At 38.8% G+C, this 233386-nt stretch overlaps 6 protein-coding genes across 10 annotated transcripts; all 6 read right to left on the reverse strand.

Moving 5' to 3' along the window:
• Positions 1-6931: 6931 nt before the first annotated feature.
• On the reverse strand, positions 6932-15212 carry LOC127647202 (ATP-dependent RNA helicase DHX58-like). Of its 2 annotated transcripts, none has more exons than XM_052131322.1 (12): positions 15133-15212; positions 14016-14189; positions 13554-13758; positions 13183-13373; positions 11797-11910; positions 11508-11640; positions 11035-11217; positions 9542-9789; positions 9027-9338; positions 8649-8839; positions 8234-8324; positions 6932-8105 (listed from the first exon to the last, which is right to left on the reverse strand). In XM_052131322.1, the coding sequence occupies exons 2-12, from the start codon at positions 14187-14189 to the stop codon at positions 7908-7910; spliced, it is 2040 nt and encodes a 679-aa protein (XP_051987282.1). In that variant the 5' UTR covers positions 15133-15212; the 3' UTR covers positions 6932-7907. The 2 variants fall into 2 exon arrangements, with proteins under 2 accessions (XP_051987282.1, XP_051987281.1); XM_052131321.1 differs by having other exon boundaries at positions 8234-8327.
• A 4551-nt stretch (positions 15213-19763) lies between these two features.
• Positions 19764-40160, reverse strand: LOC127647201 (histone acetyltransferase KAT2A-like). Of its 2 annotated transcripts, none has more exons than XM_052131320.1 (18): positions 39866-40160; positions 33763-33886; positions 31525-31670; positions 31221-31310; positions 30881-31062; positions 28878-29069; positions 28681-28787; positions 27869-27973; positions 26909-27045; positions 25981-26189; positions 25662-25788; positions 23161-23271; positions 22922-23065; positions 22386-22500; positions 22232-22268; positions 22014-22077; positions 21828-21912; positions 19764-21431 (listed from the first exon to the last, which is right to left on the reverse strand). In XM_052131320.1, exons 1-18 carry the CDS (start codon positions 40085-40087, stop codon positions 21238-21240), a joined length of 2391 nt encoding a protein of 796 aa, XP_051987280.1. In that variant the 5' UTR covers positions 40088-40160; the 3' UTR covers positions 19764-21237. The 2 variants fall into 2 exon arrangements, with proteins under 2 accessions (XP_051987280.1, XP_051987279.1); XM_052131319.1 differs by having other exon boundaries at positions 22014-22080.
• A 1293-nt stretch (positions 40161-41453) lies between these two features.
• Positions 41454-68936, reverse strand: rab5c (RAB5C, member RAS oncogene family). Of its 2 annotated transcripts, none has more exons than XM_052131324.1 (6): positions 68794-68936; positions 59314-59663; positions 49358-49509; positions 45738-45860; positions 45563-45656; positions 41454-45220 (listed from the first exon to the last, which is right to left on the reverse strand). In XM_052131324.1, the coding sequence occupies exons 2-6, from the start codon at positions 59480-59482 to the stop codon at positions 45093-45095; spliced, it is 666 nt and encodes a 221-aa protein (XP_051987284.1). In that variant the 5' UTR covers positions 59483-59663; positions 68794-68936; the 3' UTR covers positions 41454-45092. The 2 variants fall into 2 exon arrangements, with proteins under 2 accessions (XP_051987284.1, XP_051987283.1); XM_052131323.1 differs by lacking the exon at positions 68794-68936 and adding an exon at positions 60104-60196.
• Positions 68937-82315: 13379 nt separating this feature from the next.
• On the reverse strand, positions 82316-116410 carry LOC127647199 (potassium voltage-gated channel subfamily H member 4-like). Of its 2 annotated transcripts, none has more exons than XM_052131317.1 (16): positions 116404-116410; positions 102822-103055; positions 102056-102187; positions 101818-101951; positions 98477-98738; positions 95715-95872; positions 95240-95447; positions 94710-94904; positions 94043-94242; positions 91232-91481; positions 90646-90845; positions 89702-89740; positions 86058-86407; positions 84400-84485; positions 83808-83884; positions 82316-83517 (listed from the first exon to the last, which is right to left on the reverse strand). In XM_052131317.1, the coding sequence occupies exons 2-16, from the start codon at positions 102949-102951 to the stop codon at positions 82609-82611; spliced, it is 3330 nt and encodes a 1109-aa protein (XP_051987277.1). In that variant the 5' UTR covers positions 102952-103055; positions 116404-116410; the 3' UTR covers positions 82316-82608. The 2 variants fall into 2 exon arrangements, with proteins under 2 accessions (XP_051987277.1, XP_051987276.1); XM_052131316.1 differs by lacking the exon at positions 116404-116410 and adding an exon at positions 112638-112771.
• Positions 116133-119334, reverse strand: hcrt (hypocretin (orexin) neuropeptide precursor). Its single transcript, XM_052131325.1, has 2 exons — positions 119262-119334; positions 116133-116766 (listed from the first exon to the last, which is right to left on the reverse strand). The coding sequence occupies exons 1-2, from the start codon at positions 119319-119321 to the stop codon at positions 116329-116331; spliced, it is 498 nt and encodes a 165-aa protein (XP_051987285.1). The 5' UTR covers positions 119322-119334; the 3' UTR covers positions 116133-116328.
• Positions 119335-123220: 3886 nt separating this feature from the next.
• plcl5 (phospholipase C like 5) lies at positions 123221-221882 on the reverse strand. Its single transcript, XM_052131318.1, has 6 exons — positions 221402-221882; positions 154962-157448; positions 146969-147172; positions 144466-144541; positions 132693-132802; positions 123221-126861 (listed from the first exon to the last, which is right to left on the reverse strand). The coding sequence occupies exons 1-6, from the start codon at positions 221726-221728 to the stop codon at positions 126667-126669; spliced, it is 3399 nt and encodes a 1132-aa protein (XP_051987278.1). The 5' UTR covers positions 221729-221882; the 3' UTR covers positions 123221-126666.
• Positions 221883-233386: the final 11504 nt, after the last annotated feature.

Raw genomic sequence — 233386 nt, forward strand, 5'->3', positions numbered from 1 at the left:
TGAAATTTCAAGTTTTGGACTCATAACTCAAATATTTAGGTTCAATGAACTTATTTTTCATAAAAATCTATAGACTTAAGATTTAAAGTGTTAAGAACTCAAACTATTGAAAACAAAATTGAGGCCACTGGGAATACCTTTTCCTTGGTCAGAGGGAACAGATTGGGGTATTTAAATAATTCTTCTTAAGAATTCATATATGTTTTAGCTCTTTTGTTGTATTATTTATGCTTTGTTGCAAATAGTTGTTTGGTGTAGTCACCATTAGGGTGATCTGTGTCTCTTTGGTCAAGTTGGACCCTGGTCACACTATCTCAGTTCTCTTTGCGCATGTGCAGCTGAAGTGCATAAATGCATTTCTGTAAATAATTATTTAATAACTGACCTAGAATCAGTTATCATCTTTATTTGAGCTGTGCTGTTGTTTGATCTAAAACTGAATCTATTCAATAAAAAATTTACAACAGTAGAAACAACAATATTTAAATTCAAATCTAAGTTAAGTCTACTTGCATGTAGTTAACTCAAATAAAATAGTTAACTACAGAACTACAGAACTAATAATTGTGACTTTTCATTCTTGATTAAAGACGTGTATTTCAGTCTGGTTGCAACTACTTATTTAGCTATTTCTGGGGGTCATTTCTGTTAAGACATGGGTTAAAAAAGCAGCTATGGTGGAAGAGGTCTATTGAAATGGTGGTATGTGCAAAAAAAGTTCAAATGCAAGTTACATGCACATGAACGTTTCTATATAAGTCATATTTACCAGAAGGAAACTTTTAATTTTTCATTGATACACAAGTTGGCCAGTTGTTGGAAGGGGTATCAACATCATTTGCAACTTATTTTATTTTTTTTCAGTGATGTTTAAAAAAATATTAAAAAAAAGGTGTTGTATGTGACAGATAGGGTTGCCACCCATCCCGTAAAATACAGGATTGTCTCATATTTAAATATGAAATGATGCATCCCAAATTGAATCAATACAGCACGTGATATGTCCTATATATACTTAAGCTGGTCATATAGCGTCATGCGAAATTGATCCATATCATTAATTTAACCTTGATATTTTTGGGAAATTTTGCCTACAGTGGGTAATGGGCCATCTGAAAAGTCCAAATATGGTGCTAAAACATGCTAATGCTGTTGAGTGTGTGGTAAGGGACTGCCTGAAAAGTTTAAAACTGCATACTACCATACCGCTCATACTAATTCTGCCATAGACACATATGGCAGAAGCAGTAAAATTAGTATGGGTAGTATGCCATTTTGAACTCAGCGAACGTGCTAAAACTATGGAGGATGTGGTAAGGGACCATCTGAAAACTTCACGCCAACAATTGCTTTGTTCTCCAATATCAAACAATGTCTCTTTCATTTTTTTATGTTACATATCTATGTAATGTCTATCAATTTCTCTCTCTTACGCACGGACAGAAACACACATGCTAACACACCCACACACAGCTGCCTGTTTGTCAAGAGCTGGCCTGCACAAAAGCCAGTTAGAGGTTGATTGAACACTGCAGATGTGAAATTACCCATACCCCATTTGGGCCAATTTCCTTGTCTTTTGCTGGCTGTTACTGGCTATCTGAAGAGAGTCAACATCCATTCAGCCTCTCTTTTGCACACACACACACACACACACATAGTGCCCACTCTCACTTTTTTGTCTGTCTTTCTCATCCTCAGTTGTAAAAACAGCCAAGACTACCTGATCATTAATACGCAGCTTCATAGCAGAGAAAATAGAAGCCTATTAACTATAGAATAGGGAGAATAAAAGAAAAAAAAATTGACAGGGTGTTTTTCATACAAGCCTGAAAGAGACAGACAAAAGGACGAGAGAGGGGGTGGAGAGGAAGAGAGAGACAAAGAAAGCAGGACGGGCAGAAGGAGTGAAGGAAAGATGGAAAGAGAGTGCCAATGTGCCAGTTATGACAGACACACACTGAATGGGGAAGACAAATGACTGATGGAGAGTGACGGCGTTCGGGTTTCCTCGGTTCTTACCCTCTTAATCCCTCCATATCTCCATTACAATCTCTTGTTTTATTTTCTATACTAAACTCTATACCATCCCAGCATGTCATTAGTGCAGTCAGGATGGTTATATATGGACTGGAAGAACATCTTTTACAAGATGGACACAAACAGCAAAGAGCACAAGTCTCTGAGGTGGTCAGATTTTGCAAACAAATGTGTGTCCGTAATTAGAAGACAGTCTTTAGCCACGACGGAACGAGTCAAGGAATTTCAGAAATATAGATTTGGCATATTTACATGTAAAGTCATTTTATTTTCCCGTTTGAACTGACCATAACCACTGTATTAGAAGTTCTAGAACATTTGGTTTTGATTACAGAGTTGTTGGACTGAGAGGAATGTCTTTCAGTCTCTATTCATGAGCGGAGTCTTTTTAACTGACAGTAAAGGGAAAATGTTGTTTTGTCTCCATGGCAGAGTGCTTTCATCCAGCTCCATTTCTCCATCATCACTTGTCACTTGCACTTGGGTCACAATGACACAAACACTATCTTTGTGGGGACTTCCCATTAATTTCTGTTGCATTTATACAGACTGATCACAGTGTGAATTTTGCAACAGCAGTTTAAAATTGCTGTAGCTGAAATTGGTCTGTGCCTACCAAAATTGGAACCGCTGCCCCCGGTGGCTTAAGATGGAAATTATGTGGAACAGTTTTGGTTTAAGTGTCCACAGGGTAGTGCCAAAATTGAGTTGTATTTTTAGTTGTTAATGTACAGGCAACAGGAATGCATACTTGATTAACCATAGGCCCTAACCCAAACCCCAATGAATAGTGCTCATCATTGTTCTTGTGATCAGGTTGAGAAATAGACAATGGTTTACATCAGGGGTTTTCAAAGTCAAAGACAGTGGGCCTCCCTTGTGATACAATGCACACGATGGTGCCCAGATGGTGGATAGAACATAATTTGAAATTCCAATAATGGTCCATCTCAGTCAAACCAGTCAGAAAATCTGTAACAGAGAGGAGGAGGGATTGTGTGTGTGGGCAAAGGACTACTGAATAGAAACTCTTCTTGAATGTCCATGTTTTCATGTACCTCATATGTTAACAGCTGTGCACAGTTGGCTATATCAGTGGATTCGTCGATCTGGAGTGCAAAAAATGGGCTGTGTCTGATGCCGTCTAACACTTGCTCCTTCACATCCTCTGCCATGTCAGAGATTGACTCACTGTGTTGTCAGTGAGTGGAATAGAATCAAGCTTAGAAGCCGCTGCCTCTCCTACCATCAAGGAACACATAACTTTGGCTGCTAGAAGAACCCCTGGTATACATTTTATTGTCCACTCAAATGTACTGATGTAACTGTACATGACTGCTTATTTTAAACATGATCCCAACAAGCTAGACAGCTAACTAGGTAGGTAGGGCAAGCTACATGTGATTGCAATAGCATCTTAATTTAGTATGATTTATAAACTATTTTCCTTATGGGGACAGACAAATTGTCCCCACAATGTCAAAAATTTAGTGTTTTACTATCCTTATGGGGACATTTGGTCACACACATACACACACAGTTTTAGCTACATCATTATTCAACTGGCTTGCAGTGCTCTATATAGCAAACAGTATGTATTTGCTCCATAGGCTAAACATGAGGGAAAATGGCGCCATCTGGTGGAAAATATAACAATTTACATTTTGAACCCAGGGCTCCGGAATGAAAGCAAATATCATAGAATTGATTATATTATGCTTTTATCGTAGCCTACTGGGATCAAATATTGAAGTTTTAATGGGTTTCAATGGGAACATTTTTGTCGTGAAGGTCCTGAGTGCAACTATTTTGTGTACACAGTATTATAGGAACGGAGGTTGAAATACCAAATTTACCCCCAGAATACATACCACTGGCAAGAGTTATGCTGTTGGCATTAACACTCATTTAACAAAAAAAAAGCTGACTTGGTCGCACAAGTGCTAAACGATAGTACCATCAGTTATGTTGTAGCCTATTTAAGGCAGTAAATGTAATTTTCGTAAAACCTTCATTTGAATCAACCCTGTCTGCAATAACATTAAATATATAGTCTTTTCGAGTGACGTCCCCTTCACGCAGTGCCATATAAAAGCGCAAAATGCTGCTTATAACTTGCCTTTATATTGTATTGTTTATTTTTCAATGAGTGTATTTCCCATGCTTCAAACACACACGTCGGAGGCCCAGCGCGTTCATTTGGCAGTCTCCTAATGGATAATATGGATTTAAGTAAAACTTTGGAGAGATGCTTTTCACACAACATAATTCACGTAGCGAGATTTTGAATTATGTGGGGGTTTGGTTGATGAGACCAGGAAAACCCATCTGCCGTGAAACAGAGATTTCAAGCCAAAGGCGGAAACACCAGCAACCAATCACAATCAGATAATCACAGAATAATGGAATAAAAGTTTAAAGCCGTTGCCTTTTGAACTGGCTGTTTAGATGCAGGCCACACAAATGGAAAGAAAAAAAAAAATATTCAATGGATGGAAAGGCATGTCTTATTGGCTATTTATTTTAATTTTAAAGCAACATACTTTAAACTCCTTATCAGACAGCAACAGTGCATGAACGTGTATCCCTTTGCTCTCGAAGGCGTCTGATCCACAACGAGAAGTGAGAACTGTCCGATTTGACAGCACGTATTTCACGCCTCCCCAAACTGCAGCCGTCTACTCTGGTCTACTTTCAAGGCGAGGTGTTTGGCTTCTCAAATGAGCCTATTGACTCCTCAAATGAACCTATTGACTCGCAGGACTCCCACAAAATGTACCTAAATAAAAATAAAATTGACTGAAATGTATTATGTTTTTAAGGAACAGAATTTGTTCTTGTTATTCGTCTACTGTGCCAGAGAAGAAGAAAAAAACATTTTACAGACACATGGGTTGGTATAAATCTTCACTTCTTTCAGTCACCTACTGGTTGGGGCTGGTGAAATGTGGAGATTTATAGTACAAAAGGACTTGAATATTGATCGGTTTCTCACCCACACCTATCATATTACTTCTGAAGACATGGATTTACCCACTGGAGTGGTACTGATTAGGCTACTTCTCTTCTGCCCCATTTCGGACCTTCTGTGATTTGGTCACCATTCACTTGCATTGAATGGACCGACAGAGCTGAGATATTCTTAAAAAAAAAATAATCTGCATTTGTGTTCTGCAAAAGAAAGTCATACACATCTGGGATATTTATTTCATATATGGGAACATGTTTATTTTTGGGTGTATTATCCCTAAGTGTGTGCTCTCGTGTCTATACATTTCTGGCTTGGCGGAGGTCCGACCCATTACAAACTGCAAGATTCTCTCCGATTCCCAAGGACAAACTCAGGTTATGTTCTGACACTCAGAGAGCAAAATAAATAGTGTGCATAGTGGTGAAATCAGCATTAAAATGTCTGCATCTTTGATTTAGCCCTTTCCTGTGTGTCCGTGCTGGAATTAACATTGACTTCAAAGTCCTTTCTAAAGCCTGCATCTGTGCATAGGAGCGCGTGTGTGTTTTGTTCTGCAGGCATTGTGTGTTTAAATGTGTACTGAGGCACTGATCCATGCAAAAACCACACTGGCACAACACTGCCCTTTACATCAACCCCAGGCCTCTGTTGCTGTCTCTATTGCTTTGATTACATTTACACAAGAATATTCAGTCAGATGAAGTTTGTTAGTTGTCTACTTTGCAATTGTCTACGCAATAACAATACATATTTAGGGTTAGTTCACCCAGAAAAAAATAAAATTCTGTCAGAATTTACTCCAAATCTGTGACTTTTGTTCTTCAAAACATAAGAGAATGCATTTTCTTTCAGTGTTGATGAAGCGTTTTTTTTGTTGTTGTTGTCCCAATGAATGTTGACTGATGAAACAAAAAGTCATATAAGTTTGGACAACATCAGGGGAAGTAAATTACAGAATTGTAATGTAAGAAAACTGTCACTTTTTCCACTGGTAATGCAAAATGTATTATAAAATACACATTTTCATCCAGCCCAGTGTAATGCATTTCTTGCCTCAAGCCAATGACACACATGTCAATAACCAAATAAGTGTTTTATATGCACAATGAGATTATTTTTTATTCACGTCAATGCTGAAATGCCGTGCTTGAAACCTTTAAGACTTGAAAAAACAAACAAACAAAAAACGATCAACTGACCTCCTGAATATCCTACTAGTTTTGCACTGAGGAAGAGCAGATTGGAAGAACACAGTAGCGAGGTTGAAATTATTGACTTGTCTTAATTGAATCAAAATCAAGAACAAATAAAAGAGTGGAGTGTAAATAAGTCATAAACGCAGGTGCAAACAATAACTAATTAACTAAGAGTTATCTAATTAACTCTTGAAACGATTAACACTGCAGGAAATCAAAACCGCATGGCGCCATCTAGTGGCTGAGGGAGTGAACTGCGCCAGTCCTCCATTCAAATGTATTGGCCATTGAGCCAACCCAAACCGATTTTTTCGTCATGTCTATGGACTACTTTACTAACAGAGAGAGGATATTGCTTTTAGTAAGTAAACAGTTTAAAGTGACATAATTTCTCTAGATAAGACATATCCTAATCAAAATAGCTTGAATAAATATTTCAGTGGTGTAATGTTTGGTAATGTTATTCTTACATCTGTTTTTGCGACTGAAGTTCCTGTAGTTGCATTACACACACACACTGGGCCTAAAGCACAAAAATGACTGAGTGCACCTTTAACCATATGTATCCAGTAACTCACATCTTGTGTCGCAATAACTGCAGGTTGCACATATGCAGTCTGTCTGTGTTCTGCAATCCAGTTGTCTCCTAATGTTAATCTATGACTGTATTCTTGCATCTCATGGCATTTATTACAACAGAACATCTCCATTTAAGAAGCAGCTGTAAAGATGTCAAACATTTCCAATTAAAGTGTATAGTTTATTTATTTTATTATATTTTACAGATATGTACAATATGGACATACAACATACATCACATTAACTATAAAAATGCTTCTGAAATACCAGTGATGAGACATATACGTATATTTTACACATTTTCTGATAAGAAAACTTACTTTACGACACACAAATAAACCTGAACAGTTGAAAAAGACAGTTGAATTCATAACTCGGAGAGAATTTGATGGTCTAAGCGAACCAGTGTTCTGTCAGAATGTTAACCGCATGCATTTTAATGAGACACATTAAATGGTAATGTAAACAATAGCTATGATCCCAGAGATAAATAAACCAGTAAGCATGAAAATAAATATAAATTACATACATGCATGCACATGTTTACTTAACCATCTAAATGAAAACATTCATTACTTCTGTTGTTTTAAAATACATTTTTAGGTGAATTTTCATTTTTAAGTGAACTATCACTTATCACTATTTACTTAAAAAGTTTCTTGCCTGGAGACAATGGCACACTACTAAGTGTTTTGACTATAATACTCATCATGTCCAAGCAATACATAATTATAATGACTACAGACTGACCCTAAAAATCCTTAGCCAAGACTTTTGCATTTCTAATAATAATTATAATAAACATTATTGGTGCATTTATGAATTGGGCAGCGAGGATGACCCTGATGTCCCCAAAGGAAGGCATTGTCAGATTTAACTCACTTTTAGGGACAATTTTGGCCCCAAACTACTGTATATCTAAATAAACCCACATACATGCACACACACATACAAACAAAACAGATTCTTATGTGTAAGAAAGTGACTACTAGAATTTGTAACTACTGTTGCAGTATATGTTAAAAAACTTCTGGCATAGAAATACCTATTGCACACAGAAAGGCTGTCAGAATAGCTGTCATTGAGTTCATTAGTTCTTCGACTAAGTAATGGCAGGCCTGTCAGTCATCATTCTCGAAGTCCAGATCAGGGAAATGGCTAGTCATGTACTGAGTTAAGTCAAAATCTCCGACTTGGAACTCAACGTCTTTCCACTTCTTGTGTGTGAATTTACCCTGAGGAGTGTTCAAGGAAAAGCTCTTTATTTTCAAACAGGGAAGAATTGCCACTTTCTTGAATTTCATCTCCATTCCCCAGTCCTTATAACAAGAGAGAAAGAAAGAGAGAAATAAGGGCAATTTGCTTAAGAGCTTCCTTCTGTTTTTGATTAGATTAACTTACAAGGACATCATGTTTTATTTTATGTAGAATAAAAGACGATATATACCTTTCCACACTTACTGCAGCTGATAACACGTCCAGGTTCCCAATCTTCAAAAGTCCTTTCCAGAAATACCGGCCCACCTGCTTTATAATACCTGCTATATGAAAAATAATTGTTACACTTCAAGACATACGCTTTGACTACAGACTGACCCTAAAAAACCCTTACCCAAGCCTTTTGCATTTTTTTATAATAATAATAATAATAAACATTAACCATAATAAACCATAAAAAATAACAACCACGACATTGGTCTAAAACACAGACATAAGTATTAATTAAATAATTATTATATCAAAAATGTATCTCATCACATATCTCATCAAAAGTTTCTCCTTGGTTCTGCATATTTTAGAATTAGTTCATATCTATTCAGTCTATGACATTGACCATGACATTTTGGGGTATGACAACTCACTCAAAATCAGGATTGACGTTAACATGGTGTGAATTCTCTATGTGTCTTATATCTGCTCCATAGCCGACGGGAGTGAAGCATCCTCTACACCGAAGCTGCACCTGAGCTGGATTGTAGTGCTGCTTTCTCTCTTCCCTGTTCTTCTCAGCCTGGATTCGAATCATAACAGCCATTTGTTGAAGCTCTGATATCTGACAGACAGAAAGGGAGAGCTTACTTAAGGCAAATGTAAAGTTAAATGGAAATTTAGTTCACCCAAAAAAAGGCACTGTGGCTTTAAGAACTGTAAGTAATAGAAATTGTTTATTCCAAGTTAGGAAATAGACATGGACAGAAAAAATGAAAATAATTTATGCAAATATTGAAATGAATGCAAACCTTCCGTTGGAACTCCCTGGGAGTCATGCTCTGCACAAAGTCAATAGCTTTTGCGGTCAGGCTTTCTAGATGTTCATTGATGAACTCCCTGCGTAGCTCACGGCCACCTTCTTGAGCCACCACTGAGTAGACACTGTTCTGAGCTCGAGCCCGCCCACTGGCCTGCTGCTGAGCAATTTCATTGGTCAACAGGCCATAACGTACAACCACGTTGCATTCTGGAATGTCAAGGCCTTCCTCTGCTACACTGGTGGAGATAAGGAGGTTCAGGGCACCGTCTCTAAATGTTTTAATAGTGTCCTTCTGTCCTCTCTAAGAACAAATACAAGAATCAGGCACAAACATAAAGGAGATAACCTTCTTTACTGCTTATTAAAGTATGTTAGTATATATGATGAAAATCAGAATATAGCATTTAAAGGGGTACTTCACCCAAAAATGAAAACGATGACAGATTTTTAATTTTAGGGTGAACTATTCCTTTAATTCTCCTGCATAAAGTGTGCCTGCACTACCTGGGTCATGTGGTTCACACCAGCGCCCACTCCAGTGAGAATGCCAGCACGTATATTGACTCTACGCAGCTCAGAGTTGGAGTTCACCCAGTCATACAGACAGTGGGTGCTCCTGCGGGTCTTTGCGAAGATGATACCACGAGAGTCTTGGTCCTTAAACTGTTCTACCAGTGTCTGCTGCAACTGGGCCAGTTTGGGGTTTTCATAGTCGTCATTCGATGCCAGCTGCCATAACTCTACACGGTTCTCTGAGTACAGAGAGAATAGCAGAACTATCAGCTTCAATGTCATCAGTGTGACTGGTTGAGATTTCATAATTCTGATCACCATTAATATAAAGGATTCTAAGTTCAGCCATGAAACTCTACATGACGCAAGCTGATAGGTCCTTCGAACATATAATCTGTTAAACCAATCGGTTTGCATGGTGCTGCTGATAGATCCTTTGACAGTCAACTTGTGTACTTTCTCTTTGTCTAACATTTAAATAGTTTCATGTGTTTGCAGGTAATCTATTTTCACTGTAATGCACTACAAAGGTTTTCTCTCTGAAACCCTCCTCCTCCCCAGCATCACTTGTCTAGATCTGCTTCAAGGGGATTGTATGTATGGCTAATTGTGCCACAGCAGCAACATTTCTTACATGTTCAACATGTCTGTGTATGTTCTAACAGTAGCAAGTCTTTATATTTGCTCTGCATCAGCAACAGTGTAAGCTGATCTAGTCTGTCAAGACCAAACTTACCAACTTGCCATATCGATTTTAGCACCTTAAAAGTGAAGATTCTCTAATCTTTTACTCACCTTTATGCCATCCCAGATGTGTATGACTTTCTATCATCTGCTGAACTTGATTTAATATTTTTAGAAGAATTCCTTAGCTCTTTTGGACCACAAAATGCAAGTGAATGGGTACCAACATTTTGCAGCTCCAAAAATAACTTAAGTCACACAAAAGTAATCCATATGACTCCAATGTTTAAATGAATGTCTTTGGAAGCGATATAAAAGGAGAAACAGGTCAATATTTGTAAGTCCTTAGTTTACTAAAAAAATCTCCTCCCTGCTCAGTCAATCTTCACTTTAACTTTCATATTCTTCTTCTTGTGTTTTTGGTGATTCATATTTGTCATACATCGCCCCCTACTGGGCAAGGAGAAGAAATTCTAGCAGAAAAGGACATAAAAATTTACCTTTTTCTCACCGACACCTATAATATCACTAATAGTGCACTCGGTCAGTTATTTGTCAGTTGTACTACATAAATAGTAATTTTATTGTGTTTTTTGTCCTTTTGGCACTTGAAATTCCCTGGTTACTTTCTTTCAATGCAAAATAGCTTGCAAAACTTCTCCTTTTGTGTTCCACAGAACAAAGGAATTCATACAGCTTTGAAATGACATAAGTGTGAGTAAATAGTGACCTATTTGTCATTTTTGGTTGAACTATTCCTGTAAGAGCTTTGCATTAATCAGCAACACAAGAATCCAAACCTTCAAAAAGCCCCTGGAGAAAGTAATCAGTTCCATCCAGAAAGTTTTTCCTTGAAGTATAGAACTCGCTTAGAACCCGGAATGCATCCACCATGCGAACAGTGTCATTGATGAGAAGAGCATCATTGTATTGCCGCAGGTGCAGAGCACATTGAGCGATCAATCTGTTCTCCAACTTTACACCTGACACACACACACACACACACACACACACAGACACACACAGTCTTTTTTGTTTGGGATAGGGACTGTGGATGACTGTTGTCATCTTTCAGACCATTTGCATAATCTTCATATCTACTGGTCTATCGAGCATGTGAGAAAACACTGCAAAATGACCTGCTGCCCAGTGAATGAAGACCAAGGAAATGTATACATTTTTCCTTACAATCTTGCTTTTTAAAAATACAAATATATGCTAGTTCATTCATGTTCTTAAAACACACTAAGTTGTAGTAACAATGTCCTCTAACCTTTTTTTTCCAGTTCCACCACGTCAGCTTCATATTCCTGTGTGCCCACCTCTTGCAGGCTTAAACACTCCTTTGACGGCATGAACTTGTGAATCATTGACATCATCGACTTCAGGTGATCCCCAAATGGATCCTGTTGAGCATGCACACACACACACACACACACACACACACACACACACACACACACACACACACACACACACAGTCAAGGTAAAATTCAATGGCACACAGAGGTCAGCATAGACTAGAATGGATCACATGAGCTAGAGATGTATCAGAAATTTACCTTAAGTCTTTTTTCAACAATGTCATATTTCTTTTTGGGTCTGGGGACAACTCTTTGCAGCACTGGCATATAATTCTTGGTGGACACAATTGCAGAATCCAGATTGGCACAGATCTGACAAAGAGAGAAAAATAGTGTGATAATTCTTTCACTCACTAGCACAAAATAAATAAAACTTCAAATGGCTGTTTGTATAAAACGGGTCTTATCAACTAAGTTTTATTAGTAATTTGATAACACTTTACAATAAGTTTGTACTTTTTCAGCATTTATTATTCTTGGTTAATGTTAATTTCAACATACTAACAAATGTTTCTTTTATAAAAAAAAAAGAAAATGCATTATGAACTTACAATGAATAATTTTATTTTATAAATGAACATTAACCAAGATTAATAAATGCTGTTAAAAACATTGTTCATTGTTTGTTCATGATACCGAATGCATTTACTAATGATAACAAATACAAACTTATTGGACAGCTTTACAATGCATTTTTTTGTCCCTGGGGTTAACATATAATGCTAGCAGTGGCGTAACAACAGGAAGGGCAAGGTGGGTGAGAGAGGTAAGAGGGGGCTCATAGGGGACTGTTAAAAATTAACGTGGGCCCAATAGGCAATGAAAAACACCTTCCGGAAGTTTAAAAGGGTCCCGACAGGTGCTTTGCACAGGGGCCCGTAAGATCCAAGTCATGCCAATAAATACTGGTAAAGTATTATGTACCAAAAATAATGTAGTTTTTCATGACCACCTTCCCTCTAGCCTTTAGTACTAATCGGTCCATTATTTACTTCTGCACCTTTATGAAACACCCCCTTTGCATTTGGTGCTCATATACCTGCTAAGAGTTTGCTCTAATTTCCGCAGTTGTGTCCAATAGGGTTTTTAACTGCCCCATCCATTCTGTAAATTACCCCTTTGGACTGGGAAGCAAGTTTTGATTTCTAAAAGTTACTGTATGCTTTCATAGTACATCAAGCACTTTTATCTAAAAAGATCAAGGAAATTGAGATTCCTCATGATATGACATTTACTTACACACACACACGCACACGCACACGCACACACACGCGTAGTGTTTCCATGTTTTATGGGGACTTTCCATAGACATAATGGTTTTTATACTGTACAAACTTTATATTCTATCCCCTAAACCTAACTCTACCCCTAAACCTAACCCTCACAGAAAACATTCTGCATTTTTACATTTTCAAAAAACATAATTTAGTATGATTTATAAGCTGTTTTCCTCATGGGGACCGACAAAATGTCCCCACAAGGTCAAAAATTTCGGGTTTTACTATCCTTATGGGGACATTTGGTCCCCACAAAGTGATAAATACACGCTCTCTCACACACACACACACACACACACACACACACCTGCAGGACGTGTTCAACAGCTTTATCCAGATTCTTATTTCCTCCAGTCCCAGGTGATGCCGTGAGGCCCAAAACCTGTGGCAGATTCCTTTCCTTTTTCAATTTAATTTCCACAAAGCGGCTCATAATCTTGTTATAGACATTGTCTTTGTGTGTGTGGTGACACTCGTCTATGACCAGCAGGGTAAAGTCTGAATGGAGACAGATGGAGGCCATGATTTAAATCTGTGTACTGTGTTCAAGCAAATTCATATTTGCAGGTATCAAGAAGTGTTTGCATTTGAGTCACTCTAAAACAATATTTATATTTTACTATCATTTACATTAATGTGCTTTATGTGACATTTTAAAGCTGAAGTGTGAAATTCTACCTGTGAGCTCCACATGTTTGTCCTCCTCCATGCTTGCCAGGGAATTCTCCAAGATCTGAGCAGTGCAGATGACCAGGTCTGAGTTCCTGACCACATTTCCAAAGAAGTCTTTCTCATCACTATCTCCACTGATAGCCACTATCCTGCATTCTTTTCCAAGGTAAGGCCTGAATTCTTTTTCATAATGCTGGTCTACCAGATGCACCTGAGAACAATGTATATACTGTACATATGGTTGCACACATGCATAAATGTTCGATCACACAAATTAAATACAATTATTTCAATTATTTAAATGTTCTCCTTTGGCCTTTTTAATCTAATCTAAAGAGTCAAAATGTCAATGAGAAGTCTCTGCTAATTATTACAACAGAATCTATTCCATCCACGGATGGAGAGAGAAATTTATAAACATGTAATATTATGCACAGACTGAAAGAGTGATACACGACAAATCTTTACCTTGTTGACAAGCACTGCCACTTTGCCATTGGTTTTGGTCTCCAGGTGTTTCTTAGTGACATATACTGCTGCTCTGGTTTTTCCTCCACCGGTGGGCAGCCAGATGATGCTGTTCTCTCCTCTCAGTGCTGTCTGCACCACCTCTTCCTGGTACGATCTGAGATTGATCTCCATCTACACACACACACAGTCAGCACAACAAAGTGTAACAAAGAAAGCTGTATACATTTAGTCAAAATCAAATAACACTTGAAGCATGCTTTTCTGTATTAAGCATTTCTTACATGTATATAACTTGAGCTGCATACATTTACGACACTTTGCCCATACAACTGAGGTGGTTATGAGGAGCATTATGCCTTATGAAGAGCACCATACACAAGACCAACAAAGTGATTCATTACTGAAAAATGTTTAGTTGACCAGTTTTCTCCTACAACTACAGTATGTACAGAAAGTTTCTGTACTTAGAGAAACAGAACACAATACTATAAATCTTACATGTTCTAAGATCAGAAACATTCTGCCCTAACATTACTAACGTGTGTGTATGTGTGTGTGTGTGTTTACATCTGATTAGACGTGACTACAGCAGGCTCAAGTTATTAAAATGCCTTTATCATTAGTAAATGCATTAGTCATCATGAACTAACCACGAACAATGTTTTGAACAACATTTATTTATCTTGGTTAATGTCATTTTTGATCAACACAATTTATTGATTTTATTCCTGATTAACCAGTAATCTGTTACTGCATAACTGAATAAAAGGTAGAATAAAGATGTTTAGGATCTTTTCTCACTTCTTTTGCATAATCTTCATATCGACTGGTCTATCGAGCATGTGAGAAAACACTGCAAAATGACCTGCTACCATTTAAGGGGAACAAGTGAAATGTTACTAGTAATTAACCAATAATCTCTGTTATTTAATGGTGTTCTTTAACTTTAAATATCGGATCATCTGTATTTGTTTAACAGAACAACATACAAATCAGGTTAAAACGATTAAAGTATCAGCACAATGTATCGACACTTCTACCTGCTTATTTTTGAATAGGACTAAAGAAATGTGTGATATTGTTAATAATGTGTGTGTACAGAATTTTCACTCACCTCTGCTGCTGCCACTATAGTGCTGAGAGGTCTGCGAGGAAATCCTTCTGCTGCGTTTTAAAACCTTTACTTCATGAGCTTGCTGTGCAGAAAACGAAACCAAAAACAGAGAAAGGGCCCAGCACGAGGAGATTAATGACATACTACAATAGATGGACCAAAATCAATGACAGCAGCTGTCTATTCTGTGTTATCATCACAAATGATTTTACTAATATTTTGGTGTTTTAATAGGAGTGATGTTTAACATCTAAATAAGAGGAAACAAAAAAAAAACGAAATTTGTATCAGGTCTTTTCTTTGTTCCATTGCAGAGTAGAATTTGACTTGTAGGTTGCCGAGAGGGGGAGCAACTTATGTAAATGCTGCACTTGAGCTGAAATGAGAGAACAAATGAGACCTTTGTGGGGCCCCAGCTTGCAGTCAGTGATGTTTGGAAATCAAAACTGAAGAGATTTCTTTTCTTTGTCATTTGCAAGTTATCATGCACTGACAAATATATATATATATATATATATATATATATATATATATATATATATATATATATATATATATGGGATGTAAACATAGCAGAAAAGAATAAGTACTTTCTACATTGATTAAGTCTGAACTTGAAAATATTAAGTAAATTCTACATTTGTACACAACTCAAACATGTAAAAATGAATGCTCTAGCTCAGGGGTTGGGGAAACATTTTTCACTAAGGAGACAATTTTTACATTTTTGTTTGATGCATTTTTTCAAAAGAGCCATAGCACAAACAAATAATTTACTTTTTTCAAAAACAAAATTTTTCGATAAAATAAAATGTTTATATTACCCATAGACTACTTAAAAACAAACAAATATGCACAAATTATATGGTTATATGGTACATTTAAATATGCACTTCCCTTTCAATCTGGGCGATATGTACACATTTTTTTAATGATAATCGCCTTTAAAATATCATATCCATTTATATGTTCAACCTTGGCAGGGTGCCAAGAGTCGGTGAATATTTTTGCTTTAAAAAATGTATTAATTTATTGAAACATGAAAAACATAAACAAAAGACATTTCCCTGAATCCAAACATTTAGCGTCTCCAATGGCACATTATTCTTGCAAACAGGTTTCAGTCGAATGTTTCACTAGACAGGCTCATGTTGCAAAACTCTGAACAAACAGAGAATCAGACAAAAGCATTGACGGCTTTTCTTTTGTCTGTTCTTAAAAATATAATAAAGTGTGTTTTTTCAAGTGCATGTCTTTCTGACTAACAGCATTTCTTGTCATGTGTCACTCCAAGACATCTTACAGGTCACCCACCTGGGTAGATGAGCAAAATTACCTGCGCATGAAATACATTGGGACAAAGGAGTTTGTGAACTGGATTTAGCCTTGTCGTATTTGTAGTATAGCATGTGCTATTTCAAACCCTGGGTGCATATATAAATAAAACCGCTCTTAGAAAATGCTCTTAACCGCAAAGATCAATAGCTATTGGGAAAGGAGGCCCAGAACTCTATGAATGTGCGTGTTTTGGAGAAATGTTTTCATTGCACTCGTGAAAAACGGAGCTCGCTGTGCAGACATATCAAATCAGACACACATTGGCTGCTTTTCTTTCGTCTGTTCTTCAAAATAGAATCACAAGTTTCGTCAAACGTGCATCTTTGCGTCTAATTTTGAAGTCTTAACAGGTCACACTCCACAGTGGCTGGTACATCAGCAAAATATTTTGCATGAAAAATCCACATTTGACGGGTGTTAATTTCAAACCTTGTTCACCAGGAGTAGGCTGTACAACAAATTGGGGAAAAAGAAAAGAAAGCTTTGCAATCACACCCACACTTTCTGTAGGAATATTATCTCTAGAAAGTTTTAAACGATCATGTGTTGGTGAATGGGGAGACACCCAGCGAGCCACTCGATTTTTAACAAAGAGCCACTTGTGACTCGCGAGCCATAGGTTGCCTGTGACGAGGCAGGCGAGGAATGAGGATCTAAATGCAGCTTTATTAACAAAGAATAAGCAAACTAAATCACAATATAAAGAAAACCAAAACACAGGGCACCGAGCATCAAACAAAACATGCAAATGCTGACAAAGGAAACAGGGAAAACCAGGGCTTAAATATACAGAGGCAAACAAGGGAATGAGGAACACCTGAGAAAATAATCAGAAGAAAACCAATCAAGAAATTAAACTAAAAAAAGGACTAAAAAACTAAACAAGAATTTCAACATAAAAGACAAAAAACAGGGAATATGTGACATTGCCGACCCCTGATCTAGCTTATAAGTAAATATTATTTATGATTATAATGCATCAACATGTATCAATCCTAAAGCAAAAAAACCATGTCATATTTATTCGCTGATTTGAGTTCATTTCACTTTAAATAAGTGAAGTAAATTGTATGTACATTTTTGCACCAGGGCTTGAATAATTAATGAACTTGCTTGGTTTCATTTTTTGTAAATTGATTTACACCATTTTTATTGTTGACTTTGTTGTTACGTTTGGTTACTTCTTGTTTTACAAAGTCTGAAGTCTACTCATAATTATCTGTTATATAATAAATTATGTTGGTTGTTACAGTCATTGTGTATTGTGCACCAAGTGTTGAGGTCTGTGTGCTCTGCTGTGCAATCTGTTTCTATCCCCAGCAATGTAATGTTGTCCAACTGACTGCATAGCATGCAATAAGCCTTCTCTGTAAGCCATGTGGTACATGATTAAGTGTTTATAAGGAAGTTTAAAAATTTGAACTGTTCTAATAAAATATTCATTTAAATTTGACTAAGTTTAAGCACTGTGTACATCAGAATTGTAATAAAGTTACTGCATTAACTGGAATGTTTAACTTGAATTTACTCTCTCACTCAATATTATGTCATGAAGTTGTTTTTATTATATACCTTAAAATGTAATTTAATTCGAAAAACTATGTGCAAAAACATGTGAAATAAAAGTTTGGTAAATCTCACTGGTCAGTGTGTTCAGGCTTGTCAAAACAAACTATAGACTGTTTGAGTTGGTGCTCCGGTATTGACATTGGAATGTTAGAATTATTGAAAATGAATATTGTTCAAGGGCCTGCGTAGCTCAGCGAGAATTGACGCAAACTATGTGTTGAGTGACTCCAGCCAGGTCTCCTAAGCAACTAAATTGACCTGTTTGCTAGGGAGGGTAGGGTCACATGGGGTAACCTCCTCGCGGTCGTGATTATTGGTTCTCGCTCTCAATGGGGCATGTGGTAAGTTGTGCATGGATCGCAGAGAGTCTCTGCGACGTCATGCATAACGAGCCACGTGATGAGATGAGTGGATTGAAGATATCAGAGGCAACTGAGGCTTGTACTCCCCCCCGATTGAGGTGAGTAACTGCGCCACCACGAGGACCTACCAAGTAGTCGGACTTGGCCGTTCCAAATAGGGATAAAAAATAGAAAATGAGTATCAGTATCTCTTTGCACACCCTAAAAGAAAGAAAATTTTACACCTGGTCTGGTATTTTTGACCCTCTAAATCTTTTGTTGCAAGTTTATATTGCACAAATGCGACTTTATAAAATGCGACGGTAAAAATGGTGAGATACTGTATAAGTATATATATTTTTTATTCTGTGGTGGGATTAAGGCACCATAGCTTTGCTCTTTTAGAAGAAAACAAGGCCCTTCTCCCCCGATGGTTCAGTTTGGCTGGGCGGCCAGCTCTAGGAAGAGTCCTGGTGGTTCCAAATTTCTTTTAGCATCATCCTTTCCCATTTAAGGATGATGGAGGCCACTGTCCTCACTGGGACTTTCAATGCTGCAGACATTTTTCTGTACCCTTCCCCAGATCTGTGCCTCGATACAATTCTGTCTCGGAGGTCTACAAACAATTCCTTGGAGTTCATGACTTGTTCTCTGATATGAACTGTTAACTGTGGGACCTTATATAGACAGGTGTGTGCCTTTCCAAATAATGTCCAATCAACTGAATTTACCACAGGTGGACTCCAATCAAGTTGTAGAAACATCTCAAGGATGATCAGTGGAAACAGGATGCACCTGAGCTCAATTTTGAGTGTCATGGCAAAGGCGGTGAATACTTATGTACATGCGATTTTTTTTTTCCGTTTTTAATAAATTTGCAAAGATTTCAAACAAACGTCTTTCACGTTGTCATTATGGGATATTGTTTGTCGAATTTTGAGGAAAACTATGAACTTAATCAATTTTGGAATAAAGCTGTAAAATGACAAAATGTGAAAAAGTGAAGTGCTGTGAATACTTTCCGGATGCACTGTAAGGTAATAACGCAAAAACTAATATTAGACATTTACATTAATTACAATTTTTAAAAAGATTGCTATATTTACAATGCTAGCTAAGGCAGAAACACATCATCACAAGTCCTGAAAAGCATCCATTAAAAATGTTTATAATTAGGTTGCTATAACATTTTTGCAATATTGAAATTTTAAAGTAATCTAAATCCTTAGTAGCAAAACTGACATATTTATTGTAATACTGTTAATCAATCCATCACAATTCTATCATCTCTATAGTATTTGCATCACTCTGACTGGACTGTTCAAATCTGCATCACTGCTCAACACAACCAGGAAAAGTTCAATAAATTTTTTTTTATTTCCAAACAAACATAATTATAGTACATAGAACCATTGCATGCATCTTCCAAATGTAACCACAGCCAACACCTCACTAGCACACCCATCCTCTTCATGAGGTGTCATCAGCATCCTACAGTATAAAACGAGAATGAAACAACCAAAATATAGAACCCTGATAAAACAATAACATTGCAGCAGTTTCTCAAAAATGTGATTCAAGTATATGCCCATTACTAGAGACTGAAAAACAAACCAACAGAACACCTGTCCTGTCCAGCCACCTGTATGTGAACAGTAAACTTGAAGAGAACATGCGGTATCAAAGAAAACGTGTGCACATTTGGATATAATTGTTTATGTTACTGTGCATTTTTTAGGTAGTAGCAGGTATTGTAATGACACTTCAGCTATTATGAGTGATTAAAGTTTGTAGATCTGAAGTTTGGAGCTTTTCTCCATTATGCCTGAGAACATATTTGCATTTATGACCTAACTGGAAATAGCATGAAGTTTGAAGTGTTGCTGGTCCAAACTAGGTGGTACACTGGTTTCGAAAACTGTACTAAGTTCCAAAAAAACGTGGAAATTTCAGAACCACAGAATACATTTCTGAATGACTGCACCTGAGGTCATGACATGCTGAAGGCCTTTAAAGAAAACATAGATAAACACTTCATCAAGGGCATTAACAAACAGCCACGGTATGAGCTGAATAACTGAATCAAACACTGAAGATGGGGATAGTTTCAGTCATTTCTCCAATGAAAGCCACTAAATCAATTTGAAGAAAGGAAAAAACCAAAAAACTCTGACATTTTTTCCACATTTTCAGACTGATACTGATAAAGTCAGTGAATAGTCACATCCTTTATATCATAATTGGCTGTATATCATGTGATTGACTTTATCAGTACCAATTATGATACTGTATGTGTATAGGCACATCCTGTATATCATTATTGGCTGTTTCAAACAAACAGCTTTGGCAAAGAATGGTGGCATCACAGTGACATGTCAATTGTGAGGTCATCACTAGAGGCCAAACTTTGTCCATCTTTGGCTGCAGCATTTCTGGTCAGGGAATTTTCTCAGAAAAACACTTTATGTTATGTGATAAAATGTTTGTGTATATAGAGCAGATGCCAACAACTCGTGGTTCACATGAATCATTCGTTTTATGGAGAAGAGTCAGAAGAAAGAACAGAACTGGTTACAGTCATATCTGTCTAAACTAACACCCACATCAAACAGCCTTTCAGTTTCCATTTTCCCTTAATGCACTGGCACCGCAATCAAACACACACAAATATAACCTTGTGTTTTACAACTATGCTGAATAAGGGAGTGAATATTTGAAACAAAGAAACTGAAAGCAGCACATTTCAACAGGTTTAGATGTGTATGCTCAAAATGTTATGTTTGAACAAATCTGTGTGTTTGTGTCATGACATACTCTACAGTATCTAACTGGTCCCTTATTATAGGCTGGATGCCCATCACTTGTCAATGAGTCCGGCCTCTTTCAGTTTGAAGTAGAAAAATTTCTCCAGTGTGTTGGCACACTTGCAGTACTCGCTGTCTGGAGGGTTGTACTCCCTGCAATTTGTGATCACTCTCTGCAGGTCAGCAATGAACAGTTTTTTTGTGACGTAATACCGATTCTTCAGACGCTCAGTCATCGTTTTCAAGTCTGAACAGGGAAGAGAATGGGAAAATAATTTAAATGGATGCAAGTGGAAATCGTAAGAAATGTAACAATCCTGGTTCTGGTCCGCTTTCATTCTATAATTTAAAAAAAAAATATTTTGGTACTTGAAGAAGAGTATTTTAGTAAAGTGTCCACATCAAGGGATGAATGCAAATGTTCAAGGACCATTAGTAGAACCGAACATAATGAAAAACATTATTCGAATTTGTTTTTTGCTTTTTTTTTTTTTTTTAAATGAAACTAGTTATGAATAAAAACTGGTTCTTGGTTTCTGACTCTTACAAAGTCCATCACTTGCAAGTCTTGACTAATTCAATAGCTGCTGTTCAGAATAATTACAATAAAATTACCACATATGCCAATTATAGGAGAACCCACCAATGGGAAAGCGGATGACCTCATAATAGTCTGGGGCTTCAGATTTCTTCACTGGCTCCATGAAAGGCCAGGCATCTGGATGTGTCTGTTAAACACAGAAACGCAGATTAGAAGATGGCGAGAGTACAAGCAGAATATTCGGTAAGCGTTTAAGTTAATGTGCATGTGTGACAACAGGCCTCTTACTTTAATCTGTGCCAGTAGATTCTTTAGCATGTTGTACAGCAGATCTGGATCCTTCAGCTCTTTACTGCTAGACAGATTGATACACACATACACATACATTACACTAAGATACACTGCAATTTTTCACTGTAAAATGATTGGTGAGATAAGGTAATAATCTAACAGACATATAAATCCACTGTGATTTCAGAATAAATATCCATAAATGTTCCTCTGACCTTTTCTCCTTAGCACTGGGTTTCCAACCTGTCTCTCCTAAACAAAAAAGGAGGGAGAGAGAGCTTGTGTGAAAGAGAAGAGAGAGATTCTATTATTATCTATGAAAAGATGTGTATCATGCACACTATGTGACATGACTACACAAACACTTACTGATGCCTGGAATACTCTCCACAGGGATCTGTCGCACTCCTTCTTTGAAGCAGGTGAGTCCAGGATACACTTTCCTGATCTGATTCTGTTTTCTCTCGATTAGCTTCTTAATGATCTACAGCACATGAGAACAGAAACTGGCCAAGTCTCACTAATATGTTCAGTATTTCAAATATAACTTGATTTATGACATTTACATTTATTTATTTTTTAATTCACTTAATCACAAAAAAAATGTCAGTGAGCTAATATTTTAACAAAATGTAACAAACATCAAATGTATCACAATTAAAAACGTATTGAGCCTTGGTGCTTAAAGTTTTAATGAGTCTTGCATCATGTTACAATCCCAATTTCTTTCTCGCTCTCCCCAAATAATTTCCAGTCTCTATTGTCTCCATCAGTTTAAGTCTCCCCAAATCCAATATTTGCAGCACCAATAATAGACAATGTAAAACCATTACAGAAATACCAATACAATTTACTGTTCAACAGCAGGATAAAGCTAAAAGAAGCAATGACTTATTAATTTTCACCTCTTTCTGTCTCTTTATGATGTGAGAGAGTTCTGTGTAGGGAATTCTGGGATTGAGCTCACACTCCATCAGCGTGGCGCCCTCGTAGTCTTTGATGTAACCGAGGTAACGGGTCTTTGGCACTTTAATGTCTTTGGAGAAGCCCTACCAGAAGACAGAGGGATAAGTGGAGAAAAGTGTGATGACAGGAGAGAATGATGGAGGGGTGGAGTCTGTATATGAGTGGGTGGAGCTCGTACCTGTTTCTTGAAGTAGCCAATGGCATATTCATCAGCATAGGTGAGAAAGTACAGAATGCCATGTTTGATGTGGTACTCCTTAAGATGATTCATCAGGTGTGTGCCATAGCCCTAAATACAGACATAATAAAAAGCAAACAAAGACAATCAAATCAAAGTAATGTTGAAAGCAAAAACACAATCATACTCACACAGATATTTGCACCAAAAGGAACTATCCCAACACTATAAAGTGGTATCATGGAAAACACAGCCAGCTAACTACAAAGGAATCATTCTAACTGAAATAGGACATCTATTGTAAAGTAATGTAATTTGGAAAAAATTTAATTTTATTTAAAATGCTTTGGATGGGTAGCAACTCTGTTTATGGTTACTCATGTGTAACGGGAGCCAGCTGGTACGTGATAGCTGTGCAGTGTGTAGACCTCACTCCCCTGGCCTCAAGAGGCGCACAAGTGACTGACGCTAGGGTCTGTAGCCTTTAGCCTCCACATTAGAATGCCCACCTTCCATGGCGGGCATTCTAATGTGGAGGCTAAAGGCTTCTGATGCCGGTTCGAATCCTGTTTGGAGTGGGTCAAGCAGATGGTCTGGGAATGTTTTTTCCCCATTAAAAAATCCTGCGATGCTATGCAAACATAGGAATTGGAAAGGCCTTTATGTCTGTAGTAGGAATGTGTGGAACGACTAATTTCACTAACTTTTAAACAAAGATTTCGACAAGTCTGAATTATTTTTTTTTATTTAAAATACCAAATCCGATGCTAAATTGTGCTGAGAAGGGGCATTTATCAGCAACGTGCTTGCCTAGCATTATCATCACTGTACATTAAATACAGAACATCACATGCAATGACTGAATAAACGTTAGCGAATACAGGCATATTTATTGAAAACAATTGAATGAATAGTGTAGGACCAATAGAGCAACCTGTAAAAACAATAGCTACAGGACAGAAAAAACAGGCATGTGATGTAGCCTAAAATAAAACTAATGTTCTAAACATGACGTGCACACAGAATAAATTATAGTTTAACAGTGGAAAAAATAACTTAGAGGTTTAAAGGTGTCACGAAATGCTTATTTTTGTTTTTTATCGTCCTTGAGTTCCACAGATAATATTAGTGAAGTTTCTTTTCACCAAAACAGTCATAATTTAATATTATATGATAATTTTCCACCCTCTTTCCGGCCCGCTGTCTGAACACATGGTTTTGGCCTCAGCTCCTCCTTCAAACGTCAATGTAAACACCCACTGTTCTGATTGGCAAACATCATGCAGCCCTGGGTCCAATAATGTTTTTAACTGCCCCGTCCTTCATTGACAATTCCTTGGCAAATCTTGAATCGCTTTACGACTGGTTCACAAGCAATTCACACAGATATCAGTTGACAAAACATGCAATCCACGCTGGAATACGTCAATGACAAATCCACATTACACACATACATAGTCCAAAGCACTCTGACGACGCACACATCCAGTTTCCAGTATCATCCTACACTGAGGTGCACATCACCGGAAATGCATCAAAACGTCTATCTAGTGCGTGGTGACATACATAAAAATAGCACAGATGGGCGAAAGAACAATTTGTTGAGAAGTTTATGCACAAAACAACAACAGGCAGAGCAGTAGGCCTATATCCTCTCTCACTCGCTCATCACAAACTGACCCCCCACTGGGCGGGGCCAAGTGTGCGATGATGTAAAGTAGGCATTGAGGTTTTTGCTGTAGAGGTGATCATGAATTAATGAGTACCCTTAGTGACATCACTAATATACAGATTGTAGAGGCAGCTGCATTTTGGCAGCTTTGTTTCAATAAATGCTTTTATTGCGTTGGGGATTAAGTTTTGAGTTCTGAAGTTTACAGTATGTTTTTATAGTAGAAAGAACTCTTATATGTCAAAATATCAAGGAACATTTGATTCCTCATGACATGACCCCTTTAAAGAAGACACACATGTGAAAACATCCATAGCGACTTTTAAGCCTACAATTTGTAAATCCGCTTCCCGAACCACCACTGAATTGATTTCACAACTACTTTGCTGAGTTTGCTTGTTTTGCGTGAGGACATTTTACTGTGAGTGCCGCGAGTAAGACAGGGAAGCACACGCAGCCTGAGGTGAAATGAAACTTTGTATCTGCTCCAGATATCCTCTTTTATAAATACCATCTGTATTATTAATTAGATTTCAAATGTGTAATATTAATATGACAGTAATTTAAGGGAAGCCTCTGTAAAAATATAAAGTCAAACATAAATGTGTAAAAATGTTGAACAGTTTAATGGGGGGGAAATATTAACCAACTAATAATTCTAGTTTCGTCTAGCAGCATCAGAAACGTTTAGTCGACTAATTGACTAGTCTCTCACATCCCTAGTCTATAGTGCACCAATGATGCCTACAAATACTGCCTATGTAGGCAGCTCACTATAGTTTGGAGAACCAAAGAAGCCTTTCAGTTTCCATTGCTCATGTCTCCTTACCTTGACCTGCTCGTTTGAAGTAACCGCACAGAAGACAATCTCTGTGAATCCCTGTGTGGGGAACATCCTGAAGCAGATCCCTCCAATCACACGGCCATCTTTAATAAGAGCCAAAGTCTTGTGCTTTCTGCAGTCACACAGAGGGCACAGGGTTAACAGAGTCTTGGTGAGAGGTTAGCGTTACTTGAAAACTGTAACCAAACCATGAGACCTTCCAACAATAACACAATAGCAGATAAAGGTGTAGGAAAGAGTGGGCTCTCTAGATAAAGGGAGATAGTGGTGAAAGGTTAGCGGTTACTACACACTGCAGACTTACGGATCAAATACAAGACGTGTGATGTACTCTTTGGGCATGCGGGGAAGTTGGTGGGAGAAAACATTTTGCAGGCCCACAAGCCACATTAGAATCTTCTTATTGGACTTCTGAGAGAGAGAGTTACCAATCACATGGAACTCAATGATGCCTCGCCTCTCTTCCAGACGAGCCGTCTCATCACGGGCTGCGTTAGCGGACAACAGACTGGTCTGGAAATCCAGGACAAAAAATTATTAGTGAGATAATTTGTTTTGCAATAAATGTATTTATTTAAGGGATGTGCACAAGTACTCGACTACTTGTTTTGCACCAGCTAGTCGAATATTGAAAATGTTCCTCGAATATTGCAAATAGAATTTCCTTCCCACATTTGCCTGCCTCATTTTTTATTACTTTCTTTCAAAAGAAAAGAACAGTTTGTTGAAGGTTTGAAACCGTTCTAGGCAACGTTTGAGAATAAAACAAAGTATACATTTCACATACGTGTCACACTTGTTATTCTTAATGTACATTTTAATGATTAATTGATTACTTGTTTTTTTATGTGTTAAGAGTACTTGACAATTTTTTTTTTTAAATAAATTTTCTAAAATATTTGTTTAACACTTCAATCATGCACTAAATGGCAAAAAAAAAAAAAAAAAAAAAGAATTAACAGATTTGACTAGGCCAGTGAATAAAAAAATCTTAATGCTATAGCATACAATTACATTCTAGAGTTATGAATGCTTCAAAATAGTTATGTCCATATAAAGTTTATACTAATAAAATTTCCAGTTGAAAAATGTAAAAACATTTTGTTTGAAGGCTTTGTTTTACAATAGAACACTTGTTACACTATTTGTAAAACATACTTTGTAAAGCCTATGATAATTAAAAAAATCCATTAGATAAATTCAGAAATTTTAAGGGTGTGATGAACTCTGACCTCTGGCCCCAGCATGGCAGCAGGGTCTGTGATGGTCTTCATGACTTCATTGACCAGTTCCATGGGGATGTCGCCCATCACTCTGATCCGCTTAGCATCCTCCAAGGTCAAGGCCTCGGGAAGCTTTCGCTTCTCTCCTAAAAGACTCAGAGAAGTAATTACACAATGACTTTTTGTCAGCTGTGACATCACACATCAAATATGGTGCGATATAATCGTTAATAGGTGTACTTTTAGCATCATGTCATAATGCAGTGTGCACACGAGTGAAGATGCATCTACTCTTGGAACAAGTTACTAGGAATGCACTGATACCATTTTTCCCCACGATCGGATTCCGATACCTGAATTCTCAGTATCGGCCGATACCGACCTAATGCCAGTGTTGTTTTATTATATATCAGTTTAGAATATCTATACATCACAGTGTAAAACTTATTGTGGGCACTCTTTTAGATGTAAAAACAACAACTAATAACACATTATTTCAAAATAATATAGAGAAAACAAAAAACTTTTAAATAAAAATGTGTATCTTTTAAAAGAACAACATTTATTTTTAAACAGCCTACTAGATAAATGCAGCAGCAAAATTTACAGAAATTCCTCCAAAAGTCTTCAATGAGAAGCCAGTTGTCATTATACATTTTTCAACTTGTATCTAGACTGGATTCAGAATGTAGAACCATAGGATATCAGTCCACTTTTCAGTTATAATTTTTTTAAACCCAGTCAACTTATATAATATTGTAATTTATATATAAAATAATAAAAATATAATTATTGTTATTATTATGATTATTTTAATTCGTTTTTGGAGCTTGACAGTAATGGCCATGACTAACACTCAGTATCTGATTTGGATCCGACTCATCAAACTGATATTCAATCCGGTTAAAAATATCAGTATCGGAGCCGATTTCTGTTCAGGTATTGGATCAGTGCATCCCTACTACTTACCAGCTATGGTTTCAGAGGAGGCCGATTCCAAAACTGACCCAACCAGAACAGAAGCACTGCTGCCCTTAGTGAGAGGAGAACCAGACACCGCCACAGGACTGAGCACTAATAGAGGGGGAGAGAGAGTATGTACAAAATGTAAACAGTAGCTTGAATGCCAGTTTATATTTAAATATTTTGAGATTATCATAAATGTGCCTGATTGGCTGATTAACAGAAGTGGTCATTCTGCCTAGAGTCAATTCCAAACTCTACTGACCGCCTTAGATTGTGCCCAGTTTTTCAAGTATATTACAACAAATAAGCATTAATTTAAATGTAGCATTTTTGGAAGACAGTCAGGAAAGACTGACTGACTGCAGGCAGGCCTGCAGAGGGGTGGACAGGCTAGTTACCTTATCCCCAGGTCCTCATACAGGGGGCACCCTAACCAACTACGTGCTCAATACAAGTAAACAGCCCAGTGGTTCTGGGAGACATCCCTGCCCACTGCCCAACCACCAGGAGATGTTCCAGGATTAATAGGGCAAAACATCAGCCATGGGTTGATCCCGGCTTATGGCCCGCTGGACAATTGAAGGCAATGCAGGAGGTGTGGCAGGCAATAATGCCCAGCAGCTTTAGACAGCTACCTGTGCATCTAAATTGTGTTCATCTTATTTGCTAATGTTAAATTATATATCAGCATCCCTGCTCTCTAGATATCAGTACCTGCATTGACCATAAAAAAACAAATATCCATCAGATGCTAGTTTGGACCAAGCAAGCCATTCAAGGGTGGAAATGCCCTAAATCTTCCCTTTCCTACACACCTGTCTGATGGCCCAGCTGCGATACTTCCGAGGCTGGCTTGGTGAAATCTGCCTCCCAAATGGGGGAGTTCTCTCCATAGATCTCTTCCTCCAACATAGAGAGAAACCTAACACACACACACACAAACACAAACAATTAGACTGTGTGAGTGTGACAGTGATGAAATATGGGACTATGGGACAGTGATGCATCATACTTGGGGAAGTGTGTGAGGATCAGCGTGCGTTTCTCTGGTGGCAGTTTGTCTTTCTCAACTCTGAACTTCTCCAGTAATTGTCTGCGTGTGACAGTGAAGATGGACTTCAGCAGACTGCGGCCAAACACCTGACAGGTCTCGTACCGGGGTAAGCTGTCATTACTCTGAGGAACATGACAGTAACACAACCACCTGCAACAACACATGCAAATCCACAACATGACTTTACTGTATTGTCACTACACACAATGTATGATTAATATCTTATGACACTTTGCAATGTAGACAGTGTTACAGACCTTTTTGACCAATACATTTCCATCAATACCATACATTTCCATGCACTTTTAAAAATGTTATTGATTCAGACAAATCTGCAAATTAATTATTTAGACTGATTTGTGAACTGTTTTAATTAATTCTTTGAAATGAACAGACTCAAAAAAACGAATCACTGATGATCAAATCAGATAAAATTACTATGGCTTGCAAGCAAGTTTTACTCTACACAGGAGCAATATCTAGCTCACCTGGCCAAAAAAAATAAAGTTTATTCACTTTGGAAATGTAAAAGAATAATAACATAATAAGGAAAGACTAAGAATTGTTTTTATTATTTTATAAATAGATTTTCAAAAACTATGTGCTGATTAATCTGTCCACCTCCTTAGTTATTATGGGTGTAAAAATGCATTAATGCATCATGGTGAATCAAACTGTCAATGAAATATCGATGCATTAATTATGGAATTTAAGAATCGATTAGCATTACTATATTAATACCCAATGTGGCGTTTCATATTACACAAGCCTTCTCGCAACAGACACAGAGTGGAGCATGCGAGATTGAAGGGAAATAAAGTGTACTTTGAAATTAAGAAAGTTTATGCAACCAAGTTCACCCCAAGAACATTCATAAGACATAATGGAGCCAAGTTCGGCTTTCTGTGTAATTATTCTAAATTGTTTGCATCCATCTGACCAAAGTTAGTTAACTGTTGTTGCCTTTTCTCCATAAAACAGTTCATCCACGAATAGAACTCAGCTTAAATAAATATGATTGGTGGTCAGCCATGTGGCTGTGAACAAAAACACTCACTCATTCATACGTACATTCTCTTATAACAAATGCTACAGAATTTAGGGAATAGGGCGCACGCAATTTCAGACTGTTCTGAAGGGAACCAACCAGTTGATTACAGTCATTTGTGATTGGTCAATGCCATGTAGCAGCCGCGAAAAGACAAGATAAAAATATTTTACGTGTCTCTCCCAATCCCAAAATGAATAGGGAACTCACTGTTCCCACATCCCAGGTATAACCGCCTTTACACGCAACTAATAAATAGTTTTCATTCTATGACCCTGCTTTATTTAAAGATGGATCTTATCAGCCTGCACATGACATTTCATCTTTAATTATAGGTGCAAAAGATTTTAATATTGCATGATATGCAAATCTGATGCTTGTTTCATGGTCTGTCTGTTTGTGTGTGTTTGCGTCAAGCCATTATGTTGCATCACACATTATGCTATCCTTTATTTATACTGGATTGCTATTGTGCATGTAACATAATTCTATGTACTATATTATGTCTAAATAACATATTTATATATTTATAATGCATATCATGTAATGCATTTTTTGTTACTATATGCAGCCACACATAAGCCAATCCTCCTTGGACCTTAATGCATCGGTGACTAGTGCTCAAGTGTGGTACATTTCTGTGTTTTCTCAATTAAAAATGTTCCATAAATTCTTTTTTTTTCCAGTATATTTTTTAAATAATGATGAATCATTCCAAAATAGTCTAATTGGATCGATTTGAATCATGACCAAATTTCAGATTTCACCATGCATCGCAATTGTTAGGTAAAGAATGGTAATCGAAACGTTGTCAGAGCAAATCATTATACCCCTATTAGATATCGGTATCAGCAAAATCCACTATTTCTACACAACTGTCTATATAGAAAGATAAAATAAGTCACAAACACACCTGGTATAATCCACTTTGTAGGCGGCTGCATCCTCTTTCTGAGCCCTCTGTCGGAACTGTGATGGGGTTTCCAGTTTCCAGTAGTTCAGACAGAGCAGAAACATCTTACTGAGCTCATACATGGTCTGCCTCTCCTTAGAAGCCAAATGACTGAACTTATACTGAACAAAGTTCAACACCCCCTGACAGACAATGAGAGACAAAGAGTGAATTTATTTGTACATACGTAAAATTGTATATCCATGGTTAAAAGTGTAGCATCAGTCACAAATGAAGAATGGCGAGACTACAAGAACACTAATAGATTCTCTGTAACTCCCTTTCACCCTTAAACACACACCTGCTCTATGTTGGGTTTTTCAAAGGGAGGGCTACCGAGAGAGCCTTCCACCACTGGCTTCCCCATCTGCAGGATACACTTCCTCAACAACTAACAGAGGAAATAAACAGAGACAAACAACAGTGCCATGGTGTTTTCATACAGTCTGCCAAAAGCCCAGCCATAAGTATGAAACTGTGTGCTCTGACAAGTAAATAAAAAACAAGATCTCTGGTTATAAACTTCAAAAGTGTTAGTGACTCATCCTGAGTGTGTTTGCATATTGCATCAATAAAGAAAGCAGATATCATGTGTACAAATTTACCTTGAACAAATAAAAGTAGACTTGCTTTGTGTCTGTGTCCTCTTCTTTATGGACAGACATGAACAGATTCTCAACATCCACCACCATTCCCAACAATCTGTTAATCTCCTCTTCAGACACGTTCTCCAGGTGAGACACATGTTCCGCTACATACAGACAGAGACACACACACACGAGAATATCAACGCTACATGAAGCAATGACAGAATGATAAAGCTACAGAAATATCACATTTTAGTTCCAGTAAAGAATTTAATATGTCCAAAATGCTAGCTTATGCTGCTTAGCAATGCTTTATATTTCATTTTACATGCATGAAATAATTTATAAATGCATTTTTTAGGATGGCACCCTAGAGCAGGGGTACACATTTTTACCAATCATTTCCCATGAGTTTGAGGCAAATTTTCATGACCATACATTTCCTAAAACATCTATGTACACATGCCAAATAAGAAAAATCCATGTCAAAATTTACCACAGTATATCTTAACTAAAATGAATGACAACTGACAAGCTATGTGTTTTACTACAAAATAAACATGAATTTAAACAACACTCACTGACACTGTGTGACACTGTGTGACTGTTAAATAATATAATGTGTCAAACTCCAAGAACTACATTTTTTAGCCTTCATAAAAATGACTCAGAGGGACAAGAATGTTTGTTTTTTTCTCCAAAGAAAAAAATATTTTAGGGTAAATGAGAAACGCGCGTGTTTATTTATGTGCAACTGATGATGTCATCATGCTTAAATAGGCAAAAAACGCATGCGCACGTCATTTTTGTGTTCTGTACTGCGGTCTGCAAAACAGTTTTTGACACATTAACAAATTGTCACGCGAACCGTGCTCTGTTTTGTACTAAACTGCCAGCGTCAAACATCACCATAAGCTTAATTAACATGGCAAGTTATTACATACAAACATTTAAAGACTTAATAGATTCAAACAATAATGTAAATATGAAATGTACTAATTCATTGTACACTATATGAACTTGAGCAATCATGAGCGAACTTTTCTGCCGTTATTGAGGTGCCAAATGGGACATCGCAGGGCGCTACGCATTTTCACAATCTACTCAGTTTACGCAGCAATGCATTTTGCAGCTCCGCGCGGGCTCGGAGTAGCGCTTATTCACGTTGCTCCGCGATCGCGCCAAACTTGAAGAATTATTAGCACACTTGTACTGCTGAAAATAATTTTTAGGAAATTCCATGACTTTTCCAAAACATTCAGTGTTAACTTGTTTTTCCCATAACTTTTCCAGGCATGGAAAACACAATTTCTAAATTCAATTGGATTTCCAGGATTTTCATGACCATACGAACCCTCTCTGCGCCTCCCCTGGGGCTCTCTGGCGCCCCCCAGGGGAGGCGCGCCTAACCAATTGAAAACCTCTGCCCTAGAGTTGCTTTCGGGTTGATACAAGTCCACTGATCTTTAAAAGAATAGTTCAACCAAAAATGTAAATAATCTTATTCACCCTCAGGCCATCCCCATCATATGTGTATGACTTTCTTTCTTCTGCAGAACACAAACAAAGAATTTATGAACAATATCTCAGCTCTGTTGGTCCATTCAATGCAATTGAATGGTGGCCAGAACATTTAAGCTCTATAAAGGACATAAAGGCAGCATAAAAGTAATCCATACAAATCAGTCTTCAGAAGCGATATTATAGGTGTGGATAAAAAAAACAGATAAACATTTTAGTCCTTTTTTTAATATACTGTAAATCTCTATTTTTATTTTTTACATTTGTTTTGGCGATTCGCATTCTTCATACATATCTCCAACTACTGTTTGGGGCTGGTCAAAGGTGGAGATTTCTAGTAAAAAAAAGGACTTAAATACTGATCTGTTTCTTACACACACTTATCATATCACTTCTGAAGACATGGATTTAACCACTGGAGTCATGTGGATTAATTTTATGCTCCATTTAGGTAAGTTTTGGCCACAATTCACTTCAGAACTACAGAGCGGAGATATTCTTCTAAAAATATTTTATGGTACAAGAAAGTCAGAAGAATCAGCCAAAGAAAGAAAGTCATAAACACCTAGAATGGCACAAGGGTGAGTAAATAAGGAGATCAATTTCATTTTTGGGTGAACTTTTACTTTAACCACTACGCTAAACCACCCTATTTGGATGATGGAAAATAGACACATGGGTCTGAGATAGCAAAAGTAGTTAGTAAAAGAGTAAGAGTAGGATTGTTCATTTTACCCAAGGAGTGGCCACAGCTTCTGCAGGCCTCCGTAAGACTGGCTGCCTGCTGCTGGAGTTCCATACGAGTGGCCGTTGGTGGATTGGGGTTCTTCCACCCGTTGCACTTGCAAGCTTCATTCGCCTGTGGTCGAAGAACATCACTATGATTTAAGAATTCAGAAACAACAAAACTGGCCAATATTTGGTTACTTCCTTTTTTCTCTCAGATTTGGTAATGTGAATATTGTCATAAAATTGAGAATATTGATTGATTTAATAATGTGCAATAGTACTAACCCAGCAAAATATAACATATTCACATAATTTAAATGCATGGCACTTGATTTTAAAAGCAAAACTAACCAGAGTAAAATTAAAGTAATAGTTCACCCAAAAATGAAAAATCTCTCATCCATGTTTTCAAGCTCGATAACACTTCTTAGTGCTTGACGCATGCACAGAGTGTGATATTTAGGAAGTGTAATCGAGCTTGAAATCACAATCACCAAAGAGACTTCTGATGTCAAGATTTATACTGAAAAGAGTTATGCTGTATTTTGGTCTGTATAATCCAAACCCCATTGGATCGCTTCAGAAGACCCACTACAGTCTTTCGGGTTACTTTAATTCTGCCTTTAAGTGCTTTTTAAAGATTCAATGTTTTGGTCACTATTCACTTGCATTGCATAGTTTGCAAGTCCGGTAAAGTTAGTTTTATATTTGACATTCGCGACAATACCCATTAAACTCTGTGTGCAAATCATATTTTCAAGCCAAACCAACTTGGTTATGTATGAATCGGTTCCCTCTCGAGAGGTCTCTCCTATTGCGTAAGTAGCTTACGCTATGGGAAAACTCGTTTCTCGAGAAATATTGAAGTCTTTATGTAAAACGCATTGCAGCTGCACAGCAGACAGCAATGAGCGAGACAGCTCGGTCATTGGCTGTGCTGCGGCAACTTGCTCGAACCAATGACGGGGCGACTCTGAACGCGCGACAAATGAGCTGCGCTAGCGCCAGCGCTCAGAGCCCGCCAAGATTAGCGTGGCTAAGGCTATATATTAGGCGCCCCGTCATGAGAGTTCTTTAGATTTAATCTCCTTCAGCGAAGACCTTCTCTTCGCTGGATCCTCCGGATTGTTGGAGTCTTTTAGCCCGCCGATGACAAGCCTACAGCAGGACTGCTAAGAGGACGCCGGCGCCTTCAGCCGCCTTGAAGCCTTCTGCTACGCCATCCGGCGCGCATCACTGATATCCTTTTTACTTACAAGTGTTCAGCCTCTGCGGCGCTTTTGATTTAAGTAAAAGAGCAATTTTCGAGCGTTGTTCCAAATGCCTTTAACCTGCGCCTCGTGCAGAGGCCCTCTTCCTGGCGGGGACCGTCACGTTATCTGCACTCGCTGCCTGGGACCTGACCACGCAGAAGCTGCTCTCATTCAGGGCGGATGCCCGAATGTGACTCCCTGGGCCTCGCCGAGTCGGCGCTTCGCTTTGCCGCCTCGCCGCAAACGAGCCTGCTTCCACCGTGCTGCCGTCTCCTCCGTTCGAGCCGTGCAAGAAAAAGCGCCGCTCACAGAGGCTGCCAGAGCACGCGGAATTCAGTGACGTCACACCGGGCCAGTCCATTTCACGCAGGCGGACCAGCACCCCTCCAACAGAGCGGTGGGTCTCGTCTCGTTCGGCGCGTCAGGGGACGACGGTGAAAAGGATGACAGCCTTTCTATTGACGCTGCATCCGACGACTGGCCGGGCTCGGCCTTCGACCCCGCGCCGTCGACATTAGCGGACACGAGCACGGGCACCAGCATGGACTCTGAGATCGTCCGCATCCTGTCCAAAGCCGTGGAAGACCTCGGGCTCGACTGGTCTTCTCCGGAAGAACCCGCCCACAGCCAGCTGGGCGAGTGGTTCCTGCAGGGCGCCGGCAGGCCCTCGACAGAGACCCTCCCCTTTCTTCCCGAAGTTCACGACGAACTCACAAAGTCGTGGAAAGCCCCGCACTCTGCTCGCCTGAAGCCTTCTTTCTCTTCCTCGCTCTCCTCGGTGGGCGGCGAGAGAAAGAGGCTCGAGAACCCGCCCCTCGAGGAGGCTGTGGCCAACCATCTGAGCCCACCCTCCACCGCTGGATGGAAAGCCAAAGCTTCTCATCCCTCGAAGCCCTGCCGATCTACCTCAGCTCTTGCCGGCTGCGCATACGCCGCCGCCGGCCAAGCTGCGTCAGCGCTTCATTCCATGGCTGTTCTACAAGTTTATCAGGCCAAACTTCTCCGCACCATGGACGAGTCGGGACCTGAACCTGAGGCTTTCAAGGACCTGCGCAGCGCCACTGACGTAGCCCTGCGAGCCACAAAGGCCACCGCCCAATCCATCGGCCAGGCCATAGCTAACCTGACTGTCCTTGAGCGCCATCTGTGGCTGACGCTAACAGAGATGAAGGACGCGGATAAGGCGCCATTTCTTGACGCGCCTATCGCTCCAAGCGGCCTGTTCGGACCGGCGGTAAAAGAATTTGCTGAACGCTTCACTGAAGCTCGGAAGGATTCGCAGGCTATGCGTCACTTCCTGCCCAAGCGCTCCAGCTCATCTCAGAGCCGCCAGAGACCGCCTCAGCAGCAGCAGCGAGCCAGGGCGGCGCCTCCCGTCTCCCAGCCAAAGAGCAGACCTGAAACAGACGCTCGACGGCGCTCGCATTCCGCTAACCGAAGGAAGCCGCCTGAGCAACAGGGTCCTCGGCCCAAGATCGTGCTGAACCCGGAGCCTCGTAAGTCTTCCTAGCAATAGGAAGAAAAAGAGAGAGTGCGTGTTTCGCAAAAGAGTCATTTTCTGCCTGTGTCACTAAGGGGTCACGTGTCCACACTAAAGTGCGCATTCCCACGTATCAATACTGTCCAAACAGTGCCGAATACTTCCCCAGCTCCAGCTGGACGCACCATATATGTAGATCATGTGCCTATTGTCATGTATGCACCACTACACGCAAGCACTGTTCCCACAGTTATAAACACTTCCCCGGTAAAAGCGGGAAATACTATAAAGGTAGCGCGCGTGCCTGCTGTCCTGCATGCACCCCTACACAAACACTGTATGCATAGCCAAAAACCCCCCGCCGCGAGCGGGAGGCTTTATGAAAGTGGCGCGCGTGCCTACTACGGTATATGCACCCCCACCCATAAGCACTGCCCATACAGTTCTCTGTCTCATGCCGCAAGCATCACAGATGCGACGCACGAGCCAAGAAACTCCCCGTTAAGAGCGGGAAGCTTTATGAAAGTGGCACGCGTGCCTATTACAATGTATGCATCCCCACCCGTAAACACTGTCGATACAGTTTCAAACATTTCTCTGTCTCATGCCGCAAGCATCACGGATGCGACGCGCGAGTCAAGAAACTCCCGCTAAGAGCGGGAAGCTTTATGACAGTGGCGCGCGTGCCTATTACGATGTATGCACCCCACCCGAAAACACTGTCCATACAGTTTCAAACATTTCTCCAGCTCATGCTGCGAGCATTTCGGAGATAGCGCGTGCCTGTAATCTCACACGCACCCCTGCACTCGGCACTCAACAAGGCTGCTCAGCGCGCCAGCGCCTCTGACAGCTGTAAGCTCCAGTGTTAGCACAAGGCAATTTGCCGGTGGGGCCCATACGTCACTGCGACACGCCCCCAGCCAGCATTCAGCCCATATCTGTGCGAGCAAAAGCCTGGAAAAAATCCCTGACATGCCGAAATGGGTTTTGAACATAATAAAACACGGTTACTCGCTTCAATTCGCCGCAGACCACCCCGCTTTTCAGCGGTGGTCGAGACGAAAGTGAGGAGAGATGTGTCACATGTTCTACGCACCAAGGTGCTCAAACTAATAGAGAAGGGCTATAGAAACTGTTCCTCCCTCTATGAGCCGAGGCAGGTTTTTACAGCCGCTATTTTCTCGTCCGAAAAAGGACGGTGGCCTCCGCCCGTCCTAGATCTCAGACATCTGAACAAAGCTTTAATGATTCGCTCGTTCAGAATGTTAACGACCAAACATATCCTCGCGCAAGTTCAGCCCGGGATTGGTTTCTATCAGTGGATTTGAAAGACGCTTACTTTCACATTCGATAGCGCCTCATCACAGGCCTTTTCTGAGATTACGCTTCGAGGGACAGTCATACCAGTACACAGTACTACCATTCGGCCTATCATTGGCCCCCCGTACATTCACGAAATGTATGGACGCAGCACTTTCCCCCCTGAGACAGCAGGGAGTGCGAATACTGAATTACCTCGACGATTGGGTAATCATAGCACAATCAGAGAGTCAGTTAACGACGCACAGATCTTGGATCATCAGCCATCTATAATGCCTGGGTCTGAGAATCAATTTTGCAAAGAGCGTGCTATCTCCCAGCCAGAATATCTCTTTTCTGGGAATAGTGCTAGACTCAGTGCAGATGACGGCGCGCCTCTCATCAGAGCACGCGCTCTCTATTCGACGCCTTGCAACATCATTCATACCGGGCGCGTGCGCCCCCGTCAACGATTTCAAAGGATGCTCGGTCTCATGGCCTCGGCATCAGCTGTACTCCAGCTAGGATTGTTGCACATGCGTCCTCTCCAACGCTGGCTCAAGAGCCGTGTCCCCACTCACGTGTGGCGCTCGGGCCACTTTTTAATCAGAGCAAATCACGGCTGTATAAAAGCCCTGACGGCGTCACACAATCCTGATAAAGGACGTTCATTAGGGAAAAACGACCTAATCATTCGTTTCCTAAGAGGCGCTAGGAGGATGAACCCCCCTCGCCCCCCCTCGGTGCCGATCTGGGACCTGGCCACGGTCCTGGACGCACTCAAGAGTGCCCCGTTCGAACCTCTCCGAACCGTGCACCTTAAACAGCTCTCAATCAAAACTGCGCTCTTGCTGGCGCTCGCCTCAGTCAAGAGAGTGGGCGACCTGCACGCGCTGTCATCAAGCGCTGCTTGCCTGGAATTTGGACCTAACGACTGCAGAGTTGTCCTTAGGCCAAAGCACGGGTATATTCCTAAAGAGATCTCTACACCCTTCAGAGTACAGGTGATATCTCTGGCAGCGTTATCGTCCCCAGCGGACGAAAGCGACGCTAATTTACTCTGCCCGGTCAGGGCGCTCAGAGTATATTTGGAACGTTCTGCCCCGTTCAGACAGACGGAACAATTATTCGTATGCTTTGGCGGCCACACTAAAGGTCTCGCAGTTTCAAAGCAAAGAATATCGCGCTGGATAGTGGATGCTATAGCGCTGGCTTATGAAGCCAAGGGCCTTCAATGCCCCTTAGGCGTCAGAGCTCACTCTACGAGGAGCATGGCCTCCTACAGAGCGCCTTTGCCCCAAGGAGGTCCATGGTGGGGCGCTCATTGTAAAAACACAAGCACATAACTTATGTACTGATTTTTCTATGTATTGATATGCATAAAAAATCCTCTAAGTCAGTCAGAGACAGACCTATAAGGGAGGAGATAATGCTCAGCATATACATACTCCAGTCCATTCTACACTCAGGCTGATAGAGTGTTGGAATGCAATGAGGGGACCTGTAGGTTATAAAATATTCTAATTTTCTGAGATTCTGAATTTGGGGTTTTCATAAGCTGTAAGCCATATTCATCAAAATTATATCAAATAAAGGCTTGAAATATCTTACTTTGCTTGTAATGAGTCTATATAATATATTAGTTTCACCTTTTAAGTTGAATTACTGAAATGAATGAACTTTTGCACGATATTCAAATTTTTCGAGTTTCACCTGTAGGTCTTACAGTCGCCAACCTAGACGGCATTTGGAGCATCATTTGAGCGTTCTAACATTCGATTGGAAGATTCGGAGCTCATTTCGGTTCCCAACCCACCTGCGATGCCCAAAAATGCATTCTAGGTAGACAGCAAGACATCTTCTCCTCTTTATTCCTTAGAAGAGAGGTTCTGACATTCTAGTCTTGTCTTGACTCCTAATCTTATTTCACATATATTACTTAATTCAGATTATGACTGATATAGCCTATTTGTACCGGTGCACATGCGTGATTGTAGATTGCAGTCTGTTGCTGAAGCACCGACATTTGACAGGCCCGTGCACTCGCTCTATTGTTATGAGCCGAACTGTTTACCTTGCAGGACGAAAACACTCCGAGTTTCTCCAGCTTCTTAGCCCTCGGAAAGGCGCGGACTTGTGATTTCTTCTGGCTGGACCACTGCTGTTGACTCAGGCCTGGTCGGGCTGGGTCGCTGCTGCTCCCGGCTCCGTGGTTTAGGTTGGACCCTGTCGGACCGCTGGCCTGAGCTTGCTGAAGTCGGGGCAGCGCGGAGGTCTGTGTCACCGGGTCCGCCATATCAACAGCCTCACGTTTCCCCCTAAACAACTCACTTCCACCCTATGTGGCGTTTGAATAAAGTTTTGTCATGGTTTCGATAAACGCTCTGACCATTGCCGTAGTAATGCGCAGGCGCATATGGTGGGCATCTTGGGAAATGTAGTATTGTAGAAAGTACTACAGATTTAAATGTTACATTTACTCTGGGGGGCATTAGCGCTTAATCTAATAGGCATGCGAGTTGCTAGAAAAAAATAAAAGCTAAATGCAGTTTTCAAAAATAAAAGGGAGACATGATAACAAAGGAAAAGATTAAAAAGTTATTTTCAATACATTGATCACCATTTTAAATAATGTATGAAACAACATTTAAATCAGTTTATGTGTAGGGTCTAAATTTCCCTTAATGCAGTCAACAGAGTGTTATTGTTGTGCATAAACATGTTCAAAAAACAAGGAATGCAAAAACAAAAAATAATAATAAAAAAAGCAAAAATAGGAGGATCACTTGGCAAATCATGTCCTGCACAATAGAGGAGGTAGAGTAGGCATAGGAAAAGTTTGCTACAGGGGCTACATCACAAAATGAAAATTCTATAATTGTTTACCCACCCCAATGCCATCCTGGATGTGTATGACTTTCTTTCTTCTGCAGAACACAAATTAGGATTTTTAGAAGAATATCTCAGCTCTTTTAGTCCATACAATGAAAGTGAATCAATTCTAAAATATTGAAGCTCCACAAATCACATAAAAGTTCTCTAATCCATGTGCCTCCAGTGGTTTAATCCATGTCTTCAGAAGAGCTATGATAGTTGTGGTGAGAAACAGATCAATATTATATAAATTTTTTACTATTAATTCTCCTCCCTGCTCAGTCAATCTCCACTTTAAATTTCATAGAGTTCTTCTTGTGTTTTTGGTGATTCACATTCTTCATTCACATCACAACCTACTGGGCAGAGAGAAGAATTTGACAAAAATTGACTTAAATATTGATCTCCTTTTGAGATAGAATGTTCAACATTGATTTAGTTCTTGTATCCTTTAAGCCCAGAAATAGTTCTCATTCTAATGCATGATGCACAATTTTTTGCACAAAGTTTGGGACTGGTGGAATATTCTGCTGAAGTATTGCTCTGCAAATGTTGATAAGTTTCTATCTTTATAAAGGCTAATCATAATTATAAATTATTTTATCATCTCTACTTTCCTGGTGATTTATTGCTACCAATAAACACTCTACATCAGAGGTCAGTATTATTTAAAATTTAATTTTTAACAATATTTTTAAAAAAATATATATATAAAAAATGTCACTTTTATTCTATTACATTAATACTTTTAAAGTTACTCAAGTTATTCAGACAAAAGTAGTGAGTCGTTTCCTTGATAATGTTTTTTATTAATAATCTTTATATGACATAGCCTATACTAGGCAGTACTCAATTCGGTTACATGTACATTTAAAGTCTGACATTTTTATGCAAATATGCTTTTTGGCCCACTGTTGAAGTTCACTTTAGACATAAACGACTGCGTTTACATTAAAGCCTCAAGACAAGCATTGCCGGAATTATAATGTGCATTTGATCATTTAGGCGAGAACCCGCAATCGTGCACAAACATTAGCCACATATCAAACAAATCACAGCAACAGATGTCAGGAGGGGGAAAAAAAAAGTCAATCTTTTATATTTAATTTAGATCAACCAACCAGTGGTGCTCTTGCTACCACAATTGTTGTAATGAACACTCCTGTTCTAGGTGTAGAACATAGGCTAAATATAGAAAATTACTCAAGTTTGATTGAGGACGTCGCTCTTTTTTTCTGATAAACTTCTTATCATTTTATCAAACATCCCTATTCACAACATTGCATTAATCTCTCACAGAAGCCCAATAATCTCAGTGAAAGGTAGTTAAATTACAGGCTACGTTATAGACACAGAATCTAGTAAACAGAAATATGAAATTTCGCTCGATATGTTTTTTCAAATTAGAGGCAAGATTAATGCTGATATCTGGCTTGAACAAGATAAACTCATATGCCAGTCAAGCTAATTTTTCCCTGCGAAAAGCCCTTTTAGGTGCGACCGAGATGTTAAGGTGTTAACCTGTGCTTGAGGTATCCTCCACTGATCCTCCAGATCTGCATTTACATTACATTTATGCATTTAGCAGAAGCTTTTATCCAAAACGACTTACAGTGCACTGTAAGTTTGCAATCCACCCGGAGCAACCTGGAGTTAAGTGCCTTGCTCAAGGACACAATGGTGGTGGCTGTGCTGGGATCGAACCAGCAACCTTCTGATTACCAGCTCAGTGCTTTAGCCCACTACGCTACCACCACTCCTCAATCTGCAGCTGCCATTCAAGTTTTTTTAAGTGTGATTTGATAAGATGGGAGTCATGAAACTCTCTCTAGCCAATCACATCGATAGATAAATATAAAATCAGGACAGGGAAGAAACGAACACAGTGGGAAAATAGCGCAGTAAAAGTACAGTTACAGCACATAAAATGTACTCAAGTATACCATTTTTAAACTACTTAAAGTACAATTCCTGGGAAAAACTACTTGATTACAGTAACTTGACTATTTATAATTCGTTACTTTACACCCCTGACTGTTAATGACAATTAAACAGAAAACTTTACCTGTATTCACCCTACTTTAATAAATAAAAATATAGTGGTCATGACATGAGGAAACTAATTTTCCTTGAGGTTTTGACCATAAAGACCAAAGTATACTTCAGTCAGATGCAAACTTTGAGTGTCTGTGTAAAGGATGTGTGACAAAAATGTCTTCATCAGTAGTGTGCTCGAGCACTGAATGCGTTCGGCCCGATTTTTCAAACCGTATATGCACACACAGTAAATGAAGTATACATAGCAAGTTCGACAGTATGCATGCGGAATGCTTTCATGTCAAACTGAAGTATATATTGGGCTTAAGAGGTCATTGTACTTTTAAAAACGTTCAATAAGTTTCTGAATTTAAAACTTTCTCATGACTGCAAAAAGAGAATTTGATGAAACCAAGCTGCCAAAACAACTTCCTCCACATTATGTCACACTGTGATAAACATTTGCATCTGACCACCTCCACAACAACACATGAACCCCTATTTTACCTTATTACTTCAGTAACCCACCCAGTAGTGGTGAGCAGTGAGATGGCAAGGAGAAAGCAGGTCAGTCAAGAGAAGAGAGCCAATAATAACAGTTTAGGTTTACTGTCAAGTCTTAAAGTAGAAGCAGCACCAAAACCAAGAGTTTGACAGAGGGTCAGAATGAGGGTGGAAAATGATCATGTTATACAAATATATGACTGTTTTTTGTGCAAAAAAACTCTACTAACTTTATAAGTGAATCTCAAGGAATATATTAAAATGATTAAAAAAAAGGCATGTCATGACCCCTTTAAATACTTTTTAAACAAGTCTCTGATCATGAAGGGATAAGAACAGCCTCCAAATAATTTGAGATTTGCATGATTCTGTAAGTTGTTAACACACATACAGTATGATGCACATTTGCAAATAATAACACAATGAACAGAATGGATACCTTCCCCTCCTTTATTGGTAAAATTACAAGTTCTATTTTATAATTTTTTTTCATCATTTATTTGTTTTTGTCCCTTGCCTCCCTCATTCGTCAGAAGCCCCCTGAAATGTCTTGGTCACTGTTCACATTTGTTGTGCTAGGACACAATTGATGCTGAAAATGCCTGTTTAAAAGAGACATCCTTCAGGAAGTATTGGACAGAAAACTATTGACAGAAAAGGACATGTAGTCGAAGAGAACAAAGAAAGACACAGTGCACTCTAAGAGACCATATGTACAAAAAGGAGAGAGAGAGAGAGAGAGAGAGAGAGAGAGAGAGAGAGAGAGAGAGAGAGAGAGAGCGATAGAGCACAAGAACAAATCAGAAACAAGTAAATTCTTACAAAAGGTGCAAAATTAAATTGGCTAATGATTGGGGTTCTTATTCACAAGAAAAGAAAACAAGTACAGAAACATCATTTTTGCCTCTTGTCAATAATTGTGATTTTGGTCAGAGGAGGCTGATTTTGTCATTCATATGTATTTAATCCATGTTTGAATGATTCAATGTTTTGTTTCACTGATGTAAAGGAAAAAACACAATGGCGTTATACTGCCTGTTAATGCACTATAGACATACAAGTATATATATGTAAATGATTAGAAAATAAGTCTAGTCTATCAAATCATATACTGGTTTCATTTGTGCTGGAGTAGTGGATGTCAGAATGACTAATACAATAGAAATAATACAGAATCTACAAAAGAGCTGGACATTGATGGAAAATAGCCTGCCATCTCTCTCCAAGTTGTCCCCCTCTCACTCTGACATGGTTGCTTAAGACAGAAAGGATGTGATCAAGGAGAGCAGAAGATGAGGTGTAACTCAAAACTGGCTGTATGCATCCACCAAAAGGGAGAGCAAGGAAAAATAGTGGCCTCACCACTACAATTTTCATACAAACAAGAGCAACTGAGAAGATAAGGAAATACAAGGGAAAGATGGCCTGTTTTTCCCACCAGCAGAAGTTAGAACTTCTTTCATGAAGAGAGACTACAAAAGATTTTGTTTAAGTGCTATTGGTTAAAACTGATCACATTTTTCTCCTTGTTCCATTATGTTGTTTTTTTGTGGTCAAAATTCTATATAAGACAAATCGGATGACTTTGAAAATCATAAATGGCAGACACATGATGAAGCTTCTGTGTGTGTATATCTATTTGCATGTGTGCATGTACTGTCAGGAGGGATAACTGTAAATCAACTAGCATTAATAATTTGACCAAAGGTATCGATGGGCCCCTTTTCCAGTTACGAAGCAGAAACTGTTGGCCTGTATGTTACAGTCTAACTGGCCATAGTTTAGAGCTGGGTCATAAGTGAATGGATTTCACACTATGGGTTCATACTGTGTTTGTGTGTCTGTATCAGTCCATGGGTGCATCTGCCAGCTGATTGATCCAATGGTTAGTTTCCTCCTCCACAACATTGGCCGCTTCTGCTCTGAGGAGCTGCCTCCTGCAAGTCAACCCCTCCCCGAGCCCGTCCGCCACTCCCTGCCCCACCCTGTGGCTCGTTCTTCGGAAGCTTCTTGGCTAAAAAGAGAGATTTTGAGAAGAATTTGTATTTTTTTTTATCACAAAAACATGGTCACCATGAATTTAAAATAGACAATTCTTATTTTCTTATTGGATGTTGCAATTTTATCAGACTTATCCGTGCACGTCATAAAAATAAAAAAATGGTTTGCTCTCTTAATCTTTAATAAAAAAACAATAGCTTGACTCATTTGCTAATGAATCATTCAGACAGATGTGTTCAACCAATTAACTGAAAATAACAGACTCAAAATAATTAATTCAAAAATTGACAACACTACAGATTGTTAAAAAGGTTCTAATCTACACAAGCTCTAACCAAGAGCAAAGATGTAATACCAATAGCCATGAAGATCTCGTTCACATTCATGGCAGTCTTTGCAGACGTCTCCATAAAGAGAAGGCTGTTGTCGTCTGCGTATGCCTGTGCCTCCTAAAAGGAATCATACAAAGGTGTTAAAAACATTTAGAAGCAGCCACACACTTAACCTCTCCCACACTCATGTGCACTTACCTGAAAGTCAACAGCTCTCTTGTTGGCCAAATCTGCCTTGTTGCCAGCAAGAGCGATAACAATATTTGGACTTGCCTGACGCTGCAGCTCCTTCACCCAGTTCTTTGCTCTAGTGAATGTGTCCTGGGTGGTGGGGGTGGGAGAAAACAGTCGATGAGTATCAGAGTGAAGAAAGCACAACATAAAAGTATTTCTTCAACTTTTTGCACTGATGTTCCCGGTCAAATTGAGAATAGATGCCAAGGATGGCCGCAAAATATTTAAAAACATAATAAACATGCCACAGCAAGCGATGTCCTTCCAAAAGACCATTTGAGTAAGCCATTTGGTGATTTTTATGTTGCTGCAAGTGAGCCTAACTCACTGAACATACACTTGACTGTCCGAGGAAATTATTATTATAATTGTTTATTCATTTAATTTTGTGTTGGTTAAACCTAGCGTCTGGAGTTTGTTTTGTGGAATATTTCTTGAAGGACATTGGAGTGATTAGGGCTTGTGTTGCACTCGTGTAACGACCGAATGGACCGGCTAACTGAACATTCATTTGACTGCCCGAGGAACATAAATGTAAGAAATATGATATACTGTTTCTTCAAGAAACGCATCTTTCCCCGCAGGAAGCTGAACAATTTGGGAAGATATGGGGTGGACATGTTTTCTTTAGTGTTGGCATAAGTAAGAGAAGGGGAGTCATTACATTGATACATAAACATCTACAATTCAAATATCTCAATAGATTAACTATAAATTAAGAAGAGTCATTATTGCTTTCCGTATTTTAGGTTATGTTTGTATGATTTATGCATGGAATCAATAAAAAATAAAAAACGTAAGGTTTTAAATAGGAATGTGCGGAATGACTAATTTCACTGACGTTTAAATGAAAATTTTAGTTGTATAGTCTTAAAAAGAAAAACAGTAAAAAAAAAAATAAATAAAAAATAAAGAAAAGATTTCAAATCTGACGCTAAATTCTGCTGAAAATGGGCATTTATCTGCGATGTGCTTGCCTAGTATTATCATCATTCTACATTAAATATACAACAAAAAATGCGCTGAAAAGTTGCACATATTTCACGATGTAGCCATTGATCTAAAATGACAGCTGTTTGGTTAAGAACATAAACCAGTAACAGTTATGATGTAAACAATAAATAAAAGGGTAACTAGGATATGAAAAAAGGCCTGTAAAATATATACAATAAATGTTAATAGAATAAAAGATCGTTTAACCCGTTAAGCAGTCGGCACTTTGTTGAAAATGGCATTCTTAATCAGCTGGGTAAACAATTGCATACTTGAGTCATTTTCAAGACTATATACTCAAAAGGAATACATTTTTGAAAAGAAAAATTAACACGTCAACATAGTCCAGTGAAAGACCAAAGGCTGCTCAGCGGGAAAATAATTTACAAGCACAGACATTTCAAGATGACTGAAATGTGAAAACATCCATAGCAACTTTCAAACCAGCGTTTCATAAATCCGCTTACTGCACCACCAGCTAAGTGATTTCATAACGTTTTTGCTAAGTTTGCTTGTTTTGCGTGAGGACATTTTCAGTGAGAGAGGAAGCACGCGTGGCCTGAGGTGAAATGGAAATTTGTATCTGCTCCAGATATCCGCTTTTTTAAATAATATTTGTAATATTAATTATATTTGAACATGACAGTAATTTAAGTGCAGCCTTTATAAGTAATTCCAGTGTCGACTAGCAGCATCAGAACAGATTAGTTGAATAGCCAGCTAGTCTCCCACATCCCTAGTTTTAAATAAAACAGATAAAATATTTGGACACTTTCTGGAAGATGTTGATGAAATGTGAAACAACACCTGCTGTTACTCTGCACCTGTGTGAATTTGAGAACTGACGTGGTCCAGTTAATTTCAGCAAATTGAAAAAATGGCTCAGAAAAAGTGAAGTTAAGAAGTTCTGAGAAAACATTTGTCTGACAATGCAACTTGGTTTGAAATCTTGAAATCTAATGCAACGACATTCAAACATTTAGTGCCTTAAGTGTACAAACACACACACACACACACACACACACACACACATTTTGAAACACTTGACTGAAATGTTTCTCCTGATCTTAAAAATCTTTTGTTTGAAATTTGTTTTGTAGTCAAAAATATAATTGTGCCACCATATTAATTTATTTCATAATAAAACTAAATTTAATAATAATAATAAAAAAAAAAAGGTTTTGAAATTGATGACTTTGACCAAATAATAAAGAAAAGCAGCCAATAAGAGCTCAACATAGATGGGAACTCCTTCAATACCGTTTAAAAAGCATCTCATGGTGATTCCTCAAGAAGTTGGTTGAGAAAATGTCAAGAGTACATGTCTGCAAACTCTAGGCAAAGGGTGACTACTTTGAAGATGCTAAAATATAACACAGTTTTATTTGGGATTTTGTTTTGTCACAACATAATTCCCATATTTACATTTATGTTATTCCATAGTTGTTGACTTTACTATTATTCTAAAATAAAAAAAAAAAGTATATATAATAAAGAATGAGTAATTGAAACATTTGACTGGTACTCTGTGTACACACACACACACAGTTGTTGTTTGACTTTCAACAAAGGTCTGCCTGCATCCCATAGAATAATAATTAACTTCAACAGTCAGTCAGGTGAAACCTTATTATTCAGACCTTACCCTTCTGCCGATAACAGCCCTGTCAAGTCAGTCTTTATTAGTGTGCGTTTAAGCCAAAGCACTGCTTGCAAAAGTCACATTGCACCAGAGGTGCCATGTTACCCTTACCTGGTGATTGACTAGCAGTACAAGACACCTGTCTGCACCAACTACAACATTTGATTTAAACTAGGGCTGTCAATTTAAATTTTTTTTTTTTTTTTTACACAATTAAATCGCAATACCCCCGGATTGCAATAAGGAAGATTCCTGAGAAATGCAAGCTTGTAGTACCACATGTTTACTCAGAGGGCAGTAATTGAAATGATTGCTGTGTGGCAACCTGCAGTTTATACAGTGAAGAAAACAACTAGACAGCACAAAACAGACATTAGTTGCGTTCTTGCGTTCAAAACACTTGATGGAGCAGAATTCGAACTAAGGAATCTCAAGATATGTTCTAAAGTATTAAACTATATTTAACTTGACACAGTGACCTAAAAATTCATGTTTATGATGCAGTGCACCCGAAACGCTACACAAGCATGTCTGACGCTTGTTGAAATTGACGGGTCCTTAAACAAGCCCTCATAATAAATCTCGAACTGATTGACAAACACACTTGCGAAATGAATATTTGTGAACTGTGTGCCAATGATTGGCTTATGTTCAATAATATGGTAGTAAACAATACATTGTATTTTAAAGCTTCTGCCACAAGAATGTAATGCATTTTAATTATAATAATATAATTTTTTTTATATTTAAAGATAACCATGTATAATTATTTAACCATTATATATTGAATTATTATTATATGAGGGGCTTTCTCAGCAAATATTTTTATATGCGATTAATTAATCGGTACATCATGTAATTAATTTGATTAAAATTTTAATCAATTGACAGCCCTAATTTAAACATTTTGATTTGAGTGTGCTGATTGGAGTAATGATCATGTTCTTACTGTGTTAGTAATGTCGTAGACGATGATGGCCGCTTGGGCTCCTCTATAGTACATAGGGGCCAGGCTGTGGTATCGCTCCTGTCCGGCTGTGTCCCAAATCTCAAATTTTACTGTTGTATCATCCAGACAGACTGTCTGTGTGAGGAATGCAGCTAGAAGGGAAAGAGAAACAAATACATTTTAGTGACATGACACCAATCGATTTTATACTTTTAGCACTTACTTACTGTTGGGCTATTTAAGGCACAGAAGAACATTTTTGAACAGGAGGAATAAGACACATGGAACAAGGAAACTACCACGTTAATGGAAGGGAGAGTAGAGACATGAAAAATGTAAAGCATCGGGCAATCATTTGTCACTGTGAAAAGTTTGCATGAGTAGAGGGGTTCAGAGGCAACTTAATTGTCATTTTCACAGATTGCACAGCAATGGACAAAAATGAAATGATGTTTCCTCAGGAAACTGCAGAGCTAGATTACACATACAATCCCAATTCCGAAAAAGTATGAAAATGGACAGTATGAAAAATGCTAATTAAAAAAAAAGGAGTGATCTGTAAATTATATTCACCCTTTGCTATATCGAAAGCGCTACAACTCAAAATGATATGACGTTTTACATTGTGAATTTCATTGTTTGTTTTTAATGTGCAGTAATTTCAAATCAGATGATTGCAAAACACTACAAAAAAAGTTGAGACGGGGCTATTTAAGACTAATACAAGGTTGCTGCAGACTTTTTCAAATCAAATTCAAGGCTTTTTAAGACCTTTTTCCAAGACCTGAACAGATAAAAGTATTACTGTATCCCCAAACCAAACCCACTAAAAAAAATCACAATCTAAAAAAAGTTTAAAACACTCATGTTTTCCACAAATATATCACATTAAAATTGGATTATGTACCACTATATAAATACATAAAATATATAAGTCCACTAATATTGGATTTTGCTGATATGTTTACAGAAAGGCAATTAATCTCCCAATAGTTTTTTTTTAAATAATTGGTAGCCAGCAATAAATGTTCTTAGCCTTTCCATCCTGTGCTTGTCATAAATTTCCAATATGGCTTAATGATTGCGGACTGCTCTGCAGCAGCAGGAAAAACTTACAAGCCCCTGCATGCTTGGAGAAAATACAACATTGCCATATTTTCACTCTGAAGGACGCAGCACAGGCATTTAATTGAATCATATGTTTTGAGTTTTGATGATCACATTAGGACATCTCATGATTCCTGTCTTTCCACCCCCAAATTTAAGACCTCTTTAAATTGTAATTAAGATTTTGTTGAATCATTTAAGATATTTAATAATTTTTATTAACTTAAATTTTGGAAAACTGAATTGAACACATTTTAATACTTTTTAAGGATCACAGGAGCCCTGTTATAATAATTTGACAAGTTAAAATAACTAGGCAATGTGAAACAAGTGAGGCAATCGTGTCATAGTATATAAGGAGCCTTCAAAAACAGCCAAGGTCTTCAAGAGCAAGGATCATTTGAGGCTTGTCAATTTGCCAACAGATAATAAAATAAAATAATCCAGCACTTTGAGAACAATGTTCCCCAAAAACAAATTGGAAGGATTTTGGACATTTCACCCTCTACAGTGCACAGTATAATTAAAATATAGTCAAATCTCAGTGTGTATAGGGAAAGAAGACCACTACTTAATGCGCATGATCGCCAATCCCTCAGACGTCGCTGTCTTATAAAACATCATTCATCTGTAATGGATATCATGAACATGGTTTTGGGATTACTTTAGTAAATCATTGTTAGTCAACACCATTTGCTGCTGCATACACAGATGCAAGTTAAGACTTTACTATGCAAAGCTGAAGCCATACATCAACACTGTCCAGAAGTGCTGCCAACTTCTCTGGGCTCGGTCTCATCTTAGATGGAAAGTAGAACCATGTTTTCTGGTCCGATGAGTCCACATTTCAAATAGTTTTTGAAAAACACAGAAGTCGTGTTCTCCGGGCCAAAGAGGAAAAGGAGCATCCAAGATGTTATCAGCATCAGGTCCAAAAGCCAGTGTCTGTATAGGCCAGGGGTGTGTGTCAGTGCCCATGGCATGGGTAACTCGCACATCTGTGAGGGCACCATTAAAGCAGACAGATATGTACAAACTATGGAGCAGCACATACTGCCATCAAGCACAGTCTTTTCCAGGGAAGTCACAGAAATATCAGCAGGACAACTTCAAACTACATACTGGCCAAATAAACAGAGTGTGGGTGCTAGATTGGCCTGCCTGAAGTCCTGACCATCTCCAATTGAGAACGTGTGGTGCATTATGAAGTGCACAATACGGCAAAGTCCCTGCACAATTGTCAAGTCAAGTGGTTTTTATTGTCGTTCAACCATATACAGTTAGTACAGTACACAGTGAAACAAGACAACGTTACTCCTGGACCATGGTGCTACATAAAACAACATAGGACAAACACAGAACCACATGAGACTACACAGACTAAATAACATACCTATATAAAGTGCACGTGCAAACGTGTGCAAAAAGTACGGGACAGTACAATAAATTACAAAAAATTAACAGAACAATGGGCACAGTGAGAGACAGTGCAGCGCTGACCAGTACACAGTAGTGCAAAAAGATGACAGTTTCTAAAAATGCCAAATGTAAACATAACATACTATGAAATAGTGTTCTATGCACATAGCAGTTATTGAGGTAGAAGCCAGGTATAAAGTGACAATAATTAAAGTGCAACTCAGGACACGTGTGTGTGTGTGTGTGTCAGTCCAGTCTCTGAGTATTGAAGAGTCTGATGGCTTGGGGGAAGAAGCTGTTACACAGTTGGACCGTGAGGGGCCGAATGCTTCGGTACCTCTTGCCAGATGGCAGGAGGGTGAAGAATTTGTGTGAGGGGTGTGTGGGGGTCATCCACAATGCTGGTTGCTTTGATACAGTGTTTTTTGTAAATGTCTTTTATGGAGGGAAGAGAGACCCCGATGATCTTCTCAGCTGTCCTCACTATCCTTTGCAGGGCTTTGCGGTCCGAAACGGAGCAAGTCCCAAACCAGGCAGTGATGCAGCTGCTCATGTCACAATCTCCACAGAGGAGCCGTTGAGCGGTCACTCTGTGCTCTCCTAAAGTCAACAACCATCTCTTTTGTTTTGTCCACATTCAGAGACAGGTTGTTGGCTCTACACCAGTCCGTTAGCTGCTGCACCTCCTCTCTGTATGCCGACTCGTCGTTCTTGCTGATGAGACCCACCACGGTCGTGTCATCGGCAAACTTAATGAGGTGGTTCGAGCTGTGCATTACTGCACAGTCGTGAGCCAGCAGAGTGAACAGCAGCACTAACTTTTTAAACCTTTAAAATTGTGATGCTTCACAGTGGTAAACACACGACTGACCCAACTTTTTTGGAGTGAGTTGCAATCATCTGATTTGAAATAACTGTACATTTTCAAAAAACAAACAAACCACAAAAACACATTTAATTTACAAGGTAAAACATCATAAAAAGGTTTTGTTGTAGAGCTTTCATTATAGCAAAGGGTGAATGTCATTTACTTTTCATTTGTGATTAGCATTTTTCATACTGTCCCAACTTTTCAGCATTGGGGTTTTACATTCAGGAAACAATATGAGCGTTGAGAGGCAGGTGATGCCATACGAGCGCGTGTGAATGGCAAGCTCTGCACACTTTGCTAGTTAACACATTTAATTATATAAACCGGTGAGATTCAATACACTGTTCCATGACATGTCAGAGTTAAAATCCTCGGGCTCTGGAGAGATTAAAAGACACTTACGTGCTCAAGCTGATGCCACAGAGCAGGCCGCGAGCATATGAGGAGTCGATTTAGTCGGAGAAGTGCAGGAAATGCGACGAGAGATGCTGAACATGTTGGCAATGCTGACGAAGGTCGTGGCTGACTTGGAGGATCTTGCTGTGATAAGTCGATCGATAAATCAATGCCATGGAGGCGAAGTTCACTGAAGTTGTTACAAGAGTAGGGGATGTCGAGAAACAGATCGATTATCTGGAGTCATCGGAGAGGGAATTATCTGCCAATCCGCTAGTGACTAAGGTGGATTTGGAGCATGTCTGGGAGTAGTTGGAGGACATGGAGAACCGTAGCCAGCGGAATAACGTCCGTTTCAACAGAATTCCTGAGGGCAAAGAGTGACAGGATATGGTGAAATTCCTAGATGGGATCCCTCCGAATCTGCTTGAAATGGCAGGCCATAAGCTGGAAATCGAGCGAGCTAACAGGGATCCTGCATGGCGAGCTGTGGAGGGAGGCAGGCCCAGATCAATTCTGGCCAAATTTCTGAGATCATCCGATAAAGAAATTGTATTACGTGAGGTGAGAAGTAAAGGAAGTCTTTCTTGGAAAAACCTCAGCATTTTTGTGTTCCCAGACTTGGCGAATTCGACAAGAGAGAAACGATACCGATTTAAGGAATGCAAGAAACTTTTACATAAACTGAAGACCGCTTTTGCACTGATATTGCCGGACAAATTGGGAATAGATGCTAAGGAAGGCCGTAAAACATTCAGATGCCCACAGCAAGTGATGTCCTTCTTAAATTCAATGGCATGATTAAGTCCTCTTGTGGTACTCACTTTGCAGCCAAGTGGACCGGCTCACTGAATAATCATTTGGAAAGATATGAGGTGGGCATTTGTTTTTTATAGTGCTGGCTCGAGTAAGTGCATGGGAGTCATTACGCTGATAAGTAAACATCTACAATTCTAATGTCTCAAACAGTTTGAAGATAAATTAGGAAGAGTCATTATTGTTTTAGCTGAAATTCAGGGACAAAATCTTATTTTGGCTAATATTTATGCACCTAACATTGATGATCAGGGCTTTTTTTTATATATCTTGAAGGGATGTTGCAAGCCATTGCACCTCTGACCAAAATTCCTTAAGTACATTAACTAAAAATAAAATGATCTGAGAATTTTGAATATAATATTTAACTAATGGTATTATTTAAAAATATCAAAAAATACTTAACAAGATACATTCACCTGAGAAGCAACAAACAAAACATTTAGACTTGCTTTTAGAGCATTTATGTTGAACATCAGTATATTTTTTCTTTACTGTACTGGCAGAAGTTTGAACAAGTGAAAGAATACACATACATTTAAGCTACATTCTCTTAAAGCAAGTCTAAATATCTTACATGTTGCTTCTCAAGTAAATGTATCTTGTTTTAATGATTTTTAGATAATGTTAAAATGTAAGAAAAGACAAAAAAAACTTGATAACAATAGGATTTTTTGCAGTGACATTTTTAATCAAACAATAAATATCTAAGTAGTTTTTCCCCAATTCAGTGAATGTCATTTAGAGGTATTTTTAAAAGATAATTTTGTCCTCTTTATTGTTAGCAAGCACGTTTAATGCAACCTTTTAAGTCGAGGCACAAGCTGACTAGTCAGTTAATAGCTACAATCGTTGCAATAATTGCCCAAATAGTCGAATAATAGTTCTAATAATCGTTAGATTAGTCGCAGCCCTATATATATATATATATATATATATATATATATATATATATGCAATATCACATGAGCAAGAGTGCGATATGGGCCTACATCAGCACTGCTGTGATTCGGCCGCAGGTAGGTAATTACAGCAGTGCTGATGTAGGGGCATATAGCATGATTGCGCTTGTGATATTACTTATATACAACAATTCAATTAACAAGAACATTTTAAAAAATGAGGAAAAACAGAGTACGGTCATAAAACGCATTTGTGCATGGACCTACGTTCTTACGCGACCGATCAGAATCTGCCATTGCTGGTTCAAAACAAACTATGCATCCAAGACTTCGTTAGTAATTCAAAATGTTCACTTCAGAAATAGTATCATGGCTTGTGCTGTTTCTAAGTCATTGGATAAACAAGGATAGATGGATGGATGGATGGATGGATGGATGGATGGATGTGTGGGTGTGTGAGAGAGAGAGTGCGAGAGATGCTTACAGCTTTCTGAAAGTCAATCTTTTATCTCATATATTTGTATAAATTATGAAAGAGGTGTGAACATTTATGACACAAAAGGGAATACAAACGTATCTTCTCAACTCATATATATATATATATATATATATATATATATACATATATACACCCTTTATAAAATCTTCGAAGAATGGGTTATCAGCTGACTTAGTTTTCTTCGGCTTTCTATCTAGTTTCAGAACAGCAATATAAATTGAGAAAAATCTGTGATTTGGCTACTAAAAACAACCATTTGGCTCCTTTGGCTTCTGCAGGTGTGTTTGTGCGTGAGTGTTTAACAGTTTTGTTGCAGTGGAGTTGGAAGGGGGTTGGATATTAGATTATCAAGTTATATTGTCAATTCCCTTTTATGTTTGACACTCTAATTTTTAATAAGGTAGCATCAATATTACTATTGCTAATACTTTAAAGTTAGGGGCTTTTAAAACTCCTAAAACCAAAGTATTAAACTTGTGTAATCCGTTTGTGCTACGGACATAAATGAAAGCTCAAATCATACAGCTTATTGAGGACTGGTGTGCAATTTCTTTTCTAAGCATTCAGACTTTATATTTTCACCAGATAGATATTAAAATGGGTGAAAATAAATCCCATTTGAAGGCTTGCATTGAAGGAGACTACTAGCTAGCCATATAATTTAATTTAGTAACTAGAATATAGAGACTTGAGGGTGGACTCTTTTAACTTGGTAAGTTGTTCTGAGTAAGCACAAACAACAACTCAGAACAACTTAGCAACTGTATAATGCCTTAGCAATCACCCAGAACACCCTAGTATCATGGCGGGCAGTTTTGAATGGGCAAGCACAAACACATTTAAAAAAAATTTAGTACAGAGATTAAAATTATACAGATAAAAGGAAGTGTGTGAAACATGACCATGCAAGTTTCTAATCCCTTGACTTTATGTCGAGTCAGATGCCATGGTCACATGTTTGTAGCTCAAATAAATGTCTCCAGTGCGCTTAGCACTGCAACCTTTGACCTGCTCACTGATGACAAAGATGGCATTAATGGGACAAAGAACAAAATAAGTGCTGAGAATTTCCTTTTTCACAGCCCTGTGTGTAAGCATTTGGTGTCCTGCCTGTAATGTCTCTCTCCCATCATTTTTCTTTCTCCAGTCTGATTGTATTAAACAATGTCTGAATACATAAATCCCTACTAAACTTAAGACTCAGCCCTGATGGAATATGATATGACTTCAAATAACCAAATTCACGAAATAATCCCTTAAAACACTGGTGATAACGCACACACGCACATTCCCATTGTTGATAATTTCCCTTTCCTTCTAGATGCTGAACTGCTTCCTCTCTCTTTGTCCACACAATTCTTTAAAAGTGGATAATCTAAAATAATCTTTAAATGCAATGGTTTGAACTGCTATAAAAATTAGTAGCTGTGGTTATGTCACCAAGCACAAAATGATATGCAACTATATGCACGCGTTTCCTTATAAGATCTGATGAGTGCACATGCACATGTCTGTTTAATACACCAGTATAACTCATGTGGCAGTCAGGTGATTATAAGAACCAGTTTTTCTGCCTCTGATCTGGCCCAGCCCTAAAGAAGCACAAGTCTGGCCCAGCCTTCAAGAAGTTTGTGATCTATACCTTGAGTGTGTTCTACACAATCTCACTATCACTTGTGTAGTGTTATAAGTACGCCCATAATGAATCTTCAGACTTTTCACTTTTTCTGCACTGATTTGGAGGTGAAATATGTAGAACGGATTTACACATGCAAGCCTCTACATTTTACACTATGCAACTAAATTATGTCTGTTATTAGCCACTGGCTAGTAAATATTTGGATTTTAAGTGGCGAAGAAGAACTTAAGTGCCAAGATCCTTTTACTGAATAAGAAGCTGGCGATTAAGAGGCATTACATTTGCATTACAAATCACGATTCTTGAGCCAAACAATAAATTAGTCTCCCTGATGCATGGAGGCATGAGGACTGCTAATATGGCCAGGTCAATAAATTGCAATGTCCGTACTGTGAGACACCTAAGACAGTGCAACAGGGAGACAGGAAGGACAGTTGATCGTCCCCCGCAGTGGCAGACCACGTGTAACACACGCACAGGATCTGTACATCTGAATAACAGGTATTCTGCGGGACACGTACAGGATGGCAATAACAACTGCCCGAGTTACACCAGGAACGCACAATCCCTCCATCACAGCTGGACTGAGGGCTTGTAGGCCTGTTGTAAGGCAGGTCCTTACAAGATATCACTAGCAACAACATCACCTATGGGCACAAACCCACCTTCGCTGGGCCAGACAGGACTGACAAAATGTGCTCTTCACTGACGAGTCGTGGTTTTGTCTCACCAGTGATGATGGTCGGACTTGCATTTATCGTCAAAGGAATGAGCATTACACTGAGGCCTGTACTCTAGAGCTGGATCGATTTGGAGGGTCCGTTATGTTCTGGGGCGGTGTGTCACAGCATCATCGGACTGAGGTTGTTGTCATTGCAGGCAATCTAAACGCTGTGCATTACAGGGAAGACACCCTCCTCCCTCATATGGTACCCTTCCTGCAGGCTATGCAAGACAGGAATGTCAGTGTTTTGCCAGATCTTAATCTCACTGAGCACGCCTGGGACCTGTTAGATCGGAGAGTAAGGGCAAGGGCCATTCCCCCCAGATATGTAAGGGAAATTGCAAGTGCCTTGGTGGAAGAGTGGGGTAACGTCTCACAGCAAGAACTGGCAAATCTGGTGCAGTCCATCAGGAGGAGATGCACTGCAGTACTTAATGCAGCTGATAGCCACACCAGATATTGACTGTTACTTTTTTTTGTGAAATTGTGAGTTCTAACTTTTTTCCACTGTCAGTCATGTATAGGAATAGTGTTGTCTATGAGAGCATTGCTCAGACTATCTCAGGATGTGTATATAAATAACAAGCAATGACATTAGGACTACAGGTGAATTGTTACATGTGTCATAATTCAGTAAAGCCCCAGAAATGGTTCTTGAACAAGTTTACTCTTTAACCTTCATTTATGTTGCACAATTATTATTATGATAATAGTAATAGCCTATGGTAATATATATATATATATTATTCTAAAATAACAAAATTAGATTGATAAATTTAAATGAAATATTCTTTATATTTATTTATTGAATACAATTGAACATAATGCAGCCTTACGGGATCCTTTGCACTAACTAGTCTGAACTAGGTGACAACGCACTGACAGCTCGATTGATAGTTTTAAAATTTGTAGTTTTGCACATCCCTACCTTTTACCTGCAAATGTTATATTACAGAGTGAAAATAATGTACATTTCAGACACAGCTGTTCTTCAATAGACATTGATTTTTCAATGAAATGAGAAAAAGGAGTTGACAAAATTTTTTATCTTTTAATACCATCAAATCACAAAACACAGAGAATTGCAATATTGCAAAATATCAAATCGGCTAGAAAATATTATTGTAATATCGAATCGGGAGGACTGTGGCAATTCCCAGCCTTGTTTTTCTAGGGATAATGTTTTGTTCATTGGTCCGTTGGGACGGACTACATTCTCAACTGCAATGTAAATATATGCCTTAAATAACCGAACTAATGGAGAAAATGCACCAGGTTCTGAAACAAATGCTCCAAAAGAAAACGGCCATAGTTATTAGTATCATTGCGATATGTTTATGTGCTTCTTATTGTGACATCATTACCAATATGATTTCTGAATGACCCATTTTTGCAACTTGGTTTCCATTAATACGCTAATTGGGAGGAATATTTGTAAATTTTCAATTTACATTGTGAATGTAGGAGTGTTTCTACATAGTATATCAAACTGTAGTATTTAAAAAGAGCTAAGAAAATCCTGTTTCACACATGCTAAAAATGACTAAATAATCTGTCATAAACACAAACATGCACACACTAACCTCCGATGGTGCTCTCCTGGTACTCGTGGAACTGGCCCTTTACGAAGCGCAGCACCAGGCTGGACTTGCCCACGGCAGACTCTCCGAGTAAGACCAGTTTAAACTGGCAGATTTTGTTCCCGATGGGGGCGGAACCATTGGTCCGCGCTGGTCCACCTCGCCCCGCCATGTGACAGGCCGGACAGAGGAGAGAATAGGGCTGGCTTGATCAGAGAGGGAAAGTGGTCCTGAACCAGGATCAATGGAGCTCAGGGGAGGACAGGGCCAAGAAAGAGAAAAGAGAGAGAGATAGAGAAAAGGAGAGCAGGGGAGAAAAAGATGGAGAGCTGGCTCCTACGGGATGAATAAACCTAGAGAAAAAGAAAGAAAGTTCAGCAACAAAACACAATCTGTACAGATACAGGTCTACATTAGTGATGCATGGAGCCGATACCTGGATTGGTATCGGCTCCGATACTGAAGCTTTTAGATGGATCGGGTCTCGGTCCGACGAGCCGAAAATGGCTCTGACCGCACAGAGAATGACCCTTTTGGAGTTTGTGTTTATTTACATGGCACGCTCCCATATTATATGAACATTAATTAAGTATGAAATAAAGATATATCGTCAAGCTGTGATCTGTGATTCTATCATATGTTTTATATGTCCTTCTTATTTTAAGTTACGTTAAATGACATCAAGCGACTACTTGACAATGGAATGTTTTTATTATTATTGCAGAGATTTGCTGATACAAATTAAAATCCACCAAGTGCAACGCTTGTTAGTGTTTTCCATGTAGACACCCACCAGAGTTTTGTAGACAGCCAGAGGCGGCACGAAATTTGACAGAGGCGGCCGCCTAGTAATTCTCTATGCAGGACAAACCCTGCACATTGAGGGAACGGAAAGGACAAAGTTATTACAGGTCGTTAGGCTCCTAACAAGTGTGGGTGAAGGGGTTGTAAAACAACAACTCCTTTAAAACAGTCATCACATCATTCCACCATACTTACCATTAACCAGCCATTCAATAATGCTCACTGCATCAAAACAATCCACTTTACAAATACTGCCCACACTGTGCAGCAAATTACTGGTAAAAGCATTGATACGAAAACATACACAATAAATAACAGTGTGTCATGTCAAATGTATGCTAACCTATTTCCTAAATACCCTGCTTTAATCAGTGATCCTGAATTATCTGCACCATATCGACTGATAAGATGTTGAAAACAGGTCAAGACCTGAGCTGTTATTTCAGGCTGTTGTTGTGCATTTCTGTTTATCGGAGTGACACTTAAACCCACAATTAGCTCTGCTTGGAGAATCGCATTGTGGACAACAGACTGTGGGGATACATTTTATTTCGGATAAATAAAAAACTGCAGGAGTGAACTCCTAAATTATTTTGATCCAAAACTGTTTCAGTGTTAAGTTTAGGCTAGTTTATTAGAGACTTCTATGGAGTCTCTGAGGTGAGATACAGAGAGAATCTTACAGTAGTCTACAGATATTAACACATCTGAGAGTACAAATGTGAGCGAGAATAAATGTGACTATAAAAAGGAAAGACACAGAAAAGGAAATATTCAGTCCGAATTGATTATTTCAAGCTTGTTAGAGCTAGATACACCTAATATAATTCCACCCTCATGCTGTCAAACTCAAATGGCTTTCTTCTGCAAAACACTGCTCTCTGCTCTCACCCAACAGGATTGTGTCGCTTTAGAACATTTTTATTGAACCACTCGAGTTATATGGATTACATTTATGCAGCCTTTGTTTTTGGAGCTTGAAAGTTTTCATCCCCATTGACTTACATTGTACGGAGAAAAACACATCATTCATCCTTCAAAATATCTTTGTTAGTGTTCCACAGAAGAAAGTAATACGAGTTTAAGATGGCATGAGGGTGAGTAAATAACGAGCAATTAACTATTCCTTTCAGGCCTTTTCTATTCAGTTCAATTACTTAAGGCATTTATCCATCTGCACTGTTTTTCAATTGTTCTTGTATGCAAACACGTTTTGCCTATGCCATGTCTCGCGCAGGAGTGCCATGTTTATTTTTTAGATGCAGTGTCAAGTTAAAAAGGACTTCAATTTTAAAAATGCATCTTGAGACTGCAGAGGTTAGTTCCATTTGTCTGTGCTGCCCAACGGAACTGAAAAAATTATTAATGTGTGAAACAAATGCCATTGGTTGGGCAAATGTTGTGGGTTTGAGTGGTCATCCAGTGGGCATACTTTTGGGAAATTATCCTAAAAATATATTATGTACAGTATTATTTGCATATTAAAGGGACAGGTCACCCAAAAAAAAATATTTGCATAATTTAGTAACCCTCATGCCATCCTAGTTGTATAGGACTTATTTTTTCTTCTGCTGAACACAAAAAGTACGATTTCTCAGCTCTTTAGGTGCATACATTGCAAGTGAATGGTGATAGAGCCTTGAAAGCTCCAAAAATGAGATCAAGTCAGCATAAACAATCAATCAGACTCCAGTGGTTTAATTAATATCTTCTGAAGTGATCCAATCGGTTTGAGGTCACAACAGACTTATATAGAACTCATTTTTAACTGTACATCTTGCCATTGATAATGATTTCAAAACCAAATACACTTCCTGATGCATGACGTATGCGCACTGCGCTAGATGGTACCATTAGTTGTGTAATTGAGCTTGAAATCATGATCGCTGAAGAGCCTGCTGTCAAGATGTACATAGAGTTATTTTTTGGTCTGTTCTCAACCAAAACCATCTGGATCACTTCAGAAGATATTGATGGCACTGGAGTTTGATGGATTATGTTTATGCTGCCTTTGTATGCGTTTTGGAGCTTCAAAGTCCTAATCACCATTCATATGCATTGTATGAACCTACAGAGCAGAGATCTTAATTTGTGTTCTGCAAAAATTATACATATCTGGAATGGCATGCGGATGAGTAAGCGAGAGAATTTTCATTTTTGGGTGAACTATTCCTTTAAACTGGGATGGGAGAAAGTATTTTGTAATGTGAATGGCTTACAGGAGTCCTGTTCAGAAACTCAGGAAAAGGCCAATCAAAGAAATAAAAAGTGATTATGGAGCAGGTGATGATGCTTGAGCCTTGAGGTTCAGTCTAATCCAAGGCATGTGACTGAGGCTCGCTCTCTCTCTCTCTCTCTCTCTCTCTCTCTCTCTCTCATATAATATTTGGAAACCCAACAAGCATGGTAAAACATGTGCAATGTGTATGGCAAAACCACACTGGCGAGCAATTCTCAAAATGAGGCCAATGTAGGCTCATACTATAGGAATGATTGTGCCAGAGGGTAGATGGGGAAAGAGAGAGCATGTTTATGAAATATTTATGATTTTCATATGCTCTGCTTTACTGCATCTTAAGAGGGCTATTATGAAAGGACTGGGCATCTCGTAAGTAGTCGGAAAAGAAAAAAAAAAAGAAATACACATTTCAGTTATAGGAGATTATATAGATTCTCTCAAAACATAAAGCTAATAAAAAAACAAAAACAAAGTAGCTATCTTAGTTCAGTGAAATGTAATGCCACTCTGTAATAAAACCAAGTGACCAAACCAGATCATGTCAGAGATGAAATTCCAAAGAAGTGCTCAACAAAACAACCGTAATTTCCTGGAGTCTCACCTAGGACAACCCCTTCTTATCTATTGCTATCAGAATTAGCACCATTGGATTCACTTCCTGTTATCTTTGGGGGAAGCCATCATCATGCTGACACGTGTGCCAACATGTGTCGTTTGGAATTGCAGTAACCAGCATTCCAGTGATTGTGGCTCATTTCCTCCTTATGGGAAACCGCATTGTACATGCTGAATATATAGTTCTGGGTGCATATCCTCAAGTCCATCAGAAACTGTTGCGAGAACACAAACTGTAGTTTGAATACAATCCCTACCCCATCAAACATCATTCATTGAGAGGGAGGGTTTAATCAGCAAGAGTGGAATTCCGAAATGCTTTCAGGAAACTGACCAGCTTGAAGGAAAATCGCATGCATCTACAATATAAGACAGCAACTGGCCTGAGCATTTAACGAATGACTGAGAGGGTGTGTAAGTGTAACAGAAGATTGTCTATCTAGGAAGTCGTTGTCATTTTGTAGAGCAATTCCAAAGATAACGACACACCCAACAGCCTGCCTGAAGCCTAGAAGGTTGAACTGAAGCCATCAACAGTTGCCCTCATTAATAATACAACTTAATAGATGCTATTAAGTGCATCTTAAAACAAAAAGCAACTCATAGTGGAGCATTCCATGTTTGCTCTTCGTCAGTAAATGTATTTTTCATCTCTCTTTTGTGTGTAGTCAAATTATCATTTAAGTAATCCACTTTGTGCTTCAATTGTTCCTGTTCATTAAAGCAACTAACTTTAGTTCAGACACAGTGGGCTCTATTTTCATGAGTGCGCAAAGCACAACGCTACATGCAACAGCCGTGCGCTACGTCTTAGAAAATTGTCAAATTTTAAGTGCAGTTTTCGCACCAGAACAAAACACAAGTGGCAGTGGGTGGGAGTGTTTGTGCTGTCTGTGGGTGTATTGTATTAACGGTGCACAGATCAGGAAATTATAGGCCGATAACGATCACCAGTTTTTAATACTAAAATTGGTCAATACAGATTTTTTCTTAAAGTGCCCTTTGCCACATGTTTGCAAGTTATATGCGGCAGTTAAATGTTGATGACTCACAGAGTAAAACGACATTAACACTTTACAAAAATGTTCCATTTGTTAACATTATTTAACATTACTATAGTTAACATGAACTAATTAACTTAATGTTAGTTACAACATATACCATTACATTTTTTAAAACAAAAGTTGTATTAGTTAATGCACATAATGCACTATGAACTAACAATGAACAATTGTAACTGTAACCAACATGAATTCTGTAAAAATATATTGTTAATTGTTTGTTCATGATACCTAATGCATTAACTAATGTTAGAGAAATTAAACCTTAAATTACATTATTGTTAACATTTATTTGTATTGAAAAATAATAAAATACAGCAGAGATACAAAAATAAGAAAAATATATCCATAACAAGCTCTAAAATTGCTCCAGTGAGAAATCGTTAATATATTTGATTTGTTTGCCTTCTTTGATGTCTTGTCGCAATTCAAAATCACTAATTAAGTAAATGTATGAAGAAGCTGTGCTGTTATATAAGGTTATCTGTAATTAATGACATAGTGACCAACATCAGTCTGATTTAAATTGGGATCCTCAATTAAATTGGGAATAGCGCTGAGATGAGCGACTGCTGAGATATTGAGAGAACCTGGAGAGCCACTTGTTTACAGAGAGAACTCTAAATGTGTTCATGATGGCTCAAACAGTCTCTAACGCCTCGTATTACATCACATATACTCAGGTTTGTATTTACATGTTTATTTGTGGTTTAATTAGTTTTTTTATACCCATTAGCAGCAGCCTCTTTATCTTCCTGCTCACTGTGCAACGAGTGTGCTACCAAATTTATATTCATACACGTGTAATTCTTACACATTTTAAAAAACAAAACAGCATTTTCATGTGATTTACATCATGTCTGAAAGCTTAAATTTGTGAATGCTTAAAATTGCCAACGCAATGTCGTTTTATATGCATTTTCTATGCATATAAAAGGAACATGTCCACATTTCTATTATTCCAATTCATTGCATACAATCCATTTACACTACCAAATTCTTATGAATGTGCTGTCTTTGTTTATATTGCTGGTGCTTGAGGGAATGGACTATATAATAGGACAAAGACGCTCCAATAACCGGAGAAGAACATCTGAATTAAATTGCTCTTGACCCAGCCCATTAGCACATTTTGAATGTGATTTTGTAAACTCATTTGCACTTAGCAAGCGCATGCTTGTACCAAAATACCACAGCATCATGATCATTGACTTTGCACTTATGGCATAGCACTGCGCTTGGCACTAGAGCTCTTAAAATGGGGCCCAGTAGGTGGTTTTCCACCTAAACATAGTCCGGTGGTCAGAAACATTACTCTACGTGTCTGGTCATCACTCAGACCTGAAGACTTTCGTAGACCAGGCCGTTTTCAGATGGAAAACACAACATATCATCAACGGAGGAAAACATTTAACATTTGATCGTGGAAATAACCTTGATCACACCCTTGTTTATCATTAAACCCTCAATTCACAAGTCACCCACAGTATGAGTCATGAGTTAAAGGAGCAATATTTAGATCTAACGAGGAAAGAACATCTAATATGATTGTTTTATTGGAAGCAACACAAAAACAGCCTTCTTGATGACAAATAAAGCCTCAAGCTGTTCTCAAACATACTTGGAGAGGCAACTCTGCTTTTCAGAGCAGAACTAGGAGATGAAAGCAATATTCTGTTCCTGTTTGTTCACCTGCATTGACAGCCACAACAAGAAAGCTGCCAGCATTAAAGGAATAGTTCACCAAAAAAAGAACATTTGTTGATAATTTACTCAACCTCAGGCCATCCAAGATGTATAAGAGTTTCTTTCTTCATCAAAACAGAATTTAAGATTTTTAGGATTTAATTTCAGGCCTCCTCCTTTAAACAATGCAACGGAATGTACTCCAAAATGCATACTTAGGGTGCATCAAAATAATCCACACGACTGCAGTCGACAAATAAATTTCTTCTGAACACAAACGATTGATTATTTTTAGAAACGAAACGATACGTATATATTTTTAACTACAAATGTTCACTTCTGTACATCTCTGTGACACGTGCTCATGAGAGGGATGATGTAAGCTTGTTGGTTCCACGTATTCTGTGGAAAACAAAAGGTGTTAGGCAGAATGTTAGCTACCATGTGTCACCATTCCCTTTCATTGCAACTTTTATTATATACAATGAAAGTGAAGTGACTTAAGGCTAACATTCTGCCTAACATAGAAACCCTACAAACATTAGGCGAGTAAATGATGACCATTTTTATTTTGGGGTAAACTATTCCTTCATGCAATGTTAAGTATATCACTACATGTGAGATTTTGTAAGCCAGTATATAATACAATGTCCCTCCCCTATATACACATTGAAACAGCATTAGGGCTGTTTAAAATCAATGGAAAAGTAAAGTTATTTTAGAAGAGAAGCAAGTTATGAATTACTCTTTGATGAAAGATTATGAAGACAAACATTTTTTATTCTAGAATATAAAGCACGGATGATTTGCATCAACGACTAGGAATGTTTATTTAATACATAGGGTCAGTTTTGAATTCATGTTGACTTTAAGTGAGTCTGCTCTGCAATGGTTATCATTCACTACATTTTATTCCTCTGAGACAATAAGATTATTAAACTCTTAAGGGGATATTTACAGTGGGTCACTTCACACGGATTGCTATCCGATTGAATAAGCACATTGTATTTACACTTGGCCACATAAATGTGTCTCCTCCAAACGGATTTAAATCCAAACTTGCATTCATGCACTATATGCTAATAAACCAGTTTACTTCCATAATTATGATAATGCAGGGCAGCGAATTTAAAAGATGTGACATATTATTTGATTCCAGGTGACTGTGCGCACTGTATTTTCCCCCTCAGGATTTTGTCGTAGATAAGATGCTTCATGTGCATCACATGCACTTATTGTCAGTGTTAAGTTTCAGTTTCGTTAGAGATCTGCATCAAATAAATGAACAAAAACAAAAGGTCGGTCTCTCCTACAAGGTGTATCCTTTCTTAATTTGTTATTGCTCTATAGCAATGCGGGCCGTATGAAGAAATTTCTTTAAAGGCATAAAAGATATAGCGAGAGAAAATGGCGCTGTTTATCCCAGATGCAGTTGAAATTTAATCTGAGCACAAACGCAACATTTCGAGCAGTATATTCATTATTTTACTGGAGTACCTGAATTTGCTGAGGTTGCTTCTCATCTGAGTCCCTGCATGCTGATCTCAGACACAGTGAGAAAGATCCACTAAGTTCTAGTGCTCACGTAGGTATCTGCTTTTTTCAAATTCAGTCTCAACAGTTATTCCCTTTTATAAGCTGCTTATAACCGAAAAAGTTTAAACTCTTCTTTTAGCTCAGCATTTGATTGACAGGTGATGTGTGGTCCTTCGAAGCTGTCCGGGATAAGCATTTCCACCTCAAATGTGAACAATCACATGCATTTTTTACAGCCTTCGTATGTGTTTTTTGTGATCTGATCACAAAAAGTTGTAGACCCTGTTTCCACCTGTTTTTAGCATTGACCACTTGAGTCTGACCAGGTATAAACGTGGTCAGAGTAAAGCAGGTTTCAGCAGTCATCAGTGCATCAAAAGAGCTTCAACTGAACAAAAGTTTTCTTTGCACTGTACAGTGAATAGAGGTTACACAAATGCATTTAAAATCCTCACTGTATCAAAGGTTAACGTTGAGCACTGACAGTATCACTTCTTAAACTCATGGGTTATGAAAACACATCATACGACCAACAATAATAATTGTCTGCTCTATTACTAGCATCACTCATCAGTTTCTTTAAATTACTACTTTAAGTTGGGTAATCATTGTTACTAGCCATACCAAGGGCATAGAAATATTTGCCAATCCCATCCGAACACCTTTCATTTCAAATGGCAATTTATTTGTGCGATCTTATGTGATGACTCGTCTAGCTGACCTGTCAATCAATCATTCTTCAGGCCATAAACGCATAGTGTATAACCTTTGACCTCAATAAGCCATAGTGTTCATTTTTACTTTTTTAACATGTAAATATAATCTTACTAAATGACACTCATAGGTAGAATGAGGCTGTTCATTTTTTTATATCTGGGCTGCGGCGAAGATCGAGATCCACGCAGCCAATGATTGACTTCCTCGTGAAGCCCGACGTCTTTCTGATATCTGCCTACAGGCATTAAACTGAAAGCCGGCGTTCATGCGACACAAAAACGGGCAGGGCTACAGAAAAGTTTTCGGAAGCGATGTAAAAAGCATGCAGGAGAATATTTGGAGAAGTATAGCTCATCTTATCGTAACACAATCGGCGCTTTGTGACATTAGTGAAGGACACGTGACGGCTGCATCACATTAGTCCGTTTGAAAAAAGCCCTGAAAAAAGACAGCACAACTGTAGATTAAAATTTAGATCTGTTGATCAAGCACCCAAAAGCAGAAGCAATCTGACACACGTACACATTCACACGCAAAAAAAGAGCCTTCGCAACTGCACTCAGCTTTTGTCAAATTATTCATAAATTGAATAAAATAGGCACATAGAGGTCTAAATTATTCCGTTTAAATGTCGTCAAGGAAAGATCCAGAGGACCGTCACGAGCATCGTCTAACAGTCCTGTCATTTCGTGTGGATCAGTAAACAACGACAGTTGAACAGATAAAAATAATCATCATATCAGTACCAAAATGGATCAGTAAACAACGACAGTTGAACAGATAAAAATAATCATCATATCAGTACCAAAATTACACAGCGGTTACCTTTAGACGTGAGCGCGGCTCGCTTTCTCTTTCTCTCTCAAATCTTTGGATGACAAGCTGAGTGAAAATTCCCTTGCAGCCGTCTGAAGCGTCATCTGTTGACAGACCTTGGCCTTCTCTTCCGCTTTGAGGGATGAACTTCCGTGATACGCCTTCGTCTGATGAGGCGGAGCTTATCTTTGATAGACGTGGGAGTGACCAATAAAAACGCGGTTAAATTATTCGTCCACAACAATTTATTAATGTATTCTACTAGTTTCATTTTTTTAACAAAATATTTTATATAATTTTATAATGTAAAAAAATGATAATATGAATAATATGAGTCCGACGCGATTCTTTTGAAAACAAAAAAAATTATTCTGTTTGATCTCTTGACTTTGCTAACCTTAATTTTTTTGCTAAAACCTAAAAACATATATACTTAAAAATGATGCGATCCAAAGTACATTTGAACAGCGGTGAAACACTTTCTAATGATGTGTTACATTCATACGAGCAGACAGAAAAGTTTGAAGTTTGGAGAAGAAGAAATATAAGTAACCCTTGTGTAAATTGTCAGCTTTACGCTAAGCTAAAATGCTATTTCTAGCCATTTTAAATGCACATGTTACCAGACACGATCATATTTTTTATCAAGAAAATACACGTTGGATCATAATTTCATTTGTCTAGTAAGACCTTTAATATTAGGGCAAACATTTTATTCTTGATAAAAAAATATGTATTGTTTTCCTGTAAAAATATCTAAAAATCTTTAAAACAAGATACATTTCATTGATTTTGTTTTAGAAACAACACTGCATAAGAGATTTAGGTTTTCAGAGAATGTATTTTTTAACATGTGTATTTTTAACGAGTTTTTATAGTCAAAACAAGTGAAAAAAATCTACCAGTGCTGAAGAAGTAATCCAAAGTATTTAGAATACGTTACTGACCTCTAATGGAATACATTACAAATAACATTTTACAGATGTCAAAAGTTACCATCCCAACCCTGTAAAGCATGATCCTAATGTCCATACAATCTTTTTAAATAGTATGAAGATATTTAATAATTCTAAAATAAAAAAAATAATAATAAAAAATAAATGCTATGATTCTACTGTTCGTTAGATACGTGATGGAAAACCGTTGTCAAAGTCAAACCACATCCAGCTCTGAATTTTACACGTGGTTCAAGGTCCTGTACTAACTAGTGATCACCAAGCTGGGGCGCTACAGGATTACTGTACTTTTCATGTATTTATTATCTTGGTTGTTTTCAGTCAGGGAGAGAAAGAAAAAAAAAAGAATGTTTCTAACATGCAGTTAACTCACAGTCTTATATTCACAGAAAGTAATTTTCACTTATTTAGTGTCCACTCAAATTCTGCAGTCAAATTAAATCTAATTCATTTTCTGCAGTGCTTTAGATGCAACAAAACCTGCTAATTACCGCCCAGCGGTGAATGTGAAACAATAAGTGAGCAGTGTGTCAGAGTTGTGTGCATTTCAGTTGTGTGTGTGAGAGCATTTCAGTTGCGTGTGTGAGAGCGTTTCAGTTGCGTGTGTGAGAGCATTTCAGTTGTGTGTGTGAGAGCGTTTCAGTTGCGTGTGTGTGAGCATTTCAGTTGCGTGTGTGAGAGCGTTTCAGTTGCGTGTGTGAGGCGTTTCAGTTGCGTGTGTGAGAGCATTTCAGTTGTGTGTGTGAGAGCGTTTCAGTTGCGTGTGTGTGAGCATTTCAGTTGCGTGTGTGAGAGCGTTTCAGTTGCGTGTGTGAGAGCGTTTCAGTTGCGTGTGTGTGAGCATTTCAGTTGCGTGTGTGAGAGCATTTCAGTTGCGTGTGTGAGGCGTTTCAGTTGCGTGTGTGAGAGCATTTCAGTTAGTGTGTGAGAGCATTTCAGTTGAGTGTGTGAGAGCATTTCAGTTGTGTGTGTGTGAGCATTTCAGTTGTGTGTGTGTGAGCATTTCAGTTGTGTGTGTGGCGTAATATTTTCAGTTGTATGTATGAGGCGTGGGGTGGCGTGCACACATACAGTACCTTGGCATATTTTCAGCAAGTGCATTATTCTATTCATAACTGCCCAAATGTTTATTGGTTGGCAATTGGCAATTGGTTTTTACACATTATCAGGGAAATTTTAAGCATATATAATATATGAATATACTAAAAAAAAAAAAAAAAAAACATTCACTTCAGCCACTTTGATGATGAAACACTGTATTTGCAGAGTTTAAACAAAAGATGCTCTTTAATAACAAGAACACGTTAAAAAACAGATTGAAGGCATTAAAACCAATTATTTGGTGTAGTCCATATGTTTTTTAACTGACCGATTGCCTCTCTGGACCCTTGTGTGCAATAACTGTTCTAGTTAGTAGGCCTAACTGTGAAAATTTTGTATCTGGATCTGTGCCTATATTCTAATATGTTGTATTATTTATTTTATAAAAAGGGCACCACTGTGTACCAGATTTGAATGATATTAGCAGATACACTCTGTTTACCCCACTGGCCAATGTTTTAGCTACATTTAATATAAAATTAAAGAGAGAGAGAGAGAAAGAGAGAGAGAGAGACAGAAAGACAGACAGACAGACAATAGATTGATGAAATGTTGACAGGAGACATGCACCAGAAAGACCCGGGGAAGGTCTGAGATAACAGGCTTAGTAAGATTATCCCACACCAAGCAGTGTGTGGGCAGCCTCCTGCAGCTAATGATGTGTCTGGAGCCCTGAGTAGACAGAAAGTGAGAGGGCGAGAAATAGATCGAGATGGTGGGCGTCTAAATAAATATCTCTGGCTTTTAAGAATATCTATGCAACATAGCAGTGTTAGATTATATGTTGAGTAAACTGCAATTTTTAGACTCTGCATCTTTATGTACACTCTAGGTTGTGAAATAGTCCAACCAGGGGCTGTTCTAGACCTGTTTTAATATTTGTGGACATGCAATTTTTTAAAGACAACAAATGATTCACCAAATTTGAGTAAAAATGTTACAAATTTTAATTAAATTAAAATCTGACTGATCTGATCTCACAGTGAGAGCGGAAGAGTATGTTGACTTTTCTGAAATTCTGAACACTGCCCCATGTGGCCAAAGCGGTAAGTGTTCTTGGGCATATGGTCACGGATGAGAGCCATTTTCTGGCTGTAATGTCCACGAAGCGAGTTGTTTTCTGCTGTACAGTCACATATGAGGAATGACTGTTTTATAAAGTCTACAACCCAACCCAAACCTATACCTAACTTTCAGAATTAGTATATGAAAAATGTAATGTTAGATGTGAAAATGCAACATCCGCAGCGCGGCCGTCACTGATTATGCAGTTGTGATTACTCCCTGATTACAACAGGATTTGATCCACAGTGTTCCCTGCTGACATGATGTGCATCCAGATGCAACATGCTTCTGGGTGCACCACAGGAAAAGGCAATTGAGCTGGAGTCATTGCAGTTTACAAAAGTTGCATGAATTGTAATGATAAGTGTCCAATAAATTGGCTTTAATATGTTTTTTCAGTGTCTATGAGCAATCCTCAATGAGAGTGCTTGGTGTATGCCTCTTATTAGAGAATGCGGTTGCTAATATTAAGCTAAATTCTCCGTTATTGAGCACACGTGTGCCTCTCCCTTGTGATTGGTGCACCACATGTTTAGTATTTGATTGATAAATGGTGTTCATAAAGGGTGATATGTTATTCTTCTCTGTAAACTATTTAGTGCTACTCTTGCATTTCGTTTGCAAGAGAAGCTGTAGGATCAACTCTGCAGCTTTGTTCTCTCTCCTGGTTAGTTGCATGTTTGCTTTTTATTCTTGTGCCTACCCAACAGTAGTCTTAATTTGTATATATTATTAGGTTGAAGTGTGTTGATGTGGTGAGCTTAGTATATGGCAAGAGCCTTCTCCTTGAAGGTAAGTAATTTATTTGGGCTTTAGTGGGGTGGTTTATAAAGGGTTCTAATTGTATGTTTTTAAGTGTATTCATCATAAACTTGCCATTCAGTTTAAATTTTGCTGGATATTTTTTAACCCAGAATGCTTAATGTTTATTTTCGCAGTGTTGGGCAATTTTTAACCCAAAATGTCTGTGTTTATGGCTGGGTCATTGTCACTGACAGGGGCGGATTATGACTAGCAAGGGCACCCCTGCCCAATTATCTTTTAAAGTTGAGATCTTCGCAATCTATTTTCATTGATTCAAGTCTCTTTTAATACCTGTTCTATAATTTACAATTAGATTAATTCAAACACACAGCACGGATGTGGTAAAGAAACCGTTCAACTGAAACACATTCACCGAACAGCTACTGTTCTTAAAGAGACAGTACCATTTTAACGTTTGTTATGCACAAGTGTGCCGCACAAGCCCTCAAAAGTGAAGCCAAAACGTCTTGATCGCCCCCCCCCCCGGTGACTGGTCCTAGAATAGGTCATAAATCCCGCCTCCCCATGTTATTCAACTGGACGTGAGACCAAACAATTAAATTACACTTCACATATCTTTTTTCCAAAGATAGTTTCTGTCATTTAATGAAGTTTCTATCACGATGATGTAATTTCAAGTGTTTGTTTTCCAAATAAGTTTGTTTTTAGTTAGTTATTTGATGCTATAAAACGGTTTGACAGCTGTGATTGACAGGTTCTCTGAGCGAAGTAGTCACTGAAGCACCAACTGACTTTTTTTCGGGATCTTTGGAGGACTGAGGAGATTGGAGCTTTAAATTTAATATCTAAATTTCTATAATTAATTATTTCACACCATCATAAGTCAAAAGTCAAAAGTGCAGGGGCGTGTGCTTGCGAATGAATCAGCGAGAGTGAGGGTGGGGCCTTGATTTCGCGGCTTTACTTCCTGCTCACTACTGCGCAGGTCTGGTCCCGAAATCGCAACTGCGCAGACTCAAGTCCCAAGATGTCAGCGCCATATCGGGACACTGGCGGCTTTAGTTATCACCAATGGAAAAGAGCGAAGGGGCGTCATCCATCTTTTTTTACAGTCTATGGTTATGCATAATGTGAACTCCACAAATTATGCACAAAATGCATATATTTACAGGGTGCATAATAAATTGTGAAATAAACTCAGCAAAAAAAGAAATGTCCTCTCACTTTCAGCTGCTTTTATTTTCAGCAAATTTAACATGTGTAAATATCTGTATGAACATAAAAAGATTCAACAACTAAGACATAAACTGAACAAGTTCCACAGACATGTGACTAACAAAAATGGAATAATGTGTCCCTGAACAAAGGAGGGGGGTCAAAATCAAAAGTAACAGTCTCTGCTCAGTATCTGGTGGGGCCACCAGCTGCGTTAAGTACTGCAGTGCATCTCCTCCTCATGGACTGCATCAGATTTGCCAGTTCTTGCTGTGAGGCGTTACCCCACACTTCCACCAAGGCACTTGCAAGTTCCCAGACATTTCTGTAGGGAATGGCCCTAGCCCTCACCCTCTGATCCAACAGGTCCCTGATGTGCTCAATGGGATTGAGATCTGGGCTCTTCGCTGGCCATGGCAGAACACTGACATTACTGTCTTGCCGGAAATCACGCACAGAACGAGCACTATGGCTGGTGGCATTGTCATGCTGGAGGCTCATGTCAGGATGAGCCTGTAGGAAGGGTAACACATGAGGAAGGAGGATGTCTTCCTTGTAACGCACAGCATTGAGTTTACCTGCAATGACAACAAGCTCAGTCCGATGATGCTGTGGCTCACTGCCCGAGACAATGACCGGCCCTCCACCTCCAAATCGATCCCGCTCCAGGCCTCAGTGTAACGCTCAGTCCTTCATCGATAAATGCAAGTCCGACCATCTCCCCTGCGACTCGTCAGTGAACAGCACTTTTAGCCAGTCCTGTCTGGTCCAGCAAAGGTGGGTTTTTGGCCATAGGGGACGTTGTTGCCTGTGATATCTGGTAAGGACCTGCATTACAACAGGCCTAAGCCCTCAGTCCAGCCTCTCTCAGCCTATTGCAGACAGTCTGAGCACTGATGGAGGGATTGTGTGTTCCTGGTGTAACTCGGGCATTTGTTATTGCCATCCTGTACCTGTCCCGCAGGTGTAATATTTGGATGTATCGATCCTGTGCAGGTGTTGTTACACATGGTCTGCCAATGCGAGGATGATCAGCTGTCCTCCCTGTCTCCCTGTCTTAGGCATCTCACAGTACAAACATTGCAATTTATTGTCCTGGCCACATCTGCAGTCCTCATGCCTCCATGCAGCATGCCTAAGGAAAGTTCACGCAGATGAGCAGGGACCCTGGGCATCTTTCTATTGGTGTTTTTCAGAGTCAGTAGAAAGGTCTCTTTAGTGTCTTTTATGGGGCTTTTTAACTGCACGGTACAACTCGACTCAACACGACTCTGCTCGCTTTTTGGGGGTTTTCCACTGTTGATAGTACCTGGTACCTGTTACTTTTTTTAGTAACACCTCGGTTGAGGTTCCAAACGTGACGTCAAAACCCTGCAGATCACTGATTGGTCACAGAGAATCGGCACTGCCAGCATCACTGGATTTTTGACAAGGGACAGCAGTATCATTTGTTCACACAACTTTCGAATTTAAAGAAAATGGTAAAAAGAAATGGCTGTTCGCAAAACCACGCCGTAGTCAATAAATGAGGTGCAGATGTTCCTCTCGTTAGTGACGAACAAAACGATGCGAAACAAAAAAGTCTTTCAGGAAGTTTCTCAGCTGTTGGCCACACACAGCTACCACCAGACCTACCAACAGTGTAGGGAAAAGTAAAAAAAATGTATAAGTGACTACAGAACCATCAAGGAAAAGTGGAAGTGGTTCGACCAAATGGACGCTATCTAGACTGACGAGCAATGGGAGGGAGTGTGCCCTGGACTCAGCCACGACATTGTTGGAGTCCACGATGGAGGATGGTACGTTAACTCTATAGTCTGCTTGAAAGTTTAAATTTATTTAGTTGACCAGCTACTAGAAATCTTGCTTCTAAAACCACCAGGCCAATTTATCTGTTACACTTGTATAAAATCACCATGCAACAACTGATTTATACAGCAAAATGAGCTAGTAGCTAACAGCTAGCGGTCCTGTTATTGTTTATGGTTTATATTTGTGTCGCGTTAAAGATGATGTCATGGCAGTAGAGGCAGCGCAACTGTGACGATCAGCCTAACACTAAACTGCAATGGAAAAGTAAACTAAGAAAAGTAAAGCGAGTTGAGTCGAGCCGAACCATAACATGCAGTTACTTGTTTACGTGCAGTAAAGTGCCATTAGTGTTTTAACACGGTTCTCGCCCTTGCTGGGGGGAGGGGCGGTATCATCATCCACTGACCACTCGCCTGATGAAGTGAGAGACATGACATCATCTTATCCTCCTTATCATCCCCAGCATTAGATGCACCTAAAGCATAATGCTGCCACCACCATGCTTCACTGTAGGGTTAGTATTGGCCAGGTGATGAGCAGTGGCTAGTTTCCTCCAGACATGACGCTTGCCATTTAGGCCAAAGAGTTCAATCTTTGTTTCATCAGACCAGAGAATTTTGTTTCTCATGGTCTGAGAGTCCTTCAGGTGCCTTTTAGCAAACTCCAGTTGGGCCATCATGTGCCTTTTACGGAGGAGTGGCTTCGGTCTGGCCACTCAACCACACAGGCCTGAATGGTGGAATGCTGCAGAGATTGTTGCTTTTCTGGAAGGTTCTCCTCTCTCCACAGAGAAACACTGAAGCTCTGTCAGAGTGACCATCGGGTTCTTGGTCACCTCCCTGACTAAGGCCCTTCTCCACTGATCGCTCAGTTTGGCCGGGCGTCAAGCTCTAGGAAGAGTCCTGGTGGTTCCAAACTTCTTCTATTTACGGATGATGGAGGCCACTGTGCTCATTGGGACCTTCAATGCTGCAGACATTTTTTTGTACCCTTCCCCTGATCTGTGCCTCAATACAATCCTGTCTCAGAGATCTACAGACAATTCCTTGGACTTCATGGCTTGGTTTGTGCTCTGACATGCACTGTTAACTCTGGGACCGTATATTGGGTGTGTGCCTTTCCAAATCATGTCCAATCAACTGAATTTACCACAGGTGGACTCCAATCAAGTTGTAAAAACATCTCAAGGATGATCAGTGGAAACAGGATGCACCTGAGCTCAATTTTGAGTGTCATTTCAAAGGCTGTGAATACTTATGTACATGTGATTTTAGATTTTTTATTTTTAATAAATTTGCAAAGAGTTCAAACAAACTTCTTTCACGTTGTCATTATGGGGTATTATTTGTAGAGTTTTGTGGACAATAATGAATTTAATACATTTTGGAATAAGGTAACATAACAAGATGTGAAAAAAGTGAAGCACTGTGAACACTTTCTGGATGCACTGTATGTGGAAGGCGAGATGTACAACTAAACAAGAGAATAAGTACATCAGAGTCTCTAGTTTGAGAAATAGACGCCTCACATGTCCTCAGCTGACAGCATTATTGAATTCTACCTGCTCAACACCAGTTTCATGTACAACAGTAAAGAGAAGACTCAGGGGTTCAGACTTTATTGGAAGAATTGAAAATAATCTGGACAAACTGACAGCTTGAATGCCAAGGATCTGCAAAGCTGTCATTGTTACACATGGAGCAATTACATTTTTTTATGAGAACTCTTTGAAGTTCTGATTTTTTTTTATTTATTTTTTATTGTAATAGTAATTTTTTATGTTATTAATGTCCTGACTATACATTTTGGTCAGTTGAATGCAACTTTGGTGAATAAATATATATATAAGTATTAATATAAAACAAATCACTTTATCTTACAGCTTTTTTTTTTATTTTGCTGTAGAAATAAATCAAAACTATAACCATTTATGAGGTAAAGTTAACCCAGCATATTGTCAATATGAGCTGACATGTTGGGTTAAATTTACAACTCAGCTTGCTGGGCTAGTTTAACCCAATATGTGTTCTGTCCAATATTTACCCAACGCTAGGTTGCCAATTGGGTTATTTATAACCCAGCCAAATTTTGAATGTTGCAGATGTGGTGTGGCCCAGTATAAATCTAGCTACTGTTTCTTCATACCTGTTCCTTTACATCTGTTCCAGCATGCTGTTTCATAAGAGTCACTTCATTGTTTATTTTGCCAAACATGTTGCACTACATTTTCCTTGTTTCTGCATTGTACAGTACATAACATTAAATGAAAGGCAGTGGGAAGAAAATACCTCATTATAAATAACAAATGTGTATTGAATGTTGTTCCAGAAATTAAAACCTGACAGATACACATCTTTATCTTTACCTTTAGATACACTCGCCTAAAGGATTATTAGGAACACCTGTTCAATTTCTCATTAATGCAATTATCTAATCAACCAATCACATGGCAGTTGCTTCAATGCATTTAGGGGTGTGGTCCTGGTCAAGGCAATCTCCTAAACTCCAAACTGAATGTCAGAATGGGAAAGAAAGGTGATTTAAGCAATTTTGAGCGTGGCATGGTTGTTAGTGCCAGACGGGCCGGTCTGAGTATTTCACAATCTGCTCAGTTACTGGGATTTTCACACACAACCATTTCTAGGGTTTACAAAGAATGCTGTGAAAAGGGAAAAACATCCAGTATGCGGCAGTCCTGTGGGCGAAAATGCCTTGTTGATGCTAGAGGTCAGAGGAGAATGGGCCGAATGATTCAAGCTGATAGAACAGCAAATTTGCCTGAAATAACCACTCGTTACAACCGAGGTATGCAGCAAAGTATTTGTGAAGTCACAACACGCACAACCTTGAGGCGGATGGGCTACAACAGCAGAAGACCCCACCAGGTACCACTCACCTCCACTACAAATAGGAAAAAGAGGCTACAATTTGCAAGAGCTCACCAAAATTGGACAGTTGAAGACTGGAAAAATGTTGCCTGGTCTGATGAGTCTCGATTTCTGTTGAGACATTCAGATGGTAGTCAGAATTTGGAGTAAACAGAATGAGAACATGGATCCATCATGCCTTGTTACCACTGTGCAGGCTGCTGGTGGTGGTGTAATGGTGTGGGGGATGTTTTCTTGGCACACTTTAGGCCCCTTAGTGCCAATTGGGCATCGTTTAAATGCCACGACCTACCTGAGCATTGTTTCTGACCATGTCCATCCCTTTATGGCCACCATGTACCCATCCTCTGATGGCTACTTCCAGCAGGATAATGCACCATGTCACAAAGCTTGAATCATTTCAAATTGGTTTCTTGAACATGACAATGAGTTCACTGTACTAAAATGGCCCCCACAGTCACCAGATCTCAACCCAATAGAGCATCTTTGGGATGTGGTGGAACGGGAGCTTCGTGCCCTGGATGTGCATCCCACAAATCTCCATCAACTGCAAGATGCTATCCTATCAATATGGGCCAACATTTCTAAAGAATGCTTTCAGCACATTGTTGAATCAATGCCACGTAGAATTAAGGCAGTTCTGAAGGCGAAAGGGGGTCAAACACAGTATTAGTATGGTGTTCCTAATAATCCTTTAGGTGAGTGTATGTTATGATGAATGCTTGCCAAATAAGAGGGTTAATAATCAAGGTGTTGGGCTCAGGTGTATTATATAAGGCAGAAAATCAGATCCAGATAGGGATTCATGATAATATCTTTGGAAATTGCGCTATAAAAGTAGCTTAACTTACACTTACATTTACACCAGCCTGTATGATCATATGAAGTGGAAATGAAACTGGAGCTTGCATGTTCAAACTAACGCTGAACCTCTACCTCATCTCCAGGTGTTGTTGGCGCCTTACTCGTTTGACATTCGGTTTCTCCTACCCTTGCTCTCTGGCGACGACCATTTTACAATACAACATTACAATATAACATTAGCTCAATTAGGTTAAAGATACAGGCATAAAACATTGAACTCAAATGGGCAACGCTTGTAGCTGGAGAATTGTGCCTAAAAATGCTCCGATGAGCTTACATTATAGGGCTGGGACGATTCATCGACGTAATCGACGTCATCAATTACAAAAATACTTAAATTTGCATAACATGCATTGGTGCGTCACAATGGAATAATTATAATGGCATCACCCAGTTTAAGCATGGATTCCACAATGATCTAATGTGTGGGAGTATTTTAGCCAGAGACCCAACGATGTGGTGCTGTGTAAGATATGCAACATGGAAATGGCTTACCACACCCATACAACAGCCATGAACGAACACTTGAAGCAAAAGCATTCCCGAGCGCTCGTTAAGACGGCAGCACCGTAAGTCCGGTTTACTTTTTGTCCCCACCCACCCAAACATGATATAGTATTACAACACGTGTTTCTGTTTAGTAGTAGTCACTTAAAATATATTTTCTCAATGTTTCCTCATCGCCCCCATGTTAAAAGTTATTTCTGCACCGCAATTAAATTTCGCACTACGTGACCAAAAAAACGTCTGTTATTAGCCACTGGCTAATATTTCACTCGCCAGTGATAGAGTTGTGTAGTGTCCGAGGACCCTTTACTGAATAAAAAGCAGTTGATTAAGAAGCTGGCCTCGTCTTTCTCTGCAAGAACACTTGCGTCTCATTCACTTGAACTCCAAACATCTCGCGGAACCGCACCGCTGACGTCACAAGAGCAGCTCTCTTGAGATCACGCTCTGATGAGCACGCCGTCTACAGAGACTTGCGCCAAACTCCCGCCAAAATATAAACATGGTAAACGGATTCGTTTTGTGAACGCAAAGTGCTCCAGTTTCACTTTACGGCCATGTAATGTCAAATATCCGTGGTCATTCTGGGTTTATTCATGCAGTTTAATAATAAGCACTGAGAGAGAGGAGATGCCCTTCACTATTTCTGTGGAGATTATCAAATGCAAGAAACAGAATCTCAAAGTTTTACTTCATGAGAAATAAGGGCTTGTGAGTTAATCAGAAAGCCTTAAAATAATGTGTGAAAGTGAAGAATTTAAGGCAGAAATATTTTAATATTGCATAATATAATATAATATAATATAATATAGCTATACAGGTTAGCTGGGTTACAAAAGAAGCAAAAGAAAACAAAACATTGAAAGTCCAATGGATCAAAAGTAAATCAGACAAATAAGAGAGATATATTTTAGTTATTTAGACATATTTTGAGAATTAAATATTATTTTAATTATTTTATAATTTTATTTGACTGTCATTCATACGATTTTGAAGCCTGAAAAGGTAATCATATACCCTTGTTTTATTATATGACCCAAGCTAAATTTGTATAAATGACTTTGTTGTGTGCATGAAGCACACATGGTGAGTTTGTATGGTAATTAATCATCATATTCGTGAAACACCTAAAACAGACAATCATCATAGTCCTAAAACAGTAATCATAGTCATAATCGCAATTATTTGTTTGACAATTAATTCGTGACCCCTAATTTTCATTATTAGGTTCCTACCTTGTGAATTGTTTTGTTACAAATGTTTCTTTTACTGAGAGTTGATTAAGAATGCACAAGTTTTAGTCATTTCTGTTAGAAAAACATTTAAGTGTTACTCAAATTGCACTAATTTTACTGTAAAATAATTTTATATTGGACTGCTAAACTCGAGGTTGCACAATGTTTTGATATTCCTTCTGAAAGTGACTTGAATTTTACATTTTGTTTAATTTATTTTGTTTGTCACTTTCCTTTTACTTGAATTGAACACGTTCTTTCTTAAAATCTCTCCAAAATAAAATTAAAGTAATCTACATTTAGCAATCTAACAACAAAATAAATTAAGCAAATGTAAAATTCAAGTCACTTTCAGGAGGAATATCAAAACATTATGCAACCTCGATGTTTATCAGACCAACATAAAATCTCTCCAAAATAAAATGAATGCTGGACTGTAAAATGGAGATTACTAGGTAAGATGGGCCTATATTTGTTGCAGAATAATGCCCTGCAGTGCACACTTTGTGTTTAAGAGAAGATAATTTATTGAAATATTATTGAGACAAGCTTTTTATATTTATTTTGGGTTAATTAATTGTTATATTAATCAAGAAATCTTCCACATAGAAGCCTAATTGACAGCCAATGTTATCTGCCTTTTTTATATATGGCAAGACAGTCTGGTTCTCATGTAATTAGACAATAAAATCTATTTCATTAAATTAGCAATGGCTGGAAAACAACTCTATGGTTTATTCTTAAAGTGAACATTTTCAACAGGCAAATGTATTTTCACAATCGCAAGGCATTTAATTTAGGCAGGCTTGGAGGATATAAGGAAAAGAAAGATTCAATTTATACCAACATATAAGAGATATCCCATAGAAAGGATAAATGTAGAGAAATATATTTATAAAAATATGGTGAATAAAGGATGATGAAAAGCTAAAAAACTAAAATAAATAAGCTTTTTTCATTTGTTTTTTTCATCAACAACAAAAATGAATTTATAATGTTTGCACATGCTGTTCAATGTTATTTGTAGTAAGTGTAAAATAGTAAAAAGTAAAAGTAATACACTTTGTATCCTGTTATTTGATAAAACTGGGCAAGTTTTAAGATTTGAAAAGTTAGTCTGTGACTCAGTCCTGAGGAACAATATCTTATACAAAACCTACACAGTGGAACTGCCAATTTAAAATAAAATTAGCCAGTGGGAACAGATTTAACCTAAATGCAATTAAGGGTATGACTCATACAGACTTAAGTCCTGTCGTGCACATATCGTGCAGTGTTATCTAACATACCCCATATATATAGCTCACACAATGCATTGTGCTTGTCTTAAATTAGGGCATTATCCATGCATCAAACAAAGCGTATGTGAGATATGTGTACTCTTCTCAGTATGTCCATCACTCATATCATGATGGCTCATTTCTCTGAAGGTCTATGCTTCCCCTGTTTGTCATTTTTTCCAGTGGATGATACGATGAGCCCAAATTTGTGGACAGGACTTGACCCCACCAGGTCATTCTGTCTTGGGCCACTAGGGAAATGTAGTAAGCTAGAACTACAAATCCCAGCATGCATAAGCGAACTGACAGCTGTGAGGGGATCTGATGGGCCTGTCGGTGTAATGGACGAATGGATGGGTGTGGTTGCCCTGGAATGCTGGCATGCTGTCAGATCAGAGGTCATTTGTATGCTCTGATGGGACTGACTTTGGATGCTGTGCGTGCACAGAGACAATGTGTTGCTAGGAGTGATGGTGGAACCTCCACTCCTTATCTGAGGTACCAATCCACTGGAGGGGAACGCTGAAGCCAAGCCCAGTAGAGACCTCCCACTACAGTGAACCTGGTGTCCAAGATAAGGGGAATTGGGTGTGGTTTTAGCAGTCTGATATGGTACTGGCTGGCTATCAATGCCTAAGGTGGCAAGCCTTTCCTGATCAGGGCAGTATGGAAAATGGGTGTAGACTGAGTGAGGGCTAGGGGCTTGATTGAGGATCTCTAGGTCCCCTTCTTGCCCCAAGACAGAACCTCTTTCCTGGGCATGACTTCCACTGCAAATGCATGTGTGCCTGGATCCTAAAGAATCTCTTTGGGAGGGATCTGGTTGTATGCAGGGACCAGCAGACACGTTGAAGGCCAACCGAGAGGGCCAGTCAGTAGTAGAGGAGGCCACATTGGTGCAGCTGGATGACGTGTGACAGTTGAAAGAGCTGAAGGGAGTAAAAGAGGAAGTGAAGTGAGGTGGGGTCAGATGGGTATGTAGGAATTGCATCATTTCATGTAGCTCCTTGGTCAGTGAGGACACTTCCTGGTTCAGGTGGTTCATCTGGAAATAAGAATCAAATTAATTAATTTTGGAATACTTAGCTGTGATAAACAAAGTTCACAACTAACTATATGCTATAATACTATATTTATTTATAATCTACTAGATTCATATTTACTATCACAATTAAAACTATGTATCTAAAGTGTGTGTGTGTGTGTGTGTGTGTGTGTGTGTGTGTGTGTGTGTGTGTGTGTGTGTGTGTGTGTGTGTGTGTGTGTGTGTGTGTGTGTGTGTGTATCTGTGTATCTGGACTTTTGATATTACTGTGTGTGTATTCTTGGTGATACCTCTGCATTGAGTTGACGGAGACTCTGTCTAACTTCCTCTGTCTCAAGGAGAAGGTTTGCCCCAACTTGAAATGGGTCTTAAAGGACCAAAATAGGAACATAAGTACACATGTCATACTCTTACTCTATATGCAGAATTAACATTTTCATAAATGTACTTTATTTGAAATATACAATTTCTTTTATTGTTTTCTGTCACCACACTGGAAAAATCCTTAATCAGTATTTTTGTATTCAGTAGAAATATCTAAACATCCTTGAAACAAGTTAAATATACATGAGAAGCAAAATATTATTCTGTTGTGAGATTTATTTTTTCACTTTTAATCACAAACCTCACTAAAATTATTATTTTATTTATATCATTTTATTTTCAACCAGCCATTTTCTGCGGTGCACTACTACGATTCTGTAAGTCAAAGAGCTCACATCTGTTTAAATCATTTTCTATATTTTTAAAAGAGTATTAACAAATTCTCCAGCTACCTGTATAAATATCAGTCTAAAGACATATAGTGTTTGATAAACAATAAGCCTATAGTGAATCTAAATCACAAAGCATTGGCTAACATAAAGGGTGTGTCCACCTCACCTTTGACCTCTGTATTATGGGACAGCTCACTATGCTCAACATTGAAATGAAATGCATGTTCGTTATCTTCAATGCCATCAACAACCCTACAGAACAGACATAAGGACATCAGCACCTCGATAACACTACAGATAATAATTTAGCACAAATATTTAAAAAAAAAGTTATTATTGCCAGTATGTATTATATTTATAAATAATTGCCAAAGAAAAATGATCCGCACTCCTTTTTTCTACTTTTTGTTTTCACCACACTGTAAATGAATTTAGAGTTTACAGTAAATTCCTAGCTACTAGTTGCAGGCTTTTCACAGTATATTTTAAAGAAGTATTTCGACTGTTTATTAAAACAACTGTATACCATGACTTCGCATTGAACAGGACCAATAAATTACTGTAATGTAGCAGTTTTGTAGAATCACAATGATATTCTGTATTTTTTCATCTACAGTGTTTGTTAATTGTCCCCATCATTGAGATTTAAATGCTGATTGTTGATATCTGTGCTTGCCTGTTTGACAACTTATGATAAAAAGTTAATGAGCGATAAAACCAAACATATTAAAGCCTAAATTTGCAAACATCCCTTTCTTATTGTTCCTTTAAAACGATACACCAATACATTTAAAAATGTTCCCCATAAATCACAGTACAATAAATTGTGTTCTTTTAATTTATTTATTTTATCCCCTTTTCTCCCAATTAGGCATGCCCAATTCCCACTACTTAGTAGGTCCTCATTGTGTCGAGGTTACTCTCCTCAATCCGGGTGGCGGAGGACAAGTCTGAGTTGCCTCCACTTCTGAGACGTCAATCCGCACATCTTATAATGTGGCTCGTTGTGCATGACACCGCAGAGACTCTGCATGCGGCTGCTCATGCTATACTCTCTGTGATCCACGCACAACTTACCACGTACCCTTTTGAGAGCGAGAACCACTAATCATGCCGACGAGGATGTTAACCCATGTGACTCTACAACCGGGCCAATTTGGTTGCTTAGGACACCTGGCTGGAGTCACTCAGCACACCCTGGATTCGAACTCACGACTCCAGGGGTGGTAGTCAGCGTCAATACTCGCTGAGCTACCCAGGCCCCCAATAACTTGTGTTCTAAAATACAATTGCACCAGCTGAGAATTATTTTTTTTATCAGAAATGAACAAGATAAGGTCCTATCTAAAGAGAACACTAAACACCCTAATGATGACTTCAAACCAAACACCATTTTCCCGTAATGCGGTGCGATATTCAAATAAATTTTTCACAGTAACTTGTTGTGTTGTGACAGAAAATTACCTAGCCAGCAGTAAGAAATTACTATTAAAACATGTAAAATCCTGGCAAATTTTTCAGTGCAGCCAGGGGACACAAAAGTTGCCTCACAGCCTTCCTCAGTGTGCCTTGAGGCCAAAATGTTTGGGTCCCCTGACTGGTGAAAAAACAAAACAAAACAAAACAAATGGAGTGCGGATCATTTTTTTCTTATGTATTTGATTAAGGCACATGGATCTTCACACACACTATATTGGTACAGTGCAGTGATTCTTTCTTTGTCCTCTGAATTATTATAATAAATAATTATAATATAGGGAAATGTAATTATTTTCACAACATGATTGGAAATGTTTTTGCTTCCAGTTTGTTCTTTCTCATTACCTGGGACTCAGGTCCAGTGGGCTGACACAGTTGAGGGTGGGGATGAGTAGTTTGGTTGGCCTATGGCAGGAGCTCTTGTCTGTTCTTGGGGCAGGCACTGCACCAGGTGAGAGCTCGTCATTAAGTGGCATCTGAGAGGGGCTTTGTACTCGTGAGCTTTGAATGGGAGATCTGCACAGACAGAGCATGCTAAGGTGTCGGAACTCCTCCCCCAACATGGCACTCAAATTAGACTGAGATGAAGGACCACCCAACCCTGTGAGCAGGGGCTTCCTGCCCACATCCAGTCCAGTTTCCTCCTCTTGATCTGCTTCCACAATGAAGGGGAGCTTAGAGTCATCGAATCGTTCCTAAGATTTATAGAACCAATACAGAGAGAAGAGGTTGGTTTTTCAGACCAGTGTTTGAAATAAAAAGGGGCTCAAGGGGACAGAGAGGCTGGCAACGGTAATGAGGGGGGTGTTCCTCCACAATGACTTCAATTGAAACAGCTCTTCATAGTATTCGGTCGGTTGATAGATCGATCGATAGATAGATCAGAGACTCTTTTATATATATATATATATATATGGAAATAACAAACTCTGTGGCTCTATAAAGGAGAGAGTGTGACGGACAACTAACATGTTACGACAGTAAGTGACCTTTTGTGGATACCATATGAATGAGTGGGGAGAGCCATAATGTGTCATCTACCTGTCGCAAAATCGTCTGTGTCTGTGACTTCTCTCATAAAACAAAAGTATTGTTTAGTCTAAAACATGTTGAAGATTAGCTGAAAGGCAGTCAATTAATTGAAGGAATAGTTCACCCAAAAATGAAACATTCTCTCATATTCACCTACCCTGATGCCATCCCAGATGCGTGTGACTGTCTTTCTTCAGCAGAACACAAATTAAGATTTTTAGAAACATTTAGAAGTTCTGTAGGTCCTTATAATATAAGTAAACGTGTGCCATCAGGCTGCTGGCTATTTGATGGTCCAAAAGGCATAAAGTATTTAAGCAGCATAAAAGTAATCCACACTACTCCAGTCAATCAATTAACGTCTTCTGAAGCAAATCGAAAGGTTGGTGTAAGTAACAAATCGATACTTAAAACTTTAACTTTCTGGAGTTCCATGTGATGCCATACGAGGGTCGGACGTGTAAATGCCGATTATTTATTATTTTAATAACTGGCGGGGTTGCACTCTTTCCTCATTATTGTTCTGTCTTGCCCTGAAACCATTAGCAGCCGCGATAAGAAAGGAGGATGATTTTCCAGGGGTGGTGGCGGGAGGCTTTACGCAGATTATATTTTATTATTCGCCTCAGACCCTACTAGATCTATGCCTTGCCTCCACAGAATTATCAATTCCTTTACTAATTTCTCGGGATACACGGGATACCCAGGAGTTAATCGGTCTAATTCTGAAGCTTTGGCTTTGACAGCGTACTGCCCGGTAACATCTTTTCAGCCTGGCACCTTTCAGTGGCCCAAACAGGGCATTACGTATTTGGGTATTTAATTCCCAGCAAATTTGTGACACATCCCTTTATTTTGCACTTACAGTTAGTGTGGACAAAAGTTTCCCAAATGTTCAATTCGGACATTTACCTGAAAGTTGCCGCAAGTATTTGGTTAAACCCTAAATTGTGTATTAACAACTCCCCTTTTTGCTGGACAGAATAGATTGATTATTGTAATGCTGGGTGACCTGTATGAACAGGGTTGGGAGGGTTACTTTGAAATGTATTCCACTTCAGATTACAGAATACATGCTGTAAAATGTAATTTGTAATGTATTTCGTAAGATTACTCAAGGTCAGTAACGTATTCTAAATACTGGTGGATTTTTTCACTTGTTTTGACTATAAAAACTCTGCCAGTACAGTTAGACAAAATTCACATGTTAAAAATACATTCTCTGAAAAACCTAAATATCTCATGCAGTGTTGTTTCTAAAACAAGATTAATCTAATTGATCTTGTTTTAATGATTTTAAAATATTTTTACATGAAAACAATACCAAAATTATTATCAAGAATATGATTTTTGCCCTAATATCAAAGGTCTTACTAGAAAAAAGAATCATGATCCAACGTGAATTTTCTTGATAAAAATATGATTACCTTATGCGGTGCTTCATGTCTACACACATGCAGGGAAAAGAGGAAATGCGTGTGGAGCGGGACAGGGCAGAAATGATGCATGTTTGTTGCTAGAGAAGAATATTCAAGATTACAGCGCAGAAAGATCAGCTGTTGTCCACATCACTGTTGTTCTGTCGTGCTCTTCACTAGAGACAATGAGGGCGCAACCGTTGTCATAAGTCTTGCGGTGTGGATGGAATCAAGCTGGTGTCCGACGTAGCCTAATCGTTAGCAAGGCAGTTAGCATTAGCAAGTTCATCCAGTCTGACCCTACGTTACCACTGGCGCGTTGAGCGAAGCTGAGAGCGTTTTCAATTCATTCCTATGAAAGCCGAGCGTCATGCTCGCAAAGTGGATCGTAGGATTGGTAGCGGTGCGGAGCAAGCTCTCTCCTAGCGCTGCGAGCGCCTTTGAGTGGATTTCGTCCACCCCAGTGGAAATGCAGCCTGAGAAAGCCAAACTGCTTGTGTTTTAGCGACACGCAGTAAATATCGAAAATTCCTCAAAAGCTTATCGTGGATTTTCTTTATCGTGATATATATCGATATCATTTTATCGCCCAGACCTAGCAAACAGTGAAACCATGCAAGCTCATTCGAAAAGTAGTTTACTTATTTGATTTATATGAAATGTACTCATTAGCAAATATTACGCACTTTTCTACTTTAGGGTTGATGCGTGATGACATTGTAAAGATAACAAACAATCATAAATATTAACTCATAAGCTAGATCAATAATGTTTGAATTGAGTACAAATGTAGAATTTACTTATTTTCAAGTTCTTGCTTAAATGTACTTATTCAATGTACGTAGTGAGTACTTAATATTTCCTGATACAGTATATATACTTCACTAGACAGACAGACCGAGAGTCTTGCAAAGACCAATTTTCTTCCAAATATTGAAATTCCCTCCCCCACCCTACGGAAGCTTTGGAATAATTTGAATACTCATCTAGACTGTCATTTAAAGGCCACAGGTTGCTATGTTATTACATTTTAATTTGATTAACAATTCAAAATATATTTGAATTTGATTATTCATAATCACAGCTTTAAAGGCTTTAAGAATTATATTTGGTTCATTTGAGGTTTGTTGCTCCCTCTCTCTGGTCTTGCAAAGTAAGGGCATATTATTTATGAGTTGCAGATTTTTCTTCTGTGTGTATCTGCACCCTTCTATTGGTTTGTGTGTGTGTGTGTGGCTGTTCAGATCATTAAGACAGCTGGCACAGCAAGGAGACAGCGGGTCAGTGCCACAAACAGATTGCTATTTCACCTGATACACATCCAGATGAGCTGCTGTCTGCCTGCTCAGATGTGACTGCAGTTCAGATTGGCACAAGTAATTGCGAGCTTATGTAACGTGGATTTTTGATTAGTATGGGTATATCGGCCCATGTGTGCGGCCATGCGAGTGTGAATCATGGATAAAAAGAATAAAAATCAGAGTGATGGAGAGCACTCTAAAAATGTGTACACTTGTGTAACCCAGTGCTGTGTGTTACCTGTGGGATTCGGGTTGAGCGAGAGAATCTGCTCTGGCCCTGTTGAGACACAAGAAAATCCTTAGTATTCTTTTTGAGCTTGAGTCATTTAAGTACTAATGCACACTGCCAATGTACAACACAAGATGAAAATTGAGTGTCCTTAGTTACAGATCTATACTTATCAGAAAAATACAGTATATTTTAAGTATATGCAGGTATTTACTGAATATCTATGTAAGAGATAATGTGTCAATATCGCAAAATAAAGCCAGATTTATGTAGCAATTATGACTGGCTGATTGTACATTATCCCTCCCATTACACAGCTGTTTACCAAAGAAATTAATTATTTAACATGAAATATCGATTTGAGTTAATTTAATATTTTTTATGTGACAAGAGTGACACAAAAGACAAGAAACTAGCACAGCTGTAGGAAATTGGTTGCCTTGGCTGGGACAACACTTATATAGAGTTATAGAGTTTAGTGGTCATTATTCAAAAATATCTTAACACAGAATGCTGCAATTGAACAACCAGAACAGATTTCTCCAAAGAGCTGTGGCTATTTGAAATCTGAATATTTCTAAATGATGACAATTTGGAAATATTCTATCCAAATAAATTTTAGAGACATAAAATATATAGTAGGCTACTGGGTGCTTCTACTACACATTATACTGTATAAATTGCAGGAGAAAGTGTGTGAATAGTGAATAGTTTGTAAATATGTGAATAGAGCGATTCACACTAGACATCAAGAATATTGCTGAAAATTTTTTTTTAAAGAAAGATATTGCAAAATTACTCCTCACCATTGTGCAGATCTGATCCGCAATTATACTAAATATTTGGTCAAAATAATTGGTGCCCAAGGAGGGTAAACCAGTTTTTAAGCCAAGGATTCAAATACTTTTTCCTGCAATGCTTACAGTTGTTCCTACTCATATAATGTGCTTTACCTCTCTGAGGTTGTAGGTGAGGTTGTGATGTATATCCTTATTGAAGCGGCTGCCATATTCTGGGTAGAGTTCCAATACTTCCTGTAGAGCTCTTACACTGATGTACTGCAGGTCACAGTAGGTCAGAGCCTTCACATCTGCATTAGCCTTGATCACCTGATCCCTCCCGGGTAGGTCTGCACCAATCAGGTCTCCTTTACCTGTTTGCACCAGCCAGTCATGTTAGTGCATCTGATTAAACCTTAGTTGTTCAATAAATTCTACTAAACTTGGTTTCATTGTGCAAAGATAAACAAAGCAAGCCAAACACATCACAACTGAAATTGTGAAGCTTTCTTTAATAATATATTTTGGCATATTAAGTCACATCGTCCTTTTATCCAATCAATTTGACAGCCAGATGCTTTACTCTTTGCTTTGAAACCAGTTGCTCCAACCACAACAACTGCAGCTTGTACAATCATTCATTTAATTTAAAATGTTGATTTGGTATTTTAGACTGTTGGATCTAAATTGACAAACAAGGAAACCTCAATAAAACCAGATGGGTTTGGGGCTATATGTGTTGGAACTGAGAATAATTTACCCAATATGGCAAGTACCATGCCGTCCTTGAGCACTTCTAGTGATCCAGAGCAGACAAAGTGTTGAGCATGCAGGGCGTCTCCGTGGCGAATGAGGTACTCGCCCGGTGCGCAGAACGATGTCTTAATGTGTAAGGAGAGGGAACGCAGACACCCCCTACTGGCCGAAGAGAAGAGTGGCAGCTGAAGGATGTCTTTGTTCAGGTGCATGGCGATGTCCGCCCGCAGCTCGTCTGGGAAGTCATGTAAAAGCTGTGGAGAACAGGAAAACAGATGAATCACATTATCTACAACGAGGTGATGTAAAGATCAAGGGGTCAAGATTTGGCTAGTTAGCATGGACCAGTTAGCCCATACTGGTAGATTACGTAACTACACCATTGTGCGACAGCTGGGACTGAAAATGCTAGATGTTAATGTTCATGATGTTTACGGTTAAAGATTTAAGATTTAAGGCCATTTGATAATGCAATATGAAATCAGAGGTTATTTTACCCTAATGATGATGCAGAGGTTTCATATTCTTTAAAGAGAAAGTTTTGGTAATTTGCTCACACTCAAACTGTTCCAAAACCCATGTGACATTCTTTCTTTTGTGGAACATAAATGGAGATGTTAGCCTCAGTCACCATCAGGGCTGGACTGGTAATCTGGCATACTGGGCATTTTCCCAGTGGGCCAACGCACTTTGGGGCTGATCAGGGGCGTACTGGCCATCGGGGTCAGGTTGGTCGGCTGCGAAACATGCTGAATGGGCCGCGATATGCAAAAATGAGCTGCCACGTTATGCAGAACGGACCATAAAACGGCGCCACGATATGCAGAAAAGGACAGCGAACTCCCTGGCCGATTTCTCTTCCCAGTCCAGCCATGGTCACCATTCAATTTACTTATTCAGGAGTGATGCGATAGGTGTGAGTGAGAAATAGATCATGATTAAGTCCTTTTTTACTATAAATCTCCACTTTCACTGCCACATTCTTCTTTTGTTTTTGGTGATTTGCTTTCTATGTGGACACAATTGACCAACAGAGCTGAAATATTCATTTGTGTTATACAGATGAAAGAAAGTCACATCTAGGGGTCATCATCAAAACATCATCAAACAATCTGGGATGCATGAGGGAGTAAATGCAAAGAGAATATTCATTTTTGGATGAACTATCCCTCTAAATAGATTAGAAACTCTCTTTCAATATTATCAACAAGATGCAATACCAGAAGAGGAGAAAATGCTGTCTGAAGGGTGTAAGAGAGTTCCCGTGAACTGCCTCAAGTGTTTTCAATCACTGCATAAATTAGCAGCATGACAGATTAGAGTGTAAATGAGCTAGGCCACATTTGTCGGCAGTTATTTGTCCTACCCATACCTATGACCATCCCTCTTCTGTTTTAATTAGATATGGGTCTTTTCATTGTGGGCTATCCAATAACCACTGCTGTTGCACTAACAATGACAGTACTCAGTATTAGTGTAGAGAGGTATAATTAGACCACTGAATGGATGTGTCCCAGATTTTTGTTCATGAATTGTCCTCCATCTGATGATGTTACTATGTCATCAAACTGTAATGGGGCTTTTATTTAGAGAAGTCTTGTGACTAGAAAATGTCTTAATCAAGCATTTAAACTATTGTTTTGTGATAATATGCACATCATTTAATGTAAACATAAGCCTAGCTTACTCACACAATTTAACATTGAAGATAAAGTGAGCTATTTAATCTGTCATCCCACTGTGTAAACATTTCAATCATCTAGTACAGTGGTTCTCAGCAGGTGGGCCGCAACACCAGAATGAGTTGCTGGTGTTTTTGGATTGGCTGCAGAAAGCAGGCAAGAAAACAAAGCTTAAAAAAATTATAAAATGCATTAATCATATAACCAATGATAGGATGGCAAATTAAACGGGCTTATCAAATTTTAAAAGGAAGAAAATGCTTTCTGTATCTTTCGCTGCTGATTTCAAAGTCTGTGCATCTATTCATGAAAATATATGTGTTGAAGCGGTTGATTTACCCCTGTCTCTTCAGCCTATTGATGAGTTGAATTCATTCACTAACAATTGTTAATCAAAGCGTGTTTAGTCATATGCATTTTTATTATGGTTATGTTATAATTATGAATGTTTCAGGTCATTTGTGTATTTGAACTGAGGGGTGACTGAGGGTCTGACCCATATCAGGAATGAAGTTAACAGTGCTTTATCATTTAGCCCGACTAAATGTGATTATGTCAATTCATTTGTTTATGTCTATAGTTACTGTTGCTTCTGTAATCTAAGTTGATTCAAGGTTAGATCCTCAACTCATTTTCTGTTTCTGTCTTTGGAAATTTGGAGACCATTGTCTTCAGTAATCTCTCTCTCTATTGCTTGAAACTTCAACTTTGACTCCTGGTCATCTTTGTTTATACTGGTCTCTTTACTGGGTATAAATGTATGTCCTAATAGGTGTCACTTAGTAGAAGCTAACCAAATTTGTAAGTTGCCAACATGGAGGTTGTGTGACATGTCTTCATCCTGGAAAACCATAATAATAATAATAATAATAATAATAATATATAAAATATATAATTATTATTATTATGCATGGTAATATAATAAATTAACTATAGTTTATTATAATTAATTTCCCTGCTGAAAGAAGCCAACCAGACCCGCCAACTAGCTTAGCCTGGTTTTGAAAGTTTTTGTTATTTTCAACAGGGAAATGAATTATAATAAATTGAAATGCATGATTTTAACCACTGATCTGGTACACAGCATGCGCTCGGGAGCCATGCATGATGTTCACGGGTTTGTAGGGTCTCACCTCGTTGGCATTGATGCCATTGTTGACAGACCAGGTGGTCTGGAAGTACTCCAACATGCGCTGTTTCAGCAGTTGGGGCAGGCGATGCACACGGATGAAGTCCTTCAGATCTTTCATGCGCGTGTGGTAGAGCGAACGGCGAGAGTACATGCGCTGGATGATTGCTGTCACGTTTCCAAATACCACTGCATGCATCAAGGCTGTGAAAAGAGCGAAAGATAGCAGGAGAGGTGACTGCTTGTTGAACACTTTGAGAGTGCTAACTTGTGTCAACAATATCTTGTCTCACTGAATTATTTCAGTCAACAATACGTTCTAATAAGCACACATTTAAAGTGTGTTCCAAACTTGCCAAAAACGAGGGTAGCACTGAATTTTGCAGTACTGTTCTACATTAACGTACTTAAGAATTACATCAATTACAGTAATTACTAGGTACTAACCCTAACCTCAACCCATATTAAGTACATGTAGTTACCTAACATTACTCTGTACTTTCTTGGGTAAGTACACTAAGTATACTGAAAGTGCTCATACTGTAAATTAAAGTGCAACCAAAATGAGACACTGGTTTATTTAAAAAGGACACCAAAGTCTCTAAAATGAGGCCACCTTGACCTAAAATCTAATTATACATTAGGCCTCAATTATGCACTGCTGAACACACCCCCAATAAGCATGGTACAGATGGAGAAGATCTTCTCAGCATCTGTGTTGGCACACACGTTTCCGAATCCAACGCTAGTCAGACTGCTCAATGTGAAGTAGAGCGAAGCAATGTAGGCACTGCGCAACGACGGGCCGCCAACAGTACCATTTGTGTAGGGAGTCTCCAGACGCTTCCCCAACTCTTGCAGCCAACCTTAAAAGAACCGGAATTGAGGATAAGAGAATTAAGAGAGGAAAACATTTAGGGAACAAAAAATGTTATTTTATATAGTCAGCTTGAGGTCGCATGATTCATCACACTTTATTTAGAAACCCATATTATTGGACACTTTTGCTCATGGAATAAATTATTAGGGGCTGATTGCAAATTGGGTATTTCTACAAAGACACTGGTTCATGATGACAACTTTTCCCTTTCTGTGATACTGCATTCACACCGGTCCAAGGTGACTTCTGTAATGGCCAGTGCAACGTAAACAAAAAATTACATTGTGCAACTTTAAAAACAGAACCCATTTGCTCTCTTACCAATGTCCCATGTGAGAGGATCATTGTTGGCAAGCTCTTTGCGTCCAATGACGTACCAAACGCAGGCCAACCAATGTGCCAACAGGGCAAATACAGACATTAGTAGGGTAAGAACCACAGCACTGTACTGAGAATAACCATCCAGCTTCTGCAGCAAGCGCAGGAGACGCAGCAAACGCACTGTCTTCAATAAGTGGACGAGAGAAGTCTGGAAAACAGATACAAACACATAAATTAAGTAATGAGAATGCTAGTCTTTCATTAAATTATAAACCGAGGGAAATTATCAGTTATCAATTAAGCACAACCAACTAAAAACAAAAAACACCTAAACTAAAAGGTCCATGGAAATGTTATAAAAAAAAAAAAAAAAGATTTTAAATTGTCTCCAACAAAATTGCATGGACTGCATTGTATAGCATTGAAGACTAAAGAATATCATTTAAAGCTCAGAGTAGAATAATACTCTTCTTACAACAGAGATGTTGAATAAGTAGAGCAGGTCAAATGGCAGGGCAGCGATGAGGTCCAGAATGAACCATGTCGTACAGTAGTGCAGACAAATCGAGCGAGAATCATAAACCACCTGGCCTGCAGGTCCAACGTAGGTGGTTCGGAAATTCAGAATGATATCTATGGAAACAATCAACTGTTGTTACATTGTTATAACATATGTATAAACAAGCAATTTAGATGTATAATTTGTTTACAGTTTTAAAAATAAAATAATTAAAAAAAACATTTCCTGCCAGAGCCCATTAAAGTTCATAAAACACTGCCCTCTCAATCGAAGACAAATATTGACCATGCATGCATGAATATTAAAAAAACATGCTAACTGGTGTGATGAAGCTTTGTACATGCTGGACTTCTATTAATATTCATGACTCCTGTTCTGTGCACATCTTCAATAATTATTACATAGTACATTAGGTCCCATCAACCAATTGGTTTACAATACTAATTCCCAAAAATTTGGGACAGTATGGAAAATGCTAATAAAAACAAAAAGGATTGATTTGTAAATTATATTCACCCTTTGCTATATTGAAAGCACCACAACTACACATTATATTATGTTTTACCTCCAAAAAAGTTGAGACGGGCAATTTAAGACTAATAACAATCTGACGAGGTGAAATAACAAGGCGATGTGAAACAGGTGAGGTAATTGTGTCATAATACTCTATACTATATACTTTGAGAACAATGTTCCCCAAAGACAAATTGGAATGATTTTGGGCATATCGCTCTCCACAGTGCACAATATAGTTAAAACATTCAAGGCATCTGGTCAAATCTCTGTGTATAGGGCAAGGTGAAAACAACTTCTGAATGCACCTGATCTCTGATCCCTCAGACGTCACGGTCTTAAAAACATCATTCATCTGTAATGGATATCATGAACATGGGCTTGGAATAATTTTAGTAAACCTTTGTTAGTCAACACCATTCGCCGCAGCATCCACAGATGCAAGTTAAGAATTTACTATGCAAAGCAGAAGCCATACATCAACACTGTCCAGAAGCACTGCTGACTTCTCTGGGCTCGGTCTCATCTTAGATGGAAAGTAGAACAGTGGAACGGTTTTTCTTTGGTCTGAAGAGTCCACATTTCAAAACGTTTTTGAAAAACAAAGCCATTGTGTAATCCAGGCCAAAGAGGAAAAGGACCATCCAAGCTGTTATTAGCATCAGGTCCAAAAGCCAGTGTCTGTATGGGCCAGGGGTGTGTCAGTTGTAGTACTGATGGCATGGGTAACTCGCACATCTGTGAGAACACCATGAATGCAGACAGATATGTATAAGCTTTGGAGCAACATATACTGCCATCCAGCGCCATCTTTTCCAGGGACGTCCCTGCATTTTTCCAGCAGGACAACTTCAAACCACATACTGCCCAGATTTCAAGTGCATGGCTGTGTAAGCAGAGTGTGCGGGTGCAAGATTGGCCTGCCTGCAGTCCTGACCATCTCCAATTGAGAATATGTGGCGCATTATTATGTGCACCATCCGGCTATGAAACCCTGTACAATTGTGCAGCTAAGACCTACATAATGGATGAATGAGGGAAAATTCCACTTTCTAAACTTAACAAACTGGTGTCTTCAGTGCCTAAATGCTTAATAAATGTTATTAGAAGAAATGGTGATGTTTCACAGTGGAAAACACACGACTGTCCCATATATTTTGGAGCGTGTTGCAATCATTTGATTTTAAATGACTGTACATTTTCAAAAAAGCAATACAATTCACAAGGTAAAACATTCATACTTTCAATATAGCAAAAGGTGAATATAATTTACAAATCAATCCTTTTTGTTTTATTTAGCATTTTTCATACTGTCCCAACTTCTTCTGAATTGGGGTTGTACAACATCTGCGTTGTCCATAAGGTTCATTATATTTGCTTTACTTTGTGTGTGTGTGTGATGACTCAAAGTGTGGTATCAGTCAGTAATTGGTGTGATTGTCACTCCGTATTTATCTCACTAACATGTTTAAGGTGTAGGCAGCTCTAAGTTTCAACAGATACTAAATGCTAAAGTTAACATGTTTAAAAATGAAACCGAATTTTACCTGGAAATGTAGCAAAACCAAGTTCAGTATACATACAACAGACCAGTTTTCCAATCACACATGCATAGAGGTATGAAATGTGCACAGAATCACACACACTCAAACAACACATAAGTCTTCCAGTGAATTAACTGGTCGCAAGCATCATCAAAGGAATGGGTTCAGTTCCCATTGAACAAACCAACTGTTAAAATGTATACACTGTCAAAAATGTTTTGTCAGGTATGCTAAAAAATGTGTTTCATTTGGCAACATCTAAATAAACAGTTTTTATTCTAGTCAAAATTCTTATTTAACATGACTAAATCAACCTAACTACATTTAGTTATACATACAAAGGTCATTTTTAGGATTAGAAAAATTAGTAACATTAGGCCTTTTATAGTGTACTCCAAAATATGCTTTATGTGGTAACATCTAAATTAACTTGTTTGATTCAATAGAAAAAAATGAATAAATATTATTTAATATTACTGAACCAACCTGAATACAGTAAGTTACGCAAACAAAACAACATTTAAGGGTAAGATCAAGTAGAAATAGCTCCTTAGGTAACAATTGCAGGTTACCATTTTTGCAGTGTATTTGTATAAAAGGCTCTACCATTTATAAAAGGCTCTACCATTTACACAAATGTAAAGAAACAGTGGCACACACCAAGAATGAAGAGCATCTCCACAGCTATGTCGCTGACAATAGTGGTTCTGGAGGTGGAGTCACAGTCCAGGGTGTCATGTTCACTGTCATCAGGGGTGGAGAAACAGACATTGTAGGGGACAGTAACAGCCACATAGAATGTTGCAAGGAGGATCAACCAATCCCATACTGCTTTGCATACACTGTAATGAAGCAAGATGAAGTGGGACTTCTGCACCGATGCCACTTTGTACTCTGGGAGTGTTGGCTGTGAAAAAACATGCTGCCAAAAAAAGAAAAGAAAAATTTGTTTCTGCAAAATGATTGTACTTAAAATTGTAAATGCTTCATAGTCCAGAAAGAAAATGGAAGGAAAATATAGCTGCAAGCTAATAAAATTATTGGACCAAGTATGGCCTACATTCACTAAATGCAATTAAAAGAGTTAAAAGTCCACAAAGCTTTAGCTTTTTTGAGGTTCAAACCCACAAGCTTTAGAGTAGTCTAGAGCTTTACCCATTGTGCTACCTCATGCATAGCTATGCTAATTGACAAAAATATATAATAAGCTGAGGCAAACAACACTATTATGTTTTCATTTGAAAAAACATTGATTTTGCAGTGTTTATGCCTTTTATACACACTGGAAATGCATGTCGAAAACACTCTCTATTATCACATACTTTGGAAAATGATAACATCAGGAAACTCAAAACTGAGTTTTCAAGCAAAAATGGATTAGTGTGGAGTGGCTTAAGTGTCAGCACACATAGCATTGCTGAAAAAATGCTGTTGCTGCTAAAGCTAAATGTTTTTGAAAACAAACAACCCATGAGATTACCTTTGTCCAGAACAATCTGAATATCATATGACCACAATTTGGTGGGAACTGGACAAAATTTGTAGAAGGATGTGACCTGGTTAAGACATGGATGATGCAAACCAAGTTTAATTTCAATACACCAAATAATTGCAAGTTCCAAGTTTAGCTTCAATAGGACAAAGCTTTGCTGAGAGAAACCTGACTTCTATTTTTTTTGTTGACTTGACAAATTCGTTAGAGCTTAAACACCTATTCATTAGCTTTTGAGAGGCTTGGATTGAAGATCTTTTGAGATGAATTTGGTGAAAATCAGAAAAGATTTTTAGTAGGAGCACTTTTTTCTCACAAAATATTTCACACTTTTGAACATTAAAGATTTTGGAAACTGAAAACACCAAGTTCCATCAATGTTGGATATGTAGCGAAATTGTTCTAGACAAAAGGGTTTTTGAGTCAATGGTGACACTAGGGCATTTTACTGGGGGACCATTTAAGACACCTGACACAAATCAAAAGTCTTAACTAACTTTTACAATTGCTTCCTGAGTGCCGCCGAACTGAATGCTCATTGACTCTCACCAGTAGCATTCAGAAAGGACATTAGAAAAAAACTGGGAAATCCTGGAGTTTTACGTAAAAGGAAAACTCCACTATTGCAGCGTAATTCTGCTGTAGGTCACGATAGAAAGTTAAGGAAAAACCACAACAAATCTGGAATATCTAGAAATAAAGCAAAGTAATGGATCCCATGTTTGTTATTTATACAAGCATCGTGGGGAAATGATGATGCTGTGGTGAAAGCTGCTTACTGACAGAGCCACATGTATATGGGGCTAAAGTGTACGAGAAACCGCTGTTATCTCATAATAACTCGCTTTCTCGCAATAAAAAGCTTTCTTGTGTCCATGGCATCAGTCAATATCAGACCTGAAAAAATTAGGCATCTTCTCTTACTAATGTTTATTACTCTAACTTTTTTTTTTTCCCATGGGGATACTAACAGTTACACAGAGTTCTTGAAGGCAAAATTATGTAGCTTTATGCAAATTCTCCACACAACTGTGATTCATCTCTGCATCAGTGGAAGATAAATACATGAGACTTATAATTGACAATCAGCTGTTTAGGCATGAATGTATTAAAAGGCATGAAAACCCATAGTACATCACAGTGTGCTCTTTTTCCAGACGTGTGGAGTAATTATATTGTACAAAGGACTGGAGACTGGAACATTTCTTTGTAAAAAGCATTAAGTATCATAAATTGGTCATGCATATTAAATATTCTGCTAGATATTAACAATTGCAGACATTGAGTTTGACCTTTTCATTTTTACAACTTCTACACTTCTGATTCATCTTGTTAGTTGAATGCTTGAGGACCTTTACTCTTTAAAATGAAACTAGCTATGTGTGGATTTATTTAATATAAAGACCTAAAATAGTGCCAGGCCAGATTTAGCTAAGGCTTACCTTGTTAATCTTTGTAATGTCAATAACTGGACAGCAATTATAGAACATAGTGGTGTTACTTTAGAGATCAAGAATCCTATGCTTCCCATATGCTACACTGGAAAAAACAAATTACCCAAGTTCAGCCATGAAACTCTATGTGGAGAAAGATGATAGGTTCTATGAACTTGTTATCGGTTAGCCAATCAACGTGCCTCTCTCTCTTTCTCTAACATTTAAATTGCTCAGTTTTGCAGATTAGCCATTTTCATTTTCAAGAGTTTTTTCTTTGAAACCCACCTCCACCCCAGCTCCACTTGTCTAGCTCTGCTACATGGGGATTGGTTTTATGTCTATTTATGCAGCAGTATGTCCTACATGCTTGATGCAGCTAATCTTGGCTTTGGTCTTATTATGCAGCAGCAGTACCATGTCCACATGCTTAACTCAGCATGACTGTGTATTTTAAAGCAGTAGCAAGTACTGTACTTGCTCTGCAGCAGTAGCTTTAGCAGAACTCATCCACCAAGACCAATATTCTATCAATATGTATAATACCTTTCCATAAGTTATAATGGCATTAACTTTCTTAATCGCTTTTGTTTTATTTATTTTTTTTATTCCTTTTCTGTAATAATCTAAATATACCTTTAAACAAGATCCATTTACTTCAAAATTGCATTATTGTGTTAAACATTTTGCATAAAATATTATTAAGACTAAGTTACTAATAGAAAATATCAGAATTTTATCTGAAAATATTTTAATTAGGTTTATCTAACAATCTGCTTACAACATTTTGTGAGGTATATGCTCTAAACAAGAAAAACGATTTACCAAAAAGTGTATTTATTTTGTTTTAAGGATGTTTAGATACTTTTCCTGAAAAACAAAAGTTCTGAGAATATATATTTTTGCAGTGTATGTAGCAATGTGTGCAAATAGGATGCTACTGAAAGACTATCCAACTTTCTTGCATCTGGAAACCAGATATCTTGTAAGTGCAACTTTTATAGCCAATAATTTAAAAGACTACACAAAACTTACAGCAGTTGAGTCAGAATGACTGTGTTTTCATATATACTTACATTTGGCAGCTTCCTTTTGCTCCTGTTGGTGAACTGACAGGTAAGGTTGTACAGAACGCTTCGTCCATGCTCACGAGCTTGACTCAAATGTGTTCGACCAGACTTCCTGTTTTGAGTACCATCTTCTGTCAAAACTGTAAAACACTTTAATTAAATTAACACAGCACACAAAAAGTGGCAAAATTACAGATCAACTATTGTTTAAATCAAGTTTTTTGGCTCACTGCCAGTCAGTTACCTTCTGTGGTGGAGCTGGAATGTGATTTCCCATATGATTCAGTGATATTTTTGAAGGACAAGAGAAAAAGAACCACTTCTCCTTTCTCATTTTTAATAGGCACAATGTCCAGCAGACACCAGAATGGGGTACCTGGGGTTAAAGAAGATAAGCTATGAAAACCTTTGCATTGATCAGCCCACTCTCTAACAGGTCGCCAGTAACCTCCTAGTACAAAGCCAGTATGTGCCTTTCTTAAGTATACAAAGACTTCTTATTTTTCTTTTCAGGGCCAATTTTAGAAATCTATTCCCAAAAGATGATTAACTCACAGGAATGCTTTGAAATATATTGGACACAATGTTACCACACTCAAAACTGAAAATTCTGTAATTATTTAAAATATGTACTCTCCCTCATATTGTTCCAAACCTGCATGCTGTTATTATTATTTATTTTTAGTGGAACAAAAAAGTACACATTTCTGAAGAATTGTTAAGTAGCTTTTGCCACAAGCTTGATACAACCTTTTTGAATTCTAGAAGCAGATATTGGAAAGATTATCAGTGAATAATGAATTAAATTGAGCAAATCTTGCATTTTCCTGAAGAATACTTGAAACATGGTGCATGAGTCATATGGACAATTTAAATAATATTTTAATTATTTGATTTTCTGGTGTTCACTTGCTTGACAGTAAATAATAACACCACGTGTGTTTGGATTGACAGAAGGGGGAGTATAATGATAGAATTTTTATCTTTGGACAACTATAAATTGTTGTTACCATTTTTCCTGTAATAGCGGACCTCTGCCTGGAACTCTCTCTGTCCTTCCAAGGTTTTCTCCACCTGCTGAGCAACTCTCTCACTTGTTTCCTGGCCATGCAGGAAGTGACATGTACATGTCGTCTTCATTACCTCAGTGCGTGCAAACCCAGTGAGCTCGCAGAACCCGTCTGAACAGTACACAATTGGGTACCCTCGACTCCCCTGAGCATTTCCCAGCAAGAAATTACTGTCTGTAGAAAACAATTGATAAACACAAAAGTAAACAAATGGAAAAAGGAAGAGGTGTACAAAGTCAATCACTCTACTGTACACACACACACACGCACTTTCTTTAAGACTCATTAGCATGCTAATTATAGGTTTCCTGTTTTATTCCTAATACGAATCACTGCTGGAAAACTAAGGGATCTGTGCACTGTTGCTATAGCAGCTTTGCTATTCATTTCAGTTGTGCATGGTTTGGCAATTATCCAAGAATAGATTGATTGTGGGTGCTTGTATATGAATAACAATGGGCCATTATGGTGCCCTTTCATGGCTGTCAGTTCTAAATGTATTAATCTTAGCTAATTATTTTGAATTATTTGTAGTTCCATTTTAAAAGCAAACATTATAGCTTATAAATACAAATTTTCTCCCAGTCATTTCATATTCCCTTTGGGCAGTCATTCAGATACACCTCCACAAATACTTTGTTAAAAGCCGTTATTAAACATTATAAAATGGGAAGTTCCAGTCCTGGGCTCTAGTTGGTCTATACAGTGTTCCAGTCATTCTAAAATCCACAATATGGCAGCTATGATATGAAATCTGTTCACAGAAGCACCCGTAGCGGAATGTTATTTCTGTTGCATAGAACGTTTTTATTTTCAGGGACTATATTTTCTTGAGGAAGGGTGAATTTGCTGTATGCATGTATATACTGTATGTACATATACAGTACTGCGCAAAAGTTGCATTTTAAGGATTTCTTCAAAATAATGCCATAAACAGATTTAATTTATCAATTAACATCTAACAAAATCCAGTAAACTTAAAAAAGACCTCTGTTGCAGGTCCCCCGTACTTTTCTATTTGCAAAAGGAAAGGTTTGGGAGTATAATATATATATATATATTACACTATATTGAAAATGTCTATCATATTTGAATATTTTTTTTACATTTTCTAAAAGCAATAAGGCACATGAGGCTATGTAGCTCTGTTGTGCTGTATTCACAATAAATCACTGCTTTGTGTCTTATTGCTTAACATGCAATTAACCAGTGTCATGTTACACATTACACATCTAAATACCATTTTCAAGAACATATTTCATCCATCCATCTGTTCAGTTGTTCACTCCATCCCTATTGTCTCTTGTTTGTGTATGAATCAATAGACAACGCTGGTGTACAAAACTCTAAATAAAGCTTAAGTGACTCCTGATCCACTGACCTCACCATCGACCACAGTTCACAAAGCAACCTCCAAAATGAATGCTGTCTGACATAATGAACAAATAAGAGAATGAGTGTTCAAGAGAATGAAGCAATTCGTGTTCCCAAATGAGCCAATAACACTGTTCAAATAGATCAGATTTTATACACTTACCCAAGGTAGACACGTACAGAACATAAAAGGCACTTGAGAGAATTTCACCTCATCTGTTCATAATATTAGTTGTTAAAATAATAAAATTGATATTCAATTATTCTGTTACATTTGACATGCAAAATTTCTTGTCTGCCCATTTTCAGTGTTTATGATCATCACAGTTTGAAATCTGTCTATGCTATCAGATAAGCAGAAAGAATGCAGTGTTATACTACTCTAGAAGTCAAAACAAAAGCATATCTAATATCATCCTGTGAAGTTAGATCAAGCCCAAAAAAGGACACATTTGGACATGAAGTCAACATTATTCAGAACATTATTCAGAACACTGTGTTTTTCAACTCTGGACAGAATCAGCAGTAGCGCTCACTATTCTGATTTCAGAAAAAACTATTCAGGCTTCAAATTGTGCATGAGATTTGCTTAGAATTTGTTCTAATATAAACAATCATGTTATAGGTTACATTAATGTTCTTTAACCGTACAATGTTTCTGACAAATATTGGATTTAGATGCACTACAAGTGGATGTACATACAGTAACGTTATTAATTGCATAGTTTTAATGGTGCATGTGGAACTCTGCTGTCAAGTAGTGCAAAATGTTTTAAACTGCAGACAGATTATTAACACAGACACTGTATTCATATTTATTTTGAAAACAGTGAGGGAGTTACAAGAAAGCTACTAAAACTAGTTCAAAGATGTGGATGAACAGTTGTTTATACGTGCATACAAGCTTTCCCAATCATTGCACTAATCACTGTTAATGTAACAAAATCCAACAGTTTTAACAGTTTCAACTTTCCAAGATTGTGAGGTGATAATGTATAACTGACAGCTACAAAAATGATCAATGCGTGCTGCGGTATTAAGACAAGATGGTCTTGGTTACCAGTTGCTATGGAAATATATAAAAAGAAAAGAGAGAAAAAAAAAAACATCATGTCAATGTGCTTATTTCTGTTGCTGAGGTTACCAGGAAACTGTGACTACAATTTATCTTTTATAGGAACTGTGAAATCAGAGATTCATATCAATGAAATCTGAGTGAAAATATACACAGACACATGCACGCACAAAGAAATAGTTTTTTCAAAATAATTGGTGTGACATTTACACTTACATTTATTACCCAAGCAGGCACTTTCTTTGAAAGTGACAAACAGCACAGTGCACAAATCACATTACTGGCAAATACCAAGATAGTAAACTGAGAATGTACTGTATGATGCTCAGGGCCGGTTCTAGACATTTGGAGGCCCTAGGCATAATGTATGTTGGAGGCCCCCCGCCATGCCCTCCTCCCCTCCACCTTTCAGAATTCACGAGTTCACACTTACATCAAATTAAATAGAATAAAGATTATGCGTATTTGGCATGCTGTCCAGGGGAGGGCTCCAGGCTCTGAATTTTGGCCAGATTTACACAGTATTACATTGGATTGCATTGTATTTTGGATTGTGTTGTTTACATCCAATAAGAGATTATTAAAAATCAAAGTGAGGAGATGGGGGCGGTCGAGGGATGCTGATAAACTGTCAATGAACAGAGGTAAGTCTGCAGTATATATACACCTCTTATCTCGTTGATTATCTGAATGTGCTCCTCCCGAACTTTGTTAATAAAACATCATTTAATAAAAAAGACTTGAAAACAAATATGATTCCTAACCATATTATTTATACAAAACCTGTTATCAGTATTTTTATATTTTTACTTAAATGTGCATATTAATGTAACTTTAATTAAGGTAAACAAAAAAAAAAATCATCTGAAAAGTCATCTTTTTTTTTTTAAGCAGTCAGGAAGTTTTTTGCAGTAATTTGTTCAGTAATTTCTTTATGGTAACACACTAACCCACTATTTGGGATAATGAACAGTTTTGTTTTTGATAGACTAAATATAGTCATATTAGGTATGTATTGTAGAGAAATACCTTATGATACACAAATCAGCTGCTAGTGGAAGTGAAAAGACAAGTTAATTTTGTGAACTGTAATTGTGTGCTTATTCATATGCTTAAGATTGCATACTTATTTTCAATAAATATTGCAACAGTATTTATGATTGGAAAATGAAAAAAGTCTATTATGGTCTATAGTCTATTATGATAGACTAGAGCAGTTAATGTAGGCTAAACATTTGCGTTTTAGAAGATATACAGACTGTTTTAAAACATAATAAACAATGCTTTAGTATAGTGCGTTTGCTCTTTGACTGAAAACTTTACTTTTTCTGTAGTATTTTGCGAGTCAGCTCCTGACTAAGGCTGGAAATTGATTTAGAGGCGTTAGGAATCAAGATTCTATTCCACAGGTTGTAATCGCTTCCATCGAGGAGAATCGACTCCTTTGTAAGATTCAGTTCAACAGTTAATCATGAATTCGCCTCTATCTCTCCAACAGTGACTGGAAGTCCGATTCATTTCCGCGAATCAGACTCTTTCAGACGGTTCATTTAGAACATATTTCTTTTTTCTAACAAAAGTCTGCATTGTAGCTACATACTTCGGATTCAAAGTGTCAGAAGCGAATTCAGTCCATCAACGGTGCTCGCGCTCTTTTGAACTGGAAATAACCGTCAAATGATCTATCTCAAAATGACGCTGATCGTTAGAATCAGTTTATTTTTTACAATACATTACAATCACTCAAAAATAGATGATACCTGAATCACGAGCTGCACTTTCTTTGCGTGCCTGCTTAGCCTTACGCTTAACAGCCCCTGAAGGATGAGTTAGTTTCGAGCCATCAGATAAATTTGCAGAAAAGTTGGATTTTATTCATCTACAATCTCTTCATTCATAAATTCAGAGGTTGGGAGTGACTCGCATGTAAACGGTGATTATTAATTGGTTTAACTACAGGTGAATGACAATTGTTATATCCAATGGACAAACAGCATAGTATTTTGCTGCTCTTGATTGGTGGATAAGCATGTGTATGTTTTGGAGGCCCCGCCTCCAAGGCCGAGGCCCTAGGCAACTGCCTAGTTCGCCTATAGGTAGCGCCGGCCCTGATGATGCTTGCTTAAGAGATTAAATGCCAGGTAAAAGCCGCTAACAACTGCAAACCGAGGTAATACCACTATTGTATATGTTCATTTTAAAGAATAGGTGACTCTTGTAGAGATCTCAAGGCAATGTGAATAAGTGACAAACATACATTCGACTATTTCTTTTTAGTATAAATTGGTGAGAAACCAATCAACGTTTAAGTCCTTTTAACTTTATATCTCCACCTTTGACCAGCCTCGACCAATAGGTGGGGAAATGTACAAAGAATGCAAATTGCCAAAAGAAAAAGAAAAAAAGAAGAATGTGGAAGTGAAAGTGGAGATTTATAGTAAAAAAGGACCAAAATATTGATCCGTTTCTTACCCACGCCCATCATATTGCTTCTTAAGACATGAATTAAACCAATGGAGTCATATAGTTTGCTTTTATGCTGCCTTTAAATGCTTTTTGGAGCTTCAAATTTCTGGCCACCAAACATCTTTTTCACAGGCCCCCAAGAGTTCATTGACCCCTGGCTAAAACCCCTAATTTTTAATAAATGCTGTTTGACTACATTCACTCGCAGCGAGAGGCACAAAACTTCAGCAACTATGCCACTTTGTGATATATACAATTATACATGATGGCAACCACAGTGTTTACATGGTAGACATAAAAAAACAATACCTATCCTTTAAAGGGGTCATATAATGCCATTTTTGTACAAGTTAATATGAATCTTTAGGGTCTAAATGAAAACTTCTCATTAGTATTTTAAGAAAACACTAATTTTACCTGCTCAAAAACAGCTCTGATTTCAGCACACCGTTTCAGTGCATATGACTTTAAATGATAATGAGCTTTGGTCACCCCGCCCCTCCGTAAACATTAGCCACATTCATTGTGAAGCGTGCAAGCGATTTGCAAAGATTAATATAAAGGTTAATAAAACGTTACACTTACTTCTTCTGGAGGTGCAGAGGGAATATAAATAGTTGGTACCGAATCTTTTTTCAGCAGCAGCTTCTTAGCAAAACCAGCTTTATACTGACCCTCGTTTATAAAGCAGTCTGGTGAAAAATGATTCGCGCAAACATGAACGCATTGACGTTGCTCGTGGGGAATATTCCCATCGTAAACAAAACTCAGCCACTGCGTCTTCAGCGGTTCAGATTTAGGAACATCAAAATGACTGCTGTGTTCGTTATTACACCGAAGAACAGAACACCACAATCGCTTAGGCGCCATTCTGCTCCAGTGTATCAACAATGATGACGGACTATGATTGACAGCAGCTCGCTCACGAGCGAGGGCGGGTCTGTGTTGAAACACTGCTGTCAATCAACAATCCTGGGAGGACGTCCGACCGTGTGGCGTCACACGGTCGAACGGCTCGATTTGAGGCAGGGGAAAATATATAAGGAGATTAAAACAAAAACGCTGGATGGATTTTTATCATAATAGGATGGTTGTGTACAGGCACAGCCAACACACATTTCAGTACAATCAACTTGAAAAAGTGCATGTACCATTATATGACCCCTTTAAGGTCTTGTCAACCTCTCCATTCTAATAATCTTAAAATCTAAAAAAGTCTCCTGCTATAATTAAAAGTGATTTAAGTGATAATGATGGAGAGGGAAAAAATGAGAGAGAGAGAGAGGTGATGAAACTGAGGCATTCACATATCTAATGTCATGTCTCTCACTAACACATGCACATACTAACACTGATTTTAGACACCTAGTGTTGCTTGGGACAGTGTGACACGACAGAGGGAGTTTTTTCTCGAAAGTGGCAGAGCAAATGGTCTGCATGACATTTCAAGAAGTGGAGATTTGTCCCCGGTAATGGCAGAGGGAGTGATTCATATGATTGGTCTGATTGGCTGTGGAGTGAGTTAAGGACATCGCTTTGGTTTAAGAGCTTTCACAAGGTGAGACATTTTCCCTTCCATGATCTACTGAATCCTTCCAGGCACACCATGAACGATATTGGCCAAAGTATTTGCACAATTATTAAAGCAATGGTTCAGCCAAAACCTGAAAATCCTGTCATCATTTATACACCCTCATATTGTTCTAAACCTATATGATTTGCTTTCACAAAAGGAGATACTAGGTAGAATGTTAGCCTCAGTCACCATTCACTTTCATTGCATCTTTTTCTTCCATAAAATGTAAGACTATCCTTCTACCTAACATCCATTTTTGTGTTTCAAAGAATTTGAGTCATACAGGTTTGGAACAACAAGATGGTGAGTAAATGATGACATAATTCTCCTATTTGGGTGAACTATCCCTTTATCATGATATTGAAAACTGACAATATTCTAAATGCACAAACAACAGCAGAAGTGCGATTTACCAGCCTAACACGTGGAACAATCACTTGGCCAAATACTAGTATTATTAGCCATATTATCAAGTGACAAATGAATTTGTGCCAAACTGCTGTAGAGATTGATTGGACACACACCACTTGATGTCTTACAGCAAAATATATGGGAAGTACTTTCTTCTTCCTCTTATAAGCTGATAAGCCTATATATTTTGCTATCCTAATTATGCACGGTTATTTGTTGCATTATATATATATATATATATATATCTCCTCACAGTCTAACTAGGCATACTGACACCAGAAGCTTCTATGTGATATCCAGTGTCGGAGGCTGACTGGAAGGGCGTGAGCTCTTGTTAGTCCAGAACATTGTGCTTTGTGACTGTCTACTAGAAAGTAAAATTGTGCAAAGAGGAAAAAGGAATAATTCACCCAATAAGGAAAAAACTGTCATCTTTACTCAATGTCGCTCCAAACCTATATCACTTTCTTCTAATATGTTAGCCTGAATCACTATTGACTTTCTTTTCCTTTTTTATTCTTATTGTACAATAAAAGTGAATGGCAACTGAAGATCACATTCTGCGTAAATGAGGACAGATTTTTCCTTTTGGGGTCAGCTATGCCTTTAATGAGCGTTACATGTAGTCCTGTGAGACACTTGACTTAATCAACATCCTGCATTGATGGATCAGCCTCTCCTTGCCTGTCACTCTAACATTGTACCAACTCAGAGTAGATAAGAGCACAAATCACACTTCAGCACACACTAATGGTTTAGTCATTCCCATCTTTACGATTTTAGTCCTCTTTGAATTCTCTCCAAATATATCATGGCAGGTAGAGAAGAGGAAGGGAGAAAGAGGACCACTCATACAAAACAATGCCATCATCAACTGCCCTCCATTTTTTGTTTGCATAGTATTATAATGTAAAACTCCCACATTGCTGAACAACACTTCAGGGCTTTTACAAGTAGATCTGCTCTAAAATGTACAAACACACACACACACACACACACACACACACACACACACACACACACACACACACACACACACACACACAAGCAACAGTCCAACCATGATTTACGCAGACAGCAGAAGGTCTCGACTAGTTCCAGAACAACAGAGATCTTCCTATTTAAAGAGACATTTTCAAATATTTTCAAAAAGAGATTTTCAATCTCTTAAAATGAAACAAACACCTCTGCATCCTTAGTGTGACCAACAAGGCGACCACCCATTTAGTCTAAGTCAACAATTCTGGATCAGTCTACAGTAGCTGCTTCATGAAGTGGAACTGATGGCAAATTGACAGTGTATATTGTTAGAAAAGAAAATCTAACAAAATAACGCACTAGATAAAATAGTCTTTTTTTTTTTTTTTAAATCTATGGATATTTATATTCTTTTTTATAACAGTTTTTCTCAAATCGCTTTTGCTCAATTCTTGAATGAGTTTAATCTTTTTCAAAATAATAAGTTCAAATCTCTGAACAATTCGTTTTTGTTCACACCAGATTTTAATTTCTTATTCATTTAAGCAAATTGCATGTGTTTTGGCACGTGTGCAAAAGTGTAAGAACAATTGTCTAAAATGTGCCCGATAACTAAATGCACATGCTTCCAGATCAAAACTGATGAGTTGATTCAGTGAAATTGTCATACTTTTCAAAACTTGTAATCATACTTTCATTGTGTGAGCCATCACATGCAAGATGATCCATTCAATTATCAATGTCTGTCAGACGTACATGTATATTCCATAAATATCTATAACGTAGAATGTTTGTGATGTCTGCTAAATCTCTGGCCAGACCAACAAGATGTCCACCAAGAAGATGGGAACTAGTGTTGTGTACTGTGAGGAGGTACAATTTATTGTTTTCTACAGAACTACAGTTGTTTTTTTCATTGTTGTAGGTTTTTTCTTTGCATGGATGTCATTTTGTTTTTGCAATTTTCTGGTCTCTACATATGACTTTACAAGTAGGAAATTTGTAAAAATGGACATGCAAATGTTAATTTTCTGTGTACATGTAACACTTTGCTATAAAATACATTGACTGTATACATACAAATGTGCATATCCTTTTTCTGTGTTTTTAAGTATTGCACTCTATTGACTTTGCCCAGTAACCTTTTCTTACTGTTGAAATCGATATCTAAAAAGATCAGTGTGACACACAATATCATTCAGCTAGACAAAACTGACATCCTTGTATAGTACAGTAAGCAGTCAGTGTCAACAAAAAAGTAGAACAAAAATCAAATTTGTACATATCAAACATTTCCAGGGTTGACTGCCATGGTGAAAAAGCATCTAAACATTTTGACCAGTTCAGCTCACACAATGACAAAAAACTTTTCATTTTAGTGGCATTGGCCAATTTACTGACACAATAACTAGGCTTTGAAGCATAACTTAAATGTTTTTGGTGAGTTATTACATTTTGCAGACGTGCAATAGAGTTGTGATGTCCCATAAAACAGTACTGCAGTTTAGAGAATGTTAAGAACATTTAAAAAAAATGAGCCAAAGTGATTGAGAAAAACTGCAGTAAAAAATGTTCAAAATTTAGGACGCTCATTTCAATTTCAACAAAAGAAAATAAAAAATTGAAACAGTTAAATACCCTGTACAAAAGTACAAAATGTAAGAAATTAATATGAAAAGGATAAAAAAAATTCACATCACATTGATTACTGTAAAATCTACCCAGAAAAGCCAATCAGAGCATTCAGTCACTCTTTAGACAGACAGATAGATAGATAAAAGTATATTTTTCAATCTGATAAGCTGCAGAACAGCCATATCAGCTGCAGTAACTAGCTGAAAGCTCAGACAGAAATTGAAGAAAGAAAATTACTCACGTGTGCCATCAAAACGCTTGGCAATGGTGTCAAGAAAGGTGTTCTGAGGGGCCAGGAGCCCTTTCATCACAGGCATGATGATCAATCCTCAGACATCCATTACAAACAGAAATCAAAAGAAAAGCGAGAGCAAGAGACAAAACAGAGAGCAAGAAAGAGAGGTGAGGTTATTCAGTCTGAGATTCAAACTGTGTTGGTTGCTGGCTTAGATGAGGTGCTAATCGCTACTTGTTCATCAGTTCAGCGGAGTGCCTTCTGCAGGAGTTTCTATGAGAGCAGTGACAATCCACACAGCTCACTTTAATCTTCCATACCTCCAATTTAAAGACCACTGCATGTCTAATTGGTTGTGATATTGTGTTCACTTTCTGAAGTCATTCAGTTTGTGATCTCACCCTGCTTTGAATGTAGGCGCTGGTACAGCTGTTCTGTACTTTCTTCATTGAAAGAATTGGATTTTTCTCCCCTGTATCTTTCAACAGCAATTCAATAAACAGGCTTCACCTCTTTCCTTTGTTGTTTGCGTTCCATCCCTTTCTCTTCAATACCTCCTTACAATCTTATTATAGATTGCCCACACTTCACTCTTTGCTTTGAATTCCTATTTGTTTGCTTCTTGGGTTGTCCTAATATGAGGTAAAATGATGCTTTTCATCCTTCTCTTCTTTTTTCATCTCTTGTGTCCTCTTTCTGAGGCAGGTGCACAATCTGTACTACATCTCCTCTCCACTTCACGCAGTACTATCTCTGCACTCTTCTGTCCCTCCCTCTCGCTCTGTTCCCTTTGCATGCTCACCTTTTCTCTCTATGCCTCTTTGAAAACCAGAAGCACACCACAGTAACAATGATAATGGCATGAAGTAGATAATCTATCTATCCATCTATAAAAAGAATAACAAGATATTTCACAAATGCAGAAAATATGCATATAACCAAATCAATGTAGCACAAGCAGATCCCTCTAGTGACTCTGAGTGACAGTTATAGATTCTGTAATGGGAGCAGTACTGTGTCGTAAAACCACAAATAAAGAGACTTTAAGGGATGAATTGGGTTTAAAGGTACAGTGACTTCACCAGAATTACAAGAATTAGGTGGAGAGAGAGATGGTGTGAAAGGAAGAGCAGATCGGCCATCTGTGCTGAGCAGACATTTACATACAGTATATTACCAGACACAGGCAACCTCTCACTCTCGCACAACACGTACACACTGGAAGTTCTATAAAAGTCAAATCAGAAAGGATACAGCTCTGGGTCAATGCTTACTGACACCGGTGTAGGAACAATTTGGAAATGTGTGGTTTTCAAAGGCAGTGATGGTGGAGGCATTAAAGCATGGCTCTTTGGAAAGCTCTAATCATCTCCCAAAATTCATGTCAGGTTTGTGCAACCTCTTACACTTTTTGAACATGGTAATTACATACAATTCATTAATTACAATTTCTGTTGGCCATTACAATGGCTTTATATTTCTGGTAACACTTTACAATAGGGTTGTAAAGTACAACGGGGCTTAAGGTCTCCTGAGGTAAAAGACACTTTTGATTGTAGTTTCTCCCATACAGCAACAAAAACTACCACTGCACATTTTAAACACCATTTAGTATAGTGATATGTGTTACTATACACTGCAAAATATTCCAGATCCATGAGATAATAATAATTATTATTGCAAATGTATGTAGCTAATGAGAATTCCTGAATCAGTCATTTTTCGGTTTTGCTCAAGGTGTTCAAATCAAAAGATTTTCAATAACTGTTCATTGAGTGAAAGGATAATATTTGGGGTAAAAAGCCCCCCCGTTGCAGGTGCTAATGGCCCCCATAAAACATACTGTTTTTTTGAAGTGGGGGAAATATTTGTTATGACTGTTGTTCAAAGTGGGCTCACATGGACTGATCCAATCACAACAGAGAATATTTCTTTATAGGATAGTTGAAATATTAATGAAATTTCAAATTTGATTGAAATGAACAAATTATGCATTATTTAAGACAATCTTCCTAGTTCATAATACATTAAATAATGTATTATGAACTAACATAAACAGATGTTAATGTTAACAAATAAAGTTTCCTGCTTCTTCAAACTCTCCAATCTTCGCTCTCACATCTATGGTCATGAAGTCATTTGAGAGACTGGTTTTGGCCTACCTGACGGAAATCACTGGACCCCTGCTAGACCCCCTTCAGTTTGCTTACCGAGCAAACAGGTCTGTGGATGATGTGGTCAACATGGGACAGCATTATATCCTGCAACTCCTCAACAGACCTGGACTTATGCAAGGAACCTATTTGTTGACGTCAGTTCAGCCTTCAGTACCATCAAGGTTGATCTTCTCTCAAACAAACTAACCCAGCTCTCTGTGCCAAACACAATCTGCCAGTGGATCAACAGCTTTCTGACACATAGGATTTTCCCCAGTCTCACTAGCTCCTGCCTATCCGAGACCTTCACTATTAACATTGGTGATCCTCAGGGATGCATTCTCTCTCCACTGCTCTTCTCCCTTTACACGAATAAATTCACTACAAAAGGACCCCCGTCAAGCTCCTGAAGTTTGCAGATAACACCAGTCATCTGCATCATCCACGAAGGTGACGAGTCTGCATACAGACAGGAGGTCACAACAACCTTGAGATAAAAGGCAGAGATGATAGTGGACTTCAGGAGGAATCCCCCGCAGATTCCTCCTGAAGAGCACTCAGCACCAGGACGTCCAGGCACAAGAACAGTTTTTACCCTCAGGCCATTTACCACATGAACAACTAAACTGCCTTCAGGACTCTCATAGTGCAATAATGTATATAAATGTCATGTAAATTCACTCATTTAATTCAATAACTGTACATACCCTGACCTTCCACATATATTACCACTTGCACACATGTCATTCTACATTACATTTCCAAAAATGTTTGTATGTCTATTTATACTCTTACCTTTTTTAATATTATGTGTCTCACTGTAATGTTCTGTGCACTTGTTCCTCCTACCACCACCACCACCAAAAAAAAAAAAACTTTTATACATACAATCTGTATTTATTTAAAATGTAATGTTGGCTATGTAATATGCTTATATTGGTTTACTTTAGATATTCTTCTCAAATTAGTGTTGTACAGAAGGTTCCCACATTGTGATCAGGTTCCCTTTGTGATACACATACAGTGACAGCATGCCCCACTATATAGGGTTGTTGTATTAAATGTCTAATGAGTGTGTTACACAAACGGTATCTTATATTACAGTTAAAAAACAATGGTGGAAATATTAAATAGCTTGAGATCACAACTTCAAGTCTATACAAGGACTGATTACAAAATCTATTTTGAGAAATATTAACTGGGGTAAAATGTCCCAGTCCCCCATATTTTATAATGATCGCTACGCCCCTACTGATATGCTTTCATAAATTTCCCGACTCAAAGAACTTGTTCCAAACTTTATTGTCAAGTCATTGTTATTTTACAAAATGTAAAACGCCTGCCATCTGCTGACCACATTACATACTACACAGAACTGAAACCTACAAGCGCTTTATACAGTGAAACAAAACGCTTCTGCGCACCATAAATCTAAAAAAAAAAAAAAATTGCCCATTATTATTATTTAGTCGAGTCCATTTATTAAGAGAACGGATCGAGTTGGTATTTTACCTAACCTACTGAGGCAGGTAATTGTGGTTTTAAAACGCGACAAGTGTCGTCTCAGGTACACTGGGCATCAGATGCTTCAGCGGATGCACGAGGCCGAGACTCACAAGCGCGCTAACAGTCCCTCCCGCGTGCACGAGCGGCCGGTGTCCGTAGTCCTCATCGAATCTCTTTCCCATTGTCAGGATTCCCGCTGCTTGATTCCGTGAACCGTGCAGGAGTTGTTGCAGGCGGTCTTGGACCCGTCGCTCGCCCACCCTGCGTTTTCCAAGTGTGAGAATCCCGGCGGCGGCGTCGTTATTTACACGCCCGATGTGGTCCAGGATGGAAGTGTCGTTCCAACGCTCCGCGCGGCACAGCAGCTCGTAGAGGCTGCAGGACCTCGAGCCGCGCGTGCAGCAAGTGGCCACGCCTTCAGCGTTCCGGGCCAGGTGCGCCACAAACGCCATGAGAAGCAGTAGCTGAACTCTCTGATGGAAAGACAGAGATGCATTCAATAATATGCTAAATGTAGAACTAAATAAGTTAATTAAAATAAAAAATAGTTTTGGCTTATTACATTCAAATCATCTTGCAAACACAAACAGGGTCAGAAATTAATGGGGACTCGGTGCAAAAATGCCACCCTAAAGTGAAAAATGCCCCTGAAATGAAAAATAAATGTATTTAAAACAAAAATTGCCTTATGAATTTCCTTTTACATCTAATATTTTTTTTCTAATATTTTTTTCTAATATTTTATTCTAAGCAGAATACATACCAAATAAAAATATGATTTGATACCGATGTAAATTTATAGATGACCTTAGGAAGTTAATTTGGAATTGTTATTGTGAAATTTTAGAAAGAACTTTACTTAAAATAAGTGTGTCACAGTTTGACAGCGCCAAAACGTTAAAAAAAAAAAAAAAAAAAACCTTAAAAATCTGATCTGGATGACAAATATTGCTCCAAAATAAAAAAATAAATAGTGAATTTCTGACACTGCTCACAAATGGTTTTATTTGCTTGTGGCTCTTTATCGGATTATCATAATTCAAAAGTAATTTTATTGATGCGAATAGGATTTGGTAGGTAGGAAATCTTCACACAAAATAAGCTAGAAAGTGTCAATTTAAAGTAGGAATACATTGATTATTATTTTGTATGGACTGAAAACATGTGATTTATAAACTTTGTTTATTCCAAAAGTTCTCAGTTATTGTTACATTAAGCTAACAGCTGTTATTAGGCTACTAACAATATTACTCTTTTAAATTTCAGTCATTAGCCTACTTCTGACCAAAAAAAAAAAAAAAAAAAATCCCACTGAATTTCATAGTTAACTCTTTAGTAAATATTTTAAAAACAAATAATTATTTTTGAAAGTTAATTGATTGCTTGAAACTAGTTATTTGAACTTTAAGTCTGTAAATTTTTTCTGTAGTTCAACTGGGAGCGCAACATCGATGTCATGATTGCTTTTCCCAGGACACTCACACGTAAAGCACAGAATGCCACTGAAACCTGATCATACATGCAGTGCTTCGAGTGAAAGAAAAAGTGCAAGTAGCCTACTCTCCTTGTTGGTATTTAACGCCATTTTGGGGGTAAATAAATGCGAAACGGTTTCGGTTAACATGACTATAAATAAATAAACTTGGGTTTTATACTGTACAGAGTGGCTCTTCAAATATTTTACGTGCAGGTGCCAGATTATCCAGATGAACACAGCCGAGGCCAAATTTCTCTTCTGTATTCATCATAACTAACACATTTTTGTAACTGTAAGGAGTCGTTGCTAAGATGAGACGGAGACTAATTGAAAGCTTTAATGAAGCTGATAAGTGAAACAAAAAAGGACTCAAATAACACACACACACACACACACACACACACACACACACACACACACACACACACACACACACACACACACACACACACACACACACACACACACACACACACAAACACCAAACTGTGACAGTGGCCTGATAATATGAACAAAACACGACAAACTGTGACAGTGGCCTGATAATATGAACAAAACACTTAATATGCATTTATTTATGCCTACATTAAAAAAAATTACATAATTTGTCTGAAGAACAAACAGGACCTCAAACCCCCAACTAACAAATAGGTTTTAATTAACTTTGAAACTAAAGAGATGTAGGTTTATTATTAATATTATTATTATTAATAATAATAATAATAATAATGAAAACTTAGGCGGAGCATATAGCCTACGTTACTGTGACTTAAATTTACAAAGATTCCTTTCAGATTCCGGGTTGTTCATAAGCTGACATACTTCGGTAACGGATTTGAATTTTTTTTTAAACGTTTTTGACCCAACAGAAAAACAATTTGCATAAATACATTTGAGTGAATAAGATGCGATAAAATGTGCTCGCCAAAATGTTGCTGGTTCAGGTTTCGGAGAAGTGTAATTTAACTATGCTCAAACGGGTATTACCACGCGTACCCCGGTGACCGGTCCGGAAATGGACCACGGATCACTAGACCAGCGTTAGGCTGTTGCACGTGCGAGTGTTGTTAAACTCACCACTGAGTTTCGCGCTGCGCTCGGATAGCCCGTTTGGAGGGTCAGATAAAAGTTATTGACTGGTCTCATCAAATCGCTCACTTACATTTAATAAAGACATAACATCTTACCGGGAGACTCTGCGAAGTGGTGGTACGCAAGAAAACTACCGGTACTCTGTTGACTAAATGATTGAAGTGCAGGACTGCATACCAGCGAGTAGGCCTATCCCCCACTTTAACTACTGCATAGGCTACTTGAAAATATTAATGTTACAGCCAATCAGATTATTCATTATTCCTTTATGTAAATCTACTGTAGAAATAAATGAAAGAAACGGACTTGTCCAAGTTTCAGGTTTGAAATATAGACACTCTCTTGAAGCATTAAAATAGGTCGGTATACGTTTACCTTATAATTTCCAATTGATCTCACCTTGGCTGTGCAGTCCATAAGTTTCGCTGCTGTCCCGCTCATGCTGTTGACAAAGGTCATGTGATGGAACTGATGTTTAATCTCGGTGATTCTTAAGGGACTGGACCACTGTTTTTATATAGATTTGCCACTCCATCCTCTGAGGATAATTACATCCCTAATTAGACTGACAAAGCAAACCACCTGTTGTTGTCACCAATATTGCATCAATGCCATGTTTCTCATTTGAGGCCGGATTATGATATTATAAAGAACTGGTAGGGTTGTTAACGTCTTTGTTATTAAAGGGGTAACCATTGCCCGTATCCAGGTAATTGTATAGAGAGTTCTTCAAGACTATTGTGGAGGGGCAAACATACCTTCGTTAGCGAATGCCAATAGAATGACTGTATGATAAAGCATTACCTTAATTAGCTGCAAATGTAGCGTCCTGATACAGTGACAAAAGGCTGAATGGAATAAAAGAGCAACAACGCCATAGCGTCTCAAAGAAATAATGAGAAGAATAATACAGAAGGCAGGATGCCTTTGTTTGAGGCAGAAGTTCAGAGAGCACTCAGGGTTAATTTTGAAAGAGAGAGAGAGAGAATGATAGACAAATAGCTGCTCTGTGTCAGAATACACCTGCATTACGCCACAAGGAAAGAAGACAAGCTCTTTATGCTTATGTAATGTTTTATGAATTGCAGGAGTTATGATACAGTAATGCTCATCAAATTACAAAAATAATGTGTTTGGATTTGAATGAGCCACGGAAATGCCAGCACCTATCCACTGAAGATTCTGAAGTCATTCAGATAGCAAATGATCCATTAAAGAAATGTGTAGAGTAATGGACAACATGAAGGAATTCAAAACTAATGATTCAAATCTGACCCAAGATATCATCTGGCATGTTACTGTAAATGTCAGTACTATTAAAAGCATATACAAGTACACTGTAAATAATGTCTGTAATTTTAACGGTAAAAGATTGTAAAAATGCTACAGAAATAAAACGTTAATAGATTAATGATTACTAACAGAGGGGTTACCAGGATATCATGTTTGGGGGCATTTGGCTTGTTTGGGGGGGCAACATAAACAATTGAAAAAATCGGCGCAAAATTAAGCTATACTACACACAGTTTTAGTGCATATCTTTTTCTAAGCCTGGTTTCTACCCAGAGATAGGCACAGGGCCCCTATTAGACTATAGGGCTTAAACTGGATTTTTGTTGTGTCAGACCTCACTCATCTGCTAGCGATGGAAAAATATGCACAAAACAATCCACTTTTAAATTGTAATTTATCATCAGATGCAGAGGCGTTTCCAGCATTGAAGGACATCCGGGGCTTAGCCCAGACAATTTTATTTTCACACTAGCAACCACTTCCCTGTAGTCCAAAGCTGGTGAGAGGGTATTCTTTGAGTTTTGCTCTGGCTGGGCCTGTTTCTACAGTTCCTAAATCTTCCACTCTAGTACTATCCTCAACATCCTCTCTCCTCCCTGAATCATCTGTGATGCAAAAGAACAGATACAGCACATAACTTATTGCAAATCAGCTTCAAACAACTAATTCATCAGGTGCTACATATTTCAAATTGTAGACCAATACCATTGAAGAAAATGTATTGGGAAGAGCAGATCAGTGGGATTGCCCTAATATCTATCATGATTCTTGAATTTTCATGTACATTAACATAAAGTCATCACAAAAGAGTTATATTATAGTGAGTAAAGTGAGGTAAAAAAAATATTGAATATAAATAATTTATATTTTTTGACATAAATAGTCAAAATGATGTATAAGATCCTAAGTAATACATGAATGACTTTAGTCTAAGTTAATTGACACACTATGGCATCGAACTGTATATAATTCTAATCATCTCTATGAGAATAATTCATCTGTCAAAATCCTTTCATTAGGATCATTGAGATAAACAATGTTTCACTTTTAACTTTCTCTAAAGTAAAGTGACTGATTAATTGTTAGCAGTTTCCATGCCTGATTCTGGCACAGCTGCTGCTCCTCAGTCTGTTGCTCATCTTTGCTACACTCTACAAAACCATTTAATCAAATCAAAGTGTATATTTCCTACAAATTAATATCACAAAACAAGTCACACATACATTTTATGTTAATGCTTATTGGTTATACGTAGCAAAAACAACACCTGATAAACAAGAAAAGTACACTCCGAACGGGGCTTGAACCGTGTGAGAGGCGACTACGTTAACTCGGAGCTACCAAGCTGCGTCAATCTAAACAAGGAGGTTAGAGGCTACAACTCTTGAGGTTTAGCCTACTGTGGGTGAAAGCCAGCTAGATGATGATCTTAAGACTTTAAGGACAAAAACAAATGTGAATTCTTACCCACTGACTTCTTTCGGAAAAATCCCCAAAGCCTCATTTGCTTAATTTTTGCTGTCTTTCCTGCTAATTGCCGTTAACTCGCCACTAAGTAACGTTAGTTGATGTCAACGACTGTGCAAGCTCCTCCTCTACCTGCTGCATATTCAACAGAGAGGAAGAAACGGAGTCGCCCATAGGCTACCTACAGCAAAGGAGCATTCTATAGGCTAGATTATGCCTATGTCTATTTTTACAGGCTGTATGCATTATGTGCAAAGCCAAAGCACAATGAAATAAGGCAACTTATGATTTCGGGGGTTTACGTAGGCTTTTGTCTGGTTTCATATTTGTCAGTCAGCTATTCAAAATACATTCGGGGCTACACTCAAAACATTCGGGGCTGAAGCCCCGGCAAAATCGGCTGCCGCCGCCTCTGATCAGATGGACAGATTATTTCTCAAATTGTCAGGGGAGGCAGAGCTTATCCTAGGGGAGGCACTGCCTCCCCCAGCCTCCCCCAGACACGCCCCTGATTACTAACTGTAAAATATACAGTAAAAAACTGTAATATATTTTAAAAGACAATACAGTATTTTTTTTAACAATAATATGTTGTAAAAATGACATTTATTTAGATGTAAAAAGTATGATTTTCCTGTATAATAAATGGTAAAAATGTACATTATATTTAACGAGAGTACCTGTACATTTTACAGTAAATTATTGTTAAAATTACAGTTAAAAAAAGAAAACAAAATGTATCTGGTGTTCCCACAATTCCCTGCATGACCCATCATATTTCATTATATTTTATGGGAATAGTTATGTTTCTTCTTATTTTTAATATCAGTTACGTACATTGGGGTATTCTGTGTTATATTTTATGTAGTTTAGTTACTGTATTATTTTAATGTCACACGTGTTACCCTGACAGTGTTTAGTGTTTGTGTGAGTGACACTGTGTGATGTCTCCTCATGATTATTGATCATGGCTCCTGATAGAGACACTATTAGTGAACTTCATGTCATCATATGCTGTTCTGTCATTTAGCGATTAACAATAACTTATAAAGTAAAACGCATATTTTCACAGGTTTAGAAGGTTAATATCAAGTTTCTGACTTTTTTTTATTTTTTTACAGTGCCAGTGTGGTCATGCACATTACAACAGTTTTAAACTGTAAAATGTACAGGTTGTTTTGTAAAGTTTTCACATTTTACTTTATTTTTTACATAATTATTCTGGCAACCACAGCTGCCAGTTTTTTTTTGTTTTTGTTTTTTTACAGTATAAGCAAATGTCTTTTTCATTTTTCAATTTGCTTCGTACAATATTAGGGCTGATGAAAAGGCAAAATATGAAATCTAAATAAATTGCTTTAATGTATTTTTTTGTTTGTTTTAGTGAACACCAACACACAAAAAAGCAATAGCCTATTATAGGAGTTAAAAGGAACACATTTCAGGTTTGTTGTCGATAAAGGCTTACTTGAGCCTAACTGATTGGGCTGTAGTGGTCCATTGGTAGTGGTAAAATTGTAGCACTATTTTTGTAAAAACAACTGGGAAACTCAAAGCATAAATGACCTGGAGACATTTTTGATGTCATTCAGCTTTTATATAACATCATATGGGCTTTGTAAATAACAGAAATTATCTTGAACAGAAGTTATTTGACAAAAATGTGACAGTAAACACCTAAATTCTTTTAGCCAAACTATTTCACATCATCATCTCCCAACCATTCGCCTTTCCTTGTCCAGAATGACACCGGTTTTGTAATACGCAGATATAAAATAACCTCAATTAATTTAATTAACACCATACCCACAATATTAACAGCAGTAATAACAATATTCTGAATATTCATGAACAGGGTGTATTATTGGGTGACATTTTCCTTAATGAAATGATAAAGTGTCCTTGACTTTGTCTTAAAATTATTAATTTAATGAAATATTTATTTGCTTGTCTGATCCTCAGTGGTGCTTTTCTCAACAACTGAGATCTGTATTTTTCCCAGAGTTTCTAGTCTTCCCAGTTGAGCCCGTCGCAACAAGGAGAAGTCCAGTTTTCAGTTATAAACAATGCACATATTTTATTTTATCCCAAATACACCATATACGCACCACAAATAAATACACACTCTCTCTCTCACACACACAAGACCTCTGGAGAAAGGCCCCTTTTAGGACCAAGGTGTATTGAGCTTACAGTTTTAATGTTATCCAGTTTAGAATAATAATAAAAAAAATCTGTGGAGTAGCCAGAAGGTGGAGTGAGAGAACGCAATCTGCAGTTCTGAGATCAGAAGAGTGCCAAGGTAACATTTGCCATTCTTGTTTCTTTTCTGCCATTTCCTCTTTTCTGGAGGTTTCTTTGAAAGCACAAAATGCCTGACTTCCTTTTCAGTGGAGTAGTGCTGTACCTCGTGGAAGTTATTGGGCAATCTGGAGTTTAGGGAGATTAAAGATCAATATTAAATGGATGAAAATGATTTGCTAAAGCAGTGGTTCTCAACTGGTGGTGCACAGGTCTGTTCTGATAGGGTTGCAGAAAGTGGAGAAAGAACCAGGCTAAATTCAAATAATAAACTGCAACTAAACTTACAGTAAAGGGGAGACCAGGGCTAGTTGTACACTGTAACGAAAAGATTAAGAGTCAAAAGTCTAATGTGTTTTTTTCTTGTCAGGTTTTATGTTGCTTTAAAACAACTAGTTCAAACCCCCTTTAAATTAGAATCTTTTTTTGATAATTCTATCCTCCAAAGAATTTTCAATATTATAATATTTTTGTTATAGCTCTTGGGTAAACAAGGGATCATAATCACACCATACTGGTAAACATTCAGGCAAGGGTCAACTATATTAAGAAGGCAGAGTTGATACCGAAAAGTTTAAATGTGTTAAGACAAAGGACTATTTCCAGTCAGGTCAAGGTATGTTGTCACATTTTTATCTGGGCCGGTTGTCAAGTGTAGTAAATGTCTTAAATTTACACAATGGTGTCATATATTTTGGTGTAATACAATGGTGTATCCTTTTCCATTTTTGTTATTTCATGAATAGTTTTGTGTTTCATATACACTGTAGTTTTACTTTTTAAATTTCGCTTTAAAGACTTTAATAGGCTGTTTAAAGCAGGTGTATTTTGGTGGTCATGATGGTGGGGAAACGTTCCCCCATCACCCCCATATGTTCACATGAAACCTATGCTATTGGTTTAGTGGCAAGTTTCATTGTGACAAATTGCCCCATTTAGTGTGACAATTTGAGCATGTTGTTTTCTAGACAAGAACAGTTTTTCACAAGATTTTTTAGAACACTATCTCAGCTCTGTAGGCCAATACAATGCAAGTGAATGGTGACCCGAACTTTGAAGCACCAAAAAGGCAGTATAAAAGTAATTCATACAACTTCAGTGGTTTAATCCATATCTTCAGAAGCGATCTTATCAGTTTTGGGTAAGAACAGACCAAAATATAACTCCTTTTTCACTGCAGATCTTGCCATTGCATTCTGTAGGCACGATGATAATTTCAATCTTGACTACACATCCTAGTGCTTGACACATGCGTAGAGCGCAAGATAGTGCTAGGAAGTGTAATCAAATCATGATTGCCAAGGAGACTGCTGACAAGATTTATAGTTGTGGTGGGGTGAGCATGAGAGAGAGCCTCAGAGAGGCATTTATTGGAAATAATAAACATAAAATGTTCAAAAAAGTGGAATAAATTATTCAAGGGGGAATTGTCCAAAATAAAGTGGGATCTGTCAGTGAATCGGTTCAGTGTACGTAAGGGCAGTGTCCAAAAGCACGTTCTTATGGCAGCAGTGATGAGGCTATATTCACAGATGAATATACATCAGATGCGCCTCATCATACACTGCCCAAATGAGGGTAATTAAATTGCACCTCTCCTTTCACTCCAGCACACTTTCATTGTGAGCCTGGCTGAGGGATAGGCCTCAGAGGCGGGGTGACCTTAACGAAAGGAAGGGGCTGGTCGTTCTGCCACATTGTGAAAAAGGATATATATTTTGGTCTGTTCTCACCCAAAAGCGATCAGATAGCTTCAGTAGACATGGATTTAACCACTGGATTACTTTCATGCTGCATTTATGTACTTTTTGGAGCTTCAAAAGGTCTGATCACCATTCACTTGCATTGTATGGACCCACAGATCTGAAATATTCTTCTAAAAATCTTTGTTTGTGCTCTGCAGAAGAAAGAAAGTCATATACATCTGGGATGGTGTGAGGGTGAGTAAATGATAAGATAATTTTCATTTTAAGTATGTGGCTATGCTGATATTGACTTTCAAAAATAAACCAACTCTGAGAAATATTCCCTGTTGGAAAAAGTAGCCCTTGTCTCCCCTCATTGTGAATAGTTAGGACAGCACAATAAATAGGCTTATAAAATTTTAAGAAGAAGAAATGTATCCTTTATCTGACATTGTGTCATCAAAGGCTACTGCATCCAAATAAAGTCTATAGCTAGTAATACAACATTTGCTTTAGGCTGGTAAATCACAATTCAGCTTGTTTAAGCATTTAAAAAGTGCTATTCCTGTTCAGCCAATGTCATGGTAATAATTTGGCATATTGTTGGGCCTGTGCAATTATTCACAATTATTTTAATACATTTCAATGATTCTTTTGTACAATAATAACTGTATTTGATGTCCAATGTAAATTCTGGGTCCTGAAGCAAAACCAATTGCAGAACCACTGTGCTTAAGTTTGGGGTATGCATTTGATTGAAGTCATGGCAAATCACAGCTTTTTTCTACAGCAGCTCCATTACAGGAAAGCAGGAGAGTGAAATCCTTTAAGATGTGACTCCATGGTGGGGATAACGATTTCAGACCTGACACTGATCAAAGTAAAACTGTCTCCTGTGTTTCCTTCAGTGACTCATCCAACCCGACTCTCGGTTTCCTAACCCTGGTCTAAGAGGCAAAGAACACCTTTTTCTCAATATAAACTGAGAAAACTGTTTATTTGCTGTTTCATCTTTCTTTGTTGCTATTTGTTCTGTTCTCTTTCTTTCTGGCTCTCTATCAGTGCAGAGTGGTGTTATCTGTCTCAGACTCGTGGATGGTGTGGAGGGGACGTGAGTGGGCCAGCAGTAGAGGTGACGCAGGGCATGTAGAGGCTCCGTTCTTGACCAATCCGCATGAGTGAGCAGCACAGTGAATCTGTCGCAAAGTGTCTACTACCTCTCCTTTCGCATGCTTCAACAGGTCTGCTTGGCCCTGAGAGAGAGAGAGAGAAAAAAGAGAGGGTTAACCATTTAAAATTTCATTTAAAATATAGAATTATAAAGGAGATCGTGGCTAGTTGTCACACATTTTACTCATGGAAATATTTATCAGGGTAGGTTTATTTTTCAAAGTCACTTTCTGTATCTGCAAATAACTTAAAGTCTTGGCTACAACAAAGGAATTGAACGTTTGCATCATTATTGCCCAGGAATAAAGATACAGCTCATTAAACACGTTGACCTTTTGAGGCCTAAAAGCAGGGCATTATATGGAGTAAGCTGTCGCAACAGAACCTGCTGTTAAACAACCTACATATTATATTCATTTTTGGCATCATTTAAACCGTAATTAATTCTGAAAAAAAAAGAAAAGAAAACAGGCTCAGAGAATAACTATTGTGTAAGTAGTCGTTTGACTCAACCTTAGAGTTACTTATAGCCTTTGTGACAATTAGCCCCAGTCATCCCTAATACAATACAGGTGCTAGATGAAAATATGGAGTATAAATCTGTCCATGCACCAACACTAAAGTCAGTGCAAGGATCCAGCCTGCAGGGGTCAGTCTAACCCAAAGTGAATGAGTACATGCAGTTGATGGCACTGCAAATATAGTTTTGCTACAAAGCAGCACAGCTAGAATCCTCCCAATATCCTCCATATACCAACACTGTCTTCTTGGTCTCTTTCTAGAAACATCCCAGAGAGTAAAGAATGCCCTAATAAGAGTGTGCCCAGGGAATTTATATGTTTTATGTGTGTGTGCGTGTATTTCTTTATCCAGCACATTTTGGAGGGAACTAAAATAGGAAGACACCGTTCCAAACCTCACACCAACAAAAACATTCAGACATAAATGTACTCCCTATCTTTCTCCCAGACCTTGCTTTTCAATTGTTGCCTTGGACATACTAGCCTCACAATGCCACTTTGAAATTTACTAATTTCGGGAGTATGACTTTGAAAAAGAACCATGTTTGATTGAATTTCAATGTGAAGTGCTTAGTTTCTGTACCATTAGTGGCATGGAATTGCAAAAAATAATGACATGCTTTTAAACAGGCTTAGGAAACACTCCCCTTGTCTTCAATTGGTTGGACAAATATAATCCTGCCCTTAACTCACACCATTAGTTAAGCCAGAGTTGCTATTTTGGGCTGGTCGGGATGCTCAAACAAACAGCAATCTTCAGTCAGCAATCTCCACTTCAGTTTCACGTTCCCATTCTTCTTTAGTTTTTGTTAATTCACAATCTAAATGCATATTGTCCCTTACTGGGCAGAGAGGATAATTTAAAATAAAAATAACGTAAACATTGATCTGTTTCTCACCCACACCTATCATATTGTGTTTGAACACATGGATTGAACCCCTGGAGTCGTCTGGACCACTATTATGGTGCCCTTATGTGGATTTTGGAGCTTCAAAATGTTGGCACCCATTCACTTCAACTGTGAGGACCTACAGACTTTTTTTTTTTTTATCTTAATTTGTGTTCTGCAGAAGAAAGAAAGTCATTCACATCTGGGATGCCAGGAGGGTGAGTAAATAATGAGAGAATTTTCTTTTTGGTTGAACTATCCCTTTAAGCTTGGATAGGATTTTCAAATTTGACAAAATTACACACTTTCCCTTTAATGAGGCAGATATAAACTAATTTCGTCCACTGATTGGAGTTAAAATCAATATGTGAATACATTTTATCTTCAAAAATAGGTTTGTAATTCACACAGGGATGGCCTCATTGCTATTATTTATGATTCATACATCAGCTAGCCAATTAAATATCCCAAGCGAGCAGCACAGGCAGACAAGGCAGAGAAGTGCATTGTGTGGTCACTGAGCATTCCTAATTGAGGACCAGACTGAAACAGAATTAACTTTACTCAATGTTACTCAACTCCCAGAGAAAGAGCACTGCAACATCAGCTGCACTGCGTAATACCCACTCAGACTGCAATGGCGCTCAACTCTTTCCAATGCCCTAATAAAAAAAAGACAGGACAGGTGAGACCAGTAGTTTTGGCAGATGAATGCTATACCTGCATCTACTCCACTATGGACCATCTGAGAGAATCTACATGAGTGCCCAGAGCTGGAGAGGCTCCCTGACCTGGATAGAGAAGCCTTTTGCCATAAATAAATGATATATTTTAAAACGGATGAATTATGTATACCGGCATGACGCATATAGTCTCTTAGGCTGTGGTAGAAGAGAGGCTAAGAGCATTGCAGAGAGACAAGGTGGTATATAGTTTATAAAGTTTGTATGAAACACTTCTATGCTTCGGGTGACAGTTTGATGTCATTTCCTGGATAGAGTTGGGACTTGTCAAACTTATCTATTTTTGTCACAAAGTAAGACTATGGTGGACTGAACTGATCTACCAGCACAATGAAGCATGCTATTTTCAGAGATGCTTTTAAAAGAATGTTCTGTGTCCAATACAAGATTGCTTGCTGTCGTTTATTCACAGAAAATCATTTTGACTCATCATTTAGCTGCAGAAGACAAAGGAAAATAATTTTTTCAGTAACGCACTTTCAATTATAGTCTATGGGACAAGGCATTTGGGAGGGTTTAAAGGCAGAAATTTGCAACTTGTATTTTTGTTAAAGGACTTAATAAATTCTTCCATACCAAAATGTGTTAAGGCAAAAAGTTGTTTAAATCATCTGTTTGAAGTGGGACTATTTTATAGGTGGATATGAACTTTACGTGTTTACGTGTTACACTAAATTTACTAAATGTAAACATTACTTCTATTTAATAATGTCACTGCCCTTTCTGGAATATTGCGCAAATTGTGCAAAGGGTTTTACAGGGTTTACTGGCTTTACGTAGTCATGAAGTTCAAAGACTTTATATACAGTAACTTGCACACACAAGGTTAGTAAGCACTTTTACCACAGGAGTCTCATGGTATTTAAATTATGTGGCTATACTTTCAAAAGTATGAATATTAATGTTTATGTCACATATAGGGATTAAAGGTATAGTTCACCCAAAAATGAAATTTGTCTCATCATTTAATCACCCTTATGCCATCCCAGATGTGTGTGACTTTCTTTCATCTGCTGAATTTAAATAAAAAAAATTGTGAAGAATTACTCCGATCTTTTGCTCCATATGAATGGGTGCCAAAATGAAGCTAAAACAAAAAACACATGAGTCACCTCAAAAGTAATCCATATGACTCCAGTGGTTAAATCAATGTCTTCAGAAGCGATATGTTAGGTGTGGGTGAGAAACAGATCAGTCGTTTTTTACTATAACTTCTCCCTGCTCAGTCAATCTCCACATAAACCTTCACTTTTACATTTTCTTCTTGTGTTTTTAGTGATTCAAATTCTTCATGCATATTGCCCCCTACTGGGCAGGAGGAAGAGGGGAAGATTTCTAGCAAAAAATAACTTAAATAAAGATCTGTTTCTCACCGACACCTATAATATAAATTATGAATATATGAATAAAAACACTGGAGTCGTATGGATTACTTTTATGCTGCCTAAATATGCTTTTTGGAGTGCCAAAGTTTTGACACCCATTCACTTGCATTGTATGGACCTACAGAGCTGAGATATTCTTCTAAAAATCATAATTTGGGTTCCGCAGAATAAAGAAAGTCAAACACATCTAGGATGGCATGAGGGTGAGTAAACAATAAGAGAATTTTAATTTTTTGGGTGAAATATCCCTTTAAGCCAACTGTTGATAGGGCTAAACTTGCACCTGGAAAATGACTTTATGTGTGTGGTTTATTCTTTTTAATTCTTAATGTAGTTCTAAATAAACCAAACTGCACCCATAAACTGTGTATGTTAGAATACATGTGTGTATTTGCATTCAACTCTGTGTTTTAGAATGAAATGCAGCACCTCAATACTGTATGTGGCCATAAGTTTAAAAAAATCACCCTAATAATTAGACTAGAACACACAAATAGGATGGTATGTGTGAGATGCACACAGTGCATGGCCTTTTAGGCGTCTTTAGTGGTTTATTCTTGAGTCCTAATTAATTGAAGGCTTAATTAAGAATCCAATCCAGCCCACACCTGTGCTACATACAGTACCTGCTCTAAACTGACATGCAAACCGACCTTCAGATTGATGCTCTCTACACAATTTCTATTTAATTCCAAACTGACTTTAAACAGAACATGCTCTAAATCAAGTCAGGTTCCCCAAACAAACTCTTAATCTAGACCAGAATCCAGTTCATAACGTTATTCCGCAATTTGACACTTTCATTAACGCCATCACTAAAGGTGACATATCCTAATCTCTGTTTGCTAGACTTCCCTCTGTGTGCAGTTAATCTGTGTTTCCATTAGCACAGAGACAATTAATGTCACAAAACTTGACACTTTAGGGAAAGTTTATCAGATCATAAACACCATAAATATAGAACACATCTCCAAAGAGAGAGATAGGGACCAAGAATAAGACTGAAGAGTGAGAAAAACAAAACTGTAAAAGGAGAGAGATTTCTTGTTTTTTATTTGATTGTATACTGTATATGTCACACTATTACTTTATTACTATTACTGGCACCGTATTCTTTTATGTGTATGTACTGATGGTTTAACAATAATGTATGTTAAAAAAAATCAAGCCAATAAAGTACTTAGAAATGTTAAAAACTGTTTAGATTTGAGCAGTGAAAAATAAGTTTTCACTAAATGGAGATTTCTTATGTGTCATCAAGTTGCCAAGACTACATATAAAGATCTCTAACAATGTTGTTAGCGATCTGCACAAATTAATTACCACAGTGTAGGTGGGAAGAATGGTGAGGGCTGAATGGCCTTTGGGCGTCATAGCTGATTAATTCTCTCCCACAATATGTGCTATATGGTTGATGTCTGCTGTTACTGAAAGACCACCAGATGCTGGATCCTCAACTATGAAAGTATAAATCTGTAAGATAAAAGAGCCCAGACAGCAAGGTCCCAATACTAATGGTGACACATGTATATATGTAACCAGATTTGTATAATTTCTAAAGAAATGTGGGTGGTGCTTGTCCATGCAAAACTCGCCACAAATATGCTAAGATGTTGTGGGTGGTTGCCAGGGCATTGCCTGTGGTTGCTAAGGTGTTTTAAGAGTTTTTTTTTTTTGTGTGTGTGTTGCTATTTGGTTTTTCTGGTGTTCTGGGTATTTGCTAGGGCATTGCTAGATTGCTTTTGGTGGTAAATACATAGGTGGTTGCTTAAAGAGCAAATTGATTTTGTTTTTATTATTATTTTGTTTATGCTACATTTTATGGATCTGGACGTGTTGCCGTAATTATACATTTACCAGAAAAGTATTTAATTCTTATCAAGCCTTACTAACAATGGAACCATGAACATTACTGCACTAACTACATTACTGCACTAACTATAATTAGTGCAGTAATGTAATCTATACAGACATTTTATAAATGATTATATTGATGAATGTTCTAAGGGGCAACAATGAATTCAAACCTGTTAGCGACCCTTTGTAATGACTGTCCATTACACACAAGTGTTTTCCTGGTGCAAAATTAGATAAAAGAAAAAAATATCTGAGAGACTATCGTCAATATTTTTTTCTATTAGAGTAAAACTGATTCAGCAATGTTATTGCCAATATTTCTGTACCTTCCCAAAAAGAGAAGGGAATATCCCAGTATCCAGTGGTGTTTCAGTAGAGTGCAATACATTTTCAGAGTAGAATTTCACATCTGCAAATTCCGAACCCATGAGTCTTGTGAGATCCTGTGCAGAATGAAGCTGGCCTTTCAGTTACATCATTCTGAATATCATGGCCTATCCAGTTCTGTAAATACAAACCTTCAGCACAGTGATGTTCCAAGCGTAACTCTCCATGGCCTTCTGTAGCTTCCTCCCTTTCAGTCCTTCCCTCACCCCGATACGATGCAGATCCTCGTGAAAGTCCAACCCTGAGGGAATAGTTTCAGCTCAGTTAAAGACAAAATTTGTCAGCAATTCCAGCAATCAACATTCCGTCGTGCAACTAACCCGCCTAACGTGAAGCTCAAGAATTTGCTTTTTATTTGTAAAAGATATGGGCAACGATATCACAGAAGAAAATAAGAGCATTGTTATTGTTAGAGGCTGCTCTTTTTCTGAAAAGCTGCCACAGGGAAACCAAATCACATCCGTGACTCACTCCATATATCATTCCCAGTACGGAGAATAAAAAACAGAGCACATGGACGGATGGATGGATGGACGGGTGTATGGATGGTGTCAGTAAGTGAGCCAATCTGACAGCTGGTAAGAAAAAAGTGGTTTTACGTTTTTTACGCCAAAACTCTGTAATAAAACTATTTAAAAGTGCTACAAATGATCAACAGTGCAGTGCAATAGCAGTCATTCCCTTACAAAAAGTACAATGGCAGTACAATGATGATATCAGATGGTAATGCCATGGTCCTACCATTTTAAATGTTAAAAACGAAATGGTATTTCCATGAAATATGTCCAAAAAAAAATCATTGCATTGCCATGGTACCATAGCCCAAAATCTTTGGTACCTTTTTGTTAGTGATTTCTGGCACAAATATCTAAACAAAGAAATGTAATGTGTAATCAGACTTTCTGTGGGATTAAAGGAATAATGCACACAAAAACGGAAAATTCTGTCATCATTTAATCACCCATGTTTTGTCTGATGAGAAACAACATTCTGCCTAACATCTTTTATATTCCACAGAAGAAAGCCATACAGGTTTGGGAAAACATACAGTGAATAAATTATTTCAATGTTTTGTCAAATTATTACGTAAATATACAAAGGTTAAAAGTGACAGCATATGGATTATAATTACACCATATATCTTCTGACCTGCTTTCTCACTTCGTTTCTTCAGTCCACTGCCTGTTTGCTGGCTTCATGGTTAAAAACACCCAGATGAACAAATGCACAGACATCAACACACACTTGTGACACAGACATGCTTTATCAATGCAACACAAGATACAGTATGTACTTCAACTGAAGTGGACAGAGCGTGTTTGTAAGAGAACTGTCGGTGTGAATTATGTTTGAAAACACTTCAACGCTGCAAGTTCAGATGTTGCCTCTCTAGGCACTAAGCCTGGAGGTGTCAAAATGCTCCCTAACACCTGCTCATTGTCCACCTCGCTCAGCTGGCATTCACTTCAAGCACAGGTCCTCTCATCTCCACAGCCAAAGCAAAATTTATGCAAACACACTGCTACTGTAAGGCTTGCAAATCATAAACACTATTTTTATGTCAAACTGAATGTAGTTACTCCGCATTCATATGATTTCATAAAGGACATGAGGCTACAAGTGCACATCTGCATAAGAAGACAGCTGTACTAACTCCAAGTTCATTTGCGTACTATGTCAGTTTTCTAACAACATCGTTTTATAAATTTGTTCAAAGGCATGCAGTGAGGAAGCGCTTGTGAAATGAACGAGGAAAGGAGAGGACAAAAAAAAACAAGACTAGGGCTGGGGTTGTCACAATACCAACATTTCAGTAGTCAATACCATGGTCAGAGATTAACGGGGGTTCAGGGTAAAAATGCCACCGAAATGGACAAAAATGCTCCCAAAATTGGCAAAAAATGTCCTCGTAATAATTCTGTTTTGTGCAACCTAGTCTCATAGAATTAACATACTTATTACATTTTTGGAAACTGAGTTGCCACGTACTTTCCACTAGAGACTCTACAACAACTGTTCAGTGCTCACACACTGCTATGTTATGATATTGGCTTACTTTTGCTCTAACGCGTCATTTGAAAAACTAAAAATGTTAATGCTTGTATTACAGACCCACCAACATTTACACACTTATTCCAATGTGAATAGCTTCTGTGGTAGCTCACCTGCGCTAGCTGACACGTGAGCCAAAAGTGTCACAAAATGACATGGTTGAGTAATACATAATTTTGTTCAGCAAAAATGTTGACACAGTAACTTCATGAGATCACGCTTGTTAGGGGTTCAAGCCTGAAGGGCTGAAACCCTATTGTAATTGTAAGGAATTTTATTTTTATTATAATTCTGCCCTAAAACTGATCATGCAGACAAAACCGTAAGTTGTAGAGAGCTGAAACATTGAGGGAAGGTAGTCCCCCAGAGTACTACAGCATATCAAAAATTCTGCCTGATCAGCCTCAAGATGGTGCTATAGTGGTCATGTTTACATTTTGGCCCATAACTCCTAAACCGTTGACCGATTCGCACGGAAATTGTGGTATGTCTACTATGAACCCTCATTGTTATGTATACCTTGTCTTGTTTCGCTGTTGCCCTTTTGTTTGCCATTTTTGTCACTTTTGCATTCCTTAGTTTTTCACTTTTGTCCCTTGTGTAACTCCATAGTCTCTTTGTTAGCTTTCGTGTTCACCGTTCATTGTTTGCACCTGCCCTCGTTAATTTGCCATTTTGCTTCTGTTAATCACCTTGTTATCTTGTTTGAGTTCTGTTTGTTCATTGGCCCCTTTGTACCATGTTTATGTATTAATACCCTGGTTCTTTGTTCAGTCCTTGTCTATCGTTGTATGTTGTTAGCCTGGTATGTATCCTCCTGCCCGAGTTCTCTAGTTTATGTTTTGTTCCCATTGTGGGCTTTCCTTTGTGTTTTGCCTGTCTACTAGTCAATAAAGATAACTGCGTTTGGATCCTCAACCTCCGTCTGCCTTCACTGCCTCAATCATTACAGAACGATAGACCACACACGGATCCAGCAGCTATTCGGGCCAAATGTCGCCCTCAACCTGCAGCAAGAAGACCACCCATTTGTTGACCACGCTCTCTACTTTCTCCTCCTGACGAACGCTACTGACTTCCCGGACTCTGCATTGATGGTCTTTTTCAAGGACAGCTTGAACCCCTCGCTGAGGGAGTGGGTGCCACAGGCAGCGCCCGGCTGCACTTTCCGCGACTACCTGGAAATGACCCTACTAGCGTGCAGCTCACCGCTACCTGATACACCAGCCCCTCCTGTCAGCGAACAACCCTCCACGCCAATGGCTCCCCTTGAACCCGCACGGCCAACTTCGTCCGCCCGGAGGAGGAGGAGAAGACAGGCGTCCGCCTCCCGGCCCTCGCCTACCCCGGTCTGCGAGCCAGAGCCCTCGCCTGCCCCGGTCTGCAAGCCAGGGCCTACGCCTGCCCCGGTCTGCGAGCCAGAGCCCACGCATGTCACTGTGAGCGAGCCAGAGCCCACGCATGTCACTGTGAGCGAGCCTGAGTCCTCGTCAGCCACGGTCAGCGAACCTGTAGCCTCCGATGTCAACGAGCCAGCTCCTGTAGCCTCAGACATCAGTGAGCCAGTGCCGATAGCCTCAAACGTCAATGAGCCAGTGCCGATAGCCTCAACCGTCAATGAGCCAGTGCTGATAGCCTCAAACATCAATGAGCCAGTGCCTGTAGCCTCAGATATCCGTGTGCCAGCGCCTGTAGCCTCGACCGTCCGCCTCCAGGCCCACGCCTGCCCCGGTCTGCGAGCCAGAGCCCTCGCCTGCCCCGGTCTGCGAGCCAGGGCCTACGCCTGCACTGGTCTGCTAGCCAGAGCCCACGCATGTCACTGTGAGCGAGCCAGAGCCCACGCATGTCACTGTGAGCGAGCCTGAGTCCTCGTCAGCCACGGTGAGCGAGCCTGAGCCCACCACGGTGAGCGATCCTGCGCCCCCGTCAACCACGGTGAGCGAGCCTGAGTCCTCGTCAGCCATGGTCAGCGAGCCTGAGCCCTCGTCAGCCACGGTCAGCGAACCTGTAGCCTCCGATGTCAACGAGCCAGCTCCTGTAGCCTCAGACGTCAGTGAGCCAGTGCTGATAGCCTCAAACGTCAATGAGCCAGTGCCGATAGCCTCAAACGTCAATGAGCCAGTGCCTGTAGCCTCAGATATCCGTGTGCCAGCGCCTGTAGCCTCGAACGTCCGCCTCCCGGCCCACGCCTGCCCCGGTCTGTGAGCCAGAGCCAGAGCCTGCCCCAGTCTGCGAGCCAGGGCCTACGCCTGCCCCGGTCTGCAAGCCAGAGCCCACGCATGTCACTGTGAGCGAGCCAGAGCCCACGCATGTCACTGTGAGCGAGCCTGAGTCCTTGTCAGCCACGGTGAGCGAGCCTGAGCCCACCACGGTGAACGATCCTGCGGCCACGTCAACCACGGTGAGCGAGCCTGAGTCCTCGTTAGCCACGGTCAGCGAACCTGTAGCCTCCGATGTCAACGAGCCAGCTCCTGTAGCCTCAGACGTCAGTGAGCCAGCTCCTGTAGCCTCAGACGTCAGTGAGCCAGTGCCGATAGCCTCAAATGTCAATGAGTCAGTGCCGATAGCCTCAAACGTCAATGAGCCAGTGCCTGTAGCCTCAGATATCCGTGTGCCAGCGCCTGTAGCCTCGAACGTCCCTGAGCCAACGCCTGTAGCCTTGACCGTCCCTGAGCCAGCACCTGTAGCCTCGACCGTCCCTGAGCCAGCGCCTGTAGCCTCGACCGTCCCTGAGCCAGCGCCTGTAGCCGTGACCGTCCCTGAGCCAGCGCCTGTAGCCGTGACCGTCCAAGAGCCAGCACCAGTAGCCAGGACCGTCCAAGAGCCAGCGCCAGTGGTTGTGCCCGTCCTAGAGCCAGCGCCTCTCGAGCCTTCCAGGGCTCCTCCTCCCGAGCCTTCCAGGGCTCTGCCTCTCAAGCCTCTCGAGTCTTCCAGGGCTCCTCCTCCCGAGTCTTCCAGGGCTCCGCCTCCCAAGTCTCTCGAGTCTTCCAGGGCTCCGCCTCCTGAGCTTTCCAGAGCTCCGCCTTCCTAGTTTCCTGAGCTTTCCAGAGCTCCGCCTTCCGAGTTTCCCGAGCTTTCCAGAGCTCCGCCTCCCGAGCTTTCCAGATCTCCGCCTTCCGGGCTTTCCAGAGCCCCGCCTTCCCAGCTTTCCAGAGCTCCGCCTTCCGGGCTTTCCAGAGCCCCGCCTTCCGAGCTTCCTGAGCTTTCCAGAGCTCCGCCCTCCGAGCTTCCCAGAGCTCCACCTCTCAAGCCTCTCGAGCCTTCTAGGGCTCCGCCCCTCAAGCCTCTCGAGCCTTCCAGGGCTCTGCCCCTCGGGCCTCTCGAGCCTCCTATGGCTCCGCCTCCCGAGCCTCCTCCGCCTCCCGAGCCTCCTACGGCTCAGCCTCCCACGGCTCCGCCTCCCGAGCCTCCTACGGCTCAGCCTCCCACGGCTCCGCCTCCCGAGCCTCCTACGGCTCAGCCTCCCGCGGCTCAGCCTCCAGAGACTCCTAGGGCCTCGCCTCTAGAGGCTCCTACGGCACCACCTTCCTCGGCTCCGCCTCCGAAGCCTTCCAGCTCACCGCCTGAAGAACCTCCTACGGCGCCACCTCCCTCGGCCCCGCCGCAAGAGCCACCCTCGGCTCCGCCTCCGGCGCCCCTCCTGGCTCCGCCTCCGAAGCCTCCCTCAGCCTCGCCTCCGACGCCTCCTAGTTCCTTCCCGGCTCCGCCTCTCCCGGCTCGGCCTCCCAAGCCTCCCTCGGCCCAGCCTCTGGCTCCTTCCCCGGCTCCGCCTCCTGAGCCATCCTCGGCGTTGCCCCCTGAGCACTCCTTGGCTCCGCCTCACAAGTCCTCTACAGCTCCACTTCCTGGGCCTCCCTCGGCCCCGCCTACTGGGCCTCCCTCGGCTCCGCCTCCTAAGCCCCCCAGGGTCCTGCCTACGCCACCTCCCAAGTCTTCTATGGCTCAGCCTCCGAAGTCCTCCTTGGCTCCGCCGGCCCCTATCCTGCGGCCACCACCCAGGTCCCCCAAGGTTACCCACATCCCGTGATCAACTCCCAGGCCTCCTGAACCTGTCCCTGCCCTGTGGCCAGCTCCCTGGCCTCCTGAACCTATCCTTGCCCTATGGCCAGCTCCCAGGCCACCTGAGCCTGTCCTTGCCCTGAGGTCAGCTCCCAGACCTCCTGCACCTGTCCTTGCCCTGCGGCCAGGTCCCAAGCCTCCTGAACCTATCCTTGCCCTGTGGCCAGCTCCCAAACCTCCTGAACCGGTCCTTGCCCCATGGCCATCTCCTAGGCCACCAAAACCGGCCTCTGTCCTGTGGGCACTTCCCAGGTCCCCTGAACTGGCCCTTGGCCCACGGCCATCTCCCAGGCCACCAAAACCAGCCTCAGTCCTGTGGCCTCCTCCTAGGCCCCCTGAGCCGGCCCTTGCCTTATGGCCAGCCCCCGGGCCATCTAAACCTGTCCCTGCCCGGTCGATACCTCCCTGGCCCCCAAACCTGTCCCTTTGTGCCCCCAGGGACTGCCTATTGGCCCCATGGACTGTCTCATTTCCCTTTGTGCCCTCGTGGACCGTCTCATTGCCCCTCGTTGCCCCCTTGGACTGCCTGTCTGCCCCTCGTTGCCCCTTGGACTTCCTGCCTGCCCTCTGTGCCCCTTGGACTGCCTTGTTCTTGTACCCCCCCGGTCTGCCTGTCTGCCCCTGGTGCCCTCATTTTGTTTTTTTTTGTGGGTTTTCTGTCCTTGGTTTTTTGTTCTTTAGGATCGTCTGGAATCCGATCCTTTGAGGGGGGGCTCTGTTATGTATACCTTGTCTTGTTTCACTGTTGCCCTTTTGTTTGCCATTTTTGTCACTTTTCCATTCCTTAGTTTTTCACTTTTGTCCCTTGTGTAACTCCATAGTCTCTTTGTTAGCTTTCGTGTTCACCGTTCATTGTTTGCACCTGCCCTCGTTAATTTGCCATTTTGCTTCTGTTAATCACCTTGTTATCTTGTTTGAGTTCTGTTTGTTCATTGGCCCCTTTGTCCCATGATTATGTATTTATACCCTGGTTCTTTGTTCAGTCCTTGTCTATCGTTGTATGTTGTTAGCCTGGTATGTATCCTCCTGCCCGAGTTCTCTAGTTTATGTTTTGTTTCCCCATTGTGGGCTTTCCTTTGTGTTTTGCCTGTCTACTAATCAATAAAGATAACTGCGTTTGGATCCTCAACCTTCGTCTGCCTTCGCTGCCTCAATCAATACACTCATAGTAGACATAAGGAATTTTAATCTGTCGAAGTGTTGCGAATATATAAGCCAACGGATTGGTCCAATATCAATATCTACCAAATGAAAAGGCCAAATGTTACGAAACTTGATACACATACAACAGACTCAACATTTTGAGTCTGCCAACAAAATCGCGAAAACATTCGGCTATAGGGGGCGCTACAATGAATGACGTTGAAAATTGGTATGCTTCTTGTAGGAGCCAAATTCTAACATATTCTACAATATGATCTAGACAAATAAAAAAACATGGCCACCAGCAGCCAATCAAACTTCAGCAAAATGGCTGTATAATGTTTGTATATTATCCAATGTTACCAGCTATTGTGAACTACATCTAGGACTCCCTAGGTAAATAATTATCAAAGACAAGTTGAACTGTAGTTATTTATTTAGGGGTTGCATTTATCATGTGGGTTTGACCAAGTGTATCCAAAAGCCTATAGTTCCAAAAATAAATATTCAAATTTCTAAAAACATTTTTGGAGATCGGGTGCTTTGTGGCTTTATAACAGTTAAAAATAAAAAGACCACCATAACAATTACCCTGTTTCAGGATTGTTGAACACAAGACATCAGTCATATTTAACACCAGTTTGTAAATTCAGCTACTTGCAAAGTACATATACAAAAACATTCCTTTTTTGCATACTTTGAAAGTTCTTAAAAGACTTGAAGCCCAACAATTGCTGTATTTTTATTTGTGTCTGTATGATATATTATTCTAGGCTTATTCAAAAAATAGTTGATGCTGATTTAATTTTAAAGGTAACAACTGAAAATAAAAAGTAAATTTTTGATCCTGATCCATACCAATACCAGTGAATTTTTATAATTCTTTATAACAATTTTGATGTCACAGAAAAAACTCTGTGAACAATCTTCATTAATAAATAATAATAATAATAATATTTAATTAAAACTATGGAATGTAGCCTTCAAGTATTTTCTTACATCCTGACAAACTGTACATACAGTATCTAGATAATATAAGCTGTACAGTTTGTTTTTTAAATTTAGGCCTATCTTTGTGTTCATGTTTGATTGTAGAGAGCTTATTAAAGCAAATACAGTTATTTAATCAAAAGAAGCAAGTGGCTTTCTCTTTTCTTGACAATATTGTTGTTTGATAAACAGTAACAACATAATAGACAGCAGCAGGTCAGATATGCTTAAAATCTAGGATACATTTACACTGGTGCAATAATCCCATATTTTGACACAAAACCTGTGCACCGAAAGCATTCCCGAATGTGTTAACGTGAATTTCTAACCAGGACATGCATTTTGACCAAGATGTGCATTTGCTGCATGCACATACACATGTGAGAGTTCAAAAGCAGCGAGACAGCACTCGGGTACTGAATTGAGTCAGTCCTCAGTATTGCGATACTATAAAAAGACTGGAATCGTTACTTTTTATTTTGATTTCAGTATCGACTTGGTAACAATCTATTGTACTGTCTACTTTTGACATCCCTAACAAGGACAAAAGAGAAATAAGGTTGCAAATAACAAAAGATTTGCTGGGTAAGGCATCATTTGTATCGCTCTGAGCCGTTGTTTAATGAGAAGGTTGGTACATTTTTCTGTGTTTCTGTGCCTTTGAAGTTTGATACAGATGAGAGTGTTTAATGACAGATAAAGTCACTCAGTTACACTTAATGTGGTTGCTATGGCAATGGCAGTGATATATGGTGATCCTCTCAGAATAGGCTGCCTCCTGATTGGATGATTGGATGTGACATGTTGTTGTTTGGGGTGGAATCTGATGTGTCACTGTGAAGGCACAGAAAAAAAGAGGAATAATGAAAAGGATTAAGAGAAGAAATGATATAAAGGATTGAGGTAACAGGACAAAGTATTGAGTGACTGCGACGAATAGAAAATAAGATTGTTAGTTACGGGCAGTATTGCTTAGCCTTCTCAATGAGTAGATGATAGGAGTCCTTGAAATGGTTTAACTGGCATGTCAAGCAGATTATCATGAATATAACTAAATGCATTCCGTTTTATTTATATTGATGCATGCGTGTTTGAATCCATATAGCTGGGTATTTATATCTGTTTCCATAAATGTAAGTCTAAGAGGGCCAAAACATACTTTACACATGTGCATGACCATCCATGCATCCATCAATGCATCCATCCATCCATCAACTAATCATTCAATGTCTGTATTTGTGTACTACTGAAAAGTGTGTTTCTGGCCTTGCCCAACCATGAAATGTAAGAATCATGTTCATGTGAGCTGGAATGGTCAGTTCTAGTTACTCTACCTCTCTCTGCCTAGTCTTGCCTTCTCTCCATCATAATAACTTAACTCACTTTTAATTAGCAGAGTCTGACTGAAGTGTTTATTAGAATGGAGAGGTTCTGGACAATGCTATCAGCACCTCAACTGCTCTTTCTCTCTCTCTCTTGCTCAAACAGCTGCCCCCTCCTCTCATTCTGCTAATTAAGGTTCAGATTGGCAGCTGTGACACTCAGCTAGACAAGTCCAAATCTGCATGAGCAAATGGGTGAGAGATGTGAAAGACTGTGAGGGCTGTAGAAACGTGTTTATTTTTGAGTCAAAACCAGTAAGAGCAGAGAAGGTCATTGGCAAAGGCGTGATTCAACCTATCCACTAGTGTGAGATAGATAAAGGGAGATAGAAGAACATAAGATGAGGGAGAGCAGGCCAGGAGACATTGCTATCAAGACAACCTTATTTAATTGACTGATAATCATTCACTCCCTATAGAAAATTGCTCCATTAACAATCAGTGTGTTTCTATGCACACCAACATGCTTATAACTAGCAAAAACCTGTTTATTAAAAAAAAAAGACAACAGTGTTTCCATGAGACTTCGGATCATTCTTGCCCATTCTTTTGATGTCAAAACATATACAGGTATGTGAACAACACTTTGGATCAGTTGTTAAGAATCCCGGGAAAAGGTATTTACATGTAACACAAAATCTGGGAAATGGGCCATTATCTGTGCGTTTAATAGTTTATGCTTAAACACTTTATGACCAAACACCACTAAAGGAAAGCTGTTTAAGGTGTTTACATGACTACATAAATTGCAGGCTTATAAAGCATGATCAGTGTAAGACTTAGCATGTAAAAACACTCACTGTGACATGTGATCAAACAGGGGTTAAGAGAACATTAATAAGGGTTCCCAATCCCATTTTTTCTCTTTCTTTCTTTCTTTCTCTCTTTTTTCAGTCTCTATTTTTTAAATCTCTCTTTCTTTTCCTTTTTCTCATCTGCGTCTCTTTCTATTTTGTCTCTCAGTCTCTTTCTTTCTTTTCCTTTTTCTCTTTTTTCTGTCTCTTTTTTCAGTCTCACTTTTTCTTTCTTATCCTTTTTTGCTCTGTTTCTGTCTCTTCCTTTCTTTTCCTTTTTCAGTCTCTTTTTCTTTTTCTGTCCGTCTTTCCAGTATCTCTTTCTTCTTTTAGTCTATCTTTTACCATTTTTTGCTTTTCTTTCTTACTTTTTCTGTCTATCTTTTTTCTGTCTGTCTGTCAATCTGTCTCTTTCTTTCTTTCTTTCTTTCTTTCTTTCTTTCTTTCTTTCTTTCTTTCTTTCTTTCTTTCCCATTTTCTAAAATTTTTCTGTCCCATTCTTTTTCAGTCTCTATTTTCTCTTTCTTTTTCTCTCTTTTTCACTCTTTCTTTTCCTTTTTTCTGTCTCTTTTTTCAGTCTATTTCTTTCTTTTTCAGTCTCTCTTCTTTTTTCTTTCTTTAAATTGTTTTCTGTCTCCCTTTTGTGGTCTCTCTTTTCTCCACTTTCCTTCTTTCTTTTCCTTTTTTATCTTTTTTCTGTCTCTTTTTTCAGCCTCTCATTCAGTCTCTTTCTTTCTTTTCCTTTTTTCTCAGTCTCTCTTTCAAACACAGTAAAAGGCTTTAGGGTAAATCTCTAGCATACCTTCAAAAAAATGCACAATTGTGTGTGTTGTATTGTGGGGTTTTGTGTCAGTAGTAGGTATATATATATATATACACATAGAAAAGCTCCCAGGATCATCAAAACTGTCCGCATAAGGCCAAGTGTATAAAATTACACACAGGCCCAAGCTGACAGAAGAATTTAGCTTTGGGGGAGAACTCTAGAGGAGAATAATTTACTTAAACTAAAGTAGCACTTGATTAGTGAGGGTAGGCTGATCTTTGACTCTGTGAGAGAATGTTTGTGTGCTTCCTTACGCCACATTTCCAAGCGCTCCTGTTGCTCAGTGAGTAAACAGACATAATTAACTTACAAAGCCATTAATACTGCCTAATTAATGTGAAGTGAAAAACTGCAGTTGAATTATGAACCATGAAGTTGTGGTTGTCCTGTTACTGTGTTTGTGTTTGGTGAACAAATGTCAAATAGTAGTAACAGCAAAGTAAAACCTGAACACACCTACATTGTGGGGACCATCCAATAGTCACCACGAGGAAAGTGGATTAAAATCTACTAATGATGTTTTAATGAAAAAGTAAAAATGCTGAAAGGTTTGTTAGCTTTAGAGGTAGGGTTAGAAAATATAATTTTCTCAATATAAAAACAATGGAAAATCCCTATCATGATTTAGAAACAGACGGGTGTGTGTGCACAACTATACCTGCTCGCTGTGCTTGTGTGAGTTTAGAGTATACGACGTCGGCTGATTCGATCAGCGTGCGACTCGTCTGGATCATCTATGGGAAACCAACAACAGGAAACAGGAAGTCAGGTCTAAGAAGGAAGTGAGACTTTCAGATCAGACAATCCCCCTCCAGAGAGGTTCAAACACACAAAAACATCCACACACACCAAGTAATACGCTGTATTGACAGAGGAGATTGAGTTGCATTTCATAGGCCAGACAAGAATAAATGTGCTTCCTGCAGAAAGCCAGGTCTGGGCTTTGAGTAGGCCAGTCTAGCTCATCAAACCAGACTCAGTAAATGATTTTTTTATAGACATCTCTTTGTGCACAGGGTCATTGTCATGCTGGAACAGAAAAGGACCCGACTCACACTGTTGCCACAAAGCTGGACACACTCAATTTTTCAGCAGTAGTAGTAAGGTTTTCACACACCAAACCTGTTAATTAGAAAGGAGTGTCCACATTATAGTTGAAGTCAAAAGTTTACAGGAACCTTAGCCAAATTTATTTAAACTCAGTTTTTCACAAGTCCTGACTATTAATCGTAGAAAACATTCTCTGTCTTAGGTCAGTTATGATCACTACTTTATTTTAAGAATGTGAAATATCAGAATAACAGTACAGAGAATTATTTATTTCAGCTTGTATTTCTTTCATCAAATTCCTAGTGGGCCAGACATTTACATACACTTTGTTAGTATTTGGTAGCATTGCCTTTAAATTGTTTAAATTGGGTTAGACATTTTGGGTAGCATTCCACAAGCTTCTCACAATAAGTTGCTGGAATTTTGGCCCATTCCTCCAGACAGAATTGGTGTAACTGAGTCAGGTTTGTAGGCTTCCTTGCTCACACACGCTTTTTCAGTTCTGCCCACAAACTTTCGGACATAGGTCAGGACTTTGTGATGGCCACTCCAATACCTTGACTTTGTTGTCCTTAAATCATTTTGCTATGCTTATTTGGAAGACACATTTGCGACCGAGCTTTAACTTCCTGGCTGATGTGTGGTCCCATGCATACTATTATTTGTACAGATGAATATACTACCTTCAGTTATTTAGAAATTTCTCCCAAGGATGAACCAGACTTGTGGAGGTCCACAATATTTTTTTTTCTGAGGTCTTGGCTTATTTCTTTTGATTTTCCCAAGATGTCAAGCAAAGAGGCAAAGGTACGAGTTTGAAGGTAGGCCTTAAAATACATCCACAGGTACACCTCCAATTGACTCCAATTAGCCTATCAGAAGCTAATTGGCTAATTGCCAAAAGGCTTGACATCATTTTCTGGAATTTTCCATGCTGCTTAACGGCACAGTTAACTTGGTGTATGTAAACATCTGACCCACTGGAATTGTGTAACAATTGTTAGAAAAATTACATATGTCATGCACAAAGTAGATGTCCTAAACGACTTGCCAAAACTATAGTTTGCTAATATGAAATCTGTGGAGTGGTTAAAAAATGTGTATGAAATCTGTGGAGTGGTTGTTTGAATGACTTCAACCTAAGTGTATGTAAACTTCTGACTTCAACTGTACTTCCCTGCTGTCAGTCTAATAAATGCTATGGCACTTGACACATCATAATGTAGTTTAACTATGATGGAAGACATTAACTGCTATTCTGTGCTTGGGAAGCTGCTTTGGCTGACCTATACAGTACATCCCTGCATAAACTATATATGAGGATGTCTACACATATCAAAATGGAATTGTGCCATGAAGAGGAAACACACAGCATGATTTAATACAGCGTCTTTGCAGGGTTTGCCGTGTGTATGTGATAGAATCAAATCACACTCACATCTTTGAAGCATTTAAAATGTTGTACTACAGTCCTATTATACAGAAGGACAAGCAAGGTAGAGAATATTTATCTGCAATCCAGCTGAAGGCAGTGACTGAATAAATTAATTCAGTTCTAGCCAAAGGAAATGTATTTTACTTAATGGTTGAATTAATATCTAAACAGAATAAATTATCACTGCTGTATGGCGAGGACTCAATGTAGCATTCAGGGGTGAATTCACTAAAGAGTTGCGCCACTTTTGCGTGCAGGACTTCAGCGCATAGGACTTTTTTTCGTCCATGGAACACACATGGACATGTTAGGCAGAATGTTAGTCTCAGTCACCATTCACTTTCATTGTGTGGAAAAAAGATGCAATGAAAGTGAATGGTGACTGTCTAACATTCTGCCTAACATCACCATGTGTGTTCCATGGAAGAAAAAAAGGCCTATGCATTTAGAACATTATTTTGCTGAGTAAAATTATAATTTTTTTATTATTAAATCAACTATCTAAAGCAATTTAAACTAATATTTGAGCTAAACTGTGTAGTGTATCAGCATTAGGTTGTGTTTGTGTACTCCTGTACTATTTACCTTGGCCTACCATGGTGTAATACTGACATACAAGCATGCTAGCACATTGTGTTATATACTCTTTGCACCACACTGCAGAATTTCTCCGTACCGTGTCATAAGCGGTGAGCACTTTGCGTAGTAGCTCTGGAATGGGGCCCTGCGCTTCCATGGTGGGGTAGGCCCCGCTCAGATCCACTGTCACCCGCAGCGCCCGCTCGCTGTTTATCATCCAGGAGGACACAGTCAGGATACACTGCTTCATATTAGCAGCTGGAGTCAGCCCGCAGAGCTCCTTGAACGACACCATGGCATTCTATAAAGAGATTGCATGAGGACATCAGAAATCTTTGTGAAAATTGCTGGTCGCTTTTAGTTTGGTGTTATCAAAGCAGAGCTTGTCTTTTCAGTGTGTGGCTGCAAGTGAGAAATCCTGGGTTAGGTGCAAGCTCCAGGAACTGTTTAAAACCCATTTCAAATAGCTGCAATGAGGAAATCAATGGAAAATATCTAGAAATTGCAGCTATTTTTTCCAAATATCACCATACATTCCAATGTCTTGTCAGCTTGGTGTACAGACCAGAATTGACATTGCGTCAGAGAACACACGTTGTACGTATCGCAGCACTTTCCTGGTGAAATAAACACTAAAGGCTCTAACAAAAACTTTTATTGTCCTTCACACAAATCATGAGTTGAAGGGCAGATTATCAGGTTATAAACTATTTTTGCCCTGTTCCTCACACAATGCTATTTTTTAACATCAATACACTATCGGCTCGTCTGATAACATCGCCGGATTGAACGGCAGCTGGTGTGCGGTGTATCTAGCAGATGAGGTAGGACAGGTCTTCTGGTAACTACCAGAAGTGTAGTAAGTGTAACGATACATATTCCGAACAATTTTTTTTTAAGCTTGACAGTAATGAGCTAACTTGTGTGGCAATATCAGAGTGTAGCTTACCAGTCGAGAACCAACACAGCAAGAATCGAACCCCAAAAAGTCCCTCAAAGTCCTCCACCTTGTAAATGTTCACTCAGGGTTTACTCCGTCTCATTGTCTTTTGGTAAGTCTTCGAATTTTGCCGAAGCTAAGTTTTGTTTTCTCTGTAAAACATCTATCATGGACATTCATATTCTCCCGGTTGAACAGTTAACTACAAGTAGCCACACCCAAAACTCATGCTAAAGGTTTAGATAGAAAGGGAAGGGTGGCGTTGAGTGGGCCGCTCAAAATATAAACATCTATATTTTGATAGTGCCTGGGAGGCTCAGTGTTTACACTTTTGGGGAGGTAAACCCACACATGCTTTACTCAGTGAACAATAAACTGGTATATTAAAACATATTTTGACATGATCTGTTGAATAATGATACATTTACAGAGCTGTGTCCAGCTGTACTTTCGGATATTATTTTAATCACTGGCTCTGTCTACACCCTCAAAGTGCATCTTGCGCAGACTATGGTATGCATCAAACGCTTTCTCTAGCATGAGCCACCCACAATTAATTGGCTGTGGGTGCACGGCACCCATTGAAAATCCGCTTTAGGATGTAATGGTAAGATACATGTTAGATATGTTCAGATTAAGTCCAGCTGACTTTTTGCCAGCTACCGAACTAATTGGATTGTGGACATTTCCAGGGAGCACTCTGGATATTACCTCTTAGTGATATTTTAAAGATAACTACCTCTAACTAAGGTGAAGCTCATGTTTACCATACCCAAGGAAATTGAAATTTTTATGTTCAATACATGCAAACTGTGCATATGAGGACACTCTCTGTATAGTTGGAGGCTAGATCAAAGTCAAGATCTAGTTTGTAGCATATAAAAGCATATTCAGCTCTTTGTGTCCCAGTGTGACAGAGAAAGGACAAAGCTTTGCCTTTTAGTATCAGATGCTAAAGTGCTAAATCACTCGGAGTTCTCTGAGAAACTCTCTCATCAACAATGTTGCCTTAGTTCAGGAAATTATTAGTGATCATATCACATGCATTTGGGGAAAAAAGTACAAACACAGAATGTCTTTGAGAGAAGATTAAAGCATCCATATGAAAACTCAGCATAATTTCAGATCCTAAGACATAGTTGAATAATATATAATATGAAAACTGTCATCATTTACTTAAAGCCTGTTTGTCACAAAAAGCTATCCTATAGTTTCAGAAGATTCAAATGGACTACATTTATGATATTATTATGATACTTTTATATAGCTTTTTTGTCATTTTGGAAGTTGACATTCCCAGTCCCCTTTCATTCAATGGAAAAGTATGTCCAGTATAGTCCTTAAAAATTCACCTTTTGTGTTCCACGGTCTAAATTGACATTAGTGTAGGTTAAGTTAGTGATGACAGAATTTTCATTTTTTACTTCAACATTTCAAGCAACTGTATTTTGCATTATTTGCAGTCTGGTGCAGTGTTTGTGTGTGTGCTAACAAGAGTATCAATTAGGCACATGTGTTTTGATCCATGAGTGAGAGGGTGGAAAGCTGCATGTGAGCCTTTGACACTGATCATAACCATGTCATCATAACAATTCTGTTTTTCCAGCTTCATCACTCACTTGCACACCCTGTCCAGAAACATAAACCTCATCACCACCAGGGGCTTCCTGATACACACCAATGCACAGAAAACACCATGCCATGAGAGATTATATCTTTCATTTCACACAGTGGTGAGTGTGAGTGTGTGTGTGTGTGTGTGTGTGTGTGTGTGTGTGTTTACACATGCATGTCAGAAATCAGAGAGTGTGAAATATCCAGACATCAACAGACTTCACATCAGAGCTGCTTTTAATTATCAACTAGAAAAGGAAGGTTGTGAGTGGACAAACTTTGAATAGGTTATATACAGCATTTAATTTATATGAAGACATACCTCATACCAAACCAGACTTATCTTGTTTTTATATGAAGACAATTTTAAATACTACAGACTAACCCTAACCCAAAAGGAGAAACTGTAAAGGTGACCCTCACACACACACACTATTTACTTTATCAATCGTTAATCGGAGGTTTCATCAGATTTAGTCAACAATGGTCTCCAAACGTAAAACCACTCACCCACACACATTTATGAAACTACAATGCCTTTTTGAATGTTTTTCCTTTTTGGGGACATCCCCGCAAGGTGTTTTCAACAGAATTGCAATTCACTTGGGACATTTTCAGAAATGCAGTCCCCACAATAATACCAAAACATACACCCCCACCGCCCCCACACACACACCTCCCAGCTATTTGCTCCCTCAGTTGTATGAGCTAACTTGAGAAGCAAAATGACACACATTTATAATTAAGATTGAAGTGTGTTTGTGTGTGCGTGTTTTTGTGATTTACGAGGACAATTTTGTAAGTTACAAATTAGTAATTACAAGGGTATTATGCTATAAATGTGATTTATGAGGACATTTCTAGTGTCCCCATAATTCAAATCGCTTAAAAATCATACTAAACAATGTTTTATTGAAAATGTAAAAATGCAGAATGTTTTCTGTGAGGGTTAGGTTTAGGGGTTGTGTTAGGTTTAGAGGATAGAATCTATAGTTTGTACAGTATAAAAGTCATTATGTCTATGGAAAGTCCTCATAATGATAGGTAGACCAACATGTGTGTGTGTGTGTGTGTGTGTGTGCAAGTGATATTAGTGTTTTGTTTAAATATACTGTACAAGCTGTTTCAGAACAGACTTGGACAATTAGTTAATTTAAGAGAGCTATTAGCAGTCTCACACACCCACCCACACAAATACAATGGCCAAAATGCAGCCCTATCTTGTCTAATGCACTTTCATGATATCTTTTTTTGATGACTTTCATCAGTCATTTTTAGTGTAATGACCTCTTTGCTGCATGGTCCAAATTCCATAATTAAATTCACACACAAACAGCGGGACAAGAGCGCAGGAAAGAGCCGATTCCGGCACGTGCTTGGATAATGTGTTCCAGACATTTTGTCCTGTGCTTGTGAAAAGAAGGGCATTTGTGTTTTTTCATGGGTCAAGAAGATGGGGGAGGGCTGGGTGTTCATGCTAGCTGAGCTCTAATGTGAAAATGAATCAGAAATATTTAGGGTAAAATCAGGCTAATGTGATCACAGATACTGGGTAAAAAAATAATTGTGGTCATGTAGAATAATAGATAATAAAATCTTATTTGTAAAATGTATTGTGGCTTTTCAAAATAAAAAGTGAGACCATAGGAAATAAATCTCTAGACAGTAATGAGATTAAATAGAGAACAATTGAAGACTTTTGCTTCTAATATTCTTCTCCTGAGTAAAACACCCTAGTAACCTCGTGTTTCTCATTTTTTGTTTATTTTAGATGTGCTCAGGTTTGCAGAGATACCAAAAGCTGAAATTAAACATCAGAGATTTCAATGTGTACTGAAACATTTCTCATCAAATTCATCACAAATAGCGAGTGACCAAAGTTTACCACATTACATTGTAGACCACATATATTTTATAGATGTACACTCTTATAGCATGTAAACAAATGTCACATTTGTTTAGGTTTTTATTTATCTTTTAAGATAAACATCTTAGACAAAGTTAATACTTAAGCACTTAAAAAAAATAATGTCTACAGATATACAAAGGAGCAAACTCTGAGCAATTAAATTTTCCTCTGAAAGAGCACATCTGAAGTTAAAAATAGAAGTAGCTACTTCATCATGAAACTCCACAGATACACTTAAAGCTCTCACATTAAGACAGCTCTTATTTATTACTGATATCCTCAGCCATGAAATACTCATATTTAACCATTAAATAGTGTAGCACAAACCTAATTCATCCAATTATGCAACTCAAGCTAGAACAGGCTTGTTATGTTTAGACAGGATTCTATGCTTGTCAAAAACGCTGACTCACCACTTTACAATGTGCATAGTAATCTCTCGGAGGGTTGTTCACACTAAGATGTTCATGTTAAATGCAGAGCTGATTTTAATGAGAAACAGGTTTTTGAATATGGTTGCAATACATGTCTGACAGCAGAATGTCTTTTTCTTACTTTGAAAGATCACATTTAAAATGGGCATGCAGCAATTACAACTGCCTTTTTGAGTCTGAATAGTTCAAAATGCACTTTTAGGAATAAAAATAATCATCTGCTTCATGCTCTGTGTGTGTGTGTGTGTGTGTGTGTGTGTGTGTGTCTGTTGTTAGTAGATATTTCATTAGTGAAAGAGTGTAGCCCACAGCACAGTGACAGATTATTCTACACAAAGAAGACTCCCAGCTGGATTGTTGTGAAGCCATGGAGACCATAAAGATCATGCGGTTTAAAGGAACAGTTTACCCCATAAATGAAAATTCTGCCATTACTTCACATATAATAAGTCATACTGGTTTAGGAGAACTAGAGGGTGAGTGAATGATAACAGAATTTTCATTTTTGGGTTAACTTTTTCTTTAACCTCTTAAACTCTGATGGGAGGTGCTATATGACAATTTTAGCCATTTTATCACTTTAACACTGAAGTCCCTGGATGCATAATCTAGGCATATGTGGTATACATTTTTAAATTAATATAAAAGTCCTTCACATAGCACTTAAATAGACAAGTCCTATATCAAATGAACAGTTTAATTTGTTACTTTAATACCACAGTTTGAATTATAAAAAAAAAAAAAAAAAAAAATAGTGACATTTTATTTTGGTTTTGTAATGCAAACTTTTTTGTTTCTTTTTTTCTGTGCTAACCACAGATCAGTAGCCCCAAATAGCCACAAACTTTATATCAAATCTTACCTTGTGTTGTTAGCTTAAAAATGAGTTAAAGAAATTACTTGTTTACTTATTTCTGAGCATGCTTGGGTGAATAATTGAATGTTGTGTCAAACATTTTTTTTTTTAACAAAATATGAAGTTCGGTAAAAAAATATGAGAAACAAATCATCAGCAAAATCTCTTGAAGACTAAATGTTCAAAGCATTGTAAAGCTGTGATTCTCTGTCTAATGACACCTATGTATCTTAGCACTTCAAAAAAAAGAGCACTAAAATACATTAGAGCACCAACTACATTTCAGATCAGAATAATGTGATGGAAGGTGATAGAGGAAAAAAATATATACTTGCTGCCATCCAGAGGAATAAAATAACACTTTTTGCTTGAAAATAGACGTCACACATGACTGAAATGGCATGCTTTTAAACTTTAGACATAAAAAATATATTTTTTATCATAAAATTGTACAAATATTCAATGTTATTTATTAATTATTGCAATAATTTCTTAAATGTAGGGGGTTATCTGTAAAATTAGACAATTTGTATTAAATTAGTCCACTGTATGTGTGATCAGGGAGCTTATAAATTTGAGTGTGAAAATGTGCAGATGTCAGTACAAAAATCATGCAGAGCGCAGAGGTTAAGGCCCCCAAACCTTTTGTGTTGATTGCCTTTAGGGGGTTGGGGGTGCATCCTGATCCTTACAACAGTTAAACATGTCAGATAATATTTTTAGAAATAAAATACCAGGTCAGTTGTGTTGTGCGATCACCTGTGTAGAAAAAAAGGTTGACGCAAGAGTATGCCAAAATGGATCTATCTGTGAGATACAAGAGAAAAAGCATTCTGAAAAATGCGATAACACAACTACACACAAACGCATTCACATTTAAAGACAAGCGGGAGAGAGCCAGAGCCGGATTTCAGTCTTTAATCATCTAATGGGATTTCCTTTGAGGTTTTAGTTTTTTAAATTACGACCATGTGGTAGAGGACAGCATGTTACATTGCTGGGCTACAAGAGTCATTTGAAATCAATATAAATTGCAGCTTGCTCCCATCTTTCATGACGTGACCTGGAATGATGTATTATCTTTCTAATCCAGCAATTTTACCCCTCCACTAGCTTTCAATGACAAAGTGTGGTTTAAATTCTAGCATTCTAGAAACATCTGTAGTCTCACACAGTTCTTTCATCTGTGCTGTGCCTTTTGTGAAAGATGTGAATACTCTGTAATAATGGCCTTCTGAGGAAAACACTGCATTAGTGAGCACAAACCGTATTTTTCTGCTGCTTTTGGGGCATTACTAATGAGATGAACAACAAAGCTCTCCTCTCCAGATCTTTATATTATGTTCACTGTCTCACTTTATACCTGTCCCTGACCTCACTGGTAATTTTTACTGTGTTTCTTATACTGTACTGCCATAATCCATTGTTAACTCCCGTTTGCCTCCCTTGAACTGCCTGCAGGGTCAAAACAGCTTACAAGACTAAACGTGGCAGCTGATGTCAGTAAACAGGGGAAGAATGTACAATTGTTTTGTTTTTTACATTAAAAGACCTTCACTTGACATTGAAAGCAAATGTCACATTTCATATAAAATGTATTTTTCACTTTAACTCTGAAAGAACAAGTGATCTCACACACTTAATTTGAATGCTATGGGGCTACAATTATTAAGACTGCTTCGGCCAATATATTTTCATACCTCTGCTCTCTAATGAGAAAATATTTTTTCACAGCACCATCTCACAACATTTTAAAGCAATTAAAAAAATTCTGAGGTGTTGGTTTCTAATACTCCTTTTCTAAAATTACAGTAATTGAGCCACACTCTCATCGAATACTCCTGGAGGGAAGAAATTGTAGGATCTTTCCATCTTGAAATGCAAAATATTTTCAATAATAATTTGAATATCAATACTTGATGTCAGAGTTTTAATTTCATATTTTGGCAAACCAATAACTCAATACTGTATGTAAAACTGTATGTATAATTTCAACCCCATCAGAACCAATAAAACATCTGAATCTGAAAGGTTTAAATCAACATTCCTGAAAAGCATGACCCTGAATCAGTGTCCAAACAGATTCAGCAGCAAAATCTCCAAACAGGGTTCCCACACTTTTTGACCAATTTATTTACATGTAACTTCCTATTTTTCCAGTCATTAAATTTTTTTTATTATTATTTTAAAGAAACGTATCAGACAAATGAAGAGCAATTTCTAGCCAAAGAAATATGTTAGAGCAGAGCAAACCTGTCCAAAACAATGAAGCATGGTATTTCTTGTCTCAAAAACATCAACCCTGGTGAAAATAATTAATAAAATCAAAGTCCATACCTGCACATTTTCCCGTAGGTCTGTTGCTTCACGTAGTGGCTGTGTTGATGCCCTAAAGAGCTCATCTACCACTTTGATCCCTGTGGTCTTGGTGGAGGTGTATTCCCTTGTTTTGCGGCCCTTTCTCACAGAAAGACCCCTCTTATGGGCCTTGCCCCCACCTCGCCTATTTGTAATGGCAACGTGAACAAACAGCGTGGTATTAGGCAAGAACTCCCCTATAAGTGATTGCAATGGGACATGCCGGTAACCAGGAAGCAGGCACTCAAAAGGAATGGTGTACTGGCCAATAAATTCATCGCCAATGTAGTCATCATCGAGGACAACAAATCGCAAAGCAGCCAATTCAGGAAGATTAATCTGGAATTCAAAACTTTCATCAAAAATAGGATTGTCACCATTTTGCGAGACAGTCTTGGTTCGTTGTTCTGCACAATCTGCTGGAATTCCATGGATCTCCACATATATGTATGGCTCAACAACATCGCCTTTAGCAGCTGAGCCCCGAGGCTTTGGTAAGTTTTGACCACTAATTATCTTGATGTGCAGAAGCTGGGCTGACACTCCAGGAAGTGAGTCACGAGCATTGGCACTGAAATATGACACCTCCTCGCGCATTATGGCTGGACGCAGGACATAGCCACAGTTGCCATTTTGCCTAAACCAGCCAAGGTTCAAATCCATCATCAGTCCAGGAGTCTGGTAATTCATGGCCACAATTTGGCAACCACACTTCCAGAAATCCTGTGGGTTCATGTTGCTAGCATCAATGCGCATGGGTGTAGGGTAAACTCGTGAGAGGAATCGCTTGTTATAGGAGACAAAGTCCTCGGGAAACTCATTGGCAAAGCGGTTGGCATCAACCTCGTTAAAGGAGCAAATCTCCCAATGTTTCTGTTCCCGTTTCGACATCTCAAAGTCTCTGAACTGTACAGACTTGCAGAGGGTGACTAGATCTGACAGTTCTCTACAGAGCCGCAACCGTTTGCAGCCGATCCCATTGAGCTGATCTTTATCATCTCCACCTAACATTCTTCTAGACATCTCAAACCCTTCTTCATCTGTTACTTCCCCTTCAGAGTCTTGCAAGTCTGGAGGCAGCCTCTTCCCTTTGAGGAGTATCTTTCCCTTGAGTTTCTCAGGGGAGGGCAAGTAGTGATCCTCTGCTTTGGGAGGCTCAAAATGCAGTTTGTCTCCAAGAATCTTCTTCATGTGTTGAGCCATGACCCTTTGCTGGGGGACGCTGCAGTGTGTGACAAGGCAGAGGATCATTGGATATTCTGAGCTCTCAAAGGCATACTGGTTAATGACATCCAGAACTTTACAGAAGGCCAGCTGGGAGGCAACGGAACTCCCAACATATACCACAGGCTCACAATCAGGGCCATCCCAAACCACAACCTCTAAGCTTCGACAGCCCATGCGTAGCGCCCTGACATAGCTGCTGAGGTCTGACGAGCCCCAATAGTGATCCTCCAAAAGTGAGGCATTATGGGAAGAGTTGATGTAGTAGTGTGAAAGGGGCTGTGTCATGTCCTGACAAACACGCTTGTGCTGCGGGTCAAAAATGTGGCACTCGGATGACAGGAGGTAGTGTGTGAAGCCATCTATGGACAAGTAGCCATTGTTGCGTCCTTCAGCAGAGGGTTCATACTTATGTACAATCTCCCGACACATTTCTTCTGTGACTCCCTCCACTCCCTGCTCCACCTCAACAAATAGCATCAAGTCCTTGGAGTCCAGGTACTCTTTGTTGCTGGAGAATTGTACCAGCAAGAAAAAGATCTCAGGGCGTGTGCACAGTTCACAATAGGCCTCTACAAACGTGTCTAAATCAATGCCTTCGCCATAGCAGTCCTTGGCTTTCTGTAGCTCTTTGAATTTCAGTTCAATGCGAGACTCCCTCATACCGGGGTTGAGGCCCTTGATGATTTGGGTGGCCCGAAACAGATCAATGTATCCTTGCCTCTCTGGATCAGCTAGCTCAAACACTGAGCCAATCCAGGACGTTCTTAGACTGGGCTGACTGGCCTCAACTACACCCACCATGTGCCGCCCATAGGAGACCAGGTACCGCAGTCCCATCACCCAGGTGCTAACTACATCAGCTGTGCTTGCAACCAAATCCAGGGACTCATAGTTGTCTCCATATATAATTGAGAAAGCGCACTCCTCCGGGAACTGATCAGAGAGTCCGTTGTTGCGCAGGACAGGTGTTTTCTTGCCCAATCGAACCTCTTTGATGCTCTTGATCTCAAGCTTGGCCTTTTCTGAGTCTTTCTTGGATGGCTCCCAGCGGAGCCAGCGCATGTCAGGGTCTAGCAGGAAGTAACGATTGTACATGCGTGAATTGGAGCGGACTTTCTTCATCTCACAGCCTTCCATCATGAAGGCCATGCAGGCGGCTGTGCTGTTCATCTTACGGTCACTTGGCATGGAGCTGAAGGAAACGGTCTTCTTTCTTGACTGCCTCTGCTTTGAGCCATCCTGCAGAAAAAACAGAAGTCTATTGAGTATTTATAACATAGACAAGAAAGTATATAAAGAAAAAATATAAACAAAGTTTTTTTTTTTGCATATGCATAAATTGGGTTTCAATTGCTATGACCTTTTAAGATTCACAATTTAGAAATTTCCTGATATTTTCCATGTTTTCTTTGACTATGGGAACCCTGATACTGTATGTTCAGCAAAATTATCAAAAATCATTACTCCTTTTGTTCCAGGAAAGATCCTGATTCCTGAGGGGGATGTCAGGTGCAAAATAGCGACAACGTGTAATATAAAGTTCTCAAATTCACAACTATATATACACATTAGTGCAATTACAGTAGACATTGTGAGACAAAGTGCTCACAAGGCATGTACCAAAGCTACTTTTTAACAGCCACAGAGTGGAAAAAATATATAAAGGAAACAAGCATAAATAAAGTGCTGTCTACCCTTACCACAGCTGTATGAAAAATAAAGTGCTCATTTGACCGCAGGTCAGTGTAATCAATCACAGAGCAATCAATATTATACAGAAAAGAGAGATTAGAATATGGCAGATAAGCCACTTAAATCATGCTTTTAAAATGTAGCATTTGATAATGGCCATTCAGTGACCTTTTTAAAGACACCAATTACATACATCTACAAGCAAATGGTTAAAGAAGAATAGAAAGTTATACAGAGTGTAGTGGTATTTAAACTATTAAAGATAAAAAGTTGTACTTTCCAGCTTCAATAAAGTTTCCTCACAGAGAAAACTGTTAAATCAGACACATCCAGACATGCCACTCTCATACCAGCAAACACAGCATGCATACACACTAGATAATAATACAAAGATGTTCACAGCCAGAGGAAACATTCGAATATGTCTGATTACGAAATATGAACTACTCTGGAGCCTTTCCAAGTCAAAGCAGGCATTTTGCACACTTACTCTACACACACAGTAATACCAGGGGAGTCTTAAGTCAGATCAAAACCATATAAAGTCTATATCAACCCACGTCTTATTAAGAAGTTTATTATGACAGCTGAGGTTCACTTACTCACACACTCACGCTAAGCACAGCTATGTCCTGAACAGTGGGGATTTCTTTAAGACTGCAAGGGAAGCTCAGCTTCCCCTATAATGTCAAAAAAAATAATGGTCAAATATGTACTATTGTGTAAACAATTTATTGACTAAAAATGCGTTAGAACACATTCATCTCGAAGACGAGTTCATTCAGAATCAGCTACATTACATATAGCAGGTCGGCTGACTCGATTTACTTCTCATACATTCCCGTAGCGTCAGTGCATTTCCCTGTTGAAGCCGAGCGTCCATTGACTTCAATGGGGCTGCTCTGAACAGTTTTTTCAGTGCTCCGAAAATAGGCGGTCATTGGATAAATGCTGCGATTATGTCCCGCCCACGGACGCTCAGCGTCTCTGGGGGTGAATGAGGAGTGGGCTGGCCCGGACTCCGGGTTTCCGCGTGATGATTGGAGGATCTGTCGAAAGACAGCATCTCCTTTTGATTGACAGCGAATCTGTACTATAAGAAGTCACTGAAGCTATTTCGCGCTCAGTCCCATCATGGATTTCTCAAGTGTAGTCGAAAGACAAACTGCTGCAACCTATTTCTTTATATTTGTTTGGCGAAATTGCTAGTCAATTTGCATAATACATTTCACACAATTATACACCACATTCCTTGTTTCAGTTTTACCAAGTTCAATATATTTTGTTTTAGAGCGTTCGTTCGTTCATTCATTCATTCATACAGTAGGCTAGGCTAGCGTCGTACGGGTGAAACTGCGCTACGATGGCAGACGGTGCTAATATTGTCGACCTGATTTTGGCGAAGCCATTTGAAAGTCTTCCTTACGAGGAAAAAATTAGAATTAAACAGCAGGGCAGATCAACACCTAAGATTGATTTAGTGCAAAAAATAGGGTAAATAAGTTTATAATGTAGGCCGAAAATGAGCTTCCCCTCTTTGAAAGACCAGCAGCCGCCACTGGTCCTGAACACACACAACAAACATGGTCAAGCTACCACTTACAAAAATAAACTGAGACTTTTGCTTTAGTCTTCTGCTTTCCGATTTTTCTCCTGAGCAGAAGACCCTAGTAATCTCACATGTCTCCACGAACAGAGAATGGGCATGGCCAATATCTATTTTTTTATCAGGCAATTTAGTTTAAAATGTTTAGGGGTGTATCTCATTTCCTGTAACATTCTGAGCTTATGTGGGCATTTAAAATTCTTGGGTATCACTGCACAGGATGTCACTTCACCAAGCCATGTGTGTGATACTGGTAGCAGATCCGTGAGGGTCGTCTGCATGTTAGCCGTGTTTCATAACAAATCTGTGTTTGCACTGAACCGGTGAAGGTTGAATAGGAATGATGATGTCAGGGTGTGTTTGATTGTGCCTCCATATGATAAGCAGGGATAGATAGATGAGCAGAGAAAGAGAGAGAGAGGTTAAGGGTGAGAGAGCATTAGTTGACAGAATGATTGCGAACTGACCTTTGTCAGTAGGGTTGGGAATCGTAAGGAATTTTACGAATCCGGTTCCGATTCCTTATAACAATTCTGGTTCCAAAAAATTCCACTTATTACAACAAAACTTGTGTATCTTTCATTATATATTGTCATATGAACAACCAGTCAGTAACTGCCCTGCTTTATTTAAGAGACACCGGTCATCGTTAAATAAACAGTAACAGTTCCAGTGACAGTTTATACCATGTTTTGTAGTCAAATTTGTACTTCAGGCTTGTGAGACTTCAACAGTCTTATTTGATTTAGAGTTTGACATTCATAACTTAAACATCAGTATAAGATTACTTGTACCGGACTATAAATGGAAGCGCTGTATGTTTTGCACTGTAGATTCAAAAGCACCGGCTTATTAGAATGGTTCTTTCGGGATCAGACTATACCGGAAGCACCATATGTTCTGCGCTGTATATTCAAAAGAACCAGCTCCTTTTAATAATTCTTTCGGGAATTGAACTATACCGAAGCGTGTATGTTTCACGCTGTAGATTCAAAAGAGCCGGCACTGGTAGAGCTTTGTATTTTATGCTGTAGAGTCAGTTGAGGGCAGCGCTGCTGCAGAAATTTGCTGCTGGAAACAATGTCAGTGTATTTCAGGATGGTGTTCCAGCCGCATCGGAGGAAAACTTAAAGCTGGAGAACCATTAAAAGAACCGAAAGTCACAATATAATCAAGATTATATGATTCCAATATTTTTTAAAGAATGAAACTGGTTCTCAGTTCCCAACCCTATTTGTCAGCCACTTGGATAATAGAACACAACCTGCGCAAAACCACACACGAGACATGCAAAAGGAACACAACTGTCTTCCCTGACAGCAATTTACACTAATCAAGGTGTGATTCTGTTTGTGTGTGCACCACAGGAATGCACAAACACACTCATTTTAAGCATAGCCTGTTTCTCGGCATCAGTGCGCACAGGGAAAAAATACAAATTATATCTCTTTAAAATCTCAATAGTTTCTCTGAGCCAGCAATGAGATTAAATGGAAAGCAAATAGAGATTTTTTTTACTTAAAGTAAAAATGTGTAATTTCCATTTAACATAAAAATATTTGATGGTGAAAATAATCACTCCCCGTCTTCCACTGGTCAAAAACCAGATTGTCCCACCTCAAAGTCACACCACTGGTTGAGCCAATATCAGGCTGATCGAAATATTTAAACAAACAAAGCAATGTTTGATCGTGCCAGTGTTTATGCTTTTCGGGGAAATCATCCTCCAAATGGCTTACTTATAATCGACTCTGCATATTAAACATAAGTATGAAGTTATTAAACATATTAAGAATTTATCACAAAAAATACACACTTCACCTTCAATACTATTACTTCTCAGATATCTCTTGTGCACAAGACACTATTAATCTCACAAGATTTAGAAGAGATTTCACCAATGTCACAAACTGTACGCAGATACAAAGTTTGGAATCAAAACTAACAGATTTCTATAGGAACTATATTAATTTACAATTAAATTCCTTCCAAGACTAGCCAATTTATCAAGGCTTTACTATGCATTTTAATGTTATAACGCTATACTTTTACAGTATGTCAACAACTCACTTGCATTTATTTATATTTCTCCTATAAAATTTAAGGGGTAAAATCTGAGACAAAGTTGATACTGAAATTAAATAAAAGTGAGGAGACCTTACATTAAGTCGCTTGAGATATAGAAAAAGCAATCTCTGAGTAATACAATTTTCCTTTGGAAGCACATCACCAAGGTTTGTTTAGTTACATCAATCTAGAGTTGACATTGAGTTTGCATTCAGTTGGTTATGTAACTTATGGGATACATAAAACGCTGTATAGGTAGCGTAGCACATTGGCGAATTCTCAGGGCCAGCAAAGCCTTCTCTGCTGGCCTTACATGCCAAATACACTCACCTTTTTGTATTTTAATAGCTTTTCACTCTTAATTAATCTACAAACAAATAGAGAAAAATTAAATCTTTATCCAGTCAGAATTTATTATTGTGACAACTGTTGCACAAATCACATGCCCAAAGCCAAGCTCGTTAGCCAAAGCAGCGACAGAGTCTGAGCTCCACCCCGTCAGTCCTTCATAATTTCTACAGAATCCCTCAACAGTGCAAATGAATGGGCAACTAAAGTCAGATTGTCAGATTCATCAGCCAATCAGATTGATTTATTTGTTCTTGGTGGGTGTTGTCTTTAGGATATGTCCCAGTCCAGAACTATAGCTGGCCTTGAGTGACACAATCACGCTTTAAGTGACGTAATTTGAAAGCGAAGAGCACAAGATCTTGATGACGAATCGACTGTCATTACTGCCGCTATCGCCATTACAAACCTGAGATGTTCTACTTGACCGTGTGATTGTTTAATTTATTAAACAGGAAAGGACTGATTTTCACTTCAAGTAAATTGGCAAGTGTTTTTGTATTCTTATAGCAACATCAGGTGTTTATTAGTGTATATTAGGCTGCTTAAGCATTCAGTGTCGGATCAAGTTTTGAAAAGTAGTGCTGCATTCCATTCAACTCGGAAAGTCGGATTTTACAACTCCCTGCAAGGAAAGGTGTAATGGAATGCATCTTTAAGGCAGAATTACAACTTGTAGGCTCGTGCATAAATTCTCAAGTCCAATTTCGCCGAGATGCAGGTGCATGATGTCACACAAACATGTCGACACTAAGGAAGATATACAAAGTAATTGTTAAACATTCACTTTATTAAATAATATCGATAAATGAGTTTGTTTCCACATTACATGGTTTTAAAGCTTGTTTAACAAATGCCTGCAGAAACAGGTGTATAAAACATTATAATCTCTTTTGATAATCATACACCTGAAGCACAAATGCTAGTGCTGCAGCATTGTTTATCAGTTGGGTTGATAGGAGACATCTCTATAAGAGTCAAACCCCTGCTAAACTAAAGGGAGCATTGCAGTTCCGAATATCAGGCAATGGAATGCATTTATGTTCGGAGATATCAAGTAGGAATATTCCACATACAACATGAATGGAACGCATCATAACCGTGTACCCTGACGAAATGAAATTTATTGCATTTAAATCACAAATATTATTAGATAGATTTTCCAGGTATTATAGACCTCCTTGGTAGATTCATATGAAAAATTATGATTTATGAATGTCTGTTCGGGAGACGTTCATTTCACAAAACAGTCATGCTGCAGTTAAAATGATGCTTGCTTGAGCATTATGTGTAGTTCTAGTTGTGCCTTTTTTGCATGGAGGAAGGTGTTTTTAAAAGGTCAATTGGTATTACTAGTTAGCTGTGACATAATATATGATATCCAAAGGCATAGAGTGTCTTATATATTGTGAAACTGAGTTTCCTTAAATGGCATGAATCACACTGAAGGTAGTGATTTAGAATTTTAATGCACGGCCGCCACTGGCTGTATTACCTGTATATAAACAACAACATACCTTTAAATTTGCCAACAAGGGTAATAATAATTTAGTTTGAAGAATAATACATGGGTGAACATCAAAAAGGAGCTTTTGCGTTTAAAGATTAATATCTGTGTTTCTGATAAGCACTGCAGATGATTGAAATATGAAATATGGAGCGAGCAAATTGTATTACTTTGTTTTAGATTTATTTTGTGTGTGTGTGTGTGTGTGTGTGTGTGCACGCAAGTATTTGTCCTTAAATAAAGAACTTTGATGATTAAATTCAGATATGTCATGTGGTTCAAAATGGAATGACACACAAAATGACAAGATCAAAGAGGTTCATTTATCATGTCTTAATGACATGAAGGACATTGAAAAAAAAGGATAAAACATTGATGAAAGCATTAGTGATTCTGAGGTCTACGCTTTGCAATCATATTGGTAATATTACAAATAAACACACATCCACTACACCACAAGTCACACACTGGCAACCTCTGCGTGGGAGCCGTTCAGATTGAAAACCATGACTAGAGAATATTATACACACACACACACACACACACACACACACACACACACACACACACACACACACACACACACACACACACACGGCCACCCACTCGCATAACACAGAATCTAAACTGTACAGAGAATAAAGTGATCAGCGTGTGTAAGAAAGTGAAAGGAGTCTCTCTGGAGTTGTGTGACTGTGCATTCAGCTTATTCTATACAATGTTATTGGCATTATGTTTATTTATTTTTTCCAGCTTGGGCATGGTATTTCTCAAAAGGGACCAATTAGAGCATTCACCTCACTGGTCCTACCAGCTCAATTATGTGTGTTGTGCGAGTGTGCATATACATTAATGCACGTGCACACTTTCAAGTGCTACATGTCTCAGTGCCTGTAAGTCTCTAGGTGTGTGCGTGAGTGTGTGAGAGAGTTTTCCTGGTATCTATGTGAGTGTTCAAGCTCTGGTGTGATTCTTCTCTGTCAACTGCAATGCAGGCTACAGTCAAGGTTTCTGCAGAGGAATAGGCAATGGGAATTATTAATCCATCCCATAATACACATACTTTAGCAGTCTCTCTCTCTCATTGTGCATTTCTCCATTAAAAGCAGCAGATGATGTTTATTTTAATTTTTTTGTACTTTACCTTTTTGGTCAGATTTAGTGTCTATTACCAGTCAGGCACAGCTACAATAAGTGCACGCTGGTCTATGGTCTGTCTAAGTCCTCCGATTAGTCAGGCAGCCTGACATCATATGCATTACGATGCAATTATCCCTCAGGAATGTATAAATAATTTGCCTGCGTCTTATCTATAAATGAACCTGAGAGTGGTCTCCATGTGGGAGAGCTATTTCGACAACGTGTCACTCCGTAAAACCAGAGCTGTAATGGTATGGCTTGACATGGTATTTACATTACATTCCATAAAACATGAGCAGAGTAGTTTCTATTTGTATAAAACGGATAGTTCTAAATTGTGATTGGATGAGCCACAGTACAATGATTGATTTACTGCAGGGTTGGACTGGTAATCTGGCATACCGGGCATTTTCCCATTGGGACGACGCACTTTGGATCAGGGGTGGACTGGCTATCGGGAGAACAGAGCGGGCCGGTGGGTCGGCTGCAAAATGGCCCGAATGGGCCACGATAAGCTAAAATGAGCCACCACGTTATGCAGAACGAACTACAACCCCCCCGCTCAACAACAAACTGGGCCAGTTGCTATGTAAAATCCTGGGCCGATTTCTCTTCCCAGTCCAGTCCTGACTTACTGTATTGCTTTAATATACTGATGAGCCAAAACATTATGACCTTATACATTACACATATGCATAAAGAGCACTCATCTTTCAAGCAATTATAAACAGTATTTAGTGATGTTTTGTAGTTGTTTGTGTGTTATTTCTAGTATGCATGTTATAAATGTAAGAGACAGTTTTAGCAAACTCACTCTGCTAAAATTACAGACTGAGGAAATTAAACATGATGCCAGACTGCAGACCAACTGTTTAAGAGAAAGAGAGACACAGAAAGAGAGAAAAAAAAGGGAGTGGAGGGAAAAGACATGACAGATTAAAAGTGAGTGTTATCATGAAGAGTATGATGTCAAGTACTAAAAATACATTTCCCACTCATCCAAACTTCAATACATGTTTAGTAAAAAACAACAATTTACATTCTAAAGATTTTTCCCAGCTGTATAATTTTCCTAGTCTATACTATAGTAATGTATGATATTTCTCAGTATGAATCAATATTTCCAATATATATATTTATTTTATATATTTAAGCAATATTGAATGTGATATTGCTTATATACAATAACAATATAACAAATTAATGTTTATAAAATTAGGAGAGAGAGAGAGAGAGAGAGAGAGAGAGAGAGAGAATATATATATATATATATATATATATATTAGCGGTATGCGACCTTACATGGAGGTCAGTTACTCAAGTAGGACTTGAGTATGGGTTCTTCGGGTTCGGGTTTATAATTAATTAAAAAATAAACAGGCCTACCGAATCTGTTTCGCGCACAGACGCACTCTCACTCACAGACATGCGCGAACGGACGAGTTAGGGGCTGTTCACACCGAACATGTTTTTGCGTCTGTTCTGTTTTCCCATTGTTTAAACACATGCTGGATGAATGTCTTTGACTGTTGCACTGTGTCTTGCTTTTTCTTCAGTGTCTCAATTTTTCTTCAGAGTCTCACATGGGACTGGCATATTTTAAACAAATTTTCAAAAATGCTTGTTGAGACACCTGTGCTCTGCTTCATTCTTTGCACTGTATCTAGTTGGTTTTTAGTGCATTTATCACAAAGCTTCAACGTTCTGAAGAAGTTCAGGCTGTAAAGAGGGGACTGTTGCATTGTTTCATATTATTCGACATTGAAGTTTAGCACATAAACTTCCTTTTTTCCCTTCTGCTCTAGTGTACTGAGGGGCTGCCATGCCTTGATAAAACTGTATGTTTGCTGTTTCAATACTGTTATGAATGTTGCCTATATGCTTATATAAAATACAGCCTATTGCAAGAGTACTTGCTAGGAGAAGAAATTAGATAGTAAGCGATTTCGGGTTCGGGCTTAAAATCTGACGGTATTGTTTGGGCCAGGTACGGTCAGGCCACATGGTCTCGGGTATGGGTTGGGTTTCATTTTAAGGCCCATTTTCCGTTGACCTCTCTCATCAACAAGGCATTTCCGTACACAGAACATCCCCTCACAGGATGTTTTTTGTTTTTGGCACCATTATGAGAAAATTCTAGTTATACATTATACTGTATATTTATCTCTAGATATTGTTAAACACATACAAAACCCATATTGATTGACTACTCACTACGATTAAGCCAAAAATACATTTAAATAGCAATTGCATTACCTCATCCCTCATCTAGAACATGGGTTCAACAATCCTTCAGTTCACTGTGAATGTTGCAGAGTTCTTTCTTATACATAGGTGAGTGAAGAGCCAGAATGACATGGAACTAAATGTGAATATAAGACAAATTTCCTGCACCACAGCCCATTTTCAGCTCATTCGCATCTTATAGCTGCAGATCCATTCTGATTAGAGGAAAACAGCTGTACAGGTCAGGCGCTATTTCATTCCTCATATATCATCTCACTGCAGTTGACAGACAGCAGATAATCCAATTCTGCTTCTAATGCATTGCTGTGTGTGTGTGTGTGTGTGTGTGTGTGTGTGTGTGTGTGTGTGTGTGTGTGTGTGTGTGTGTGTGAGAGAGAGAGAGAGAGAGTGTTATGGCTGCAGGACAAAGAATAGGAGACTTGTATACAGTATCTGTACTCATCCCTTAATATTGTTCTCAGCTCCTTTTATTTTTTTATTTCTGTCTAGAATGAATACCAATATTGTTGATAATAATTACCCTTAGAGAACGACCAATATATAGGCCTATATTTTTTCCATGACCAATAACAATTATTTTTGGTATAAAATTGTATTTGTTATAAGTGTCTGTTAACCGATATGTTGGTCTGATTTCTTTAGGTTGTAGATCCTAAAATAATAAAACCAATACATGCATTATAAATATTTTATATAATATCTAATGATTTATGTCATTATATTTATGCGCTGCGATTTAAATGGTCACAAATTTATTAAAATTTTTGTTTTGGGTTGTTTAACTGTTAAGCTTAAGAATTAATTGTTACTACGTAAAAGTTTGAGTATTTTACGCAAATAATACTTAAGTTCCTTGACAACTGAGGGGACATTAATCGGAAGACCCAATACAGAAGAACTGATAACCAATTAAGTAAATTAATTTAGAATATCTGTAAAAATATAGGCCCAAAGGAAACAGGGTTTGAATGTTGTCTTCCCTGGTTTGTGTTTTGACTTATTCTCTTTTGGACTGTTTCAATATCTGTAATGCCATTTTAGTTAAATACAGCTGCATGCAAACGCTCCTTAATTGCTGTTCAAACACACATACCCTGAGTGTTGGGACCTGGTGGGTGGAATAATTGAAAACTGTGACTTAAAAGCACCTGAGTGGGAGTTCTAGAGTGGGACGGAAGGCTGGCCGGACGGACAGACAGACAGATAGATAATGGAGACAGAACTATTAACGATCTCTTTGTGTGTTTTAAGAGTGGGAATATTTAAGCATGTCTTTATTTAGCACAAAAGTCTTGGCTTAGTTCATTTTACATGAGGGATTCACTAGCATATGACGCAATCCGCCCCTGCAATGGCATAGCCCACGCGCTGCTATATATACACCCAACACGGCTAGGCTGCAATACTGCTGTTCAGCCCACTGAGCACCTTGGAGCCTTTGGATCTCTACTGTCGCTCCAATGGACCAGAACTTCAGCCCCCAGAGCAAAATACTTTTTCATAGTCTTGCTGAATCTGCTGCCAAAACACAAACGCAACTGTATACAGTTTCTCTTCTTACCAACCAGAGGAGAATGACAATAAACCAGAACTGATTTGATAGATGCACTATGTTAACTGTCACTTGCACTCCTTGTTGTGCTGATTGCCCTGTGTGTGCACTTTGCGTTTGATGTTGATGTTCTTTTACACCTGATTTTGACAGCACTGTTCTTTAAATCATAAATGTAAACATGCTTCTTTTGGTGCATTGCAGGAATTCTGAAAGAGTGTGTCTTATCCAGAAGCCTAAATTATAAAGTTTAAATGGTGTTATCAGCTAGATATCATCAATTGTATTTGAGCAGCCTATACTATTGGGTTGTTTGAAGCAGAACCAATTTAAAAAGGACAGTTCACACAAAAATTACAAATCTGTCATCAGTTGCTCACTCTCATGCCATTCCAAACCCACAAGACTTACTAAATATAAATTTAAACATAAATATTCAGTAAAATATATTACAAAGTATCTTGAACTCCTGTCTGAATGGAGCATTTGACTGGCTGAAGGTGACCCTGTGCCTGAGTTAACTGTCTATATGACACACAGCATCCGCATACAGTAAAGGTGACCTACTGAATACCCAGTATGCACAGCGACCGTATATCAAGGCCACCTACCCTATGGAAGTAGGGCGCTGGGTAACCCTGTACAGATTTGCACTTCCTTTGGGAGAAAACCGAGTGGACGTCCGGTGAGTACATCTGCAAGTGTGGAAACAGTAAATCCTATTCTCACCTTGTTAACCAAAGGGACACAAGAGAACAAACAGTGCAAAGTCTATCTGACCTGAATTCCACTTCACAGTTTCCATTACAGGAGTATATGTTAGCCGAACTGAAGGAGAACCCAGGTTAACATGGATTAATGTTTCATGGATACTCCTAGCAGCATTTAGCATTTGCAGAGAAATGTCCAACATCAGTTCACATTTAGACACAGTGGTGACCAAAAGTCTGAGACCACACTGAAAATAAGGATTTTTTTTTTTTTTTTTTAAACCTGGAAATAAACAAGGTTTGAGGATTTTAAAACAATGAAAAAGTTACTTAAAACAAAAAGAATATTTAAGATTTATCTAGTTCACTTTATATATATATATATATATATATATATATATATATATATATATATATATATATATATATATATATATATAATTTTAGGTTGAAGTCATTAAAACACATTTTTTAACCTCTCCACAGATTTAATATTAACAAACTATAGTTTTGGCAAATCTACTTTGTGCATGACACAAGTAATTTTTCCAACTATTGTTTACAGACAGATTGATTCTGTTTTAATTGACTATATAACATTTCCAGTGGGTCAGATGTTTACGTACACTAAGTTTACTGTGCAAAATTCCAGAAAATGAGGTCAATCCTTTAGACAATTAGTATATTAGCTTCTGTTAGGAGGTGTACTTTATTGGAGTACCACGTTCATATGTAAAAACAATAGTATGTAAGGATAAACACCAAGAGACCACGCAGCCATCATACCGCTCAGGAAGGAGACGCATTCTGTCTCTTAGAAATGAACGTAGTTTTGTGCAAAAAGTGCAAATCAATCCCAGAACAATATCAAAGGACCTTGTGAATATGCTGGAGGAAACAGATAGACAAGTATCTATATCCACAGTAATACGAGTCTTATATCTAAATATCCTGAAAGGCTGCTCAGCCGCTGCACCAAAACTGCCATAAAAAGCCAGACTGCAGTTTTAAAGTTCACATGGGGACAAAGACATTTTGGAAAAATGTCCTCTGGTCTAATGAAACAAAAGGTGAACTGTTTGGCCATAATGACCATTGTTATGTTAGGAGGAACAAGGGTAAGGTTTGCAAGCTGAAGAACACCATCCCAACCATGAAGAATGGGGGTGGCAGCATCATGTTGTGGGGGTGCTTTGCTGCATGAGGGACTGGTGCACTTTACAAAATAGATGGCATCATGAGGAAGGAAAATTATGTCGATATATTGAGGCAACATCTCAAGACATAAGCCAGGAAGTTAAAGCTCAGTCACAAATGGGTCTTTCAAATGGACAATGACCACAAGCATACCTCCAAAGTTGTGGCCAAATGGATTAAGGACAACAAAGTCAAGGTATTGGAGTGGCCATCACAAAGCCCTGACCTCAATCTGATAGAATATTTGTGGGCAGATCTGAAAAAGCATGTGCGAGCAAGGAGGCCTATAAACTCAGTTACACCAGTTCTGTCTGGAGGAATGGGCCAAAATTCCAGCATCTTATTGTGAGAAGCTTATGGAAGGCTACCTGAAACTTCTGACCCACTGGGAATGTGATGAAAGAAATAAAACCTGAAAGAAATAATTCTCTCTAATATTATTCTGACATTTCACTTAAAATAAATTAGTGATCCTAACTGACCTAAGACAGATAATGTTTTCTACGATTAAATGTCGGTAATTGTGAAAAACAGTTTAAATGTATTTGGCTATGTTGTATAACTTCTGACTTCAACTGTAGGCAAATTTGTGACATTGATCATGTTCACAGGTTTCCTTGTTTCCCTGAACATTCTCAAATCAGGCTGGATAACATGGATAACCAGGTTTTGCACAAACTTGTGGAGTCTATGTCAGCTCAGGTGTTGTCATTATAACAAAAAGGGGCCATAACCAAACACTAAGACATTTTAAAATGAAAGTTTTATTATGTATAATAATATTATGTGTAACGAAAAAGAAATGACTGAATTAGAAAAATGCTAAATAATGTTAGATATTTTGAATCCCAATTTAGTGTGTGTGTGTGTGTGTGTGTGTGTGTGTGTGTGTGTGTGTGTGTGTGTGTGTGTGTGTGAGCGTGTATTTATCACTTTGTGGGTACCAAATGTCCCCATAAGGATAGTAAAACCCGAAAGTTTTGACCTTGTGGGGACATTTTGTCGGTCCCCATGAGGAAAACAGCTTATAAATCATACTAAATTATGTTTTTCGAAAATGTAAAAATGCAGAAAGTTTTCTGTGAGGGTTAGGTTTAGGGGTAGGGTTAGGTTTAGGGGATAGAATATAAAGTTTGTACAGTATAAAAACCATTATGTCTATGGAAAGTCCCCATAAAACATGGAAACACAACTGTGTGTGTGTGTGTGTGTGTGTGTGTGTGTGTGTGTGTGTGTGTGTGTGTGTGTGTGTGTGTGTGTGTGTGAGAATACATATACATTAGCTTCTGTGAATTCTTATTTCAGGTACAATAGGTTTTCTACCATCTCTGATTTAAACGGCATGCCAACAGCAGTGTTTGTGACCCAAATAAATACAAATAAAAATCACTATTTAAATAAACAGGTCCTACACAATAAAGGTCTTTGTTTAACAGAGTCAAAAGCTGCAATTTCCCTTCCATTCAGTGGAACAACAAAGTACAATCACATAGCGAGCGAGCGAGCGAGCATGTGTCAGAGAGAGAGAGAGAGAGAGAGAGAGAGAGAGAGAGAGAGAGAGAGAGAGAGAGAGAGAATTTTGAAAAATATCCAATTTACTACACCCTGAATCAAAAAATATCCAAGAAGTATCCGTGTATACCAAAAAGTATCCCCTGCAGGGCTCACTTCTACTTCACATACTGTTTCACACAGCAAACACAAGCACTGTAGCACAGTGTGAGTAACAGCAGACAGCAGGTGCTTTTCTAATTGTCCAAACATCCCGTTTTTTGAAAAACATAAACACAAAGACAGAAATAGAGACAGCAAAGAGGAAATAAACTCAAAACACTAAGAGCCAGAGATGAGCATGCTGAAAGGATTCTTGCTCTATGCCCGTTCATATACACACTCACCCACATGGTCACACATAGTGAAGCACAGCATTAGTCAGAGCTCTCTAGGGACTGAAGAGGACCTGTTTGTATCTTTCAGAAGGTAAATGGCTGTACGTGACTAATAAAAAACAGTGGTGGAGCTGCTTCTGATGATGGTGTTTCAGATGAGGTGGTTGTGTGTGTCGAGTTTAGGCCAGCATTCAGACTGGGGGTGGGAAGTAACCCAACTTTTCAAAAAGCCCCTGTGCTGCCATTGCCATTGTATGCTATTGAATGAAGAGTGCGAATACTTACTGTATAAGACATGTTTTGTAATGTTTCACATATGAAAACAGTGGTCATATAGAAATGTCATGTTTACTTAAAAATGCTTTTTTGAAAAGAAAATAAAAGAGATAAAATGTAAATTCTTCCATTTTCTTTATAACGTATCATGCTCTTAGTCCTACAAATATTGCAAATTTGCACACAATAGCCAGTGCAAGAGCCAGATACTGCAGATAATAATTGGCAAAAGAAGAACAAACTGAGTTGATGCTATTCGTGTTTGAGAGGGCTGACTCACAGCTGTATAGAACCAAATATAATCTGGATATTTGCAGTTTCATGCTATAATTTCTTTTGAAACCCTAGCCCTTAACAGATGAAACACGCCATTTGAGACATCAAGAATAGTTAATAAAAGCAAACTTTTCAGCACCTTTTCTTTGAACGTTCAGTTTTCAATTGCTTTTGTTGCCTAATGTGCATATGTGCTGACAACAGTGCTGGACTGCTAATCTGGCATACCGGGCATTTCCCCTGTGGGCTGACGCACTTTTTGGCCGATCAGAGGTGGAATGTCCATCGGGAGAACTGAGCGGGCCGGCGCTTTGGCCGCGAAACGTGCCGAATGGGCCACAATAAGCAACAATGAGCCGCTGTGTTATGCAGAACGGACCATAAAACTAAAACAAAAAATATGCAGAAAAGAACAGCGAACACCCAAAAAGATTACAGTATCATAAAAGCAAATGTGAGATGAAAAACCCAATTGCTGAAGAAACACCAAACTTTGGTCCAATCCTTCTATGACATTTTTGGCTCACATTTCGACTCACATGCTTTTAGTGTGATAAAATCAGGGATATACAGTGTTACAGCATTTGCCATATTACAGGGTTTACTAGCATTACATTGTCTTGACGACAGTTTTGATATTTTAATCTAACTTTACACAGATAAGGTTAGTAAGCAATTTTATCACATTAAATCCATATTGAAAATGTTTGAAGTTTACAGTTTACGTCTTATGACTTTACTTTTAAAACAGTGTGTATTTGAACATTTATGGACTGGCCCATTCACTTCCATAGTAATTGCCTTAATCTTAATTGCCCTAAACTTATCTTTTGCATTTTTAAGGTGCACTTTTTGTTTGTGTCAGCTTGGATTTAATGTGACTCCTAGTGGTGTGGATGCAGCATTATTCAAATTCAATAGTTTTCAGTTACTGATGCCTTTGTAGAAATTCACTTTCACAATCAGCCATGATAGTTACTGAGATTAAGCAAGTAGTATTCAGCTGGTCATGTGATTCTAAATTGAATCACATGAGGGCACCCATGAGCGCACACCTCCTCCGTGTAGTATAAAACAGCTTTTATAAGGTTACTGATAAGACAGATATCTCATGTGAGTGCTCATGATTTTATACAAATGTTACAAAATTACAGTTAATTTCTTTAGGAATAAAACTTTTTATTGGGGAAAAATTACAGAGTGCACCTTTTAAATAAACAGAGAGACAAGTAAAAAAAAATGGTTGTAATAATTATTATGTCACAAATGCTGTCGATTAAGCTTAACTTGTATTGAACTCAGGAACATTCCTTTAAGCATTAATACGGATTTAAATAATTACACAGTAACATGAATACTGCATTATAACAGTGTGTCCATGAACTCTTGATGTTCTATTATTGGTTATTCCCTGTGGCTAAAGGTAAGATCTGTGTGCTAAAACAAAACCTTTTTTGCTCATAGTACACAAACAGTATTTTTTTTTTTACCACAGCCACAGTTTATTCTGGGATAGGGGAAGAGAAAGAGACATAATAGAGCAAGGGAGATGTTTGTGGGTGATTGCAGAGGTGTTGTCTAAAGCTTTGAGATGCTGCCAGCCTTTCACTGAAAACAAATATTCTTTTTTCGCTTTCTCGACACGGACCGACCTCTATTCTATAGAACAAACTAAACTGCCCACACACACCCACACACCCACACACACACAAGTGTTATGCAGTAGAAATAATAATATTTGCTTATGTATTTGCCAGAGGTCTTTACCTGTCAAGAATCTGGTGCGTTATGGGTATTTTTAGACAGGCCGGTCTGAGCCTTCTACTCGTACACACAAACACTCTCTTTTGGTATAGGGTTAGACCTCAGGAAACTGCCTCTAATAGAAAGTACACAAACAATGCCATTATTTTAATTTTTTTTTAGAAAATATCTACCTCAGGTGTGCTCACTGTTGTTTCTGGAGACCTACCATCTGTTCAGTGATCAGGACTACATGATTTCAAATATGTTGTATTGCTAAGATTTTTTTCCACACAAGGTCATCCGTGCACACAGAGCCATATCACGCTCAGGGAGACTGAAAGTCTGCTGTCATCTGTTATGTTCTAAAACTGGGCTGACGGAGGCTTATTTGAGTACAACAGTAAAATTGATTAATAAGAGGAAGAAATGCCACACTAATGTTCTCCCAACATTCCAACAACCTCCCCTCTAATGTCCTCCAAATGTTTAAGAGACATAGAAGAGAGGCAATAGTGAAAGAAGAGATACAGAGAATGAATCTCACTAAGGAGGATGATAAATCAATGGTGACATTTTAAAGCTTATCTCAATCCCTTTAAATACTTCCCTTTTTCCTTCCATCCTTCTCCTTCCTTTCCACCTTTCTTCATTCCTTCTTTTCATATTCCACCATTTACATCCTTTTCTTCCTTCCTACATCCTTTATCTTCTTTTCCTTCCAATTTTACCCATTTTCTTAAATTTTCTACCATTTCTTACTTCCTGCCATCTTTCCCTCCTTTTCCTTTCCTTTCCTTTCCAATCCAATTTCTTCCTTTATTTTCTACTGTTTACTTTATTCTTTTTCTTCCTGCCTGCTTTCTTTCCCTCCATTTCTTTCACATTCTCTCTTATTCCCTTCCAGCCTTCTTTCCCTCCTTTTCCTTCCCATTCCCTCCTGTTTCCTTCCTGCCTGCTATCTTTCCCTCCTTTTCCTTCCCTTTCCCTCCTGACTTCTTTCCTTACCATTCCCTCCTGGTTCCTTCCTTCCTTCCCGCCCTTTTCTTCCCATTCCTTCCAATGTCCTTTTCCTTCCCATTACCTCCTGTTCCTTCATGCATTCATTCCCTCCTTTTCCTTCCTATTGCCTCCTGCCTCCTTTTCCTTCCCATTCCCTCCCCTTCCTTCCTTCCTTCGTTCTGTCACTCCTCTTTCCTTCCTTCACTGTTGTCCCTCCCTCATCACTGTTGTCAATAGGGCTGTGCCAATTCTATCAAATATCGATATATCATGATATAAATTCTGTGGTGTTAAAATTTCAGTGAAAGCCCCTAAAGTGTTTCAGTGTTAAAATCCTCGTGAACATGCTTCAAATAACCTCAGATCGGGTCTCAGGGGCGTCGGACTGGGGGGGTAAAGGGTACCGAGTACCCAGGGCCCGAGGCAGGGGGGGCCCCTTAGAAGTCAGTTTTCTATACATACATATTTGGTACGGGGGCCCAGCAAGATGGTTTGTACCCAGGGCCCAAAATTTGGTGCTACGCCCCTGGGTTAAATGGTACCTTCTAGTGGTGTGATTTTTTTGGTGTTGCGCTTCAGAACATCCATTCTGTGTTTATTTGACATACGGGAATTTGAAGTAAATTGAGTTAACACAGTCCACGTTTGATGTGCAACTCAAATAAAAAAAAATGGCAGATATTTCATTGGAAACTTGAGATGAAAGCAAATGATGAAAGATTTACATTTTTATTTTGTTTTATATGGTTATTGAATCTTTATTAAGCCATCCCATCATTTAACTTCAACTATGAAATCGGTGCCTGTGAGCAGACACCTGAAACGTTCCTTTCATAATAAGCCCCAGGTGTGACTCGTAATTTTCAATTAATAGTAGCTGCCTAATTTTTTTCATGCTCATACACAAGCTTGACATAAATGTTTGACTAAAAATGGTTGGTTTTGGTGAAAAATATTTTAAACAAAAAACATCTAACCAAAACCCCCCAGTTCATATGATTCACATTTGTTTTTTTTCATAGTGGAACTACCTTTCTTGTACATACATTTTCTTTTCTTTATTTCTTTTTGATGATGAAAACACACAATGCAGGTTTCAGTACCAGTTCAGTGTTTATTTTACATATAGTAACTTGTATTGAGACGACATGCTCTGTGTTCGAATATGAACTCCGTTTGAAAAACTGCCGGGAATTTTGGTCAGTTTGGCAGCCGATGAATGTATTTGAAATACCAAGTTAAGATGAATATGGGAACTTAGATAAGTAGTTTGGTCCATTGTTCACACAGCGAAAACTATGAAACGTATGTTTGGACAAACTGAAAGGAAGATTGACTCTATATTGATCACAGAGTTTAACGAACGAACATTTATCGATGTTACATGTTATGGGGCACTCGTGTTAGAACAAGTACATGTGACCTGTAGCCAAGGCAGTGTTTGACTTAGTGTGCTCTGTTTAAATGCTCTAATGTTTCTGTACCTAATGTGGTAAACCCTCTATACTAAACTATAATTGTTACAAAGTTATACAGATGTTTGCGGCCTTTGTGCCTTGCATTAAAATAAATCAAGCTCTTTTGGAAGCTTGTGTTTTTTATTTAAATATTGAATACACAATAATTTGAAGAATGCTGAGTAATGTATAGAGAACTGCATGGAAATTACATTTTTCATAAGGGTGTTAAATGCAGTCAGTATATATGTTGAGAAATATACACTTTTTCAGAGAAAAATAATGTGTGCTAGGGAGTATATATTTACCCCGTCAGTGTAAAATTAAACATTTACATTTATGCATTTGGCAGACGCTTTTATCCAAAGCGACTTACAGTGCACTTATTACAGGGACAATCCCCCCAGAGCAACCTGGAGTTAAGTGCCTTGCTCAAGGACACAATGGTGGTGGCTGTGGGGCTAGAACCAGTGTCCTTCTGATTATCAGATTACAAGTTTTGTGATTAGACCACTCCACCACCACTCCAGTTGATTACAAGTTATGTGATTAGACCACTCCACTCCACCACTCATGTTTTTAATTAAACATTAAATTGGAGTTTAATGTACACTTGTACAGAGTACAGAAAATATTTAACACTATTGCAGTGTACATATTAAACTCTTTTGAAAGGGTTACTTGAACACCAAGCAAGTGGGACTCATATAGACACCAGAAAAGTGTGAAATGTAACACCCGTGGAGTACACTGGCCAATTTGCTGTGTACTTTTTCTCACAATACTGAATCGATACTTTAGATCCCTGTATTAATATTTCTATTCAATTACCTCTGTATTCACATCATGTCTAACATTTCAATAAAGATGAATCAGGTCATCTAAATAAGTGCAAACTCAGAGCAGCATTTCTCTGTACATTCAGAGTGTTATGTATGACCTTGTCTTGTTTTACCGTTGACCCTTTGTTTTCCATTTTTGTCCCTTTTGTTATTCCATAGTTTTCACTGTTGTCCCTTTTGTAGCTCCACAGTCGTGTTAGCGTTCGTGTTTTCTATCATTGTTTTCACCTGTCCTCATTAGTTTGCCATTTGCTTCTGTTATCATCTTGTTATCTTGTTTTGAGTTCTGTTTGTTCATTGGCCCCTTTGTCCCTTGTTCATGTATTTATACCCCGGTTTTTGGTTCAGTCCTTGTCTATTGTTGAATGTTTGTGAATGTAGTTAGCCTGGTCTGTGTTCCCTGCCTGAGTTCTCTGTTCTTGTTTATTTCCCCTTTGAGGGCTTTTCTTTGTATTTTGTTAGTAATAAAGTAAGCTGCATTTGGATCCTCAACCTTCGTCTGCCTTCATTGCCTTACATTCGTGACAGAACAATAGACCATAAACATGGATCCAGCGATTGTTACTGAGCAAGCTGCAAACTGCTTAGCCTCATGCAGGAAACCGTCCGGTTGGAGGACTACACCCGCGATTTCCTCGCAATTGCAGGTGCCACCGACTTCCCAGACTCCGACCTGGTGGTGTTTTTCGGGCCAACCTGAGTTGTGTGCTCCAGGAGCGGTTGCCATCGACGGCGCTGCGGCTGGGCGCTCCAAGACTTCATTGAGGAGACTCTGCTGGTCTGCGCTTCACCATACACTGTGGATGTCATCGAGGAGAGCCCTGCCACCCCTCCCACAGTGTTGGTACTCCATTCGCCCGTGGTTCGTCCCTTCATGCCTGCCACGGCCAGCGAGCAAGTACGGTCCACTTCGTCTGCCCGGAGGAGGAGGAGAAGACAGGGTTTCGCCTCCCGGCTCACGCCGACCACGGCGAGCGAACCAGTGCCCACGTATATCACTGTGAGCGAACCAGTGCCACGCATATCACTGTGAGCGAGCCAGAGCCCACAAATATCACTGTGAGCGAGCCAGAGCCTGTAGCCTCGACCGTCCCTGAGCCAGCGCCTGTAGCCTCGACCGTCCCTGAGCCAGCGCCTGTAGCCTCGACCGTCCCTGAGCCAGCGCCTGTAGCCTCGACCGTCCAAGAGCCAGTGCCAGTAGCCATGACCGTCCAAGAGCCAGTGCCAGTAGCCATGACCGTCCAAAGCCAGTGCCAGTGGTCGTGCCCGTCCAAGAGTCAGCGTCTTCCGAGCCTCCCGAGCTTTCCAGAGCTCCGCCTTCCGAGCTTTCCAGAGCTTCGCCTACCGAGTCTTCCAGGGCTCCTCTCGAGCCTCCCAGAGCTCCGCCTCCTGAGTCTTCCAGGGCTCCGTCTCTCAAGTCTCTCGAGCCTTCCAGGGCTCCTCCTCTCGAGCTTCCCAGAGCTCCGCCTCTCGAGCTTCCCAGAGCTCTGCTTCTCGAGCCTCTCGAGCCTCCCAGGGCTCCGCCTCTCGAGCTTCCCAGAGCTCTGCCTCTCAAGCTCCCCAGAGCTCTGCCTCTCGAGCCTCCCAGGGCTCCGACTCTCAAGCCTCTCCAGCCTCCCAGGGCTCTGCCTCTCAAGCCTCTCGAGCCTTCCAGGGCTCCGTCTCTCGAGCCTTCCAGGGCTCCGTCTCTCAAGCCTCTCGAGCCTCCCAGGGCTCCGCCTCTCAAGCCTCTTGAGCCTCCCAGGGCTCCGCCTCTCAAGCCTCTTGAGCCTCCCAGGGCTCCGCCTCCAGAGCCTCTCGAGTCTTCCATGGCCCTTCTCCCTGAGCCTCCTACGGCTCCACCTCCAGAGCCTCCTATGCCCTGCTCCCAGAGACTCTAAAGCCTCCTATGGCGCCACCTCCCTCGGCTCCACCTCCAGAGCCTTCCAGGGCTTCGCCTCCTGAGCCTCCCTCAGTTCTGCCTCCTGAGCCTCCCTCAGTTCTACCTCCTGAGCCTCCCACGGCTCCGCCCCCTGAAGCCTCTGAGCCTCCCGAGCCTCCTACGGCTCCGCCTCCCGAGCCTCCTACGGCTCCGCCTCCCGAGCCTCCTACGGCTCCGCCTCCGAAGCCTCCTACGGCTCTGCTTCCAGAGCCTCCTACGGTTCCGCCTCCCGAGCCTTCCAGGTCACCGCCTCTAGGGCCTCCTCCCAGGCGCCATGACCTGGCCCCTGACCTGTGGCCTCCCCCCCAGGGCCCCTGACCCTGTTCCTGACCTGTGGCCTCCTCCCGGGCCCCCTAACCCAGTCCTTGTCCCGTGGCCTCCTCCCAGGGCCCCTGACCCTGTTCCTGTCCTGTGGCCTCCTCCCAGGGCCCCTGACCCCGTTCCTGACCAGTGCCCCATTGGACTTCCTGCCTGCCCTCTGTGCCCCCCTGGACTGCCTGTCTGCCCCTCGTTGCCCCCTGGACTGCCTGTCTGCCCCTCGTTGCCCCCTTGGACTTCCTGCCTGCCCTCTGTGCCCCATTGGACTTCCTGCCTGCCCTCTGTGCCCCCGGTGCCATCATTTTGTTTTCTGTGGGTTCCTTTTTGTCTTTTGGTGTTTTTTTTCTTTTTTAGGATCGTCTGGGATCCGATCCTTAGAGGGGGGGGCTATGTTATGTATGACCTTGTCTTGTTTTACCGTTGACCCTTTGTTTTTTTATTTTTGTCCCTTTTGTTATTCCATAGTTTTCACTGTTGTCCCTTTTGTAGCTCCACAGTCGCGTTAGCGTTCGTGTTTTCTGTCATTGTTTTCACCTGTCCTCATTAGTTTGCCATTTGCTTCTGTTATCATCTTGTTATCTTGTTTTGAGTTCTGTTTGTTCATTGGCCCCTTTGTCCCTTGTTCATGTATTTATACCCCGGTTTTTGGTTCAGTCCTTGTCTATTGTTGAATGTTTGTGAATGTAGTTAGCCTGGTCTGTGTTCCCTGCCCGAGTTCTCTGTTCTTGTTTATTTCCCCTTTGAGGGCTTTTCTTTGTATTTTGTTAGTAATAAAGTAAGCTGCATTTGGATCCTCAACCTTCGTCTGCCTTCATTGCCTTACATTCGTGACACAGAGATGCTTCTATGAGGCACAAGACAGAGCCAGTTTCTCTCGCGGACACACTGGTCTTTCACAGGTTTAACACCATGGCTGTGCAAAAATAATAATTTTCAGATTCTGATTTCATTTGATTATATAGGTATTGATTCTTAAAATTATTTTACTCTATGCGCAGCGCTTTAAAATGAGAGTATATCACTTGTATACAGGACTTAAAATGTCGGTAATTGGCCACTGCCTGGTAATATTTCAGATTTCACTCACCAGTCCAACATCCTTTTGCTGCGTATTGACAGTAAAGTTTGGTTTGCCTTGTAATGTGTGGCCAAAGATGAGATCCACGTAATCCATTTGTCAATGATAATGTCTCTTATAATTCCCTCTTTGGTCTTCAGAGTTAGATGTTGATAAAACAAACAACAAAAATAAAAATGTAATTCTACTTGGACATCTACCTTGACTTTGTTGTCCTTAATGCATTTGGCCACAACTTTGAAGGTATGCTTGGGGTCATTGTCCATTTGGAAGACCCATTTGCAACTGAGCTCTAACTTCCTGGCTTATTTCTTGAGATGTTGATCAATATATCGACAAAATTTTCTTTTCTCATGATGCCACCTATTTTGTGAAGTGCACCAGTCCCTCCTGCAGCAAAGCACCCCACAACATGATGCTGCCACCCCATGCTTCACAGTTGGGATGATGCTCTTCAGCTTACAAGCCTCACTCTTTTTCCTCCATACAAAATGATGGTCATTATGGCCAAAAAGTTCAATTATGCTTCATCAGACAAGATCTTTGTCACCACGTGCACTTGCAAACTGTAGTCTGGCTTTTTTATGGCAGTTTTGGAGCATTGATTTCTTCCTTGCTGAGCAGCCTTTCAGGTTATGATGATATAGGACTTGTTTTACTGTGGATATAGATCAGGGCTCCAGATTAACTTTTTGCCTTGGTCGCACTGGTGCGCCTAACTTTTTTATTTAGGTGCACCAGCACAAAATTTAGGTGCACCCAAATTGTTCCTCGGTTTGCGTCGCCTTTAACGGCACAATTTCAAGGTCACCTTTTATCACGCTCCATATACATTCATATATTATGTAAATGATTTTAAACAAGAATAAGGTGTAGGTAAATACTTTTTTTATTTGAAGCACAATTATGCTGCATATAAAAATCTTTTTTAAAAAATAAAAAAAAATGTTTAAAGTGCTTCACTGAGCTTCCAAACTAAAAAAATTTAAGCAAAATAAAACATTTCAACACTTCCCTGAACTGAGACCTAACATTTCATGGCTATCGGCTATCAGGACCTGATAGCTGCTGCCAGTCGCTGAAATGCAGCCGGAAGAGGAGCCACTTTAGTCACACACTTATCGCGGCATGAAGTGTGTTTTTTTTAAATATTGTGCTTTTTCAGCGTTTCGATTCGAAACGTTGTTGATCCACTTACAAATGCACTGTTCCCTGCCATGCTCTGGCCACATTCTTTACAATAAATGCAGTGCATTATGTTCTCTTTCTTATTAAACCTTAACCAGGGAAACTGGTCTAACCAGTCTTTACGAAATATATATGTTTTTCCCTTTTTATTTTGAGTCTCTATCTCGGGCCCGGTAACGTTAGGCTCTACCTCCGTCTCTGAGTCGGTTGCCATCTCCGACGAAGGACCAGGACTTGGCATCTTACCAGGGACTGGGGAGACTGGCTGAAGTAGCTCCGTGTCTGGGCTGTTGTCGGAGAATTGACCGGGTAGAGTGTAGAGAGGAACAGGCCTACTTTTCTTACAGGAAAAACTCTCTATGGGTCTATTTCTTTTCATTATTCGACTTCTGAGTTTTTTTTTTTTTTTTGCTGATGCTGATTGCCGTAACTGATTCTCTTTTGCTCCGGTCGCAATTTCAATCACACAGCACAGAGCCGACATGAATATCCGGACCACAGCCAATCAGAGGCAAAGACCCGCCCCATCTCTGTCTCTGATTGGTTTAGACTACAATATGATCCAACCATGAGTGAGTTCTGTCTAGGAGAACAAACGCTTAGTTCGCGGGAAAAAAAAAAAAAGTTCGCCGAGAAGCAGCGGATGCGTGCGAGGACGTTAGGTGCACCGGTGCGACCAAGGAAAAAAATTAGTCGCACCCTTACAAATTTTGGTCGCATGTGCGACCAAATTGGTCGCACTCTACAGCCCTGTAGATACTTGTCTACCTGTTTCCTCCAGCATTTTCACAAGGTCCTTTGCTGTATAAACTTTGCAGGTTTTCCCAGCAGATCGATGTGTCAACTGATTTCAGTGGATACTGCCAACTGATCGCAAACGTTAGGTATGTGCATGGGGATTCAATCTTGGTGAATATCCTCTTCTGTAAGTGGCTGCCCAGTCACACAACAGGGGATGAGATATTTTGTGTGACGGATGCCTACCTGACAGAAACAAAACCTCACCTGGGCTATGGGTGACAGACGGGGCAGCTACAATGATGGGGAAAGTCAAATGCTTTGTGAGTAAAGTGAAGGAACAGAATCCTGCCATTCACTGCCTCTTGCATCGCAAAGCTCTTTTAGCCAAAACAATGCCACCTGAATTAACTGAGGTACTGGAACAGAGCATGAAGATCGTGAACTTCATTAAATCCCATCCACTGAAAAAATGACTCTTTTCCATTCTATGTGCAGAGATGGGAGCGGAGCACCAGATCTTGTTACTGCACACAGAGGTGAGGTGGCTCTCATGGGGCAAAGTGCTGTCCCATTTATATGAGCTGTGGGAGGAGGTGAAAGCTTTTGCAATGGAAAACGAACTGCCTCACAAGAATCTAATTGGAGATGACTCGTGGTGGGCAAGAATGGCATTTCTTGCTGACATATTCAGCCACTTGAATGAGCTGAACATTAAAATGTAGGGGGGAAATGAGACCATTCTGACTGCAACAGATAAATTGATTATCTTCGTTTAAGATTTTGTTCAAAACTGGCCCTCTGGCGAGAGAGGGTGGTCGGTGTGTCCATTGAAATGTTCCCCTTAACATTGTCACCCAGTACGGGTAAAACAGGATTGCCCAATCTCATAGGCAAACACCTAGACATGCTGGAAAAGAGGTTCCTCACTGTAACGCAGTCCAATGGAAAGGAGGAGGCGAGAACTGGCTTAATGATAAACTGAAACAAAAGACACAAACACACACATGACGGACATGCCCGTAAACGATCTCTCTCTCCCGCACCATCTTCCGCACTCGGACTTTATCCCTCTTGGAGGCTTGATTAGCCTAATAAGGGACTGGGTTGTGATTGTAGAATCACAACCCAGCCCCACCCTCACCCTCCGCCCTGCCACACTCACCTACTTCACTTCTGCAAATGAGGAAGACTACGATTTGGTCTTCACACCATTCCATTCACTCTCCGCATCTGCACAGAAACCATCACTGAGACAACAAGAGGAATTTGTGGAACTGAAGGAAGATTACACATTTAAAATTGACTTTGCCCATTTGCCCTATGACACATTCTGGTTGCGGGTAGTGCAGCAATACCCACTATATGATTAATAGGCCCCATTGCCATTCTGTTACATGTCCCGACAACCTACTTGTGCGAGCTGGCCTTTCCATCAGTGACGTACATAAAAAACAAAAGAAGAGAATGCTTGTTGGTGGAGGAGGACATGCGAGTGGCACTGTCAGCTGTTCCTACATGTATCAAGAAACTCTGTTCACAGAGACATGCTCATATCAGTCACTAACTAATTCCCGAAAGAACGAGGACAAGTTTTCTTGCACTTCAGCCTAAATATTTTGTTTCATCACTAATTAGTAAAAAAAAAGGAGAGCTTTGAAATGTGTGTGTGTGTGTGTGTGGTTGCCTTGTTGGCCTTGGGTTAGTGCTCTTAATGAAAGTTAATGGAACATGCTGTATTGTTCAATTCAACATTTAAAAGCACTTAAATTATATAATTAAAAATTAAATCTGTTCTTGTTTTGCTAAAACAAGGATTCAAGTTCATTTTAATTTTTTGATTTGTGTTTCAGAGATAGCATAGGTTTTATGAGGTTGTAAGCATCATTGTATTTTGAGAAAAAAATTGTGTGCCTTGGAAATGTAATATTTACAAAGGTGTGCCTTGGGACAAAAAGGTTTGAGAACCACTGCTCTAGGAGACAGAATGTGTCTCCTTCCTGAGCAGTATGATGGCTGCATGGTCCCATGGTGTTTATACTTGCGTACTATTGTTTGTACAGATAAAGTGGTACCTTCAGGTGTTTGAAAATTGCTCCTAAGGATGAACCAGACTTGTGGAAGTCCACAGTTTTTTCTGGGGTCTTGGCTGATTTCATTTGATTTCTTTCATTTGTAAGAAAATTTTACAACTGAAATACCCATATTTATTGGAATTAAATTGAGAGCATGTGAATCAAGGATATCGAACCATGACATTGTGATGTATCGCAATTTATCGTATCATGACTAGGGATGCACCGAAATTTCGGCCGAAAATGACATTTTTTGTTTTGGCAAAAAAAGGTCTAGCCATTATCATGGCACTATCAGCGGTGTGGAAATACTTCAAAGCAGTACCGTCGCTCCCTATACGCATACTACGCAATCTGCGTAGGGTAACCAATGCACCATCTCCCTATGGGGGCACCAGAAAGTCCACCGGCTGCCCTTACTCGCACGTTGTATGTTATCCAAGGACCCGAAAGCAGTTGCAGAACACAGACGATCGCTTCAAGCTCATATCACGTGAACGCGACAATGCTCTTGACGACTGGTACACGAACAAAGATCGCGGACTGCACGCATGTATTTATCTGCCCCAAGCACCAGCACAGAGAGAGAGAGAGAGAGAGCGAGATAGAGAGAGCGAGAGAGAGAGACTATTCAGTGCAGCATCTCATGTTCTTGATGAGAAGAGGAACCGTCTCTGCTGCCAGAAAGCTGAGCAACTTTTGTTCTTGAAGAGAAACCTGCCACTTTTACTTAAATAGAAAGCAGTTCAATTTGCTATGTGTATAGCAATTACATTAAAATAGGTTTAGCCCTGAAAAACTTTGTTCTTCACTTGAGGCTACATCTGTCGTTTACAGTTTGAGGTTGGTTTTAGTTCTATTACTGCGGTTTTGCACTGTTGTTTTGCACAATAATTTTATATTAAAGTGGAAATACGTTTACATAAACAGAATAGAGGCCCTCTGCCTTTCTGTGTTTTGCCTGTTGTTTTCATTAAATCACTGTGTAGCATATTTAAACTTTTTGTATTTGCAAGATGCTATACTAGAGCTGCTAAGTTCATTACTTGACTGCTGTTTTGCATATCATTATAGTTTTCTAGAACGTTACATTATTTGGATAATTGGTAAAAAAAAATATCTGTTAAATTTGAATGTTAAAGAACTGAATAAAGAATAATATAGGTTTGTAGTTTTTCAATTCAGATGAATTAAATTCATGAAATTAATTAAAAAATATAATACTAATACAATTATAAAAAATAAAAAAACTATATATTTTATATAAAAAAACTATATAAAAAAAGTTTGGTTTTCGGCCAAGTGCATCCTGAATTTTCCGTTTCGGCCCAGAATTTTCATTTTGTGCATCACTAATCGTGCCGTATGTATCATTATGTGTATTGTGAGGTAGCTGGCAATACCCAACCCTAGTTGTCAACCAATCACAAGCCATTTACATAGAGACAACTATGAACGCAATTACAAAACATACATTAATGCATACATGCACCTTGTCAAATGCAAATCTCCTGCACTGACATTTTAGGCTCCTCTTTCCATTATTGTTCATAGGCAGTCTACAATTATTAATCTGTCCGCTCTTTGTAAGAAACCATTTGTCATGAGCCACAGAACAGAATTCTGTCAACCTTTTATAGGGCTTCATTAAGTATGCATGTACATGTGGGTATGAGCATGCAGCAAGATTGTTTGTTAGATGATAATGAGTTGCTCTATGAATAATAAGAATACAAAATGACCTAGGCATCTGAGATTAGCCAAAGGCAGAAAATCTTTTAAAAAATTTCCCTCCAGAGGGCAAAAACAGACAATGAATTTAGCCATTTCACTAAAGAAATCAGAGTCCTAATAAGCATGTGTCTGGAATAAAATTAAGGGTGTGGCCTTGCCATTTTCAACATATTCAAATACAAAAATGGCTTTCATCAGTGTATATGTTTTTATATATGTTTTATATATATATATATATATACACACAGTAACTCACAAAATGTAGTACACCCCTCACATTTTTGTAATATTTGATTATATAATTTAATGTGACAACACTGAAGAAATGACAGTTTGCTACAATGTAAAGTAGTGAGTGTACAGCTTGTATAACAGCATAAATTTGCTGTCCCCTCAAAATAACTCCACACACAGCCATTAATGTCTAAACATACTGCAGAAAACCTCAGAATTAAATTTCACTTATTCCAGCCCATTTGCACATATAATTTCACTAAACCTACTTGCGCTCAGACTTAGCGCATGCTTGCATGAAAATAACAGAAAATCATGGTTGTTCCCAATGACTTTGTACTTATGATTTATTGTATTGAACTAAATGTTATATTTGGCTATGTATCTATGGTGTTGACAGCAGTTTTTTAAACCTTCAGGGTTTTGTTTAAAGTTCTTTGTTATCTATTAATTTAAAGGCCATTATGGTATTGAAAAATTAATTCAACTTGTTATTAAGAGAACAACAATTATGTTTTTTTATTGGTCAACCTGTTTTTGCCATGTAATTAAATATCCTGATAATACCATATACCGTGATAAAAGCTTAAGCAATTATTGTGATGTGAAAATTTTATACCGTCACATGCCTACTGGACACTAAAGCACTATCAGTTCACAACAAGTGAATGCAATCCAGAAGCCTGTAGATAACACACACACACACACACACACTCTCGCACACACTCTCACACACACACTCTCACACACTCACACTCACTCTCTCACACACACACTCACTCACACTCACACACACACACTCACACACTCACACTCACACACACTCACTCACACACACACTCACTCACACACACACTCACTCACACACACTCACTCACACACACTCACTCACACACACACTCACTCTCACACACTCACTCTCACACACTCACTCACACACACTCACTCACACAAGTCAGTTGTCTCTCTGCAAATTGTGCATGCTGGAATTGACACTGAATTAGATTATCAACCACTCGCCATTAGCAATTAGTCAGTCAATTGTATGCTGAGCAGTATGCTGCCTTTATATTATATTTGGACCTTCAGATTTCTGGCCACTATTCACTTGCATTGTGTGGACCTACAGAGCTGAAATATTCTTTTAAAAATCTTAATTTGAGTTCTGAAGAAGAAAGTCATTCACAGCTAGGATGGAATGAGTGTATGAAGATGTGAATTTTTGTGAGAACTTTTCCTTTAATGCAGTCTTTACTCTGGTCTCTACACTGTTGCTACATAAAACAAACATGTTAGGAAATTTTGTACATTTGGACATTTTAGGTATAGGCTACACTTAAAGTGATGGTTCACCTAAAAATTTAAATTCTCTAATTATTTATTCACCCTCATGATATCCCAGGTCTGTATGACTTTCTGTCTTTACCAGAACACATTTGAAGAAAAATTTAATAATATCTTCGCTCAGTAGGTCTTTAAAATGCAAGTTAATGGAGATTTCTCTTTTGAAGCTCCAAAAATCACAGCCAGTCAGCATAAACATCATCCACGAAAAAAGTGACTGTATCTCTTTAGAAGACATTTATTTTCCTTTAATCCATCCAGAATTGTTTACAAATGCAAAGTGGGCATTGCATACCAGAATGGAGTCAGGTAGTTGAAGGGGAGAGGGTTTTCATCAGCTGAAAGGGGACCTTTTTTTTTTTTCTTCTCCGGGTGGAGCAAGTTTTTGCAGAAAACCATTTTTATTTAATTTGGAATAACGTGTAACACTGAATTGTGCACAATAAAACCAGGGAGGTGCATTCTGAAAGTAAATGGGGTCTATTTTGTTTTCCTATTGCCTTTAGGTTTCAATGGAGTCAATTCAACTCATTGTCATGCTCTAAAAATTACCAACTGGCAAATAGAGGCCACGCAGAGAAGGGAAACAGGAAATCCGCATCTGAGAAGCTGTCAATCTCATTAAAGTATTAAGCACTAATCATGAATGCCAGCCAAGAATGCTTTACAGCTAGAGGAGTGATGGATGTCAGACAATTACATCACAAATACTCTGGCATGGTTTCCAACCCTAGCAAGCAGCCTACCAAGACAGCATGCATGCTCCAATAAAATGTCTTAATGAGACTTTCAGCAGAAAATGTACTATATAAACTGATCTTGACAGGAAACACTATGTAGGCCCGTCACAGCTCTCTCTGCCCAACATCTTAAAGAGATAGTTCATCCAAAAATGAAAAGTTTGTTTTTTTATACAATGATAGTAAATTGTGCCTGAGGCATTATACCTATGATAATGCCTAACATCTCCTTACATAAATAAAATACTTACAAACATATAATTTAGACATTTTCTAATTTAAATGTATTTACAGATATTTCCGTAATTCTTTCAGGGAGATAATGATGGACTGCAAGGCAAACCAGTTTCAGTTGTGTTGTCTCCTTTCTATTATTCAAGAAACAGCGAGCAGAGGAAGTACACGAAAGTCCGGTTGCTAGGCAATATGGCGCTGCCTTTGAAAGCATGCTTGACATGGCAAGTTCGAGGAATCCTCCATTAGACTATCCCCTTATTCTCAGCTCTTTAAGTACAAAAGGAAAAATGCAACAGAACCACACTTCACCTGCCTACAGCACCCCACATCAACACTAGGATTTTAGTATCACTGTGTAATAGAATCATAGGCCACCAGTTTTATGACTCTTGATCAAATAAAATGTTTGAAAAGTGATGGTTGGTCTGACAACTTAAACATATTGCAAAAATTATATTGCTTATATTGAAAGAATGCAATGAAATATGCATAATATGCCATTCATTATATGTTGTAAATAGAGGTGTGAATCTTCACTGGCCTAACGATTCGATCAAAGGGTAACGATTATAAAACGAATCTCGATGCATCACAATTCATCTTGTCGTCCAAGTTCTTTTTTTTAGTTTCTTCAAAATGTATGTTTAATACTCTATTTTTTCCCTTTCAGCTTTTTATTTAACAGCTGTTTTCAAAAATCAGAGCAAGTGAACAAGCTGTGAAAAAATGGTTCTATAGTTTAGAAGAGTTTCAAAATTTTTCAGTTTCTTTCTTTAGAACCTTATAAAAAAATCTCTTAAAAGCACAAGAAAGAAAATATCCGTTCTCTATCAAAAAACACTGAAAACTATTAAAAACATTAACTGATTATATAAAAATAGTTTAAAGCATTGTTTATGATTTAATAGTATTTAATTATTATTTTAAATTAATCTATGCCATGCCTATTCATCTCAATTTTGAACTATAACCACAACTGGAAGTTCCTGGTTGGTTTAAATAGTGTGGTTGCTGCTTCTGAAATGTATTTCATATACACTGCTCCATCTGTTTTCTCTGCGAGCTGAAGATTGCATGACCCTGTTGCAAATGCTACGATGGATTTCAAACCCTTATCATCAGGTGTGCGAACTGTCCTGGCAATTGAGTGACTGGCAATAAGCAAAAGCATACAAAATGGAGAGTGTGCAAAAGAGGAGAAAGGCATTGGGGGGAAAAACATTAAATGAAAACATCACCAATGTCTCCTGAACCGCTGCCGCCTCATAATTTTCTGCTGTTTTTTCCCCACGTTATGTGCAAATCAGTGCAATAACTGGTGCAAGTTCATTTTTCATGTTGTTCGTTGGCATGTTATCACAAATAAACTCTCCCGTTTCTATGTGCGTGGGGTTGTGAAAGAATTTCAGGATCGTAGTTTCATTTGGCCATGATGGTCATTTGTTTGATACACATAATCTGCAAATAGTCATGTTTATGTGCTTGACTTTAGTGTATTAGTGCACAGCTTTGTTTTTACATCTATCTCTGATGCATGCCACTGCGCTGCCATGGTTTAAACTGAACTCAGAATTGATTCTGATTCTTTTGAGAATCGATTCAGAATTGTTTGACAAACAATCACGATGCATCGCTGAATCTATTTTTCCCCGACACCCCTAGTCGTAAACCACAGTTTTCACGTCATTAAACAGAATTCCTGTTTATTTCAGGTTGTTAAATGTGCTTATTGTATATAATACAACAGTAAGTTTGTCTTTGTTTGGAACTACTTTTTGCTACCAGTGCAAAAATAGATAAAATATCTGGCTGACAGTCACTCAATATAATTTTTTTGTTTATAAAGCAGTTGTATAAAAGAAATTTCACATTCACGCTGTTGTACTTGGCATGGCTGTGATTTGGCTGTCTGTTATGACAGTCATGCTGATATTTATTATCACTGTATGAATGAGTGTGTGATATTGCTTTAAAAATAGCAAAAATATAATTAATTTGATATATTTTTCAAGTTTCTATACATTTTATCCCACTAAAATAATAGAAATGATTTACAATAGGCCTATAATTTAATCCTAACACCTCTATTAAACCTGCCTCCTGGCAAAACAATGTGAAAGGTTGAAGTGGATATTAAATCACTGTAATTCCCAAAGGGATCTGTCATACAGACACAATCCTACACTGTTGACAGGAATATATGTTATCCAATGATGTACAGTAGACAGAAATGAGCTGCTCTGTTGGTTATATATCTGTTGCTTTGGCCTTCTGTGCTGGGTCAGCGATATGCAGAAAAGGACAGCAACACTGTCTTTTAGTGAATTTTAAAAACATTGATGGATAATCAATGTAAATATCTGTTTCTCACTCTTACCCAGGAGGGCTGGTATGGTCAGGAAAGGTGTTCCGCACCTTCGATTAAAAAAAAAAAAGAAAAGAAAAAAAATTAATCCATCCCATTTATTGTTTTCTCCGATGCGGTTTTTGTTTGATTCATTTGACACATTCAATCTCTATTTAGTGAGTGTACATGTTAAAAAAATACTTCAAGTTCATTATGACACCCTCTAGTCAGTTACGGGCACAATATATGAGAGCAGCATGAGATTGTGCGCCCCCGCATTTAGACGTGATCTCTGTTTCAAAGAATTGCATCAACTGCTCACCTGTTTCTTAGATACACTATTATGCATTAATGATTTTGCTTAGTTGTTAAAACATTTTATACACAAAGGGGTTTTGTATTCGAAATCACTCGCATCCAAAGCAATAATAACATTGATCAATATATCATACAACTTGAGATCAAAATACCACTCTATCAACAGTTTTGTTCACTAATGAAAATGCTTTTTGAAGAATTTTAAACTCTTTTATAAATTAATGCAACTGTTTTCATTACAATTTGAGTAAAAAGGTAGTTGTGTAGAAGGTGTTTGTTTGAACAATGTGTATTTACTTTAAAACTGTAACATAATTAGATTCAAGTTTAGCGTGTTATATACAACCTCAAGTTAACTTGTCCCAGCTGTCTTTTTAAAAAATAAATAAAATATATTTGATGGAATTCTTAATCAAGTTTTTGTCCTCTAATGTAAATATGAAACCAAATATTCCATGCAAGTATGTATTTATACAATTAAGTTATAATGAGATCCATAAATATTGACTGACATATCTTTATCCCAGTAAAATGTATTTATCTGAAAGAAAAAAACTTCTATGAATTACATAGCATACAGGCATATTAATAAATATGATTATAAGATTTATATATCCATAAGATTTAGATATCCATGTATTTTACAAAATAACTACAGGTATTACTCCAAAAAGGGTCTGTCGCTCCAAACCGCCACTGAAGATATAGGGAGCCCCTGACCTAACGCTTTCCCTAACCTTAACCGTGTGTGGAAGTGAGGCCCCTGTTTGGAGTTGGCACAACACCCTTTTGGAGTAACCCAACCCCCTTTTGGATTAACCCCACCCTCTTTTGGAGATTCCACCCTCATTTGAAGGTCTCAAGCCTGCAGCTATATCTACTTTGATTTTAGGGTTCCCCACCTCCAAAATACCAATTTAACCTCTGCTCTCGCCTATCATATCGCTTAAGAAGACGTGTAGAGTACTTTTATGTTGCCCTTATGTGTATTTTGGATCTTCAAAATTTTGGCATCCATTCAATTGCATCGTATAGACCCATATAGCTGAAATATACTACTAAAAATCTTCACTTGTGTTCAGCAGATGAAAGAAAGTCATACACATCTGGGATGGCATGAGGGTGAGCAAATGAGGAGATAATTTAAATTTCTGGGTGAAATTTCAGGGATATAATATTTGATTTCCAGGGGCATTTTCTTACCTTAACAAGTCCTTTTCTAACCTTAAAAATTACTCCATCATCCTTTTTATGTCAAATACTTTAAACAATTAATTCAATTTAAAAAATTGCATGATTCAATAATAACATTTTTGAAAAATTACATGATCTCTACATTGCATATGTGCATTGTTACTGGAACAAAATCTTTTTTCTCATTCACATAATTCCAAATATTTTGGCTATTAATTTAACATAGCCTACAAAACTAATGCACCGACACAGAGGAGATGACAGCATATTTCCACATTGCCACTCCTTCATGCCAATTGAATAAAACAATGCAAAAATAAACATTTCACAATGAACATTATTAAGAGATATGATTCATACTCTAAAAGTAGCTAATGTGTAATTCTGTAAATTTACTATTGTATCATAAATGGCATTTTCTATAACATCAAGGCTATTTAACACATCCAGACATAATTTTTGTTAATATTATTATTAACTACATTGTAGCATTTGCTTACATTATATTTAGCCTTTTCAGACTGGTTTAACTCACTAAATATATAACATTCACCCCTCCTGCACTTTCGGCTTCTAGCTGGTGAGGAGGCTTTTCAAACAGACAGATGCATATGTGAGATAAGTGGGAAGGGATGTAGGCTATTACACAGGGAGCAACAAGACTTTGGTGTTACTCACTAGAACAGTAGAGTGGTGGTGGCATAGTGGCTAAAGCACATAACTGGTAATCAGAAGGTTGCCGGTTTGATCCCCCACAGCACCACCATTGTGTCCTTGAGCAAGGCACTTAATTCGAGGTTGCTCCGGGGGGATTGTTCCTACAATAAGTCCACTGTAAGTCACTTTGGATAAAAGCATCTGCCAAATGCATAAATGTAAATGTAACAGTATATTTTGAATTAAAGGAGCGAACAGTCGTGTAATTTAGTGCGGGAGCACAACACAAACTGATGCAGAGCTTGAGACCCAGAGTGCCTGTTAGTGCTCGTTTATGTCAAGAGCATCCGCCACTGACTCAGCAACATCTGCTTAATGGACAGCATGAAACAAATAATGTTTAGCGAAAATCAAATGATGATCGCAATGTATAGATTTGGAACTATATCAGATGATATTAATAAGACAACAAGAACTCTTTGCAGGGGCATTTTTTGCCCCTATATTTTGAATTTCAGGGCCATTTTTGCCTAGAGTCCCCTATTAATTTCCGACCCTGTATGGACCTCTTGAGAGATGGAGATGAGAGATGTAACTGGTGTTCTCTCATCACCATGCAGCTGGTACAGGGGGTTACCCTATAACCATGAGCTATACGGACGCATTTTGCTGTTGCACACCGTCTCTGTTTATATCAGCTTTTTTTGCTTGCATGGGCCTTCTAGTGCCCTGGCCCCCAGGACACACTCCCATAAAAACCATTAGATGATCCGCCATTGTTAAACGTGCAGACTGCGCATATGCTTGGAAATATTTAATTACTGGGACCACAAGATGGCAATACTCATATTTGAGCCATTGCTGTTACGAAAAAAATAATGCTATAAGATGTAATCGCTGTAAATAACAGGAGACGAAGGTTAAAAACAACAACAGTGGATGTGCACGTCAAGAGCGCTTGTATGAGGAGGGCAGGAGATACCTGCATTTGACTTGATAACTCCAGTCTGAAGGAATATAAAGACATCTTTATGGGTCTTAACTCCTGAAGAGAAATAGCAAGGTGTCTTATAACGGTCGTAGCGGACATGCAACTGCCTGTGTATGCCCACACAGCCTAATGGAGTTTGAAAATCAAAGTATAATTTGGACTTTAGAGAGAGAGAGAGAGTGGATTTACTCATGCAGCTTCTTGAATAACAGTTTGATACAAAAACAAGTTGATTTGATCATCTGTATTTATTAGTTTACCAATTTTCAGCTGTACTGTGAAGTGAATAAAAGTGTGTGGGAATTTCCTTTTAAGATTAAGAACCTGGAACCTGCAGAAAGGAAAGGAAATGGAAAGGATTTTTTCCAGAGTCAAGGACTTTGAAGAGATGGTTTACATTTTGGTGATGCTTTCACTGGCTGATGGTGTATAGATCAGTAACACATACTCTTAATTTCCTGCACAGAAAATTAGTAAGTGAAAACTTGCGACAGTTTATTTCACTGCAAATGTTCACAAAAACTCATACACACATTTACACACGAACGTACATCAGATGACAGATTCAAAAATGACCATTGAAGGAGACAGTTTCCGCTAATGCCTCCCATAGAGCCCCTTGCGGCAATGCTGAGAAAGCAACTTGTACTTAGGCTACATAACCTCATGTTATTACATACATTATTTTATCAGGCAAATCTGGAGTGTTTAGGAGTATTTGCACTGATGTTTGATAAATGTACTCCTAGCCGGATTTAATTGTTGATCCTCTAATATAATGAGTTGACTATTGGCAAATCAGCACCATTCTTCCCCTTTGATTTCACAACCTCTCACATTCTCTGTATGTTTAGTCCCCCGTCCTCTCTCCATTGCTCTTCTCCCTCCACGTACAATCGACATCTGTCTAAACATGTTAATATTCATCATATACAAACTAAAGAGAAGAGTGAACAGATGCTGTGATTACAGGTCACCATTATTAATTAATATTTTTCAGTCCACATAGGCCAACATACTAATAGTTGGGAAAAATAAAACAAAAGTAAACTGATAACAAATACAGTGTGCATGTGCACTGTGACTATGATTCTCTAACTGCTGTGTTCCAAAACCTATAGTGTTGCCTTGCTGTCATTGTTACTGTCATTAAACCTCATAAGAGGTCAATCTGTAACAATCTACAGAAGTAGGACCTCTGCATGCGACACAAATTATGAGGCATCTATGATGCCTTAAAATGCTGTCTCTGTTTTGGAACAGGTTCTCTCTTGTAGGTTCAACATGTTCATCCGCTTTGCATGCATCTGGATACTTGTGGCATTGTTTGTGGTCCAGGAAACTAACAAAATTAAAACATATCCTATGCTCATTCTCTTTTGCTCACTCTGAGTTTTTAAAGTCCCTCTTTATAATAATTGTATTAATTTTCATCACCCAACTGTGGGACAGAGCGGGTCATAGATCTTTAGCTGTTGAATTGGTAGTCAGCTGCTTCTGCTTGAGAGATTCAACTACAAACAAACACAAGTGTGTGTGTCAACACTGAGCTTACAATTCAGTGGGGATCTCAATCACTGTTCAGTCCAGAGAGATCACATAATAACAAATACATCTCTGTACAAACACAAATAAACACACACAATCATGCAAACACACAAAAATGCCTACAGTCAACATTGTCATCAACAATACCTCAAGTTCTCAACCCTTCCACATTTTTAACACACAGACATCCACTAGAGATGCTGTGATGAAGGCCGGACTGGCAGCTGAGAAGCCTCAGGATAACATTCTTGCCAACCAGCCAAACACATACACACACACACACACACATACAGAAGCTTGACAGAGAAAATGGGCATTGTGACTCATCCAAAAAATGAAGAAAACAAAGAAACGATCTTAGGCAGGAAAGGCATTCTGTTATAATAAATTCCATCTTTTCCCCTCTCTTCAATTCCTTCTAACCCTCTAAATCAATTGAAATGAAACATTTGCTTTTCTTCTATAATATATGATCAAGAAAATGTACAAGCACACTGTCCAGCACCTGTAACCATGCGCACATTTCACTCGATCTGTAAAACATTTTGGAACCTAATAACTTGACTAAATGTACTGGTAGCTAGAATCTATTTTTCAAACTGTTTTCAGTAAACATGGAGAGAAATCATGATGGGGTGATCAAAGATTTGTGTGCTACCAGCTGAGAAAAGCAGATTTTTAGGGGATGAGTTGAAATACAAGGGTCAATCGTCATTATACTGCAGAGGACAGAGAGAGAAAGAGAGGGAAACCAGAGGAGAAAGGAGAGGAGACATTGATATATGAAGTTGACAGTACATGCTTAGTCACTCAGTGGCAGGATGTGTGTGTGTCACTGAGGTCAATCCGTTTTGGAAATGGAAATAAAAGCACTAATGGAATGGTGACCAGTCTCTGCCCTCTCCCTCTCTCTCTTTCTCTAGGACCGATCGTTCTGCAGGTTCAGTTGAATTTAACCTCTTAAAAGCGAATAAAGAGGCACAGTTCCAAAGAACCAAAAAAGTACTAAAAAGCACATTTCATGTTAAAGCTCAAGTGTGTAGTTTCAGACTGATCTCACAGTGAAATCAGAAATGGTAGGTTGACTTATCTTTGGACCGAAACACTGCCCAGAGTGGCCAAAGCAGTAAGTGTTGTTGGGAGTATGGGAATGTGTGAGCTCCATTTTCCAGGTGTAATAACTCACTGAACCAAAAGGGAGTTGTGAAGCAAGTTGTTTTCAGCTACACAGGCAGTAATAAAAGCAAGATATATGCACATTTTAAAAACTGTACTCCCTTAAATCTAACCATCAGTGAAGCAAAAAATGTAATGCTAGAGGTATAAATTCAACATCCGTATCACGGTCTTCACTGATTATGCAAACACGATTACATCCTGGTTAACCCGGATCTCCCATGCTGCTGACGTGACGTGCTTCCCTTTGCACCACAGGGAAACACACTGGAGCCGATGCAAACATGTCTGATAGGAGATGGTGCTTGCGAGTCCTCAAAATGTGGCTGATCCTAGGATACCTGAAGCATCGGAAGCAACATGCAAATCACATCCTGTTGGTAATTTCTATGCCACAACATGACCTAAAGAATTTCTAAAATCTGTACTCCCACTTCCCCATTGGTTGTACAAACAGATAGTCCCAACCCAAATCACACCATTGGTTGAAAATATTGATATAATTTTTAAAGACACCAAAAAGTTCCTAGTCCATGAGTAAGTCTTAATCAGCTCCCTAGTTCAGTAGTCAGGGCACTGATCAGGAAGTCGGCCATTTCTAGGGCTGTTTCAATCGCAAAACCGTTCCAGTGCACTGAAACGTTCGCTACCTAGAAAATTCTATGGACATTTTTTTTTTTTTTTACTCTCTTCCAGGATTATAAATGTAAACATAATTATAATTATGATGATAATAATAATAATAATTTAAATATAAATACATTTAGGTTCAAGGTGGATGTGTTTTATTAATATTAAATATAGGCTATTTATAAAGTGAGCCAAAAGAATTGCGTTCACAATGCATATGTTAAGCTTGAACAGCTCCGTGGAAAGCACCTTCTGAGATAGTCTGAGGTCATTTGCAGAATTGTTATAGATTACATTATTCTTGCAAACAGTTTTCAGATGACTGGAAAATAAAATAAAAGAGTGAGAACTCTTGCGTATGTTCCACGAGACACGCTCCTGCTGCATACATCTGAACAAACAGTGCAACAGACACGCACTTCAATGGCTTTTCTTTCATCTGTTCTTTAAAATATAATAAACGGTGTTTCTTCAAGCACGTGTCTTTGTGTCTAACAGCATTTATTGTCATGTGTCATTCCGAGATGTCTTGCAGTTAGCCCGTCACAGTGGCGGGTAGATATAGATATTATATAACCTGCAGCCTATTGGTTGTCGCTCCTAAAAGTTTCTCCTCATTTGCATAAAGTTAAACTTTTCCCAAATGTATCGAGTCACCAGAGGTCACTGTCGCTCATGTCGCTGGAAGTCACCAGCTCTCATTGAAAATTAATGAGAACTAGTCGCTTTGTCGCTGTAAGTTGCTGCATGTGCGTACAAGGTTTGACAAGAAATAAGTGAAATGTGTTTTGAGTGAGAGACAAAGGAGCTGACCACATTTACATCACACACCCAGTTCAGTCACATTAAACATGCACTTGCCTGTAATTAGCTTTAACTTCAGTACCTACTGTACTCTACTCCACACACACACACACACACACACACACACACACACACACACACACACACACACACACACACCAGATGGTTTAGAACAGAGCGGATATATTCTGTTTAAAAGAACTAATCCAAGTGCTTCCCCTGAGCACACACACACACACACACACACACACACACACACACACACACACACAAATATCACAGCCAAAAAGAGACAGTGTGCTTCTATGTACAAGAAAAATACATCATATAAATCATATAAATGTCCTGCAATAAAAAATAAGAAAATACACTACATGACTATGCAGTATGTCTTTGAAAATCATACCTTGCTAATCTTTTTCATACCAAACATCTCATTGACATTCAAAGTAGCACTGTGATAGCATAGGATGCCTCCAGTAACATGGTTTACTGGTGGGAATCTGATTTGGAAGAATTTGACTGGCCTGCACAAAACACAGACCTGAACACCTCTGAAACCTTTTGGGAAATTGTTATTGCAGGAAGGGAGTACCAACCTGATGCACATGGTTTTAAAAATGTAATGTAAAATTAAATGCAAAAGCACATATGGGTGAAGTGTTTGAGGGTGCACATACTTTTGGCCATGCAGTGTACATTTGCAACTTCATAAAACTCATGGCACATCAACTTCATCTGTAACTAATAGCAAACATCCTAAATCACGAATGTGGGCTATCACTTGAATAATTTAAATAAAAAACACCACAAGTCCAAAAGCAAAGCAAAGCTTTGCACTGTCAGGATGAAGAACATTGCAGAAACATGCAGCTCCTCAGGTAGTGGACTGTAAAGAGTCTTTTAGAGATGGAAATATTTTTTAGGACTGTCCTGAGATCAGCAGAAGGTTGTAGATGTAGTAGTTGCAGATTCCAAGCCTACATTAAATAATTATGCTGCACTGCTGGAGAGAGCACGCACACACACACACACACACACACACACGCACGCACACACACACACACACACACACACACACAAGATCTCGCCAAAAACATTGAGCAACAGATTGAATCAACACGGCAGCCAAAAACAAGGTTGCTGTTTCCATTTTGCACATGACCAAATCCTACACACATAAAGTGTGGACACGCACACAGCATGTGTGTTCACATACAACACACACACCATGATAAACTTTCATGGCTCTAGTTGCTACCATATCTGAGCCATCTGTGTACCACAAGAGAGAGAAAGATAGAGAAGGGACCTGGCATCGCTATGTCAGATAGGCATGATGCTTATCTACCGCAGATTACAAACCCAGAGACTCAATTAAAACTCGAGGGACTTGCACTTTAATGCAAACAACTAAAGGGAATGCTTGCACTTCTGCACCATTCGGAGTAAATTCTAGAGACTGTTGTGCGTGAAAATCCCTGGAGATCAGCAGTCTCAAAAATACTTAAACCAGCCCATCTGGCACCAAAAATCATGCCACGCTCCAAATCAATGAGATCACATTTTTCCGCATTCTGATGGTTGATGTGAACATTAACTGAAGCTCCTGACCCGTATCTACCTGCTTATATGCACTGCTGCCACACGTTTGGCTAATTAGATAATCGCATGGATGGTTGTTGGTACCAGATAGGCTGGTTTGAGTATTTCTGTAACTGCTGATCTCCTGGGATTTTCATGCACAACAGTCTCTAAAATTTGGTTCCAAAAACATCCAGTAATGCCGAGTTTTAAACTACATGATTTTAGGCCTGATTTTCACTTGCCGACAGTTTTGTGGAGATCGCAGACAAAAGCCTGAAATCATAGACAAATCAGAGCTTGCTACCGTGAGCGACGATCGCAATGTATGAATTATCAAAAGACGTGATCTGAGAGAAGCGCCGACGCGTCACTGATGTCAGCGAGAAATCTAGCATGTTAAATATCTGGACCTGTCTGCAATTCCAAATCGCACAATGTGAATTGTGTTTTGACTGAATACAACTGCAACATTGACCTACAGAAAATGAGAGAGCAAGAAATGGGGCACAGGAAGTTTCAGTGGGAGGAGTCCTGATGGACCTGCATCAGAACATCAACTAGCATGGCTACGGTATCAAGAAAGTCTCATTGGACCGAAGAAATGGAGGACAAATTAGTGGAACATTGGCAGGAGCACCAGTGCATATTTGATGTTTCATCTGAACTGTACCACAACCGGGTGGAGAAAGAGAAGAGTTGGAGAGAAATTGCCAATTCTCTTGGACAGTCAGGAAAGCAAATAAGTAGATTTTTCTGTAGGAGGTACTTTTTCATATTGTAACCAATAAAATATCTGATTAAATCATACATCATATTCTGAAATGCATAACATATGATCATCGTGCATTTGTTTTCGTATCTCTAATCACTTCTCGCGTGTACTCTGTTGTGAAACGTAATTTGGAGTCCAAACAGAGTCGTCGGGGATTCGTCGACAGTGAAATTGCAAGGGGTTAAGATGGGCAAGGAGGAGGCGAGAACCGGCTTGTCAATATAAATCATAATTTAATTAAACTCAAACCAAAAGCATAAACATAAACACACACACATGACGGACATGCCCGTAATTTCTCTCTCTCGAACCGTCGTCACCGGCCGCCTTTATTCCTCGCGCGCCCCATCAGGTCGATTGGGGACCGGGCATGCTCTACAAAAGATGCTGATGTTTTCAGCTACAAAAGATGCAGAAAAAACTGCAAGACATGCCACAATTGCAATGATCAAAGATGTCTGTCTAGTGCATGTTTACATAGACAAAACAATTAAACAGCACAGATGGATGCAAAAACAAGTTCGGTGTAAGCGCCCCCAAGACATTTTCAATTACGTGGGAATTGCTCGCGCCATACTCTATCAGTCGAGCTACAGGAACACTAAAGTGAATATATTTACATGCTCCTGCTAAAATTTGTATTTACTTGTTTGTTTGGTTGAACACTGTCTTGTTTCATTGTGTTTTGAAATTTGAACCACCTTAAGGTATTTATTTAATCACATTAGCTGCTTTCTGCAGTGCATGTCTTTTTAGTATAAGAAACAGAATATAATGGACTGTCCTGCAACATTTCTATTACAGTGGAACAACTTAAGTCAAATGTCACACAGTTGTTAGCCTACAAACACAGGGCAGATTTATTAGCAATAAAACTGTTTCATCAAGCCATTATGTCTATTGTAGTATATCAGGCATACAGACACATAAAGCACATTATAACTAACATTCAAACATGCAGCACTCTCTACAACACAGTGCCAATGACATCGTGGAAATTCCTTGGGAAGACCCCATGAAATTAGTCTGCAGATCTGTTCTTGGATCAGTTTGTTACTCACTGCAACCACAACCTCATTCACCAGCCACTAAGTTAAAATCTGACTCCAGGCCCCTGGCTGAGGGCGTTGCCGTACTGTCAAGACTGTGTCTCTGGGACTTTTAAAGAGTGTTTGAGTGTTCCTGCGGCTCTTTACTCTGTGGGAACAAATGTCTTTGGTGTGCTGAGCCAAGAGTCTAGCACAGCGCAGATAAAGTTACCCTACAGCTACTGATCTGAGAATAGTTTTTTTAATGAATGTGGTCAGAATTCAACCACAAGAGTTTGTGTGCCCTGTGTGTACACTTGTTGGGTTCAGGTAAGGGGAAAAAATACAGATCCATGCTTGCATGTCTAATGACATATTGTGATGTGTTTTAATTAGAGCTGTCAATATAATGCATTAATACAGTGCAATTAATTATATAAAAATAAAGTGTTAAGAAAATGTAAAATTAATGCAATAAGATATGTCATCGTCATCAATCATCAGAGCAATTCAAGCTTGAATGTCCACCTTCATATTTTCAGCAGGGGGCAGTAAGCGCAAATCCAGCTGTACAGGCAATAAACCAGACTGACAGCAGACAGCACAAGATGAGGACACGTTCTTGCATTTTAACACAGCTGGGTTTATGATGCCATGCAACCAAAGTGAGATGTTCCAAAAGCGTACGTCTGATGCATGTTTTCATTGACGAGTCCTTAGAAAAAGCCCTTTTAATAAATCTATGGGGGCTTTCACACTGGTAGTTTAGTCTGAAACAGAGCATGTTTCGCATGAAAAGTTGGTAATGTGAAAGTTGTTTTGCGGACAAGTGCATCATGAGTGGCAGGAAAATGATGCGGGACACAGAAAAGGTGAGGTGCCTTTTATATATATGAGTGAGTGAGTGAGTGAGTATGCAACCAGCTGTCTCCTCAAAAAAGATAGTTTGTGAGCATCAGATATAGTCTCCTTCCCCTGGACATGTACAACTGCTGAATTACAACATGCCCTTTATGGTGCTCACCAGTGTAAATCACATTCAATTCATCTTCATTGTACAGAAAAGAGCTAGACTTAAATTTGGCAAATTACAACTTTTGTGTTCTACAGAAGAAAGGAAAATCATACATGTATGTATACACAGGTTTGAATGACACATGAAACTTTCATTCTTTTCATTTTTGGCTGACTATCCCTTGTTTTTGTTAAAAAGAATGACTTTAGGGGCCTGGGTAGCTCAGCGAGTATTGACGCTGACTACCACCCCTGGAGTTGCAAGTTCGAATCCAGGGTGTGCTGAGTGACTCCAGCCAGGTCTCCTAGGCAACCAAATTGGTACTGTTGCTAGGGAGGGTAGTCACATGGGGTAACCTCCTTGTGGTCACGATTAGTGGTTCTTGCTCTCAATGGGGCGCGTGGTAAGTTGTGCATGGATCACGGAGAGTAGCATGAGCATCCACAAGCAGAGTCTCCACAGTGGCATGCACAATGAGCCACGTGATCAGATGCTAAGATTTAATATCTCAGAAACGGAGCCAACTAAGGCTTGTGCTCCGCCACCCAGATTGAGGTGAGTAACAACGCCACCATGAGGACCTACTAAGTAGTGGGAATTGGGCATTCCAAATTGGGAGAAAAGGGATACAAAATAAAATGTAAAAAAATAATAAAAAAGTATGACTTTGATTTAGCCTTAGCACCATTTAAAATGCAAATATTAAGGCAAAAATAAAGTACATAAGAAATCTAAAGTTACAGGCAAAGACAAGCTGTTTATCCATTCATGTGAAAACCACAAACACATACAGTGCAGAAACATGAACTGCAATTTTCTGATAACTACTCTCATTTCCTGTTTTTTTTCTCTCTTTTTGAGAGCCATCCAACTTCCTCCATGCCTCATGCCCTCCTCATCCAGGCAAGACTGCGTCATGTGACAGCAGGATGGGGCCAATATGAGAGAAAATGCAGATGCACTGAGCAGTCTAAGTAAACAAACCAATCAGTGGGGACATTAGCTGGGGCTTTAATGAATGAGTATAAATCTCTTTCTAGGATTCATACACTCTCTCTCTTTCTGAGATAATATTCCTCACTCTTTACCGACATCTGATTTTCATCTCATTCTTTCTGTTCTCAAAACTTTCAACTGGATGGATGGATATAATAATGTACTGTATGCATTTATGGACTTTTAAATTGATTAACGATTAACTGAGATTGAAAAAAATTATTTGCACTTTTGTAAGGCATATACAGTAACCTTGACAGAGACAATGGTCTTCCCTTATTAAATAGACTCACAAGCATCCGTCTTTTAATATGTCAATCTAGCTCAGACAGTACAGCACAAATCTCTTTCACACTGGGAACTATTTGCAGTGTGAAATCATCCAATAGTCGTTTATATTCAGTGAGAGTTGGCAATTTCATTAAGTGACATAACTGTTGTTAGTGATGAAATAGTTTAAAATGGATAGTTCAACAAAAAATGCAAATTATGTCATAATTACCATCGTGCCATTCCAAATCCTCATGACTTTCGTATGTGGAACACAAAGTAATAACCATGTAATGTACATGAACCCACAATGAATGTCAAAATTTTTACTGAAAATGTACTTACATGTTGGTATGTTTCACAACATAAACTACTGTATGCCTTCAGAAGACTTAAAGCATAAATGGCACTGTCTACTTAAATTATACTTCTGAGTTCTTTAAGCATTAAACTGTGTCCCTATTTACTGCCATTATATTGAAAAAACTGACCATAATACTCATTAAGTTTATACTTTTGTGTTATATGGGTTTGAACAACATGATGGTGAGTAAATTTTAACAGAATTTAAATGTTTGGGGAACTATTCCTTTAACTTCATGCAAATTGAACCAATCCACACTAATTGCACTTACTATTTAACAACAACAATAATAACAATTAAATAAAATATCCTTGTCTGTCTCTCTTCTGCACTAGCTTCTATACTACTCCATCTACTTTGAGAACTTGGCAGTGCAATCCTGCAGATACTGTTGACTTTTACACAACAAATCGTTTGCTATGTTCATCATTTGTAAGTCACTTTGGATAAAGGTGTCTGCTGAATGACTGAAGGTAAATATAAATGTACTATTAATGTGATTTGTTCATTTTTAAAAAGCTAAATTGGGACCAAAATAATGAAAAACTAATAAAATAGGATAAATTTGTAAAATGTATACTTCCGTAATGTACCTACCGGTAATTAGAATGTCCCCTGTACATCTAACAGCATTAGCTGGGAGAGAATTTATTTCATAAGTAATTCAAATGGACATTATAACTGAAATATACCCATATGAATCAATATCCAATTGAATCGAAATCAGAATTGAGTCAGGAAATCTGTATCAATACACAGCCCTAGCAATAATGTTAAGATGAAATTAAATATTTAAGCTGGTTGCAAAGTACTTTGTGAAGGATAAATAGTTGGAAAAGGCTTTGAAAACGCTACTACCATTAGACTAATATTTAGGACAATATGATAGTTGAATACAGCATCCAAGTAGGATTGCACATTTAAAAAGCAATTGGGAAAAAAGGCAGATGAGAGAGATGCTAAGAGTTGGCTAAATGTAATCATTTTACTACTGAAAATAATCCTTTACAGTCACAGCATCTAAACTGACCAACCAATAAGCTTCAGGTATGTTTGTTAATCAAATGAGCTGCTCTCCCCTGACTACCTTCTATATTTGAATCTCCATTACTAGAATTTCATCATCTATGGATAGTGGTGAAAATCCCACAGTTTCTATCTAAAACCCAGCCATCATCAGATCAGACCGCTCATGGAGGAGATGACAGATGTGTGGTCAGCCAACTACAATGGCTGTAAACAACTCCAGCTTCTTCAGTGAAGTCACGGCTGTGATTTGAAGTACAGTATGCGATGTACTGAGGATCAGAGCCACCAAGCTCGTTCTATGAAAAAGTGCCACAGACTGGGCCTGCAGCCAACTGCCTTGCTTGCTGTCAGTTGGAGAGGATAAAATATGAGAGGCTTTAAACAGATAGCAAGGGAAAATCTGGTTTCTTGAATTACCTCCCACTTTTTTATGCGCCAAATAAGTGCACAATGATTGGTATGAGTTTACGCCGGAGAAAGTAGATATCTCATCTACGTCTCTTCCGGGGGAAAAAGATGGGAATGGAAAAGAACAGAGAGAAAGTACCTAATATGGGGTGTAAAGTAGCTCTAATCTAAGCCCTCATGCTGTTAAATCAACCTACTGTGCAGCTTCATATTGGCTAAATGACTCTACAGGGATATACCGTAAATACAAAGACTGCAACCATGTATTCTGGTTTGTGGGGACAAAATGTAATAATTAAAAAATGATTACCTAAAACCACCTAAAAACCCGTAATTCGACCACCAATCAAAAATGTTTAGGGGGAAGAGTCCTAAACTCATATAGTTTATGAATTTAGGATTGGTACATCTCAAATTGTAGTAAGCTAAAAATAGAATCCCATTCATCTCAATGGCAGTTGCATGGCTGGTGCATGAAGTACGTGACTTGTGATGTTGAAAATGCTTTCCAATAACACATACTTTAGAAAATGTTTATGTTGCTATCTATATTTTGTCAGAATATGGCAGACACTTTTGAATAGCCGTCAATGGAGAATTATGCTTTTTGTCCAACTACCAGCAAAGGCTGACTGCCGAAGCTAAACAAACAAACCTTGACCCTCTGGTCCCAATAATGGCGTACTATCTTACTACATGCTCAGAATGTACATACTTTCCCATTTCACTAGAAAAATAAATACTTGTGAATTGGGATGCAGCAAAGTACATTTGTTTCAGCATAATGCCAATGCTAGTTCTTCAGAACAACATCCAACTAACCCATATCAGATGCTAAGGCAATATGAGTGAGAAAAACTATGTCATTTGAAACCTCAAACTCTTGCTGTGGCAGTATCCAGTATTATCACAGCCTCTTTGGATTCTGAGAGATCAGACTGAATGTAGAAACTTGTGGAGGACAGAGCCACTTCCTGAAAGGGGAATGAGGGGAAACAATTCAGTGGGGGGAGGTGACAGGCAAAATAGAAAGAGACAGACAGAAGGACCGCAGTTGCAATCTGGGACACATGAGGTCATTTCTGGGAAGTGGAGAGCGAGTTTCACCAGATTTCACATCACATACAATGGACCCTCAGATACACAGACTGTCTGTCGGTCTCTCTCAATCTCTCTCTAAAATGGTGAACTGATGATGACTATGAGAAAGATTTAAAGGGTTAATTCAACCCAAAATGAAAATTCAATTACTCACCCCTATGTTGTTTTAACCCCATATGACTTCCTTTTTCTTAACACAAAGGGAAAAATTTTGAAAAAATGTATGTTAAGTCTAACAAATTATTTCATGAGACTCACGATCGTTCTGCAAGCATGCAATGAGCTTTGGTGAGAAACAAACTGAAATTGAATGTATTATGTTGTATTATTAGTGAAATGTTGACCGACCACTGCTCTTGAAACTGCATGAGAGAAACAGTATCCTGCTTCCGCCTGCGAGAAGGTGTGTTCAAGCAAAAACTCTTTGTTTATCTAAAAACAGGTCCTCCACAGTAACAACAGAACACAACATAGCTGCACACAAACCAGAGAACCGAATGTACTAATCATGTCTGAAGATTTTGTTGTCAAAGAATAGATGCATTTCTACATCCAGACTTATTTGTTTGAAACAGATCAAGTTCTTAATAAAACCGAGAGCTATGAGGCTGAACGCAGCCATACATACACACCCAGATGCTAGAGTCTGATATAGAGTACAGGAGACTGCAGTGTTTTTGAGGTTTTGGATGTTTCACTTACAGAAATTGAACTGGATGAACCGGAGATAAAGACGGAGGTTGCCGGTGTGTCACGTATTTTCCATTCTGCAATTTCAGCCTGAATCGTGTGTGAGACAAAACCTGAAGACAGCGATAACCCAGCGAAACATTCGGTTAGTGTAATATTTTCTGCCAAAGTCAAGTAGTTTTTGTGAAATTCTGGCTTCAATACACTGTTATGAGAAAGTTTTTGGACTGATGCAAGTTCACAGAAGACAGGAATACAAGGCACGACACCGCAAATAGAAGCCAAGCGATCTACTGAATGTCCTGTTACTCATCATGGATGGAAAATGGACTAAAAACTCTTCAGAAATGTTTAGTAAGTTCTGTTCTCTGGTTTGTGTGCAGCTGTGTTGTGTTGTGTTTTTTCTATCACTGTGGTTCATTTGTTTTTAGATAAACATACGATTTTGCTTGAACACCCCTTTCTCACCAAAGCTTATTGGATGCTTTCAGAACAAGGAGTCTCATGGAATAATTAATTAGACTTCTGAATTACACTTTTACGTCCTTTTAAAGCTTGAAGAGGTGGTCACCATAAACTGCCATTGGATGATATCATTGATCACAAAATTTTCTCACAATTTCTCCATTTGTGTTGAAAAAGTAAGAACATCATATGGGGTTATAACAAAACAGGGGTGAGTAAACAATGACTGAATTTTCATTTTGGGGTCAATCAACTATCCTTTTATCCCTTTCATATGTAGTGTCACACATATGTGGTGGTTAATAACTGGGCCCCGCAGAGTAGCGTCACACATATGTGTTTCTGAAACAGCCAGTTATGTTACAAGCAGTGGCGATTTCTCAGGGCCAGCAAAGCCTTCTCTAATAAATAAATATATTTTCATTATCACTGACCTTTTTGCCTATGTATTTTCAAATCATTTTCCAATCCTATTTCATCTACAAATGAATAGCAAAAAACAAAATGTTTTTCCAATCAGAATTTATTCTTCTATGCTTATAAGCAAAGTGTGACAACTGTTTTGCAAATCGCATGCCCAAAGCTGAAGCAGCGTGTGAGTCTGAGCTCCACTCCGTCAGGCCTTCAGAATTTCCACAGAATCCCTCAACACTGCAGTGAATGGGCATCTAAAGTCTGATTGTCAGATTCATCAGCCAATCAGATCGATTTATTTGTTCTTGGTGGGTGTGGTCTTTAGGATATGTCCCAGTCCAGGATTTCAAGCTGGCCTTGAGTGACGCAATCATGCTTTAAGGGATGTACATAATTTGAAAACGAAGAGCGCAAGATCTTGCTGACGAGTCGGCTGTCATCACTGCCACATCACCATTGAGAAAGTGATCCTTATGGATTTAAAAACCTGAGAAAATCTGCATGATTGTGCGATTGATTAATTAAACAGGAAAGGAGAACTGATTTTAATTTTAAGCAAATCGGTAAGTGCTTTTTGCATTGTTATAGCAACATCAGGAGTTTTCGAAGTGCAAATTATGCTGCTTGAGCATTTAGTATCTAACTGTGTACCCTGTCATACAATTTATTGCAAGCAACATTTTAATCGCAAATATTATTAGAGCTTTTTCTTGGTATTATACCTTCATGGTTCTGGCTTTTGTGCATGGATATGTTTTTAAAATGTCAATTTGTATTATTAGTTGGCTGCGACTTTATGTATGATAGGCAAACAGCGTCTTATTCATTGTGAAACTGTATTTTCTTAATGGCATGAATCACACTAAAGGCCTAGACTTAAAATGCAAGTTCCGTGGCTTGTTATAAGCAGCCAGATTCACAGGCTGCACTGGTCAAGCATCTGTTATTTATATTCGCTCAAACAGTTACCCATATAGTCTTTTAAACCACAGAATACATTTATTTTATATACATACATCCAACTCACCAACAAAGTACCAATTTAAAAAGTGTACAGCTCTTATACACGCAGTCAATACATCAAACGCGATCTCCGATGCGTGCTGTCTTTTGTTTACATTAGTAGCAGTTGTCATTCGTCAAACAAACAACTACTCCGAGTCTTTTCAAGCACATAATATGTATATTTTATGTAACAAACAGCCAAATTATCACCAAAGTACCACAATAACAGTTCACAGCTTGTATATGCACAGCCATCATATCTAAATGCGATATTTCAAAGCATGCAGCCACATCTGCTAATTAGGTGCAGATACGGTTTTCATTCACACAGACAGCAACTCAAACAGTCTTTTCAAGTATATCATCCATTTGTTTTCTGAAACAGACTAACTATCATAAAAGCACTACAAAAACAGTTTCATATACTCATAAACTCACAGTGAAAACATCCTGATTGAGCGCGATTATCAGATGCACACAGCCAAGTCGGTTTACAGTAGCGCTTGTCACACACACACACACACACACACACACACACACACACACACACACACACACACACACACACACACACACACACACACACACACACACACACACGTTGTGTTTCCATGTTTTATGGGGACTTTCCATAGACATAATGGTTTTTATACTGTACAAACTTTATATTCTATCCCCTAAACCTAACCCTACCCCTAAACCTAACCCTCACAGAAAACTTTCTGCATTTTTACATTTTCAAAAAACATAATTTAGTGTGATTTATAAGCTGTTTTCCTCATGGGGACCGACAAAATGTCCCCACAAGGTCAAACATTTCGGGTTTTACTATCCTTATGGGGACATTTGGTCCCCACAAAGTGATAAATACACGCTCACACACACACACACACACACACACACACACACAAACAATGTCTGAGATGTAAAAGAGTGCATAGGCAAATGGACAGCTGATATTATTTGTTCAGTTATTTATTTTACAGCTATAACAAATAAATAAATAAAACAAAAACACTAAAGATGACAACCCATTTGTTCACATTTACTTTATTATATACACTATTTTTTTTAATGAAAAGAAATCAAACATTTTAATCAAAATTAAAAAATTCTTGTCTACACTCTACCCCCTCTACCGGCGGTGCAGTGTCATGTGCAAAAATAACTCACTCCAGGGGTCACTGCTGAGGAATTTAGACCATACTCATGAAAAGGTTAAGATTGCAAATTTCCATTTACTTCTTTTGTTTATATGAAGACCTAATGATATTTTCGATTACGGCTGAAACGATAAGACAACATTATCGACAACGTCAACGCAAAAAAACATTTTGGTCGAATAATCGTTTGATCTCATTTTACGTAATATGAGATCACATTAAACTCTAATGTTGACATGCGAGAGCAGCACTGCAGCTCACCCCTGATTTAGCAGAGGAAGAATTACACCGCTCACAGTCCAGATTCACTCTAAACCTTCCAAACAGCTTCAGGTGATGTAGATCGCAAAGTATGAGGGAATTATAATGTAAAAATACCAAATAAATACAGAAGCACTCTCGTTGTGGAATAAGCAGAGCCGGAGCTCTTTAAAGGAAACACCCCGGCATTACATCTTAAAAACAGTCATTTTAATACGTTATAGCTTTATTAAAGTTCAAATAATACGGAAGCAGATCATGTAAATAACTACAAACTCTGAAACTGGCATTTTTCTGAGAAGCAGCATTTAAGATATTTAGACTTGCTTTTAGCGAATAGATCTTGAATACGAGAATATTTAGTTTTTACTGCACTCGCAGAAGTATAAACAAGTAAAAAATACACAAACATACAAAATACACTTATATTTAAGATACATTCTCTTAAAGCAAGTCTAAATATTTTATATGTTTAGATTATTTAAAATGGAAAACAAGACAAAAACACTTGATAACAATAGTTTTTGTTTGCAGTGAATTTCATTACTGAATTAAACTTAATAAAAAGTATTTCTTTCCCTTTAATTCAGTGAATGTCATTTAAAGGTATTTAAAAAAATAATTTCTCTTTATTGTTAGTGAGCACATTTAATACAACCTTTTAAGTCTAGGCACAAGCTGAATAATCGGTTAAGAGCTATTGATTAATCGTTGCAATAATCGCTGAATAGTTGAATAATCGTTCTAATAATTGTTAGATTAATCGATCATCAAAATAATTTTTAGTTGCAGCCCTATTTTTAATCCTTTAACACTAAACCCAACCCTCTCAGAAACCTTTTTGCATTTTTAGATTTTACTTATTTACTGTGTTTATTATGCTGTATTATGCTTGTAGTCACTGTTGGCCAGTCCCCACAATTTAGGCAAGACCTGATCCACATCCGATCATGACAACATGCACTCATGCACATTTGCATGCGAGTGCACACACACACACACACACACACACACACTGGCTGGACCCTGCAGCTGTCCAAGGCTGGTGTTATGAAATAGTGTACAAGTGAACACGTCCCTTTGGCAAATTTGTGGGCATGGTGATCAAACATTATTAATGATAAACATAACACACAACTATTCTAATCTAGACACATATATATATAAAAAAAAATATATTTTTATGTTGGTAATTTGACTTGACTTGTATTGTTTTTATACAGAGCTAATTATGTTTCTCCCTTAACCTTAACCCTCACCATTTTGCATTTAGAGTTTAATTAAAAACATTACTCAATATGTTTATTAAGCTGTTTTCCTAGAGTGAAAACAGTGTAGGTGAATTCAGGTTTTACTATTCTTGTGGGTGTATTTTATCCCCACACTGTAGGCAAAACCCGACCCACCCACACACACAAACTTTACAACATGAAAATTATTCCAGCAAGACAAATATTGAGATCCCTCAAAAAGCTAGTCTGTTTGGTCACGGAAATCGGTTACTAGACAAAACTTCACATTCTTGCGGAAGTATGTTTGATATCTCCGCACAGGCATATGTGTGAACTCAAGAGACCACTGACCCAGATTCCCAGCATACTCTTATTTGCCATCGTTGTCGTCCAATTGTACATGAATGAAGACAACAGTGAAGCCAAAACCCATTATGATAAGGGCAGAGTGGGGTAGTGCTATGCACAAATTAGTTTAGCAAATTGCTGTATGACACAGCATTACCACACTTGCGCTGTTTGAAAACCTAGTGAGTAGCCTATGGAGGCAGCATTTTAAGAAATCATATGCATGTACCCAACACAAAGGCTCTTCCGCTAGGTGGGCATCCAATTTATGCCTCCTACGATCTTGTTTTGAATAACATCCAAGGTAACATGTATTCTTTGTGGAGAAGCATTAAAATAATAATGTTTTTTTTTTTTTAATTCAGTGTGATTTAAAATTCATAAAACAATTATCAAAATAATTACATGATGTGCAGATTAATCAAAATCGCATAAAATTATTTGCTGAGAAATCCCCAAAATACCTATCAAACAAGTCCCAAAGCCCCAGCGTTCTACTTGCCACCTCATCGAAAGCTGCCACCCTCCCCATCTCCACACACCACTCTGGAAATGAGGGCGCTCCATCCGACTTCCATCCCCTTAAAATAATTTGCTTGCCAATCATGATACTGGTCAGAACCTAATTTTTTTTGCATTTATCCCCCAAATATATGACCGCCCCATCACCCAATATACAGAGTCTGGGGCAAAGTAACATTTTAGTACCCAAAACATAACTAAAACTTCGATCCTTCAACCAAAATGCTTGGATATTAACACACCCCAAAAACATGGGTTGTGTCTCCATCTTCTGATTGGCATTGACAGCAGGTGGGTGTGTCTTTAAGAACAATCCTATACAATCTAGAGGGGGTCCAATAGAATCTATGTAAAATCTTGAATTGCATAAGGTGCTCCCTTGTGTCTCTAGCTGCAGACTTGATGTTTTTAGAATCCTAGCACACTCCCTCCTCCAATATCAAGTTTAAATCTTTCTCCCATAATCTCTTGATAGAAGTTAAAGATCCGAACCCCAGACTCTGAATTAGCAGGGAGTAAATCACTGATGCCTCATGACATTTTCCAAAAGCAGTAATCACCATTCCTAGAGTATCTGCCACTTTAGGTGGGTGTGTGCTACTCCCAAAAAAATATAGAACTGAGATTTGGAAATCCCAAAATGTTGAACCAAATTTTCAAAAGATCTCAACACTCCACTCATATAGGTCACAGATTGTAGTAACCCCTCCTCACAATCCACTCTGACCAGCAGAAAGGAGACTTATTATTACATAATTTAGGGTTCAGCCATACGTTTCAGGCAACATTTAAATAAATGTCCAAATTAAACACTCTGAACACTTTTGCCCATACCGAGTGAAAATGCGAGATAACGGGGTGTAACTTAACTAACCACATAATATTGATGAAACGCCTAATGTTATCAGAAGAGCTGCTGCCCCAAATAAACGCCACCTGATCTATTAGTATGAGAGATGTCATAACTTTACTTAATCAGTTAGCCAGAATTTTTTACAATATTTTTATATCTAGCTGGATCAGGAAAATTGGACAGTAACTCTTACACTCACTTGTATCTTTGTCCTTTTTAAGAATCGGACTAATCCGGGCTTGTATCATGGTTGGCGGAAGCTTTCCATACTTTAATGATCCTGTATACATTTCTAGCTAAATTGGAGCCAGTTCTGTTGCATAAGATCTAAAAAATACAGCGGCAAAGCCATCTGGCCCCAGAGCCATGTCTGTACACACCCCACACAGTTAATTCAGATAAATTACATTATTGTGGTAGACAAGTAAATCACTGATTTGACAAAACAAAAAAAACAAAAATATTTTTTTTGCTTTCCATATTTGCTATATTTGTTGGTCTATATACCCGTGTCAGATGGACGCATTTGGAGCTCACTTGCGTCATGGCTTTCATATTTTCTTTAAGTGTATTCTGCCGTAAATGCTGTATTTTTCGGCCGTTGTGTTAAACGTACGTTGAAATTTAAATCCATCCAGCTGCTCTGTCCAGTTCTATTTGAATGCAAAAGCGGGTCCTCTTGTAATGAGACACATTCTCTGCTCCTGCTCTTGGTAAGACTATGGTTTCTTGTCTGTATAGCTAGACCATCCAAAAGAGGTCACTTTTGAGGTTCCATGAGGTTTAGTATGTAGCCTTTGAAGGTAGTTGCCTATTTAGGCAGTAGGCAGCTCAATACGTTTTGGCACAGATTTACATTCTCATGCGTGGCCCTATAGGCCACCAAAGTAAAAGAACAACATGTGATCAGAGGGTGATTTCTCCAACACACATATTGCAACAGTCTAATGATGTCAAATGTACCAGTTCTCCGGTACCAAGTTGATACTAAAATATCAGTGTTTCAGCAGTACTGGTATTACCAAGAACCGATTCAATCCAATAACATCTAACTGACACATGACTGCTTTCAAATGCTCACACACTTATGAGCATGTGCTATATTTACATTTACATTTATGCATTTGGCAGACACTTTTATCCAAAGCGACTTATTACAGGGACAATCCCCCCAGAGCAACTTGGATTAAGTGTCTTGCTCAAGTACACAATGGTGGTGGCTGTGGGGATCGAACCAGCAACCTTCTGATTACCAGTTATGTGCTTTAGTCTACTACGCCACCACCACTCCATGTGCTCTGTTACTCCGTTTACACTGAAATGGACAATACATGAAATCAAAATTGTGATATGTCCTAGTGTGATTATTAAACCGCGAAACGCTGCAATCTTAGTCTGCATGTGCTGCATGCTTTAAAGTAATGTGTGAAAAAGACTGCTCATAATTCCAAACTCCACAGACATTGAGAATCCTTCACATTGTATGAGATGATATAGCAGAGCACTAATCCACTGTGAAGCATGCAGAATTTAACTTTAAACAGGCTATTGGAGTGTGTTCAATAGCACATTACCATATTAGCAAATTGGTATAAAAAACTGTGAAATTCCACAGGTATGTGACAGGGTGGAGGGCGGGGCCGGGTCGTGATGCTACACACTCGGCCCCTAATCAGGCTAATCAAGCCTAAGAGAGGGATAAAGGTTGACAGGAGACTGCAGTGGGACAGAGAGAGAGATTTACAGGCAGCTGTCTGACACCTTTGTGTGTATGTCTTTTTGTTTAGTTCTTCATTAAACTATTATTTATATCGTTAAGCCGGTTCTTGCCTCCTCCTTTCCATTAATCCCTTTACATGGTAGCAACTACTGAAATTTTGGTATTGTGACAACACTACTACAGTCATTCTAATCTCAAAACCTCTAGACAGCAGTCATCCTGACCATTTCTGCTAAAACGAGATTACAGAGAGGACCATTCACGGTCTAAATCTATCACCACACTGAATAATATCAATGTTAAAGCATAGATTTAAGTGGGCTGTTTACACCAACATTGCATTTATTCTCAGGACTGGAATTTTGTCAAAACAGTAAGCAGAAAAACACAACAGAGAAAGCATAATTAGCCTACTGTCAAAGTTGATTTCTTGTTGTTCTGAGCTGCTCCTGAAGCTTTTCAAAGAAGCTATAACAGTAATCAACTTCACTTGGCCAAAAACAGGTGCTGTCCAAACCATCTAAGTGTATTTTGATATAAACTTTATTCTTTAACTGTGTAATCTTTATACAATGACTGACATACAGTAATAGTATAGAACTATAAATTACATGGTGATAGAATAGCTCAGATAAATTGGTTTTGGAAGAATTTTATTAGGAATGTTTGATTTCCTTTTGAAATCTCTGACTTTTACTGAACATTCTGCCAAATCTGTGCACAGAAACAACTGACATATTATAGAGATTCTCATCTGATTTTTCTTTCCTATTGGAAGTAATGTATATTAGCAAATGTAAAAAACAATAAACTATAGCCTGAAGCTGTTCTACATCCACAACCATTTGCTTTTCAATGTCATAATTAATGTCCACTCAACACGAACTCAATTATATAAACACCCGGTATGCAATTTTTAATACCATAATCAGAAAAAGTCACATTTGTTCGTACGCTGTGGCCTGACTTCACCTTCTCTGTTGTTTCCTAATATGCAGAGGTGTGCTGCACGTTGTTACCAAGTCTAGATATTTTTCCATTTGTCAATGACATTTGCTCTGTTTAACAGCATCTGATTTGATTAAGCGTTCCTGGGTTCGCTCAATGGAACGAATAACAACCACATGCAACCCTCACTTTCTCTTTCATGGTATTATTGATAAAAATCTTCCACTGCTATTTTCTGGGTGCTGATATGAACTCATAAGAAAGATGGTCAATAGTAACATAAATGTCACTAATGCAGGATTATTTTTAGTGCTGTGCTGTAATAGAAGCATGACACATTTGTGATTGACAGCTCTAAGTTTTATAGCCGTCAATCATTATTTTTGAGGCACACTGCTCTCCTGTTACTTTCATAGTCAGGTTTACTTTCCTCATAGATGAAAGTAATACCGTACTAGGTGATTTTTTTTAAAATCAAAGCACAAGTCTTAGGCCAAAAAAAGAAAAGGTAAGACCGCGAGTAGAGGTGAGGAAAGTGAGAATATTCTGTTCTATGGATCGCTGTGGCCCTGGGCACTTTGAGAGGATCAGTTTTACCTGAGGACAAAGTATTCAGTTAGACTGCCTCTAAGTTTTAAGGTCGTAATAACATATTACACGCTTACACCAACTCATTACACGAAAGCTCATACCATGACACCTGACAAAACTCTAACCTATAATCCCAGGAGAGAAATCACCTTCCTTTAATACAAATGAGAAATAGAAAATTTGCCTGATAAAGAGGAAATTGTGTGTTTGTCTGTTTGAATTACTGAAGCAAAGATTGTGATTTTTGAGATTTCTTGCTTTTTAGGATTTTTTTTTTAAATAAGCTGATGTTTGTGAGAAGTCAGTGTATTGGTGTGCATGTATACGGGCTCAATGTTTTGCTCTGAAACATGGAAGACGTATGGAGAATTATGAGCTTACATTTCTTTTGAAATTGTTTCATTATCAAGGTAGAAAAAAAGCAAACAAGGTAGCAAAAAAGCAAAACCACCAATCAATGTCCGTATTGGCAGATTTTGCTATAAATAATCAGATATCGTATTGGCACACAAATTTTGTCTCTGTGCTTCCATAATTTTACCAATCTACAGCTGGGGAGCAGATATTTGAGTATATGAAAGTTAATTCAGGCCTCAGATGGTCCATACACGGACCATCTAATGGATGGGGGCTTTCAAATGAGGCCAGGGGTGCTGAGAGGAAATTAGTAGAGATGGGGGCGTTAGGTTACAATGGGGCGCATGATAATCAAATATATCATCAAGTTCCCATGCATTTAAACGTTTACCTAGCCTTGGAGTATATCAGTTGGTTCTCAATTAAACGGGCTGGTAAGCATTTGTACCATGGTTCATCTGATTTTGAAGTCTCGCAATGCATCTGAAGTATTTAACTGAGCAGCATCAAATGCTCAGGCGGAGGCACAATCTCGGCTAATGCACCTGGATGGCTCTGTAGGTTGATGCGGCTCAATGGAATGAATTAGGGGGACATTCATTAAAAAAGGTTGAGAACCAATGGACTAATGCAAAAATGTCAAGTGCCACGGCAAGTCATGTAAATAAAGTACTGAGTAGACAAGAGTTTACACACATTTTTCACTATTTTAACAGCTTTTTCTTTTCAATCGATCATGGAGAAAATTAATTTCAGTCTATCATTATAGCATTATGTACTACAGATAATCCTGCCCCTAAATGGCACGCAAAAACGAACTGTGAAGGAAGAGCTGTTTTTGGTAGGTCATTTTATATGTGTGCCAGGCAGTCTCTTACTGTCTATGTTAGCAGTTCTTGGCTAGAATAGCCTGCAATGAGGGTCAGACTTCTTGTTGCAAGTCAAAAGTATGTCTATCCACGACTATATGAAAGCTGTCTGCACACATCTTGATCCTATAGGGATCATATCTGTATTAACACTTTTGCGGGTGTCTTGAGTAAAGACTGAATGCTTGTTTATTTCTAGGTTGCTAAACCTTCTACATAAGCATCAAAAACACACGTTAACTTGAAGAGCAAATATGATGACACATTAAATGTTCCGCTCATTTCCCTGTCATCCAGGCCCTCTTGTGTGTGCTAAGACACCCACACAGCCACATTGGAACTCAATCAAGTCAGGGAACGGGAGAACACAGTGCTGTTTCATGTCAGTTGCTAAGAAAAACGAATTAACACAATGACAATTTGACGTTTGACTCCTCGTTAATCTCATAAAGCAGCACTGCCCAGTGCCCAACAACAACAACAACGACAACGACAACGACACATCAAGGAAAAACGCACCATTGAGGACTATGGTAATTGATCAAAAGGTAATTTGTACAGAGTCCACAAACTGTCTCTAGGTTTCTCTCTCCTTCTCACTTTCTTCTTTCCTCCCTTTGTCTCTCCTTTGAACTGAAAACAATCCTTAAATTGTCATAAGTAATTAGTCAAAGTGCACTGATTACCATCACATTTTTGTGCTTTGACAACTAAGCCACTCCATCACATATTGGTGCAAGATGTCAACTGATCGATCACATAGATGAATTGATCCAACACAAAGCCTTTCACTCTTGTCAACATCCATTAAAATACATCAATCTGTACGGTTCCAACTTGAAAGAGCCCTTTCACTAATCTCTAATGAATAACCTTCACAATTAAAACAAGGTTTGGCAGCTGTGCTTCAGTCACTGATGCGATTAAGGTTTGCCTTGAGTGAACTGCACTGTCACCTGTGCTATGCAGCTGTCATATAAATGTTTGAAAGGAAAAGTTCACCCTCAAAACTTTAACTTCTTTCATCACTTACTCACTCTCATGTCAACCCATATGTGTATTACTTTCTTTCGTCTGCTGAACACAAACACAGATTTTTAGAAGAATATTTCAGCTCAGTTGGTCCCCCTCACAATGCACATAATTTTCAAGCACCAAAAAGCACATAAGGCAGCATAAAAGTAATCCATTAAACTCCAGTGGTTAAAGCTATACATTCAGAAGCTATATAATAGGTGTGGGTAAGAAATAGATAAAAATGTAAGTACTTTTACTGTAAATCTGCCTCCTGCCCAGTAGGTGACAATATGCACGAAGAATGTGAATCACCAAAAACAAAAGAAGAATGTGAAAGTAAAAGTTAAAGTGGAGATTTATAGTAAAAAGGACTTAAATATTGATCTGTTTCTCACCTACCTCTATCAAAACGCTTCAGAAGAAATGGATTTAACCACTGGAGTCGTATGGATTACTTTTATGCTGTTGTTATGTGCTTTTTGGTGCTTCAAAGTTCTGGACACAATTCACTTGCATTGTATGGACCAACAGAGCTGAGATATTATCTAAAAATTGTTGTTTGTGTTCTGCTGAAGAAGGAAAGTCATACACATCTTGGGTGGCACAAGGGTGAGTAAATGATAAGAGAATTTACATTTTGGGGTAAATGTTCCTTTAATACATATCAATAAAATAATAAAACAAGTTATGATCCAGGATGTGCGTAATACAGGCATACAATACAAACATTTCACTCCTAACTTTCAACAGAACACCAAAAATGTGATCTAAAAGCACTGGGTCTCATAATGTACCCTGATTGAAAAAGAAACGGTTAAAACCAGCCCAAGCCAGCTGGCTGGTCTTAGTTGGTCACCCAGGCGGTCTAACTGGTTTCCCTGCCTGACCAGCTAAAAAGTACTCATAACTCCTCTAAAATATCAGCAACTGGGTGATCAGCCAAGACCAGCCAATCGGCTTGGATAGGCTTGGTTTCTCTCTCTCTCTCTCTCTCTCTCTCTCTCTCTCTCTCTCTCTCTCTCTCTCTCTCTCTCTCTCTCTCTCTCTCTCTCTCTCTCTCTCTCGGTTGGTAGCACAGGATGTCCAAAACAAAGGACATAAAATGGTTATTTGACATAAAATAAAATAAAAATAATTTAAAAAAAATGCTGTCTATGCAGGGCAACTCACTTGGTTTTGAGACAGCCAACGTGTTTATACTCGAACACTTTAGTTTACACTAAAGCAACAAAACGTGTTTCTGTAGCAGTGACTGTTTGCACAGGCACGCATGCATACTGTTTACTACTGCAGTGCTTTGAAAGTCCGTCCTCAATCAATAACAAAGTGATGACACTCACTCACCTTCATAATACCGCAAGGTGGATTCCCGGTGCCTGGACACCTCTCAGCAGAACTGTCACGAATTCCGGTGCCGATCCGCGGGCTGATGTGCTCCCTGTACCGTCCGTTCGAGTACACTCCTTCGCCCTCGTACACCGGGTACCTACCGGCGAAGGCAGCCGCCGACAAGTCCGGGTATGTTCGCGTGCCCGCGGCGTGGGTATCGCGGATATTAAGCGCCGACGCCGCCGCTGCAATCTCCGCAGAGTCATAGGTCGGAGTGTTCGCTTCGGAGGCGAGCTCGTGCAAGGGTCCCGCCACGGATTCGAAAGCCTGCGGCTCAGCCATCGCGCGCTCTGCCTTTAGCTATGCCAAGAAACTCACCATTGGAGTGAGTGAGCTTGTAATTCCGTCCTCGTGAACGGGAGTGAAACCGTCAAATCCATGAACCGAGAAGTCACCGCGCATCCTTTACTAGAGGAGGTGGTGAATAGATTGTGCGGGCGGATAGATTCAAACTCCCCTCTCCCTCCCTCTATGTCTCCCCCTATGTCTCCACTGGCTCGGGCTCTCTGTGAGAAAATAAAGCGCACAGATGGTGTTCTCACCGTGTACTGCCGGCTTTCGGCAGTGGGCGTCCGTAACTACCGAGATAATACCGGGTTGTGAGGGCCAATTAGCCTAGTTATGTCTCCTGACTGCCAGGCGCTCTGTTAGCTGTGAGAGAAGGATTTCCGCTGTCTCAGTACCGTCCGTGTGCATTCAGTCACTTTTGTTCTCCCTCCAAGGCAAAAGCCTTTCCATGCATAACCCATCAAAGATGACTGAAGATGTTTTGTGGCAGGAGTGAAGACATAATTTGAGAGTCCAGGCTTGACACTTGGTTGCATAATATCGCCATCTCACGTTAAGTGAAGGAAAAGATCAAAACAAAGCCAAAAAACCTACCAGATTTACATAAAAATGTTAGGCTACTTGTTTTGCTACATCTGTTTTGCTTGGAAATGTCTTTGTTTTGATTCCGACTGTGAATGGTGGCCAGAACTTTGAAGCACTATAATGCACACAAATGCAGCATATAAGTAATCCATACAACTCCAGTGGATACATGTCTGTCTGAAGCAATATGATTCCTGAGAAACAGCTCAAACAAGTCTTCTTCATTTTATTTATTTTTTTACTATAAATTCTCCTCCCTGCCCAGTAGGTATGCAAATCACCAAAAACAAAAGAAGAATGTTCAAATGAAAGTGAAAAAAAAGTGCTTAAATATTGATCTGTTTCTCACCCACACTTTTCATATTGCTTCACAAGACGTGGATTTAACCACTGGAGTGGCATAGATTATTTTTATGCTGCTTTTATGTGCATTTTGGACCTTTAAAGTTTTGGTACCCATTCACTTGCATTCTGTAAATCCAACAGAGCTGAGATACTCTTCAAAAAATCTTTGTTTGTGAAATGCAAAAGAAAGAAAGTCATACACAAATAAGATGATTATTGATAACAAACATACCTCTGGGCACTTGTCTCAGTCCTGTCTCAATTCTATCCATGCACATTTTCTAGGATTATAGAAAATAAAAACCCTCTTAAACAATATTTCAATATTGTCTCACTGTCTCTCACTTTAATTTCTGTTTAGTTCTGAGCAGTTGTGATACTGCCTCTTTAAGATTAGCTATTTCTGTTGCATTTATCTTTTTTAAATTACTTTGAATTAAAGCGTATGCACAATTAATGCTCAACGAAATGTAAATAAGTTTCCAACAACATGAAATTATTCAGTTAACTAAATTCTGACTTTTAACCTTCCTGTTATGTTCAGTTAAGTCTTTCCCAAGTCAAAGAGTTAAAAAAAAAAACAGAGAAAAACTCATATTAAACTTGTATTTGATCAAAATGCCATGGTATTTCTTGAGTGTTGCTTTAAAAAAGCTTGCAAGATGGTTGCTTACTTTTAAAAAAGACCATCCCTAAGTCACTATAAGTTGGCAGCAACCCGGGTTGGCATCTTGCTGAAGGCGGCATGGGGCATGGTCATGAGTACTGCACTGATTCATTAGAAGTTCTCTCTGATAAGGAATGATTCATTGAATGATGTGGTTGATAGAGAGGAACACAGAGAGAATACTAAAAGAGGGATTGATGACGGTAGAGAAGAATAAAATCAGCAAATTTATGACAGGCCTCTACCCATCGCAGAGAAACACAGAGAGTGTATGGGGAGAGGAAGAGTGAGAGAATACATTTCCCATATCGGAATTTCAGGCCTCTGATTGCACCATGTCTGTATGAGAGAGAGAGAAAGAGAGTAGAGATCAAATGCGAGTATACTGTGGAGGACACTCGTGCATTTGTTACAGAGAAACTCATTTTTGAGCTGTACACACTCGAAAACCAGCCTGCTCTGTTCAACATATTCAAGGGTTGTCTGTGTATAGCCTGTGACATTATTCCTAATGTCTTCATATTAAAGGGATAGAACACCCCAAAATGAAAATTTTCTCATTATCTACTCACCCTCATTCCATCCCAGATGTGTATGAGGTTTTAAAGCACCCAAAAGCCAATAGATCTTTTGTTATTGGCAATTTGCATTCTTTGTGCATACCGCCATCTACTGGGCAGGAAGGATAATTTATAGTTAAAAGGACTTAAATATTGATGTTTCTCACCCATACCTATCAGATCGTTTCTGAAGACATGGTTTTAACCACTGGAGTTATATAGATTACTTTTATGGTGCCTTTATATGCTTTTTGGAGCTTCACAGTTCTGGCCACCATTCACTTTTTTGCTTTTTATGGACCAACAGAGCTAAAATATTCTTCTAAAAATCTTAATTTGAGAAAGTCATACACGTCTAGGATGGCGTGAGGATGAGTAAAGAGAGAATTTTAATTTTTCCTTTAATGAACTATTCCTTTAATGTCTTGTTGAATGTATTTTATTTGATTTGATTTGATTTATTACTGGCTTATTTCTTTCATTCACTGCGTGTCTGGCAGTGCAATACTGCAGATATTGTTAGCATTTATATGAAAAATTGCTAATGTTTCTCATTTGTAAGTTGCTTTGGATAAAAGCTAAATAACAATGTAAATCTACATATAACTGTAAAGATTCCTTTTTTCCAATGCTTTTATTGTGTATATTAATGTGTTGGCAATTGTATGTAAATTATCATGTCAATTAAGAACTTTAAAGGGGGATAATAAAGGGCAGCCTTTATATATCTGAAAAAGACAGTTAATTTATGTTTTGTTGAATGTTTAGTGCACGTAGTGAAATCACTATATATACTAAAAGTATTTATAGTGATTTCATAAAGTATTCGGGCCCCTTTATTTTATTTTTTCACATTTTGTTATATTACAGTGCTATACTTGTGCTAAAATGCTTAAAATATATATTTTTTCCACATAAATCTACACTCCATAATGACTAAGCAAAAAAAAAGATTTTTGATAGCTGTGGCAGGGTGGAGGGCGGGGCCGGGTCGTGATTCTACACACCCGGTCCTTTATCAGGCTAATCAAGCCTCCGAGAGGGATAAAGGTCGACTGGAGAGAGATAGTTTATGGACATGTCTGTCATGAGTGTGTGTTTGTCTTCTGTTTGAGTTTGAAATTAAACTATTATTTATATTGAAAAGCCGGTTCTTGCCTCCTCTTTTCCATTGACTGCTTTACACTAACATTGCAAATGTATTAAAGAGACAAAACTGAAATATCACATTGACAGACGTATTCAAACCCTTAACTCTACTTAGTTGAAGCACCTTTGGCAGCAATTACAGCCTCAAGTGATTTGGGGTATGATTTGGGAATTTTCTGCCATTATTCTTTGCAGATCCTCTCTAGTTCTGTCAGGTTGGATGGGGACCATCGGTGAGCAGCCATTTTCAAGTCTCTCCAGAGATGTTCAATCAGGTTCAAGTCCGGCTCTGGCTGGGCCACTCAAGGACATTCACAGAGTTGTCCCTAAGCCACTCTTGAATTGTCTTGGCTGTGTGCTTAGTGTCATTGTCCTGATGGAAGGTGAATCTTTGACCCAGTCTGAGGTCCTGAGCTCTCTGAACCAGGTTTTCATTAAGGATATCTCTGTATTTGCTGCTTTCAGCTTTCCTTCAACCCTGATCAGTCCTCCACTGAAAAACACCCCCCAAAGCATGATGCTACCACCATTGGGATGGTGTTGCGCAGGTGATGAGCAGTGACTGGTTTCCTCAATACATGACACAGAGTTTAGGCCAAACAGTTCAATCGTCGTTTCATCAGACTTGAGCATCTTGTTTCTTACAGTCTCAAGATCCTTTAGGTGACTTTTTGCCAATTCCAAGCAGGCTTTCATGTGTCTGAGGAGAGGCTTCAGTCTGGCCACTCTGCCATAAAGCCCAGATCGGTGGAGTATTGCAGTGATGGTTGTCCTTCTGCAAGTTTCTCCCATCTCCACACATGATCTCTTGAGCTCAACAAGAGTGACCATCGGGTTCTTGGTCACCTCTCTTACCAAGGCCCTTCTCCCCCGATTGCTCAGTTTGGCCGGGCGGCCAGCTCTAGGAAGAGTCCTGGTTATTCCAAACCTCTTCCATTTAAGAATTATGGAGGCCACTGTGCTCTTAGGAACCTTTAATGCAGCTAACATTTTTCTGTACCCTTCCCCAGATCTGTGCCTTGACACAATCCGGTCTCTGAGCTCTGCAGGCAGTTCCTTTGACCTCATGGCTTGGTTTATGCTCTGATATGCATTTTCAGCTGTGAAATCTTATATAGACAGGTGTGTGCCTTTCCTAATCATGTCCAATCAATTTAATTTGCCACAGTTGGACTCCATTGAAAGTGTAGAAAAATAAAGTTATCAAAAATATTATTCTTGCTTTGTCATTATGGGGTATGGAGTGTAGATTGATGTGAAAATAATAATAAAGCATTTTAAAGTAAGGCTGCAACACAACAAAATGTGAAAAATGAAGGGGTCTGAATGTGTATATACAGCATTTTATCATTGCAATTTTAACTCATGGAAGAAGAATCTTATCAATTAGATCTCTCTTTAGGCATATCAGATTCTGTTGGTAATAAATTGCTCACCATTGTTAACAATAACATCCTGAGACAGGAAGTTGGCCAGATATTTATTCTCCACCCTCCACTGTTTCAAAGCACAACATATCAGTACAGACTCCACCTATGCAAATGCCCAATACTAAACATTTACATGTGAAAATCATGCTATGGAAAGCATCCGTTTCACAGATGAATTTTCAATCAATCAATTGCATTAAGCGTGTAATGCACAATCTTCTTGTGAAAGAGACAAGAAACCTTAACAAATATTATCTCCCTGCAACAAACATTTCCACCCATGTAATTGTGGAAAAAAGTCACTGCAGAAGGATTTTTTTGTGAATATTGAATAAGTGAATAATTTTGTCAAGTAACAGGTGGAAAAAATAACAACTAGTAAATGTATTTTGAACATTATGTTCTAATAGTATTGTAACTGATCTGATAAACACTATGTACAGTATATCAACTGAAAATTAAAAGGGGAAAGAAGTGAGAGAGCACCAGGGTGTTATTTCCTGTGAGCATCTGCCTTTCTTGTAAGTGTGCCATTCGTTTATCACAGAATGAGGAATCGAAAGCCACACAATTAGTCTACACATAAAAACAGATCTGACTCTGGAAGGCTTGCAAAAATAAACATGAAACCGAAACCACGGAGAAAAGCCGCACGAAACTCAGAAAAGCTCAATTGCATTGGCTCAACACAAACACCCAGCTCATCTCATCCAGTGTTTTATATTAAGGTCTGAATGACTTTTGACAGGTACAAGATCATGACATGTACTCAATGACAGCAGGGAAGAGAAATTAACATAGAGGACGGCTCATGAAAAGTTTGTGTCAGTTCACACTTTATAAGTGTTTTAGTGACAGCTGCTGGTAAACAGGGAAATAATAGGTTTTTTTTTTCGCTGCAACTAACTCCTTTCATAAAGAAAGTTACGGAAGATTAAACACGATTGCCGACAAGACTTTTTTTTTTTTTTTTTTTTTTACCTTTGTTGAAACTGACATTTGAGCTAGGTATTTCGTTAGCTGATTTGCTTGTCTTAGTTTGTTTAAGGTTAGACAGCAGCAGGGGCGGATTGGCCATCGGGAATACCGGGAACAATCCCGAACGGCCGGTCCATTTCAGGCCGAAGACTGGCCGGTGGTCAAAGAGTTTTTTTTTTTTTTAATGATACGCGACCAGCCTAACCGACCTCTCAGCTGCAGCGGAACGCTGTGTGTGTGTGAGATTCAGACCGGGCCAGACCATACATTCAATCTGAGGGGGGATACGAGCGGCCCCTCCCAACTTGGACTGATCCTCGTTTTTCCTGACATCCGATTGGCTCAAACTAGGCGCCGATCAAAGGAGTTTACTTTTGGTCATGTTTGCGGGTTTGTTTGAATGCAACAGATACGAACGGTAAAAATGGCAAAAAGAAGGAAAGAAGAGAAAGAAATGGGTGGGGCCGAAAAAATAAGAATTAAAAAGAAAAAAAAAATTGGCACAAGAGGCAGCTAAATGCGCCAAATTAACAGACCTTTTCCGTAGTGGAAAGAGTGCTGTGGCAGCCGGAGGTGCAGATGAGGAAGGACCCAGCAGCATGGACAGGACAGGTGCACGATTAGGGATATATTACTGATTTATTATACACTGAAATTGTTTATATTTGCATTTAAATATAGGCATTTATTACATGGCTTGGTAGAATTCCAATGTAGGAAGAGAGAAGAGGAGGAGGCGGAGGAGCAGCAGAAACCAGGAAACAGACAGGTAGAGGGGCAGTGTGCAAGGCTGGGTAGGCAATCATATTAGGCATATCAATCAATCAATCAATCAATCAATCAATCAATCAAAGCTTTATTAAGGACACACACACATACAAAATAGAAAAATACAGCACTATATTACATATTTACATATAGGATAAAATGCCAATAGTTCCACATACTAGATAATAACCTGACTGAAGCACAGATTGAATTAGAAAATGTATTATTCTTAGTCATATTTATTACTGATGTTCTTCTCATGTTCTTCTCAGCTGTACAATCAGTAAGCAGAAGCAGGGTCCAGCACAGGGGAAACTGAGCCAGGGAGAGGCGTGCTTTGGCGTGCTTTGTAGACTTACTTTGACAGAATGTTCAAATGGGCCAACAGAATGCTAATGCTAGATCTATCCATCCATCTATCTATCTATCTGACACTCTGTCTCAAGGTTTGTCAAGCCAACATAAAAGATACATAAAACCTACATCTTTAATGTATTTTAATGCAAGAATATAAAGTGTGTTTTAAAAAGCACTGTCCCAAAATGTGTCATAAAGTAGCCAATAATTGTATTTGAGAATGACTAGTAAAGGTCATTTGAACCTGAACACAGTTTTGTCTGCTAAATAGACACAAAATAAAATGTGTCTAGTTTCTCATATACAGTACATGCACTGCTGTACATTTGTGATTTTACTTGGTTTATTGGAGTCTTTCGGTATTTGAACTTGAACCGTTTCTCGCTGCCTGGCGACATTCACAGTAGACGAACAGCAGGCAGTCCTGTGATAACAGTAGTAAAGTTTTGTATTGGCAGTCCATCACATGTAGCAAGAATAGCTGAGTCTTAAAAAAATATTTTTAAATGATATAAAATGAACAGTTTTTTTGATCAGCGTAATAGCCTATAGGCTAATATGTGTATTTAATGTATTATCTTTCATATGTGATGATAGCCCAGGTGAGTTTGAAAGGTGTTGCATAAATGCCAGAGGAGGCTGACAGCTCAAGACAAGGATCCGCTTAGTAAACTGACCAACAATAATAATAATAATACAAAGTTTTGTTTCAAATGATGCAAAGTCAATTGTTTCCACCAAAAATGTTGCAGAATGTGACGTTAACGTGACAGACGAAGACAGTGAAATGTTGCCAAATATCAATAAAACCCAAATTGTTGAAGGATCAGAAGTGAATAACTTAAGGACATAGCCTACTGTATATTTGCACTCAATGAAGAAGTGGAGGATGGAGTTGCTCTTCACATATGGTGAGCTGATCTGTTAGCTGGAATAGTGCCCTCCATTTTTATTAATTGATCAGTCTGTGCATGTAGGGTGGATTAGGGTAATGTGGGACACTTTTTGCAATTATGACTTGTGTACCATATTTCCATATGAAGCCAAAACAATATATCAACACCTTAAATCATTATGAAATCCCCAAGATGTTCCCTTATTAAATCAGAAGACAACTTTCAGATATTGTACTCAAAGGGATAATGGCACATATAGTGTTCCTCGTGCCAAATAGTGCAACATTTTCTAATCCATAAGCTATCTATCTGGCAACTCATGTTAAGGTTTTGAATCCTGATCATGAGAAAAAAATATTGCTGCATTTTAAGTCCAAAAATGTAACAAAAATACATGTAGGGCATTTAACTTATATAATGCCCATTTTCTCAAATGAATAACATACACTCACCTAAAGGATTATTAGGAACACCTGTTCAATTTCTCATTAATGCAATTATCTAATCAACCAATTACATGGCAGTTGCTTCAATGCATTTAGGGGTGTGGTCCTGGTCAAGACAATCTCCTGAACTCCAAACTGAATGTCAGAATGGGAAAGAAAGGTGATTTAAGCAATTTTGAGCGTGGCATGGTTGTTGGTGCCAGATGGGCCGGTCTGAGTATTTCACAATCTGCTCAGTTACTGGGATTTTCACACACAACCATTTCTAGGGTTTACAAAGAATGGTGTGAAAAGGGAAAAACATCCAGTATGCGGCAGTCCTGTGGGCGAAAATGCCTTGTTGATGCTAGAGGTCAGAGGAGAATGGGCCGACTGATTCAAGCTGATAGAAGAGCAACTTTGCCTGAAATAAACACTAGTTACAACTGAGGTATGCAGCAAAGCATTTGTGAAGCCACAACACGCACAACCTTGAGGCGGATGGGCTACAACAGCAGAAGACCCCACCGGGTACCACTCATCTCCACTACAAATAGGAAAAAGAGGCTACAATTTGCAAGAGCTCACCAAAATTGGACAGTTGAAGACTGGAAAAATGTTGCCTGGTCTGATGAGTCTCGATTTCTGTTGAGACATTCAGATGGTAGAGTCAGAATTTGGCGTAAACAGAATGAGAACATGGATCCATCATGCCTTGTTACCACTGTGCAGGCTGGTGGTGGTGGTGTAATGGTGTAGGGGATGTTTTCTTGGCACACTTTAGGCTCCTCAGTGCCAATTGGGCATCGTTTAAATGCCATGGCCTACCTGAGCATTGTTTCTGACCATGTCCATCCCTTTATGGCCACCATGTACCCATCCTCTGATGGCTAATTCCAGCAGGATAATGCACCATGTCACAAAACTCGAATAATTTCAAATTGGTTTCTTGAACATGACAATGAGTTCACTGTACTAAAATGGCCCCCACAGTCACCAGATCTCAACCCAATAGAGCATCTTTGGGATGTGGTGGAACGGGAGCTTCGTGCCCTGGATGTGCATCCCACAAATCTCCATCAACTGCAAGATGCTATCCTATCATTATGGGCCAACATTTCTAAAGAATGTTTTCAGCACCTTGTTGAATCAATGCCACGTAGAATTAAGGCAGTTCTGAAGGCGAAAGGGGGTCAAACACAGTATTAGTATGGTGTTCCTAATAATCCTTTAGGTGAGTGTAGTATATATGACTGTCCCACATTAGTTAAAACATGTTGTCCCACTTTCGAAACAAAATTTTCTAAAGTGGGATGACAAAGATTGCTTCAAATAGAAAATACTTTTAACAAATTTTCACAATATTATTGCATCATTTGATGTACAAACACATCACAAACAAAATTTGATAACAATTAAAACATTGTTTTATTTATAACAGATTTATAACCTTAACATAAATTTGGTCTAAATCCTGTCATTGAACTTTGAGTGGACTTCACAAGGGGTATTTCCTTTTTGACGATTTTCCCGCTCACATTTATGACATCACTTCCGCAAATTCACGTGATTTCAATCACTTGACACCCCTGCTTGGACACCAATCATGTTCGCTTTAATGTTGTAAAAGGAGAGATACATGCACTGCAGCTTGTCCCACATCCACCCTAGATGCACTGCGTGATTGATTTGATACAATCTTTTATATCATATTATACCAGTGTTTGTTTGGAGTTCGGAAAGATTTAAATGCATCATTAATTATTAAGACAAAGAGATATCGCGAAGAGCTCATCTGTGTATAGGAGCATAATCATCAGTTCTTAAGAAATGTCCAGTGGTAGTTTTTGATGCTATTATGTGTTTTGGGAGAAAATAAAATAAAATGTGCTTTTTACCTTACTTTATACTTTATAATGAAAAGAGATGCTCCAACGTAAGGCAACATCACGGGCGTAGAATATTGTGCTTCTGGAGCACATGGAGAACTTGGGAGTCACTTCAAAAGTTTATTTTAGGTGAATAGAGGTGTGCAACATGTAGGCCTATTTTACGGCATCCCACAGGTTTTTCTTCTGCAACAGTTTATTAAAGAAATTCGATGTATGTCAGGCACCCTGGCCCTGGGTGGGGGAGGCGTATGACAAGGAGAAGGGTTTGGCCGGGCCGTGAGGGTGCATGGCCTACACAGAGTCAACTAATCAGCGGAGAGAGAGATAAAGGGGAGCCGGAGACGCCAGTTTGGGAGAGCGATACACACGGCCGCTGTGTGTGTGTGGGTCTATGTGTTTCATGTTGTTTTAAGTTCATTTCTGTCATTAAAGTTTACATTGACTGTTCTGCCAGTTCCCCCCAGCTCCTTGCCCATCCTTTACCTGTTACATACAGTATTTTCGCTACTTGTAAATAAATAATTTCTTTCTTAAATTAACCATGCCATATTTAAGCATGGTTAATGGTGAAACTGTATAATGACAACATCCCTAAACACCACCAGTCATTTTAGTCACATTATAGTAGCTGCAGTTATGGTAAAGTGAATGTGTGCCCCCTAGAAATTTCAAACACCCCCCTAAGTAATTCATCCTGGCACTGTCTGCTTTGATTACATTTTTTTTGATTCATTGAATTTATTAGTTCTCCGGGTCAAACAGCGGAACTTCAACATTCGGTTCAGCTTTTAATTACTGCTTTCAGCTATATACAGTATGGGTCTGTTCAGCACAGGTTTCTGTATCCAAGCAACAGATGAGATCTTTCCTCAAGCAATTTTCTATTAACAATTAGACACATAAACCATTTGCGAATGGCTGCTTGGCAGAGGATTTTAATAAATTGTACCAATAAATCACGCTGGAATGGATAACAATTTTCCCAGTGACGAGGTATTTTTCCTCGTTTGGACTACTACGTGTACAAATAATTTACTCGGTTGATTAATTTGCTTAATATAGTAGGCCCTAATGGTTTTATCATTGAGCGCCACATAAGCTGCATTTACACACTTTGACCAAAAGAGGGCCCAAGTTCACTTCCATTAAAATCACTGGTCAAAATCCGAATAACAATGACTAAAAATAACATCTGGAGGCATATTTTTGTGTTTGTGTATTATGCCGTGAACCATCAAATAGACATCAGAACATAAGGCAGATAAAAGTATAAAAAATATATAAATGAAAATATAATGATTGTTGTGAAAAAAAAAAAAAAAAAGAATTTCAGGAGAAAAACAGCTCTGAAATCTGCCCAGGTTGTACTCTCCGTAAACCTGATTGTCTTTTTTTATTTTATAAAGAAAAATTCTTCCTAAAACGTGGAGAGGAAGTTTCTTCTAAACATTTTAGGAGAGAGGTTGTGAAGTGCTTGTGAGGACACACAATGATTTAAAATTGCTCTTAGATGCTGCATTCACTCATTCACTACAAAGGATCACATTCAAAGACTAAAAATGGTTTGAAACTTTCAAATATCACGGTTCTCCAATGTTAC

Source organism: Xyrauchen texanus, chromosome 8 (genome assembly GCF_025860055.1).
Source record: "Xyrauchen texanus isolate HMW12.3.18 chromosome 8, RBS_HiC_50CHRs, whole genome shotgun sequence".
Classification (NCBI taxonomy): Eukaryota; Metazoa; Chordata; class Actinopteri; order Cypriniformes; family Catostomidae; genus Xyrauchen; species Xyrauchen texanus.

What these genes read in the sequence shown, in the direction of transcription:
- plcl5 (XM_052131318.1), bottom strand. Translation starts at nt 221,728, where the DNA reads ATGGCTGAGCCGCAGGCTTTCGAATCCGTGGCGGGACCCTTGCACGAG. An exon ending in CACCTTGCGGTATTATGAAG is followed by an intron (nt 157,449 to 221,401) that starts GTGAGTGAGTGT and finishes TTTTTTCTGCAG; the next exon opens with GATGGCTCAAAGCAGAGGCA. An exon ending in CACACAAGCACAGCGAGCAG is followed by an intron (nt 132,803 to 144,465) that starts GTATAGTTGTGC and finishes CTATTCCCTCAG; the next exon opens with GGTTGGACTTTCACGAGGAT.
- LOC127647201 (XM_052131319.1), bottom strand. Translation starts at nt 40,087, where the DNA reads ATGGCGGACCCGGTGACACAGACCTCCGCGCTGCCCCGACTTCAGCAA. An exon ending in GCAGCTGGGCCATCAGACAG is followed by an intron (nt 27,974 to 28,680) that starts GTGTGTAGGAAA and finishes CCCCTCTATTAG; the next exon opens with TGCTCAGTCCTGTGGCGGTG. An exon ending in ATCTACTGGCACAGATTAAA is followed by an intron (nt 21,913 to 22,013) that starts GTAAGAGGCCTG and finishes TGTGTTTAACAG; the next exon opens with ACACATCCAGATGCCTGGCC.
- hcrt (XM_052131325.1), bottom strand. Translation starts at nt 119,321, where the DNA reads ATGACCTTTGTCAACAGCATGAGCGGGACAGCAGCGAAACTTATGGAC. An exon ending in TTATGGACTGCACAGCCAAG is followed by an intron (nt 116,767 to 119,261) that starts GTGAGATCAATT and finishes TCTTTCCATCAG; the next exon opens with AGAGTTCAGCTACTGCTTCT.
- LOC127647202 (XM_052131321.1), bottom strand. Translation starts at nt 14,189, where the DNA reads ATGGAGATCAATCTCAGATCGTACCAGGAAGAGGTGGTGCAGACAGCA. An exon ending in TGGCAGTGCTTGTCAACAAG is followed by an intron (nt 13,759 to 14,015) that starts GTAAAGATTTGT and finishes CATTGTTCTCAG; the next exon opens with GTGCATCTGGTAGACCAGCA. An exon ending in CTGTTGAACACGTCCTGCAG is followed by an intron (nt 11,911 to 13,182) that starts GTGTGTGTGTGT and finishes TCTCTTTGTCAG; the next exon opens with ATCTGTGCCAATCTGGATTC.
- LOC127647199 (XM_052131316.1), bottom strand. Translation starts at nt 112,713, where the DNA reads ATGCCTGTGATGAAAGGGCTCCTGGCCCCTCAGAACACCTTTCTTGAC. An exon ending in TTCCAGCTCCACCACAGAAG is followed by an intron (nt 101,952 to 102,055) that starts GTAACTGACTGG and finishes AGTGTTTTACAG; the next exon opens with TTTTGACAGAAGATGGTACT. An exon ending in CCACTGGACCTGAGTCCCAG is followed by an intron (nt 84,486 to 86,057) that starts GTAATGAGAAAG and finishes TCTGTTCTGTAG; the next exon opens with GGTTGTTGATGGCATTGAAG.
- rab5c (XM_052131324.1), bottom strand. Translation starts at nt 59,482, where the DNA reads ATGGCGGGGCGAGGTGGACCAGCGCGGACCAATGGTTCCGCCCCCATC. An exon ending in CCAGGAGAGCACCATCGGAG is followed by an intron (nt 49,510 to 59,313) that starts GTTAGTGTGTGC and finishes TTTCCCTTCTAG; the next exon opens with CTGCATTCCTCACACAGACA. An exon ending in AGAGAGCTGTTGACTTTCAG is followed by an intron (nt 45,657 to 45,737) that starts GTAAGTGCACAT and finishes GATTCCTTTTAG; the next exon opens with GAGGCACAGGCATACGCAGA.